Source organism: Urocitellus parryii, chromosome 12, assembly GCF_045843805.1.
Source record: "Urocitellus parryii isolate mUroPar1 chromosome 12, mUroPar1.hap1, whole genome shotgun sequence".
In the NCBI taxonomy this organism is placed as follows: Eukaryota; Metazoa; Chordata; class Mammalia; order Rodentia; family Sciuridae; genus Urocitellus; species Urocitellus parryii.
The window spans coordinates 59,393,774-59,652,803 of record NC_135542.1 but is presented as its reverse complement, the minus strand read 5'-3'; the positions used below and the strand labels follow the sequence as shown (position 1 = coordinate 59,652,803).

At 39.7% G+C, this 259,030-nt stretch overlaps 2 protein-coding genes across 6 annotated transcripts; one reads left to right on the top strand and one right to left on the bottom strand.

Annotated features, from left to right (window-relative positions):
• The first annotated feature begins 21,476 nt into the window (after positions 1-21,476).
• Fez2 (fasciculation and elongation protein zeta 2) lies at positions 21,477-70,119 on the top strand. 2 transcript variants are annotated; one of them, XM_026405882.2, is made up of 9 exons: positions 21,477-21,762; positions 25,555-25,663; positions 31,723-31,839; positions 33,917-34,058; positions 36,343-36,611; positions 51,555-51,635; positions 53,802-53,877; positions 66,533-66,598; positions 69,242-70,119. In XM_026405882.2, exons 1-9 carry the CDS (start codon positions 21,509-21,511, stop codon positions 69,256-69,258), a joined length of 1,131 nt encoding a protein of 376 aa, XP_026261667.1. In that variant the 5' UTR covers positions 21,477-21,508; the 3' UTR covers positions 69,259-70,119. The 2 variants fall into 2 exon arrangements, with proteins under 2 accessions (XP_026261667.1, XP_026261668.1); XM_026405883.2 differs by lacking the exon at positions 51,555-51,635.
• A 1,556-nt stretch (positions 70,120-71,675) lies between these two features.
• Crim1 (cysteine rich transmembrane BMP regulator 1) lies at positions 71,676-250,922 on the bottom strand. 4 transcript variants are annotated; one of them, XM_026405877.2, is made up of 17 exons: positions 250,493-250,922; positions 214,023-214,196; positions 172,914-173,156; positions 171,723-171,843; positions 148,083-148,204; positions 138,949-139,131; positions 136,500-136,697; positions 117,923-118,051; positions 110,985-111,141; positions 108,201-108,322; positions 106,858-107,067; positions 103,189-103,404; positions 98,239-98,460; positions 83,022-83,216; positions 77,771-77,893; positions 75,442-75,632; positions 71,676-74,180 (listed from the first exon to the last, which is right to left on the bottom strand). In XM_026405877.2, exons 1-17 carry the CDS (start codon positions 250,821-250,823, stop codon positions 74,004-74,006), a joined length of 3,114 nt encoding a protein of 1,037 aa, XP_026261662.2. In that variant the 5' UTR covers positions 250,824-250,922; the 3' UTR covers positions 71,676-74,003. The 4 variants fall into 4 exon arrangements, with proteins under 4 accessions (XP_026261662.2, XP_026261664.2, XP_026261663.2 ...); XM_026405879.2 differs by lacking the exon at positions 98,239-98,460; XM_026405878.2 differs by lacking the exon at positions 106,858-107,067.
• Positions 250,923-259,030: the final 8,108 nt, after the last annotated feature.

The window sequence follows — 259,030 nt, the reverse complement described above, 5'->3', positions numbered from 1 at the left end:
CTTTGACTTACTCAATGCTTTTTGGATTGAATTCTATCTCATCTGATATCACAACATTGACCTCTGCTTGTTTGTTTGTTTGTTTACTTTTGACAGATACAGTGTTGCTTACCCTTTTATTTTTAGCCTTTTTGTTTTAGGCAAGTCTCTTCTACATTGCAGGTTGAATTCTGTTTTGTTGTTTTCTACCATGGATTTAACCCAAGAGTGCTTTATTGCTGAGCTTTTTTATTTATTTTTTTTATTTTTGAGACAGGGTCTCATTAAATTTCTTAAGACCTTGCTAAGTCGCTGAGGCTGGCCTCAAACTTGCCATCTTCCTGCCTCAGCCTCCAGAGTCGCTGGAATTACAGGCATGCAACCCCATGTCCAGCTGAATTCTGTTTTTATCTTAGGTGAGTTAAGCTCATCTATATTTAGTGATGTAATCTGTTCGATCTTATTTCTTTTATTTTTATTCATATTATAAATACTAGTAATACCCTCTCTTGCTGGAAAATTTTTAGTCGTTTTCTACTCTGAGCAAAATAAAATTAGCTTACCTTTTTCTTCTCTCATCTCTCCTCCACCTTCCAACTTTAGTGAATAATATTATCTTTCATAGTGTTTATCTTTGTACTTTTAGACTTCCCCAGTTCTGCTGGTCAGCATTAAATGATAGCTCTGATCCCTTCTGCTGCTCATGATGCAATTTATATTCCTATTCTACTTATCCCATCCTCAACCCTCTTTTTCCCTCCAACATGTTATTATGAAAATTTCTAAGCCTGTAGCAAAGTTGAAAGACTTTTATGGTGAACACCTGTGTACCTACCACCTAGATACTATCATTAACAGGTTCCTAAACTTGCTTTGTCAACATATGTCCAACTATCCATCCTTCTATCCATTTGTTAATTTGGCTAATACTTTATGTATTTCAAAGTAAGTTGCTGACATTAGTACATTCCCCCTTAAATGTTTCAGGTGCATATCATAACTAGCATTCAATTTTTTTAAAGCATTTTTCTTTTGATGTAAAATGTACATACTGTAAACTATGCAAGTCTTAGACATACCTTTGATGATTTTGAAAAATGGATGCACCTCTGTAACCCAAACCTCTAACAAGCCAAGTTCCCTCATGTCCCCTCGTCATCAATTCCCTCTTGCATACAGGCAAATTTGGGATTTTTGTTCACTATTAAGTTTTACCTGCTTTAGAACTTCACAGAAATAGAATCCTATAGTAAGAACTCTTTTGTGCAAGGCTTCTTTCCCTCAGCATAACCTTTTGAGATTCATCCGTTTGGTTGCTTGTATCAATAATTTAGTCCCAGTAATCATATTTCATAGTAAGAACATCTGGCAGTTTATTATATATTCTCTTATTAATGGACACTAGGACTGTCTCCCCTTTGGGAGCCTTATGCATAAAACTTCTATGAACATTCTTGTTCAAGTGTTTTTGTGAACTATGTTTTTATTTCCCTTTGGTCAATTCCAAGGATTGACCTATGGGTCACAGGACTGGTATATGTTTAGTTTATGATAAACTTTTTGACTGCACAATTTTACATTCTCACAAACATTCAGTGCTGCCAATCTTTTTAAATTTTAGCCCTTTTGGTGGAGGTATAGTAGTGTCTTACTGTGGTTTCAATTTTCATTCCCCTGATGACTAATTGTGTTGAGTACTCTTCATTTGCTTATTGGATCTTCATATGTCCTATTTTATAAGGTATGTAATACTGTTTTCCCCACTTTAAAATTAGGTTGTTAATTTTACTATTGGATTCAAGTTTAGTTTTGGTGATTTGTTCAATTACATTGGACACCAGCTATTTGGCCCCATATGTATTTTGTAAATAATTTCTTAGTCTGTATTTGCTTATTCATTTTCATGTCTTTTGATAAGCAGACCTTTTTAGTTTGATGTTCAATCAATCATTAACAATTTTGTAGTTACAGCTTCCGGTGACCTAATAAACTCTCATCTGTCACTAAGACATTTTCTTACAGTCTCCTCACCTTTATTGTTTTCACTTTTACATTTTAGTCTATTTCTGCAATGGTTTGGATGTAAGGTGTCCTCCAAAAGCTCACAGGTGAGTCAAGGTTCAGAGGAGAAATGATTGGGATGTGAGAGTCTTAACCCCATCAGTGAATTCAACCCCTGATAAGGATTAACTGGGTGGTAACTGAAGTGGTGGAGTGTGGCTGGAGGAGATGGGGATTAGGGCATGGCTTTGGGGTATATATTTTGTATCTGGCAGGTGGAGTCTCTCTCTGCTTCCTGATCATCATGTGAGTCCTGTCCCTCTGCCACACTCTTCTGTGATGATGCTCAGCCTCATCTCAAGCCCCAAGGTATGGAGCTGGGCTTCTATGGACTGAGACCTCTGAAGCCGTGAGACCTCAAATAAACCTTTCCTCCTCTACAGTTGTTCTGGTCAGATCTTTAGTCACAGCGGTGAAAAGGATGACTAAAACAATTTCTCACCTCTTTTCTCCCATATTTTACTAGACCTGTTAGTTCTAGGAGCAGAACTTTCCTCCACATGTGTTTTAGTCCTGGATCTAAACATGAGCATGCTCTCCACTAGTTCCTTCGCCAGTGTTTCCCTTGTCATCTCTTGGTTGGATGAGGCTCATTGACTCGTAGTTTCTACAACAAAGGCACAATATTCCCTGATAGCTTGCTTTTCTGCTTTTCTTATTCCCAATACTTTTTTCTTTTCTTTTGGTCCTGAAGATTGAATTTAGGGATGTTTTACCATGGAGCTATGTCCCTGGCCCTTTTCATTGTTTATTTTGAGGCAGGGCCTCACAAAGTTGCTGAGGCTAGCTTTAATCTTGTGACCCTCCTGCCTCAGTCTCCTGAGTTGCTGGGATTACACATGTGCACCACCACACCCAGAAGTCTTATCCCCAATACTTGTGAGACAGGATTGATAAAATACTCTTTCTGGTGCTTTCTTGCTTTAATGTAGTCATTATTAGTTATCTTCCATTATTTGTTTCTTTTCCAAAGATATTGCCATTACAGAAGCACTGGGAGAGGAATTCATACATTCCAGACTATTTTCCAGAGACATGTATTTCACCCTAACATCATCTTCAGGTTCATGTAAAGAACTGACTTGTGAATTTCTTTGATACTTAAGGGTCAATTGACACTTCTCAATAAAATTGGGTAAAATTGAGTTGGTGAGCTTTGAATTTGTGTATATCTGCAAAAGTACATAGATATACTATATATAAGACTTATGTAAATATATGCAAGATAATAATAATAGTAATAATACCTCTATTCACTATTTTTATAGTGATGGGGTTATATTTAATAAAAGAGGATTTCCCAAAAACAAGGCTAGAATTTTAAAGTTAAAAATATTAGAAATAAATTGTTGATATCCCAAAGTTTAGATAACTAAGTTTCTTATATAAATTTGGGACTTGAATCTGAATTAAATTCTGATTACTGACTCTTAGAAAATTTTTGAGAAATTACAAGTTGCTTAGCAAAGCTGAATTCATCAGTTATGAATTTTGTTGCCAATTAAATCTTTCTATATTTGATCCTTCCTCACAAAGCAAATCTATGATCTCAAAATACATTAAAGATTTATACAAACAAATCTCTCAGAAATAGGCAAGCACAAATACTAGCATCTGATCTGACTGGGCTAAAATGAGATAGTCCCCATGGAATTTAACATGCTCTTCTATGTAATATGAACATCACAATATGAATTCCAAACATACATCACCCTACTGTAAAATTTAAATTATGTAATAGAGAAGGAGGAAGAGAAAATAAAAATGCAACTTATAATATTGAACTCTTAAATATTAAGGAAGAAAAACATGTAGGGTTTTTTTTTTGTTGTTGTTGTTGTTGTTGTTGTTCTTGTTACTGGGGATTGAACCCAGGAGGATTGTTATCTCTGAGCTACATCCCCAGCCTTTTTATTTTGAAAAAGAACCTCACTATGTTGCGCAAGCTGGCCTCAAACTTGGCCTGTCTCAGCCTTCTGAGTAGCTGAGATTAAAGGCATGCATCACCACACTTGGCTAAAATGCAACTACTTTTGTATAAAAGATTGACTTCCTGTAATTTCACATGGGCAATGATGACTAAAGGACAGGATCAAGGGACTTTTGCACTTTTCACATGAGGACAGGCCTGAGGTCCTCATGAAGAGAGGCAGTCTCTGTTAATTGGAATGGCAGATAACTAAATGGGATTTTAAATTTTAAAATGGAAATTTGTATATTGATTGTTTCTTCAGAATCACACATACTTCTGAACTATAAACAGTTCAGTTGTCTATGAAATAGAAAGTATAAGCATTCTATTACTCCTGCTTCATGCCACAGAGAAATCACGAATATTAATAACTAGTTTTTCAGACATTGCATAAATATAACATGTAAATGACATGTCATAAATTCGGAAATTATGTACTTTATAAGTATGCCCATGTTGGAAGAATAGGAGTCTGTAGTTTTATCTTCTTTCATTCAGCATCATATCTTGGACATGCTTCTATTTTAGTTCTTCTAGATTAACCTTCTCCTTTTACATGGATTTATAGTATATAGTGTACCATTGTAGGAACATGCCATCACTGAGTTAATGAATCTTCTGCTGATGGATGGATTGTCAAGTTGTTCCTAGTTTTTTGATATTATTTACTGTAATATAATAACATTCTTACACATATATTTATCTATGAGAATTTAATATGTGTATTTAAAGAAATAAAATTTTCAGATCAAAAGGAATGACCATTTTCAATTTTGATATATAATGCCACATTGTATTTATGGGTTGTATAAACCTCAGGGCTTTTTTTTCTGGCTTGGAATATGACCAATAACATAAGGTATTGAAGCCACACTTAAAACAATGTCTATTATTAAGTCATTATTTTTGTTATGAAAGAAATAACAGGACTGAGTCCATTATTGATTGATTACTGTCCAACAGACAGAGGTAAGGAAAATCCCTCACTTTCTTTTAAAATGGTGATAAAATTGGGATCATAGGGTTGTTTTGATGACTAAATGAGATCATAGCTTTAAATGTTGTAGACTAGTGCCTGGCACAGAGTAAATGTTCAGTAAACTACTACTGATATTTCTATAAAGAGAACTTGTTCTCATATAAGAGCCTGCTTAGCTTCTATGATCATTTTTCATTGAGTATGAGACCACTGGAAACTGGATTTTAAAATATTATATTTAAATATAATACTGAGTTCAGTGGTGCAAGCCTGTAATCCCGGGAGCTCAGGAGGCTGAGGCAGGAGGGTTGTAAATTCAAGGCCAGCCTTGGCAACTTACAGATACACTGTCTCAAAATAAAAGACAAAAAAGGACTGGAGGAATAGCTCAGAGATAGAGTGTCCCTGGGTTTAATCCCCAGTACCTATAAACAGATAAGTAAATAGTAAAAAGAAATAAATTAACAAAAACTTAGGAAGCATTTAGTGGGAACAAGAGAAGTCTGTGGAGATTTTTAGAATGAGTGATGGAGTTTTATGCTACACGGTCCAGGCAGCGAGGGGTTATTAATCAGAGAAAGAAATCGGGGCCAGGAGCATCTGTCATAAACTGAGGGTCAGTGCCTAAAAGTTGAGAGTTACCAGCACAGGCTCAGTTGTCAGGAAGTGAAGGCAGGCCAAGAGTCAACAAGCAGGTGGCTCACAGGTCACAGGACACCCACACGTCAGGAGCCTGGCTCCATCACCACAGAAAACTCCACTCCAGAGAGGCTCAGGCCAATACTCTGTCTGAAGGTTTGAAACTCAGGGTAGCCAGCCAGGGCCTGAGGGACCCAAGCACATCCCTATGCCAAGGAGACTTGGCTGATAGATGTTTCTGGGCTTTCACAGGCTCGTGTGGGTCAGAAGCCAGCTACAGAAGAGCTTGTCTGGGTCCCCTAGGTAGAAGTACGTGAACAGGCAGCAGGAAGGTCAGAGGTAGGAAGAAATAACGTAGAGCCATCTCCTGATGGCTGCAGCACTCTGTGACGTGGGCCCTCCCCCGGCCAAGCATTAGCAAAGATCCAAGTGCTTCAATGAGCGAGCTCCACATCTGTGGCTATTGCTTGAAAAGTGAAATGTTGTTGTATTCTTTTCTTTGGGTTCCAAAAATATGTAATATGGTATCTGAATTTCCTGACAGCTTTGCTAAGACTTAAGCAATGATGGAACTAGAATCACCATCGCATGCTCTGGCTGTGCCTTATCCTCACCTCTGCTGCTTCTTGGAAAAGATAGGAGATGACATTGGAGGGAGACATTGCTCTATCTGTGGTGAGGTTGATGGGGACAGGAACACAGGAACTGCCTTAGAAACATTGCTCTTATACTTGGAACCATTCCCTAAAAACAGTGCCCGAGGCTGCACCCTAAAATCCTTTATTGAGGAATGCACTCCCAGGAAGCAATTGGAGGCAAATGAGAAAGGGGAGCATATATTTAAAAAGCAGGCTGTGAAGCTGCCTTGTCTCCCTTCCTGAGGCCTAAGGGAGAAGATTTATCCTCTGGCTTGCATATACAGTTTATTAACCCTTGCTCAATAGGGTGTTACTGCCCCACACTTCCAGGTTGTCCTACCTGGTCCCTGTATCACCTGGTACATGCAAGACAGCAGCTGGGGGCTTCTGCTGCATGAGCCACACTTCACAGGGAAAACTAGGGAGCAGGTATGAGTCAGTGTCATGGTGCACATCCTTGCTGCAACTTGTGACCTTGAAAGCCCCTCTAGGAGGTGTCCAGTGGGTCATGTAGCACATTTAGCTCAAATACACAGCATCTCGTGACACAATAGCAAGAGAGTAGTCGGGGTCAGATACTGGCTGGTGTCATGAGGGATTGATCACAGGATTGCCTGACACCATAGCAATAAGATAGTGCAAGTAATTGCTTAGGACCCTCTCCGTCAGAATGCAAAGCACATGTTTGTATCTGGGGTGAATCATCAGTTGAGCCCAGTACTATGATGTTTATATGTTTGTGATTATACAATAGCTAACATCATGGAGCATTTACTGTGCAAAGCATTTTATATATAATGACATGTATAAATCTCATTTAATATATTTTGCTTTATATTACATTATTTCCATTTAGTTATCTAGGATGAGGGTTTCCTGATGTCTTCCAATGTTCTTTGGAAGAATTTTTCAAGCTGGACACAGTGGCACACACCTGTAACCCCAGCAACCCTAGAAGCCCAGACAGGAGGATCTCAAGTTAGAGGACAGCCCCTGCAATTTAGCAAGACTCTCAACAACTTAGCAAGACCCTGTCTCAAAATAAAAATTAAAAGTACTTGGGATATATCTCAATGATAAAGTGCTCCTGAGTTTAATTCCCATAACAACAACAACAAAGCATTTTTTTACTGCCAGCATAATCCAGAATATGTATGCATAATAATGTTTCACTTCCCCATGTTAATAGACACATTGGCGGTTTGCAATTGTTTGTTCTCATAACTCATCCAATGTATGTTAGTCAGATAAGTCAGATTTGGCTCACTATGTTGTTAAAACAAACAACCCCCAGTTCTCAGTGGTTTAAAATAACAGAGATTTATTTTTCACTTACGTATGGGGTTAGCAAGAGACCTCTGCACATCATAGTCACATTGAAACCAAGTCTAGCAGAACAGCTGCCATCTCGAATGTCATTGGTCACTGTGCCAGGGAAAAGATAGCTCTAAAGAGAGTCACATTGGCAATTAAATACATCCTGAAAGTGACACATGCCACTTCAGAACTCACTGGACAGATCTAGTTGCAAAGCCCCACCCAACCACAAGAGGGCCAGGAAGGGAAAGAACCAGATATGGCATTACAAACATCCTTGCACATAAGTTTCTTGTTTTGCTGTGTTTTTTCTTTAAAAGTTTTTATAGGGAATTGTCATAATAGAGAATGTAAACATTTTTATGTTACTGATGCATTGGATGCCCTGCAGTTTTATATTTCTGCTCTCAGACTCATATTACCCTTTTGTATTCTCCTATGTATATAGATTGTCAGCCCCTCAACTTTGGAGTTCCCAGCCTCCAGAACTGTAAGAAATAAATTTCTATTCTTTATAAACTACCAAGTCTCAGCTATTCTGTTACATCAGCAGAAAACTAACTAAGGCAGGAAGACGAATCTCTTTTAAAAAATATCTGATCTCTGGTCGCCAGAATTCTCAAAGTCCTTCCTCCCCTTCAGTAATTCAGAGAGCATATCAGGGAATAGACTCCCTCCCTCCCACTGTCCCTCTTCCCTCCCTTCCTTCCCTCCCTTCTTCCCTAGTTCTTTCAAAAAAAAAAAATCCAATTTAAATAAATGGTCCACTGCAGTAATAAAGTAAAAATATCAATTTTATTTTCACTTTAGAGAATTTACCTTAAAAATTACTAGACAGACACTAGGAAATCCATTATAGCCTCATGCTTTGAAATCTTGCTTATGTCCACTATGTTGGGATCTTTCATTTATCCGGCCATGATATCAAGGACTATCAGAGAAACGTAAGAAATCCTGAAGGGTGTATTCTCTTGAAGAGTTAGGTGTGTATGAAACATTGTTATCAACTGGACACCTGTTCAAGCTCCTCACACCCAAGCCTAGCTGGAATTCTAGCACATTCCACCTGCTCACCAAGAAGCTCTCTGCATAATGTTTTGAGCTACCTCCTTGAGGAAAACTCATCTGGAGGGTAGACAGAGCCAGAATAAACTTGATAGAGTAAATTTCAGAGTGACAAGGAAGGCATGTTTCTCAGCACCATGAATTATCTGTAAAATAATTCAAAGTATAATTGACTTATCTTCATGGATTCATTTCTGGAAATAGGGATTGGAAAGACATAAAGATCTAAAAGCTATAAAAATTCAAAGACTTGTTGTTCATTAGTAATTTTCTAAGCTAAGGGGTGCATTAGATTCCGGAAGCATTTCTTGATGCCTCCCCAAGAGCCACTTTGCATTTTTAGAAGCTTGTGGACTTCCACGCATTAGTGGTTGTACTGAGCAGGAGGGAGGTCATGGTTCCCCTTGGAAGGTGCAAGGGCTTGGCAGAGGCAGTACAGCCCATCAGAATGGCAGGATTCAGAGTTGCCACAGTGTCCCACACTAGTCATGATGGGGCCATAGAGAAGCTCCTGTGGGGCCCAGAACATGCACATGCTCACCCCTTGTCCCCATACACAGCCATGGAATTTGTGTCCTGCAGATGTGTCAGTGGTGTTGAGCAGAAGCTGATTCTAATCACATGCAAGGCATCCTCATGGCTAAAGGGGAAGGGAGGGCAGAATGAAAGGGTCTTAAGGCTTACAAGAGCCAGTAGGGCAAGTACTATATTATTATTATTATTATTTGATCCAGGAACCACTGTGACACTTTGCTTTATACTTGGTATGTGGAACCAAGAAAGACTCAGAGTTGACAAGGAGTGGAAATGTCCTTTAGGTCATCCTCCATCTCAATGCAGAAATCCATTCTCTAGCATCCTTGTAAGACCCTCTCAGCCCAAATATGGAAATAAAGGAAAATTCACATCCTTAAATGTCTATTACACTAATTTATATGTCTATTTCTTTAGAAATTTTAATGCCTGTTAGAAAATATTCAAATCTGAGCCATAAGTATATACTGTAGGTTATTATTAGCCACTAATGTAAAATGGGACCCACAAGAGAGAAACTGTGACTTGATACTCATTTATATTTAAATACATACAAACAAATTATACATATATGCATACATATATTATACATGATACATATGTTTATACACAAGCAAACAGGATCTTTTTAAAATTTTATTTTTTAGTTATAGTTGGCCACAATACCTTTATTTTATTTATTTATTTTTATGTGGTGCTGAGGATCGAACCCAGGGCTTCGCACATGCTAGGCGAGAGCTCTACCACTGAGCCACAACCCCAGCACCCCCCCCAACACTCCCCCCACCAAACAGGATCTTTTTAAACTTATGCATAACATAATTTAAAAGATTCGCTAATAGGAACAGTATTAGTTAAGATATTGTGAGCTGTTATAATAGAGAAACCTCTGAATCTCAGTAGTTTAATAACTTAAAAGTTCATTTCTCAATAACTGGAAGAGCAAAATGAGTATTCACATTTGGTTTCCTTTCAAGCAGTGGGTCAGGGACACGGCTTCCTTCCATTTGTGCCCTACCCTGGTCCACGTGGTCTGCAAGGTTGCTATTGCCATGCACTGAGCCAGGAGTAGGGCTGAAATGGAGACTCATGTGCCAGGAGGTTTTCATGACTCAGGTCTGGAAGGGGTGTGCAATACTTCTGTCCACATTTCACACAACCACACTGAACTTCAAGGGAGCCTGGGAAATACAGACTCCTGTGTGGTCAGAAAGATGAACCCTCTGGTTCTGAGATGGCTAGCAGCCTTAGTTATAAATATCCTCCCTTTTTGGCCTTCATAAAAATCTCCTAAAACACACACACACACATGTACACACACACGTACATACTCAGGTAAAGTCTAGCCTTCTGCCATTTTACTAAAACTTTAAAAATTGTATACACATAATTAAGTGCTTGCAAAGGCAAGTATCAGGCCATGTCCAGATGCTTCCATCTACCTCGTCAGCAGAGGCCACTCCATGAAGGCCAGATTCAGATTTTGTGTATTCTGAAGGTCGTATAATTTGGTGGGACCTCTTTAAGGAAAAGAATACAAATACAAAATTAGCTATTAAAGTAACTGTTTACTTAGAATGAACAAAAATTTATACATATATATAATATATATATATATATATTTATAATATATACACACACATGTGTATAATGCATGTGGCAAATACTACATGCATATAAAAACCCAGATATAATAATATCTTGAAATAATAATATTTTAAAATAATTAACTTTTAATAACTCTCTGCAATATTTTCCCCTTATCTTTTGTCTGTTATTCTTGACAGCACCTTTCCAGCATTTTCCCATAAAGAATAGAAAGAAAATTCAGTCTTTCATCCAGAGTCGTTCATAAAAATATTTTTCCTTATTAGTGTTAGTTTAGAAAAACTTTATATTTATGACTTATAAGTAATATTATCAGGTCAATGTTATAAAAATATTTTTCCTTATTAATGATAGTTTAGAAAAACTTTAGATTTATGATTTATAAATCATAAAGTAATGTTATAAGTAATGTTATCAGTTAAATGTGTAAAATTATTATCAAATTTGTAAAAACTTCTCTCAAGTTTCTTGTTGGAGTGCTAAGGTTTTATGGCATTGCAGATGTTTTGTACAGTGATTAATCTTTAATATTCTGTGAACTGACAGCACTATTTGCATTGCTAGAACTCCTTAATATGCATGCATTGCCTCTCCCAAGGTCTCATAAAAGCCATGTGCAAGTGAGGGTCCCCGAAGCTTCAGCGTCTTCAGTTTCATAGTAGCTGTTCCAGATCCTAAATGTACCAGATCCAGGCCTACAGTCAAGACCTGGAGAGACCCAGTTACTTGCCAAAAGATTATTCTAAACTTAACCCTTTTTCTGCCTGCCTAGTCTCTGGGTACTGCCTGCTCCTAGATCCCTTATCTCTGTGTTTTCTCAACTGTGAGGCTCCAGAGCCTTGTGAACTTGACACTGGGTGTTGTAGAAGCCATCCCTGTTTGGGGAATATATTGTTCTGCTAAGGATATAGTCTCAAGGTCTGCAACGAGGCCCCTACCCCCTGCCCAGGCTGATCCAATGCCTGCAGTAGGTCTACTTGCAGGCTCTCCACTTCCCCAATGTGCCCATCCTGACAGAGCTGGTTGGTGGGGCCCTGTCCAATCTGATGGCTGCATACAATGTCAGGAGAAGGTGGGGGTACCTTAGAGGAAAAACAGGTGCTTATTTACCTGTTAAGGTCAGATGTGGATTAGCCAGAAAAGACTATTTAGATGGGAGAGTTCCAAGGCCTTTGTGAATGACAATAAAAATATCAAGTGACTGGGAAAAGACACATGATTGGCTTGAGTCTATGTTGCATGGAAAAGACTCCTAGAGTAGACAAAGGAGAAAGTCATTTCAGAGCAAGTAAGGAGAATGAAAGAATGGTGAAACAGATGAGAATATGCATGTAGAAAGTAATTAAAAGCATTGTATATGAGGAAAGAAACAAAGTGAATGGAAAAATTTGAAGGACAATGGATAAAATAAGGTATGAATGGAGGGAGTTTTAGAAAAGAATAATATTTGAAGACTAGTTGGGCCAAATAAATGATTTAAATACCACACAACAGCACTAGTGGTGCATCTTACCCACCATTTATTTTAAGGCCGGTGTTTTCAAATTGTTAAAACAACCAATAAGATATTACAATTATCAAGCATGAAAAAGAACTGTCTGTTATTCAGAGATCTCAGAGGATAATTAAATATTCCAAGGGTATAAGTGAAAACACCATTATCACATGAAACCAATAATAAGAAAATCTGATTTTTTTTTCAAAAATAATTTGATGCATGTGTAACCACCATCTTTTGCAAATACGATATGCACAAGTTGGTAATTTGACAATTTTTTCACTCCTCTGACATTTTTGAAAGATGTAAAATGCCATATTTACTCAGAGAAGATCTTGATTAAAGAATTTAATTTCAAAGAACTAAATATTGTTTATTTTAATAGACACTGGAGATGAGTCTCTACTTCCAGGGCCATTTAACATTTATTATTAAGCATGTATAAAAATCAATGCCTGCTTCATGGAGTATTAAAATCACAGTCTTTCGCTTATGTCACCCTTTGCCTATGGGAGACCATTTTAACATCACATTTTGATATGGAACAAACTTAGAAACAAATTGATCTTTAAAACAATTCATAGAAGCAAACAAATTCTACTTCATAAATCATTCATAGAGAGGTCTTTCACTGACCACAAAAATAGAGGCTTAGAGTAGTCTTTTTCCAATACAAGAGTCTATCTACTTGCTTTTGTTGCTTATGCATTTTACTGATAGAATTGGACAAATGTTTTCAATTCTCTGTACCATTTCTCAGGTGCTGATGACAGAGGAAATAGCCTCTGATGCTTCTTAGATTTTGACTGTTTTATCCCATCAGTGGAAGATTATTGAGCAAAGGAAGGAAATCTTACCACAAGTGAGAGATTCCAGAATCTTCTGCACTATTATTATTTTTTTTCTTCCTTTCAACAGTTTCTTTGAAGGTCTAACATAGGCATCCCTAAGCAAACTTAAATAACAAAGGAGGCAAATGAGCAATTTGTAAAGATTTTTGACAGATAAAAAACAGTATATTAGCATTAAATCAGCTATTCAGCAGAGATGGGCTTTATTTGTCACATACTGAAGTGCTTAAACTTTCAGGTAGGGATGAGAGATGCTTGTGCTAATCCAAATCAAAACATCTCATAGCAAAAGACAGCACATCACCTTTGCCCTCTGAAATGTACTTTCTCTGAAACTGTCTATATTCCAAAGATTGGTGTTTTGGGTCCACTGTGTTTTCCAATAGTTAATACCCTCTATTCATTCACTGCTTTCTGATGGGTCCCCTTGACCTTTGGCCTACTTTCGCAATGCACTGCACCCCCACTGCAGCCTGGAATTTGGAAGGGCTTTTCATTTAGGTGGTCTATTTCTATACTCCCAGGCTCTAATACCTTTTTCCACTAGATATTCATTTTTATTGGTGGTTTAAATGTAGCTTTGATTACTATATGGTGGTGCGAGGTGATCCCAGTCAAGTTTGAGCTTGATTGTATTAAAATACATTTGTATTGACATGAACTGATATTTATCAGGACACTGTTATAGTTTTTGAAAGGGAATGGGAGGTCTTTGTGCTGGGTGGGCCATCTAATAGAGATGAGAATAGAGGGGCTGGCATGGTATCTGTCCAAGGTGATTAGACTAAAAGTTGTTGAATATCACAGAATGTTAAAAGGGCCTAGTTTACTAGACTACATTAAGGAGAAAGCTCAGTTTTCTTTTTTAGGCATTACCAAGTCTGGTCGAATGTACATAACAACTTCCTCCCTGTACTGGTGCTTATCACATGCCCCTTCTGAGACCTGACCCCTGCAGTGGGCAGGGATTTGGTTTGCTCCTTTGCTGTTTCTCCATCTCATCCCTTCTTGCCCTGCATTCTCTCTTCCTTCTGGGTTGAGCTGTTTTCCTCAACCCTGCTAATGTTTTTGGTGGGACCCTTTCAAGATGACTCCAGTCTAGCTACATTTTGGCATGTCTACCTGGCCCTACAGAAAACCATAATCCTTGCTCAACAAATAACGCAAGTGTAGGCTGCTCCCTCTGTTGCCCTGTCTTGGCGCTGCCTTGATGGACAGCCCTTCCCAGATCATACCTTCAGAATCCTCTAGGTAAAACTTGGCCCCTTTCTTAATTTCTCGTAGCTTGCAAATGCCACGGGGCTGACGTCTGGCTCTCCCATGGAACCTTCTATGGTGTCCCACTCTAGGCTCATGGGGACATCATGGTCCAGGTCCTTCATCTGAGTTACCCTCCATCTGAGGAGAAGGATATACCACTTTTTTCCTTGGACTCTCTGCCCACTCTGGTTCTTGGGTTCTTGCCATCTCACTTGGGTTGAATGGACAGCACTGAAACCCGTCTCATTCGGCATGGCAGCTCTGCATCTCTAATTCTTCTTTATAAGTTTAATTTTCTCTCCTGTAGGTCGTTAATAGGGTATGGGAAAAATCTGTTTCTACTCTTTACTTGTAAGTCACCCATTTAATATCCTACTGCTTTTTTTTTTTAATTTTTAGGGTTGTCAAAGATGTTGGAAAGAGGAACAGAACTGTCTCTGCCTGAGCTCAAGGGAGGTGACCTGTGTGGAGTTCTAGAAACCACTGGGAAAACTGTGGAAGGTGTAGCAGTATTGCTCTGCTAGGGCTGCTATAACAAGATATCACACATTGGGTGGTTTCAACAACCAAAATTTATTTCTTCACAGTTCTGGAGGCTAAGTCCAATACTCAGGTGTTGGCAGGGATGATTTCCCATGAGGCCTTTCTCCCTGGCTGCTAGATAGCCGCCATCTTGCTGTATCCTCATATAGTCTTTCCTCAGTGCAAGTGCCTCCCTGGTATTTTTTGTGTGTCTAAATTTCTCCTTCTTATAAGGGAAATTCCAGTCAGAGTGGATTAAGGCCCACCTTAAAGACCTCAGTCTAACTTAATAATCTTCCTAAAGACTTTATCTCTAAATACAGCCACATTCTGAGGCACTGGGGCTTGGGGTTTCCATACAGGAATTTTGAATGGACACAGTTTATTCTATAATGAGGAGAAGGCTGAAGCCAGGGTTACTTCGCCTCTCCTGGAAGAGGCCTCTTCTCTCCAGTATCTATTCACCTCCTGACAGGGTACATAGAAAGCACAACTCAAGGGGCGGGGTACTGGCGTGCCACAGCATGGGCACATGTAAATAAGCTAATGAAATTCAGGCACTGGTGCTAATTTAGCCATCAGAGTTTCCAGTCTGGTGAGATTCAGAGACATTCAGGGTATGTATTAATTCAGTTATTCAAAGAGCATAAAAGTTCAAAGTTCCAAAGTTGTTCTATACAACATGGTATGATACTAACATTTTTATCTTTAAACAATGTAACAAGAAGTTCAGAAATCACCTAGCCATAACTCTATATGTCTGACATGAAACAATTAACTAATTCTGCCTCTAATATAGTCAACCAAGCAGAGAATTGAGCAATTCCTTGCATGTGCTTCCTTAAATTATGTAAACAATGATCTCAATAGACCACTTTGCTTTGCTTTTGTAGATCCAATGCCTGTCTGACTTAAGTGGCATATTTATTTAGGAACATCACATTTTGATGAGGCTATTTTGATACAACAATATTGACACAGCTCTTCTGCTGTCAAGACATTTTGGTCACACTTGAAAAAAGGGGGAAAAGGTGGAGGTGGGGGGAGCCCTATTAAAATTACAGCTTTAAAAAGTTGTTATATGTTGGGGCTAGGGATGTGTCTCAGTGGTAGAGTGCTTGTCTAGCATGTGTGAGACCCTGAGTTCCATTCCCAGTACTGGAAAAAAAAAAAAAAAACATTCACAGGATCCATTTATCTCATTCAAATGAACCCCAGCCTCCTGGTTTTTCTTCAGTTGCAGACTCCCCTGAAGAACCTGTGTCTGTTTCTCTCAAAAACCTGTTGGTGCCTCTTTTGATGCCTCCTACTCCCCAGATGTGCCCTGTGCCTCTAGTACAATGTCACTTGCATTTGGCTTGCATTGTACTCGAAATTATTATTATTTTTAAAATTCTCTCACCAAATCAGTGGGAAGTGAACTTACTCCACTTTTTGTCACCTTTTTCTCTTTCCCTGCTTTGCGTAGGCTAGGGAGAGATTTCCCATCTCCACTGACTTTCTTAGTATTAGTGCCCTCAAAGGCCTCTCTAAAAACTTAAGTCCTCTAAAAACAGTAATCTATTTTATTAATTTTGTATTGCTTTCCAGTGAAGTTAATTTACATAATTGTCATATAAAATATAGATTTAATTGTAAATTAAAGATACAGAATTTAACAAATGTTACTGTTAGGTGAATAATTATCACCAATGCTTCTTTCCTTTTATTTTTGGGGACCATCATATGATTCAGCAGAATATAACTGGACATGTGCCCCCAAATGCCTTCCCCACATAGCTGTTTATGTACATTGTAAGGCTGCATCCATGGTGGATTACTTTGGCTTCTTCTCTTAATGGTCCGCACTCTTCTGGGCAGGGTGGTTCTGCCTGATAACAACTCCAATTTAATCACTAAAATCAAAGGCACAGCTGTTCACTAGAGATTCATCTCCATAACACTTGAGTAATTGGAATGAAAGGCTAGATTGTGTTTGGTCCTTTTATTTGTAATTGACACAAAATTGTACATATTTATGAGGTATGCTGTGATAATTTTGATATATTTATGCAATATGTAATCATCAAATCAGGGTAATTAGCATTTCTATCTCCTTAAAACCTTATAATTTCCTTAAACATTATCATTTCTTTTTGTGTGGTCTTTGATTATTCAAAAGTTTCTTGAGTCAGGCACAGTGGCACATGCTTATAATCTCAGCAACTCTGGAAGCTGAGGCAGGAGGATCACACATTTGAGGACAGACTTGACAATTTGGCAAGACCCTGTCTCAAAAAATAAAAAGGACTGGGGATATAGCTCAGTGGTAGAGCACCCTGGGTTCAATTCCCAGTACCCGGGGGATGAGGGGTGGGGTGGCAGAAGGGTTTCTTGATTTTTTTTTTTTTAATAGAAAAATGGAAAGAAGTCTCTTCCCTTTTTGACAAGCAAGCACTTTCCTTAAATTCTTGGGTAAACACATAGATTTCTAAAGTCTTTTTATTTTTATTTCTTTAGCCCTTTCCTTTTCTTATCGTTATTGAATAAACTTAGCCATTATCTGAGCTTTTCTTGAGATATTTTCATTTATGTACCTCCTCATTGTCTGTTGTTTTATAATACATTCAGCATTTGCTAAATATGATACTTTCATAACCATATATTGTCATATTCAGTAATTTATTTACTTTTATAGTTCTGATATGTTCTAATTAATTTCATATTTAAATGGTCTACATGTTAAATTATCTACTTTTCCCCTTTTTATTATTTAAATTTCCACTGTAATATGAACAAAATTTAAATACATTGTCAAATCAGAGAAATAACAGTTTTCATTTAAATGATTCATATGACCATAATAGTCAAGTGTTATTAGGTTTTCTTTAGAAGTTACTCTACATTCTCCTTCTAGTTTGGAATCAAATGCTACAAATTATTATTATTATTTTTGGTGCTGAGGATTGAACCCAGGCATGATTTACCACTGAGCCACATCCCCAGCCCTTTTCAGTTTTTATTTTCAGACAGGTCTCACTAAGTTGCTGAGGGCCTCACTAAATTGCTGAAGCTGGTCTCAAATTTACAATCTTCCTGTCTTAGCCTCCCCAGTTGTTGGATTTACAGCCATACACCATGCCCAGTTAAAAGTGGTTTTTTTTTTTTTTTTTTTTTGTACTGAGGATTGAACTCTGGGGCACTCAACCACAGAGCCACATCCCCAACCCTAGACAGGATCTCACTTAGTTGCTTAGCGTCTCACCATTGCTGAGGCTGACTTTGAACTCACAATCCTATTATCTTAGCCTTCTCAGCCACTGGGATTACAGGCTTGCACCATGGTGCCCAGCTCCATTTAAAAGTTTTTGTAGGTTAACTTTTCTTAATTTATCCAGGGAGCAAATAAGTTTACAGAGGTTCATTTTCATATGGCCTCTAGGAATCTAGGTAGGAAATAATAGGTCCGAAAAGATAGGTCAGAATATATCAATTAGTAAAATTAGGCCATGGGAAATAAAAGGAAGTGGGATACTCTGCTCTTCATCAGAAGCCTTTGGGTTGGACCGACTGATCTAAAAAGGGTCGTGGGCTGGCAAGAAGCCTGGACTTTTTCCAGATCTGAGGCAAAGTAGGAAGCTAGAATTCTAGAATTCAGCTGATAGGGAGGAGAGATACTGAAAAGTGGGTTAATTAGGAAATATTAAGTGAAGGGGTTTAGGGAAGAGAAGCTTGATGCTGGAGTCTCTAAGAGAAAAAGAAAAGACAAACAAATAAAGAAAAAAAAAAAAGAAAGAAAGGCCTTGATGAGTTGCTGAAGCTGGCTTTGAACTTGCAATCCTCCTGCCTCAGACTCCCAAGTCTCTGGGATTACAGGCATGTGCCACTACACCTAGCACTTTGTTCATCTCTTAACAACATGGAAACTCATTTTAAGAATACATGTTAATACTAAAATGTCTTTATTTACTGTTCCAATAATATTGCCTTCTAATTCAGTGACGAAGAAGTAAAAGAAAAAGAAAAGGTGGGAAGAAGTGAACGGGACCACAGCATGGATGGTTTGGGAGGCTGTGTTTGGGGTACTTAAGTCCCCAGGTCCCACAAGGGAAGAGGAGTATGTGGAAGACTTTAAAGAGAAATATTGGTACTTTATATTTTTCTAGTCACAAACATTCTACCATTTAAACTTTTTTTTTTTACATTTACAGTAACTATAGAAAATCTACAACACACCCATTCACATTTTATTCCATATGATAGTTATTTTTTAATCTCATTACTCTGTTCCCATAAAGTTGCAAAAACCGTAGACAAATATAGTTAGTTTTCTCATAGAAACATGCCATGGGAGCACTTTTATAGATTATGCTGAGTCAAGTTTACTGCAGAGTGTGCATCACAAATTGACTAAGAAAAGTGGCGTATGCCTGTAATCCCAGCAGCTCGGGAGGCAGAGGCTGGAGGATTGTGAGTTCAAAGCCAGCCTCAGCAAAAGCGAGGTGTTAGGCAACTCATTGAGACCCTGTCTCTAAATAAAATACAAAATAGGGCTGGGATGTGACTCAGTGGTTGAGTGCCCTTGAGTTCAATCCCCGGTATCCCCCTACCCCCGCTCCCAAAAGAAAAGTGATTCAAGTCTTGTTTCTAATGGGGTATTCAAAGTGCCTGGGTGAAACCAAGTAATTTCCATTGAATTAAAAGTAAAAAGCAACTTGTGTGGATCATTTGACTAAAATAAAATTCTGAGATCACCTTAGCTAACCCAGTGGCAATTTATTTAAAAATACCAAAAACTTGACAATGCTACATTTGGGTTCGAAGACTGAGTAATTTTCATTTCCACTCATATATACACAAAATAATTTTGTCTTTGCTGTATACATAGTTTGGAGAGTTTGAGACAACTCCTCATAACTTTGTGTGTATAATCAAATAAATAAAGAAAGCTCTCATACTTGTAAAGCGTCACTTTTGAGTAATGTTCAGAAACACAACTATCAACTGAATTGGAATACTCTGTCATCAACCCAAAAGCTATTAACTATTGACAATTTAATTTTGGCTCTTGATCAGGTAGAGCTCAACATCTGTTACCTATATGGTTTTAAAGGAAATAAGAAACAACATTGCCTTTAAATTATTAATAACTATAATTATCAACAGTTTCTTAGGCTCAATCATGGAAGTATTTAATATGGGATAAGTCACTGAAATAGGAGGCAATATTTATTGGAACAGTAAATAAAGACATTTTAGTATTAGCATGCATTTTAAAGATGGGTTTGCATGCTGTCAAGAGATAAACAAAGTGCTAGGTGTAGTGGCACATACCTGTAATCCCAGAGACTTGGGAGGCTGAGGCAGGAGGATTGCAAGTTCAAAGCCAGCTTCAGCAACTTAGCAAGGTCCTAAGCAACTTAGTGAGACACTGTCTCAGAATAAAAAAGTAAAATAAAAAGGGCTGGGGATGTGGATCAGTGGTTAAGTGCTCCTGGAAGAAGGAGAAAGAAGGAGGGGAGGCAGCAGGGGAAGGGTGGAAGAGGAGGAGGAGGAGGAGGAGGAGGAGGAGGAGGAGGAGGAGGAGAAAGAAGAAATTGACAAACAATACTGGAAAAATTTTTATTAGTAATTTCAAATGTGTCTTTCAAAATAAGAGCTCATCATCTAATTATGTCTCACATCCTAAATGAAGTATTTGATTATTCCAGTTCAAAGATACTGCTCCTTTCAACTCCTAAGCATTTATTGCTTCCATGCAATCACACTTCCTTATAACAGTTTTTCTCTTACTTTTTTTTTATTGTGGTTAAATACACAATACATATAATGTAAAATTACCATCTTAACCACTTTTAAGTGATCAGTTTAGTGGTAATCAGTACATTCATATTATTGTGCAACCATTTACCAACCGTCCACCTCCATAAATCTTTTCATCTTGCAAAACGCTATACTCATGAAATAACTTTCCACTCCATATACTTTTTACAAGATACAAAGCATTTCCTTTTAGTCTTATCACGCAAGGACATTCATTGTTAAGCCCCCTGTAGGTAGCCCACAAATATTAGTTTTATAAGGTACACATGAGGTATTTACTGTCAGGCATTTTTCTAAGTGCTTTGTAAATATTAATTTACATAATTATTCATCTTTGTATGTGCTTTGCACGTGAGAGACCTAAAATATTTGTGGAATGAATCTCGGTACCTCTTAAACATTTCCCATTAACTTTGGTTATAATTCTAGTTGGAAAGTTAACCTTTGGGTATTTTGACACTAGGTCGCAAGTTTAAAGAGATTCTTTTATTTTAGCCACATTAAGCCAGGGTGCTAATAAGGGAAGCTATGAGGGATTTATTCCTCAAAGATAGAGAATTAGGAAGTGACTCAGGGGAGTTAAGGTCTTTCTCTGGGCACCCGCGGTCAACTCCAGAAGACTCAGGAAAAGGAAGACCCCAGCAGACGACCCGGGACTTGTCTCTCAGTGGAGCCGGCGGAACTGGGCCTGGCGGGCCTGGGCGGGGCGAAACGGCCCGGGGGCGGGGCCTGCAGGGGGCGGGGCCTCGGCCGGGGCTGGGCGCGCGACAGCACCGGGCGGCGATGGCGGCGGACGGGGACTGGCAGGATTTCTATGAGTTCCAGGAGCCGGCCCGGAGCCTCCTGGACCAGGAGAACTGTAACGCGAGCCCCGAGGCCGGGGCAGGGGCGGGCGCGGGCGGCGAAGGCTTCCCGGCGTTGGCCTGCAGCTTGGAGGAGAAGCTGAGCCTGTGTTTCCGCCCCTCGGGTCTCGGCGCCGAGCCCCCGCGGGCGGCCGTGCGGCCCATCACCGAGCGCAGCCTCCTGCAGGGGGACGAGTGAGTGCGGGCCCCGGCCGGGAGCGAGCGGGAGCCTCCCCTGCCACTCACCCTACCCGGGACCTCGGCCCGCAGCCCGGCGGGACTCCCGCCGCAGGCTCCTCCCCGCGCCCTCCTTCCGCCTCCACAGACGCGGCGGCCCGCCCTGCTCCCTCCTCCTGCGGGGGGGGCGTTGCTCGGCTCCCTGGGCGATTTAAATCCCAGCTCCCCCTCTGTCACTGCCCCTAAGAGTGCTCCTTCCTCAAGACCAAGCCCTTGTTTGGTTTTGGAGGGGATCACCTGTACCGAGCTTGTAGTTGGAGACCGTACCTCGTACCTGAAAGGCACGTGGGAGCCTTTCATTCATTCAGTTGGATTTATTAAGCGCTAGTTAAGTGCCCGACGCTGCTTAGCACTTGGAATACCCAAATGAGTGGATATTGTCCCTCTCAAGTAGGGCACAACATAGGATGGGACGTAGATTTGTAAATGTATTTGTGTGTGTGTGTGTGTGTGTGTGTGTGTGTGTGTGAGAGAGAGAGAGAGAGAGAGAGAGAGAGAGAGAGAGAGAGAGAGATAAGTGTTCTAATAGATACTTGTACCAAATATGAGATTTAAAAGGCTGTGCCTGGGGGAAAGTCTTCATAGAGAAAGCAACCTGTGAATTGAATCCTAATGGATGAGTGGGAGTTTGCCTGGCACGTGAAGAAAGGTCTAGCATTTTAGATCAAAGGTATAGCATGCGCAAAGGTACCAACGTGCGTAGCATTTTATGCCATGGGAATCTCTTGGGCCCACCTGAGAGCTCTGGTGGAGCACAAGCTGCCATTGAGGCAGAAAGAAACGCTCTCATTATTAATAGCAAGGATCTCAGTGGTGTGGAGACCAGTGCATAAACAAGTAATAATTACAGAATCACCCGAAGTGATTTAATTAATTCATAGGGATTTATGAGAGCTGGGGGAGGGAAAAGGTAGATATATACACAGGAAAGCATGCAGGCAGTAGCAGAAGATGCCATTTTCGAAAGTTGTTTCTCAAAAAGAAGATAGTTGCATTTATATGTATATTTATGTGCTCTGAATCACTGAGACTAGGATACATTCTGGGTTTTAAGATTATATTTATAAGAGTAATTTAAAGTAGGTGAGGGGCTTATACAAAGATAATTAAGGATCCCTGTTTTTGCTTCACCTGGACTTCCTCAAAGTAGTTTATTTTGGCCTTTACTTTAGACAGGTTATACCATTTAAACTATTTTGTTGTTGTTGTTTTTCTTCTTTCTTTCTTTCTTTCTTTTTTTTTTTTTTTTGGTACTGGGGAATGGATCCAGGGGCATTTAACCAGTTAGCCACATCTCCAGCACTTTTTTGTTTTTTATTTAGAGATAGAGTCTCACTGAGTTACTTAGGGCCTTGCTAAGTTGCTGAGGCTGAATTTGAACTCTTGATCCTTGATCCTCCTGTCTCAGTCACTGGAGCCACTGGGATTGAGCTGCTGGGATTACAGTTTACTATACAACGCTGGCTATTTAGTTACTCTTGATAATGGTTTGAGTAGGTGATATGTTGGTAGTAATCTAGCTGATTCACATTTCTTGATTTGGGAATGCATAAGAAATTTCTCTCAGGAGCTTGGACTGGTTACCATTGTCATTGTCCCCTCGCTATTGTGTAAATTTGCTCACCATTGTTTGACAGAGTCCTTTCTAGCTCCTTTCCTTAGCAACAGTTGAATTTTTTTTTTTTTTTTTTACTCAGATATAACCTTGCCTTAGGGACCTTTATTTAACTTTTTGGAGCCCAATTTTCTTTTGGTAAATATGGATTGTACTCCCAGGATTTTCCTTTAGAAGGAAAATCTTGGGAGTACTCACTGTTGCAGGACTCACTGTTGGCAGGACTTTGACCTCCTTCAAAAAGTGCTATCTTGCTAGTTGTTTATGACTGCTAGTAATATTTTATGATAAGGATGAAGGAAGTTCATGTCTAGAGAGAGAATTCTAGAAATCTTTCACTGAAGCTGGCCCTATGCCCTTCTCAACTACAATTGTTCTGATATTGGTGGAGGTAGAGGACTCTGCACTGTCCTTCACTTTCTTGGAAAAGCAAACTCACCCACAGTCATTCCTGGGTGACGTATTCCACTCTACTTGTTCTTTTCTTATATCCTCATTTAAGAAGGAGGCAACAAAGAAAATATCTCCTACCCCCTGGAAAATTCTGGACTATCTTCTCTTACTAATGTCTTACTGTAACCCCTGATCAGAGTTAGGTATATAGTCAGGTATGCAGTATTTGAAAATTGTTACCCAGAAAAGCATGGGCTAGAAACCCATAAGTAGCAGTCCAGAGGCATTACCTAATTCTAACTGATTCACATTAGAGGAGGCTGGATCCCAACAGAGAGGAGAATTGGAAACAAACCATGCATTTGCGAGATTTTCTGGGTAAACCACCTTTGGTTTTCTAGAGCTTTTGGGGTTCACATTTTCATCAAGGCTAATGTGTATCTTGAAGCCAAACAAGGCAGCATGGTCCTATCACCTTCTGCTTTTTAGCACCAAACCCCTATTCATTACATCAAGTTTGTTGCTTCTCCATTTTTAAACTTGTATTCTTATGTTTATGTACTTACTAAGATTGTTTATGTACCCTAGTTGCATACACACTTGGTAAAAAGGCATGCACAATTATTTAATGACTTACAATTAGATAACCTGTAATTCATTGTAGGATTATTTTTTATTTGATATCTTTGTGCATTCTTACAACCAGTAAGTGGTTCAAATTTAACTTTCTTACCCTATTTAAATTTCATCTCATTTGTATATCAGAACTCTTTTCATAAGACATCATGTTTACTGTGTTGATTATTTCTTTTTTACTGAAACCTGAATTTTGGTCATGAAATTGGAGTTTGCTTTTCTGGTGTTGCTTGGGACTTTCCCCAGTTCAACTCATTTGAATTAATGCTTAGAGTAATGGAGCTGGAGGAAATAGCTTGTTCAAGCCTCATTTTATAGTGAGGCAACTGTTACCCAAAGAGGTTAAGGGACAGGGCTAAAGACTAATTGGGCAAAAAAAGGAGATGAGAATAGGTTTCTTAAAGCCTAGGCAAGTGCTCTTTGCATCTTACCTCATCACCTCTGCAAAACTCTGTTTGCTTATAAGGTAGGATAACTGCATTGTATATAACCTGTGTACATTTTATAGGAACGTCCCCTCTTTCTCCTTTCATTTCATCAGTCTTTATTCTTAGCCAATTATTACAAATTAGATATTATATGCTGGTTCACATTGAGACTGAATTCTCCAGAATCTAGGAAAATAAGATTTTGGTTAGAGATAGATTATTTACTTTATGAAATGTTTAGAAGTTGCAGAAGAAAAATAATTGTAGTGCACAGTCTATTTACTCTCTGTGTGGCCTTGGAAATATTACTTAACCTCTCCGTGTTTCAGTCTCATCTGTAGAATCGGTATGATAATGGTTTCTACTTCTAAAGTTGTTTTTGAGTATTAAATGAGTTAATAATATGTAAACTGCTGTGAACTGTGCCTGGCACATAGTATAATGGAAGTATTAGTGACTTAGAGTTTTTTATACCACTTCCCTTTCCCTCAGGACTTTTTGTCAGCTTGCATATATCATTTTCATGCAGTTTTATTTAGGAGACTCTACATAGTAGGTGTTTCTCTGAGAAAAAAATTGCTATTTGGTGTCCTTCTTTCATTGTAGTATTGAACATTTATTGAACAAAAGACATATAAGGTGGTAACTTTCATTGAATGCAGTTTTCTTCTTTTCAAGGATTTGGAATGCCCTGACAGATAATTATGGAAATGTGATGCCTGTGGACTGGAAGTCATCTCACACTAGGACCTTGCACTTGCTTACTCTAAACCTCTCAGAGAAAGGGGTAAGTTAGGATTTCTGCATAACTGCTGCTGAGAGCAGAACTAAACAGTATCATTTCGGTTGAGCACAAATATTGAGTTGCTTCCTGTGTGTGTGTGTGTGTGTGTGTGTGTGTGTTGTGGGGGATTGGTGCTGGGCAGGTGCTCTACCATTGAGGTCCATCCTGAGTTGTCCCTTTCTTAGCGTATAGTGTTTGGAGGGGCCCTCCTTTCTTCCCATCTTGGCTCCATTGCCTTTGCCTTGCTAGCACCGTTCTCCAGTTCCTCTCTAGCACATGCTCACTTTTGTATGTTTAGCTAAGTTTCCATCACTATGGAAAACAGCGAACACCAACAGTCACTATTTCTCCCTGATTATGGAACGTAATTGTGGTGTGCTGAGAGCACTCAGTGAGAATCCTCAGCTTTGATGTGATGTAACTTTTTGGTGAATTTAATGACTTGCTGGACATGACATGTCATCAGGAGTCTCTGTATTCCTGTGAATAGTGGGGAGCCACTAAAAGACATTTCTTGGCTTTTTAATGTGTTCTTAGCTAATTTACCTAGCACTTGTATGCATACTGGTATTGTCAAGTGAAAGTGCCTTGAGTGAGAAGTGTGAGCACAAGTGAAAGGATGGCTGCTGGGAGAGCGGTCAGAAAAGGAACAGAATTGTTTGAAGTGAAAACTCCAAGTGGTAAAGTTGATGAGGAATGTAGCCACACTGTTTCAGGCCGGACTTTTAAGTTCCTCATCAGATAACAGCGTAAGCTGGTGTGAGTTCTTCTGGCATGCTTTATATTTCATTAAGTGTAGTCATGTGATTATTGGGAGTATAATGCAGAGTGACTGTTAGTATTTAAAATAATATTGTTAATGTTTCATGGAAATGTTTTCTTAAATATGTGACCCAGAACAACCTGCTGCTTTCATTTTCTAGTGAAATATGGAATTCTGCCTGTATTTCCCATTATTCTAGTAGGTATGGAGTCTTACTGTTTGTTCCATTCGTCAACCCCATTAAGCTTTGCAGATTGACCTGGTACATGTTTAATGAAAAGAAATAAAACAAAGCATGTTATGATTTGTATTCTGTTTATTCAGGTCCTAGCTGTCATTTTGAGCTTCATGCAAGTTCCCCTCCTGCTCTGAAGGTTCCTGTTACTGTTTTTGCATTTGCTGATCTCATGGAATTACATAATTTTAGAGTTGGAAGGGACTTTAAAGGACACTTAATCCAGCCTCCCACTTGGGGGAATCCCCATCTACCACATCTCTGACAGATGGTCATTCAGCCATGGCCTAAATCCTTGCACAGAAGGAAAACACACTCCTCTGTGTAGGAATCCATGAACACTTGTGGGGCTGTGAACTTTTAAAGGACTTGTTATCTGTCCCACAGAATTAGCCCCATTGTCTCATGGGTGCTAGTCCCACAGCACTTTTTCCATGTCTCTGAAATCATGTTCTCTCATAATCTATGTTTCAGAGTCTGTTATTAGATTCTGACTTCCTGAGAGGTATCTTTTTGTCTTTTTAGTAATTACCACTGGACTGGCACATAGTAAATATAAAGATAATGTTTGTGGGATGAGTGAACGAGTGGATATTGTGAATGAATGAATATTGTCTTCAGAGATCATGATGAAAGGTTGTTTTTTAAAAATATTTTCTTTCTATTTAAAGTAGTGCTGAATTCATAGTAGCTAGCCCATGAATACTTTTTTTGTTTGACATTTAATAAGATAGCATAGAAGAGTTCCTTGCCTAGTTTTTAAGAGAAGCACATTAGCAGCAAGAATAGGGCACTCTAATCCTATTTCATTGAATAACATGTAAATCTTGTATTGTTCTCAGATTGCACTGGGGAAGTTGCTTCCTTTTGCTGCTATTTGAATGTTGTTTTCAACATTTAGAACAATGCTACAAAGTAGTGATTAGTAAAGAAGTATCATTTAATGGTAGTATTGATTATAACAGTTTTACCTGGATTAACTCAGCAGATTAAAGTAAACAAATGATCATCTATCATCTGTTTGTTAATCTATCAATCAATCATCATCTACTGTGATATGATTGATCTGGTGATGAGTAGAATTGAAATTAGAATGCTATTTTTCAGTAAGGATTATGACATACATGGAGTTTACTGAAGAGTAAGTGGGCAGTAAGCACCATCTAAGAAGCATTTACTATTGTCAAATGAGTGCTTTATTTTTCCATGACTGACCTATGTAAAATTTACCTTTTGAAAGCATTTTTTAGATTATCCTAGTTGTAAAACAGGGTGTACAGGAAATTTTTTCCCTGATAATGGGTGGAATAATTTTTTTTACACTAAGAAAAGAAAAAAACATGATTTGCAAGATTTCAGGTTTTTTTTTTATATTCTTTCATTGAAGGTTAAGATGTACAAATTTGATGGACTTTTACAAGGTAAGGCAACTGGGATATTTCAGATTCTTACATGGGCACATTTTTTCCGTTTGATGTTTCTGCAGTTTTGTACAGGGAAAAAGAACCACCAGCTCCGAATTAACTTCGGCATAGGAAGGAGTGACAGGAATGTTGGGCACAAAGATGGCATATTTATGCCTAATAGAAGAGTGATTAATGATCCTCCCGACAGCCAGGGTTAGTTTTCAAAGCCCAATAGGGATTCCAGCCCTTAGCATATGCCATCTCTGTGAGAAATGGGCTTGGCTCCCTCTCTGGAAAGATGATCTGGGATCATTATTTCTGTTGTTACGGAAATTTATTCTAATAGTTTACTGGTATTAATCTTATCTTTTGGACCCATTTGTAAACCAGAAGGGGAAAAATAAAGCAAAACTATGGTGCTCAAGCTTCAAGATAGAAGAGTGATGGAGGCAAGTGAGTTTGAGGTATGAGGATCAATGACAATGATTATTAGGTCCATTCCTGTCATACAGACCCCCACATGATTTCATTGTGGTGTCTTGAAATATAACATTCCCTCATGAAAAGCTTTGTCTCTTGACCTTTTCCTTTTCTTATTAAGTTAGTAAAGGGATAATAGTGATAGGATTTGGAAGGAAAGGCAACCTGTCTTCACTGACATTGTCCTTGATTTCTAGCTACCAGACACAGCCTTTCAGCTGCTCCTTCTAGCAGATCACCTGCTCACTTTACTTGGTTTTATTTTTCAATTTTAGGCGTTGTCTGCTGACCTTCTACCCAGAGTGTGAAGATTTAGTGTCTTACCATCTTCCAGCCTCCAGCTTCTTACCCCTCACATAAACTTTCTCTTCCCTCATCTTCCCAGTATAATCTCATCAAAATCCTCAGTTAAGTTGATCTTCAGTCTGGGGACTGCTCAAGCAGTAGAGTTCTTCCCTAGCACATGCAAGACTCTGGGTTTGATTCCCAGCCCTGCAGAAACAGACCCCTGCCCCAGACAAACCAAACTGATCTTCATCATTTGTGTTACCTATGTAAATGTTCTCAGTTGACCCATTTTGGTATATATGATTAAACTACTTCTCATACAATCTTTGTTTTTTCATAGAGTAATAATAATTGTGTTTTTTTGTGGTTTATTTAGTTTATAATTAGCTGACTAATTCAGCCTTATGACAGCGATAAAACTCATTTTAGTGAATGGAATAAACTAGGTGGTAAGTTTCTCTCTTTTTCTTTTTTTGATGACTTGTGCAGTACCAGTTCTAATCTGAACTAGTTACTCTCTGGTTTGACTTCATAGCCATAATTTTGGAATTTTTCATTCCTCTCTCATCACAAGAACTCCCTTTGCCTCTTTCTTGCATTGGACCCTGTGTCTTCCTCCTTTTCATTTTCCTGCTGGTATCTTTCCGAGAAAGGGTTCAAAGAAGTATATTATTTGAGTAGACATGTCTAAAAATGTCTTTATTTTTAGCTCACACCTAATTGTTAGGCTAGCTGGACATTAGAGTCTACAGTGGAATTTATTGGGACATGAAAATTATATGAATTGTTTTTTAGCATCTGTTGTTGCTATTGAGAATTCAAATGGTATCTTGATTCCTGACTTTTGTAATGTGATTTTTTTTTTTCCTCTCTGGATGCTGTTAATCTGCCCCCACCTTCACTACCATGGTGTTCTGAAATTTCATGGTGACTTGTTGCCAGCCAAGGGAGGCCTTTCCTGGGCTGATGGTGCAGTGAGAAATAGAATGAGGTAGAATTGCATTATGATGTAGGCAGGTAGATCCTGGAGTGCTCATGTGGCCCTTGTCCCTTGCCTGGTGTTTGGACACCAGCACGCCAGTGGTTCCTTCCTTTGCTCTTCTCACTTGCAGTTTTCTGATATTTTGTGGTCACTCTTAAACTTTGGATGGTCCTGTATGAGGAACTAGGGAGGCAATGAGGATCAACTTCCACTCCATTGTATAGTCAATTTTAGATACATTCTCTATACTGGTGAATAAAATAATTTTCATGATAAAATTTTATTATTTTCTTATTATCTTTTTTCACATGAGGTCAGGTGTGGAATTTTTTACTTGTGGCTCAGAGTGTTGGATTTTGGAACATTTGGATTTCAGAGCTTTTCGGATTTAAAATTTTTGGATGAAGATAATATAGTGTAATGTAATATATATATTTTGTTTTGTTTTTGTTTTTAGGAACTGAAGATTGAACCCAGGGGCATGTTACCATTGAGTACATCTCCAGTCTTTTTTATAGTCTTAAATTTTGAGATACTCAACTAAGTTGTTGAGGATCTTGCTAAATTGCCTAGGCCGACCTTGAACTCTGGATCCTCCTGCCTCAGCCTCCTGAGTCATGGGGATTATAGACGTGTGCCAGCACACTTGGCTATTTTAATTATGTACTATGTAATAGAAGGACATAGTTTATTTTTACATAGTCCTTGTTGCCCATTTGTTCTTTGGGAGCTCAAAGGGTGCTAAACTTTCCAGAGGAATAGGTTCTAATTTCAGTTATGTTTATTACCATAATAGTCACGTCACAATAGGTAGAGGATGGATCACTATTCACTTTAATCTGCTCCATTTTTCCAGGAAAAGTTTTTACAATTAGTACTGGTACTAGACTCTAAGCATCATTAAAGGGATGGTTTATATTGGTGTTTGCAGGGTTCAGGGAAACCAGCTAAGCATAATGCAGTACCTCAGGGATGGTAATGGCTAGTGGTACTTTAGCAGCCCTGGATGTGAAGAGGAAAGGAGAGGGAGAAATTTCTAGAACCTGAAGAGATTAGGTATGGAGAGAGGTCTGCTTGACAAGAGCTGTGGCCTTTGGTAAAGAGCCAGAGCTGACAAATGGCAGTCTGGCAGGGAGGAGGAGAGAGAACAAGTGCTCAGCCCTCACCTTCTCACCTTGCAGTCTGCCAATGATGTGTGACCCAACTGGAAGCTAGAAGTCAAGGGCATCCTTTGATGTGGTCCATATGGTCAGTCTTCTGGGGCACAGAGTGTGGTAGGATATCTTAGTGGGGTGATTGGATACTCTCCAGACGGTTAGGTTTAAAGATGTTTTGGAACCTAGAGATCTTTCTTTGGGAGAAAAGATATTCAACTGGAAGAACTAAGTGCAATCCTCATGGACAGATCCTGTCTGCCAGGGAATTTATTACTTATCTTTTACTCTAAATATTAGAAGTTAGTTTGCAAAAAACTTGCTTTATGCTTTTCGTAGAGTTTAACATCTACCAATCGTGCTGTTAGATTAACTAAATAATATTCATTGCTATACCTGCCCGTTTCCTCCCTTCTGTTCCTTGTAATTCCCTACAGCTTGCTAACAAATACTATATTTTTCCCCTCTCTATAAATGTTGGCTTTTATATGCTCTTATATTTCTTCTGGAAAAAATAGTTAAGTATGTATTAGACCATAGGAATATGTATGCCCCTGAACACTGTTCTACACTGCTCTTTTTTCTGCTTGGTATGAATAGTAAAGTACTGCACAAGCTGCCTAGTTCAGAGTGACCATAAGGTCTCCCTTTCAAGGGTGCACTCTCAGTCTGTGCTTTCTTCGGCTGCCTCTTTTACCCAGGGATATTTTGGTTAGAATGTCTTGTTTTTAACCATGGATATTTTTGCTTTTAGATAAGTGACAGTTTGCTTTTTGACACATCAGATGATGAGGAGCTGAGAGAACAGCTGGACATGCATTCCATCATTGTCTCCTGTGTTAACGAGGAACCCCTCTTCACGGCAGACCAGGTATACAGGAGATGCTCATCTACGCAAGGACAGCAGAATCTAGAGCCGAAAGCCATTTCTTACTGTGCCAGTAAATGATAGTTATTAGAATTTACTTATTTGCCTTAGATTGTGTGGTTATATTGGTTAACAGCTAACTCTTCCACTGAGAAAAAGAAGAAAGTTTATAGAGGCTGAGGAAAATGAAATTTTGTTGATTGGGAAGATTTCTAATCTAAGTATTGTTACAAGCTACTTAAAGCCAAGGTAAAAGAATATTAATTTTCCTATTTCCTTTAGATTTGCCCAGACATGGGGAAATATCTGTGTAGAAATTATTTAGTTTTTGTAAAATCCTGGGTAAGACTCACTGGCACATATTAGTAGCACCTCTTACATACTCCAGGAAGAAGTGAGCATTATTGCTGTGGAATGTTCTATAATGTCAATCCTGTGTTCATTTGAAAGCAGTTGAATCAGCATTCTCATTTTCTGAATACTCTGCCCACCTCTCTTGTATTGTCCAAATGTGATGCCACAATCTCTTCCTGAAATAAAATGTTCCATGGCTTCTCAGACTGTTAATTCTACCACATTCTATTTTTAGATTGGAAAGAAGAGGTCCAGAGATACCTTATGGCAAGCTTGGGAGGTGCACTTTCAAGATGTACAATAAAAATATGTCATTTTAATATACTTAGTCATATTTGTGATTGAATTGTCCTAGAGTGGGAAAGAGCGTGGTGTTTAAAAAGCAAGATAATAATATTTTAGAGGGCTTTTTTGAGTTAGAACATGATCTCCCAGAGAAAGATGTGACCCTGAGGGTTTACTGTCTCCTACTATGCCTGAATACAATAAGTTATGCCTATTTTTAAGCCTTAGGGAAACGGAGCCTCTAGCCTTCTGGGATATCTCATTGCACTGTTTGCAATGCTTGTTTTGGGGCATTTTCTTACTAATCAACATAATCCTCCCCCCTTCAGATTTACTTTTGTTTTTCTTCAGTACAAGTGCTACCTGTTAAGCTCAGTGATTCATAAAGCATGTTAAATATGCTTGTGATATTTTATACCTTCATTTAATTGTATTTTCTTTAATAGCTTTCTCTTAATCCTTAAATCCTTTTTTCAAGTATTGAGTAACTTTTCTGGCTTTCCTTTAAAGTTTTTTTCCTTCTCCAGTTTTAGACTTTGGAACAGGATGAGATACAGTTATGTGATGTTGCATATGACAGTAAATCATTTGTTTAAAGGGCAGATATAAGTTTTCCTGTTACCTAAGGCTTTTTTCCTTTTTTTTTTTTTTTTTTTAATGCTACCAGGATTGAACCCAGAGGCTCTTAAACACTGAGCCACATCCCCAGCCCTTTTTATATTTTATTTTGAGACAGGATCTCACTAATTTGCTTAGGGTCTCACTAAATTGCTGAGGTTGGCTTTGAACTCTCAATCCTCCTGCCTTAGCCTCCCAAGTCACTGGGATTACAGACAGGTGCCACTGTGTCCAGCTTATTTCCTCCTTATGCTTCTACATTTTAAGTAATTTAAAAATATCCCTTTATCTTTTATTGAATTGATATGTGAAATTCATTTTTTGCTGCTAAACTTTTGCTGCCAGAGAAGTAATTTCTTGCTTTATGTATGTTTTATATTATTTTCTAAATTTTATGTCCAACTTTTCATTAAATAGCTTTAGACTGAGCGCTTGCATGTGGTAGATGACAAATATTCTTTTATTTGCTTCCTTTTAACTACAACTTTTTGATCTGGTTCTGTTCTGCCTGGAGTAAATTATATAAGTGAAGTATCATTTCTCAGACATTGCAAGATCTGGTAGGGCCCACTGAATCATAACAGATGTATTAAATCATATTCTATTTAATTTTTTGTATAGTATATTGTAAATTTCCTTTGAGCCTTGTTCACTCTTACAGTCGAAATTCTGAATGTTTGGAACACCCACTACTGCACACCATTGGTTAATGAGAATTTAATGCTTTTCTACTCTGGTAGCCTTGGGTGAGCACCATGATACATACAGGTAGATCATTTTCTCCCTGGATATTTGACTAACAATGATGTGTGTATTTTGGAAGGTTATTGAAGAAATTGAAGAAATGATGCAGGAGTCACCAGACCCAGAAGATGATGAGACTCCCACACAGTCAGATCGGCTTTCAATGCTCTCCCAGGAAATTCAAACTCTTAAGAGATCTAGTACGAGCAGTTATGAAGAGAGTAAGAGATCCCCCTCACATCTGTGTTCTTTGTGCTTTTTGTCCTTATCAGATATCTCTAGGAAGCTTCGGTTCTAGAAGGCTGGGTTGCATACCTTCCTGGTCCTCTGATAATACAGTACTCTGGGCATATTTTTATCATTGCTCAGGGACTATGTTGTATTCCCCTTTTAAACCCTGTGTTAGTTTGCTGGGGCTTCTGTAACAAAGTACTACAGACTGGCTAGCTAAAATAGCCGAAATTTATTTTCCCACAGTTCTGAAAGAGTGAAGTTGTCAGCAGGGTTGGCCTCTTCTGCTTGTGGATGGCCTTCTTTTCCCTGTGTTGTCACATGGTCTTCCCTTTTTTCCTTTACAGGTGTCTGTGTCCACATCTTTTTCTTCTTCTTTTTTTGTTTTGGTTGTGGGATTTAGCCCAGGGATACTTTACCACTGAGCTACATCCCTAGCCATTTTTTTGTTTTTTGGAGATAGGGCCTCACTAAGTTACTTAGCACCTTGTTTAGTTGCTGAGGCTGCCCTTGAACTTGTGATCCTCTTGCCTCAGCTTCCCGAGTAGCTGGGATTGTAGATGTGCACCACTGCACCTGACTTCAAATTTCTCCTTATAAAGACACAAATTATATTGGATTAGGGGTTAGCCTAATACCTCATTTTAACTTTACCTTTATAAATACCCTGTCTCCAAATACTGTTACATTCTGAGGTAGAGGGGGTTTGATTATATGAAATTTTGGGGAGACATAGTTTAGTCCACAATTAACAAGATACTTCGTGTTTGTTGAAAATAATTCCTATCTTTACAAATAGTTGTCTTCAGGGTAGCTATGAAGAATTTTAGAAATCAAAATTATGTTTGAAGTGGATCTGGTATACATGATAATGAACTGTTAAAAACTGTGGAGTTGGTTATTGTGAAGTTTCCAAGTATGCATAACTCTCCTGTGAATATTCTGAGCTAAGCATACATTTATTCACTGCCTGGTGACTAGTCCCCTTCTTGAGTAAAAAGTAATTAGGTCCCTATCTGCTTAGCCCATATCATCACTTAGTCTTATGTTGACTAAGGTCTGAAACTTGGTTGCCTAAATCCCTTTGGGTGGTGTATGACTTCCTTTCAACATACTGAAGGTCTTACAACTAAATTCTTTCCACTGGTCTGATCTCACCGTATTGCTATAGATAGGGGCTTGACATTGTTGGAGTCCTGATTGCAAAATCCAATCCTGATACCTGATAATATATTAAAAAATATTGTGTTAGTTTACTAGGGCTGCCATAACAAAGTACCACAGTCTGGATGGTGTGAACAATAGAAATTTATATTCTCACAGTGTTGGTGTCAGCAGTCAGGGCCTTGGTAGGTTTGGTGTTGGTGAGGCCTTTCTGCTTAGCTTGCAGATGGCCGTGTTCTGCCTTTGTCTTTACATGATCTTCCTTCTATGTCCTCTGCTCTGATCTCATTAAAAAAAATTTTTTGTTGTTGTTGCAGATGGTCAGAATGCCTTTATTTTATTTGTTTATTTTTATGTGGTGCTAAGGACTGATCCTAGTGCCTCATAAATGCTAGGCAAGCGCTCTGCCACTGAGCTATAGCCCCATTCCTCTATCTGGTTTTGTAAGGATAGCAGTCACACTGGATTAGAGCTCACCCTAAAGACCTCATTTTAACTTAATTTCTTCCTTAAAGACTTTTCTCTCAAAATCATATAGCCACATGAGGAACTAGGGGGTGGGCAGGACTTCATCAGTGTTCTCTTTCTCATGTGAGTGAAAGTGTTAAGAAAAAAACCGAAAAAGGGTATCAGGGATTGCTTTCTTTCATCTTCCAAGTCCTCAACAAAATTCACAATTTGGGGCACATATGATTAAATATGTATTTAGTTTAATTCTTTTAAATCGAGTTCTTTCTAGAAATGTCCCAGAATACTGCTCACTTGCTTGCATTTCTTGTCAGCAGGTGGTTTCTGTACTCTCCCTCTGCTTTTATGTGTGTACCTTGTGTAAGCTTTCTCAGTCTTGACTGAAGTACTGCTCATGGGGTACTTGATTTATACAAAAAAGTTAAAAGTTTTGTTCTTCGTTTCATCTCAGCCAGCTGAGAAGTGACTTTGCTCACCTACTTCTACTCAGACCTGCCCACCAGAAATTTTAAGGTTCTGAGAAAATCATAAACAGTTTAGTTGCTTAGAATATGATTTTTTACTCTTTGGCATGAAACACCTGCTGTTCTGCCTTGAAACACTTTTGTCTTAGTGTCTGCTGTACTTTGTTTTTGGTCATAGGAGTAAAAAGGCTCTCGGTATCTGAATTAAATGAACTACTGGAGGAAATTGAGTCTGCCATTAAGGAGTACTCCGAGGAGCTGGTGCAGCAGTTGGCCCTGCGAGATGAACTGGAGTTTGAAAAGGAAGTGAAAAACAGCTTTATTTCTGTTCTTATTGAAGTCCAGAACAAACAGAAAGAGCACAAAGAAACAGCCAAAAAGAAAAAGAAACTAAAAAACAGCAGCTCTCAGAATGGGAAGAACGAGAGAAGTCATATGCCAGGCACAGTAAGTGATGTTTTGCAGGAGGCACCGAACCCTAGAAACAGGTAGTCCCAGCATACTTGGCCAATGGCTGGGGTGCAGGTTGTACCTGTGTGAGAGTGTTGCACTTCTACCCAGAGTGCAACAGGAACTCTCTTCCAGAATGTCCTGTGCTCAGCTTCTTCAGAAAGGTGTTTCTTGGTAATGCTTTTAATGACTGGCCGCGTAATTTTGTACTGAAATGTTTAAGAGAGAAATAAGTGTAAGAAGGTGGGGGTAACATATTTCAAAATGTTAATAGTGGTTATTTGTATTTGGTTGGTTCTTATGACTGCTTTTCTTATTTTTGCTTAACTCTTTTAGGTTGTATAATAAGAAATTTAAATGGGGTCCATTTAGAGGTAGCAGGACTATGCTGAGCCTAAAAGCACAGATTAATTTGTAAATAGAGTCCTCCTCGTTATTTGGCAGGTTGGAATGCAAGGATGTCAGTGGCAATTGCATGATATTGCCATTTGCTCAGGTATTTGGCAGAACAGAATGTTATTGATAGGTGACAGTAGGTAGAATATTTGAAACTTTGACACTTTTTATATGTTTTTTTTTTTCCTGTTTTGAAACTTTTTCTTAAGTGGTCCTATTAATTTCACTTGATTAAACTTCATCATGAACATTAACTGGCAATTATATAAGATCTATCTCTTTATTTATCTTAGATGTCTTTCATTTTCTGCAATCAGTTGAATCCTCGTATATTCCCACTTTGACTTTTGAGTGTGAAAAAATGTTGGTTTTTAATTTTAGAGTATAGTGTGGTTGGGCAAAGGCTTCTATTTTTCCTAAGAGTATGTATTTTTTAAATTGGTCATCTTGATAACAGTGATACATATCACAAATGGTTGTTATGGCTTACAATAATATAGATTCTCTCTTTCATTAAGTCTTGAATTATTTTTCTCTAAAGAATACTTACCAGAGAAGTAGATCTTACTGATTAGATGCTGATAGAATCCTAGAAGAGTTCTAGATTGTGGACCATTAGTGAACAGCTGATACAGACAAGATGATGCATAACCATACAGCCCAATCATGGCACTTATTAACCTATGAATAAAATCACATTTTCTTAGTGTGATATCCATTTGTACATAATTAGAAAGGTCAGAACTTATGAATTAACTTAGAAAAAGATTATTTAATCATTTCTAGTGACTACTCTGAAAAAAAAAAAAACCTTATATTTGTTTGAATGTACAGACCTGGAAAACTTGATTTAAAATATCAAGGACAGTATTTCATGTTTCCATCTCATATTTTAAAAAATTGCACCCTTTAAATTGCCCTATTATACTGGTGAGACTAAATAAATTGCTTAGTGAAAAAGTCATAGTATTGTTGGTAATTTCTACCTAACTGCTTTTAGGGATTACATGTAAATCCTTCATTTATTGGTGTTAATACTTGGCTGAGAAAAATGAATTTATCTCCAGAGGGGTTTAAAGGCTTCGTTTTGTAATTCCCATGTAAAATGGGCTAGAGTGGATCCTTTGTGTAGTCTTACATGGTGTTCCTGTTCAGAAATGGATTTGGCAAGGCAACAGTTAGATTGTATTTGAACCTTCATTAGTCTTAAAATAGATTCATAGAATAATGATTTTTTTCACAATATTTGAAATTGTGAAGTGGCTTCTTGAGTCCCTATCTACTATGTGTGTCAAAAACTTTAATTAGGACTGTAATGGCATGGCTTAGCTTCTGGTACTTGTTTCCTGTATCTTTTTTTAGCCCCAAATGCTAGAGAAAGACCATTCCATCTGTGACACAAACAGCTTGAAACCTGTGATTTGGAAAATAGTGATACGTGGCTCAAAAGAAGTCTAGAGTAAAATGACCAGTTGGATAAGCAGATTCCAGGAGGTATTACCTTCCTAAACATTTTATATAACATAGAGTTTTGATGGGGCCTGACTCTATGAGTAAGCTATCATTAATGATACTAATTTTTTAAAAAATGGTAACCTTCTTATAGATGTCACGTCTTATTTGTTTTTCCAATTACAGTCACTCTTTTTTTCCTACCAGAGCTGTTTTTGAGTTAGCAGCACTTTAATGTTTTCCTTAAGCATTGAATAGCTGCCTTCCATTTTTCTTCAAGCGTGTTTCATTGAAGTAGTACATCGATTTGCAGTTGGTATAACACTTTATTCATAATTGCTAGCTTGTGCTCTTTGGTCCAGATATACTCTAGCAAACTATCTTGGTGGGAAGAGAGCAGAGTTAAATTCTTTAGGTGTTAATTTTAGAGACATGTTTTGTTTGAAACATTTGCTGCCATGGGAAAAAAAATATGGGGGTTAGGGATGCTATTTAAAGCATTAGAAAATTTCTTCAGAACTGGTAAATACCTTAAATAGTAAAGAAAATACTGAGTACTTTATAAAAGAGAAATGTTATCTTGATTTGAACTTTGAGTTTTAAAATAATCATAATGTTATATACTGGGTAGGATAATAATAAAACAGTATAATTCATTCAGCAAATATTTGTGGAGGGTCTTCCTTGTGCCAAACAGTGTTCAAGATACAGTGGTGAGTAAAACAGACAAGATTCATGCCTTCCTGAAGCTTAGATTCCATGTGGGAGACAGGCAGTAAACATGGAAAAGAATGAAAGGTAATGTAGTAATAAATGCTATGAAGAAACCAGAGGGCTGGGCAAGGTGTTTGTTGGTGATGCTAAGAAGCTGTTTTAGATGAGGTGGCCACTATCCTACTGCTCCTCCTGATTGGCAGGAGGTAGCACAAGAGTGTGACCCATTCTCTACACTTTCCACCAAACATGGGCGTTATTTACCTTTATTTAATATATATTGATCAGATAACAAAGCAATGGTTTGATCTGTTGATTATTGGTATTCTTTGGTGAGTTACCTATTATATAATATTTGAGATGGTTTTCATATTTATGAGGGTACATATGCTTCTGATGTGTACCATACTGTTGTAGTCTGTAGTTCAAATGTCTCCTCTGACACAGGGCAGGCTCCTTACAGGCTCATTTGTTGGCACTGTTTCACTAGCACTCTACCTCATTTCCAATATTGGAGATTAAATTCGTAAAGATTTGGATTTGTGGTATTTAATTATGACTCTTTAGGATTTTTAAATTTTTTTTTGGCCATGCTCTGTTTATATGTAACATCTTCACAGGTCATTGAATTTTAGTATCAGTCCTCTTGAGTATAAGAGCAAATTGAAGTATATAGCAGGTTACGTTTTAATTTAGTAGTTGGCATTCATCGAGAATTATCTGAAGTTGTAAAGACATTGCTTATCTGCTTGACATCATACTTAGTAAACTTACAGAGGTAAAAATGGACAGATTGGGGCTAGGGTTATGGGTCAGCGGTAGAGCGCTCGCCTCGCACGTGCAAGACCCTGGTTTCCATCTTCAGCACCACATAAAAATAAATAAATAAATAAACAAACAAATAAATAAATAAAATGAAGTTATAAAAAAAATGGACAGACTTACTCTTTGAAAATCTAGTAACGTCTCTGAATTATAGGACAAATGAGATTGCTTATTCCAAGTCTGTGGTTGAGAAGATAAGAATCAATAGTATTTTCTGTTTGCTGTAATAATCACATTGAACTTTCAACAGAGTCCTAGTATCTTACACTTACCACCATCAGAAATGTCTAATCTCTGGGATGGGGTTGTGGCTCAGTGGTAGAGTGCTTGTCTCGCATGTGTGAGACCCTGAGTTTGATCCTCAGCACCATGTAAATATAAATAAAATAAAGGTATCGTGTTCATCTACAACTAAAAAAAATATTTAAAAAAAAAGAAAAAAAGAAATGTCTAATCTGGAACTACATCCTGAAAACTTGTGGGATATTACAGAACAGTGACTAGTGGGTACTGGTGAATACAAGAAACTGTTGTAAAAAGAGTCCTATTTCTCTAATTTATTGCTTTTGGGGGGTTGGGAAGATAATTGTTTAAAGATGGGGGAGAGGTAAGCTTAGATAATAGTTACTCTTTTTTGTATACGTTTTCTTTCATAGATGCCTTGCCATGCCTTTGTGACTCATTTAGCTCCTATATGACTAATGCCAATTTGTTTCCTTTTTACATGCAAAAGTGCCCTCAGTAATAGTTTTCATTTACTCTTGACCAAAGCTGACTTTAAGGTAAGAAATTTTACTTTTATTTAGACGCCATTCTTAGATCATCCTGAAGTTATTCTAATTATCCTAGATCTAAGTTAAGAAAGAATCATTCTGACACACATCTACTTGAATTTGGGACTTCTGTTTTAAAAAATGGAGCTGGGCACTGTGGCTCACACCTGTGGTCCCAGTGACTTGGAAGGCTGAGGCAGGAGGATTGCAAGTTCTAGGCCAGCCTCAGCAATTTAGTGAGATCCTGTCTCAAAATAAAAAAAATAAAAAGGACTGGGGATGTAGCCAAGTGAAAAGCACCCCTGTATTTAATTCCCAGTACCAAAAAAACAAAAACAAAAACAAACAAACAGGGAGCTTTTCCTCCTTATTTTTAATTTGGAAATCTTTAATGGCACATATGCTAAAATGTTCCATTTGAGGATTGGCAAGGCAAATTACTGTTCAAGGGCCAAATCCAACCTTCCATCTTTTTTTTTATAAATAAAGTTTTATTGTAATGCAGTCACATCTGTTCATCTGCATGTCATCTGTGACTGCTTTGATGCTACAAGAACAGAGTTGAATAGTGTGTCCTGCAAAGCCTAAACTAATTACTGTCTGGCCCTTTATGGAAAAAAATTTTTCAACCCCCGATTTAGATATAATATAAAATTAAAAATTAGAGGAAAAAATGTAAATTCCATTTATATGAATTTGTATATATTAAAAGATATATTGTGTCCAAATTTCTTGTAAGGTATTGCCTTGTTTTATCCTAAGGGTTTGTTCAGTTCTTTTCTGAAGATCCCAGTGGCAGCAGCAGCCTGAGTTTACTCACAGATGGCCACATCTTGGCCAGTTCAACTCCAGACCACTTGCTGCAGGCTCCTTGCCTAGCAGTAGCCACTTGTGCTGGGTATGTGTTCAAGTCCTGGTGGTTAGGGGAAGACAGCTGGAAGGTAGACCATTTGGGTCTAGATTGGAGTGAAGCAGAAGACATAAAAATGTTGGTAGTCCCCTCAACACTCTGTATTTATACATAATAACAGAAAGTGGTTTTAAAGAGATATAGATGTAGAAAAAGAGCTGGTCTCCCCCTCACCCCCTTTTCTAAACAGTTGGTGCTTGAGAGGATAAAATCTGCCATATACATATACTGGAATATAAATATTAATACATTTTCAACAATAATTTGTTGATGATGATTCACAGTATTCCTCTGCATTTTTCTTTACTGCAAAAAGCATTTCTTGAAAATTAGTATTAGGGCCATGGAAGGTCATTGTAGGGTAGAGAAAAACTTCGATGTGTAATGGCTATTATTTTGATAAGTTGAAACTATGAATTTGAATTACTTTAGATGTGGAGCAAATTTATTTTATGAAAGCTAATATTGTCTAGAAAAAATATTTGTCATTACCAGTTTTTGGTATATTATTGTTATCTACTGTTTCTTTTCTGTAGTGTGTGTTAGGATGGAAATTTCATGACCCAGCAGGTAATGTAATAAAATCAGGAGTCCATTCTTGATATTTGTGTCTTTGAGAAGTCATGTTAATACGACACAGGTTCACAGAAAAGCTGTAATAAGCTAGGACATTGAATTCTTTTTATATAATTGGCTTAAGGTATCCATAAGAATAAGCAAAGAATTTATAAAATTACCAAGATTAATTTTTTTCCTTTGGTTTGAACATGTGTGGCAATAATTTAAATTCTATATTCATATTAACTTACATCAAGATTTTAAAAAGAGGGCTGGGGATGTGGCTCAAGCTGTAGCACGCTCGCCTGGCATGGCCCGGTTTCGATCCTCAGCACCACAAACAAACAAAGATGTTGTGTCAGCCGAAAACTAAAAAATAAATATTAAAAAAAAATTCTCTCTCTCCCTCTCTCTCTCTTTCTCTCTTTAAAAAAAGATTTTAAAAAAGATCTTCAGATATAAAATATTAAATTATTTGACACTATTCTACTTAACCCCTAGTTTAGAATATCTTTGTGTCATTTCTTTTACTTTGAAAGTGAACTTACAACATTGGATTTTAATATTGAAAACAGTATCAAGTATCTGCTTTGAAATAATTTGTGTTTTTTAATCTGTTGTTTTTCTTTTTTTTTGGAAAAAATATTTTTTGGTAGAAATCACTTTTATAACTGCTTTATAGTCCACATTAAAATTATTTGATTTGAAGCGTCAGAACAAGATGCTGCTTTTGCCTCTTTAGGTAATATCTGTTATCTTAACTATTTGAGTATTTTTATTTTGTAATTTTTGCATTTGATTGTTGTTTTTCATTCTGTATTTTTTATGTTTTATTTTAATGATTTATAAAAAATTAAAACTATCATTTAAAACTTTATGATTTGATTTATAAAGAACAATGATGTTATTCTTATTTCACTCTTTTGAACTTTTTGAATATAAGGAATATTAATGGGTAGATGTGAATAAATCAGAACAGATGGAGAGCATTCCATGATTGCTTTTCCTAACCTTTTTTCTAATACTGAGCTTTGATATTGAGATTTTTGAAAGCTGCCCTGGCTGGTAAGAGATCTGTGCCAATTAGTTCACATGGGGCTGAGAGCATACGTGGTGGCAGAAATAGCCTCAGTTTCCTGGCCTCCTTGCTAGTTCTGCTTTTTCCTGTCATGGATCTTGTTTTGGGAAATTAGTTGAGCTGGTTAATATGCCCTGCATAGAATGAGATGATGTATTTAGAATTCTAGAAAAGAAGGAACAAACTACAATCCTGTATCTGGTTCTTGTTGCTTTTTCTTTTACAGAGTGTTTTTGGTTCTTTTCCTTTTATTGTTCAGAAAGACCTTGAATTACCTGAAACTGTTACTTGTTTTCTGTTCATGCTCTTTGGCTGATTTCTATATTCAGTTTTAGATAGTAATGGGTGTTCTTTTTGTTGTCTCCAGTCCCTTAAGCAAGGGCTTTTAATCAGGAATATAGTATTTCTCAGTGGTAATTTTATTTATTTTTGCAAAACTTGATATACTGTTTTTGCTGTTATGGAGAAAAGAGAAAGGTATGGTTGTTTCTCTTTGGGAGTGATACCTAAAGTGTTGTTCTAGACTGCTTTTAAGAGAATATAGCACAGGTTTTTTTGAATATTGATATTTGCCAATCTCTTTGCTAAAGTGCTACCCATGGATTATTTCATTTTGTGCTCACAACAACCCTAGAAAGTAGATGATATTATTGTTGTTGCTGTTATTATTATTTATTACAGTTTTATGAATGAGTAAATGAAAACTCAGCTGAGGCTGCAGCTCATAGAAGCAGCACACAGGAGTGAGGAGGTGGGGAGGTATGTAGATGGGTGCAGGGAACCTTGCCAGATTTCCTCTTCTGAGCTACATAGGCATGTTGTATGTGTGCTTGGGAGATTTTGGCCTGTTTCTTTGTCTTTGGGATTTTGATGGATTTTTAATTTTATATCTTGTTTTATACTTTGTTGCTCCTGATTTTGTCTGAGAAAATCTTCTAGAGATTGATTTTGAGACTTTAATATATACTCACACCAGTAAAGAGAATGATCATGAAGCAGTTATGAATTTTCTCAGTAGAAATAATAATATTCCTGAAGGCAGTATCAAGTCACCCCTTTCCCGTTCTTGCCATATTACTGTGGCATTTTGTGGTAGTGAGGACAGCAGTGAACTAAATGCTGTGTTGTTTAATCATTTTCCTGCTTATTGATGGGCTCATGGCAAAAATCCCACTCTGAGAACGGCATTTTACAGAACTATTATTGTCTCCTTCCTGTAGAAATGCATAATTGGATTACAGGAGAGCTGTAGAATGAGAATCTTCACCAGCTTTGCACTTTGAATTTGGTCATTTTGGAATTCTTCATATGTGGGAATGGTAGATTAGATAGACATACCTAATGTTTTAATAAATAATGATGTATTTTAATTAAATGGTAGCAAATCTTCAATGTCCTTCATTTTACTCAGTATCCATAACCCTGGGACCTTATCGCACTGCTTTGGCCTATCTGTGGTACTTTGACCTTGAGACATGCTTAGCAAAGAAATGATTCCCCTCCCCCACTGCCTCCCTCATCCCTTTTCTCCCCCGGCTATAAAATTTTAGGCATAGAGAAAAACCTTCCCTCTGGCCCAGTAAAGCCCATAAGCACCTAATAATAGTGCATCTGCTCTCAAGGTTGTAAATGTAGTGTTTCTAAATGAGGTGACGTTTACTAAAAAGTAAATTTAATCTGCCTCTGAGGTTTTATCATTTTAAAATTCATTTTGCCTTCCAGAAGGGTGTATGATTTTTTTGGAATTTATGGACAGTTGTAAAGCCGGACCCATCATGTGCTCTGCAGAGCTTTCTTCCTGGTTCTTCCTACTCTCACTGACTCTGCCTTTCTATTCCTTCATCTTTCTCAACTTCTTTGGTCTTCCTTGCTACTCTGGAGCTACTCTTTGCTATCCCAGGGGCTTCGTTCTTAGTTGTTCCACGCCAGCAGTACTGTTGTAGCTTACTTTATTGATCTTGTGTTGATTTCCTAGACTAGATTCTTCAGTGGAACTTTTCAAAATTCTGATGTTTGCTCCTTTGACCAATAACTTCATGTCTTGTCATGTCATTGTTCTCTGTTCACACTTACATTATTTTCACCTTTGGTTCTTCTTTTTGCCCCCTTCTCTCCTGCAAGGAGTAAGAGGCCTCATGCTATGGTGCAAAGATCAAAGGCTCTGAGACTCTTGGGCTCTGGAGTTAGGAGACATTACAAATGTCTGTGACAGCTTAGCAGTTCTTTACAAATGCTTGCTATGACCAGGCTCTCTGCACATTGCCCGGATGGAGAGATGAATAAGACCTAGTCTCTCTTCAAAATGTCCTCATGTCCTCATGAGAAAATGAAGCCACTGGAGTAGACAGCTCTGCATGTGCCTTCTTGGCTGTGCAGGTCTACCATTCTGTAGTTCTCATGTGACTTTTTAGTTCTGTATTATAGTGTGTGTGTGAAGAGGGGAGGGGGGTACGTTGGTTTTCCTTCTTAAAACATAATGTATCTTTCTGATTGAGGTGATTCCTTGATTTATAGAATTTATAATGTAACATTTAATCCTCTCCTTTCCTGTGAGGACACAGGCCTTAGCAGGTTAGTGACTGTGCTTGTGTTACAGTTAGTGATAGAACTAGGAGGGAACCCAGATCTCTGATTTCTTTGCCAGCATTTTTCAGTCAAAGTTGATACTAAAATTTTTTATAATTCCAAATACTTTTGACTCAGGTGTGACTCCTGTTTTCATACAAAAATCTACAATTATTTCACCAGTATTGCTAGTAATTCCAGTAGAATTTTGCAGTTTAAGTAAAAGACTGTTAGATCAGATGCCTCCTACATACTGAGGACTGGCTTGTGCTTTTTGGAACATACAAAAGAAGTATCTCATCTGGCCTTATTTCTGTCCTTGAAGATTTTGAGAACTGAGGTGAATTAACTAAAACTTTTGTTTTTTACTTTCTCTATTTTTTTCCCCCCAGATTTCATGCCAGGTAGCTCCCATTAAAAATATCTTTATTGGCTAGGCACAGTGACATGTGCCTGTTGTCCCAGCTACTTAGGAGGCTGAGGCAGGAGGATCATTTGAACCACCCCCTGCCCCCCAATATATCTACAAACATTTTTTGATCCCCAGTTATATTCCAGGCATAGATGTTAAGGATTCAGAGTAAGTTACACATCTCCAGGGCTGTGGTGTTATCTATAAGGATGACAAACCATCTAGCATATTTTAGTGTGGTGATTCTCAACATGGCCATCAGTCAGTGTTTGAAAACATTTATCATTATCACAGCTGAGCGAGGTGGGGAAGTTGGGGGACAGTGGCACTGATACCTTGGTGAGTAGAGGCCAGACATACTGGTGGACATTCTGCAACTCACAGATCTGCCCCTACCACAAAGAACTATTCTAGTTTAAGGTGTCAGTAGTATCAAGGTTGAAAAACCAAGTGTAGTGTGAAAATTGCTGTACTCCAAACTGCTACTGGTTTTTAGTGTTTTCTGTATCTGGCACTGTTCTGTGGCAGAGGTGTGCATGTATCACTCTGTCATCACTTGTTTTAGGGGTCTGGAGTAGCTGAGTTGAATCCCAAGAACAGGTGTAACAAGGAGGGGACAAGCAGAAAGAGAACAGAGGGAGTGGTGTGTGCAGCCACCTGGAAGTGCCAGTTAGGGACATCTGGGGGACTACATATCATTGATTATGACTGGAGCTAGAAATAGGGGAGAAATCTGGAAGATGAGGGAGGAGGTGACTCATGAAAATGCTACAGAAGTTGAAAACTGGAAGCCAGCATATAGATGGTTTGTGTGGCATTTCTAAGGCTTTGGCCTTTATTAAAGACTAGAGGAAACAAAAAAGGGGTTTTAAGTAGGGTAGTTACATGTTGAGATCTGTCTTTTGGCAGTGGGACTTCAGAAGTTTCAGGGAGAACTAGTTGGAAGGACTCAGCTAGAGATAAGGAGTTGATTAGGAGACTGTTGTGATCATTCAGGTAAGAATTGACCAAGGAATTCACAGTAGGGATGGAAAAATGGTAGTCTTTCCAAGGTAATGATGAGGTTGAATGGTTGGTTGGGACACCAGGGGAAGGGGAAATTAGGGACGTAGTTAACCATTGACTTGGGTAAGCATAGGTAAAACATGTGGGAGAACATGGTGTCCACAATCCTGGATATCTCACAGAGAGATCTGAAGTATCTGGCCCCCTTCTCCAAGGAAGGTGCGTAGGTTTCCTCAACAGTGATTGGATTTAGCCTCAAGTTCAGTATCTTTGAGAGTTGTCCTCCTTTCCATCAGCTCTGGGTAAAGCCCCTGTGATCCAGAGGTAAAGCTAGCCATTCCAGCACACCCTGCAAACAAAGCAGGGGAGAGGAGCGGGTTGGTGCAGTAGAAACCCATTGGCAGAAGCATGGCATGGACTCACTGATAGTTACCTTTACAGCCTGCTGGATAAAAGCAGCAAGACTCCTGTGGACAGGTAGCAGAGTGAGCTCTGTGGCAGGCCAGTTTGGCTGCTTTTGGTTATCCAAGAGGATCTCCTTTATCCATTGTTTGCTGTGTCTCATCTGGGATGGTGTCACCTCCTCAGAGAGCTTTTCTCTGACTTCCTTCCAAAAATGTCATTGCTGTACATTTTGTCAATCTTATTAAGTAAGACTTCCTGGTATAAAGTATTCATCCAGTTTTTAATTGCACTCTTTGAGGTATTGCCAGGGCACGTGTTATTTGCAGTCATCTAGTTCATTTATTTGTTTTACTTTCTTTACCTCCAATACATAGGAATATTAGGTCAGCGGGGCCTTAGCTGGTATGTTCACTTTGCATCCCTCTTACCTGGAATAGTATCTCACTCAGTATATTGAAAGAATGAGTAAATGAGTAAGAGAGGTATAGGATGCTGAAGGACAAACAGGTTCTTTTTTGGTATGGAAGAGGAGGATGAATTCAGTTTTGGACATAAATTTTAGAAATACAGGAATATAGACATATCCAGTGGGCCATTAAACATTTAATAAATACAAATTTAACATATAATATGTACAGATATCCAATTGGATGTCGAACATGCAAATCAAAAGCTTAGGGGGAAGGACAGTAAAGATTGTGAATATTTACTGAGCCCTTACCAGATACCAGTCCTGTTCTAAGCACTTTGCTAGTCTTAGGAAAATGGAGCTGTGGATTAATGGAGGCACACTGAAACTATTGAATGGTAGTGTGCATGAGAGAAAAAAATAGGGAAGAGTCCTGGGGAACTCTGACCTGTAAGATATGAGTAACAAGAAAAGCATCCCTGAGAAGCAGCAGCTAGAGGGCCAGGGCAGGGAGAAATCCAGGAGAGTATGTTATTGAGCATCCAGAGAGAAGGAAGGTCAGGGAGCGGGCATTCCTGATGTCTTAGAGAGGTCTCAAGTGGACTTGAGTGTCAAAGAAATGACAGTGGGAAGAGCTGTTTCAGGAAACTCTGGGGAGAGGAAGTAGGTTGAGGATTTGAGAATGTAAAGTTGCCATTGGGAAAGAGCCAGTAGAGAGAGAGAATTTTAGAATGCAGTAAAGGGAGAAAATTGTTACTGCATGGTTTCTGGGGAGGCAGGAACTCATGGCAACTGGAGCATTTCGTAGAGGAAAGTTTCCAGCCATATCTGTTAGTTGTCCTCCCCACAACCCTCAGAAACTTCTAATTTTCTTGTTCTGTAATTCTCCCAGTGGAACAAGAAGCAGTTAAACTTTGCTGGCTGCCCCACTGCTGCCCTGATTCATCTGGTGGCTGATGACAGGTCAGGAGCCCATGGGCCTGGTTGGCTGCAGCTGCTGACTTGGCACCATCGGTGGAGCTGCTGAGAGGCCTTGCCTTGCACTTTCTTCACCAGCATCAGTTGGTAGTTTTGTATTTTTCAAGGTTGCCATGGTCTCCCATGAATATATTTCCACTTATTTCTACTCAGCCTCAAGTTCTCGTTGCATGAAAGACACCTTTCATAAGTTGCTGGGTTTCTAGTAGTTGAAATGGTTCAACAGTGTCCACAATTGAGTATTTAATGAGGAAAACCTAAATCACATATGCGTCTTATGAATTTAAACAATTAGGTGTCTGAATGGTAAAGTAAATTACCATTTTTGTAGTGTGCTGTCCAAATATAAAAGTATACCTTAGTTTCTTAACATGTGAATTCTAAAATTTTTCACTTTGGTGGAGATTGTGTGAATTTGTGTATAGCTTTTAACATGCCCATAAATATTGGAACCAGGTAATGTAGACTAAAATTAAGTATTTTTCTGTTTGTTGCTTTTCAAAGGAAATATATTTGATGAAAGCATTTTTTTAAAAAAAGTACTGACTTGTTTATTTGAAAATAGTTTCCTAAATTTTTATAGCAGACTAGAGAGACTATGATGTTAATTCTTTGGATAATTTGTTTTAAAAAGTGTGAACAAATTATATAATAGCATGTGGAAAATCTATAAAAATAGTTATGTATATTTTTGTTTTATTTTGTTTTGTGTAAAACTAGCTCTTTCCATCAAAAGTGAAGAGTGGTCAAAGTATCTTGACCAGACATTTGATTCTTGCTAAAACAAAACTGGTGCGCAGATTCAGACCTGGGAAGGACTGGGTAGGGAGAAGGATGGTGAAGGAAGAGAAGTGAAGTATGTGAGCTCTCACAAGTGGGGCAAGTGTGGCTCACAGATTTCCAACAATACCACTGAGTGGTGTGAATGACACAGAGGTACAGCAAGCACTCAGTTTTTTGGCATTTATTAGCTTTTTGCTGTTAGGACTTATTTAAACTCTTAAAATTTATTGAGGACCCCAGAAAGCTCAGCTTATATGTGTTATATTTTTCAATACTTACTGTATTAGAAATTATAATTAAAAATTTTTTAAAATATTAGTTGAGGATACCAACAATAAATTATTATATAAATAGCATATTTTAATTAAGATTACTATTTAAAAAAATAGTGAGAAAAATGTCATTCCTGTACATTTTTGTCAATCTTATTAATGTCTGGCTTGATTAAAGGCAACTAGATTCTCAATCTGTTTCTGCATTCAATCTGTCATTTGGAATATTTCACTCTAAATCATGAGAGATAAAGGGTGATGAAGATCAGTTTTATCTTGGTAATATTAAGAAAATAATTTTGAGTTCATGAACTCTTGAGAGAATTTCAGGGGCTGTGCTGGGTGTCCCTGGGCCACACTTGGAAAATCCCTGGAACTATATATTTGTTGAAGATAGAGAGACTACCTTGGTTTCCTTTCTTCTACTCCTTGGGGCTTGGTGAAATAGTCTTTATGTTGACTCCTTAAATGTGTTTACTGGTTCGACTTCCCCTTATAAAATTCCAGGGAAAGGAGTCATGGGTGAATCAGGCTGTAGCTTCCTTTCACGGTGCCTTTCCCCTCCATTAGTCATGCTGCAAGAATCCATCTAAGGTCTTTGACTCGGCTGCCATTGAGGTGCCACTGGACTCTTTTCACTGAGCCTTTTGACATTGTAGACTGGTTACAAATCAAGATAAGTAGTTTAGGAAAAAAAAAATATTCCCTTTTCAGTCCAGTGAATTCTAGGAAGTCTTGGCAGTTGCTGGGAGAAAGAAACTAGAACTGTTTCCTAGAAACGGAGTGGAAAGTCTCCGCAGAAATTTTTGGGGGCCCAGCTAGCAAATGGATCCACTCTGCTCCCCAGGAAGCATGTGCCATCTTCCAATTCACATTTTCTTCATGAAGGCAATGACAGGTGCCTACAGAGTGAGTGGGAAGCAATAATCAACTCTCCAAAGTAAAAGCATTTTCATTTGCCAAATGTTAGGTTAGTGTTCTCCAAACTGATGGTGGAAATATACAAACTTAAGCTGAAAATATGCATACTCTTAATATTAAGTTTTTAGACTTTTGATAAAATGTAGGTAAACAATATCAAAAGGTATCTTCAAATTACATGGCAAATTGTGTGTCAAGCAAATATGACAATGTTTGTATTAAAACAAATGTATTTATTGGCTATGTCAGCAAAAATCTTCATAATATAGTAGCATAAAAACAGTTGCTTCTGGGTTGGACTTACAAAGGAATGGAAGCAAAAACGTTTTAAAGACAGCATGATTTTGTCTGCTTTATCTGAATGAGTAGTGGCATTTTCTAACTGCTTGTCTCTTGGTCACATAAATCATCATGGTACACTACTAATAGTCTCTGAACTTCTTTCTCTGTCCTTTTCTTCCTGGCCTTATATTGCCGCCTTTAGCGCTTCAGCATGGAAGGGATCTCAAATGTCATTCAGAATGGCTTCCGCCACACCTTTGGAAATTCAGGTGGAGAGAAACAGGTGCTTGGTTATCCTTATTTTCCTCATTCTCTGCTTTTTCATTTTTTTGTGTAAGTGAAGATCATGAAAGCTGGCAGTTTTACTAATTTACTAAGACCATTGCTTAAAAGAGAGAAATAAAAGTTCATTATATGTACAGTCTTGATAATGAACAGAATTTCCCTTGAGGGAAAAAGCACTTTCCAAATTAAAAATAGACCAAGTGCATTCTGAAAACATGCATCAGAGCTCCATTTCTCACTTCTGTCTCTAAACAAATAGATATTAATGTATTGACATAATGAATTGCATGTGTAGAAAACCCTGACTGTGAATATAACAAAACTAGAATATGATGCACTAATTCAAAATATTTAAGAAACAAGATCTTATTTTGGTGGGGAAATAAGTTTTTTTTGGGGGGGGGAAGTGTAGAAAGCATATTTTACCTCTTAAATAAAATGTATGTGTTTTTTTAAGGTGTTATATAGTCAGCCAATTCACTTGTTGGTCGTGAGGCATTCGACATCATTTATACAGAATTATACATTGTATGACTATCCAGTCAAATGTGTAGCAATTTGCTTTTTATTCACATTATATTTGATTGAAAGGACCATCACAAACATGAGAAATAGTTTATATTAATGAGTGTGCTTAAAATTATCTTTTACCATTTGAAATTTTCACTTCAAAAGAACTTTTTAAAGTTAGCTCTTGAGCAAAGGTTAAGAAGGTAGGCAGAATGTGGCTTGTAGGCAATTTCTCCAAAGAATCAAATTGCCTAGAGTTTTCACCAAAGGTTCCTGTGTGTTACTTAAGATGTAAGCTAATCCATATTAAAGAGGGCAGGTTCACATGGACATTTGCAACTCATAAAGAGAAGGGACAGTTGAATTTTTATTTTTATTCTGATGCCTCCCACTTCCCGAAGCTCACAAAAAGGAGAAATAGTTTCCAGACCAACCCAATACATGGGAGTGGGGCAAGAGGCCTGGAAGCATAGCCAGCCAGCCGACAACTGAGGCACAGGTTCCCCAGGCTTCTCCAAGATGCTTGACACATGTATTGCCAGTGAAGCCCTAGGAAGGTGCATTTCTGGCCTTTTGTGTGTTCTTTACAAAGACACATATTTGCTTATTTAGGTGGGCCTCACCTTGAAGAAGTCTGTTCAGGAAATGTGGAGTACTAAGTTTCTTAAAGATTGAACAATTCATTTTTATTATGTTTCTGGACTTCAGGGTCTAGTCATTGTTAATCAAATTTTTGATCTTATTTTCAGTTTTATCAATTAAGTAAGGATTAGGAGTAGGGCTGAGATTTAGGGCATGAGGCTAACTAATGGGTGGGGCTAAAGAGATTCCAAGTACACACCCCTAGCTTTCTACATTAGCTTATGCAAATGGCACTGAACCATATATACATGTGGTGGGGTGGTCATAATAGGAGAATCTGGACAGTCATATTCAGATTATGCTCTCAGTGGATATAGTTTTAGAATATAACTTGATACTTGTAAATTTTTCAGGTAGTGAACTAAGCACTTTGTCTCATTCAGACATTAATTTTTATTATTCATTTCCCTGCTTAGACCATTCTCTCCTTTTGCTTTTCTCATCACCTTTAATATCTAAAAATATTTATAATTACTTACACAATAATTTAGTAATAATATGCTGCAGAAATTCTTTGGGTATGTCTTTGGTAGATTCTGGAAGGAAGAAGGTGGTTGTTTTTTAAGTTGACATGTTATTCATGTTAACTATTTTGTTCAGCAAGAATAAGAATGATCTGAAACAGAATTATTTGGCTGTTGAAAATTATTTTTCTGTGCAGAGTTGTTAAAACTATGTTTTCCTTTACTATTTTAAAATGTGTTGAAAAACATGCAGGAACAATGTTAGATAATACTTCATTTTAAAAATTAACAAACTGAGTGAATCATCCTCAGACCTAGTCCTGTGAAATTTTCAATAACTGAAATGCAAAAAACTGGTTATTTTTGTTAATATGGACTTGTAGGAAGCAGAGGTAGGCAAATATATGAGCTCCAGCTGAAAGATAATGCGTGTGTTGAGCTTATGTTTTGTTTTGTGTTGCAAAATAGATGTTAACTGTGTCATTTTTTTTTTTCTGCAGGCAAGTTAATTCAGATTTATGATTTTTTTTTCTTTTTTGACTTGGCAGTATTTGACAACAGTCATTCCCTATGAGAAAAACAATGGACCACCATCTGTTGAAGATCTTCAAATATTAACAAAAAGTGAGCAAAGACAAAATTAAACGTTACCTGATTTACTTTGCTGATTCTTAAATCCTTGGTCTTAGTTGCCTGGTTTTGTTATTGTTTGTTTTGTCGGGATAAGATAATGATGGGTGTCATTATTTATTGTTATAAAAGTGAAACTAAAAGCAGCAGCAACACAAACCAACACCAGTGCTAGTGTCCATTTGTAATTCTTTGTTTTTCTTACTTGAATACGTATGAGCTACATGTTTTGGGAAAAATGTAACTTGACTCTCCATCACCTCTTCAATAAGAATATAAACATTTATGTGGGTCTTATGTAACTTAATTAGTAACTGGATAGGAGAGATTTATAGTGAGCAGTGTCCTTTCTTATGAGTGTAGAAACCAAGGTGGTAGTTACAATTAGAACATAAATTGATAGTGATGTTTTCATGACATGCATTCACACAGCAAACATTTGGTAAAGGCCTGCTCTGTACCAGGCCATTTTCTTAGCACTTGGGATACTTTAGTGAATAAAGCAAGCAAAGATATTCTACCTTTAAGGGGCTGGCATTTTAAAATAACTTGTAATGCTTACATATATTTATCTTATTATAGCCATAAAGGAGCCAGGAATTCTGGTTCTGTCCCTGTTATTTTCTGGGATATCTGGAAGTCACTTACATTCTCATTGAAAAACTAGCAGAAAAATATTTCCTCCACTTATCTCATGAGAAGGAAATTATGGGTGATTTGGGGTAAGTCACAATCAATTGGTCCTATTGTGTTTGCCCTTAAAATGAAGGGATTAAATTTACTAATCAGGTTCTAATAGTAGATATTTATGATAATTGCTAGTTAGGAAGAAGCCAAATTAAAGAGTATGACATGGGTAGATATTAATGAAGATATTTATTTTGGAAATTCAGGACATGGAGGTACAGGCAAGGGATGACTAGAAGAAGAGTGGGTATGGTACCCTATTTACTCCCTGCTTGCCTGAATTAAATCTGAAGATTTTTTTCTTTTTCTTTGCTGAACAATACTTTAATTTTTTTTTTTTTTTTTTTTTTTTGTATTTAGATATGGGTAAATCAAGCCATTTAGTCAGTCCAGGATAAAGAACCAAGGGATTAACCGAGTGGCCAGACCTATAATTTTCAGGAAAGGCTTGCAAATTTATGAGTGTCTGAGATCACACAGGGGATGGTTAATTAACCGGTCAGTTCTCTTGATTCATAGGCAACTCTACATTTAATGAGTCTGGCTTTTGTATGTGATTTTATATAGAAGTTAAAAAAATTCTAAAACATGATTAGAAGTGTAAATGCTGAACATAATATTACTCTAAAGAAGGGAACATGGATACTGCTCACAAGCCTGAGAGGCCCCAGCGTCTCAGATTAGGAATCAGCCAAAGTCATTGCAATTCTGTCATCAAAATGTCCTGAGGCTAATTGACGTCTTCATAGATTGACAGAGTTTTAGGACATCTGTGGGTGAGAGAATGAAGGCCAACTTGAGACAGTTATGGTGACAGTATTGTGAAGGCAACAGATGGAAGGATGACCTTCACTTTGAAAGTGAAAAAAGTGGTTATTTCATCATAACTTTGGGGAGGACCAGAGCCTCTGCTGTCACCACATGTACATATTAGTCAAGAGAAAATCTCTGGAAGCAATCACAGTGTGGATATATAACCTTCCTCATAAAAGCTGTTAGAAGGGGATCACAGGTGCAGTAAGAATAGCATCAGAATCACAATTGTTTAGTGGTGTTCATTATGGTTAATACCTGGTATTATATGTCCTTTATATCTGCATGAGTAATTAATCCTCATGTGAGCCTTTGAGATAGATTTAATTATTCTCATTTTACAGATGAGGAAGTTGGTGGACAGAATGGTTAAGTAACTTGCTCAAAGTCACATAATTAAGGAAGTGGTGGGCAGAAAGAGTGACAGTTAAACTATATTGTCTTGTCATAGAACTAGGGAAATATAGTAAGGTATTTTCACCAGGATGTTCTGGAGAAAGTCTGAATTGCCAGTCACTGTTAAAGTATAATATTTGTGAGTTTTTCCTCTACCTGGATTTTCGAATTTAAAAAACAAAAAAGCGAGTGGTTATTTTTTCTATTTTGGTCTTTACTAAGAAGATAAAATTGTTAGGCTTGGGACATTGCTCAGTGTAGAGTGTTTATCTGGCATGCACCAGGCTCTGAGTTTAATGCCTAGCATTGGAGGGGCACGAAAAAGCCAAAGGTTCCCTTTGGAATGAGGCTGATTCCCATAGGTTTCTCCTCACCAGAGAACAAATAGGTAGTAAGGTAGTAAGAAGGCGCTGCGCAGCCAGTGGGTGCTGCTTCATGGAAATCTGTGCTGCTTTTCATCTTTTGTTTTCCTAACAAAAAGCCATCTTTCTGGAGGATTTTGTTAATAATCAATATTCATCCATAACTTGAGCAAATAAATCACATATTACAATGGAAAATAAATTTTTATCCATTTTTATGCATATAGTTGTACATAACGTTGAGTACATAATATTCATACATGTACACAGTATAACCATATAATTTGGCTGGTATCACCCCTTAGTATTTCTACTTTCTTTCCCCTCCTCCCTTTACTTCGTCCCTTCCTTCTAGTCTACTGATCTCCCTTCAATATTCATGAGATCCCTCCTAGGCTGTCTTTTCCTTTTTTCTCTTTAGCTTCCACATTTGAGAGACTTTCTGAGTTTGGCTTATTTCACTTAACATAATGTTCCCAAGTTCCATCATTTTCCTGCAAATGACATAATTTCATTCTTATTTATGGCTAAACTCCATTGTGTACCAGAACTTAAATTATACAGAGAGCTATATTAACAAAAGCAGCATGGCATTGGTACCAAAACAGAAATGAAGACCAATGGAACAGAATAGAAGACACAGAGAAAACCCATAAAATTACAGTTATCTTGTACTAGACAAAGTCCCCGTAAACATACATTGGAGAAAAAGATAGCCTCATCAACAAATTGTGCTGGGAAAACTGGAAATCCACATGTAGTAGAATGAAATTTAACCCTTATCTCTCTCTCTGCACAAAATTCAACTCAAAGTGGATCAAGGTTGTAGGCATTAGACCAGAGACCCTGTGCCTGCGAGAAGAAAATGTAGGCCAAAATTTTCATCAGGTTAGGAACTGAATTCCTCAACAAGACTCCTAAAGGGCAAGAAGTAAAATCAAGAATCAACAAATGGGATGGTATCAAATGAAAAAGCTTCTTCATAACAAAGGAAATAATCAAGAATGTGAAAAAAGAGCTTATAGGATGGGACAAAATCTTTGCCACCTGCACCCTAGATAAAGCATTAATCTCCAAGATATATAAAGAACTCAAGAAACTTAACACCAAAAAACCAAATAACCCAATCAATAGAATGGGCAAAGGAACTGAACAGGCACTTCACAGAAGAAATACAAATGGCCAAAAATATATATATAAAAAAAGTTCAACATCTCTAGCAGTTAGAGAAATAAAAATTAAAACTACACTGAGATTTCATTTCATTCTAATCAGAATGGCAGTTATCAAGAATACAAGTAACAATAAATGTTGATAAGAAGAATGTGGGGAAAAAGGTACACTCATATACATTGATGGTGGGACTGCAAATTGGTGTACTTGCTCTGGAAAATAGTGTAGGGATTCTTCAGAAAACGTGGAATGGAACCATCATTTGACTCAGTTATCCCATTTCTCAGTATGTACCCAAAGGACTTAGCCTACTACAGTGACACAGCCACATTAATGTTTACAGCAGCTTAATTCACAATAGCTAAGCTATGGAACTGACCTAAGTGCCCTTCAACCGATGAATGGATAGAGAAAATGTGATATATTATTTAAGGCTGAGTAATATTCCATATATATATTATTATTCCATATATATTATTATTCCATATATATTATTATTCCATATATATTATTATTCCATATATATATGATTCTCTGCCTTACCTTGAGCCTCAAGGAATGGAGCCAGTATGTATATATATGGAATATTACTCAGCCTTAAAAAACAATGAAATTATGCCATTTTCAGCTAGATGGATAGACCTGGAGACTGCCATGCTAACAGAAATAAGACAGTTCCCCCCAAAAAAGTCAAATGTTCTTTCTAATATGCAGATGCTAATCTACCAAGAATGTGGGGAGGGAAGAATAGAAGTTCGGTAGATTAGACAAAGGGGAATAAAGGGAAGAGAGGGGGGATAGGAATAGGAAAGATAATAGAGTGAATTGGACATAACTTTCCTATGTTCATATATGAATTACACTATCAGTAAAACTCCACATCATGTACAACCAAAGAATGGGATCCTAATTAGAATAAGTTATGCTCCATGTACGTATAATATGTCAAAATACACTCTACTGTCATGTATATTTAAGAAGAACAAATTTTAAAAAGTGAAAAAAACCCTCCATTGTGTATGTGGACCATACTTTCTTTATCCATTCAGTCACTGATGAATAGCTAGGCTGGTTCCATAGTTTTGCTATTGCAAATTGTGTTGCTATAAACATAGGTATGCCTATGTTCCATTCCTAGACTTTTGAGGAACCTCCATACTGATTTTCATAGTGGTTGTATTAATTTACAATCTCCCAATGTGAAAGTGCTTCTTTTTCTTTACATCTTCTCCAACATTTCTTGTTTGTATTCTTGATGGCTGCCATTCTACCTGGAGTAAGATGAAACTACAGTGTAGTTTTGATATGATTTCCCGAATTGCTAACAGTGTTGAACATCTTTTCCTAAATTTGTTGGCTTTTTTTTGACTACTTGTTTGGAGAGGGGTCTGTTTAGTCCTTTTATTAATTGGATTATCTGAGGTTTTTGATAGTAAGTATTTTGAGTTATTTATATATGCTGGATATTAATCCTCCATCAGAAAAGTAGTGTTATGGTTTAGATGTGAGGTGTCCCACAAAAGTTCATGTGTGAGACAGTGCAAGAGAGAAGTAAAATGGCTGGATTAATAAAAAACCTAATCAGTTTATTGATCCACTGATAGGGATTAACTGGGTGGTAATTGTAGGCAGGTAGGATGTGGCTGGAAGAGGTAGATCATTGGGGGTAGGATGTGGCTGGAAGGATGTGGCTGGAAGAGGTAGATCATTGGGGGTAGGATATGGCTGGAAGAGGTGGATCATTGGGGGCATTCCTTTTGGGTTTGTATTTTGACTGTAGTGAGGACAGTCTTTCTCTGTTTCCTGGTATCCGTTCCCAGCTGCTTTCCTCTGCCACACTCTTCCATCATGATATTCTGCCTCATCTTGAGCCTCAAGGAATGGAGCCAGCTGTCTATGGACTGAAACCTCTGAAACTATGAACCCCCAAATAAACTTTTGCTTCTGTAGTTCTTGTCATATCTTTTGATCATAGCAGTAAAAAAGCTGACTAAAACAAGTAGCTAGCAATGATTTTCTCCCAATCTGTAGGTTCTTTCTTTACATTCTTAATTGTTTCTTTTGCTGTGCAGAATCTTGTTCATTTGATGTCATCCCATTTATTAACTTGTAGCATTATCTACTGAGCTTTAGGGGCCCTATGGAGAAGGTTGTTTCCTGTGCTTATATGTTGGAGTTTTGACCCTACCTACATTTTCTTCTTAGAGTTGGCATAGTTTCTTGTCTAATTCCTAGGTCTTTAATGCATTTTGAGTTGACTTTTGTACAGAGTAAGAGATAGGATCTAGTATCATTCTTCTGCATATGGATAACCAGTTTTCCCATCCATTTGTTAGAAAGGCTGTTTTTTTTTCCTCTGATGTAAGTTTTTGGCATGTTTGTCTGCCGGGTTTCTGTTCTCATGACTGAAAGGCTCAGGGGTCTCTCCAGTTGAACTGGGCTAACTGGGCTGCGCAAAATAACCACACAAGAGACATAAATACCTTTTTCTTTGGGGTCGCTGTGACAGCTCCTCTGACCTTAAGGGTCTGCAGGAAGAGAGAGAGCGAGAGCATGCGCTGACCCCTTTTATTGAGGAGAAGCTATTCAAATTAGGCAAGGGGTTAGGTTTCAGGGGGTTGAGTCTATCTTCATGATGTCCACTGTCAGCAGGTTGACTGACACCTGGGTAGGCCACATCCAAGGGGCACAGTAAGAGAAGGGGACACACACAAGGCACTTCCATGGAAGATTCTATCCTAAACAGGGCAAGGGGTTATATTATAAAGGAACAGGTGAGCATAGCTTAACCCATGGGGCTGTAGCAAGACACACCCATGCACGAGACACTGACCCTTGAACCCAAGAAGAGTGGGGAAAGCTCTGCCACATTTCTGTAACTGAGCGCCTCAGCACCCAGCTGGGGAGTGTGACTCAGTCATGTGCAAGGTTGATCTCCCACATTTGTCAAATATCAGATGAGTGTATCTGTGTGAGTTTGACTCTGTGTCTTCTATTCTGTACCATTGGTCTATGTGTCTCTGTTCATGTCAGTACCATGAAGTTTTTATTTCTATAGCTCTGTAATTTGAAGTTAGGTGTTGTGATACCTCCAGCATTTTTTTTTTCATAAAATTGCTTTGGCTATTCTGGGTGTTTAATTTTTCTAAATTAATTTTAGGACTGTTTTTTCTAGTTCTGTGAATAATGTCATTAGTATTTTGATGGTAATTTCAATGAATCTACATATTGCTTTTGGTAATATGGCCATTTTAAAAATATTGATTCTGCCAATCCATGAACATGGGAGTTCTTTTCATCTTCTCATGTCTTTTTCAGTTTCTCTCTTCAATGTTCTATAGTTTTCACTGTAGAGTCTTTCACCTCTTTGGTTAGATTTTTGTGTGTGTGTGTGTGTGTGTGTGTAGTGTATATGATTTCTTCATTTCCTATTTTTAGCTCTTTTATTTCCTTCTCTTGTCTAATTGCTCTGCCTAGAATTTCTAATACTATATTGAATAGGATTTGTGAGAATGGATATCCGTGTCTTGTTCTGGATTTTAAAGGCTATACTTTAAGTTTTCCCCATTCCCTAAGATATTGGCTTTGAGTTTGCCTTTATGATGTAAGGTAGGTTCTTTTTGTCACTGGCTTCTTCAATGTTTTTAATCATAAATTGGTGCTGAATTTTGTGAAAATTCTCTGCATTTATTGAGATAACTATGATTTTTGTTCTTGATTCTATTTATGTGAAGAATTACATTTATTGATTCGTATGTGTCAAAGTATCCTTGCATCCTGGGATAAAATCAGGTTGGTCATGATGCACAATCTTCTTAATGTTGTTGAATATAATTTGCTAGTAATTTATTAAGGATTTTTGCGTGTAAGTTCATCAGGGATATTCGTGTGTAGTTTTCTTCCTTGATGTGTCCTTATCTTGTTTGGATATGAGTGATTTGGAATGATTTGGAAGTATTCCATTTCTTTTTCTTTCATGGAATAATTTGGGGAGCTGCATTAGTTCTTTAAAGGTCTGGTGGAATTCAGCTGAGAAGCCATCTTGTTCTGGGCTTCTTTTTGTTGGAAGGCTTTTAAGTATTGCTTCTATCTCATTGCTAATTATTAGTCTGTTTAGGTTTTCTATGTTCTCTTGATTCAATTTTGGTAGGTTGTTTGTGTCTAGAAATGAATCCATTTCTTTTAGTCTTCCAATTTTTTCAATGTAAGTTTTCAAAACAGTCCCCAAGGATCCTTTATATTTCTGTGATTTTTGTGGTGATTTCTCAATTTTCATTTCTAGTTTTATTAATTTGAGTCAGCTTTCTTTTTTTTTCTGGTTAGTTTGGCTGGGGGCTTACCAATCTTTGTTTACCATTTCAAAGAACCAGCTCTGTTTCATTGATCCTTTGTACTTTTTTTTTTTAATTCTCAATTTCATTGATTTTGGCTCTGACCTTAATTATTTCCTTCTACTGATTTTGAAATTGGTTTGTTCTTGTTTTTTTCCAGGGCATTGAGATGTATCATTAATGAGGTTATTTGGATATTTCTGATTTGCTTATATAAGCACTGATAGCTATAAACTTTCATCTTAGAACACTTTTCATAGTGCCTCATTGGTTCTGGTAACTTGTATCACTATTTTTGTTTGATTCTAACGTTTAAAAAATTTCTCCCCAGACTTCTTGTATCACCCATTTATCATTCAAAAGTGTATTATTCAATTTCCGTATGTTCATATAGTTTCTGTAGGTTTTTGGCATTAATTTTAAATTGCATTTCATTATGATCAGGTAAGATGCAACAATTATATCAATTTTTTTTTTGTACTTGCTAAGAGTTGCTTTGTGGCCTAAAATATGGCTGCTTTGGAGAAAGTTCCATGAACAGCTAGAAAGAAAGTGTATTTGGCTATTGTTGGATAAAATATTCTATAGTTGTCTGTTAAGTCCATTTGATTTATATTATTTTTCCGGTCTGAAGAGTGTTTATGTCTGGATGACCTATGTATTGGTGAGAGAGGTGTGTGGAAATCACCCAGTATTATTGTACTGTGGTCTAAGTCTTTAATTTGCATAGTGTCTGTTTTATGTAATTAGGAGCACCAAAATTTGGGGCATAAACATTCACTATGTTATATTTTTTAATTGACTCATTCCCTTTACTTGTATGAAGTAACATTCTGGGTTTCTTCTGATTAAGTTTGGCTTCAAGTTAGTTTTTTTTTTCAGATATGAAAGTAGTTATTCCTGCCTGTGGCTATCTTTGCCTGTAAGGTGAGTCTCTTGCAAACAACATCTAGTTGGGTCTTATTTTTTAATCTATTCTGCCAGCCTATGTCTTTTAATTGGGGAGTTGAGACCATTTACCATTTAGAGAAATGTTTATTCCTGCCATTTTGATTTGTTTCTAATGTTTAATTTGGTCCTGTTTCTCCTTTGCTTAGCTAATCTTCAAATGAGATTTGTCCATTTGTGGGCTCTGCGATTTGTTTTAGATTTCTTCTGTGTGCAGTATTTCTTTAAGTATTTACTTTAGTGTCAGTTTAGTAGTCATGAATTCTTTTAGTTTCTGCTTATCTTGGCAGGTTTTTATTTTCCTTCAATTGTGAAGGATAGCTTTTCTGGATATAGCAATCTTGGTTGACAGTTATTTTCTTTCAGGGCTTGGAACAAATCATTCCAAGTCCACCTGGATTTTAGAGTTTGTGCTGAGAAATCAGAAATAATTCTGATTGACTTGCCTCTAAATATGATATGATGTTTTTCTCTTGAGCCTTTTAAAATTCTATTCTTATTCTGTATGTTAGGTGTTTTAATTATGAAGTGTCATGGAGAGGTTCTCTTTTGACCTTGTCTATTTGGGATTCTGAATGCCTCCTATATCTTGATGTCCTTCTCATTTTTAAGGTTTGGAAAATTTTCTGTTATTATTTTCATTAGTCTGCATCTCACAATCTTAATTGACTGCAGTAATTTTTATCTTTGGTCTTTTACTGTTGTCCCAGAGTTCTTATATATTCTGGCTATGGTTATTTATTTTCTTTTCTTTAATGTAGTCTAAAGGCTGGCTATTTTATCATCCAATTCTGTCTTCAACTCTGTTAGAGAGACTTTCACCTGAACATTTGATTTGTCTTTTGTTTCCAGATATCTATTTGGTTCTTTTTCAATACCTGTATCTCCTTTTATTGGTTTTTCTCATTCATATCCTGTACTGACTTCCTAAATGAATTCAGTTGTTTTTCTGTGTCTCTTGAAACTCATCGATCATTTTTATAATCATTTATTTATTTATTTTATTGTTTTTAATTTGTTCTAATTAGTTATACATGACAGTAGAATGCACTTTGACACATCATACATAAATGGAGTGTAATTTCTCATTCTACTGGTTGTTCATGATGCAGAATCCCACTGGTTGTGTAGTCATATGTGTATGTAGGGTAATCATTCTTTTGAATTGTTTATCGGGTATTTCTTGCACTTCCGTATCTTTGGAGTTAGTTGCTGGTGAATTAGGAAGAATTGTGTTACTTTATTTTTTTCATATCTCTTGTATTCCTGTATTGGGTTTTATGCATCTGTTGGAATGGTTTTCTCTTTCACTGTGATATGTGAACCTTTTTAGGGCACAGTCTTCACTTGTCAAACTGTCGTGGAGTCATCTAGGTTGAAACCCCTGATATCCACAGCTTTTGTGTTAATTTTCTTTTTGCTGTAGTAGTTGTAGTGAGTGGGTGGGACCCTGTAGCCATTCCTGCTTGGCATCTGGTTCTTCGTTTGGGGTTTTTATTTCTTCTTCTTCCTTTTTTTTTTTTTTTTGTATTAAGGTGTAGCTGAAGTTTGAGTTTGGATGATTTTAGCATGAGCAAGGTGCACTGTCTTGGCTGGTTTAGTTCAGCAGCAGAGTCTTTCCCCTGAGAACATGTAATGTCCCTGTAGGCTCTCAGCATCTCACAGAAAAGGGGGAAACAAACAAGAGCAATAATTAAAGCAAACCATAGACAACATTAGAACAAATACCTGGTGCCTCCATAACATCTACAACATTAGCACAAAAACAGAAATGGTGGGATCAGCAGTTGTTGGCAGCAAAACCAATGAATAGCCATGAACTAGATCTGGCATTAAAATAAACTGTAGGTATCAACTATGTCATCCACAGGCAACAACATGAATGGTAGGGGCAGGAGTTTTGTCAACCAAATAATTCTAAAAGATGGTGAAAGTACAGTTCATTAAGAGAATATGTGACAGGAAGGTAGAAGAAAGTTTAGAATGTTCTAAATTCAGACAGGATGCAGAAGAGATGTAGCAAGTGATGGTTGTAAGAAGGAGAGAAATAGAAAAAGAGAAGAGGGATCAAGAGAGTTTCTGTTAGTGGGGAAAGAAAGGAGAGGAAGAGAAGCAAGCAAACAAAACCAAAACAAATCAAAACCAAAAGAAACTGCAAGCCCTAACTCTGAAAAGACAAGGAAAAAAATAATTATCGTAAAAAAATGCTAAAAAATAAGAAAAAAAAGAGATACTTATATGTGTATATACCTACAAACCAATCAGCAAAATAAGTGCGCGTGCACGTGCGCGCACGCACACACACACACACACACACACACACACACACACAGAGATTCTTAATGAAAAATGAATTGTTCCACTGAGGTGGTCAAGATAGTCAATGAGGATGGATGGTCACTGCCTATGCCCAGCTTTTCTTCTTTCCATCTCTTCTTGGGCTATGTACTGAGAGAGAGAGAAAGAGCCAGGGCTCGGGGTTTTTAATCCCTTTTTGGGTTTTTAATCCCTTTTTGTAGTTCTCAACTTACCTTCTCACCAGAATAAGGGAGGATGGAGTGGGAAGTACTGTTGGAGTTTTGCCTGGACAGACCAGATTGAAGCGCTTGCAGAGTGGAGCTGCTACAGAGTTCTCTGAAGGGAGTTCCAATGTTTGGCTTTTGTCAGGCATTAGGGACTCTGCTCTGGAGAGATTAGATCAACACGCCCCTAGGTCAGGCAGATGTTATCTCTGTTGGGAGTTTGTATCTCAGGAACCTCTCAAGAATTCTACTCATGGGGCAGGGGAGCCAATCCTGTATACACTGGGCTGCCCACGAATATGGCCTTTGCAGGCTTAGTCCCTCAGTGTACCACCTGTTTACTTTCCTGACCCTCTTTAGCTGGTCACCTGAACCACCAGACTCAAAGGGAAAGCAAATTGCACTCCCTTTCATTTTTCTGGCTTGAACCCACCTGGTTACAATCTTCTGTGTGCCAGTTTCACTCACCTTCTGCTAGGTACACCCTGGCCACATGGTAGACACTTGCCAGAACAGTGTGGTAATGTTTGCTGTAATCTGGTTCCCGCAGCAACAGCTACAGTGTCGCCTCCACAAGATGGCTCCTGCCTCAGATCTGTGCTTACCAGTTGAGAAACAGCACTTTTCAAACACCAGTTTGCTGTGCTGTTTCTGGATCAGCTGAGGCCAGCTGCTTTTCTGATCTACATGTTTTTCTGTGCCAAATGTGTCTGCTGCGTTTCTCTGGGTTATCCCTCCCCTTTGCGGGGAATCATTGCTACCACTGCTGATGCAACCAGCTTGGTTCCAGTGTGCCCTTCCGTATTCTTTGTTCAGTGCACCTGAATTTCTGAGTAGAGTTATAAGTGACTGTGACAGTCCAGTATTGAATTTTAGTGAATTCCCTCTTTCACCACCTTGCTAAGTAATACTTCTGCTGCTTGAATCCTGGGCCATGGAGCAACTTGGAATGCAGTCTTCCTCTAGCCTGCCATCTTGAATCTCTCCCTTTGATTTTTTTTTTATAAAGTTTCTAAGAAGTCTGACAGACGTGGTCCCTGAAGAGCATAGCTAACTATCCCTGTGTCCAGAGCTTGTCTAGTTCATGAGATTGGCAGCATTGAGTTCCTTCTGATCCACACAGCTCATCCAGCTAGTCACATTCAGTATTTATGACAAAAACAGAGACTTCATGTAAATAACCTAATTCCTCTTTCCTGCCTCAAGTGTTTAGAAATTTTAGATCAGGGAAATAACTCTCAGAACTTACTGAATTAAAATTCTTGAAGCTTTCCTGGTGTATTTCCTTATCCAGCAAATAATCTTTAATTTGTATGAATTAAGTTATATAATTAAGCCTTCAGTATTTGAAATTAAATATTATTCTTTATCTGTATTTTAAATTGTTGCCTTTTTCCTTTTCTCCTTTATTTTGCAGTTCTCCGTGCCATGAAGGACGACAGTGAAAAAGTTCCGAGCTTGTTAACTGACTATATACTGAAAGGTGAGTTTTATGATAGTATTATGACAGTGATTGGGAAGTTTTGATCAGTCAGCAAATGTATAATCTTATTAATAGATTTGAAAAGTAACTTCCAAACACACAACTTATTAATCTTACTCTACAGAGTGAGGATAGATAGCATGACTATGTGTTCTACCAATGTTATGGTTATCAAAATTTGACTTTCATTTGAGGTCTTAGACCAGAAATAATTTCTACAGCTGAATCATAAACATTGAGGGAAGTGGTAGCTGGATGCAGTGTCATACACCTGTAATCCCACCAACTCAGGAGGCTGAGGCAGGAGGATCGCAAGTTCAAGGCCAGGCTCAGGAACATTGAGAGACCCTGTCTTAAAATAAAAATTTTTAAAGGACTGGGGATATAGCTCAGTGGTAGTGCACCCTTGGGTTCAGTCCTCATTATAACAAAAAACCCCAAAGTACAAAAACACTGAGAGAGGTAGTAGAGAGAAATTAATAAGACACTGCCATAATTACGTGAGCATCAGGTGTGGACATGCTGGCCCTGGGAGTGTGAGAAGAGTGGTCTCTTGTCATCTTGGGGACCACAGAAAGGGGAGAAGGACAGATGGTCATTGAGAACACATGAAGGAAGAAATAGTCAAACCAGTTAACCATGCCAGAGGGAATGCAAAAAAGACTAATGTCAGGGGTAGAGAGCGGAAGGGGAAAACTTTCATAAGTCTAGGACAGTGAAAAATGAGCCAAAAATCTTAGGAACAAAATCAAGATCACAGGGTGGGAATATTGATGAGGCAGAAGATGACCAGAGAAGTTAAGGGTATCATTTTGCTGAGGAAAGAGTAAAAATTTGGATGATAAAGGGGACCTAAGACCTTGTTTAGTTATAGGCAAAACTAATACCTTTCAATGAAATTATTTTTTAAAAGCAGCAGTTATTCATGCAATATATTTTGAAAAACATCACAAAATACACCTTGTGGTGTTTGATCAGAATTGAGGACTCCTCTTCCAATAACATTTTCCTTCTTTGGGTTCTCTTCTCTGTCAGCTGAGCATAAAAAAGGGTAGAATTTCTGAGATGTGTAGTATCTCACATGGGCCTTTCTTTCATCCATAGCTTTACTAAAAAGGGAAGGGTGTTCCAAGTTCATAATGTATAATTACCACTGTGGGAGACTCAACAGATGTAAAAATATGAGTCAGTTGCTAGTGGGTTAACAGGGGTGTGGAAAAGAGTAAATGGACATGATTCTAAAATTTGCTATGTTTTTCTGATGGCTGGCTTTTCTCCCTATTAAATCTGAATTATTTTTCATACCTGACATCTTTGTTTGCTTTTTGTGTTGTGCTAGCATTGGTATGAAAGCTGGATTGGTATGGAAGAGGTTTGTTCTTCTAATGTGGAACAGGAATGAGACAAACATAAAGAACATGTCTTCATTTTAATTACAGCGGGTCTCTACGGCACTGCCGCAAGGGAGGGCAGAGTGTGTGCTCTGGAAGCATTCTTAGCTATCTTATACCTGAGCTTTGCCTGCATGGAAGAGCTCTGGGGGAAATGGGTTTCTAATTCTTTCCTCTGAATGCCTAGGCTTAGTTGTGATGCTGTCCCCGCTGCCTAGGAAGGCAGCGCTGTGCCCTTCTGCTTCTCTTGCCCAGGCCTCTGGCTCCTGTGGGTAGCCTGGTGTCGCACCTACCTGCTCATGCTGAGCTGGTGATGCATGCCTTGTGCTTTTGTCTTGGCTCTGTGCTGGCTGTGAGGACTGGGTGGCAAAGAAGCCACTTCTGTAGTGGTTCTGTGGCCCAGAAAAGGAAGTGGGTGTAACGAGTATGGGAGAAGGTGCTGACATTGGGTAAAGTAAAGTGCTCTTTCCCACCCATTGTGGCAATTCACAGCCTGTTCAATGTCCCTCTTCTTCAGGGACTAGTAACAAAAGTCATTGCCTTGGAGGGGTATGTTGCTCAAGGGGACAATGCTCCTGTCCCTTGTTCGGCTGGACTTTTGTCAGTAACACAGATGGCCATGACTTGACTGCCTAATATATTGTAACCTTAGTTTTAATGCAAAGGTCAGAAGTGAGAAGGTGGAGAAGGGCCTCACATGGCCCTAGGAGGATAGGATGGGTGCCATTGGGGGCTAATTCAGTTTCTTCTCACCCCTGCTTACTGTGTTTATTGCAGCCTCCTTATCCCCCCTCCCTTGACAACCCCCCCACCCCCGCTTCAACAATAATACCAAGGCCAGTAATTGTGGATCTGGCTGCTGCTGCTGTGTCATCCTAGATTGGAATGAAAATGTGTGCAGAATCTCGCCTCCTTTGACTTCACTAGGCTGCCTATGTGCTTGTTACAAGCCTCAGGGCTACAGTCACAAGCTTGTATCTTTCTGTGGCACCCTTAGAGACATGGCCTTTTGGTGTCTCATTTCTGGGAAATTCTAATTATTGTGTCTTTGAGAGAACTTTTTGGTGTAGTCTCTTAAATGTTTAAAAATTTTTGCTCTTAAAGATTCTTGCATTAATATTTAATCATCATTACACAATGGTGCTTTTTATATACATATTAAATGTATATAAAATGTAAATGCATTTGTTGTAAATATATACAAATGATACATCCCTACCTAAAGTGTTTTTTCTTTCTTTTTTCCCCCTAGTTCTGTGTCCCACCTAGAGCAGCATTACCTTCTGTGGACATAACATTCTGAGAGTTGGTTACCATGACCTTCTTGCTACTGGAAACCCATCACACTTGACCTTGGGTTTGTGATTCAGTATTAATAGATCATGACTTCACTAAATCTTTATATTATAGAACCAAGAAAACTGTGGCACTCTTTTGAATTCTAGAGGTTTTTTTGGGATAAATCTAAGTTCTCTTAACTTAGTGAAGAAATATCAATTGTGCATGGACAGTTACATTTTTCATTAACTTGACTGTATGCCTAGTGTTTTTATGGCTTTCTACATCCAAATTGCACTGAAGAACTAGATTAAAGCATTGGGAGATTTATATTATAGGTATTCTTCAGTGATGGCAAGAACACACACAGATTTTTTTAAAATAAGAGGACTGTCAGTATAAATGTTACCTATCAGTATTGTCCAGAGACTGAAACTTAACAAATGTGGGCTGCCTTTGAAGCAGCAGCACTGGAATATGCATTACTGTGGCTTAAGTTAATAGTATTGCCTCTGCTCAAGATGACTGATTTTATAGCTTGCTGCTTTTCACCACTGTTGACACTTTAACCATCTGCCACTCTCAGAAACTTGTATTCACTTTATGTTTCAATGTTTTGTTTCATGTGTCTGTGAAGAAGTGTACTTTAAAAGGAGTTTGAGTCCTTTAAGGTGCTTAAGAAATCGTCTGCTGCTGCACTGCCCACTTCCCATCGCTGTTGTTTTATTCATGCCTGTGCACCGTCCTCCAGGGCCGATGCCAGAAACAGCTATTCATGAATACATCACTAATCACGAACAGGTCTGCCAGATTCAATCATGTCAATGGCATTTAATAAATATAAAAATAATATATGTTAAAGAGCCTTGAGTATTTTTATTGTATCTTTTGTTTGCTCTTGCAGTGCTAAGATTAGTTGCTCTACAGTTTGTGAGCAGTGCTCCCTGATTAGATGGATCATGATGGCAAAGAGGGGAGAAGGACTTTCCTAGATCATGCTGTGCTGCCATGGAATGACAGCCATTCTGCTTTTTTTGGCCAGTTACGCAGCCTGCCCCTGACATAATAATGTGTGTAGAGTCTATATGGGACCTACTATCAGGGGGCTTTTAAAATTTCCTCCAAAGCATCTGTGTCCACATTCCTTACGCCACTTAGTAACCGAGGTGCTGTGACTGCAGAGGCAGTGGCTTGAAGTCTGGTGCCAGCGTAGCTTTTTCAGTTGTTATCTAGAGGTATGTGGAACCTGAGGATGGTTTCCTTGTTTTATTAATGTCTTAGTAGATGGTGAACAGGTGAGAATGATTTGTCACTTTCTTTCAAACTGATGAAGATGCCTACTTACATAATACTATTAATTAAAATTAGTTTTATCTGAATTTGTAAAAATTATGCCTTATACCAAAGACATGTAGGTATAAGGGGCATACAATAAAGCAAAAGTCCTTAGGGGTGTGTTTCTTGAACAGATTGAACCACGTTCTGTTTAGAGCTAATCATACTGAAGTTGATGCCTTTGATATATATGTAAGCCTACTTTCTCCCACTTACATTTTCCTGACAACTCAGAGTACCCTTTGTAATTAGATTTCTCTGATTTTGTTTGGTAAATACTTTCTTCTTTAGCAGTAAATAGCTGTAGAGTTTTCTGTAACAATCCTTTTCCACATTGCTGAAGTAGATTTGATACAGGTTGGGCATCCCTGGCCTGAAGTCTAAAATGCTTCACAGTCTAGAACTTTTTGAGCACTGCAGCAATTCCACAAGCGGACAATTCCACAACTGACCGGACGGGATGAGTCAAAGTCAGAATTCAGTTATGCTAAGGATACTGTCATCAAATCAGGCTGTGTGTGTAAGGCACAGATGAAAGATAAAATAACTTTCATGTTTAAACTTTGGTCTCATCTCCAAGATACCTCATGATGTATATGCAAATACTCCAAAATCTGAAGAAATCCTGTGTGAAACAATTCTGGTCCCAAGCATTGTGGAAGGAGGTAATTCAACGTGTACTGATGACAAGCACATCGCTACTCATGACTGGCAGCAGGTAGCTCTCCTGTACTGCTGACAAGCACATCGCTACTCATGACTGGCAGCAGGTAGCTCTCCTGCCGCCCTAAGAACAGTGCCCTGTGCAGTGTACTCAGGGGACATTTTCTGCAAAGATTCCTTGGGAAAGAGCCACCTGCTGCGAGGAACACTGGGCTTCTTGTGAGCTGGACGACCTTGAAACAGAAGGACCATTTGTCTTTCTGATCCCAGATAAGGAGTCTTTTTGAAAGTTACATGGTGTGATTTCTTCTCAAAGTGTTTACTTGCTGCCAAGAACCAAGTTGCAAATCATCCCCTTACAGCTTGGCTTTTTGAAGAAAACAAAAACAAACTGTAGAACTACGGTGCACTCCAAGTGCCATATATCTATTTTATTCTTCAGGAAATTATATTTGTTTTTCTTTTACAAGAGCACAACAGGAACCAAAGTAAAGGAGTAATAGATACAGCACTCAGGATAAATCATATCTTTAAAATAATAATAAAAAATTTACACCTTGTCCTACATCCTGTTAGTATTTTCATATGGCCATGATTGAAAAAACAAAAAGCAAGCATTTACAATTTTTTTCTTTGATAAAGACTTTATATGCCAGGAATGGATTAATTGTCAACAAAATTTTATACTAATCAGGCTGATGTAAATCTATTTTGGTAACATCATATCATTAACAAATTTATTTTGGAAATAGATAAAAATATTGCCCCTTGATAATAAATCTTATTTTTTTTCTTTGATGCAAACAGCTAGAACACCTTTTTCTTTTTTCTTTTTGATATTCTAAAACAAAAAAAATGGTTAATCTTCAGATTAATAAATTAGGTCATTATAATAATAAATTAATTTTTTTTAAAGTTCAGCAACCTCTGTCCAAGTATTTACAACAATACTTGAAAGTTCCTTTACAAAACAGAACACATTTTCTTTTCACATTAAGCATACTGGGTATCTGTGTCTTTCACAACAAGCATTTTTAAAAGAAAAGTCAATGCACAAATGGGTCATTAGTATAAAAGTGCTAAGAGCTGTTTGAAAAGTTAACACTATTGTGTACAGTCAGTTATATATTCGAGGCAAACTACAACAAACTTCCAGCTTATTGTGGACAATATTCCAGTAGTTGTTTCAAACAGTTGTTTGAAAAAAAAAATAAATCCAGGAGCTGATTAGTGATGCAGATAAAAACTGCCATCAATGTCTCTGGCCAGTGAGCGAATTGGAAACCAACTGAAAGCAAATCCAAATGAGAAGGAAGATTTTAATAAAGGAATATCCTCTCCATAGCAGGTACGATGCTGGCTGCTGAAGGTATGTACACACACACACATACACACACACACCCACTCTTACAAACATCTTTCCAATTAAACTGCAGGTAGAATGAGAATTTGTGTTATTCAGAAAATCTGTAAGTGATCAAAAGCATTGATATGGAATGCCTGTTTATCTGCCTTTGTTCTGGTTAAAATCTCATAAAAATACATTCAACAGGAAAACATAAATTGTATGTGTATAAATATATGAGCATATATATTTATACACATGCACACAAATACTTTTGTTTTTTGAAGCATCTTAAGATAGTTACATAAATAGTCCTATAATTGCTAAAGTTTAAAGAGGCATAATTTTTTTTTAGCTTCAACAAAGGTGCTTGAATAATATACAATTAAAATGAAGTAGTTTCTATTTTGTAGAATCAGTATATAATAAAGAAAAAAAATCCCCAAACAGTCTTTCTTTTTTTTTTAAAAAAAAAGTTTCTTCTTAAGCTAGAGCTTCAACAAAAACTATGAACAACCAACAGTATAACAGAAAAAAGCAACAACAAACAATGAAGTATAGCCCCTGGAAATGCCTGGTGTCCTTCGCCCTCTCCCTCCTTTCCGCCACACTGTTGTAAGAAAAGCTCCAGTGCTCACATCAAGAAATGACTTAGATCTTGTTCATTTGCTGTCTCTGCTACGAACTGGCTGATTGGCTTGGAAGAAAACAAAAGCAGCAAAAAGTATAACTGTATATGTCCCTATTAACCCGCTTTAGAGAAATGCAGCTACTGCATTTCCCTGGCTTCCTCACTGCCTATCGCAGTTGTGACTGCGTAGAAAAGAAACTTGTGGCTTTAGACTTGGGATGGCTATCAAAAGTTCTGATGCACTCGTCTGGTAGTTCTAAGGTGGCTATGGCAGCTGGATTGCAAGGCCTTTTTTTATTTCCTGCTCATTCAGGCCTGAGCTTTGCAGCAACCAATGCAGTCTTCAGAGCAACAGGAAAAAGAATCCTCTGGGCCACTGAACTGCTTTTATTTTACTGGATTTTTTCCCCGAGCCAGGCTGACCAATTTTTCTTCCCAGCACCACCCTCCCACCCGTTTCCCCAACCGAACTCACTGTCCCCACCCCCAAATATCTCTACAGCTATATTACAAGCAAATATACCTTAGCAACTTTAAAAACTTTGGTTCTAAGAAAACACTTGGTCAGTTATCTTGAGGAAAGGTGGGAATGCATATCCTGCACACTGCTGTAGACAGAGCCTATCCCAGTAAGTTCTTAGCGCTGTACATCAAGTCACAATCCAATACAATCCACTAAGCAAGTGCACAAATTCTAGTTTACTTTTAAGAGCAGATTTAGTTGTTTTCTGTGTTTTGAAACCTCATCCATGTTGCCTTTCTTCACACTGTTTGGTAGAAATTGTCCGCCTGTAGATGGCTCTGTTTTTGCATGCTGTAGAAGCCACTGAATCTTGCATCTGGTTCAGCGATTCTTAGCATTCTCTGGGAACCATCCACTTGAACTCGTGTTCCTTTCTTACAGTCCACAGATACTAGTTGATTATTCAAGGAAGAAGGCTATTGAGTGAGAGAACAGGAGAAAAAAACAAAAACCCACAAAGAATTAGCTGCCTTACATACCCCATATGTACAGAAATTTAGGACTTAATTCAGGTCGGGCAATAGTTTCACATTTTGTTGATGTCAGACTATAAGCATGGTATTACATCTTATTTGAATTCCAACTATATTTTCATTAGTGAAGTGACATGATAACTATTTTAAATCCATGAAGTGCAGACTTGTGTTTAAAAGGGTTACAAAAGGAGTGGACATTAACAGGCGGTCAGATATTAAAACAGCAATTCTAATAACACAGGTTGTGTGACAGTCTCATATTTTGGACCAGCCCTTCTGTATCTCATCATCTCATGCTCTTTATGAATGGGTCTCTTTTCCTGACTTCAGACAATATGATTGTGTCTTGTGCAGCACTGTTTCCTGACTTAGCATAGAGGCTGTGCCTCGTCCATATTTGTCAAAAAGAAAATCACAGGCAGAATAACCATCTGACGGAAATTTATATGGAAAGGTTAACTAGACGGTAAGTTGGATTAAATATATTATTGAGGCTATTTCTAATTCTCACAGTTGTATGATTTAAAAAAAAAAAAACTAAATGTAAAAAAGTAGAATGAGTTGGAAGAAATATGATTTTTCCCCCTAATTAGTACAGTGCTTTCTCTCCTGTTAAAACAGGCAGATTCAAAGACCCTTTGTATTTGTATTGAAACAAACACATATTTCTCTCCCTTGATAAGAAGTCTGCCTACCCTTGGCCAGTGTTGTCTCACACATTCTTCATCTTGTGCTACCCGTCCCTTTGTGCTTGCCTTTGGACTTCTGTATATCCTCATTATCCTTCAGCTCTCTCTTTGCCCTCTCCTGAGTATTATGTCCCTCCCTTTGTGTTTTCTTTCCTCTCCCATTTCTAAGTTAATATATGATTGAGAAATACTAGATGATCAAGTTTTGATTTCTAATATAAACGATGACTCAGGAGTCAGTCCAGAGGTTTTTGTTCATTTGAAAACTTTCAAGTACACTCAGGAAATTGGGTCCATGAGTGGTCAGGATTTACCAATGCCTGAATGATGGATAATTCACTCAGTGATCAATCCAGCCCTAGGCAAGTACTGTATATTCAATTGCTGCAGCTTCATGTGCATTTGAGGTTATGAATATCAAAGTAAAAATTTCATTGGCTGATATAAATAGTATTAAGCAATTTTAAAGCTTTCCTATTTTTATCATTTGAGAGACTTTTTCAGGACAGTACCTTAGTTGGTGTTCGATACCAGCAAAGCAGCGGAATCCACTGTTTCTTCTGATTGATGAATAGGAATGCTATTAATATGGAGAGGCATATTATTATGGGAACCACAACTGACACAATGGAGTCCAGTGAAGAATCTTCGGTTGGGTGTAGCCTGTTATTATTTCTGTAATCTACCTGGAGGTGACCCATATCTAGAGGGAAAAAAAATTACCAGTATTACTTAAACCAGAATTTTAAAGGATTATTTCAGTTATATTACAAATAGACATGAGCAACTTGGTTATATAGCTTTCCAGTACTTTCAGGCGAAAAACACCATTCAGGTCTAATGTTGATATACAAAGAACTCTTAGTAGATGGATTAAAATGGGTGAGAATGTTAATGTCTGGGCAAGATGATATTGGCTCTAGGAATCAGGAAAATAGTAAAATTCTAGGAAGATTTCAAAATGTGACTAAAATTAGACTAATTTGAAAATATTTTGCAATAATATTAAAATATTTTGATTATCACAAATACCTTTTCATAAACTTTTTGGAAATCTCACGATGTCTATATTTTCCTGCCTTCATTAAGTAACACTACACAGGGGACAACATGTAATTTTGCTCTTATGAAGATCTTTTGGTTCTTTTAAAATATCATTCTTACAATGAGTTGCAGACAGAGATAAGGTTAAAAGGTTCTCCATGAAGTTACTTTTTTCTTTTGTTTCAAATAAGCCATTCTAGTCAGGTTTTCTAAATGTATCAAAGACTGTTCAGTGAAAGATAAAGAATGCATACAATCAAAAGGAATTACTCTTAAACTGTTCTGGGAACTCAGTTCAAGAAGTAACACAGCTTTTTGATAGTAAGACTTCTATGGTTTAAAACTTAAGATTTTTGTTGATGTGCCTCTGTATGTACTCTGCAGGTGGGAAGGAATGGGAAGAGAATGTTTCTACTCATTTTAGCCAATGCAGATGGTGATATAGGAAGGGAAAAAAGGAAAACATTTATCAGCATCCAGAAAAATGCCAAAGATAACAGTGATTCAGGCTGCAAATACAAAATGAATAAAGTAGTGAATCTTGACCTTCCTATATTCCAAATGATACATGGAGTGGTTTCAGGAATGTGTGTCATGCAATATTTGAAAGTAAATTAAGGAAAATATTGGTGAGAGGAAAATGAAACTGTAATTGAGGTCTATATAATATTGAGGTCTCCAGTTCTGTTTTGATGCTAAAAGCAAGGTATGAAAGTTGGCTTTGAGCTTTCTATCAGCCAAAGCAAAAATAGGAAATAAGATTCACAGTGTCATTCAGATTAAAACAAATCAGTTGCCTAAGAGAAACATACTTTCTTGCTACTGACCCATCTCTCTTCAGGGACTTTAGCAGGGATATTATGTAATGTGTAGGTCCTGAACAGACTGCATTAAGGAATGCATTCTTATGACCAAAGCCCAGCATCTAGAACAGTGAGGGGCACACAGCAGGCATGGTAGTTGCTGACTGAATGAATGTAAGCATGATGCTAAAGCACATTCAGTTAGAGCAAACACATACAGAGCCAAAACACTGGGTCTAGGAATTTGGCTCTCTGGTCATCTGGTCTGATCCAAGCACAACATTTAGAATATCTACAGTAACAGACCATTAATCTCTCAAGCAATGACTTCTGCTTCTTCCAAAAGAAATATTGTGACAATTGTACAGCAATTTTGAAAATGTGTTTGGAATCAACAGGAGGCAGTATTGAGCGTAGCTCTAAGCAAATTTACACTAGTCTCCTTTTTAGAAAAGGTAGTACTGGCAGAACTCGGCCATATCTGACCACTTAGCTACTGAGAAACAAACTAACATCGTTATTATGCACAATTAAAAGGACAAAATAAAAAAGACATGGAATCAACCCTGGGAAAAAGTTAACACATTGCAATACTGAACCCTCATGGAATTAAAATACCCAGAAAGAGAAAGTAACCTAATGCACAAATGCTTAGTACAGAATCCACAGGGACAGTGAATAATTCATTATTACTCTGCTTACTAAGTTTATTCACACATATAATTTTGAAAGATGGCTTCGAAATTTCATTCTGAATTCTTTCCATTATCACCAAATCTCTGAGCATATAGGGCCAGGAAGGAGGCAATTACCTGCTGACTTATTTTATCAATGTTTAGTGTTTAATATTTTTTAGCCAAGTAGGTCTTCTCTAGAGTAGTTGTTTGAACTTGGGCAAACCATCTAAAAAGTACTGATGGAAAATTTTTAAACATTAGAAAAAACAAAGTAGACTATATAGAAGCCAGGCAGATCTCAAGTGACTGATACTTACCCATAGGGGGATGGATGATGTCATTTTCGCTAGGTGTGGGCCACATAGGAACCTCCAGGTCAGTCTCTCCATGATAATTTTTCTTCTCGATGGGAATATTGGTTGGTTCGGGGACATACATTTCTAAAAGAAAGAAAAGCATTTTCATAAGAGATGATAGAGAAGCTGCCTTACTATTGGCTTCTATATCCTCAATCCAAATAGAGCATTTAATTCAATACTGTATTTCCTGGGACATGAAATATACAGTATCTGTATTTACATCATTAATGATAGAGAGTCACTCCCTTTGCAGTGGGTGGGAAATATTTCTTACAACATTTAAAAGAACAGAGTTTCTACCCCATCAGGTTTCTTTGTGTCAAATGATGTTGGTTCGAGTTCTGTGTAATCTGACAGAGATGCCACAGTATTCATGCTCTTTCATCCATGAATACTCAATCACTTAGATAAAATGTCAGCAGAATTTGAGAAAGTTAAAGCATCACCCACTCTTCAGCCATTTTCCTTCTACCTTTTTCCCTGAGGGGAGTGGGTGTAGGCAGACCTTATGAGTCCCTGAGTTGTCTCAGATGTTACCAGTGGAACTGTTTGGATTGGAAGTTGGTCTTCAGTAACTATATTCTCAGTTATCTCGTTTGATTGCATAGGCACTTTGATCAACAAAAATACTGCAATATGAAACAAAACTGTCTAGAAAAATATTCTTTATCCCCAATATCAAGGGACCTGAGAGAAAATGCAGAGCTTTCCTCAGCAACTACACATACATTTTTATATCTACATTTCATTGGGCTGACAGCTAGCTTAACATTTTTTTAAAAAAAGAAATGATTCTCAAGAACGCTTTCAAAACGTGACAGTAAAAATCTGCATCATTCACATACTTTCTCCTGGCCAGATCACACTGAATCACTAAGTGGTTTTTATAAATGGGTTATAAAAGGGGTTATTCAACATTTATAATCCTAAATACTGATTGTGGCCTAAACACCAAAATAAGATATGCAGAAGAAGCTAAAACAGGATTAAGTGATCATTTTCTATCCCAAAGTCACCAAGCTTTCAACAAAAGCCTTCAGATGAGCTTGAAGAAGAGGAAGTGATGGAGAGGAGGGAACTTGTTGAGCTTCTGCTACATGTTAACTGAGCACCTGGCTGGGGAATTAAACTCAGAGAGGCAGAGGAAAGCGCTCAAGGTCATGCCCCCAGCACTGGCAGAGCTGGGACTCCAATGTAATTCTGTGATTCCAAAGCCCAAGTTTCTCTCCAAAAATAAGGTCTCTTTGGTCTCAGTCCCTTAGTCTTCTGCCTTCTTAACTTAGGAAGTATAGTTTCCAAAAGTTCAGTGGGTTCCTGCAAACTCCAACATGAAAAATTGAATTTACTGAAAATATGATCGTTTGCAGGAGCAGGGGACTGAATACAAAAGAACAATTCTCAAAATTTCTATATCATATTAGAATCACCCCAAGAGCTTATAAACTCTGCTTTCTCAGATCTGGATCACGTGGTTCTTGGAGGTGTGTTTGTAGTAGGATGATCAGTATGAACTTCCTTTATGAATCTGGGAAGAAAAACATTCAGTAGCATCTTCCAGTTTGCAGCACCTGTCAGTCCCTGCCCTGCCCCGCCCAGGGTGGGGCCTTCCTCTTACAAGAAGGTGAGCACCATCTAGCCTCTGAGGCCTCAGCATGAAAGGCAGATGTGTGATCTACTCCATCACATCTGTGAGTGTCAGCAGTGAGGGAGTGAAGCCACAGAGGCCCCAGAGCTGGGGTCAACTCAGTTCCACCTCAGGCATTTTCCTGGGTGAGAGCAGTGGAGAGGCAGCTTTGAAATTCTTAGGCCTGGTATGTACCTGCTTATGGGCAGATCTCAGGTGAAACCCCCCTGATAACAGGTGAGCTCTCTTCCCACGGCACTTAGGAAGGCTCTACCTGGCAACCTCAGGTAAAGTTATAGGGTCTAAGATGAAGCAGGATGCCTTCTTCAGGATTAATTATATCATCGTTTGTTCAACAAGCGCTTCCTTAGTGCTTCCCATGCAGCAGGCCAGGGCAAGAGCAGTCTTGGCCTCAAGAGGCTCTCGGGATGACCACTGCCTGAGAGATGTGGCTCACCATCTAACAGCTCATGGCCTGCCTATCAGCTGGTGCCACTACACTCAGTTCCACTCTGCTGAAAATCTACCATGATGGCTCCTTCCTCACAAAATACAACTCCAATTCAGAGCCCTAAAGCCCAAGGGGAGAGGATCCCTCTCTTTAATTTGAACTTAGGAAGGAAGCTGCCTCTGAGCAGTTTTGCCAAAAAGAATAAATCTATGAGCAAAAGGTTGCTTGAAAAGATAGAAAGGAGATGCTCTTTGTTCCAGGCCTGACCTTCCATGACTGAAGACTGCATTCAACCCCAGACTCCAAAATGCACTCTTCTGCCATTCACTAAGGAGCCCCCTTTGTCTGCTCATACTGCAGATGGACACAGTCAGAAGATACTGATCTACCTTCAGCCAGGCCACAGAGAGCACAGGCACAGGCCACAATTAATTCCTTCTGCTGTCATATCTGATCTGAACTTTAGAGGAACCCATGACAACTTAATGTCTCGAAGTACTGTCTCTAAAAATAAAAACTTTTTTTTTTTTTTTAAATTTCAAAGGCATCTGGTCAGTCGTGGGGTCACCTTCCTATTAAAATGCCCTTTTCTGGAATATGGGCAGGTACCTGAAGCTCACCAGCTGTGGGCAGCACTCTGATGGGAGGTGGCACCTGAGGTAACTTAGGACCTCGAGTCTTTGCTCTTCTGCTGACTGGAGGCAAGACTTTGCACAGTTCACCAGACTTCCCTGAGCCTGGTTTCTTGTGGAAAATGGACCGAGGACTAACCACCTAACCAGCTCATGGGTTTTATACTCATCCTGAGATGGCAGAACAGAAAGGGGGAATTATTCAGACTGTGGTGTTGTGTCCGAGGACAGAGCTGTTTGCTGGGTGGGTCAGGCGGCACCCCTGTTACCAGCGTTTTGTTTGTCCTCACAGCATTTCTGGGAGGTGCGTGCGCTATCCAGACATAAGGTGGAAGCTGAAACTCTGAAGGGTTCTGAAGGTCAGACAGTGAGGCAACCAGAGAATGGGACTGGAATCCAGGCCACCTTCAGGAAATACAAGGTGGCAAAAGTCTGACTGCAAAATTTGCTTAGAGATAAAATGGAGAAGTGACTTACCAGTAATAGAGCAGAAAGGAGAATTAATCAACAGAAATTAAATGTCAACCCAATAGTAAATCCCAACTCAGACAGAGAACTCTGGAGAGATGAATAGGCATGGTGGCAACATCTGCACTTACTACTAACTCACAGAACAAGGAGGACGAATCTTTCCCTCCAATCCTACACCACCACCTTAACTTGGTCCTTATCATCACACCTCTGGAACATCTGCAGTGTGAGTCATGGCTGTTCTGGCCTCTGTATGTTACAGTCCCTCCTGCACATTGGTCTCCCCCAAACACCTTTGTCATTCTTGTCATTTATCAGCTCGAAAATGGGCCTCCCCACCACTCCTGCAAAGGGCAAGGTTTATGTACTTCATTTGATAATCAAGGCCCTAAAAATCTTGGCTAGTGTTCATCTTTTCCTTCCTTACTCTAGCTACTGGAACTTACTCTCCCAGGAGCATTTGCCTTGACCTTGCCAGTCTCAGGATCCTTGGTCAGATTACCTCTCCACTCCAAGGAAGAGAGTCAGCTTGTCCTTCAAAGTGTAGCTCAATTTCTTTCTCAGAGAAGCTCTCCGAGGTGCCTCTGCTTAACGGTAAAATCTTACCTATGAGCTTTGCACTGGTAGTCTGTGTCAGTCACATAACCATTGTTTCTTAACTCACCCTGCTTTTCTTTCTTGATATAGGAAACTGCTCTTGTCAAGATGATTATGAAAAACTAGTGCTTTTGCTCTAACTTTGGGAGACTGGGCAGGTGAGGAGGGATTGGCAAAGGAAACAGAGGAGCACTAAGAAAAAAGAAGGAGACCGAGAGAGTTGACCTGGAAGCCAACTGGAGAAAGTGTTTCAGGCAGAAAAGAGCCAACAGCTAAATCCAGTGCCACTATTAGCTAAGTAAGATGAGAAGTGGGAACTAATTGTGCATTTAACATTGTCCTTTTTAGGGAATAAATGGACATTTTCAAATGCAGCTCGTCTGCAAACACCTAAACAAAAGGCCGACATGTGCACAGCTTGATTAAACACTGTGGGTTTACGGAACTGCCCCATTTTACAATTGCACAGTATAGATGTGCTTCTAAATTGGCCTGAGTCCCGGCTTACTGCACTGAATAGAGCATGATTTTCTAACATAATGCTGCAAGAAAACCAGGGAACTGAGGTAAAAGTGGAAAGGTCTTGACTAGCTTTGGTCTTCAATGGGATCTTAGAGTGAGCCCTTCCATCAGTATGTGTGGTCCATGCTGCCTGGGAAGTCTCTCTGTTTAGGGGATCAGATTGGGAACACTGCCCAGAGGCTGTCCTGGTGAGCGCTTGGGTCCTGTGTTTCTGGGATTAGGGGCAGGGGATAAAGGAGCTGTTTTGGCAAGAGACTCAGACATAGAAACTAGGAGAAGGCCTGGGGGAGGATCTAGGCAGCTGTGGGGGACTTAGGTCTGAAAGTAAGAGATTGAATGACGCAGCTGACATGAAGAGTGGGCTGTGGGAAGAGGTGTAGGCACGGGTCCGCAGCCAGCTGGGGTGTGCTCACTGGCTACATTCCACAAGGGAGAGATGAGAAGTCCAGCTGAGGCTAAGGAGAGGCTGCGTGTGATTGTGGGGCAATGGCTGGATGTGATGGACTGAAAAAAGAATGGCAAGGACTGTACTGTGTAAATGCAAGGCGTACATTAGGGTTCTGATACGTAGTTACACCACTACAGCTCTTAAGCATGTACCCCTGCATCTGATCTCGGGATCCTTTTCACTAGGTTGGTCCGGCACTGTGCTAAACCTGTTCTTTTCTGCTAGGGTGGGCATCATTAATAGGCTGGTCACATCCATATGGCTATACGCACCAAAAATTAAAGAATCACCCTCACCTAGATGGATGGTCATGGTTTTCTAGGTTAGCCCAGGGTCCTAAGCTGGGCAGGTACAGGACTTTAAGCCTGTGAATTTGTGAATGGGTGAGCAGGTTCTGGATCTGCCTGAGTTTCATCTTAAATGAGAATGACAGCTGGATGATGGAAGGACAGCAGCTCAGATACCTGGACACATTGGGCAGCAACTTCCCTCCACGTTGATGGGCTCAACACAGGGCAGAGGTGGGCAGCTGACGGTCGAGCAGAGGGTCTGGCCCTGCAGACAGTAGCAGTGTGTGCAGCTGTCAATGTCCCATCGCTCTTCATCAGCATAGGCCTTCCCGCTGAAGTGACACACCACCTTCTTCGGAATTGTGTCCTCTAGAGAAAAGAACACATGTGGTTGAGTCGCCTGATGTGATACACACAGTACCTTACCTATTACATTTGTATAATCACATTGTGCTTTAAGTTTTCCAGAATTTGTGAACTCTTTGTTTCCCTAGTTCCTTGTTGCCATTCTCCTGAAGGAGGACCTTCAGAACCCTTATCTTGTGGTCTGAACACAAATGAGGGCCACTCAGGCAAATAGAGGGCGGTAACTGTGATAATACCCACTGGGGAAGTGTCATTAGACTGTCATTTAGCAAGAGATGCAGGAAGAGATAAAAGATCCAGCTGAGTATATTTACATAGAGGGATTCAAGAAATGCCTACTTTCCATTGTCTTTTTTTGTAAATAATGTGGGTAATGGAAGAAATGGTAATAGCATCATCAGAGGTAGCTGGTGGGCTTCCTCTGTGACCCTTCGGAGGGAATTAGTACTGAAAAAAACATATTTTCAGGGATGCTGCAGAGAGTTCTCTCACCCATTTTGGCCACTGAAACTATAGAGTTTATTATGCATAATTCATCATAATGACTCCTTTCATCCTTTACAAAACGTTGCTACTAATCATATATTACAAAAACTTCCATTTTAGAAACAGTCTTATCCCATTTCAACCCTTTTTCTTTTCCCCTCAGCAAACTATTGGTCTTGAGAACAAAATATTTTTAAGGTGTTATTTTTAGGCACAGTATAGAAATTTACAGCTTACACGTTCTGTTCTTTTTTCCCCACTCTCCCTTGCCATCATCATTTCCGCCCTCTGTCATACTTTTCCTTGAAAGTTCCTTTTTCTTATTAAGTTATTTACTAGTGATGGCATTTCACAACACAGTCCTCTGGGGCTCTGAGGGAGCCCAAGAAACCAGCAAGGAAGCGATGGGCAAATCCAAGGAGAAACACAAGAGGTACTTGTTGGCATGTCAGGCCAGTACCTGGATGACACCTATCAACCTGGGGAACTTCCGTGCTCGGATTCTAAAGGTAGCTGACTCACCCAACCCTGGTCATGAGCCAATGAAAACTATATAGGAATGTGCAAGAAAAAGCTTCCTTAGGAATGAAGTGGTCCCCAGGGCTCAGTGTTCTTCCTGGAAGCCACGTGAGAATCTCTTACAGGGACAATGTTCACTGAGCACACAAGAAGGACAGAACCCAGAATGAGCACAGTAGGAAACCTGCTCCAAATGTTAAACTGCATTTCTCTTTTCCTCAACATGTCTCTACTGCTTCTCTCGTTCTGCTACATAAGTTTTAATAGGAGACACTGAGTAAGTATGGGAAGTGACAGCTGTAATCAGAAATCCATTTTTCAGTATCTATCAAAATATAGCACTCCACTATATTTGTCAACACTACACAAAAATTGTTCTAGTGTACTGCCTGTTAGGTTAAAAAACTCATCTGGAGGCTTTCAAACCAACCCATAATACATATAAATACATAATACATATAAAGTTTATCTCTAATATGAATTTCTTTAAGGAGGTGACTTCATTAAGACACCCAAAACATACACATCAAAGTGGCTAAGCAGAGGCATTCTGTGAGCCCAGTTCAAACAGCAGTCCCACCTCCAGTCAACATTTCACTGAGCACACTAATTTGGCCGTCAGACCTAGATCTAACTATGCAGACAATTTATCATGATGGCTCCTTTCATCCTTTACGCAGCAGTATTACTGACTGTATTTTCTAAAAACCTTGGAAGAGCTCTATGGTGGACTGACATGGCTGGATGAAATTTGAGTAAGTATATTACTGTGAGAGGAAGCTGGAACCAAGAGAAGGCCAAGCTCTTGCCCCTCCCTTGTCCACCACTTTCTCTGTGCTGTTCTTTTGAGACATCTTGCCAGTGCCCTTCCTGGAGAGGAGGAAGAAAGGAATGAGGTGCAAACACAGAAAAGCTGAAGATTCAGTAAAAAGATATCCAACTCAAGACAAGCACTGGTCTGTATTTTTTGGCAAAGACACTCATTACATCTTAAAGATATTTAATAAATGCTTCTAATATTTGAGGTCAAAATTATGTTTTACTTTTTTTTTTTTTTTTTTTTTTGGTGGTGCTGGGGATTGAACCCAGGGCCTTGTGCATGCTAAGCAAGCAAGCTACCAACTGAGCTATCTCCCCAGCCCAAAAATTATTTTTTAAAATTAGATTAAGATACTGAAAATAATAATTATGAACTAAACATGATAAAGGCATTCATACATTTAACAAACTTCACAAACTTCTGTCATTAATGCTCAGGAAGGTGTGACCCTGAGCCAGAGGGCTGCACAGAGTGGTGGGGCCAGGCCTGGGTGGGCTTTCCTCCCCAAAGCCCAGTGCAGCTACTCTTTGCTAATGTCACTTAAACATAGAACTGGACAATGTCGAGAGCAAAACAACTCACTTTGCTGAGCTGGGAAGGCTTCACCTGGAGAAACTAAAAGGAAGGCATTCTAAGGAAAAGACGGTGTGCCCAATAGCTTGGCACTGTATAGATAGCAAGAAGTATCAGAGTGAATAGATGACAGTATGGGGGAGTATGGTTGGAGATGAGGTTGGAAATTAATTGTAAAGGGTCTTGAATAACAACCGAGAATTCGTGTGTGTGTGTGTGTGTATGTGTTTGGGGAGCAGTGCTTATTTACTTTGTTTTTCAGGAAAGAACTCGGGAATGTGATATCACAGAAATCTTAGTGGGGTAAAGCAGAAGGGGATACTGTCCAAGGGGGTGTGATATGGGCCTAAATTAGAGGTGGTGGAGATGCAAAGGCAAGGTTAGTCTGAGAGCTATTTCTGAGAAGTTAACTGTCAGGAAGTGAATGGGAAGGAGGAGGGAAGCATGAAGGATGACCCTGTTTTCTTGCATGGGAAGGGAGGCAGAGGTAATTCCAACGTGAGTCATTTTCCTGCTTTAAGAAGTAAATAGTTGGTGACCTTGTCAGGAGTCTGGTCGGGCCTTTATCAAACTGTTCCAGATATTCCAGTGGACCAAGCAGAGCTGCAGTGATTGACCTAAAAACTCAGCCTCTCTGTGTCAACACGGCTATGAAGCTGTCACTAGGTAGAACTGATTTGAGGTTCACCAAGGTAAAGGGCCAAATTTATGTCAGTCATTGGAAGTTATAGGCAAGAAAACATAAGTGAAGAAGAGGTGAAGAATCAGGCAACACTGGTATATTATACCCTCCATTCAGCTTTAAAATATTTATGCCCTTTGATCTGATAATTTTAGTGATGTAGCTCAAAAAAGGCTTAAAAGAAGCTATTTATGGAGTGTTAATCACAATATATTTATAAGAGTAAGACATTAGAGGAAGAGTCTGTGCCCAACAATAAGGGAATACTAAGTGGCTTCTGATACAATCAAATGAAAGAACAGCACGCTGCCTTTAAACTTCATCAGGAGTAGTCTGAACTGCATAAAGGGGACATTTAAAAACTATCTAAAAAGGAAGGAAAATGATAACAGGGACCGCTAGACTCAAGGGTGAATCTCTTTTACAGTGAAATGAGTTGTTCTTGACAAGTCAAACATATATAAAATGAAAATCTAAAACAGATGCACATGCATCCCTAGCAGCCAGCCTCGGCCAAGCAAACCAATGAGAAGACAGCAGGGAAAAGCTTAAACTGAGCTTGGTTCTACGAAACCTGCCTGTATGGTTCCATGTTTTCTGGGTGACACAGAGCCACTTAGAATATCAACAGATTGCAGGAAAACTAAATCACACAAGCAGTGCCAAAGATCAAGTGTTGAGTTACAGCATAACAGTGTCTATGTAAATACTCATTTAGTTAGTATGAGATAACTGTAATAATATTTATAAAACAGTTTGAGAGAGAACAACTATTCTGAATGCCTCGGAGGCAACAACCAAAAACTTCTGGCCACCTATTAGGTCTAATTAAAGTTTCTCATTTTGTTACCAAAATAATTCCTTTTCTAAATTCCATGAGGATTAAACATTCAAAGTAGCAAGATGGTTACACAAACACAACACTGGGAGCCACACAGAGATGCTGGGGACATGAAGGCTCAGAGGTGGTGTGTCTGAGGCCCTGAGTGACAGGAGCTCACATGGCCTCAGGCTATTTCCCCGTAGGGAGTGGGCAGTCTGCCATAGGCCTAGTTTCCAGATATTTTTACCAATTCATCTCTGTTCCATTGAAGCTCTACTCATCACTGGTTACATTAGAAGCATCTTGCCTTCAATTTCATTTGCAACAAAGTTAATTCAGGTTTGAAGTCAGGAAGTTATCTTACTGGGTTTAAAAAATGGGGGTGCTGGGAGGGCACAGCACAGAGATGGATGCCAGTCCACTGTTAGTTGGTTGCACTGCCAGGATCTTTGTGCTGACTCCAATAGTCCTGGGGCTTTCCAGAAAACCCTTTTGGCCATCTAAAACTTTTAGGACCCAGTGAAAGGGTCTTGATATCAGGCTTGGGGTGAGCCACAGTTAGCAGTGGACATATTACAGCAGGGCTGGAAGGGATCCCAGGTGTACCATGACGAATCCATGATGGGCCCCATTTTTGAGACAGCAACAAAGAAAGCTCCCCATAGTTGTTTGCAAGGGGTAGCTCTCTAAGGCTTCTCCATATCTAATCAGTTTTCATTACAATAATGGACACACTGCACAATAGCAAATTTTGCTCCTTCTAACATGGTGTAAGACCAAGCCACATCTGTCCCTTGGACTTGGGTGAGTCACTTACTGTTCTACTGAATTTTCATGGGAAGTAGTAAAGGACACTTATTTTAGAAAAGCGCTGGCTAGTCTTCACCAGGGTGGCAGTAACCTCACCAGATAGAGATCAGATTTTAGTTAATAAGGCTTCATAGAAAAAATTTTGCTTTTGACTAAAGTTTCCTTGAAAGGCCAATGACTTAAACTGAGGCCCAGAAGTATACAGACCAAATTTCAATTGGTGGTTGGACCTTGGCGTCCCTATTTCTGACATGTTCATGCCTTCCCTAGCTACACCAGCTCCTTTCATGAAAATTTAGGGTTAATCTTAGAAAGCTCTGCTGGAAGGTTTTAGAATATCTGGGGGCTAGCCTATGCAATTTGAAGTTCTAAATAATGAATTAATAAAAATCATTATAGTCTTTTGAGGGAACAGCACAGAATAATTGAAAACGCATATAAAAGCATTTTAAGCACTCAGCCTGAAGAATGTAGAAATATACTGGGAGTATCAAAACAAAAATAATCAGCTTGTATTTGGCTATTAAGTGGGCTGTGTCATTTAATTTTCACTAGTACACTTATCACTCCAACTGGTTTGCTTATGCTGACAATGACATTAACTTTTATTCTTCAATATCTACTAACACTCTTTACTTCTGCTTCCCAAATGCCTGCTGTGTCCTAGATGTGGCACTAAGCATTTCTTGTGAGTCAGTCCCATTCGAGCTCCAAAGCTCAATAGACGAAGTAATGTTTTCAACTCAGAGAACTGAGGCTCATGGGAGTTAATCACTTGCTCAAGATGTGTAGCTTGGAAGCATCCGGCGAGGATGAGAATGGGATTGGGTCTGGACCCACAGTCCCCATATGTTCTGTCTGCCACACACACAGCGAGATGGCCCAAGGGAGGCCACTTTTCTGGGCAGTTAACAGTGCCACACCAACCAATGCTGTTATTGACTCTGGGAAATGGGCACTTCTTTTTTCAACTGACTGCACTGTCTGGCACAGTCCTATCATGAATGGAGATTAGTAGTTACTGAGGACTTGTGATTCCCCCTGAAGAGTCTTCATTGAGCATGCTTCTCTCTCCCCCTTATTCTTTCAGAGGCTTAGAGGAGACTGTTCCAAGGAAATCATGAGGTATGATACTAAAATAATAAAAGTTTATTTCTAAAACAAATACCTGAGTTGTTACATCGCCAAACAAATGTGATTTCCTAACAGCCTAACTTAACTTAGCAGGTTATAGATGCATTCCGATGAGACTGCCATTGCTTCATACAGTTCTGGGATTTTCTTCTCACAACAGCATCTATTGCCAATTTTTAAAATATGCAAGGGAGACAGTTGCTATCCTGTGGTTATACCTTGGGTTAGATCAGCCTTGGTGGTGTTTAGCTTTCTTGGCTCTAGCCTCTATCTTACAGCTTCACAATCAGCTTGAAATATTCTGCTGAAGTGACAAAGTCCCAGCTAAAGGATGAAGACATGCTTCTACAAGCACAATCGACACAGTGTCAGGAGCCTGCTGGAAGCTTCTTGCCATGGTAGCTGCATCAGCAGGGCTGCTGAACCCAAGAAATGCCCCCAGATGTGCTGTTTTGGATTCAAACATGAGCAGTATCACCCTGTATCACCTATGACTACACAAAAATGCACAACGTCTTTCAGTGGTAGAGTTAAAGAATTTAGCAGTGTTTCCCACCTGTTTTTCCTTCATTCTGGATAATATGAAAAGGGGAGAGGGAAGTGAGGAGGCCTTGAAATGCTCACCCCATCTAGGCTGGCTCCTTGGATGGCTGAAACTTTGCAATCTCACATCTTTTTTAAGAAAAGAAGCCTTAACAGGCTGTGAAGTTTGGGCTTTGTTTTTACTCTTAAGTTACTGTTAATTATACCATAGAGCTTATTCATGGCTGGGGAAATTTAAAAGTGCTGTTTTCTTCCTCTATGAAGATCCAATTTAGAACCTCAAAGGTCACTGATGTGGACACACAGCCACTGAAGACTCTGATCACGATGCTGGATGCACACAAGTCCCTGAGAAGAAAGCATCTCCAGACTGCTCCTCTGTGGAAGGATAGAGAACCCATACTCTACTCTAACCTACATTATAGTTGGGTTTTCAATTTCTGCCTAGGAAACGAGTTTCTTGGAGGGATACTTCAGGTTCTAAATCTGTTCTGATGGTCATAGTGTGGGAGTAACTTCCTGGGAGGAAGTGAGGCAGTTTTAGAAATTGCATCAGTTCTTTTAAATCTCCTGTGTACTATTCAGAGTCCGGAATAGTCATTTACCCTGGGATCCTGGAGTCCAAGAATCTAAATGCTGTTCTTGCTCTCAGAACAAGTCCCCCTGCAAACCAATCCAGCATAGTACTACAGTGGGGTATTTGTTCCTTCTACACGCTGAGACTGAGGACTCACTGAGAGCACTGTTCTGAGCCCTGGGGACACTGCAGGGAGCAGATATCCAAGGACTCTGCCCCTGAGTCCAAAGGGTCTCATCATATCCAAATGGTTCTAAAAAGATATGCAAATAGCAGGTCCTGCTCATAACACTCCACTTCAGGGTAGGAAGTTTGAGATTTGAAGGATTTCCAGAGAAGACTTCAGTGAAATCATTTAGGAAGGTGTAAAGAGATGCCACATACACTGTGGGTAACATGAGATTATCAATGACACAGCTGGCCTGGGCGAGCATTTCTTTAGATGTCAGTGCATACTGCAACAGTGCACGACAATGCTCTTCCTCAAACCAGCACAGGACCAGAAGACCCCTTATTGTCTTATCATTTACCTTCTCTGAACTGATAAGACACCTGCATCCCTGGCCAGTGAAGTCCTTTTTATTTCTGCATCATGAGTTGGGTGCATTGTTGGGCAGAAAAGTTCCACACTTAGAAAAAAATAAATGCAAGAACCTGTTGGAGAAACTAACTTTACTTTTTATTTTTCCTTTTTAATGTAAAGATGAGATTTAAAAAGAAATTGTAATTAAGCAGGAATCTCATGTCTCTTAGAAGTATGCAGAGAGTCACGGACACAGATAACTAAGTTTGAACATGCTGGTTTGTGGTTCAGCACAAATTAGGGGAGTGTGAAGTCAGAGCTCAAGTGAGGTCCTGAGGATGCTGGGGCCTAGACAATGTCAATGAAGCAGTGATCTAGTTTCAATTTTTTTTTTTTTTTTGGTACCACAGATTGAACCAGGGGTGCTTAACCACTGAGCCACATCCCCAGCCCTTTTCATTTTTAATCTTGGACAGGCTCTTGAAAAGTTGCTTAGGGGTTCACTAAATTGTTGAGGCTGGTCTTGAACTTGCAATCCCCCTGCCTTAACCTCCCAAGTCATTGGGATTACAGGTGTGCATCACTGCACCCTAAAGCGGAGATCTAATATTAGTAATTCTGTCAGCAAATGATTGAAAACAACAACAAAAATCGTTTACTGATTTAATAAAAAACTTGATTATTTTGTCCTTTTTAGGTTCTAATAAAGAAAACATCTGATCTTAATCCTTCTTTATAAAAAGAAACTTGAGAATAATGTTATCATGTAGGTTGACTCCTACCTCTATTTAATGACTTAATTTCTGTGGAAGCCCATTTCATCACAGAAGTCCTTTCTTGGAAGCCCACTGTTGCTTTATTTAATTTCAGATATTTCTTGGGATGGTAAGTCTATGTCTAAAATGGCTGAAAGAGTCTTACAGGTTTCTTTCACACACTGTAATGAAATAGACTGACCAGGGTTCCAAGCCAACAGAAGAAATATACATTTTCCTGAGTTCCATGAAGGGAAATTTCCCTACTGCTTTTGGCTGATTCTTGTTGGAAAGAGAACATTATTTCTCAGTAATGGAGCTCAATTCTTGTATTAAGCATCCATTAAGGGCTGATTAAGCCTTCCACTTATAGAAGCTGAAGGAAACATTTCATTTTCAACTTTAAATCCAGTCTCAATTTCATAGCAAGGCCCACAATCCAAGGTGTGTCTATGGGTACATGAAAATTATATATAGAAGTCATTTTGTCAATCAGTACAGTCTAAAAAGCAGATAGGAACACTGGCAGATCAAGGTTTCCTGAATAAGAAGGGAAAAAAACCTAAGTAAAGAAGCTGTCTGTGTAAAAGTCAGAGGACAGCCTGTTTTTAGGAAAACGTTCAAGGGGAAGCCATTGGACTTGCCAGACTGGCCTATCTGTGTGCCTACAGGTGTTCCACCCTGTCACAATCTAAGTACTCTGAGGAATATTCCTTCCGCAGCTTCCAGAGGGTCCTGGCCAGAAGGGACCTCCTTTGAAGGGGTCTTTCCCCCATGCCTGACCATCAGAGGATAGAAAATCAGGTTTGGCCTTCCGGAGCGAAAAAAGAAGAAAAAGGGCACATAGTGGACCTCTGGAAACACCAGTGCCAGCCTCCCTTCTGAACAGGAGACACTTCACACAAGGATGAGAAGCAGGAGCTCAGACAATAGGCTGCAGCTTAGAGGCTCCTGGAGTTAACTGGGGAGATCTGTATTACTGTTCACACTGCTGGGGTCCTGCAACGGACAATGAAGGGAGGAGAAGAACTGCTTCAGGGAGATGCAGGGTGAGATGCTTCCTAGGATGCAGGGTCAGACCTAAACACTGCTGATTTTGTGATAACTTTAGACCCATTCTGAAGCTAGTACAGTATATGACAACCAGACTGTTTTCATCCTCACCCTCTAAGTAATAAAACGGAAAGTTCATGAAGTCCCCAAACAGGACTAGCCTCTGAAATAAACAATGAAAATACAAGTCCCACTTTCTCACTTCTAACAATGTCCAGAGGTGTGAAACGACAGTGAGGTCTATAGGTGAGGCACTGTCACCACACTTGCACTGTGGAAAGCACACCATTTCAACTGGATTACAATAAGGTGAGCCGAGCTCTCATCTTCAGGCTTCTGAAGATGAGAGCATGGGGGATGAAGCGCACCACCCAAGGGGGACCTAAAATATTCTCATTCTTCAAAAGTGCATCCTTGAGATGTTATATCCAGGCTTTCTCTTGGAGAAACCAGGAGCTGCATGTCACCGAGATATAAGAATTCACCTGTTACTCAAAGCAACTGCACTCTCTGTTTCAGGAGCAGTAACTCTACTGAACAACCCACATCCAGAGTGCTTACGCTTTATAAAGTACTTTCATATATGAACATTATGTCACCTAATTTTTATGGCACTTTTGTGACACACAGGACAATATTATTACTCTCATTTTATCAATGAGGCAACTGAGCCAGGATTATATCATTATCACCAAGGCACACAGCTAATACGTGACAAAGTTGTGATCATGACCCTTTGGCTATAAGATAAATTCTTTCCAATTGCAGAAGTTTTTAATTTTAAGGAAATATTTGGAGAAGCAGCTGTGAAAAATGTTCCAATGAAGATGCCAGTATCATAACATTATAGTTTAAAAATAAATAATGTTAAGTTCTATGACTTGTATATTTTAAAGATGCTACATTAAATATTTACTATGTTTGATTCCAGGGATGAACTAAATAAACAATGATCAACAGATACTCCAAAGAGATTGTGTGTCACACATATCTAAGAAGATACTGTTTTGATATAGTTAGGTTTAGGTTTTATCAAGCAGATATGTAAAGGTACACTGTATAATAGACTGACTTGGCATAAAGTGTAGACCCCTCCTCTATTAGGGAAAAATCTTACTTAATCATGTGCTCATTGAAGATGACTATGGAGATCACTGTCGTTATAACGTTACAGCCAACTGAAGAGAAAAAAACAGCCCCAACAGGAGCCAGGCATGCTAGATTCCATGTGAAAGCTCTACTTAAAATATTACTATGCAGTATAGGTAGTGAATATAAAAAACTGCTGACCCCTAATCAGACAAACTACAAGCAAGTAATTTTTATGTACATCTTACAGCTCATTTGCAGAGAACCTCAGATATATGACATTCCCCAAACAACTTGAAGCCATGTAATCAGAATATCTTAACTTTGTTTATATATATGTTATAAAGCACATATTTATATTTTATATATTCTATATTATATGTAGTAATATTATCCAAAAGTAACCAATTTTTGACAAAAATATCTTTTTTTTTCCGACAAAAATATCTTATGTGAGAAAGGTGAAACTGAGACTCCATGATTTCCTGCCAAGAAATGACTCAATATCTGACCTCAGTTATCTTCTAGAATAACACACAGTTACAAATAAATTCTTACCCATGATAATTTTCAAGACAATGTTCTGGGCAGTGAGTAACACTCTGGATCTGGCCACCTCAGACTGGCCCTGTTCTCTCTGGCCTGCTTGACAGGGGACACACCTTGGCATTTTGCTTCCCAAAGTCAACATGTATGATGTAGCCACAGCACGGGCCTGAAGAGCCCATCAATTAGACTGAGAAAGTTCTCTATGATCAAAGCAGTGTTCTTTCTATGTAATATCTGGCAAAGGATGACAGAGCCCCAGGTAGAGAGCAGTTCCACTGAACCCTGACTGAAGTTGCTATAGTCCAGCACTCAGCGCGGGAAGGGTGTGCATCCCTGATGTACAGTGAGTGATGATGGTGGAAGGGGCTGCTGGTTTACTTGTTTGCCGTCCTTGGGGAATCATGGAATAAAGATCTATTTGGGGCCTGGCATGATGGTGCATGCTTATAACCCCAGTGGCTTGGGAGGCTGAGGCAGGAGGGTCATGAGTTCAAAGCCAGCCTCAGCAACAGCAAGGCACTAAGCAACTCAGTGAGACCCTGTTTCTAAATAAAATACTAAAAAGGGCTGGGGATGTGGCTCAATGGTCAAGTGCCCTTTAGTATAACCCTTGGTACCCTCCTCAAAACAAAGAAGATCTATTTGAGCCCTAAAATAATTTTTGCTCTGGAAAGGATTGAGAGAGGCATGCAGCATATAGTCAGTGCTAAGGCCATGGGATGTTGTAAGCCAGCCCTGGCGTGTCATAACGAGGGACCATGTGTCACATCTGCCATCACACATTAGAATTCCCACCAGGCCTCTGATTTCTACCTAATTCATACTCAAGTCATCTTTTAAGCCATTTTTAGCCAAGCAGCCTATGTTAAAATAAAATCTTAGTTTGTGTATATTTGTGTAGGAAGCCAGAAGACAAAAATTTAGAAAATCAGAAGATGCTCCATTAAAATGATTGGGTAATTACTACTTAGCTTCTTTCTAGTAGAAGGATGAATTCCCTAATGATGGGTATTACAAGTAATTAGACAAAGCTGTTCACTTTTCAAAATTAATCATCAATCCTATTAATTATGTCTGTATTACACATACTATTAAATTAGCACACATAATATGAGGACTTCACACATCAAAGGAGAAGCATTATCATTGCACATTAGTGACTTGATAATTTAGCTGAAAGGAACACAAATACTGGTAATTAGAAGACTACTTTTAGTAGGATTGCCATTTTCATTTTTCTTATGGTAAGGAAAAACAGTACTTTACAAGGTGGAAGCAAGCTAACTTGATTTTTGACCACTCTGAAAACAGCAAAACAAAACCAACAAAACAAAACAAACAACAACAACAAACAAAAAAAAAAAAAAAGAAAAAGAAAAAGAAAGAAAGAAAGGAGGAAGAAAGAAAAAAAGGTCAGTTTAATTGTAGGTGTGAGGTTTTTAGAAATCTGTATCTGACCAATTAGGGAGACCATTCGCCCAGGGACAAGACCAGCAGCTACGGCAAGGTCAGCAGCACAGGCTGGGTGGGGTGAGAGGGTTTGTGAGGCACAGGTGATCTTACAGACAGTCTGGAACGAAACTGAGGAAGCCTGAAACAGCAAACAGTGCAAACACTGGTACCTGGTGCCCTCTGGAAAAGCCACCAGGGGCTTTACGACATGGCAAACAGTGGCATGCCCCACCTTTCCTTTGCCAGGTGATCTTTGCCTACAGTGATATGGTTGCCACTGAGACACAGCTGGTAAGTGCCTTTGGCTGTGCTGGCCTCGCTCAGGTTGACACCCTGACAGAGATCAGGCTGATTAGAAGTCAGGACCTCTTCGCTGGTGAGAGAAAAGGCCCCCAAAGTAACTTGAGAGTCAGACAAAAAATCCCTAAATCAGGGTCATGAGCTGAACTTCCAATGCTTGGAGACAGCGGGGCCGGGCAAGCAAGGGTGAAATCTAACAAGGTTATTTACAAAATCAGCAACAGGTGGACAGAGGGGCTTAATGACTATTAAAGTACCACCACAAAATGCACCAAGTGTTAAGATGAAGGAGTGACCAGAGCACACGGGTCCTGCTCACCAAGTGCTAACTCTTCCTAACACTTTCCTGGAAAGAGTCAGGAGTATGGAACACAATTACACCTGTATCACTGTAGGGGGCAGCTGTGGAGCTAGATGTGTTTGAAACGAAATTTTCACCGTACCCTCGTGAGCTTCTGTGAACCACAGTTTGGTGAAAGTGCTTGTAATCTAACTAAAAAATCAAAATCAAATTGATCTTTCCTACCTACATTAAAGATTGGTGTATATTTTAAAATGATCCATCAGTTGGAAACATAAAAGAAAGTAAAAAAAGCAAACGACAAAAGAATGGACACAGAATCCTATGATTTGCAGGTTTCCTTCCACAACTCTGAATTTGCCAATTTGGTTTTGTGAGAAATAGAAGTGATTTACTAGTGTAGAGCAATGAATTTACCAGTTGAGAAGTTTACTAATTATGTATTTACTAATTAGGCAGCAAAACACAATAGGAACTTTCATCTAAACAAAACAATCTCAGAATTTTCAACACAGGAGAGATTTGCTGCTAGATTTTCCCTCTGAAGGTACATGGAATTCTCAAGGTTTCCCAAGGATGAACCAAGTGCTCCTGATTGACTTTTGACCACTTTACTACCAAAGTACTGATATATAAACAGGTTGATGCTGGGTGTATTTTTCCTGCCTGCAATGTGAAATAGTACCTAGATATATATCTTTATTTAGCTCTCACCAAAGGCAAGGCCATTTCTTGTATAAATTTTTGGTTAGCTCTTTAAAAAAGTAAGTAGCACTAAACTGAATGCATGTCTTGGTATATTTCTGGCTCCATTTAGGAGTTGCAGAGCTGATGGGTAGTACAGAGAGGCCCACATCGCAGGCGCTAAGAGCTACCATATGTCCTGGTTTGCTGAAGACACTCCTGGTCTCTAGCTGTGGTCCCATCATAATTATTACCAGACTCCATTTCACTCTTAAAAGCATCAAGGCTTGAAAAACAAATGACATAGATGGTCACTCTAAAGGAGAGATGTAGCTTCCCAAATATAATCTTCAATTCTCTTTGGTCATTATGCTGGGAAAAATCTAGCTCTTAAGATTCCTGAGAAAGTGTCATAACTGTCACAAAACTCTGCGGCCAGAATCTCTCTTTTTTCCCAGGTATATCTGGGAAATATCTGCAATGATTTGTGTCTAGAAAGCATGCAAAGTCCCCCAAAATAAATGCAGGATACCTACAATTCATAAAACTCACACATAGTTTTTCATTTGCTACCCTGATGAAGGGTTCACTCTCAGATTGAGATGCGTCTTGTCTTTCATTTGACTTTATGAGCTAAACTGGATGCAAAAGCAATAACAGAGTGACAGCCTTGGGAGCAGGGACAGTCTTTGATTAGAGATGCCAGCTGCTGTAGCCTCGCCTTCTGGTCCATGGAACAGCATCTGGCTAATGTTTACAGGACTGGTTTGGTAGGAATGTTAGGGGCTAACATACACATGTCCTCTGCTCAAGGTATATCATCATGGGTCATAAGAAGGAGAGGGCTCTGTCAGTTACTCAGACCTCTGTGTGCCTAGGCCATCAACGTGACAACCACGAGGCTTAAGTAGAAACAATTAACTGCCCCAAGACAGGAAAAGCTGGGAGGTTAAATTAACATTTCACACTTAGTGGATCTCAAGGTGGTGGCACATTTTATACACTAAGTGTACTTTCATATGGGAAATGAAAAAAAAAAAAAAGACCACTGAAAATAATCAAGTAGAGAAATGTGTTCTAATACCGAAAATCCTAAACCAGCAAAGGAACCCAATAGAATATGACAACACTAAAATATCACTGTGTTCTGAGAAATTTCTTAATTTTTTATGCATTTCATCTTGGGAGCACCTCTTCTGCATCCTTTCCCTACTTGATGTTCCTACCTTGGTCTGTGTGGCATGTCAAACAGATAAACCAATTTCAAAAATATTAACTGATCTAGCAAATGGCTGTCAATGTTGATTTAGTGGCCACTGGCACAGACGAAAGATTTTTTTTCTTGGTCTTACCTAGGCAGTATGGACAACACTGGCCTTTTCTCAAAACAGGTCTTTCACAGGATACAGAAGGGCAAGACTCAGAGTAACAGCTAATTACGCTATCCATGCATACACAGCTGGTACAAACGTCAGGCTTCCAGGACTCAGCTGCCAGGAATATATCCCCTTCATCATTTTTGCAGTAACTAGGCACGCTCTCATTATGGGATGAGGAAGGCTGAAGAGGTTCATCTGGAAAAATGAACATATAGGTCAGCAAAGGAGATGCTGGAGGCCACCAACTGTGCAACAGTGTGGGTTGTTACTCAGATTTAGCAAAAATACACGTAGTCACTATGGTCAGGGTGCCACCTTTAAAAAAAAAAATGCTCCAAATCAGAAAGTCTTATTCAGGCTGGATCTTGAATTTCAATAGAAAAATAACAAAGATCAAAAAAGACCTGCCACAGCGATTCTGTTATTTGAAATACATAATACACATTCTACTCTTCTTCCTTAGCTTTACAGTCTTGATTTTCTGGGGGTGGTCTCAGGTCTGGGAGTACAATGTGTGAAAGTCAATCAGGAAAATCTGCCTTGCAACTAAGGATGCCATGTCACCTAGCTGTAGCTCATGCATAATGAGGTCATTTCAGGAAAACTTTTACTTTTTACAAAGGATAGATGTGTTGCTACTACTGTTCTTCCTCATTCTTCCTCTCTAGAAAGTATGCAATATCTCCAGCAACAATGAGCAATACCTACAGTTAACAGAACTATTATTTTTCACTTGTTATTCATTTATGGATTCATTACTGGACTGAAATGTGTCTTGTCTTTCGTGTCTCTTCATGAGCTAAACTGGATGCAAAAGCAAAGAGTGTGTGCTGACTGTAGCTATAACATCCTTATCATACCTTCATAGAAAGACTTCAACGGCACTAAGCCACTGAGTCAATGTTGATACACATCTGCCTCCAACCTCGTATAATGGATGTAAAATAAACCTATTTGTCTAACACTTGTAGTCACTTTTTGTCTTACTTACAGCTACATGCAATCCTAATCAATTAATACCCAAACAGATTTTCATAATATCAGACTTTCAAGAAACACCTAACTATAACTTCCCAAAGTTCAGGCTTCATATTAGTGGTTGAAAGATAAGAAATCTAAATCTCACAGAGGGATGTAACCACTTGCAGAGAAACTAGCTGCAAGTCATCTGTGTCTTTTCTGTTTAGAGACTTAGACCAGAGGGTCTCCAGATCATAGTACAACTTGAAATAGAAAAGAGCATCATCAGTAATCCCAGGCATCTCTTTGGATGTTACAGGTTCATTATCAGAGTGAGATGTTTACTGTCTTCCATTTGAGTTTATGAACTAAAATGCAATTAATAAAATTAATTAATGAAAACTGAAGCCCCAAGCAGAAATCTTTCAGATATGAGAAAAGAAAATTTAAGTAGTAAGGTTCTCACTTGAGAAATGTCACTATCTCTCTGATGAAAGAAAGCACTTTAAGAGTCCAGAAAGAGCCATAGCAGTCATATTTGGCAAACCCCTGAGAGAGCTACATTTTCTCAATGATATGTTCCTTTCTGAATCAACTGCATGAACTCTATTTTCAGCCAAGAAACTGAAATAACTGAGACAGACATGAAGTTACTGCATGATGCAGAAACTTTAAATGTCACATTCTCCTTCCATCTGCTTTATGAACACACCCTATGGCCAAAAAGTTTGATTTGACAAGAAGAGTCTCTTTGAGGACCAGGGAAGCTGCTTCATTTGAGGACCTTTCTGAGGGTCAGAGGGAGGCCAGCATAACATAATGGAACCAGCCCAAAGCCTTCCCTTAAATATAACCATCTCTCCTATTACCAGCCTGGAAGGTAGAAGCACAATGAAAGAACAGTCATTGGTTCTCCTGCTCCCAATGCACCTTGGGTCCTATTTCAGGAAGGGTTTCATAGATCCCATTCATATAATAGGAGAATAAAGACAGTAAAATGGAATTATTTTCTCAATGACCGTTCTGAAGTCATCTCTGCTCACAGATCATTTCTTCTTTAAGAGACTGGCCGTTGCTAACTTTTGCTTTGGCTGGAAAAAAGGACAACTCATTCTTACCCACACTGGGCCCTCCAAATCACAAAGGTACTATGGGTCACATTAGCTTGGCTCTTGCAAGTAATGCCTGATTCTAGCAGGGATAGCAGTAATGAAGCAATGGAATGATGGTGAGAATGAAACCCTAGAATCTAGAGGCTTTTTATTTGGGTCCAGAAATGACCCCAAAGAACACCAGGATTGCAGCAGTGGTGAGTTAAAGCTGGGACGCACAGTGTGTCTGTCGTGTTCTTCTACTATGCTAGATCTCCCACCACACCCTGGCTGGAAATGTTCTTGGAATCTTGCCCATTATCTTCTTCCTTTGGGCATTTCTTCCCATTTTTCTGCCTCAGAGACCCTTCTTCTATTTCAGGTTCCAAGCATTGCTGCTGTTTACTGGTGACCACTCACTCTTTTTATTTTTCTCTCCCTTTCTCTTGTATGCTACACTTTTCTTCCAACTCCAGAATATAAAGAATGGAAAAATAAAAACTTAGAAGAAACAAACAAATGCTTATTCTATTGTGGCTCATTTTTACTCTGGGGAAACAGGTGCCTGCAGGGATGCTTCATCTGTTTTCATGAACCCATTTCTGTTCAAGACTTCACTCTAAGCCAGGCCAGAGGAAGGAGAGGGAATGACAAGGCATCTCAGAGATGGGAACACCATGAAGTATTGTGGCTCTTCTTATGTACAGCATATTTCTTCAGACCATTTCAGAATACAAATATCTTAAGATTAAAGATGGTATTTTTCTAGATGTGCAATATGCTGATCAATGCTACTTCTGAAGTTTACTACTATGAAAAAAGTTGGTGTTTTAATCTTTTTATTGCTATAATACAGCTATGAATGAAAAGTTCAGAAAGACACATTACTGGGGAGGTGGCTCATTTTAAAATATAGATTATTCTAGATATACATTTATTCACAGACAGAAGAGTGTTACCTTTGGAATACTGACATGCAAAGTAAAACGTCCTAAGGTTTCGGATGAGCAATATCATTGAAGTTTCTCTCTCTTAAAAAAAAAAAGCCACCCAGATCTAAATTCATAAATGGGAAGTCAAAGCCACTTGGGAGCTTGCTCAATCTACGGCAGGAGTGCAGGAATGCCCCACTTTGCTTGGCTGGAACCTGTGGGGCTTGGCCCATGCACACCCCATCCAGGAAACCATGCCTTGGCATTCTAAGGAGGCCCATTTCCACAGAGCTCTCCTTCTCTTCCCAGGCCCAACCTCTAGACCAGTCAGGTGTCCCATCAATGAATTTGGGCTACTGGTCCTCAAGAAGTGCCTTCCCCACTGTCCCTCCCACCGCCAATCCTGTGTTCACTCAGATCCTAGACCACATGGCAACAGGGGCACTTCTACCAGTGCCAGCTCTCTGGGCTCTGTGGACTTTTAAATCCTCTTTCTCAAAGCTCACCTCCTCCTCCTTTATCATTATTTACTTAATTGGAACACTGGGCTGTTTGGTTCTTCTTTTGGATTACTACTCTACAGGATAGGAGTCATTTCTATTTTCATTAAATCTCATAATCCCCATGGCTCAATTCTGACATTGCATAGCTATCTGTAACTGAATAGACATAAGCTCATTGTCAGCAATGACTAGAACACTCCAGTGGTTTCTACCAGGAGGTTCTGAACAGTCACGGCTCTTTATTAATAGGAACCTCAATCAGCAGGGTATGGATCTGGGAACATTAGTAATAATGATAAAACTACAGTGGGCATAGGTCAAACACATCCTAAAAACTGACCCCATGTGAACTATTTCTTATGCTAGAAAAGATATTCATTAATTAAATTTATAAGATGAATAAGGCTGCTCATTACACCATTTGTTCTAAGGTGTAATGCATGGTGATGGTGGCACATTATGTGCCTATCCCTACATGTTCACCTGATGCAGTTTAGAAAACACCATCAACACAAACCTGTGAAGAACTTAGATACTGGATATGCTGAAACAATGGATTCTAAAGAAGCAATTAGATCACCAATGTTTAAAAAAAAAAAAAGTAATAACATATGAGGGTTTAGGTTTGAGTAGAAATGCTTTAAGGATTTAATATTCAGAACGTTAAGCAGCTACTGATTTAATTTGACAGGATGGGAAGTTTAAGGAACATCAAAATAAAATCAGTTGTTCTGCCAAATTGGTAATTTTATATATCAAAATAAAATACCTTTTGAAAAAGCCATATATTCTAGTGTTAACTAGAGTACTATTTTATTGTTAACCCCAGTAACTTATGTTTAAAGTCCTAAAAATTTTTCATTGGACCATATTTCTTTCATGACCATAAATTAACTTAATATGGTCAGATAAATAAATAATAACACCACTCTATATACATATTCAATGTTAGTCACTTAATACTCTTGGGTCTTAACTAATTCATCATTATAAGTTTGAGGCAGTGGCATTAGACACATTTCAAAATATCTTCACTACCTTCACATCTTTCAAATAATTTTATTTGCATTATCAATAATTATTCTTCATGTTTGTTAGAAACAAAAACGACTTCTCATACTAGTAAAATCTGGAATAATTTGGTGACTACATTTAGTTTTATTGCTAGAGTCTGAGATACAGGGTTAGGGAAGAAAATGTCAGAAAGAAACAATTGCCTTTCTTCTTCAGAGTCAACTCAGGTGCAAGGCATATTGATTGCATAAGTATATGGCTGATAGAAAGGAATGAATTTAGGAAGCAGGCTGCATGATAATCCTGCCCAAGTTGTTAAATTTGGCATGCTCCTAGGTGGGGTGAACCCTGACCTGCAAAATGACAATACCCAATTCTGTGCCCTCCCCGGCCAGTGGTGGGCTAAAGCACCACATTGGTTACCTGTACACTGGGGACAGCAGGAGTCCTGGGTACGTGAGGGGTTCTGGCAGAGCAGCGGTGGGCACACCTCTGTCTCACACAGCACCCGGCCACTGTGACAGGTGCACTGAGTACAGGAATCAATATTCCACGTTTCTCCTTCCACAAAATACTCGCCTCCGGGTGCATGGCAAATGGAAGGAGTGCTGAGCTCTGGCTTCTGCACCACAAAGTCATCTGTGGAATGAAACAAAAAAAATCAAACCGTAAGAAGTTATTCATTTTTCCAGCTCTTGAAGAACCTGGTACCATTTGCTTTCAGGCAGACAAAGGAGGAATTGTCTGAAGAGCATCTTGTTCTACTTTCATCAAGAGGAGAGTGAAGAAAAGAAGAGAAATATTCCACGCATGGAAATGGAAGACAATGGTAGAAGAGCCAATCTCAGGAAGTGAGGTGCAAGCAGCTTGAGTCTGTCAATAATCATGAAAGAATTCAATAAGAATTAAATTACAGGGAGGGAACTCCATTTAGGAATCTCTAAGAATGTGCAGTTGTCTAGAATAAAGGTCTCACATTTACTGAATGCTTGCAGTGGTCCAATTATTTCCAAGCTAAACGCTTTACATTTACTCTTTACATGGACCTTGTGAGGTAGGTATTGCCATTCTGTTTTTCAAATGTGGAAACTGTGAGCTCTGAGTATTGAGAGCAGTCAAGGGCCTGGATCCACGCCTATGGTTGTTTGGATAATGGACAGACTTCTAGTTAAACAAAACTTCCAAATGATGTATGCCCTATCCATTTCATTATCTCTGGGATCCTGAGCACTTTTATGCTTGGAAATACGTCCTGCTGTCAACAGGACACACCTAATCTCAGCCGGCCGCCAGCACACTAGGCAGGAATGCTCCTGTGGAATCAACAGTCTGAAAACTCTCACCTGAGACTAAACATTTGTTTGGCGATATCATCGTCCAGAGAGGTAAGTGCCTAGAAGCTGATAACTATGATTTCTTTCCCCAAAGGAGAGGTGGTTTTGGTCCCTTGGTGAGATGGTAATGATAGAGAGGGAATTTAATGTAGGAATGTCTGGAGAAGCACTGGGAGTTGCCCTCAAGTTGGGCTGGGGAAATGAAAAGAATGAAGACATTAACCATATTCGTGTAGTCCAAACACAACAAGCACTTCAAGGAGGTGTTGACAGTGTGGAAACAGTCTGGAGAAACAGTCTGGAGACATCACGGCTGGCTCATGCCTGAAGCTCCACAGACCTTGGGCCCCAAGAGAATGACCCTGACTATGCAGAGATGCTCAGAGCTGCAATCTCCTCTGAGTGCACTGGGGCCCTTATTTTCAAAGTGGTGGTTGGCATGAGAGCTAATGATACTGATGAAATAAAGTGGTGTGGGCCAATTTCCAGTTAAGGAAGTAACATTCAATATGGCTATCTCTCAAGGGAACTTTGACGCAGGGGAGACAACTCAGAAAACGGACATTAGTTAGTGCTTAAATTCACAAGCAAGTGCACTGAACCTTCTAGTCCATGAACAGCACAGAGGAAGGTAATTAGAAAAAAAGGATGCACTGGGACAAGATGATAAATGTACATTTCCTGTGGTTTACAAAGAAAGAAAAAATTGTTCGAGAGTGTGCCAATAAACTAATGTTGGGAAAAAAGCTCCCTTACTACACTCAAAAAAGGTTTTGAGAGGACCGATAACTGTCATCCTTTTAAATGTGGACATGGGGCAGGGGGCAGGAGAGAGCTGTGTGTGCCTACAGGTGTTCTATCTTTCTATTCCCTCTTCCTCTATTACATGACTCAAGGCAAAACACAGGAGGGAATGGAGAGATGGGGTGGAAAGGAAAAGAAAGAGGATGAGAAAAGAAAAATAAAAGAGATGCTATCATTTGATGACTATTCCATTGGAAGAGTTTGAATGCTGCTCACTTAATCAAGGAAAAATCAGTGCCCCTGAATGGAGAAGGAGAGTCTTTGAACAAGAACTCACAAGAACAAATGGCTCTAGGGTCTCTAGTAGGAAGATTCTGCAAGTGGCAATCCACTAAAGACAAGACTTTGGAAAAAACATTATTACACATTCATACATGAGAAGGTGTTTTTGAACATGTATGTGCAGCTGTCACACACCCTCAATAACACATCAATAATTATCTGTATATGAGTCCTCTATCTCTGTAACAGAGAAACATGCTTCTGACTTTACTGACTTGCAGTCTGGGGTCAGTCATCTGTTCTTGGTCATGACTCTGCCTTAGACTTCCTCAGTGAGCATATGCTTAAGAGAGAGCCAGATGTCGGTCAGTACCCTATGCTTTCACATCTGTAACTAAAATACAGGTCTTAAGGGAACAGATTATTTTTCCTTCCCTAAAGAGTCAATTTAGAATCTTATCTCATTAAATTGCTTATTCACCTTCTGATCTGACAAAGTGGTTTTTCAGATTTAACTAGCAAAATATGTGAAAAAAGAAAAGTTTTGAAGCAGGGCAAATCTAACCAAACTTGGAGGGAACAAAATAAGCCATTAATTCTGCACTGCAACCTGGTCCTTGACAGGGGTATGGGAGCTGCCTGTCAGGTTGACAGTAATAATTACTGAGGTATACAGAATCTCAAGAGCTGAAGGGACTTTACATGTCCCACGCCATGGGATGCAACGCAGGTGCACTCTGGCTAGCACGAGCCACCTTCTCTTCCAGGCTGATCCTGCCTTGCTGCAAAAGGGCCAGACCTCAGGCTCCTGCCTATATACCCTTTGCTTAAAGGGACTCATCCATATGGAGATGCAAGACCAGAGGAAAAATAATCATGACTTCAAAATATGACAATAGACTTGAACTTAAAAAAAAAAAAATCTGATGTGAGAATGGGGAGACCCCTCTTCTCCCTGGCCTTCCAATAAGAGGATTAATATATTTGTGCTTATTTTCCAATTGAAAGACAGCTTAAGTATTCTTCCCCTAACTCACAGTGGCCTGCGCAGAGGGAGAAACCATAGATACACAACCGTGATGAGCGCTTTAGGAAAAAGGCAGTAGATGAGAAATTAAGGTAATAATTGCTGTTATTGACAACTGTAATTCAGACCCCCATGAATTACAAATTTGTTCTGTTATTCTAGTAACTTACTTCGATTACTGTTATTATGATTTGAAATGTGTGGTCACTCTAGACTTCTCCATTTGGCAAGAGTGCCACATGTCCATTAATTTGAAAAAGAGCAATAGCCATAGACTTTGGTAATTCTTTTCCTTCTCAGGCTATCACTGGATAAGAGATAAGCTTTTATATAATAAAACTAGCACCAATCCCCTCAAATTAACTAGAGCATTCAGCTTTAATACGCTATCAGTAAAACAGAGAGCTGGATTTAAGTACATAAGCCTACATCCTTTACAAACAAGCAGTTCAAAGATCAATATAATTGAGTAAACCATTCAAAAATAACAACAGTTTCTAGAGCTTTAGAAATTTCTCTGGTTTTTCACTCGTCATTTATAGTACTCCGCCGATTCTGTGGCTGTTGTTTACAAAAGGCACAGAGAGCTAAAAAGTGTCCCCGGGGCCATTCCCGTCTTTCCCCCAGAGTCACAGCTATACATGAGGCCCTGCAAGGCAGGAGCCCTCTTCATCTGAAGCACACAAGAGGGCAGCCAGCTGTTACCTGCACATGACGGGCAGCACTGTCCAGGATGAATGGTGGGGTTGCCACAGGCAGGCACCGGGCAGGTGATCAGGGCACACATTTCCCGTCCATTGTGACAGTAGCATTCCCGGCACCCATCATGCCAGCTTTCCTCATTTTTATGATGATGGCCATCCATAGACAGACATGTGCCTGACAGGACAGGTGGCCCGGCGGAAGCAGGGACCTCTGGACAGACAGAAGGCAGCCTGGTGAAGAAGCAGCTACAGCACAGGAGAAGTAGCATGTCGTGTTCTTATATGGGATGAAACCTGGCCACCAACAACTACGTCTACGAAGGACAGTCAAGTGACACAGGAAATGCTCAGGAAAAGAATTTAAGTAAATAGGCTTTTAATTTTGAAAGAAGAAGAAAGAGAAAAGATCACTTATACGTTTCTCTCCTGTTAGCAGGCTAACTTTTACTCCTTTCCCTGATTTTCTGATGGATAAAGTTTCATGTATATTGAATGTATGGAGAATCATTTCTTTAGAAGCTTCATCCAGTGGGGAATTCCTAGTCCTCTTGCAATGAACAGATTTTTGTTCTGTAGAACAACTGAAGCAATTGACTAGAGGTGTGTTTACTCTGACCTCCTCAAAACACCATTAAGGTGATAACTGTCTAACTTTGAAAAACTGCCGAGTAAACTTTAGGGATCTTTTATTGCTTAATCAATGTGTCATGTTAACAACTACCACAAACTGGATGGGCAGCAGGGCGGGGCTGAGAAAAGGGCAGGAATGGCAATCCAGGTGCACACTCAACAACTTCAGGAGTAGCCTGGTGCAGACTAGTGGAGGTGCTCAGACAAGTGGAGATGCTCAGGATTTGTGCTTTACATCTGTTCTGGGCTGGCAAGTGCTTCTTACCCCATGTCAAAATTCTCACAGAAAACTCAGTTTTGAAACATACGAGTAGACCTTCAGTAATACTAACCTCAAGGGCACTGAAATGAAGTTTTTTTACCATTAGTTGTATCAATTCCATTTCTAAACAGAGGGGGACTTTATAGAGGCCAAGATAAATTTTAGCTCTAGGCTCAAGTTCTTAAGACAAGCAAAAGTGAAGAGCTAAGAAGTGATTAATTTGGTCAATGTTCTTATTCATAATGGGCTTCCTTTAAATTCTGTTCTGAGCCCTTTTATTCCATTAAGATGAAAGAAAAAAGAAGTCCTGTGGGAGGGTCCCACAGAGGGTGACAATTGTGTCAGAGGCGGCAGCAATCACTTAAACCACTCCATTTATAGGATGTCCTTCTGCTCTTTGTTCTGGTAGCCCTGGCTGCTTTGAGGGGGAAGGGCTATGTGTTCACACTTACCTCTGCACTTGCAGATAAGACAGCCATGATTGTCTTGTTGGAAACCCAAGGGGCAGATTTTACTGCATGGGAGCTCTGGACATTTCCTACAGCGACAGATGTCACAGCCGTGCTTATTCTTCCTGGGTAATTAAAATTTTGCCAAAGGTCAGAAAATCAAAGTCTCAAATGATGCCCCACCATTCAGAACAAGGGTCAATGAAGTGATATTGCCATTTATGCAGACAGACTGAACTCTGCTCACAAAACTCCTAGGGTGACGTGTAATTAGCTCCCTGTGGCTACAATCACCACCCACCATAGCCCAGGCGCTTATGTGTTTCTGGGACATGCTGGCCAGAATCCCAATGACATGACTGTTGATTTAATTACGAAAAGTGTTGTCAATATAAAAAGATGCATGTGTAACTGTATAATATAAAGGTGAGGGATATATCATTGGTCAATGTGGGAGATTAGCATTAGGCACAAAATCTTTCTTTTTGTGCAGAATTCCTCACATGATCACATTCCCCGAGAAATTCTAGACACTAGTAAACATTTTAATGAGGTATCTTCTGAAACTTATAGAAGATGGGAAGAGAGACTTAAGGACCTACAGACCAGGAAGGGCTATACAAATGTTGATAAAGAATAAAACCTTTAAGAGGACCTACAATCAAGGTCCAATAATTACTTCATTAAGTCTAGGTAGGAAAGAATGTCCTCCATCCCTGAGCTATGAATGAAATACAGAGGGGTAAAGGAAAAACTCTGGAGGAACTTTTTTCCCCTTAATAAGCTTATCCATATTCTAGGTTACCATAACATCAATATCAAGTAAATAAGTAGACATTTATAAAAGACATTAGTTTAAGTGGAGATTTTCTGGACAAAACAATTCTTACCAATACTTCATTTTCTCCAAAAAGAGAGTAATACAAGAAACTCACCCACCCTCCACTTCTTCCTGTTCACAGCTGCAGGACTGAGCACTCCCAGCTTAGCATCTCCTCTACAGGTCTGGCCCTGCCTGACTTCCTGCACCTCTGAGGGAAAAAACAACTACTCTATTTACCTTCATGCCTCATCCCAAGTAACCCTCAGTGGCAGTCAACTGGAACAGAATTTCTTTTCTTTCTCATGAACAAGTAAAGGGGCACTAGAAGATGGTCCTATGAGAAACCTTTGATGAGTGACAATTGTGAGTGACAACTAAAATACATTTTGCTAAGTGAAATAAGTAGTGAACATTAGGGTCTACTCCTTTATTTCAACCTAATGAGAAAAAGTTAAATGAATGACAGATTCATGCCATATATTGTGCAATTTCTGAGATCTGCTATTCATTGTTTGTTCATAACATCCATGAATCCCTCCATCCCAACTATCAGTGTCTGCTCTATGCACAAGGTGATGGTTCACTCAGCAGGTGAACCAAAGGGCACTGATGGCCACCTTCATCCTAACATTCCCATAGCATATCTGGTCAAGATTTATTTTTAAAAGTTGTTCTTAAAACACATGGTCTACTTAGTGAAAGAGTCAGTTGTTCATGACAGCCAACTGGGCCCCCTGAATGCATAAGAAGTGAAATCTATACTGTCTCAAGGACTTACCCTCAGAGATGAAGGCTGAGTTTAAAAGTGGCCTTGATTCTGAACTGTTATTAGCAAGTGGCTGTAGCTACTATAATGCCAATGATACTTTATTTTACATTAGCAGTTAAGTGATGAAATAACTATACTTTTATTGATATCATATTTTAGAATTAAGAAAATGATGGTTTATGTTTATTTGGAGCATTTTTTAAGAAAAATGTTCCCAACTTAATTATCCAATTAAAATGAGAATGAAGATCTATCCCCACAGATCTCAAAATATCTTTGAGAATTTTCAAAAGGAAGAATAAAAAAGATGAATGAAATAAGATGGACAAAAGATGATGGATCTAAGTTCTATAATTTGATATAACTCTCACCAAACTGGAAAGGCACAAAGATTGAAATGGGAGAAAGCAAAATAAATAAAGATTCTGAAAAGTGATTTGTTTTTTAATGGATCGACTTGTTATAAAAGGCTGGTATAAATTGAAATAATAACATTTTGATCTATATTAAGACCAAAGAAACAAATATAAAATATTTATTTCCCCCATGGAATTGTCTAGATTTTTGTAAGGGCTGACTCAATAAATATTTAAAAATACAGGTCATGGACCTCATCTCCAAGAAAACTCATAAAATCTGCCACATAAAGAAACAGTCCAGGGGCTGGGGATGTGGCTTAAGCGGTAGGACGCTCGCCTGGCATGCGCGGGGCGCTGGGTTCGATCCTTAGTACCACATAAAAATAAAATAAAGATGTTGTGTCCACCAAAAACTAAAAAATAAATATTAAAAACACTCTCTCTCTCTTAAAAAAAAAAAGAAAGAAAAAAGAAACAGTCCATAGAACAGCCATGAAAAGCTGTGGCACTAACAGCACTGGGACCACATGACAGTTCCATCCCCGCCCCGTCAGGTAGTGTCCAAAGGACTATCCTACGGGGAACGTCTCACTTAGCATACATGGAGAGTGTTTCTGGCACATTTCCACAAAAGAGCAGGAATAAAACTTCATTCTTTTCTTTGGAGACACAATTCTTTGCCTGCTTTCTGAATGACTACAAAATCAGCGGAGGTTATTCTGGACTTGGAACATGACCGACTCCTTCACAAATACACAGAATGGCTAACAGAATGGGTGTGAACATCTCAACACGTTCCACTTAATGACAGGTTTTCTGAATGAAGGAATACGTACAGGTATCCAAGTGGACAATATTTGTCACACATAATAGGTCTGCACTTCTTGGGCCGTGGGCGGCACTGACAGATCTCGCAGTTGTGGGCATTGGTGAGGAAGCCAAAGGGACACTCCAAGGCGCAGCCTCGTTTAAGGCCTGAGCACAGCTCCTCCCCTGTGAAGACAAACGGATGGCACGTTTCTTCCAAAGGTGAACAGACCAGGATGCATCGTGCTTCAAAACCTTCCCCCAGTCCTCCCATCGAACATGGATTCAAATTTCCCAGCTCTACCACAGCATCAGCATCATGAAGAAGTGCAGATTGTGCTACTGAATGGTTATAACATGACTCTACCCTTTGGTAGCAAGACACAAAATAAAGTGGATTTCTGAAGCCTAATCAGATCTGATTGGTTTGAAATGAAGACTAATGATTGAGTGTATTTTTAAATGATTTTTTTTTTTTTTTTTTTTTTTACTAGTGGACTGATGGTCATTTATGTTAAAATGAGGGAACTGGAAACTTATGCTCCAAATTTCACTATGTATTTTATTTGTATTGCACATCATTAGAGATGATGAAGGTACTTAAATGCTCACATTATATTTACTCTTGTGGGTGTTAGATGGCTTCACATAATGCTGCATTATTGTAGGTAGCCTAAGGAATTTCTTACTCTTTTATATAAACACATCTCTTACAATATAATGAAAGTGAAATTCTCAGTGCTCTGTTTAGATTTTTTTTTTTTAACCTACATGCTGACACACATACCCATATATTTGGGTATATTTAGTTAGTTAATTAAAAAAATATGCTGAAGAAATATTCATATTAATGTATAACAGCTATATGAATGTTTAAACTATCCCCCATTAGCACAATTTAAAGGGATATCAAACTGTCTTGTTTGTCAGTAGTTATATTATTTTAGAAGGGGGAGAAGCAATGGTGACCATTAAAAGAAACTACTGAAGATATTAGGTTCACTAAGTCTTTTAAGATGATTTTAAAGGAAGGTCCTTATTTTTCATTTCCCATTATTAAAGGAATGTATGAAACAGTGGAGAAGACTTTCATAACCATTTTTTTTTTGACATAGAGACCTTAAGCTATGAACCCATTTTTCTATTTTAAGTATTTTTAAGTCATGACACCAAGTGAATTATGTTGGGAATAGATGAATTAAACACACTCCTACAACTTCCCAGAGTCAGCATCCTTGGGGATTAAATTCCTTGAAACTTTCAAGTTTGAGCACATTTGTGTTTTTATTTTTTATTTTTTTGATTCTGTTAAAAGGAAACTTTTCCATAGACCTTGACCTAGAATGCTCTTCACTCACCTTAAAAAAACTATTATATCACTATTAAGTTTAAACAATTTGATAATAACTAAGTTTGTCTTCAACCTATCTCTGCTATCATTTGGAAGTATCCACCAAAGGCTTGGGAACCAGCCCATGTCACTGTTGGGAGGTGGGGCCTAGTAGGCAGAAGTTAGGTCACTGGAGGGGTACCCTAGAAGTGTATATTGGGACCCTGGGCCCTTTCTCTCTCTCTCTCACTTAGTGGCTGTCATGAAATAAGTAGCTCCTCCCACCATGTGTTTCCACCATGATACACTCTCTCACCACAAGCTAAGAAACCACTGACTAAAACCTCTGAAACCACGAGCCAAAATAAACCTTTCTTCCTTATAAACTGATTATCTTAGGTGTTTTTGTCACAGTGACACAAAACTGACCAACACTGTCTCTGCTCAGGACATTCATTAGAAAGCAGACTGGCCATGTCACCTCAAGTGAAGTGCCCCAGCCCTTCCCTGATTTGGGATCATTCATCTGTGGGCTCTGGTCTATATTATCTCAGTTGTGCTTAAAGGGAAATTTTTCTTTATGTTCACAGTCCAGGACTGTCATGGGATTTAGCATGGAGTGGATGTTTGACAACAAGCTGCTGAATGAATGAATGTATCAGTCAACACTTGCTACATGCTCTTCCCCAGCCATGAGAACTGCCATCCTGACAGGGAAATAACAGCACAAAAAAACTTTACTCTGATAGCACTGAAAGTTTTTCAAAGTAGGAGCATTTGCTCAAGACTTCACAACTGTAAGAAGCGTTCCTCTATCACAAGGGAATACAATGTCATTTGCATGTACATGAGGTGTCCTGCACACCGCTTTGCTCTAGTACTTTAAACTCTTGGATACTAGCAATTTCTACAAACCCGTTAACAATTAAGGATGGCTATTATGTTCTTGAGGCTATTAAACAAAGAAATGCAGCATTACAAATGGTAGTCCCAATCTTGTCCCTGACAGTAAGTGTTCGTACATAAATAAATAAAATGAAACACAAGGAGCCCCCTACCCCCCATATTTGATGCTGTCAACTTCTTGGGATGCTTGACTCAGATATATTTCATCAAAGGTATGCCAGCTTGCTCCTCCTTGTTACCATTGATTTTACATATATACATCAGTTTCTAGATAAAAGCATTATTAATTCCTAAAAATCAAATAGTATTAAGACTTCAAGAGAATTTACCAATAAGCCAGTCAAAACCAAATGATTTAAAGATGTGGGCAGTAACATGCCAAAGGATTGATGCTATTTAATTCATAGATATGTCATTTAATGCACAGAGTTTATAAAGTAAGGTGAAGTGTATTGTGCCTGATAGCAACAGACACTGACAGTTAAAAAATAATGTTATAACAGTTTGTACCAAAAGAAATAAATAACCCCCAAAGATAGGGGATTAGTATCTTAGTTACACGCTTTTAGTTTTAAATTTTGTTGCTATTGTACTTTCTGAAACATTTTCTACCCTACTTCTCTTTATTGTAAACATATCTTTCCGACACTGAGTCAGGGATAATTCAGTTCTCCATATGCCCCTCATGTATTACTTTGTTTAGCAGTGTTACAAGATGCTATTTTTGCAGATTAAAATAATACACTCAGACAAAAAACTCCTTTGTCATATAATTTCCACATTTCAATAGGGTTTTATTTTAATCCTAACCTGACTGCCTATGATATATTGGATTATGTTGCAACATATTAGTGTGTTACCAATAGTACCAATATCAGTCAAAGATAAAGACATTTTTATCTTCTTTGCGTCCCGTTAGTGCTTAGCCTATACTAGCCACTCAACAAAGGTAGGTAAATCAAAGAGTGAATGATCAAAAAGCAAATCAATATGAAAGGAGAAATATTTATTCATTGTTGGCCTTATTTTAAGAAATGCTGGTGCCAATGGGAACTAGGTCTGATTCCTAAGAGAAAACAAAGTTATAAATGATAATGGCTGTGATATATATATATATATGGCTTTGATGGGATGCAGAAAAATACTGTAAGGGAGAATTCTGGACAAGATAAATACTTACCGCATAGAGCAATGGGACAAAGAATACCCTACACACTCTACCTGAATCTAAAGAACTTCCCCACCCCCTAAAAACAAGGAGAAAGAGAATTTGAAAGTTTAATTGGAAACATAAAAAGAAAAGTTGTTGGTGAGTGTCCTAGAGGGCAGGAAGAATTGGAGGCAGGCAGGAATGAGGGAGGAGGGGAATCTGGGGCTTTCCACAAAGGGTCACTTGGGCTGACTCAAAAATGGAAGTTACAGAACAGCTAGTGTGCAGAATCAGCCGTCACCACATGCTAGACGATGACACTAACTCTGCATCTGTTCACTTACTTGGTCTTTACGATAGCCCATTAATCACATACTGTCCTCTGTCCTTTACGGATGAGGGCACAGAGGTTGCAGAAGTAAAGCAACTAACTCTGATCCCTCAGATGCAGGTCAGTCTGATGCGAGAGCCTTTGAGGGGAGCCGTGTGTGATCACAAGAATTTGACAACCCAGGACCCAGCAATGTGATCTGACCTGACTCAACTCCAAAAGACGGGGCCTCCAAAGTTGTAAAATAATCAGAATAGCTAATAGGAGTGGGAGAAGGGAGAGCAAAGTGCACATGCTTAGACTTCTGTATGATACAAACTGGCAAGTTCCACCTGGTGTTTATGTTTTCAGGTACAGGGTGGATGGAGTGAGAGGGCAAGACGAACCCAAGTCAAGAATCTCAGGGTGATGAGCTGAACATATGACCAGAATGGTGAACCCTCAGAGGGGGACTTTGGACAGGAATGATGTCCACAGGTGTCCATCATCCTAAAGGTTCTCTGCTCCTCAGCCAGCTGATATCTGCTGAGCACTGTGGGCTAAGCACTGAGTATGGCCCTGGCCGAGGCAGTAACTTCCCTACTCTGGTGTGAACAGAAGCTTTCTCCTAGCAGGATTCACTTTTGTAGGTAACAGAAGCAGGCTTCAAATGGTGGCATTTCATTAGTTTCATTTTTTTTTTTTTTGGAGTAGGTCTTGCACTTTATTCATGTCTGTGGCCTTGACACCTAATACAATACGTGGAATATGGCAGGTGGTAAAAGAAGAAAGAAGGGAAGAGAAAAGGAAGAAAGATTAGATATTTCTATAAATAGGCAAAATTGGCAAATAACGAATGGTTAAGTAAAGATTTATGTGTTAAAAAAAATAATTCCCCGGTACCAAATCCAATGTTTGTATATTTCTTCCTAAAGGTGGACAAAATGCAGGCTTCTGCAGGGTGTTCACACAGATTTTGAGAAGTCAGAAAAAGCTAACTCAAAGACAAGGCATAGAAATTCTTCCTAATAGCCTCAATTTGCAAAAGGCCAGTGACACCTTATGACTTGCTTTAATGACAAATGAGGGAAATCCCTTATTTGGACTGATGGACAAAAGTTCCTCATGACATGCCAAGAATCTTACAGAAGCATGACTAGGCACCCCAAACTTTATAGTAGTAAAACTCAGATGGAGTATTTGGGTGAGGTGATAGGCACATCTGTATTTTTAGTTGTTTAAGAGCTTCAGAAAAAATTCATGCACAATCCCATGATTTAAAAAAAAAAAAAAAAAAAGGATGTGTAACTCAAGAGGCATTACAGGGACTGAAATATAAACATTTCATGACACAATTACCAAATACCTTGGTGATAAAAAGACAAGGTTGACTATTTATGTAAACAAGTGTGGCTGCCAAGGCAATTCTCCAGTGAACTTGGCTTTCCAAAGGGAGGTATAAAAGGCAGATGGGCACATAGCAGAGACCGGCCCTTCCCCGAACAGGATCAGATGCAGAAAGGCTAGCCTCAGATGGGTGGAGACTTGTAGGAAATATGAAGATGGCAATAACTACAAGAACAGCAGTTTTATAAACTCTCTTTTAGCACTAATTTCACCGTGTAGACAGCAGGGTGGTAGGTAATGTGTAACAGAGAACACAAAATTATTCTACTCCTATATTGTATTTTCTTTAATAAAAATATTCTTACAAAAGAAAGTGATGAATGATTAAAGTTAAGAAGAATGTTAAGCCCAAGATAACTGATAAATCAGAAAGAGAGCATCCTTCTATGTTAAGTAAGTTTAAGCCTCTAAGCCCAGGATAATTATATCCAAAGCCCACAGAGAATCTGCTTATTATAGAACGATTGTCTATGTTTAAGAGAGATCAGAGAGAATAGAAAGAAATTTCAGAAAACAAGCCAAATGTCAACTCAAAAGGACAGAGGATTCAAAAAACACACAAAACTTAACATTAACTGGAAATTCTTCAGGAACAACTGTTACTCATGACCACAAATCTAACAGGAGGCTCCCCACCAGCTTCAGTTTATTTTGAAGTGAGGTTTCCAGCAAAAGAATACTGCAAATATAATGCATATTGATTTCAGACAAGGTATCAGGGCATAGGTGTCCAGACTTCCCTGCAGAGATGGGGCTGGTGAGGCTAAATAAATCGCACACTTTAGGAGTGAAGACTGTACTCAATGTCACACTAGAGGGCCCTGTCCTTACTTCTGTATAATTTAATCCAATGATTTAGACAAGAACATATCAGTGGTACTTATTATAATCTAGGAGGTATAAAGAATAAGATCACATTATCAAGATTAAAAAGTATTCCAACTAGTTGGAAAATGGTTTAAAATGATTAGCAAAATTCCTTGTTAAATTTGGCTCCACATTTATATGATGAAAAAAATTCAAATGTTCAAATACAGAACAGATGTGAAGCAACTAACAACATCGGACATAAAAAACACCTAGTGATACTAGCTGCTTATAAACTCAAGATTAGCCTACAGTGTGCCACTCAAAGAGCTAACGCTAGTGTAGGCCACAGAACAGCACTGCAGTTATCAGTGCAATCTAATATTTTGTTTCTAAGCCACATTTTGCGTAAGGACAATGCCGCATGGAAAAGACCAACTAAATTCTAGCAACCATGTCTCCTGAGGAATTGTGAAGGGCACTGAAGGACTGAAGGTGTTTATTCTGGTAGAGGAATTAGGGGAATTCAAAATAGTTTTAAACATGTAGGGCATATCCACCTCCCTGCCCCAGCCCCCCGCAGAGAAATGCAATATACTTAATCTAGTTTCAGAGATCATGGCCTAAGGACATGATTGGAATCTACATGGAGCCACAGTAAACAAAGTGGCGCATATTTTAAGGATTATGACTGCCATACACAGTGGTGACTTCCTTGTCAGTAGGTAACACCAGCAAGGGGGCTGTGGAGAGAGCCGACTGGGTGGCTTGAAGTGTATGTTCCAAAGCCACTGTGGGCTGCACTCCCAATGAAACTGGGCATCAAGGACCATGAGAACACAATGAAACCAAGATGCAAACCAGAATAAAAGAGCAGCTCTTTTTCTCCCAGATGACTCTGTATTTGTTTGTGTTAAGTATAACATTTTCCCCCTATTTCTTCAGGTTGTCAAGAGAACGTCTGAGCAGGAGTGAGAAAGGTATTCAATCATATAATATGCTTTGACAATGTCATATTAGGGCTCAGAAAAAAAAATACAGTCTTCTGTCTACTCACTGTTTTTGCACTGACAAGTTCGACAGCCATTGTGATCAAGTTTGAAACCATAAATGCAGTCCTTCTCTGTCAGAGTGCAGTTTGATAACTCCCCACACGCAGGTGGATCAATTGTGATGTAGGTTGGTTCTAATAATAAAGAGAGAGAGAAAAAAATCAATGGAACATATGATTATCTCTAGGTGCTATTCGATCTTTGAAATCCCACACTACAGTAAGTTACAAAAATCCAATCAATAATTTTCATCAAATTCTAAAATGTTTATGATATTATAATGTTGCTAACCCCTGAAATAAATATTTTTATTCAGATTTTTAATCACGTGAATACTAGACTTCATTTTTTCCTTTTTGGTGCTGGGGATCAAACACAGGACCTCACAAGTCAGGCAAGTGGTATACCATTGAGCTGTACCCTCAGCTCCTTCAATCCTTTATGTTTGAGCAGTTTGTACATTTTGGGGCTTCCTGTAGAGGAGAGGTTAAAACGTTACCTGTTCTTCTATTTCCTCATGAGGTCTTTTCAATTCTTTTTTATAATTGTCAAAACCTAGCTGCCCAAGGTCAGTTATCTCACTCTGCATTCTGCAATTCTTTTGAAAGCTGTTAGCATTTTTTTAAAAAATTAATAAATCAGAGATGTTTTTGAGAGTAGTTGAACATACCTGAATTTCTTTTATCTTTTATGTGACACTCCCTTGCTTATGACAGATGATATGATGGATAATGGTGACTAAGTTTATCCTCGGGGCCTGGAGGCCCGTGGGAGTGGCAGGGTGAGAAAGAAAAGAAAAGAAAGAGCAGACTAGCTGGGAAGAGAGGCATGGAGGGAATCAAGACCGGAGGTGACGCTTTCCCTTCTCTGCCAAGTTAAGAACGAAGAGCTGCGATAGGGAATAACGGTAACTACACACACTGGCATGAAGCATGCTCTGTGTTTACACAATGCTGACAGGGTGTTCTTCCTAAATGCCTGCAAATTTCACTGTACTCCAGTGAGGTGGGTGCTGTCATTACCTCTGGGTGTCTATCAGATGAGGAAATTGAGTACAATGACTTGCCCATGGTCACTGCAGTAGTAAAGTTTCAGGAGATTCAAACCCAGGCATGTCTCGCTTCAGAGCACCACTCTCATTTCTTCTATGCAAAGCAAAGACTGTTGGAAGGTACCTGTCCTGTGGTGTATCAGTAAGGGGCAGCTGTGGATGGGAAGAGTGCCAGCTGTGGGAAGAGTGTTGCCAAAGGAAACCGAGATGCTAACATATGTAAGTAGCATCTTTTCAACCAAAAGATATTATGAGCTTCTTTAAATTGTTTCTCACAATATCTTTGTGAAGAAGCCAAGTACAGAATGTCTCTACCTACGTTTTCCCAGATGGAAAATATGAGGTGCAGAGAGGGTGACTGGCTTATCTAAGTTTACATAGCAACCCAGTAGCAGGCTGGGAATAGAACAGAACAGAGGTTCCTGACCTCCTGTCCAACACTCTATCCATTAGTCCACACTGTCTTCTCAAGTTTCATCTCCTGTTACCATGGAAGACAGACCAAAATAAGTGTTTGAGCTGCCACTGCGAAGATCAAGAGGTCTGCATTTTTATCCACCTCGTAAAATGGGACAGTGATTCAACTCTTTGCAGGTAGGAGACAGAGGTGACCTTTTAGAGATGCTCTGACCAATATTCCCTCAGTAAAGATATGCATCACATGAACAGCACAGTTTGTCTGCCTTTATTACAACCCAGAGTTCAAAGAACATTTTCCTGAAATTTTTTATATAAACTTTCCACTGCTATAAAATTTCTGATTTCCTTCAGTGACTAAAGCATTCTTTCTCATAGTTAACTCAAGAAGAGTTTTAAGAATGAATTAGGCATGGTTCTGCTTCCTTCCTACATTCTCTTTAAATTTACTGTAAATATTGGTTTTCAAACCTGTTTTTCTTTAATCATTACTCTTGCTAACCAATCAAAACTATGGTCTTATTCTAGCCATCAGTCCTAAAACTGCGGATATTTTGTCAAAATATTCTAACTACAAGTATAAGACAGAGAGAGGAGAACACTCACATCACCTTTAAGTAAACCACATCATGGGTTACCCAGTGAGGAAGGACATCAAGTTCCAGAGACTAGATCAAGGACTGCGGTGGAGTCTGGACTTTACATGCACTGTTTTAGTGGATGGCATAAGGGTAAAGAAAAGGCTCAAGTACATTTACACAGACCAGAACCTTGTATTCTTTACTAACGTTTAAGATGTGAGGTTTACAAGAAATTTTGCCTTCAGAAAACATATTATGGGAAAAGACATATTTGGGAAAGATTACAATGATACCAAAACACAAAAAATGCATAATAATCACAGGGTGATATGGAATTCTACTCTCACTGTGTCAAAGGGATTTGTTAAGAGACTGCATTGTCCAACTTTACAAATAAGATCTTTCAACTCTGAATGATATTTTTCTTCAATAGTCATATTGTGTTATTTTTTGATACATGTTATGATTAATGGGTAGGATTAGGAACGTGATCTGTGGCTTGAGAGTGAATGACAGAAAAAAAAAAAAAAAAGAACAGACTGAGTTGTTTTGAGGATCAGGATCAGAATAACACTGACTGGAATAGTCCCATGCTCCATTCAGATGGCTCAATAGCTTGGTGAAGAGTCACGTACATCTAACATGACTTTCTCCAGGACAGGAAATAGGTTCAATATGCTTCCCAAAACATTTGAAATAATAGCTTTTGTTCAGTTAAACAAATGAAAATTAAATACACAGAAGGACTGCTGGGTTTGTGCTGGTCATAAAATGGGCATGTTAAGTATTTTAGATAAAATGAGTGCTTCTAGATGGATGCGGTCACATGCTAGAGGTAAAAAATTATTTTGTGCCTCTAAAACCAACATTTTCCCATCCACTAAGACCTACATTTAGATGGAAGAAATTGGTAAGTATATACATACACTGCGAATTCTGGAACCCTTAGTATTTAACATTAAAACATAGAAAAACTTAAATTATTTATTTAAGAAAACTGTCAATTTACACTGGAACTATTCTATTTCTCTTTGATAGATTATTCATTCACTAGCTAGAGATATCCTAATGCTGTATATGCAGTCATTTGTTGTATTCTATTGCTTTTCATCATTCTCCCAGTTTTAGAACCATTTCCTACCATATGAGGCGGTATCTACAGTAGTTCTATTTCTACATAAACAACATTATAATACAAACATGAAAGTATAAACGAGATACAAAAATTCCAACTTCATCAAACAGATCTGAGAATTTACTTTTAGTTCGATACACTAATATGTACTCTCAGAACCACTCCTACTGATAAAGTTAGGGCAGATTTTTTTTTTTTTTTTTTTTTTGAGAAAGAAGTACTGAGATGAGAAAACTGAAAATTCAACACCTTATTCTGAGTAATGAACTCCAAAGTGGGGCAAACTTAACTGCATCCTGAGTTAAATCAACACTGCATTTACAGTCCTGAAAGAAGAATAACCAAGACCTGGCTAGATTTTACCACAGCTTCTAATCCAAGGGAGTGGGAAAAGAAATGATTTTAAAGAATCTAGACTCATAGAATCAAAGTGCATCAAGGAAATGTTGGTCAAACACATGAAGTGTGCATTCTGCTGGTCTCCAAAGTTACAGTGTCCTGGAACTTGTTTATCAAGAATAATTAGTATTCTGTATTTTTCTCTAGTGTATGCAGCAGTGTTTTGCATTTGGAAAATACCTGATGGGTCTTGGCCTGAAGACCAGAAGGCTCTCATTTAAATCCTACACTTCCCCATAATAACTACATTGTATGGGGTATGGTACTGAAATTATGTGCCAGAGTACACCCCTTTCTGAAAGGGTGATGGCGACCTCTGTCCTCGGCAAGACGGGTGAACAGTTCTGCAGAACAGAGGTCCTGTCGACTTCGGGAGGCACTGCTATATTACCTGTTGCTCTGGGCAAAGAAAATTGTCCCCTTTAAACAGGCTGGGTAGGGATGTGTCACTGAACATCTTTCAAAGCAGGGAAACAGCTGAGATCTCCTCATTTGGGAGAATGAGGAAATGGTCATAGGAGGCGGGATTCTGGCAGGGGAAACGTCAATGACGTGGTGCTTACAGGATCACCCTGAAATTCCACCTGGTCTGTATTAAATCAGCTGAGGAATTAAAGAAATACCTTAATGTCCTCCAAAGGAAGAAGGCTTGAAACAGCAGGAATTCATTGTCTTTGGCTACAACTATTTCTAAAGGGAACCCTGGAACAGCTTCTTTGTGGAGAAGAATTCTAGAAATAGTTTCTGAGCCTAGAAGCAATAAAGAACAAAAATGGGTGTTTGTTATGTGTGCATCCAGTTTGCTGTTTCCTACTCTGCAACTGAGTGGGAACCACTGTTCTCTTCAACCTACTGTTTTCTTGAATCACTTTTAAAGACTCTTTCAGCATCATAGACTGTTCAGAAAAATTATTTTCACAAGAACCCTTGGGATCATGTCAAGAGTGCAGATGGGATGCCACCAATTTTTATCCCCAGGTTCTAGAGGACAATATTCTGGAAGGAACCCTCTTAGAAGATACAGTAACATGGACACATATTGGTCCTTCATTTTTCATTTATTTAAAATTTAGAGATATTTATTTCATATCCTAAAAAGCGCAGCAAACTCCTTATCAGTATAAATATTTTCATGGAAATATTGATAGTTTTCAAGAATTAGCCTCAAAGTTTCTGAATAAGATTGTCATATTTTTAGACTGATATTCAAATACTTCCTAGGAGCAATTTATAGCTCTTCAGTTGGAAAATTAAATCACTGTGATCATAATGAATTCGATCAAGAATATAAAATTAAAATGAAAATCATGATTCTAACTCCAATGCTGCAGCAACAAGTCATAAAATAACATTTTGGGGGACTGGGGTTGTGGCTCAGCGGTAGAGCGCTCCTCTCGCACTAAGGGACCCTGGGTTCGATCCTCAGCACCACGTAAAAAAATAAATTAGTGAAATAAAGGTATTGTGTCCAGCTATAAAATAAATATTAAAAAAATAACATATTTGATTATGTTATCACATAATTGTTATAATTGTGGTAAGCAATCTAAGTGCTCTACTTTCTTGTTTTGTTATTTTATAGAGAATCCTCAAAAAAGTGGCAGGGGGACTAGGAAATTCAAACTCAAATTCAACCTTTTAAGATGCTGATTTAGTTTTATAAGTCTTATCACATTATAGATAGTCCATTGACTGGAAAAAACAGCAAAAAAGAATATATTTTGACTGTTGGCAATATTAAAATGGGCAATAATTATGTTAATTTGCTTCTTGAAACCGTTTACATAATCACTGGCTTTATATTTCAGGTATCGGTAGCTTCAACAAAAATATTAACAGATACTTTTAACTTTGTGCCTTATCTCTATTACTTTACTTCTGGTTTTGAACGAATTCATACAAGGTGCTTCCTGCTCTCTCGATTACTAGGAGCTGGCTATCTTTCATATATAACACTAATTATCTGAAATGAGTGAGGCACTTTTTCTGATTACCCTGGCAAGGCTGCAGCCAATCAGCAGCTCCTGAGTAGGGGGTGGGTGGTTCTGGAAATGCACAATCACAGACAGCATACAAGGCCAACCCTTTTAGGTTAGCTGATGAGCTGCTTATCAGGGTAACTAACTGGTTCCAGGTTTTGAGGGTCTCCATGAGTGCTGAGCTCATGAGAGGCTGAGCTCTGGGTGAGTGGCAGGACTAGAGGGTCTGGCTGTGGGTAGCAGCTGTTTAGTGGCACCCTTGACTCCTATGCACCCCTATTCACATACATGCTGTCTTTCTGGAAAAAAAAACTCACTATAGGTAAATTTCTAAAACAAGTACTTTTTGAGGATGGATACATTCTTACATGTCTTTCGTAAGTGAAAAAAATTTTAACTAGGAGCAATAAGATAAATGATGCTAATTCCTCTCTCTCCCACTTCTCTCGTTATTTCTCCTTTTGGGCTTTAATAATGTTTTGCATATTTCACATAGCTCTTCTTTCTCAATTCATAAGTCTGCTTACTTGATTGTGAGAGACGAAAATGAACAATTATGTTCCCCTTTCAGACTTAATTCAGGCACTCTCTTTCCTAAGTTGTGTTTTTCTTCTGGCTGGACTTGGTTAAGCCATGTGCATATCCAATGAGTGGGAAAATTCCAAAGCTTCACTCACTTTATATGGCAGTTCCATCGCTAAATATATCAGGTCTCCTACAGCTCCACCAGTTAATGGTAGCCTGTCCAGGGCCATAAAACTGGAGATAAGGCTGGCCAAGGCAGAACGAAAGGAGATAGCTTATCTGTTTTACTGTATCTTCATATGTCATTCTGTTACCACAGTCGCTTTTCAAATGTGACCCATAACTAGGCAGAATACCATTTGAATAAATCACCTAGTTGTCAGCATAACTGGAGCCTGGGAAGAGAAGCACAGTGAAGATCAAATTTACCCAAACGAAGCCAGAGGGAAAACTATTGATGCAGACAACAACAAGAAGAAAAGAGTTTAGGACACAAAATTCCCTAATCTGGAAGTGGGAATTTCCATGGGGTATGAATGTGTGCTTTAGAAAAATCTCATTAAGTCATGGAAAAAAATCTCCTACAGTGGGAGTTTTCAAATTCTTTTGACCACTGCAGATTTAGTTATCCTTTTTTCCTTTGTATATATTTCTCATGACAACACCTACATCCTTGTAATTTCTGCAGTACTTATCTCAGAGCACTTTCTTTGTTTTATTTTAAAACGAATGGTGTGAAAATGTTCCCAAGATTTGTATTATTTTGTGGTCAGATAGAGAAACAACAATATTATTTATTTTAGACCTATTTATTAGCTCTGTATGCTTCTTCCAAGGAATCTTGGCTATTGAACTTATTTTTCTTCCTTTACCAATCTCACATTTAATAGGAAAAGACAGTAGTATGATTAGGAGATTATTATTAAATGACCACAAAAGACAAATTAAAAAAAAATTCTTATGGAATGGGGTTATCTTTTTTCCAGTAATTCAGTTTGAGCAGCTCACAAACTAGCACTGGATTCCAAGAATAACCTGCACTTTATATTTGTCTTAAATTTTATTCTTATATTCTTTTTATTCTTAGTTTTCAAAGGGAATATACCTTGGTACCCTTTAGGTGAAAATGTCACATTCACGTGAGCACGTGTACATATGCACGATTCTAACAGCTATATTCAACTCTGGCAGGTGGTCACATGGTCAGAGTTCTGGTCAACCCTTTGGTAAATGGCTGAGAACTTGGGAAGAAGGGTCCTCATTTTAGGACAATGCCTCATTCACTGTTTATAACTTCGGCACCTAGCACAGCACTTGGCCTACTATTATTGCTTAATAAATTAACAAGGAAGAAAAAAAGACATCTGAGCACCTAAAGTCAGGGCATATCATTCAACAGAGAAGGGCTCAATATTGTCCTCAAAACAATAAATCTCTGACTTCTCACTTTTAAAGGACTGACAGTGTCCTAGTGCCTCATCACTGCAGCAGCCCCCTGTACATGGTAAGATACTCCATGAATGAGCTCCCTCGAAGCAGCCAAGCTAGATCTGATGGCGGTTGTAAACTTGACACACTTATAGTAGTGAAAATGGAATGAAAACCTCCCAAATCAAAGCATTTCAAAGTGAGATACTCAGTGATGACATGCAGGTTCCTGCAAGGGGCTTCAATATGATCTCCATCGTAGGCATAAGAATACACAGAAGGTACATTCCTAGAGGGCTCTCATCAAAGTTCTTACCGTAAAGTCGGATACCCCAAATTTCAGTTCTTTAGAGAATTCACTTCTGGGATAACTATCCTATTCCTTGATGATCTCAAATGAAAAAATGTGGGCTAAAATAGTCCTGAAAATAGCTGGGCGTTTATCCAACTTAGGGCTCACCTTTTACCAGATGAAGAATGGTAAATGACTGCTCAGCAGAGTCAGTACATGATTACCTGCAAAGACTGGCAGGTATCAGAGGAGAAAAGGGAAGAGGCCAGACCAGAATGCATAAGTGTCCGTGACAGAATCCCACAGACTGGCACAATGATGGGGGCTGAGGAGCTCAGTGATTTTACTCAGTGGGGACCTGGAGTTTGGATGTGAACAGGGCTGAGCAGGAAACAACCCTGAGAGGAGAGAGCGAGCCAGAGAGAGCAGACCAGGGTTCTAGGGCTGAGTGATGTTCCTAGGTAGGGAAGGGAGGCATCCAAGAACAAGCGGAAGGAGGAAACAAAGTCAGCTGTCCCAGAGGTCAAACAGTAAAGGTCGGTAAGAAAAAGAACTGGGAGTCAAAGCCTAGGGTAGGCCAGAGGGCACACCAACAGTAACTGGGTCTCAACCATGAGAATGAACTCAGGAGCAAGAATGACATTTGCATCTGAGCCATGATACTCAATGACTTTCACATTCATCATCTTATTTTCTCATCCTCTTTCTTCTGATGTTGAGGGTCTTGAGAGAAGCAATGCTAAAATCACAGATTCGGAGACAGAAAACTCAGGTTGAGTCCCTGCTCTCTCATTATCTGACATACCACCATGAACCTCTACGGGCTTCTACAAACCCGGTATTCCTACCTCATGATAGTCCTACAAGGCTCACGTAAGGTTGTAAAGAGAAGAAACTCTAAGGGTTACATGAATGACTCGATGCTGTGAAGATGGTTGTAATGACAACCCTGCCTGCTCAGAGCTAGAACCAGTCTCAGATAATAACTAATTAACGAAATATGAGCCTTTTCATGGGTCTCAAATGTTCAGCTGACACACGGTATTACAATCGCTTCAGCATTCTGAACCCTGTCCGTTGTAACTTAAGCATCATTTTCTATCTTCACTGAAAATGCAAAAAGCATCTGGGATGTGGGTAGGTCTGTGGTGTCATTTTCATATGGTCTGGTAAGCTTTGGAGCATGTTAGTGACCAGCCACTGGCGCCTTTCACCTTTGCTGAGTAGCAGTCTGAGATCATTGTTCCACATTTTGACCGTGTCTATGGTGTCTCCAAGAGCACAGTAATCTCATAGTCATCAGCTTATCCAATGTGAGCTGAAACAATGACTGCGTGCCTGGCTGGCTGCGTCCTTCCCCTCTCATGACAGGGGCCTTGCTGGAACTTTAGGGACGAGGGCAAACTCATCACAGTTTCATTGACACTATTTTGGTATCTCTGCCAGCAGTCCTACCATTCTCAAGTTAAAAGAAGGCAGAGAAGAACCATGTCTAAAAGCTGTCTTTGATCAGCACATCACAGTTTCAGAAGGACAGTGGTCTCAAACTTGTGTCAACAGTGAGAGAGTTCAACCAGTACTTTCTTAGAATTGGAGGTGTTTTACTCAAAAAATAATGTTCTTATTATCTGCCCCCAAGCACGAGGGCTCCCCGACACAAGCGAATTTGTATGGCACAGAATCTCTACGGAATCTTTTTCTAAAACTTGGTTTACAGAAAGGATGACAGATTCATGGTTTTGAAAAGCTTGGATCTTGCTGATCCCTCTCAATATCCAAGGCCTCAGGCCATCCCAAACTGACAGCTTATTATCTCTGAACATATTTTAGCTTTGCTAACAAATAGAGACTCCCTGAACTGTTTTAAAAGTGAGCCGATATGCAAGGCAATAGCTATCCAATTAAGATGAAAAAGAACATGGTCTTCGCCTTCCCACTGACAGCCACACTGAGGTGGCTCCAACACACCAGGTCCAGGAGTAGAGGCAGAGAAGAACCAAATATACAAACAAGCATATACATAAAGCTCCACCTGATTCCACCAGAGAGCAAAGACAGCCCAGTTATACCAGCAAAGAATGCTTTTTTTTAAAGTACTCAGGTACATGTAAGTAGAAAAAAAATGACAAGCAGTGGAGGATAGGGCTGGCATACAGAATGCATGCTGCAAGGTCTGGCCACTGGACTGGGGGTAGCTTACAAACTCGGTTCAAGGTCTGCTCCAGCAGCCAATGTGAAAAACAAACCCACAATGCTATATGACTCTCCGGGTCCACAATGACCAAATCTCAAACACTTTAGAATTTTCTTGGGGCTTTTTCATCATGTTTTACTCTGGTACAAAACAGAACCTGGAGTTTTGACCTGACATTTATTTCTGATTGACAGCTAGCTTTCCAGTGGCCTGTATACCTGAACTAGGTTCTGTTGTAAACAAACCTGATACGTTTAGTTAATTTTTCAGATTCAAAAGTAAAATCTACTCAGTGTGTAGGCAGGTATCCTATGCTAAATAAAAACTGGGATGACCTGCTAATAACTCAAATTCAAAAAAGTGTACAACCAAAGGCACTATGTCCATTACATCTTCTGACAAATTTCAGAAATGTGCTGTTTAGCATTGCACATCCCGTATCAAATTTAGATCAAACTGATGGTTATTGTCAGGGATCTGGCACTGCTGGATCCCCATAACAGACTTCCACATCTGCACCCTGGGACTGCTGCAGTGAACATCTGAGAGTCTCAGGCTGAGAGGCAGACACATGGGAATGATGCTATTCCTGCCACCTCTGCAGCCACAATAATGGGGACATCCATAGCAGCAAGGGACATCCTTTAGGAGACATTTCTTTACCTTCAGTTGTTCCTATTTTTTTTTATCCCCATGTAACATTTTATTTTCAATGATCAGATACAGCAGAGTAAACAGTTCCAATCGGGGTCTTTAACAATGACGCACTGGGGCTATTCACTATCTCCAATGCTAAGGCTCATGTCCTAAGCAATGTGAAGTCATTTTGCTTTAAAAAGACACATTAACTATGCCACAAAACTGTCTAAAATGGTATAATAAGAAGAATTCGAGAAAATATTAAAAATAAATTATATTGAGTCGTTAACGCTTATTTTAAAAGAGCAATTTCAATTGCAAATTATTTTTATCTAAATTATTTGAAAATGTTTGAATTGAACACCTACAATTTCACAAAAATGTATACCAGACCATTTTGATGTATACCTTTAGTCTCTATGAGTCACAAAAGTACTACACAGTAGGTGAACTGGTGTATATATAGTTTTTAATAAACACACCAGGCATTATGCTTACAAATAAGTGTTACTGATAAAAGTACTCACTTTTGGAGGCTATATGCTTGTGTTCCCCAATGCTGGTCATGTTAAAATTCTATTTGAAACTTGTCTTCAGATTTGCTTTCAAAGCAAATGACTATGCCATAGGAAACATTTTACTGTCACATCTTGTTTACTCTCAACAATCTCACCTTGGTAGATCACCCACCCTTTCCACCAGACTTAGATATGAATGACTTTGGTTATTTCCCAGAATCTAATAAACCTTCAAAGTCGGACGTTTACAAAGCTGAGGATATTCCAAAAGGATATACTGTGAGCTCCAAAGTCAGTTTTAAAAGAAAAGCACCAAAAATATTGGAGTGACTGCTTTCCTGGAACAAACGTACAGTTTTCCCATATAACCATTTTGAAAGGACACTTCAATTGAACACGTAAATCTTGGTATGTTTAAAAATAACCTCATTATATAGTCCAACACTGCAGTAGTGCTGAGAACAAACGTGCTTCATAGGAAAAGTACTGAGACCAATCCATTCCTTAGAATTGAGGCAAACACAGGAGGAGATGAAGATGAGGACTTTTAAATAAGATGGTCCAATATAACCATACTTAGGTACAGCAGAATTTCTCCTTAAAGCTGGAAACTGTGAATTAACAGTTAAAAGGTTAAACCTCATTTGGCTGACAAAAGTTAATTCTTCTACTTATCAATGGCTATACCCTAAGGAAGGTGGGATCTTTCTTTTCAAAATTTGCAGGCCTTTTCTGAAGGGCATGTCTCTTAATAAACTTCATTAACTTCTGTTTGGTTGCCTAAGACTTGTCTCTTATCCAAAAAAGTTTAACACAGTCTCAAAAGAGATTGTGTTTATTTAAGCTTGTTGGAAAAACATTCCTATCATTTCAAGAATGACTAAATATTTTTCATTCACATAGTTAGCATTCCAGACCATGTTTTCCTGCCTCTGTTGATTAGATGAAAATTAGCAGGCCCAAGTCTGATCTATTAGATGCAATTATCATCTTAGTAGGGAAATCACGAGACTCCTAGCTCTTTTAAGTACAGGAGGGGGACAGCTGGGAATATAAAGAGGAACCTGTTCCCTACACACCTCTGCATCAGGGTAACACCTAAACACTGCTAACTCAGAGGCAGGGGCCTTTCCACCATGTGCTCAGAATCAGCCCTGAACAATTCTGAACAGTTAAGGCATTAAGCACTGATCATCTGTAAATTAAGAGTGTAAGGCCAATAAACCTTCATTTTTTTAAAACTTTGGTCAGTGTGTCAGTTTTGCCCTCCCCCCCCCCCAAAAAAAAATCAAATACAAAGTGCAAGGCATTACTGACATAGACCTGGAGAATCAGCAGCAAAACTCTGGCTCTAATCAAGAACAAGCACTTCTCACCCTAACCTGCTTCTGCAACATTCACTTTCACATCTGTTTAGGTGTTTATGTATGAGGTGGATCTAACAACCAATGAAAGCCACTTGTGGAAAACACATCTTTCTGTAAAGCTACGAAAACCCTCAAATCTTAAAAGTGATAATTTAAGGTCAGAGGAGAAAGTCTTTTACATCCATTTCATGTGCACTCCAATGTTATTTTACATATATAAATTTTTTAAATGATAAAAAAGTAAAAGTATCACAGAATTTTTCATCAATGAAAAATTTCTCATGTTTAGCTGAAAGACCTAGGTTAACACATGGTCATCTGCCATGCATTTGGTACCCAACATTATGACCTTATTTGGACAAGCAGAAAACAGCCTGTGTTATATTTTAATTTCCATTTATGGAACTAGTTTCCAGGACATTTAGAGTTAAAGGATGAAACAGCATGCCTGACAATCTTTAGGATATTACGAATATTTTATTATTCTTGGCTTACTAATAATAGCACAGTGATATGGTCCTAAAGCACTACCACCCATAAACTGAGTTTTGAACCTTGTTATGTACCAGAATGTTAATAACATGTGACCTGTGGCATCTCTGACTTCTCCGCCCCTCTGGGGTCAGCCAAACTATGCTTGACTCCTTGCCACAGAAGCAGTAGCTTAATCGTCTGAGATACTGTTCAGTGGGGAAGCATTATGGGCAGGGCTGGAAACATTTTTTCCTTGTTTTAAGGAATTCCACCCAGATATGTGCCTGGTACAGACTTTTCTGGCAACCCAGTGGAAATCTCCCTTGAAGCACAACTTGGTTCAAACTTTATCATCAACATTCACAAAAGAATACAGTGCTCCTATACAGTTAGGACTGATGACAAGGAAGACACTGCACTTGACAGCTCTCAAGACCTCCAGTCTTGTGCTGCAGGCAATTTCTTGGGTGAGACGATGTTGAAGTGGCTTACAAAATCCACACAGATTGAGACATGCTTACCACCTCATCTGCAATACTGCCCCATTTAGGACCAGGATTTCTCATCTAAGTAAGGAATCCCAGAAGCCAGGTGGTGGTTGTGGGGGATAGTTGATTTTTCTGGTTCAATCACATTCCATCCTAAATCCACAAAATTAGAAAGAATCCATGCATAGTGAACCTCTCATTCCTTCACTTCAAGTTGATTAAGTCCAGGTGAACAGAATTACTAGGCCTGCCTAAAACTCAGCTTTGTATCTGATGATAATTCTTCAAATAACACTGCTTCATGCTACCATGGACAAATTTTTAAAATAGTGAAATAGAATAATATGATGAACCTTTATGCGTCCATCACCCAGCTTTGAAAACGTATAAAAAACTCTTTGATTTCCTGGGGCAGAAACTTCATTTCTGAGACACAAAAGCCGGAGAAAGGAAAATGCCCACTCACCCAACTTTAAGCATGGGATTTATTTACTGGCAACATGAGTATCATTTTTAATGCTACCTTTTAAAATATTACCTATGTTGTTCTTAGTTCTTGAAAAGTGATACTCTGATTGGCTCCCAAATCCCCAAGTCATCAAAATCATCAACTCCTCCCGGCAGGAGGTTCTGCACACAACCCAGGCTGAAGAACACTCAGGTCACAGTGGCCACCTGGGTGGGGTCCAGACACAGCCCACGATGAGATAGCAGATCAGGTCTGACATTAAGACTTGTTAAGTCATGATGAAATGCTTATCTCCTGCATCAGGTGTCAAACTACATTGGCCCCACACCTGTCCACGTCTCTTGTATTTTTCTTACTGAGCAATCGTTGAGTATGTCACATACATCTCACGGCCACATTTCCCTCCCCAGCACTTTATCTTACCTTCAACTATAAAGCAACAAGATTTGTAATGGAAATGGTATCTTGTCCCTGGCATCTCTCTGACATTAAGAATCACCTTGGGCAACATTTATACATGACAGTACAGGGGTGTGTGTGGGTGGGTGGTGGGGAGATAGCAGATTATTTTAAATACCTGACTGTATCTTAAAACAAAACAAAACAAAATTCTTGCTGGTGTAAGTAACCAAAGTAATAATACAGTGGCAGCTATGTGTGCGTAAGGCATGTCTTAAAAATACTTGGTATTTGATGTCACAGTGAGTATTAGCCCTGAGCTGGGAAAGAACAAACTGCAGATTACACGCTAGTCATGGGAGGCCCAGGTGGCTGCCACCAGGATAGAGCTAAGAGCAGAGAGGCAGTGGATGAACACGGTCCAGAGCCTGGGCTCCGGGACACAAGGCTGCCAGTTTCAAGCTATATGACCTACAGCAAGTCACATGGCCTCTGAACTGGTGTTCTGCAGTGGTAAACTGGGATGAGAGTACCTGCTCTGGAGGGAGGCTGCAGGGATCAGATGAGCCGACATTCTTTAAACACTCAGGCCCAGCACACAGAAAGTGTGTAAGGAAAGTTACGTGGGTTACAAATAAAATGATTCAATGGTGCTAGAGACAGAAAAAGACAAATTTTGTTTTTCCCTCCCTATTTTGATTTCGGGTTTTAAAAAGGTCATGTCTTCCCTGTATACACTGAAATTACAAACTTTACATGCTATTCCATGCTTTTCCACCCCAGCTCTTTACAAGAGTCTGAAAATAAAAAATAATGGGACTGATAAATAAGAGAAGATGCAGAGAAAAGTCAGCAAAGCAAAATATGGGAATACAATAGTTATAGACTGATGGACTGGAATGGCTTATCTGTGTACCTGAATTGGGTGTTGACAGTAACTTGCTAAAACTTCATCATAAGAGTACTTAAGTGCCAACTTAAAAAGCACTTAGGTACTTGTGAATCAAGTTAGCTGTCAAGTAACAACCTTGTCTTTAAGAGCCCCCAGGTTCATGTCCCCAGTCCTCTGGGAGTAACCAGGCACACTATGCTGTCACTTGGAAGGTATGTATCTCTAACACAACCAAACCCACAGCAAGGTTCTTCCTCCCTGTAGGAGTTAGCATGCTATGTATGGTGATTCAGTAACTTATTTAGAAGAAAGCTGAAGCCACAATCCTTGTGTGGTGTCCTCTCCTCTAACTTCAGACCATGACTATGTACTCTGGGATGCAGGTAAGAGGTAAGGGCTAACACTTGTTAAGCAACTGTGTGCAGAGGAATTTACAATGTATCTTAACTGTGTCAAAAGCAGTGCTTCTGTTTTTCTCCAAATGACTGTGGCTGATTGCTTACTTATTACAAATTAACACCCTGTTTCTCATTTCTTTACAATCCTTTCGCTACTCTGAAATTAAGAATTTAAATTTAATTTCATTTGAAATTATAGTTAAGTAGGCTATTCAATGCTACTGAATGACTGCTGAGAAAAGATAGTTTTCAAATGGTTCCATAAACTTCCTTGGACTCTATACAACTTGTATTATTTTATAAGTTTATTATTATGAGTAATAAATAAACTTTCATATCATCTTAAGGAGTGCACTATTTTTTTTGATTCCATACCAAAGGTTCTTTCTGTCCCTCCTACACTTTAAAATGACAGTTACTGGAGAGCAAATTCAATCTTACATGAAACTCACTACCCAACTACAGTAAAAATAAAAAACAATACTAGCAAGATAAATCAGTTCTCTGAGAACTAGAAAATGAAATCTTCTGGAAGATTTGATGAAAAGAGGTAAGTGCCAGAGCACAGGAGAGAGAAGGAAGGGGACCCGCAGACTCTTCGAGCTGGAATGACAAAGATGCTGGGTTTTGCTGAGGTGAAGAGGAGGTGGAGAAGCTCACCCATCAAGGTCTAAGGCCTCCTTTCCCTGAGGTCTGAGTGGGGTAAGAGGGTAGGCAGGCGATCACATCCCAATTCCTGGAGTAGCTTTCAAACTGCAAACGATTTCCTCCCCTGACACTCCACTCCAGTCTCTCCCTAACACACAGCCAAAAGCCAGAGATGAGGAGAGATTAATAAAGGAACTAGAAACAGGCACCGTGAGTAAGCCGGGATGACATCTGCGGGCAGGGAAGCAACATAAAAACAGCTAAACCTGATAGGATTTCAGCTTATCCCAGGAATGCGACACACTGGAAACTTAGGGGAAAATTACCTAAGTCTCTCTCAACCTTATTTTCCACATCTCTGAAATGGGGTAATACAACTATGTATGCCTTCAGCATAGGGTGGTGACGGCGAAAATGTGTTAGGGACAAATGTCAAGCACCCTACCCACAGTACTCTATGTAGACATCCTTTACCTTCTGGTTTAATAGAAAACTTAGCCTAAATATGTTCTCTTAAGTTCAAGTTGTCTCTTATTTATGTTTGCTTTTTTTGAACTACAAGAGGTGCTTCATTCATTTTCTGGAATTAGTGGCTCACCCAAACTGTAAATCTTTTCTCAAACAGTGAAGAATTAGATGGCAAGTCTATGCAGATGCTGCAAAGCACAAACACTAACAAGACCAAACTCACTCACTTCTTAGCCAGACATCTCCGTGGGGTAACAACCAATCAATTTCCTATATAGCGTACATAATTCTATTCATTAACGGCTTCTCCTCTCCACTCACATAGATATGCAAATGGAAGAAAAAGGTGAGTGCAAAAGGATCTGCCTTCCTTTCCTCTTGCAGGAAAGGATTATTCCTTTTGTAAGCTTTTAAAATCTTACTTTGAACTTATGAAGTAAGCCACATGAGATTAAAAAGCAGGTGTTGAATGGATTACATGTCTATGCTTCTAATTTTTCTTATGGGTTCACACACATGGATACTTAAATATTTCAGGTTGACAACAGATTGTCCCTTAACCGTAGGGACAGACATACCCACCTTTATCTGCATTGAGAAGCACCCTTTCCTGTAAAGCCAACTACACAACCATTACACATACTTCTACGCACTCCCTTTTCCCAGCACTGAAACTCTTGCCTTTCTGGGGTTGGGAGGAGTGTATGTGAGAGGAGGGGAGATTTCCACAAAATCATCATCTGGAAGCTCTAAAGACATGGAGGGTGGTAGCTACACTCTGAATGGAGTAATAGTGAGGGAACTGGTGATGTCAACAGAAATAGAGACTACCAGCTTAAATTTTTATGTGATTTTTTTAAAGGTCAATAATATATCTAACCCCTCAAAGGTTAATGAAGCTAGTTAGCAAATTTTTAAAGTCTGAATTTACCAAAATTTAGGTAAAAGCAAAAGATTTCTTGATATTTAAAAGACAGTCTAATTAGTTGACTTTCTGGAAAAACCTGTTAGTTCCTTGGTATCTATTTTAGAAAGTTCTATAAGGATCTGTACTTAATGTGGATTAATTCTGGACACACATTATGAAAATATGTCTCTCAATGATAGATAATCTCTACTGGATCTGCCAGTAGAAATATCTGATCTGCTGTCTGTTCTAACAGACATGGACAGAAGATTAAGATGACAAGAGTAATGTGCAAAGAATCTTCAAGGTGGAGGAATCGGACTGGAAGAGTAGCTGGAATGGAAACATTAGTCCAGGACACCTCAGTTTCTCTCCACTGAACAAAAGAGGTAGCCGAGACAGAAGTAAAAGCATTAGTGGAATGGCAAAGCCACGGTCGCCATAGCTTCAGAAGGAGGAAGGATGCTCTGTGTGAGTGAATGCAAACGGCCTTTGATGGTTTGGTCCTTTTCTGACAGTTGTCAGGACTCTTGGGTTTATGGAAGCAGCACAAGTTGAACATGTTACGCATGAAACATGGATCTTGATTTCCAATTTTATTTCCCTGTGTTGACACTGGATGTTAATTAGGCTTACAACAAACTGAATTAAAACGTATATACCCTTATACTATAATGTATTCATGTAAGTATATGTGCAGTGAGAAAAAAAGACTATACTACTCTCATTTTAAATTTGCAACATTTTTCTCAAACGATGAATCAGGGCTGTATAATAAATTGATCTGTAACTAGTAACAGCATGAGGCAGACATTATGAATGAGGAAATAAAAAACAAACAAAAGCATACTGGTAGAAGCTTCTTCTCCAACAGGAGACATTTGCCAGACACTCATCAGAACTACAGGGCTTACCTTCACACACAGGGCAGCACTCCCCAGGCACTTTCACGGGGTGCATGCAGCTCTGCCCACAGGCTGTGGCCACACAGTGGGGCTCTCCATTGATGCACTGGCAGAATGTACAGTCGTCTTCCCGCCACCGGTCTCCATGAGCACGGATCTGGCCATTGGCATAGCAGCCGGCAGGATTGTTAAAAGGATACACTGGATCTAAATTAAAACACGAGTTCAGAGTAAGATTGAGGACAATCTAAATCTTATCTCTACCTATACCTAAAGACACTTTTTTTTCCTCCAGGTTTTATTCATCAATGGTTCTATTCCAACTGTGATTAACAGAAGCTGGGGTTACATGAGGGATCCCTAGGGTTACATGCAAAAGCAGCTGTCACACCAAATGTACATCCTCTCTTCCTGACACTGCAATCAGGGAGGAAGAGAGGTGGCCTAAAAGCCAATGTGCAAAGCTGTCACTCCACAGAGTTGGAAAGCTTTCTGAACAGAGCTGTGGGCTGGCAATTAGAAAACATGGATCTATTCTAGGCTCTGACTTTTTCACACCTCAATTTTACCACCTGTAAAGTGGAAGGATACTATTCCATCGAAATATCCGTGATGCTGTTGCTTCTGGGACTAAACGACTCGATTCCCGTGGTGCTTGCAGGCCTATGTAGCAAGAGGAAGGAGGAGCAGCCTCCAGGTACCTGCTTAGCCTCGGGCATGACGGGCTGGTTCAGACAAGCCTTAGGTCTGTCTGGTGCCTCGGACAAAGACTAAACTTAAGGCATTTTTTTCTCCCCATAATCTGGGAAGTAAAACAGCAAAGGTTGGGGAACAGAATTAGCCAAGGCTACTATTAAAAAAAATTCTGAAGCAATTGCTAAAAATATAAATGCTGAATACAAATACAAGTATCCTTATAATGACAGCAACTAGATAATTATTCCATTTTTTTAAATTCACAGAAATATATAAAATATGGCATCCACAAACAAGTAGTGCCATGCAAGGAGGACAGTCCAGAGAGTTTAGAGTTTGGTCTTTATTCTAAGGAGTTTAGAGGGCATTGTGACAAAGTTAGAAGGTCAAAATTTAAAATAATATAGTCACAACTTTAGAAAGGCAGTCTGCCAGCTGGAAGAGGCCGATAGACCTGAGCTAGATAAGACTTTCTAAATTCCTTGGTAAAAAAAATATTACAGTACATACTTCATTTCTACTTTAAGCCTGAATCTGAATTCCAGGAAGTGAGACATAACCAGATCCATGCCCAGACAATTCGCTACGATTATTACTTGGAGGTTCATATCTGTGTTTTTACACCATCAACCGCTGCATAGTTTCAGATGCTATTACAAACTAGGGACAGCTACAGAACAAATCAATTGGGAAGGCTAAAAGTTTGATGTGATTTTTTTTTTACCCTCTCTCACCATAATAATATCTAAAAAGTGAGCTACTTTTCTCCTGCTTTGGTGAAAATGACTTCTTACAAGGGAAAGGACTCTGTGTTAGGAATGCAGTTTTCATACTTCAAACATTTCAGGTCTTCAGTCTGATGTAGCAAACAAGCTCAAACATTAAAAGGAAAGGATTTTAGTACAACAGAAAAAAAAAGCAAAGACTCTGAACGGACACTGTGCCCTCTCATTTTGTGTGCAGATATCAGGCAAAGACGAACACATGTGACAGTGGATTGAAGATCTGTGACCTAGTCAGAACTACAAGGCTCACATGACCTTCCCTTCTGGGGAAATAGCATTGTGTGGTCAGAAGAATACGGGAGGCCCATTCAGGCCTGGCGTCATCATAAACTCAAAGACAAGAGACTGCTTTTCTGAACTTCAGTTTCCTAGGGCTTAAAATGGGTGGGTGGTAGTAGGCGGTCTTTAGAGGTACCATTCTGAAATGCTACCTATAAACTACATTATGAGAAGGTGGAGCCTGCTGCTGCACATGCGAATAGATGTGGTGGAGAAGAGGGGATTATGGATAAAACAAGTCCTTAATGCTCAGGGACACTCTGATACCTGGCCAGATATGGAGTCAGGCTTAGCCCCTCTAGGAGCTGACTGCCTGGCACTGTCAATGATGAAGATCGTCCTTTCTAGCCAAGCATCCAAGGAAACCACGGGTGAATTCTAATGTCAGGGTGAAGACAAAGTTTTGTCCCAGGACGTGCTAAGGCACTGCTAGAACTGTAGGAAAGGCCAGAAAGCAATTTCAGGAAGTCTCAAGTTGACCTGTAGACAACGGTCACGACCCATTCTCTATACCCAAGGTGAAGAGCGTCTCTCAGGGAGATCCTTTTACACTCTGCCTGGTATGGTCAGCCTTCTAAAAGACGGAGGGTGACATTATTAATAAGGAACTTCAACATTCCTCTCCTTTTGGATGAGACTGAATTCAAGCTCTGGACCATGTATTCTCATATCAACCTTCAACCAGCATTTTTCCTTACCTTCACACACGGGGCAGCACTCGCCTTCAGGCACGTAGTACCTCTCACAGTTCAGTTCCCCGCACTGGGCAGTGAAGCAGATGGACACGCCCCCTTGGCAGCGACAGAATCGACAATTGTCCATTCGAAACATGTCCCCATCATAATACTCCACGTTGTTGAAGACACACGCTGGCTTTGTTTCTGAAGGAATGAAGACAAACAAGGAACATTTGAAATAACTTCTGCAGTACTGAGGATCAAACCCAAGGTTTCATAAGTGAGAGGCAAGCACTCTACCCCTGAGCTGCATCTCTAGACCAAATAAGCATATGTGAAGTCCTTAAGTGGTGTCCTTTTATGCTTTCCAAACAGCTTCTAGAAAATTCTGTCAAAGAGCAGGAAGTTATAATTTGGTGAAAATTTACTAAACTCCATCTAACTTTATAATAGAAGCGACAAAGCAAAGTAAAATAAACAAAACTTGTTGCTATCCTATTTACACAAAGGAACTGAAATTCTCTTGAGCAAAATCTACATTGACTTCCTCCTATCCTGTGACAAAAGTTAACTTTGTGATCATGAAACTTACATATCTGGTACATGCTTTAAAGAGTTTATATTTGCTTTGTCAAACCCTTCTCTACCTTGAGCGCAGGTTCCTACCTCAATATTAGGTTTGGTTCTTCCGCGAGTAATTTAGTGAGGCTTCTCTTTTAGTTTGGAGGTGGCAATGTTCTTCTTCTCTTCCTTTGTTCCCTTCTAAACTCTTTTTTCTATTTGGTTTAATTATCTATCATTTTAACAGTGCTTGTCCTTTAACCTGTATTACCTCACTTAATTTCAATAACAAAGATCTGATGTGGATTCACTATCCTGAGTTTAGAAGTGAGGAAATACTAGGTAATTTGCTTAAAATCACACATTTCACAAATGACAGAAGTAAACAGTAGCCTTCAACTAAAAGCTTGTGCTTGCTCCACTGCTTTAGGTATATTCTGCTAAGGATTCATAGTCCCATTACGTAGAACACTCTGTGTGATAATAATCATATTTAAATTGTTCTCTGCCCTGAAAAATCTTTAAACTATTCCTTGTCTCTCATTTTGGTTGTTTTAAAATAACCCTCACCAGACAAAGACAACACACACAAAAAAAAAACACCAAAAAAACAAACAAACAAAAAAACCCAAAACCCTACAGATCAGTACCTCTTATGAATACAGGCACAAAAATTCTCAAAGAAATTACTAGCAAACCACATCCAGCAACATATAAAAAGGATTATATGCCATGACTAAATAATATCTATTCCACAAAGGCAAGGTTGGTTTAACACTCAAAATTCAATTAATTTAATATGATATGTCAAAGGAATAAAGGACAAAACACATATCATCTCAATAGATGAAGAACAAGTATTTGACAGAATCCAGTACTCTTTCATGACCAAAATGCTTAACAATTAGAAATAGAAAAGAAATTCCTCAACTTGTTAAATGGCAACTATAAAATCCCATAGCTAACATCAAACAATGATGTCTGCTCTCAGCACTTCAATTCAACATTGTAATTAAAGTTCTAATCAGGGAAATTAGGGAAGGAAAAATAAATAAAAGGAATTCAGATTAGAAAGGAAGAGGTAAAACTTTCTCTAGTTGCAGATGATATAATCTTATATATAAAAAATTATAAAGAGTCACTGAAACTATCAGAACTCAAAAAAGTTCAAAAACATTGCAGGGTATACGTGAGACTCAAAAACAATCTGTTTTATCTATGCAATAGCAATGAGTAATCAGAATATAAACTTTTAAAAAATTCCAGTCTTAAGATCCTTGAAAAAAATCAAAATGGGATGAAATTTACAAAATAAGTGCATAACTTACACTTCAAAACCAAAAAAAAAATTCTTTAAACAAATTATTTGTTTCTATATCAACAGACATGAATTGGAAGACAATATTGTTAAGATGAAAATATTCTACAGTTGGTCTCATAGGCAATGAAATCCCTATCAATTTTTTTTGTAGAAATCCATAAGCTAATCTCACAACTCGTATGAAAATGTAAGGAACTAAGAACAAAGTTAGAGAACTCCCACTTCCTGATTTCAAAATACCATACAATGCTATAGTCATCAGGGAGGTATGGTTCTGGAGTATAGATAGATATTATAGTTCAGTGGAATTCAGAGTTCAGAAATAAACCATTGTATTTACTGGTTTTTGACAAGAGTGCCAAGACAATTCCTTGGGGGGAAGAATAGCCTCTTCAACAAATGATGCTTCGACAAGTGGATATTCACAGGCAAAAGAATGAAGATCAACCTATCCTCACAGATACAAAAATTAACTCAAAATTAATCATACAAGCTATGATCCAAATGTTATAGCTACAAGTATAGAACTCTTAGAAGAAAATAGGAGAAAAAATTTCATGACCTTGGGTTAAGCAAAGATTTCTTAGATATGACACTAAAAGCATAAGCAACAATAGAAAACATAGATAAAATGAATTTAATCCACTTCTATACTTTAAAGGATACCACCAAAAAGTAAGACCCACCCACAAATTTGGATAAGTCATTTTCAAATCAGGTATCTGATAAAGAGCTTGTGTCTTGAACTCTTGTAAAACAATTTTTTAAAAACCTCAGTTGAAAAATGGACAAACATTTGATCAGATGTTTCTCCTAAAAAGATAGAAAGGGCCAATAAACACATGAAAGTATGCTCAACCTCACAGCCCACCAAATTAAAGAGTACTGGAAGCTGAAGAAAGTTGTCCTGAACAGATACACCCTGTTCAATCAGATGGGAGAAGCCACATGGTAACAATCACATCTCTTATGGGCTTCTCTGTCCCAAAATTACTTCTTAATATGTCACCCTGCGTGTGCGAAATACTTGCAGAAACTTCCATTGCATTTTAATTGGAGTATATATTTGCACTGCATTTAAGAACAATTACATTCTCATTTGATTTTACAATGACCTTGTTTGGAAGACAAGTATTAATTTTCACTTTTTGCAAGGAGGAAAATGAAATTCACAGAGATTAGGTGACTTGCCTAAGGAGTGTGTGATGAAATGTGTCTGTGCACACGTGCAGGAATGTGTATGCCTGGGTCTCTTTCCTTAGTACTGTCTGAATGTGACATTTCTTTTTTTTTTCAGAAAATTAATGTTAAATTAAAAAGGATCATATCATTATAGCTCAGAATTCTTTAGTATGTCAACATTCTTATCTGAGCTGGTACCGGAAGAACCTGTGCACCTAGACCATAAAGCATAGACAGTAGAGTGTTTTTTAAATAAACTTGGATGCTGATGGAGTGAGGTACAATACTGTACTCCAACAAAATGTCGAACACTCATTTAAGTGGGAAAAAATTTTATAAACCAATCAATATTAATTACTTATCTGAGTTTATCAACCACATCACCACCTGGAGTAAAGCCATAAATCTTCACCGAGATTTGAAGAAGTGAGGAGGGAAGATTCTGGTCGTGCATAAACCTGCTGCAGACTGACTTGTTTTCATGGTGGGATGTGCAGAGGCTTACATGGGAAAGGATGGGACTGACCATGCTACCAGTGCAGTCCAGTTTCACTAGCTAAAACACAGGGGCAAAGAAGCCTTTGAGGAGCAATAGCTAATTGCTTCTTCACCTGATGAAGATAGAGGTGAGTCTCAAAACAGTCTGGAGATTTCCAGGACTTCATGAAAGAATGATTTAAGCAGGTGTGGAATAGAAAAGTCCTAAGAAGTAATTTACTATGGCATTTGTACTCCTCAATGCAAAGAAGCATGAAAGTGTCTTTTTAGTGATTTCTGGATGTATTTTGTGTGTGCCATTTAAACTTTATGTTTCTAAGTTCTGGAATCTTCCCTTTCCTCTTTCACACATTTCAGAACTCGTGAAAAACAGCCTCATCATATAGAACGTTAGTAAACTCTAAGGCCTGCCAAATTACACTGATTGGCAGATGGTGATAGGTATATCATTTTAACAAAGGAAAAGACTAAAATAAAGGACTTCAGTTCCAATGTGAAAATGGAGAAGAATCCCCAATAGATACACTTCTGTTCTCAACCTCTCAGTAGGGAACAGTTCATACCTAGTAACTGTCTCATTTCTCTGGGGGGTGGAGCGGGAGTGGTGAGCTGAATGGGAAGTAAATGGGACACAGCCAGAAGCCAAGACAGATGACCCTATGACAGATGGGAACTGTCTGACAATTTCTCCATAAGTCAATAGCAAACTGATGTAATCACAAAGATAGAGTACAAGGGCTTCCAGGTACCTGAGGGGGAAAAAAACCTTTTGTATTATGTGTATAAGTATGTGCCGGAGTATACCAAGCAAACACTATTTTAGGATAAGGAAAGAGAATAACACTGAAAAGACTGGCCTCTCAAGCATTAACTTAAAAAGGCACCAAGGGGTGCTCAACAAACACTTACTGAACATAATATTTCTTTCAAAGCACCAGATTCTCCCCATTTCTGTATCAGCAGATGTTTTATGCCTGCGAGTCTTACTGAGCACGATTTCTATACAGACAGGGGGTTCTTGAGAAATGTTTTCTAGAATGAGTTTTCTTATTAACAGGCTGCAGGTGTGGCTTTTCTGGGCCAAAATTTACATGAGGAGAAAGCTGATTTGGGGTACAGGCAGGTCTCCTGCAAGTGATCAATTTCACATGTGAATGAATGTTTGGGAGAAAATTCTGTCAGTGCCAAAATAAGACCATTTCCAATATCTTGTAAACCTTTTATAGGTTTAAAAGCAAACTATTGGGTGGATAGCATAACCTTAATAGAAACCCCTAGTTATTAGTACTCTTTTAAAATCTGCATTTCCTACTTGTGTAAGAATCAAAGTGCTACAGAGATAGACAAATATTTCCAATGGCACAAAAACAGGCTAAAAAGTAATTCTACTTTGTGTTCAGCTCCCTTCCCCTGAACTTACTTCACACCACCTGAAATTGCAATGATTGGTTCTGCTGTATACAAGGGACCCTCCTGCCCCTGTCCACCCATCCACTGCTCTGGGCATCCCTGGGAAAAAAACGAGGGCACTTTTCCTCTTTTGTACCAATGACAGATTCTTACAGTTGAGAATTAGCCCCAGGACACACTTGGTCCTGCTGGCTACAGTCAGCATTGAATATCCTAAGGCTAAAAATAATTCTGGTCATTTCATTTCAGTTGGTTTAAATCCAATAACATAATACCACAGACAATTCATTTACTCCTGTGGGGAACAGTTTATAACCAAGTCAGGCTAGAAGAATCTGTTACTGACTCAAAACCAAGATAGTCCATTTTATCTAGCTGCGTGTAGACACTCACTGGCTAGTGATCGTGTCCAAGCAACTGAATGAATGATCACTACCACATTTTGTGCCTGGAATTTAAACCCCGGACACCTGCAGGAATGAGAGAGGTGGGCCACACACAGGATAACAGGGTTATTGCTACAAAAAGGAGTGCACGTGCCTATCTAGAAGTGGAGCCCCAGCTGACTACTGATAGACATTCACTTGCGGGCAGAACTGACTCTTGAGGGAAGGGCAGGACTGTTCATGGCTTTGGAGGTCATACTCTAGGTGATGATTATGACCACTTCCAAGTTTACATAAAAGGAACTCCACTGCACCACCTGTCCCTCTGGTTTTAAGCAACAGGGTTCTCGGGTGACAATACCTCCCAAATGCTACTCTCAGTCCCTGTCAGATAATCCCATCACAAACTGTCACCATCTGCTCTTCAACTCTCCTGTCCCTTCACAGAAATACAAGCAAAGCAAACTGCAAAGAGAAGTACAATGTACAGGGGGCGTTCTCGCCAACGATTCATCCATACTAGTGTTTTCAACACTTAGGAGTTCTAGAGTTCTCAGGGAGATTTTTAAAATCTTATGCTTGCATTTTAACACTTAGATTAAAAAAAATAAGATGAGGATATAGATCATCTGAAGGCATCTTGGAGACTAAGTGCTGCCGCGCTATCTCTGTTTCAGCAAGCAGGGCTGATGATATGAGCGTTCCACCCACTCTCTCCTGAACTGGTGTGGAGTTCTCAAACCGAGACAGAGATTGAGGTGCCCACAGGCTAGCTGTGGCAATCTCACTTCCTGACACTGCTTTTACTACGCTGGACTGTCGTATTTTCCTTTTTACTGGGAAGAACCACCACAGGATACCCCTTTCTGCATTTGTGGTGTTGAAGCAATTGAACACACAATCTAACTTCATCACTCAGTGCTTCCTTTTTAATTTCCATGTGAGAAATCTCCATTAGAGAGCGCATCACCCCATCCAGCAGGCTTTTTTTTGCTTCTGAAAGCAAGAACTGTGGGTCTGACCCTTCCTTCTCTTTCACTTTGATTGGAGGAGGCTGGGGGCCAAATCTGATGTTTAACTCTGGCAACTACACAGCCTCTTGTAGCCTGCATACCTGAGGGCACTCTCTGTTTAATTTTCACTTCTCAACTTTCACTCCCAACCTTGCAGCCATACTTCTTCTTGCTAATTGATATTTTACCACTATGTTACAGAATTCATTCTCATTGTGAATTGCCTCAAATTCTTGTGGATAAGCAAGTCTTTGGATGTATACAACAGATTTCTGCTTTTTTAAGTGATGATAATGAATCTTTGACATGTAAAAATCTCCTAAAGGCAACCTTATGACAAGTGCCAAGATTCTTCCAGGATCCTGGATGATACACACACACACACACACACACACACACACACACACATACACTCATAAAGTAGGTATGTGTTATGACTATATATATCAAAGTAAGTAAAATACAAAATATGAGACAGTCTGTTTAAAAATATTCTGTAGTATTATAAATCTTTATAGCATTATGGTTTTTAGTCTCTTCTACACATGACTGATATAGGTAGGAGAAACTAAATAGCAGGGCGAGAAGTCAAAATCACTCAACAAATTTCTGGTGGCAAGAAAGAAGCAACCACCAGAAACACTGATTCTGTTTGCTGCCCCACCATTTTCTCATAGCAAATGGCAAATCCTACTCCTGAAGCCAGGGTTCAATAAAAAGTGGCTATAAATGAGGGCAGGCCCTGGAGATTGATTCCAAGATCATTGAGACAGAAGTGCAGTTATTACTAACCTAAACACAGATGATTGAAGAGAGATGTAAAGCTAATGTCTTGATAAGAAAGGCCCGACAATTTGGTTTCCAGAATCAAGAAGCAAAGAGAGAAGAAAAGCATTCTTCCCCACACAGAGGAAATGAACAAATTTTATTACTATTGGTGATATTTCCAGGAGACAAATGACTTAGGATGAAAGAGTGGGGTGGTCAACGATGGAGCACTCTCACCAGTAACCCTTCCATGGGCTGGCAGTGAATGGCTGCCTCTTGAGGGAGCTATTATGATAGGAGTCAGATTCCTGGGTTGCTAATTTCAGGAAATGTAGGTGCCTCAATGAGGCACATGATATACTAAGGTCCATAGAAATAAGGGTGAATGTGACCAACTCCCATCCTCTAGTATTCACATTCTAGAGTGAGAAATGAGTTCTGGAAGGAAGCATATCTGAGATGCTGAGATCCCATGGTAGGGATTGATGATTTCTGTCAAAATGGTATCGTAATTATGGTACAAGTTAAATAGTCACAGAATATCACCTACACAAAATTACACTGCAGCAGCAGGGCCAGAGAGAACAGATCTATTTGTCCACTTGTTAGTGTGTAACAGACAAAACCACTGTCTGAGTGATACCAGGGGTGGGAGAGCACTGAGAAGGGATTTATGCACACGGAACCCTGTCTGTACCCCTCCCTGTATGCTTATATCTATAAGGTCTGTACATTCCCTGACTGTCTCCTTCCCCTACCCCCAATGCCCAGAACAGTGTCTCTCACAGAGATGAACAGGAGGTGTGCACACAGTATAATAGACTCATTTGCTTGTGGCACAATTCCAGGAGCTTCACACATTATACCTCATTTGATTTACCATTATTCATGTCATTTTACAGATGTAGAACTGAGGCCCAGAGAGATGAAGACACTTCCTCAGTTTACACAGCCAGTAAGTGGAGAAACCGATTTTCAAACTGGGGTCATCCAGTCCTAGCCTGTATTCTACCTTAACTACAAAACCATACTGCAAGTATTTCCTCAAAGCAAACCAAAACAGCATATGTGGTCAGAGAACTAAAAAAATTCTAGGGTGCAAACCACTAGGATGCAATTTCAATATGACCTTTTCTTATGTGTGAGAGAGGGACCTGAGAAAAGGGAAGGGTGAGACCTCGGAAGGCTGCATCCTTGCAGACAGTAGTTAGGGTGGACATTTCTGTATGTGTATGATATTTGTTGTATGTGCCCAGGTATCAATTAAATAATGCTCTATGAAATTACTGACTTGTAACTCGTTTCAGTTTTCCCTTTTTATTCCTGAAAATTCTAGTGGAGAAACAGGTTCTAGGTTCTCTTGTCTGGCACCTGAATTCAATAAACATCTAGTCACCAAACATGGAGCTCTTCTATGAAGGATGAAAGGGAGAGGTGGATCCTGTTTGAAAGAATCTGGTGACTGAAGAATCTTTTTTTCTGATCCAAGAGGGTCAATCCACAAGCAGGCCAATACCAATGACCAAACATCAATCAAAGATGTTCTAAGTAGGAAAACACTGAACTAGAAGAACCATGTCTTTCCTAATTCAAACTGTTGTTGCTCTCACGTGGAAAGTGTGTCCTTTCAGCAATAGGGCAGGTTACTGAGTGACACAGAAGGGATATGCACACAGGCTCCGTGCTTCTTTTTTTGGAGAAATTCTAAAACTTCTGACAGTTTCAAAACCCAACAGAGTAGGACAGCTACCTGCAATCTGCTATTGCATTTCTAAAATTCTCCTTCTGATGAACCATGGTTCCTGTCCTAACTTTCTTTACTGCACTGTGAGATCTTGAGTAAACCTCCTTTACTGAGTGACTTTCAGCAACTCCCTGAGTAAATTCCCTGCTTTTGTAAAAGACAGAAGCAGCTATGGTCCATTGGCCCACCCCCTCCTCCTCCTCCTCTTGCTGCTGCTGCAGTTGCTACCGAACAAATATACACTCTCTGAGAACAAGAGAAACCCCACGTACCATTAACACATTCAAAGACATCACAGCACTTTCCGGGTGTCCCATCTCCACGAGAGACTATGCGGGGAGTGGATCCCACCTCACACACGGGGAAACCACATAAGCCAGAGAGACACTCGCATCTGAAACCAAAGAAAAGGGAAGGAAAACCCCATGAATAAACAACAACATAGAAGTCGGGAGACCACAAAGTGTCAGTGGCAAAGTACCTGGTCTATACCACACAGCCTCAGTTATCTGGTGTCACTGGGAAATGAGGAGGGGGAAGAGGGTCTCACATAATCTGCTTTCCCAAGGTCTACGACTAGTCTCCTTTACATACACACAGATTTTTAACTATGTTGGCACATATATATCTACAAGGCATTACCTCATTGCTTACTTAACCAGACTGGTATTGAGTGTAACATGCATTTTCAGACAACTCAGGGCCATGGTTATGTGCACACATGCTTGTCTACACGTCAGTGGTACTGGGAGGGGCTGAGGTGCTGCTATTTGATATGCAGGTGTTTTCCAGAATCATTTCTGATTTTATTTTCAACAAGTCATCTGCTTTTCAGATTTTTATTGTCAGTATGGTTATCTCTAGAAGCACCTTCATCTCGAGCAACATTTAATTTATAAATGTGCAGAACAGAAAGAGACCAGAATGACGGGCTCTTAATCAATAGAGGGTACAACATCAGAAAAAGGACTCAGTGACAGCTACGTTGGAGGTGGGAAGTCTTAATTTTCTGGATCTTCTAGATTACCATATGTGCATTATCTCTCCATGCATGAACGAGGTGTCGAATGCATGCAAGCTGGCTGTGCTGGCTCTCAACCTGAGCTTTAACACTGTTATGAAACCTGCCTAAACACAGAAACCTGGTGAGTATGGATGGGGAATATGAGGAGACCAAATGTCTTAACTGCTACAATGAAATAGGAGACAGGAAATGAGATGCCCAGGGCAGCTGAGTGGCAGCATGCAAATCATGCAAATATAATACAAGGAAGAAGCAGCTAAACTGCAGCCCTGGGACTCCCCTGGGGATAGAATTGTGGGTCAGAAGGTGGAGAGAATGAAGGAGGGAGTTCCTGGGCTCATAGGAGTGAAAGGAAGGCATTCTGGCAGAAGAGCTGGTATTCATGTACAGGGGTTTTGGGGGGTAGGGTCAACATCAGGGGAGATAACACTCCCAGCAGGGAAGAACTATTAGCACATTCATTAATTCTGCTACCTTTCCTTCTTATTTAAGTGATTTGATTCATTCTCCTATAATTTTCTTTGGATCTTTAATAAATTAAAATATGCTTGTAGTCCTCAAGTATCTTAATAATCAGGCCCAGAGATTTAATGACATTTAAACTGTTAAACAAGAAAGGAAAAGAAGTTAAAATTTGCACCAAAGACCAAAGTCACTGCAAACTCATGAAGGATTCCCCCACCCCCCCATGCCCACCCTCTCAGGGTTCTTCCATGTGACATGATGGTTAAGGTGAATTTCTGGGAGCACAGAGTGTTAGTTAAGGTTTTGCTGGAATGACATTTCTGCTTATGGTTCAAAATAAGTGTCTGCCTATTTAATGTGAGCAGAGATGGGCCACGGCTTTGGAATTCACTGTATTCCTGTAGGACAATCACCTTCTCAGCTGAGTAACTGTGACCTGGGCCTTCAACACTTGGTAAGGTTATCCCAAACTCTTTCACACTTATGTATCTAGCCACTGCAGCTGTAAGCACATAATCTTACCACTGTGATATAATAGTAATAATATATTAACATTTGTTGTACTTGCCACTCTCCAGAACTTAGAATTCTTTAGGGTTTATAAATGAATCGGGCTAGAACATTGAGAGGCTACACCCTGATTTTAGTACCCAGATGTGGTTATAAAGAAAGCACCCACAAGAAAAGCCGACTAATCTTTTCTTAACACATCTGATTCACACTGTTGCCTGCCGATGTGTTCCAGGGAATCGTTCTAATTTAAACACCAACAAGCACGCCATCACCTAAAAAATACTTCTTCAGATGTTGTCTTTTAATAAATACTTCAGCCACCTTCCCTGAAGGTACCTGTCTTAGGTTCTCTGTTATGCTGTGGGAAACCATACCATGCTGAAATTCAGGTCCATGTTTGCCCAATGTCTGACTTATTTCCCAACCTCCATCATTTTCTATAGACCCACACCAGCAGCTTGCAAAAGATCTAAAACTATGCACAACTGACTATTAATCCACTCAGAGGGAAAAAAAAAAAAACAAACACTTTCTAAGCACAATTTTCACTTCTCAATCAAGAACATAAATATTAAAGAGTGAAAGAGTTGTGTCAGCTGGTGTGCTCCTGACTTCTGTCCCCTTCTCTACTTGTCCTTTGCAAGTCCCCTCTGTCTGCTCCCCTATTTTGACTTCTGTCAGCTTCCTCTGAACATGAAATTAGTACCTTAATGAAGAAGGAACTTACAAAAGAGCCTCAAAAGGTAAAAAAAATCTAGGCTCAAGCCAGATATCTGTTTGGCAGTTCAGATTAGGCTGAATTTTAAGAAACTGCTCTTTTTATTTCAGCATACAGAAATTAATAAACATAATCCATCACATCAATAGCCTTAAAGACAATCACATGATGACCTCAATAGATGCAGAAAAAGCACCTGACAAAATACAGTACCCACTCATGTTCAAAACACTAGAAAAAACTAGGGACAGTCAGAATATACCACAACATTGTAAAAGCTATCTATGCTAAGCCCAGGGCCAACATCATTCTAAATGGACAAAAATTGAAAGCATTCCCTCTAAAAACTGGAACAAGACAAGGAACCTCTTTTACCACTTCTATTCAACATAGTCCTTGGAACTCTAGCCAGAGCAATTAGGCAAAAGAAACAAATTAAAGGGATATGAATAGGAAAATTAGAGCTCAAATTATCCCTATTTGACGACAACATGATTCTGTATCTAGAAGACCCAAAAAACTTCATCAGAAAACTTCTAAACTCATAAATAAATTCAGCAAAATAGCAAGTTATAAAATTAACACCCATAAATCAGTTGCATTTCTATACACCAATGACAAATCAGTTAAAAGAGAAATTAGGAAAACTATCCCATTCACAATAGCCTCAAAAAATAAAAATAAAATTTGGGGGAATCAATCTAACACAAGAGGTAAAAGACCTCTACAATGAAAACTACAGAACACTGAAGAACTTAGAAGATGGAAAGATCTCCCATGTTCATAGATAGGCAGAATTAATATTGTCAAATGGTCAAAAGTGCTAGATTTAATGCAATTCCTATAAAACTTCCAATGACGTTCTTCATAAAAATAGAAAAAGCAATCATGAAATTCATTTGGAAAACTAAGAGGCCCAGAATAGCCAAAGCAATCTTTGCAAGAAAAGTGAAGCAGGAGGCATCACAGTACCAGATGCTTAAATTATATTACAGAGCTATAGTAACAAAATCAGCATGGTATTGGCACCAAAACTGACATGAAGACCAATGGAACAAAATAGAAGACACAGAGACAAACCCATATAAATATAGTTATCTCGTACAAGACAAAGGTGCCAAGAACATATATTGGAGAAAAGAGCCTCTTCTACACATGGTGCTGGGAAAACTGGAAATCTAATATGTAGTAGAATGAAATTGAACCCCTCTTACCCTGCAAAAAATTCAACTCAAGTAGATCAAGGACCCAAACATTAGAACAGAGATCCTGCACCTAGTAGAAGAAAACGTAGGCCCATTTTTCCATCATGTCGGCTTAAGAACCATCTTCCTTAATAAGACTTCTAAAGTGCAAAGAAGTAAAATTAAAAATCAATAAATGGAATGGTATCAAACTAAAAAGCTTCTTCACAGCAAAGGAAACAAGAACATAAAAACAGAGCCTACAGAATAGGAGAAGAATCTTTGCTACTTGCACCTCAAATATAGCATAAAAAGATTAATCCCCAGGATATATAAAGAACTAAAACACTTAACACCAAAAAAATCAAGTAATCCAATCAATAAATGGACAAAGAAACTTAACAGGCACTTCACAGAAGAAATATGGTCGTCAACAAATATATGAAAAATGTTCAACATCTTTAGCAATTAGAGAAATGCAAATTAAAACTAAACTGAGATTCTATTCTAATTCTAGTCAAAATGGCAATTATCAAGAATATAAGTAACAATAAATGTTGGCAAGAATGTGGGGGGAAAAGGTCACACTCATACATTGCTGGTGGGACTGCAAAGTAGTACAGCCACTCTGGAAAGCAGTATGGAGATTTGTAAGAAAACTTAGAATGGAACTACCATTTGACCCAGTTATCCCACTCCTCGGTATATACCAAGAGGATTTAAATCAGCATACTACAGTGATGGTGCAGCAACCTTAATTCACAATAGCTGAGCAATGGAACCAATCGAGGTGCCCTTCAAAAGATGAATGAATAAAGAAAACATGGTATATATACATAATGGCAATAAAGAAGAATGAAATTATGGCATCTGCTGGTAAATGGATGAAACTAAAGGCTATCATGCTAAGTGAAATAAGCCAAACCCCCCAAACCAAAGGCTGAATGTTCTCTCTGATATGTAGATGCTAACACACAATAAGGGTGGTGGTGGAGAATAAAAACCATTGGTTTAGACAAAGGGGAATGAAGGGAAAGGAGGGAGGATGGGAACAAGAAAACCAGTAGAATGAACTGGTATAACTTTCTTATGTTCATATATGAATAATGACCAGCGTAACTCCACATCATGTCCAACCATAGAATGGAAAGTTATATTCCATGTATGTATAATATGTCAAGATGTACTCTACTGTTATGTATATCTAAGTAGAACAAATAAAAAGAAAGTGTCCCTTTTACAGGTTGACTGACGATGGTCAAATAGCAATTCTGTATAGTTCAACACAATACAACTCAGCTAGATTATCTGGCAGTCATACCTATATTCACTCTCAGAAGAGGGGGGAAACCCCATCATGACCCATATTTGCTTAGGAAATATATTGTATCTATAAATTATGTGAGTCCAGTGTAGTTTAAAGAATTCTTTTATAAGACTTTTCTATATTCCCTGCTTACACACTGGAGGTAGGTATTTTCCCTTGACAGATGGGTGCAGTGAGGCACAGTGCTCCATCAACTGAGCTGAGGTTAAATAGGGTTTCCTGTTCCCTGTGTTCCCCCAGAAGAAACCAGATTCTATTCTAAGTCAGGAAGAGGAAATGCAGAACAACGGAGTATGCAAACTGCACCTTGTCCTCACCACCTTCTCTCTCTTCATTTCCCCCCAACCTTCCCCTTCCCCTTTCCCCAATCCCTGGAAAGGAGCAATCTAGGGAAAGGAGAAGATGCCAGACGGATCAAGGGCAGAAGAAATGGAGGACCACAAGACAGATGCTTAATTCTGCTGAGGCTGCCACTCACATACCCATCCCCAACTCCCTGCTCTGTCTCCCCTCATCCAGGACATGCTGCACCCACAGTCAACAATCTCCAACTACTCTTTGTTCCATTTATCAATGCCTCAGCTCAGCACTCAACACCCTGAAACCCACATACCTTTCTTTCAAAGCCCTCTCCCAGTATTTCTCTTATGCTGCCATCATTTCTCCAGGCACGCCCCTGCTCGGCTGTGTTTCCTTTGCTCACACCAACTAGCTCCTGAACATTCCTTGTCCAGGCCTCGTGCTGATCCCTCTCTTGAGATAACAGCCCCTTCACGGAACCCCACACTTGTCTGCAGCCCTTCTCTCACTCTAGGTAACACGAGTTCTCCCCTGGCCACAAGCTCTTCTGCACTTCTCCTTATATAAATATTTCTTAGACAAAGAACTGGAGGGTTAGAAGAGAGGGATGATACTGAAGAAACGAAATGAACAGACAAAGAAAGGGAGAAGCAGAGTGCTGATTCTCCAGGGTGAGCTCAAAAGGTTTCTCCAGGCAGAGCTAAGTACGTGACACTTTGTGCAGAAGTGCTGACGGCCTTAAAAACAAAACAGCTTTATTGAGATATAATTCATGGCGAATGATCCAGTGGTTCTATATCCACAGGGTTGAGCAACCATCACTGGCACCTGAGTTCAGAGCATTTCTATCACCTCAGAATGAAACCCTGCACACACTAGCAGCCAGACCCCATTCCTCCCCCCAACCCCCCAACAACCACTAATTTATGTTCTGTCTCTGTGAACTTGCCTATTCATATAAATGGAATCATATAATATGAGGGCTAAGGGCTTTTTAACTTCAAACAAGAAGCAACCTGTATTTGCAATTTGCCAGAAAAAAAAAAATCAAGCCTCCAATGTTATCCTTGGTATTAAGATAATGATCAATCAAAGCACCACATTAATAAATTTTTGCATAATGTAATCACAGCTGCAGCCAGGTGGGACTTGGTTAAGCTGTCTTTTCTTTTCTCGAGTAGGTAATGGATTCACCTTAGTGGGCAGCTGAGTGCCTGAGTGCAAAGATGAACAGCACTCAGAAATCATTAAAACCCCTAGAGGGCACTCACCTCCTTAGGAGGCCCACAGCAGCGTGTCTGCTGGCTGAAAGGCAGTGAGTACAATCCTATTCTTCTCCTTCGTGTCCTTTGCTTCCTGGACTACACAGACAGTCCTGGGCAGGCCAGAAGGCCAAAGTCCTGACTCCTGGGCACAGCATACCAGGTGCTCACAAGTCTGGCCTCTACCTATCTTGTAGCTTCTGTGTTCCACCAGGGGCTCAACACAGACACACTCCAGCAACAACGGCAATCTACCATTCACGGAATCCACCCACTCCTGCCTCTTACCACTCCATGCCACAGTTCAGATGTCCGTTCAACCTCAAGTCCCTGCTTCTCCTTTGTCCCTGGAGAATTTCCCACAGCCTTGAAGACCAACACATCCTATGAGGCTTTCTCTGATCAAAAAACAACCAGGATTAATTTTCCATCTTTTGACCTTCAACAATACTCAGGGGGGTCTCACTCTTGGAGTGTGTCTGCTCACCATACTAAAACAAAATCACACTGATCATCCTCTCAATTCCTCTAGTGCAGGGGCATGTCTGACATGTATTATAAAGTTAGAAAATGAATGATAAAGACATCCAAACAAAAATTTGGAATGAACTCCCCCCTCCATGGCTAAAATGTCAGGGGTGAGAGGATGCTTTTACATATTGAAGACTCGGAGAGGTACGGCATCTTTTCAAAATCAGCATGTGGAAAGAAAGACTACAGAATTTGTTTTGAATAAGATTCCAGGGTACCACATTTGGGGATTATTATTAGTCTGGGGAAAGACTACAGAATCTGCCCATAACATAAGCTCTGTAGGAGAATCCAGGATCCACTTTCTGAGAACCTCATGCCCAAATGTGCAGGGTTTGGGTTGCTATATTTCAATTTGCATTTTTCATTGGAAAAAAACCCAAGTAGGACTCATTTTAACACTTCACCAAGAGTGGTGCTTACTAGTACACATTTTCAGTCATTCACAGGGACTCCTTCCTACCTAAAGACCACTGCTGAGGAGTGAGAGACACCTGAGTAAGAGAAGGAAAGAGCAACTTATTTATCCAATATCATCATCCACCAGAAAAATATGCAACCACCAGCAAGTCACTGAAGCCCTTGGAGGCTTGGTTTCTCATTCATAAAGGGAGATGGTTGGATTATAGCAACCTTTCTCCTAAGAATAAAATCCTATGGTTGTACTACTGCCATTACCATCCCCACCACTGCCAGAATCTGATTGCAGCACACTGGATTCTATTGCTTCTAGCCTGCCTGTACCCTCTCCTTAGACCCCTTTGCCCCCATCCATGTCCCCCTCCAAACACCTAGACTTCCAGGCCTGGGTCAACATGGGGTCTTTTCCCTGAGGTTTTCTGGGTGATCCCCCCCCACCCCGTGGTATAAATAATCACATATTTATATTTTTCCCCCATAAAAGAAGATCCTAAGCAATGCAGGAGAATTAACAGCACACCAGAGGCTGATGCCCCTGTATCATGAGGCGTGTTTGAGACTCTTTAAAATTTGCCTCTAAGGACTGATGGTTTGTTTTATCTGAACCGTCTAGAGAAATTTTAAAGATGCTACATGCTAGAGTGGTTGTTGAAGGAGCCGCCTCCTGCGGTTCCTATAGCCCCCTTTGCAAAGAACAGGAGTACTCCTGGAATGTGCCCCGGGGTGCAGGGAGCCACTGTGCTGAAGGCAAATGTTGATCTCATGTTCCCCACAATAAGCTCCCTCTTCAGAGGAGGAAATTTGGAAGCAACTATCAGACCCCTCATCTTCCCCAAGCAGCCCCTTATCTCTCTGCCCATATCCTGGAGGGAAAACAAGCTGCTAAGGCTCTCTGGAAAAGATTTCTTCCAGGACTGGCTTGACTCCACATCAAATGGAGTGCCTGAGTCCTTCCAAAGAGGAGATATCACTGTCTGCACATCCAAAACTACCATTTACAGGTGGGAGGAGGTCTCCCCCTGAGTCGGGAAGCAAGGATAAATGAAGAATTAAAATGGCAAAGCACCTGTACAAGGAGGATCCCACACAGTGCATTAATGACAGCGTGTGTTGGGAATGGAAATTACGACAGAGAAAACACAATTCTATTCTATAAAAAGTAGCTTTGATTTTTAATTAAATTCTATGTACTTTCTACTGATTAAATTTCTTGCTTCTTTCCAGGAATGTATAAGTTTAAAAAAAAAAAAAAGGCTACAAATAAAACATCCAAAAAGAAATAGGTTTCTCACTGGAGGGTCCAACTATGGAAAACAGCACACCTCCTGCCTCCCTATGGAAGTTCCTTTGGCTCACAGTTTCTAGCATTTCTCCCAGTGAGAGATCTACCATTGTCCAAACAACTAGGCCTCCTTCACCCTTTCTCAAACTCATCCCTGCGTGATCATATGGTTCTATCACTCAAGCTACCTACGGCATGCACAAGATCACACACTTTCCCAGCAGCCATGTCTCCCTTTTATAGTGAGCTACTACTCGGGATTGTGTGTGTGTGTGTGTGTGTTATATACACACACATACATACATACATATATATATATTTATTCATTTTAAAACCTCTCCCCCTTCAGAGACAACTCCTGGGCTTTCTGTGCTGTTGTCATGCTTTTCTTCTTCTGGCAGGAGGAATTGAAGGATATGCTCCCATGCAGGGACAGGACAAGCTGAGGACAGTTTGGTAACAATTCTTTTGCATCTCCTAATATTAATAATAATGAAACCCACTGTAAGCCCTTAATATAGCAGTCACTACAGCTTTTATATTCCTAGCTTTCTCAAGGGACAGACAAATTATGGCTTCCTCCTCGAGGCTGGCATGGGGCTCAGGAAGTTTCAGGTGGTAAAAGTTCAAAGAAAAATGGTATAATCCGTAGGAAGATACATGCTTTACGTTTCTATAATTATTATAAAATTATCTTCTAGAACTACGTCCCGCAGCAAGCAGGTGTGTTGAGAAGAAAGCAATGGCCCTTTTGGTAAATTACTGCTTTGATGTGACTGGCTAAGGAAGAGGGTTGGGGCAGCGCTGAAGGTACTTAATCCTGGCAGCAGGGGAACCAGATGCTCAGACACACAGCTGAAAACCAGGCCTCCTGTTGGAGGGCTCAGGCGGCATCCTGAACCACTCAGTCCAGCCCAACAACCGGAAATAGAGTCTGAGAGCGGGAACACAGGGCTCTCTGCCTCTACCTCCTGAGGCCTAGGGAAGACACTGGCATTTGCTGTCATGACTGGTGGGATGAGAGGGAGACTGGGCTGATGAAGGGTATTACAAGTGGATGCTTTGGAACACGAAATCAGCTTGTTTATGGACACGTAAATTACTTTCTAACCATTTACTAAGAGCGTACATGCAGCAGACACGAGGCTGGTTGGGGGCTGGGATACACCGGGTCCTGCTTTACTTTAGGGAGTCTGATACATTAACGGCATCAGATACGAAACTGCCAATGAGACTTTTCATATAGACTACTCCATCCCCTCCCCGGAGCACAGGAAGAACAAACACCAGCAACATCTGAGCTAACTTACTATTTGAAAACCTGAGCACAGCCTCCACTGCCACGGCTGCTGACACTCCTTGAGGCCATCTGGGGCCTGAGCAGGCACTCAGGCAGATGACTTTAAGCACGCACCCACTTGCATCCATGCAGACAGGCCATTCCCAGCCTCTCAGCCTTGTCATCAGCACACAGTGCACGATGAACTGCCTCTCATCCTCTGGGAAATGCACCCCAGTGCACCGCTTGGCTCCCGGGAACTCGCCATCCAGCACCGACTTCCCTCCCATCTGTGTCCCTGCTCTCCGCAATCTTTCCTACACAGAAAAACCCACCACCTGAACATCACCACAAAACACATCACTGGAGCCTGCTTCCGACACTGACCTGCCTGTCCCTCAGAGATGCTCTTTTCTTGCAGCCCTCTACGTGGCCCTGGCTACTCCCGTGTTGTGACTCTCCTCTCTCAGGCAAACCCTCTCTGTGGCTTTGATTCTAACCCAGTTCCTCAGAGGCAGAGGCTTGCAGAGTGCACTTGGACATCAGAGAGTCTCGGGTTTGAGTTCTGGCCAATAGGAGCCATGTGACCTTGGGACCTTTGACAAGTGATGCAATCCTTTTAAGCCTCAGTGGAACCTCATGGAAACTGGGGATGGTTAAAGTATCCACTCGTCATAAGACCACTATGTGGATCAAATTAACTGACACGAGAAACACCTAGGAGAGTGCCTGACATAGAAACACTCGACTCATGAGTGATTTTATGTGACTTAGTTGGGAGAGGCTTCAGGGTGATGTGGAAAAAGCATTTTTGACACTGGTCTCACTAGACCCAGTGGCCCTGGCTGCCCCCCACCCACTTCACTGCCTTGTCCTGGGACCACAGCTCTCCGATCTGGGAAGTCGCACGTCCATCTGCTAATCACATGGCCCCAGCCTTCCAGCTTTCCTGTTCCCGCTCCTGCTATACTGACTCCTCAACTTCACTGACACTTCTGCTCCAGACCCTTCCCTTTCCTCCCCAACCTGAGCCTCATCCCAATGGCACTTCTTTAACAAAATAGACTCCAATCTAGTGTTTCTTTCACTTGAAGCCACCAGCTTCCTAATAACTTTACGTTTACCATCTCTTCTTCCTCCTCCAGTATCTGGAGGGGGATTGTGAACGATTCAAGGTTAGTGACCTCAGGGGTGGCACGACCGATTCTGTGCAGAAACAAACTCGATGTGGCTCTCTATACCTTCACTTGTTCAAGAGAACCTCCATTTTTATGTGAAGCATGCCAATTTTCAAATGTAGGTGATCAATTTAAAGATGCTAAAACAAACAAACAAAAAAACCCCCCCTCATCTCAAAACAAAAAAACATGTCTTAGGATCAACCTGAGCCCTGAGGCTTCCAACTGCCCCTTCTACTTCCTCTGGGCTGAGGGCTGCTGGGGAAGAGTGCCCTCTTGGCAGAGGCCATTCCACATCTTCCACACCGAAGCCCCTCATTGTGCCTTACAGACCTCCATTTATCCACAAGGAACATCTCTTCCAAGAGGCTTTCTCTCACTCAAGGCACAAAGATAAATGACTCCTGTGCTGAGGGAGGAGATGTGGGTGGACCATCTGTGAAGTGCCCAACAGGTAAGAGGGAGTGGAAACCGACGGAAGGCATTCCAAATAGAGGAAGAACTTCAGATTTTACAGAGGCAAGAAAAGAATAGAGTGTTTAGTTTACAGAAAAAGGTTCCGCCCACCACAAACGTATCCTGTATTGAGATGAGGACCAGGGAATATTACTGAGGGACTGGAGGTTGGCCGTAGGCCAGGGTTGGGTAATAAGGGGGCTCTGCATACCATTCTAAGAACATCTTTGCTGGTAAGCAGTAGGAAAGTAATAAAACATCTTAAACAAGTGATGTAGTCTTGCAGTGGGTGGTTATCTGAGGGAAAACCCAACATAGTCATGAATTCCACTTTTCTTGAATCATAAGATAGGAATTAGAGCTAATGTTTTAAATTGCGGGACACATTAAAAGTTTAAAAAAAAAAAAAATTCAATGACTTACAATAGCCCAGAACGCCCTTTCCTCTTTCTCCATCTGGTGAACTCTGACTCATTCCTAAAGACTCAGCTCAAAAGTCAAATCCGACAGTTTTCCAAATAGGAATTAATATTTCTTTGCACTGAGAACTTTTTGTTATTTTGCATACTTCTCTTTCCAAAAAAATATTAACACTTGAAACTACAATCTTTTTCCATCCTCGCCTTCCCTTAGACTATACACTCCTTCTATGGTGGCTACATTTTTTTTCCTACCAGGTACCCCAACGCTAGGCACATGACCAACACTCAAAATGTTTGTTCCCAGAACAAACCAAGAACACCCAAGGGTTGTGATCCTGGGATTTGCTACACTGTCAATATAACTGAAACAAATTTTCTATTTGCTTGTGCCTGTGCTAGAGACTGACAAGACACAAACATGTTAAGATTGGCCCTTGCCTTCAAATAGTGCAGTCTGCAATAGCCCCCCTTTAGCTATGGTTTCACTTCCTATGGTTTCAGTTACCCATGGTCAGAGCAAACTTCCAGAAGTAAACAATCATGAGTTTCAGATGACTTTTATTACAATATAGTATTACAATTGTTCTATTTCATGATTATTATCTATCTTGTACTGTACCTGATTTATAAATGTCATCAGAGGTATGTAAGTATACAGAAAATATAGAATATACAGGGTTTGGTATTAGCTGAAGCTTTAGGCTTCCACTTTAGGTTCTACTGGGACATATCTCCTAAGGATAAAAGTGAACTATCTTAATGATGTAGGAAATCTCAAAAGACTCCTCAAGAATCCATGAATGAGCTATGGAAATCAAAGTAACTGATCATATTATCTCAAGAGCCATGATATGTGATATCTTTCCTTTTCAAATACAAGCAAAGTCCAGAAAAGATAATTTACAATGCACCTGTCTATGTGGTACAGCCATACAAGACTGAGAAGTCCACAGAAAACTAGGTATCTCCACTTCTGGGTTCTAGTTAGGCAAATAAAACCCTGGCTTTCTGCAAACTCAGTCAACTTCCATGACGCATGACGCGGAGCCATATCACTTACATCCAATGTAAAGGCAAAAATCGGTAAATTCTGTAAAATTTGAGGTTGCTTTTTTTGGTATTTCCAGAAAGGTAATTTATTTATTTGTTTGTTTGTTTAAGATTTGCTTATTAGCTCTGTAAACAGTTTCACAAAGTGCTTTGGTAGGACTGTCCCGAGTGGTTCTTCTGTTTTCTGCATCATGATGATGATGAGGACGATGATGACACAGCAAATGAGATAGGTGAGGAAAGTCCTTAGGTTCACTATTATTTATGAAACGAGTTCTGCTTTCAAAATTCACTGAAATCTTATGGAATTCAGTTAAGTTACCATCTTTCAGATGGAGTCAGAGGGCCATGTACAGGGTCTGATGTCCATGACCACTCAGACCAATTTGTAAGCTACTGAGTGATAGCCCTGCTTGTTTTTAGGACTAAAACAAATATAAAATAAGACTAGATAGTGGGTCAAATTCATGGGGGAACACAGAAGGCATAAGGCCCCAGTGCAGCAAGCAGAGGGTTCACACATCTGAAATGCATTATTGACAAACCCAACACTCTACTGGGAAGATAGCTCATCTCTAGTGGGCAAGGGCTTTACTTCTAGGAAAGAATATTTTCTTCAATCTGGGGAGAGATCCAGAAATAACATGGAATTCCTACAATTATTTTGTTTTAAAAACATCAGAGTTTAATATAGACTCTGGCTTTTTTAGTCATGAGTTGACTCGTTCTTTTGGGCCAAACATTACTGTGACAGAGGGCAGCAGAATAGATGTTCTTTTCTTAGTTGAGAAAGAAGCGCTTCAAATATACTTCCAAATTTTTTTTCTGCATGTGTTTAAAAACAAAAAAAGAACGCTACCATGATAGCACATCAAGAGTCAGGAATGTTTTAATTCTGTGCTATGCTAATGCATATTTTACATATTGTATAATTTAATTTTATTTGTCCCTTAAGGCAGCTGGAGAAATTTTCCAAATTAAAGAGAACAGAAAAAAAAAAATAAGCTGAATTAGAGAAATCTGTCTACTAATAGACCAATCTTAACAAATAACTAAGAACACTATTATATAGTATCATCCGTGAGACAGAATCTTGGAACAGATGGACATGATAATTAATTACAACACTCTTAATTTGATAAAGTCCTTTGAAACTGCATATTCAGGAACAATTTTCACTGGTTAGCCTGAGTGGGCATGATACAAGCAACTTAATTATCTAGCAAAGTTAAAGAGCATATGGGTCTGTAACAAATATTATTTCACGACCTAAAGAACTTAACACTGTCACAAAAGAAAAAGAGAAGGGATCCCTGAACTCTAAGCCCAAACCTGACAGTTTCAAGCCACCCAAGGACACTTCTGGCTTTGATGTATTTGTCTGGCTGGACTGATGTGCCCTGGGCTGATTGTCCCTGACCCAATACTTCCACCTCCTATCACCCTTCTGAAGGCTTCAAACAACAGAATTATTGGCTAGGGCTCTGGAGATAAGAGTTGACTACAGAACCTTGGAAATTCAACCACCTAAGTTTAAATACTTTAGCAAATGGAATGCTAAAGGATTCTGATACTGTTATTAAGAGCTACTGCTCAGAATTGGATAGATGTTACTGAGCAGAGAATTACAAAATCCACTGAGTTCTCAGTAGGAAGGGAACTGTGTGATCAAGATTGAAACAACAGGAAAATGGGGAAGAGTAAAAAGAATGATCACCTGTGATCACCTGTTGTTCTATAATGTGTAGGTGCTTTTTGTGGGCCCTGATTTCTTAGTTTGTATGTAAAGCTAGGCTAGCTTTACATACATACTACTAGATAGCTTTTTCCTAAATTCAGTTTTCATTATTTGGTAGAAAGCAAGTCTACTTATTGATACACACACACACACACACACACACACACACACACACACACACGCTAGTATCACTGCATCTCTATCATGACAACAAGATTAATTTGAGTGGGTTAAAAACCAGTTGCAGATAAAGCAATCACAAATTATTAGTGTGTGTGAGTGTGTGTGTGTGTGTGTGTGTGTATCTTTTTTTTTTTTTTTAACTTGAAGACATATATTACTCTGTGTATGTGCTTCTTTCATGTTATACTCCAAAGGTCTGGAGCCTTCCTGAAATCAGCATAGTGATATCTGCAAAGTGTGGAGATCTTTCAAGCCAGGGCCATGTTTTGTTCACCACAATATCCCACACCAAGCCCAGTGTTGTCTGTTTTCCATTAAGTCCTCAATGAGCATTAAATTCTTAACTATTTTAAGAATTGAGCATTTTCAAATCTGTACCTTGTTTTTACTCACTGTAGTTATGTGGTCAGATTAATTTTGATTTAACTCAAGTGCTTCTGAAGGGAAGGGCTAACTTGCCAAAGATTCCATTCAGCTAGCCTCATCCAGAATGAGTCAATTTCAGCCTGTGAATTTTGGAACTCCAGAAAGCTTCTTTTCCAACCATCTACATCTATTCACAAGAAACAGTGTGCTAGCAATCTGCCAAGATTCTATTATCATAATCCAACACAGCACCAACAAGATGAATTTTCTTCAAAGTGCAAAGAAACCAGGATTAGGGAATGGTAACTAAGCATTCTAGGTTTTTTTAACTGAAGCCTCTGAGAATAAACACCTCGTTGTTACAGTGAAAGTACACGCATTTCATGACCTTCACTCTGATCATGGACTGTACATTCAACATATCTTTCAGGCACAATGGCATTATCATGCTTCCTTTCATCTTAATTCCTTTCCTGCAGTTACAATGTTTGGAGCTGTTATGATATGACAGGATATGATTGGGAAATTCTTTTCTAAGGTCAATGTCAAGGGGGGGGGGAAACATGGCTCAAACAAGAAAAAAGAGAACTTAATTTAGTAGTTTTATTTTAAGAGACATATAAAGAAATGGCCCAATTATAAAGGTAGGAAGCACTCCTCCATAAAAATAGCATGGCATGTGTGAGTTTATGTACAATTAAATGTGAAATACAGAAAAAGGCTATGAGAATATGGAAGGGTTGAATGAAGAGAGAGCAGCAGGGAAGACAGACAGGAGTCAGAACTTCAGGGAAAATGATGCAGCAACAGGTGGGAGGAAACAAGTGTGAATATGGGTTCAGGGTCAGGGAGCAGCCACACACAGCCATGCACTGGCTGATGTCCTTCACACAGGTGGGCAAGTGAGGACCCTCGGGACCACGCACACACTACCCTCCCTCTAACACACACACAGGCCTGCCGGACAGGCAGAGATAGCTACATTCTGTCAGAGCACAAGTTTAACAGAGTACATCCTTATCTTGCGGACTCAGCCTTTGGCCCTATATTCCCAGCTTCTGCTAGGTAGAGGCTATTTATACATTTAAAAAAAAAAAAAAGGTAACTAGCAATATTCAACTAGCCATTGGCCAATTGGACAATCCATTTTATTAGATTATCACCCAGTTTCACAATCCGACCAGTCAGATTAACATGGCTTAAATCATTAGTTTAGTAGTTTGTGTATTTCATTTTGCCCTAAGTTTTTTTTTCTTTTTAAAGAAAATTTGAATAAAAAGTAATATTAGGATTTTCCTTGGACTCAACCCCTTTCCTATCACTGTGCAAACCATATATGGTTCCCTTCTGAGTCCCAGGCATTTCTAAAAATGACCTTCTTCTTCCTTTCCTAGGAATCTCCTAACACCAGTGGCTTGGGTTCCCTCCTCTCTAAAAGGGCACGGAAAAGCCAAAGTATCTAGAGATAGAAGTTACTTAAGAGTTACTTTTGAGATCATCTCCTCCCCTCCTTCTTTCTCAGATAAGAAAATAGACCCAGATAACATGGATGTCCAAATTCATGCAGAAGCAGTAGGCCCGGATTCCAGCTCTCTAAGCATCCAGTTTGTGTGATGCAGAGAGAACACTTTTAGTTACTGAATGGTTTATGCACAGGTCTGCATTTCCTTACAGAGGATTATAAAGGAAATGTGCAGAATACGTCGTGTCAGGTCCCCTGGGTGGTGGGACTAGGGGCTGGTGGTAACTGAACTCAGGACCTTGGGGGACAGTGCAACCCAATGATCTGTGCTTGCTCAGCCTGGCTCTGTTGCAACTCACTATGCAGAGACCTTCCAGCTCCTCATGCTTCATCTATGAAATAGGAGAGTGATACAACCTTCCTCTCAGGTTGAGCTCTATGAATTTCAACTGGAACTGCACTGAAAATCTCAATCTACGTTACTTAATTTTTTTGGTGAAAAGAGAATGCACACATTAGTCAACATTTTAGCTAAGAGATAATCTAAAATTTTTAATTACTTTGGAGATAGGAAGTAAAACAACAACAACAGCAACAACAAAACCACACATTTAAGTCTTGATTTAAAAATAAAATGGAATTTTTTGGTACAGAACTTCAGAAAGCAAGAGAGATAAAAGTCCCAAATATAGCTGCTAGAAGAGAATCAGGCCCTTTGGTCAGAGAAAAGGCAGGAGCCAGGAGAAAGCTTGGGAACCTGACTTTCCACAGCATACAAAACCCAGAAGAAACCCTATTTTTAAGTTTTTGAACATCATAAACAGTGACTTAATTTATTTCTACCTCAAAATAACTGGCTTGGATTTTTCTCAATAATTTTTAAGAAAGGCATATTTATAGACAGAAGCTGATAACAGAATGTTTTGGAACACAAAATTTAAGACAATCTCATAAATACAGAATGGGTGACTATCAGTAATATTAAGTTCATTCATCTTTTTAATAAAAATATAAAAAGTTACTTATCAAAAGGTATAAGGTTTAAAAAAAACACATTTGACTTACAGTAAAAGTAAGGTGTATAGATATTGTTGTCCAAAATTATAATTACTTAATGTCCACCCTAAGCCTATATCTGAGAGATGCATGAGAGAGGTAAAGTGAGTTCTGTAGACTTAAGCAAACTGAAGCACTGAAGAGTGAGGGGTGCAGAGAAGACACTTATAATCTGGGAGCTGCAGTTTGGGCTGGGTCCCACAGGAGACTGTGGGTTCCCAGATGTACCTACAGCCCAGGTGGGTCAACTCTTCAACCACCTCCGGTAGATCCATTTCACTCAGGCAAGATCAATCACTATAGAGCAGAATTTCTATGCAAGATCCTTCCAAGTTTTGTTTTTAAAAATATGACCTGGTTTCATCAGGTAGATCCTCTGGCATCCTCCAACTCACATTCCCTGTTGTGTGATGAGAGAAAACCCAGTACCTAGAGTGGTCAGAACAGTCCTTAAGCAGAGGAGGTAAAACTATTGATCAGCTAAATGATGCGCAGAGCTGGGGTGGTGCTCAGAGGCTCCTGCCTCCTGAGTCTTCTCCAAGTGAACTGTTGGTTGGCAAGTGAGGGAGGGAACAGACTGGTGCTGAGGGACCACGGAGCTTAATATAAGGTGTCCTCTGAGTTGCACTTGAGGACACGGAGCCCCAGGGCCAGATGGACATTAATTAGTCTTTGGAAAAGGGTCAGACATCCGTAGCACTTTGCCAATGTTTTGTAATCTTAAAATAAAATCTAGGAGGCACCTAGTTTGATTAACTATATATTATGGAAGATTAAAAATGGCCACAAATTCCATGAAGCTTCTTCCACCAAGAGGTAGACTCTACTCTCCCACCTTCTGGATAGGGCTTATCCTGTGACTTGGCTCTGACCATAAGAATGTGGCGGAACAGATGTGTGACTGCCAAGTCTTGGTCTTTAAAGGCTCTGCTACTTCCTCTCACTCCTGCCACTAGTGGGCTGCGGGGATCCAAGACCACATGGAGAGAGGCGCCCTTGTAGCCATCCCAGTTAACAGACACGTGGATGATATATCCAGTCCCAGCTGACCAGCCAGCTGACCACAAAACCGCCCAGTCAATACACAGAGTCATGAGAAATAATAAACCTTGTTGTTTTTAACTACTGCTTTGGGGGATAGCTTGTTACCTAGCAAAGAATAAATGAAGCGTGTGAATTTTGTTAATTTGAACCATGCGGATACAAACAAACAAGTCAGTGAGAAATAAATTCCTATTCCTTGATTTGTTTCCTGGTTTTAAAGATAACAACAGCAACCAAAACCATTGTTATCAAAAATACTGCAGCAGAAAAAGAACTACTTAAAAAAAAAAAAAAAAAAAAGATACTGCAGTGGAAGGAGCACAGAAGGCAAAGAAACTGCGCTAAAGACTTAGAACTGCTTTGTCCCTTGTACCAAGGAGCATTTTGTGCAAGTAATTTCTTCTTTCAACCTAATTTTCATATCTGCAAATTCCTCATAGAGCTAAGAGTGATGATAAAATAATAACACAAGGGAAAATGCTCTGTAAACAGTAAGGCACATTCCACATTTAATGGGATTGTGGTTGTTACTTATATGTTGCTTAAGGACATGTTTTTCCTGCCCTGCAAAGATGTCAGGTGTGCCAGTGCATATGACAAAGGCTTCTCTGTCATAAATTCCCTTATGCACACAACATTTGTACACGCACAAAAACCATACACTCTCGTGTAGATACTGTCTCACCCACATGAAGAACAGAAGTGTCAAAAACCCCAGGGATGGTCCCAGTTTTCCTTCTTGTTCTGTCCTGGTATACAGCCTAAAGCCACTAATTCTCACTGCTTTCACCCTCTCCAGGTATGAGGAGCTGCCTGCAGGTGACATAATGCCCTAGTGCCAGTAGAAAAGATAAAAAGACCTGAGAGGCTCTCTGGAGACCCAGACCAGGTTGAATTAACAATGGTTAAAAGAACGATGTCTAAAAAAGGATGGAGTTCTTGAGAAGAAGACATACAGAAGAGCCAAAAGTGAAGGATGAGCCATTAAGAAAAATTGGAGATACTGCAAGAAAAGAAGAAATAATCTACACATAGAAAAACCTGAGGCAGGAGGGCCAACCAGTGCCAGTCAGGGACTATACCATGAGAGGGGAGTGTCTGCCACACTTTGGCTGAATGAGAAACAATGAATGAAAACAAGCGGTTAGGGGCCTGAATGGGTGAGACAGTCTCACTGGGAATGGCAATTCCACGTGGGTGGGAATGGAGGAGGAAGGAATTTAGTCTTTAAGATGGGGGAGGGGCACAAACTCCTTTTCTAACCCGTGAAAATATAACAAATCCTTACCCAAAGGAGTTGTTACTATCACTGAAGGTAAATTTCTACTGCTGAAGTTTCGACAGTTCACACCATTTGGCCTTCATGTAAAAAGCTTCCCCCCCTGCATTCTCCAATTAACAGCTTTGCTCTCAGAATGCTCTAAGTTCTTACCAATGCTCTTTATAAATATGCAAGTAAGTGTCAAATAATCACAACAGGAGATTTTATATATTCTATAATGTTCTTTATACCTAAAAATCATGCCCATAAAGACAGAGCATTTGACACGGCTCACAAAATGGCATAGAATGACATGTTTTTTTTTTTCTTTTCATTTAAAATACTACCAACTATTACCACACATTAGGATTTCTTCCTTTTATTTTCCATTTTTACATGATTGCTTGGGATTTTATTCTCTTATCAAAGTATAGTCTGTTTATCACCCTCCTAACTATGTGGGAACCCACTTAATGCACTACCCCAGGCTGAACAGGGTTAAGTCATAGCCGGAGCATATTCTGCATTTACAAACTCATTCAGTATTCAAGCATACACGGAGGGAAAGACATAAGTGCTGACCTCCAGAAACATCCTCTGGTTGGTAAGACAAGACTTTATGCATGTAGCATTGGTGCAAAGAAGTGTATGATTAATTGACAGCACAGAAAAGGACGCACTGGGAGTTCCGAGGGGGTGGGACAGGTGGGGGCTGAAGCACAAGTGGATAAAGTGGAATTTAATTGGAATCCTGCAGGATGAGTGATGTTAGAAAAGGTGGAATGGAGAGATAAAGGTGACTCATGCTGTGAGAGGTGAGTGCAGAGCTTGGAATGCAAGGTTTCTGCAGCATGGAGGAGCACTGGTTCCTCAAGGAGGAGGCAGGGAACAGAGCCAGGGTTCTGAAAAGAGACAGGAGGACTGCCACTTAAAGAGGGGAGGAGACAACAATAAACTAAAAGTAGTCATTCCTTTTCAACTTATAAGTCACCATGGCTGAGAGAGGGTCTGCTAGTTTATCCATTTGCCAATAAATGTAGGTTGACATATTACATCTCGAAGCTACATACAAACACTCCATTTCCTTGAGAATCACACAGAATGCAAAGACCAAAAAAAAAAAAAAATCAATGATTTCCATGTATTATAAAAGGCACTATGATAAAGAGATAAATGGGGAATTATAAGGGAGCAGAGAGGACTGTGTATATCATCCTTAGGGGCTGAAGACTGGAGACCCTCCAAAGAGAAGGAAAGACAGTCTTGAACTGGGCAGAGGCTGCCCAGGTGAAAGAGGAGGGGAAGGCTATTGGGGAAGAGGAGACTGCAAATGCAGACTCAGAGCCAGAAGCGCTAGGAGGGCCCTGATTAGGAGGGAACAAAGCCTGTGTGAGGAGCAGGGGCAGGGATGAGCATGGGTCACTGACTACCTAAAATACAGGAAACCAAAGAGTTGTGAGAACTTACCACTTTGCAAATAATTTACTGTGGGATTCTGAACGACTTCCTTCTCTCTACTCTCAATTTCATCATTAGAGGCACATTTAATGCTGACCGTTCCTCAGTTGAATGCCAAAATCAAAATTGTATCAATAAAATAAGAACCATCCTAAGGTTTACGGTTATTAGAATCAAAGCAGCATGGGAATGAAAGGAAGGGCTCTACTTGAACCTCCTTTCCAATACCACAGTTCTTCTGAGCATGGCTGGTAGATGCCCATTCAGACAAAAAGAAACTGCTCCAATGCCAGGGAGCTCAGGTGGCCTCAGGAAGTAGCCCAAATCATTACTAAACATCACTAGTTGTGAGGAAGTTGTTTTTTTTTTTTTTTCCTTAAACTGAGATTTAACATGTGTTCCTATAGATTCTATCCATTCAAACCCTCCACTGTGCCTCCCATATGCAGTTGGTACTGTACTGCATTAATAACTGAGTTGAGAGTGGTCCCTGTACCTCATTCAAGGGCTTCTTAGTTAACAACTGGCTTGGCTTTGATTAATTAGGTTCTTCAATATAACGTGCCGCCTCTTCCTTCTCAAGGAAACTTTGAGGGAACATCTGCACCGTTAGGACTGCTCCATTCGCCTCCTGAAGTAATTAGCAATAACCTCACAGGTGTGCAGCCTTTCACACCTTCCCAAACATCTTCACAAAGATGACCACATTCTAATGTCATCAGAAGGTGCTGTACCACTTTAGCACATCATCGTCACAAAAAAATGGACCTGCTGTATGGTATAGTATGAAGGACACTTTGAGAGAATCCTAGGATACCAAAGATCTAACATAGTCTAAGAGGAAAGAAGAAAAAGGTAATTATCAGAACAAATCCTGGATGTCTACTCCAATTACAGACAAAAAAATTGATACTTACCATAACTATGGACCACATATAGTCTCAATTTACCAAACCATTTCTATAACCACACCTACTCATTCAACAAACCCAGATGCCAAATGCCTAGCACTGGGACTGAACTAAGGGAGAGGAGGTTAGGAAAGGAGTTAAATAAGCATGGTTTTAACAACTGATATTACATGTGCACAACAACTGAAAGAAATGTGATGACTTTATCACAAAGATGACTTAGTGGCCTGCAAATGATGGAGGGGAGGTCATGGCAGAGAAGAGGGACAGGCATCCCAGGTGGAGGGAAGAGACTGTAAACCCAGTGGGTCACTACACAATTGCCACAAAAGCAAAAATACAAAGGGCCAGGTCCATGGTGGTATTTTGTGGACTGTTCAGAATACAACCCAGGAACACTGAGTCCCAGAGAAGCCCAGTTCTACACCGCCAAGCAGATGTCTTGCTACTAAACTAGCACAATAGTAGCTCTCCCCGCAACAAGAAGCCAAAGAGAGATGTGTTTGTTATTCCACAAAACATGATAGGAATTCACACACCTCTTTGCCTCAGTAAGAAATGGGCCTGGGTAGATGCATGACTCCAAGTGTCAAGGGTCCTGGGCAGCAGCTCTACAAAGCATGCCATGTTTCATCACATTGGAGTCACTGTTTACGCACCTATAAGATCTCTCTGCAGAGAATCAAAACACATGCCTACTCCTGAGACACCTCACTGCCTGCCTCCCTACCTACACAGAGGGGCAGACTTGCCTGTCTAGTTCCCAGCCTTCACAGTGCACAAGCACCCTTACAGGAAGAATCTATGAGGATTAATGATTTAACCTGATGACACCTGGCTTTGATCTGAGGAAAGACCTATGTAAATACCAAGTCATAGTAACAGTTCAGTGATTTCTCCAGAGAAACAGGAAAGTATTAGGTTTCCCAAGGGAAAACAAGCGGCATGCTTGAAACTGTACATTACATGATGCTAACATACAAGACAGAGAAAAAAGCTTGATGGACTGAGAGCAAACCAACCTTGCTGGCAGAGTACAGCAGCCGTCCGCTGTGAGTCTTACTTGAGTTTCGTAGCTGTCCAGGGGGCACACGGCCTGCTGAACAGAGGGGCACTCCACAGTACTGCAGTCCACGCTGAAAACTGAAAGGGGCAAACAGAGAGGTACCATTTACTGTGGCATCTACTTGCATTCTGGAGTCCCACAATGAAGTATCGACTCTTACAAATTTCCCAAGCTTCCTTGATTCCCAAGAAACCCAGTCCCAGTGCTGGTTATTTTTATTTCAGTAATGCTACGAAACTGCAACCTAGCTCAAATTTCCTGTAGAAAAGGTGGGGACAAAACATTGAAGAGTTAAGATGAAGGCAGAGTTAGACCAACGGTGGTTACGTGGATGGTGATGGTCAGCTGGAGGTATTTCTGCTAGAACAAGTTCAAGAGATGGATAAGGGTAGCTCTGCTTCAAGCATTTACCTACCAGGAAAAATAAAACCAAAATAAAAGAAAGAAACAAATCCCGACCAATCATTAGAAACTTGCAAACAGGAAATCACTATAACCCCAAAGTGTTCACAGACCACATGAGAAATGCTGACACAAGAGCAAGGATATTAGAAATAATGTAAAGCAAGAAACAGCTGAGACATGACAACAAATCAAACGTTGGCAAAGAAGGTGAGTAAATAGTCAAAGATGACTTAGCACATGCCATAAAGTCAAGGTGCTGGATGGTGGGGAATTGGCAAGGAGGAAGACTGGGGTTGAGGGTTTCCCTATAAAACTTCTGGCATTTTGATGGGTATGTTTACTAAAAATAACTTTGTTTTATGTGTGATGACTGCTTTCAAATATAATACTTTGAAGCGACAGGTATATCTGCAAATGAGGACTCTGACTTTCTCAAGGGGAACGAAGCAGGTAGCCGTAGCACCATTAATCTTAATCTCACATCCCCATTAAGCAGACTTAGAAGGAAAAAGAGAAGAAAAGAGAAAAAGACACACTCCCTCCCTGAAGGTGCTCATGTACCAGTGAATTAACCCTCTGGTTCTGATTAAGGCCAGACGTCAGGCTGCCATTAGCCTGAAGTGGCCGACTCCCAGCATATTGGGGAGGAATGCCCATCTTTGTGGGAAGGAGAGGCCGCGGGGAGCTGAGGAGGGATCTGCTACCCTCTGATGCAGGCTGCTGAGACAGAGCTCGCGCGTACCTGGTTTGCACTCATAGAGGTCACAGCACTCTCCCGGCTTCCCTGAGGCTTTTGACACTAGTATGTTCAGGTATCCCGGCTGGCAGACTTTGCGCAGACAGCCCGCAGGGTCGCACACGCAGCGGCTGGGTAAGGGGCAGCACTCCCCGGGAGGAGCATAACCCTCGATCAGAACGGAATCTTCAGGGCAACGTGGAGAGAACTGGACTTCACAGCGGGCCTTGGAGCAATCTGGCTTCTCTTCTAAATGGGAGAGAAAGAATTTAGCTCATGCCCAGGGAAGGGGGTGGGGGCACTTTTGTCAGAAGCACAGACAGTCCTGAGGAGCTATTTACTATCCAAAGAGGAGGGCCGAGAAAGAAACCTGGTAAAAACCCTTTGACTTAGTTTTGCCAACCAGGACACTAGAATAGGAGCCTCGAGTTCCCTTCTTCTGCATCTTCCTGCTCTCTCATGTGGAACCACTGAGGTCTAGTGCAATGCCCCAAAGAAAGAGAGGTGAAGGGAAGATGCACCGGGACAGACATGGACGCAGTCATGGACTAACAGACACATATTGGAAGTCAAGAGTTTTAAGGGTTCTTCTCTGAAAACACGAATGGTTGGACATCAAAACAGACCCACACAAATGAATCTTGGCTTCTTCAGAGACCGTGAACAGCGTGCATGACCATCAACATGGAAGAACTCTATCTCCAAACTCCTGAGTTCCGATGAGATGGAACTTATGAAGACCCTGCCATTCTACAATGTGGCGGCTTAATAAAACAGCGAATGAGCCAAATTCCCAAGCAATTCTCCCAAATGGCACCTGGTATGGTTCTCTCTCTAACAGAGATTCATTGAATGCACCTCCTTCTCTTTTCTTTAATATAGTCTACCATCCCCTAAAGAGGAACCTCGATTCTGGAGATGATGAGGAAAATAAAGCTGGGTATTACCCGCCAATTTTAGGAACTGGTAGCAAAACCCTAGCTTCTTGAGCCCCAGTCCACAGCTCACTTTCTTGATTTAAGCTTTTAAGAAACCTCTACCAACATAAGGTGCTTGAGGAAAAGATGGAAATAAATCAGAACCCTGCACCCCATGATCTTTGAAGGGCAGCTGGGAAGATGCTGGGTGAAAACAGTGCTGTGTGGCGTGGGCCACATTTCCAGAGCTCTGTCTTTCCTAGAGTAAAACCCAGAAATAGGATCACACAGTAGGGTCAGACCTAAGAGGTCACCTCGCTTAGTTTCCTCCTTTCGTAGATAAAGAACCAGTGGCAAAAGGCTGAAGTGACCCGCCTAGGCTCAGTGGTGAAATTAAACCCAGGACCCAGGCCTCCTCCACTTCTAGTTCACTCTGCTCTTGATTCCTCAAAAGTAAATCTCTTTCCAAAACCAAGCTTGCTCCTTTTCTCTGGCCCTTTTCTTACTGGATTGATGCATCTCTTATTTCACTGGCCATCTTCCTTGGGCACCTCCTTCCTGTCTAGTCAAGACATAGTACAGGGGACCAAGCACACATTCTGTTCTAGGAAATTTATTCAAAAATGCTGACTGAGCACAAGTACACGGCTTTGGGTACATTAATAAAGAGGAAAAAAAAACAAGATGCCTTACTATTCATAGAGTTTACAAGGCAGTGGAGGGTGACAGAAAAAAAAAACAATAAATATTACAAACAATTATATAATAGTAAAGAGTGACAAGTGCTATGGGGAGTGGAACAGAGAAGAGGGAATTGGAGCATTTGAAAGGAGGGGTGTTTACAATCTGGTAGAATGGCCACGATGGGAAAGCCCAATAGACTTGAAGGAGTGAGGGCGGGTCATGGAGAAAGCAGGGGAAGAACATCCCCACGGAGGCAACAGCTAGCCACACCTGGGTCCCAGGCAGAGCCAGCAAGCCAGTGACACCAGAGCAGAGCAAGGGAGAGGAGGTTAGATGGGCAACAGGGGACCCTGATCCTCTAGAGGCCCTCGGGCCAATTTAAAGCCTGGTTGCTCTAACTGTGAGATAAATCAGAGCTTTGATTATGTAGGAGGAAGGGGGGAAAATCAGAAAAATGGATCTCCTCTTAGAATAGGTTTTGAAGATCCTGGGCAACAATAGAGAACACCTGGGAAGAGGGCAGACACAGGAGGAGGTTGGAAAGGCTTTGGGAGAGAGAATATGGAAGGAGTCAGGTGTACACACTCTCTACCACAGCTGGGTGGCAGGTGAGTTGGAGTGGTTAGACTCGAGCTGGGGTGGTTAGACTCTTCATGGTCTTGTGACCTGCCCTCTGCCACCTAACTTATGGCTGCTCTCTAATCTTCCTGTGGGACAGAATGCTACTTCACGGGCACCTATGCTTCCCTGGGGGCAACATTCAACTGCTGGCCTCTGTTCTCTTGGGGCTGCTGTCAACATGCTAATATCCCAAAACAAAACAAAACAAAAAAAAAACAAAACAAAAAAAACCATGAAGTTTAAAGCAGACTGGAAAGTAAAACAGCCTCTGTCCTCAAAGTAGACTTCATTAACATGCACACCATGTACTAATGTCACAATCATCCCCTACAGTGAGTTATCTGTCCACAGATTATGAAAACTGAGGTTTGGACAGGTCAAGTTAATTGCCCAAGATCACGTTACTAGTAAATGGACATGATGATTTGAGACTTGACCCCTCAGGTGCCATTCATGCCCCTCTGTAATAACACTCCTCCTGTCTCAGGAGCCACTGGTGCTGGTACTGTTCAACCCTGGATTGGCCAGTCTTTCCCAGGTAGATGATTTCTCTGGACTCGTCTTTGTTTTTGATCAGAACTGTGGTTTCTGTTAAAGCTGCCCGGCTTGGCTAGATTCCTGGCTCCCTCTTACTCAGCCTTATCTCAAAGCACAAGTCATGGGGCATACAAAGCTTGTTTTCCTGGACCCAAAAGGATTTGTTACTCTAATCTTGGAGGATCCATCTATCCTACCTTCATATTGTTACCCCAAGGAACTGCCCTGAGAAGAGAACATGATTAAGTAAGGAGGAACTGCAACCCCAGGTTCCCAGTTGAGTGGGGCAGAATAAATCAAAGAGCTGGGGAGGAGATGGCAAATCTTGACTGTGGGTACTGATCAAGTTGGAGCTGGTAAAGTACAATTCAGCAGACTGCTAATTTGGCAAACAAAACCACTGTTTTACAATTAAGAGAAGCTCTGTGACTTTCACTGCAAATAGCACTTAATTCCTACTCTTACTCATTTGCTGTAATTAACATTATGCATCACATTCTACTACTAATTCTTATTCTACAAATACTCAGTATGTATAATCTGACTTTCCAAACATGACTCAATTAACCATGTTTCCATTAAAACCCAACATATCGGCTCTTGCTATTTTCCACTTTGCAGTCTCTTTAACAATCCCAACACTATCACCTCTTGAAGTATGTTTTGCAGCTCAAGCCTTGAGAGATTTTCTTCTTAAGAACTGCTTTGGCAATAGGGGTGGGATAGCATGGCTCGGAAGGATATAAGAATATTAAAAATGAAAGTTCTATCTTATTAAATGCTTCAACTTTTCTCCAGAGGATCATACTGGCTTTTTCTTTATTAATATCCATTAGTAGGTGTTATACTATCTTTGTATTCTTAGAATAAGCCTGGTTTTTAAAGATCCTGTTAACTTTGACTTCCTAACATTTCAAGATTTTTAAACTTATAAACTTGAGTAATATCAGTTACTACTTCTCACTCTCTCATTTCAGCACTACACAAACTCATTCAATGAGTTAATTTTTCAGCATTATACTTCTTTATTCTATGCAAAATATTTTTTAAAGACACAGGATTAAATGAGAGTAGAAACTAAATTATGGTTTTAATATCTTCGTCAAATACTGCTTTAGTTAATTCTAATTTTTTACAGCATTATTCTCAGTGTGACTTGTTCCTAAATGATCTATAATTCAGCTTTGAAGTCTTGGGGAGTTTTCCCTTTTGATTTTATAACTTTACTTGCTTGTTACCAGGAAATACATGTGGTACAATTTTCTACTCTTGCTAATTTCTTAAATTTTTTACATTTTTGGCACACATGTGTGTTATGAGCTTATGGTCAATTTTAAAGTATATAGGTGTTTGAAAAGATAATGTTTCCTCTGTTTACTGGATACAAACTTGCCTATCTATTAAATTGAGCTTTTAAATTACGACATTCAGATGTCATAATTAAATGAGATACTAGGAAGGTCATTGCTTGGGACCTTCCATTTTTGGTTGATTTTCAAGAGGGATCTGTAGAAATCTCCTCTTGTGAACCAGTAACTTCTAGTATTTCTAACACTTTCTACTTTAATTTGTCAAAGCTATGTTGTTAACTTTGTGGCTGGCAGGCATAAAGCTTTCAGCTTATTATGCTGACTTGGCAAATTATAAAATTATATTTTCAAAGAATTTAGATTTCTAAAATCTATAGTTTTCTTGTTTTGTAATTGTTAAGTTCTTTTATTTCCCACCTTCTTTCAACATTCTATTCATCTCTCAATGGATTACCTAGAACCTTTACTCACCCAGCATTCAATCCCCAGCAAGTCACTCAAACTTGGCAGAGTTATCAGGAATTATATTTCTAATACCTTCCTTCTCAGCTGCTTCTAATACATAAATTCTCCCAGAAAATTTTTATTTATTCACTGATGTTTCTATTTCTCTTTCTTGCATGAAGGGAAAAAAAAGAAGAAAAAAATAGCCACACCATGACTTTTGCATCAAAGGGCTTTTGAATTTTTATCTTTTTGAAAAGAATTCTCACCGTCGTCTCCCTATGGTGTCAAAAACAATTCTATATATAAAATACTTAATTTAATCTGGTTATCCGGGCAACATTGCAACTGGCATCTTAAAAGAAAAAAGAAAACAAACTTTTCTCAGTTATAGAAAGACTAAAGGAATAATATGATTTGCAATAGGAGAAACTAAGGGGAAAAAGCTGATTTAACCATATTAATAATATTCCTTTAAGAGGTGAGCCCTTAAAATACTAACAGAGTCACCCAACATGAAGTCATTTTACAATAGTAATGGAATATCCATTCAATCCTAGTCACTTCCACCCATGTGACTCTATTATGGGTATTTCCAGACCTTCTCCAGGTCCCTATGTCAATGAAGTATAATCATGATATGCAAGCAACAAATGCATTCAAAAGTTTTGTGCTTAAAAACATCTTTAAATAAGAGCAAATGAAAACTTACTAGATGCAAAGAAGGGAAAATAAGATAAAAATTACACTGCCAGATTCTTCTATTTAAATTTTATAGAGTCCCACACATGACATCAAAGCCTTCCTTCTATTTCAAAATCTCTTGAATGGTCACTTAAAATAAAAACTGATACGCTACACATTTACTATAGGCAAATGGGTGGCAAAAAAAAAAAGAGTAAAATTTAGGAAGTCAACTGCAGAATCAATGCAGCTGGGCGCTCAGTGCTTTGGCAGTCTCTCTCACATACCACACCGGGTAGACACATCCATTGAGACAATCCTAGGAATCCCACCTACTTTCAGAGATAGTTCAAGGGTTCTCAAATCTGGATTAGATCTGCTGTCACAAGATTTAGCAGGGCGAATATAAAGCCAAAAGGGAAAGAGCCCTGGATCCTGGTCTCCCCCACACCTCACCCAGTTGTGCTTTAGAATCTGGAGACCTAGAGTCACTGTGGCATTGGCCTGGGGCATCCAGGGGTCCTCAGCCAGTTGGTGAGATAGGGAATCAGGTATCCTCATGGTTACCTACTGAAAAGCAACCCACAAAGTCCTCTCAATCTTTCTTCCACTCATTTATTTGACAAATATTAACTGAATGACTTCCATCAGCCAAAGATTCCAAGATCAGGGCTTAGAGCAGGGCACGAAACAAAGTCCCTGACTTACTGGATTTACAATTCTGCTGCAGACAGACACCACATACAGCTACACAGCCTCATGCCAGGTGGGGATAAAGGCTCTGAAGCATCACCAGTGATTTGAGTGCACCTCATTCTCAGAAGGGGGGAGGTTCTTTGAGGATAAGGCATCTGAATAGAGACTTGAATAAAATAAAGAAGGCATGCAAGTAACAGAGCAAGAACATTCCAGAGGTGGAAAACAGTAAGGGGGGAGGGACGGTTATTAGGCAAGAGAGCCAACTCTCCAAGAAGAAATATATACTTCACAACTATTAAGAAATCTAAATTGTATAATTAACAGGTAGAAAATACCAATAAGAACTCATAAGGAAAATATTTTGGTGGCTAGTATTTCTTGTTAAGGATTCAATTCTTACAGGCAGAGCACCTCCTGTGAGAGAGGCCTGCCTGGACTCATTCTGAGAAGAGATTACGTCTTCATCTGTACTTGACAGATGAGGAGACAGCTCCACAGAGATGAAGACACTTGGCTGGTGTCACAAAGCAAGGGGCAGAGCTGCCAAAGTCCACAATTTTCTCACTAGTCCATAATGGCCAAAAGCAAAATGAGCTTCAGCTTTCCTAGTTGGCTCATCTGGTATGTGTATGTTTAGACAACCGCTGCTTATTTGCTTGAATATAGAGCACAAAATTAATTTGCAAAGATAAAGAGGTTGAGGGTCTTTGGTGAGTCCTCATCACTTTCTTGTTGGCTGTGCTATTTCATTTGCTCCTTGGCCTCAGAGACATCCCACGCTACAAAAGAAGGAGCTTTCTTGTATTCAGCATTATTTTATTATGAAAATTTCTATTACAAATGTAATACATATGTCACCCCTGTATTTTTAAACTTAGAGACTGACTCCTCTAAAGTTACCCTGTGAGTTCTACTCATTCACATTCCATGATTTTATCATAACCTTTTTTGGCAAGCTTTGCTGTGAAGACTTGTTCCGTACAATCATAACCCCAAGGGGAAAAAATTAGGCTTGTTGATACAGTCCCAGAAATATTTCATATTTCAGCTCCTTCAGAAACACCCACTCTATTTTCCCAGCACTTTCTTTCACTCTGTATTTAGGATTTAATAGCAACAGGACCTAGTAGAGACTTTTCTTGATGGTTTGTTAAAGGCGACATATTAAACTGTCCTCAATTACCTAATAAAGTTTGTTTGCTTCACAATGGAATACAACTTAGGCAATGTAACAGGGGGAAAAAAAACATTAAATGATCTGTAAGACTCTAATATGTGAAACTTTAATTCAGTGGTTCTTGATACTGCCTGTGCATTAAATTAAAATCACTTACAAACCTCTAAGACCACCACTGTCTGGTTATTACCACAAACCAATTAAATCAGAATGCAGGGGAAGAACATGGGCATTGGTGTTATTTCAACAGTTCCCAGGGTGATTCCACCGCACCATTCAGGCTGAGAACCACTGCTCCACTCCTTCAAGCAAACTGAGAATCTTTACAATGAAGTTCACTACGAATATCCGAGATTGACCAAAGGCATATGCAAACATCCTGGCAAACCGTGGGTGACCAAGTGCCAAAGGAGCACTGAACCCTCCAGATCCCTCCTGCCACCAAGAGCTCCAAGCTGCACTTGCAGCCACAAGGTAAATCGAGGATCTCCTGAACCGCACATTTTTCTACACCAAGGACTTCACTGAAATGGGCTATGATGATGCATGCAATTCGAATTTTGCTGCTCTTAGTGGGCCAGCACCCTCAGTATCACCTCAGAACTGTTAGAATTGCACAGAACTTGTCTGCTGGTAGATCTACTAAATCAGAGTCTGCATTTTAGTAAGATGTACAGTTTGAGAAAAGCTGCTCAGGAGTGGTGGTTCTCAGTTGTCATCGCTGTCATCATCATCTCCTAGGAATTTGCTAGAAATGCAAATAACTGAGGTTCCCCATTAGACCTACAGAATCAGAAACTCTGAGAGTAAGGCTCAACAATCTGTTTGAAAAACCTTCCAGATGCATACTATAGTTTGGGAAACTTCCTGCCAGAATAATGATTCTCAACCCTTCTCTACAATAGAATTGCCCGGGGAACTGAAAATCTAGAAGCTCAAAGTACACACAGGTTAGGTAAATCAGAATTACTGAAAGTATGAGACCCCTTCCCCCATATCAGTATTGTTTTTAAACACTCCCAAGTGATGCTAATGTACAGTCAAGGTGGCCCCACAGTTCTTTGTTCCCTTGCTCACCCCATCCTCTATACTCCCAGGTAAATCAAAACCTCTGTATTTCTTGGGAAATATGAACCAACCAGCCTTTTCTGGAATCTTCCTGCAAAAGGTCAGAGTTACCTGGGAGGAGGGGAAAAAAATCTCAGATTGCCTCTGATGATAGACAGTTTAGTTGCAAAAAGTGGGGAAAATATGGCCTGAATGTATCCTACTGATTTTTAGATAGTAATTTACAAATGTTCACTAGAACTGAGTCCAGAAACATTTTAATTCATCATCTGTTAATTCACACCAGGAAAACATGTTCAGTTTACTCCCAGGGAGATTTGTCATTCAATTATACTCATATATTCATACATCATAACTAATTTTAAAATGTAACCATGAATTTGCATTTAAAAAAAATCTGTCAATAAAATAAGACCTAAGGATGGTTTAGATAAATGTGCAAAAAACTGGCTTTAAAATGATTAATGCTACCTAATAAACAACAGTCTTCTCTGAACACTTCATCCCCTTTTGTCAAAACCACTAGCCCACAAAAGAAGAGTCTAACTTATTAGGGAATAGGACAAATGACTAATGAGGAAAACTTAAAATGAACTAAATTTATAGAGTAAGCTTAGTAGCATCTTAACAAGTCTATTTACTAACAGTTGGAAAATGTCACAGTGGCATAAACAGTAGAAATGAGGAACTCCCAGGTGGTATTTAACAGAAAGCAACGTCCATTATCTAACACAAACATTATCCCTCACTTTTGCAGAGGGATCCTGTGACTTTGGGTGAGATGTCTCCTACACTTTGATCTTTCCTTCACTGAGAAATAGGTGCTTCAAATTAGTTCTTCCTTTGGGTAATGATGACACTGATTTGAAAAAAGTACAATAAAATGTCAGATTTCAAATACATGAGAATGAAAGGTTTGGTGTTCCTCATCTGTAAGACAAGAGGCTGACACTGTGGATGTCTCTGAAGAACATAATCCAGCCAGGGTTTCTAGGAGCACTTTCTATTCAATTGGGTTCCCATGAGGCTGGATTCCTGCTCATTCAAGGAAGACCAACAAATGCTTGCTGAATTAACGGAGCAACCAATCATGTTCTTTCAAAACACCAGGATTTCCTGACACTCTGGATTTTATGAGTACAGGATGAAGTGTGGTCTTCTGTGATTTAAAAAAAATAAAATAAAATGAATAAGGAACAGTAAACTTGAGCCCCAGAGGTGATATATGGATTTCAAAAGTCTTTAGAAGGACTCTAAAGAATATTATGTGCTGATCTGAGATCTTCAGAGGCTCCTGAAAGTGACTGTATTTGTGCAATTAAAATGATATATCAAGAATAAGGAGTGGATGCAGAACAGCATGAAAAAAAAGGACAGGTAAAGAGAACAGCAGAATATGCTGCTGCTATTCTGTCCTTGCTGACGACAGCAGCAGAAAATAAAGAACTGCAAGATACTTAACTGCAACTGGTAGGTCTCACAAGGGTTTTTGCACATGCTGAAAACAACCATGTGGCTAAAATTATAAATAGACAAAAAAATATATTTGGGCCATTTATTTCTTTCTGCCTCTTCATCCTTTTCTCTTTTTAATTTCTGTTTTACTAGAGATAATCTACTTTTTAGAACCACTAATATGATATTTAATAGAGTGAGGTTACTTTTTAGCGACTTTATTTATTTATTTAGGAGTCAATATAGCTAACTGGTTTACCAGAAAGCTTTAAGAGCCAAGCTAAACTATGTCCAAATCATGGCTCTTCTACAACTAGCTATGTAATCTCAGGAAAGTTTCTTGACCTTTCTGGGTCAGAGTTTCCTCAAGATTGTTATGAGTTGAGCAAGTTAACAGATATTGCAGGTAACTCAATGCCTGGCAAATCTTAAGTGCTCAACAGAGTAGCTCTTGATAGGACTATCACCATTATCATTAATTACTAGAAAGAATCTAGGCTTAGAGTCAGAGACCTCAGAGTGTGTGTGTGTGTGTGTGCATTACTTATAACTCCTTTAAGATCCTCAGCAAGCCACCTAATTTCACAGGGCTTCATGAAATACCCAGATGTTAGGGCCTAAAGACACTTATTTTACAATATTGTTTTAGAGAATAACCAAATTTGTAACCTTTAATATTATACAGATATGTAATCTATTTATATAAAAAATATTTAAAATTCATATTTTTGTATGTTCATAAGTGTGTATGTATGCCTATGTGTACATACTTACACAAATAAACATGCGTACAGAGAACTTTAAGGCTCTCATACTTTCTACTTCTTAGTTGTTTTAAAGTTAACGCCTAACACAATGTCCCAGAACGCAGGTATCCCATCATTAATACTCATAATTATCGATAAAGGTGAAGCTGATTATGAAAGGCAGACCCAAACACAGGTACAGACCCCCTACACACATTTAGTATAGCATGCCCCATGCAATCATCTTAATATTCCAAAGGTTCTACTCATGCATCAGTTCTCTTTTAGCTTCCATTACTTCATTAATTCCTTAAGAAGCAGCAGCCTTTTGAAAGGATGAACTGCACTCCACCTGGAGGGAAGGAAACTGCTTCATATAGGTAGTTCTGCCTGGAGATATTTCGCCAGCTTTCACTACATACAAAGGTGACATGTAACGGTAATGAGTACATCCCAAAGCACAGGAACACAGAAAGGCCTCCCAACATCTCTACCTGCCCTGCTAGGGCTTTCCCTGGTTAGAAAAAGGCTTCCCCAGAGGCAATCAGGGCCTCTGAGAACTGCCTCATTCCCTTCCCACGACTTTCTCTGAAGGCCTCTCCACCCTTCTAGACGGCTCCTTCAGCTCCAGCACAAACTTCCTAATCAGACTTGCAGCGGGACAAGTCCCTGAAAGGGCCCCATGTTTCTATGCCTTCTTTGTGTCCTTTGTGTACCCACTGTGTAAACCCTGGTCCACCACAACCGCCAAGAGGGCACCCACAGACTACAAATATGTGAGCTGCAGCTGAGCAAAGGGACGTGTTTACTTTCCATCCTGAACTACAACTTGACCTGTAGCAAAAAACAAAAATACTGCAATGTGTATTTTTTCCCAGAAATGATAATTATAGTACTCCAAACATTTTTCAAACTTCAACTACCAAAATGGAAAAGGCATTTCAAAAAATAATTTATTAAATAGGCACTTATATTCTTGGTAGCCCTTACATGGAAATCATACTTTTTTTTTTTTTTTTCTTTGTAGCCATTAAAGGCCTAGCTCCTGGTTCAAAGCTGTCCTCTAGGGCGAGGTGGGAGAAAGGAGTCCGCCCTATTCACTGTAGTACAGCACCTTTTTCCACTCCAAAAATATCCGCCATTTGAGAATCACAATTCCCGCATGAGGTGTGAAGGAACTTCTGCATATCTGGCTGATACAATATTCCTGAACCAGAAGATAAGGCCAGATATGCCCCTGGGATCAAACACAGAAGGAACCATTTCTAGACTCTTCTTCGGAGCACCACAAGAACCCCAGCCTATTTAAACTTTCTCTGAAGAGCATGTTTCCTCATTCATTCCTCACCTGGCCCTTTTACCTCTAGATGAAGTTTTTCTGCAGCCAGGACTCTCATCAAAGTATTCTCCTTGTAAGTGCCACTGTCGGGCTTTCCAACCCTCCTTGGATTACTGATTCCCAAACCCGAGCCTGCTGGAGTGCTTTCTGAAGCTGACTGCTGAATCTCATGCCCAGAGTTACCGATGTGGTTGATCTGTGGTAAGGCCTGAGGAGGAGCATTTCTAACAAATTCACAGGTTCCTATGGTTGCTGTCCAGGTAGCATGCTTTGAAAGCAGCTGCTATAGACCTCATCTGCTTGAAAGCCTCAGTCTCTTGTAAGCTGTGCCATTCTCTCTCCTCCTCCCAGGAAAAGGTGCTTTCCTCTGTCCTGCCTGCCTGTCTTTTCTACAGCTACCAAGCAGAGGTGGCTGTAAGTATAAGTGGGTAGACAGCCACATGCTTAACAGACCTGAACAACAGAGGCTCCACCCAAGTTCATCCTCTTCTGCAGGGAATGGCAGCACACACGGAGCCTGCCATTTTTATCCTGAGATAGAATCCAAGGAGGAAGGTGCATAACAGAGAGAGAAGGCAAACTATCAAGGGCTTCCAGGGGTGAGGTGAAGTCACAGCTGCTGCCAAAGTGGACACCATGTTCAGCGTTGGTACTGCTCCCATGTTCTAGGACGGTCTTCCACTTTCAAAAATGTCAAAGGGCATCAAAATAATTTTTAATGAGCTAACTGTCTCAAATTCATATTTCAATAATTAAAAATTTGAAGCAGCAGTGTCACAAAATTTAACTTTACATATGTTACGAGAACTGGGCTCCACAAAGTCGTTAAGGACCTACATTCTATCCATCCATCCATCCATCCACCCACCCACCCTCCTCAACCCTTAGTGTGTTGCCTGATCTATACAGGATTCCAACCAGTGGGGAAAGTGGAAGGGGAGGTCTGACTCTACATGACAGGATGTGCACTGTTATTTCTGCTAACATCACAAAAGTTCTTAGTCATGTGGTCATACCCACCTGGAAGGGAGTCTAGGAAGTATGTTCTGGGTGGCCATCTCCCTAGCTAAAATTTTATATCTATGAAAGAAGAGAAGAATGGACACATAGGGAACAAACCAGAAACCTTGGCAATAAGGTTCCTATGGGTCACTATGAACATGAACTGTTTGAACAATGGAAGTATTTTGCCCTTTGAAGAGTGAAAGTAAATAAAGCATTCTGAAGAAACCCTTGAGAAACACTCCTATAACCAACGTACGTGTTTCTTTCCAAAGCCCTACATCTATGTGTTAAAAGTACCTGGAAGATTCTTATCTAGTCTTTAACTTCACAAATAGTTAATAATCAACTACCATGCAAGAAACACCAAAGTAAGTTGGATATTTTAAGAAAAACAATGACATATAGAAAACCATTAGTCATCTGTGAACCTAGATTTTCCATACATTTGAACTTTCAGTGGAAAGCTTAGACTTCTTTTGAAATGTTCTATAACTTAGAATTTTCAACAAATCAATCTAATCCTTTCCACAAGGGGGAATCAATATGGTTGTTCTTACATAAAAATGTGGGAATGATTCTGCCTATAAGACTTACTTGTCAACCGACAAGTAAAATATTCTCAGGGATTCTTACATGTGCATGAAGAGTGGCTCAGAAATGCCAGATGACTGACTAATGGGTCACTCAGCTAATGGCCAAAAGCCAGGTCCCCCAGGGAACGCTGCAGTGGTTCTATCATGATATACAGTCACCATCTCAGCCTCCTCCTTCAGCCTGTCACCAGCATCTCTTCCTGATAGTTATTCAAATCTGTTTCATAATATTTAAAACTGCTTAGAATCTAGCTTAAAAATGACTGGCTCGCGAAGCTCCTTCATCGCAACATCAGCTAAACGTACACACGAACCAAAACAAAAATAACCTTTATGTCAGTGGGGTAGTGGCTGAAGAGGTCAGAAGAGCAACTTCTGGTCAGGGATGGCTGTGGTGCTGTCCACCAGCCAGGTGCTGACAGGATGCCCACCCACACAGGCAAGAGCCTGGGGCTGAGAGACATGGTGAATAAACATGCTAGGGACAGGATAGATGGCAGGCCCACGGGGATGGGTCACCAAGGTAATCTGTTTGCACACCATGGGCTTTGGGACTGGGGCCCCAGAGGAGACAGCTCCTATTAGGAACATCCTGTGTCTCCATACCACAGGGACTTCTCTGTAACAGCCTAATCCTCAGGAAATTAAGATCTCTGGCAGTTTCCTCAGCCCCTTCAGAACAAGAAGCCCAGGCAGGATAAAATGGGAACACGAAGACCAGAGGCTCTGGTCAGGCTAGACAGGATGCCTCAGCATTAATGATGGTATAATGCCTTATTAAGGGAGGCGGGAGCTCTGCCTCCAAAGCCTCAGCTTGGTGTGAATGCCACCTCTGAAAGCCTGTCTGCAAAGCCCCATCCGGCTGCCATGGCTTCTCACAGCTTAAACGGTGCTGCTTTGTTCTTGTTCTGCTCCTGAAGTCTGTCAATATCTCCCGATGGCTGAGAGACTCTGTCCTGACACTGAATGTGTGCTTTTACCTACCTGGACTTGTAGAGACAGGGCAGATGTCTGGCCTAACAAATGAGGAAGACAGAGCCAGCCTTCCCTGTCTCCACTCCATTTCCCTCTTTTTCTTTTCTTATTGCTTTTCTGTCTTCCAAGGCATAGCTCCTCTCACTCCCAAGAAAGCTACTCTTTAAAATTCAAGGTTGATGTCAAGGCTATCCTCTGTCCCTTTTATAACTAAGAATAGAAAAATGTGCCTTGAAAAGGAAAAGCACCTACAGCCAGGGTAGTGGCTCAGAGGTAGAGCGTTTGCCTAGCATGCGTGGGGCACTGGGTTCGATCCTCAGCACCACATAAAAATAAAAATAAAGATATTGTGTACACCTATAACTAAAAAAATAATAAATATTAAAAAAAATAAAAGGAAAGGAAAAGCACACATATAAAAAAGGAGCCTCATAGGGGGGCAGACATGCACACGTGGGGAGGAAATCCTACAGGGTTCTTCAGTGATACTGAAAGCTTAGTACACTGTGGATATGTGAATTTCCATTCTAAGTATCTTTCAACAACAGATTAAGAAGCCACCTTTTCTCCTTGACTTACTGCCCAGTGTCAGTTCCAGTATCAACGCTGACTACTGACTACTGCTCCAATTCCTGGTTCTATGTAGAGATGGACATTTTCCACTATGTTTCCTATTCAAGATGTTTCCTCCTAGGAGGCTAATAGAATTCCATCAGCCTGATACTCTTTTTTAAAAACATACACAATGTTTGTTACAAGTGACTACTGACACATACATACTGGGAATTTTATACCATCATAAAGCCCTCAACCAGAAATCTGAGACATCTCAACTGACCTTCAAGACTAATGGCTGAATGGTATTCAAATAGACTAATGGTATAGAGTAATGTCTGTATTCAAAAAGGCTATTCAGTCAACATACCATTACTGAGCCAGGACCCTAGCAAAAAGCTATGACGATACAGCAGGTAGGGGAAACCCATGAGACAGAAGTCCTGAGGTCTTTGCAAAGGCTCTAGTTGGTGCACCAAACAACAGGCTACAACTGACCCAGAAAGCACTTCAACGAATACACTGGTCAGGATTGAAGTATCTCCAGAATTGTTGTTCTTGGTTCCATACATGTATTTCAGTGACTCAACCTACTGCCAAATCCAAGCATGATAGTTTTGTTTTTTTCAATTTGTACCAGATTTCTGTTTTCTGGTTAAAAAAAAAAATCACTTTCTAGCCCTTTGTTATTCCTCTTCACTCTCAGCACCAGCCTGAGAAGCTGGTGGTCTTTTACGAAGAAATGAGTTCTGACTAGTTTGGGATTCTTGCACGTATGATAATGAACTAAAGCAAATGGGCAGTTGGCTTGTCACCAGGTAGGTGATTCGCTCCTGTGCAGGCACTTCAAAGCACATGTGATTCCAATTACAAATTACTACATGCCATGGATCTTCTGGGTCACTGTTCAATGAATAATTGAATTCTTACATGTTGTTATGAATAGTGAAGGTCTACTATGTTGGTATCTGTAATAAATCATGTACAAGTCATGGTTATTCACATTTAGCAGGAACCTAATACCTAACTCTTCTACCCACTGCAAACTTAAGAATGTAATCTGGAGGCTCCACCTTCTCTGAGCCTCTGAGGAGAGAGTATTGATAACAGTTTGTCACCAGTAATCCTCCTTTTGAGTCAGAGAGGGACTTTCCAATCACCAATTACATGGGCACTATGGAATCTAATTTCCATCCTTAATTATATCATTGTGGGAAAAAAAAAAACTATTAGGGAAATGACTTTAAAAATTTTTTTTGAAGTTGTAGATGGATGGAATGCCTTTATTTTATTTGTTTATTTTTATGTGGTGCTGAGGATTGAACCCAGTGCTTCACACATGCTAGGCAAACACTCTGCCACTGAGCTACAGCCCCAGCCCAAGGAAATGATTTTTTTACATTGGAAAATAACACATTAAACTTCTAGTCATGACTTATATAAGAAATCCAAGTTTAACGTACCAGAAATATTATTAAGCTGATTGAGGTGGTCAAGTGCTTTGTAAGTAATGAGTTCAACTCCCACCTTTCCTAGTACTCCTGATGAAAAGGTTTTAACAAGAAAATCCTGCCAAGCAGTTACTCTTCTGATATTTCTGAGCAAACACATCTAACAGTGAGGTCGTATTCTTTATATGCTTAGACGCTATTTTCCAAGCTTGGGCACCACATCATCTGTATGTGACTCAGAGCCACAGAGGTCTTCATTCTTTCACTTACAGATTTCCAAGCGGCTCCACGGCTCACAGTGAGCGTGATACACAGCTTCCCACTTCCATGCACTCACTAGAGTTCAGGAAAGGGAGAGGAGCACTAGCTTACAGGAACCCACCAGGCCTGTCAGTAACTGCTCACATGATTTTGTACAATACTCATTACCCTGGGCCTCATCTCCTCCCTTATCAGGGTCAAGGTGAGCATATGAACTCTTAAGGTTCTCTGTACACCAAGAAGCAGAGTATGACATAAGAAAAGTTAAAATAATACCAGTGTGGTAATCAAAGGGGTTACCAAGGCAATATGTCATTAAGTGTCAAGAGTGGCTGAGAAACAAAGAACTATGACTAGAGAGAAAGAAGAGATGAGATCAGTATGCATGGCAGTTGCAGACAGGAATTACAGCAGGTATAGGGAGAATGTGCAGACGATTCCTAGTAGGGGATTGGGTCTAAGTAAAAGGAGTGATGTGTGATGTAGCCACTGGTCACATTCCCATATGCCCCTGACCAATGCCATACCAAGGAAGAGCACACCACACTCTAATCAGCCTCTGAGCTTTCAATCAGGTACATCCATCCCCTATGATGCTCTTCTCCCATGCTCATCTAGCTGGCCAGAGTGCCACTGTCACCACCACCCCCACAAAATTAGTGAGGACTTGAGACATTCTGGGTACTTTGCTAGGGATGCAGACTCTTCCAAGAGTTTTCTGGTCATCTTCAAACAAAAGCCATTTCCTCTATGCAGTAGTCCTTCATCTCTGCTGCCCCATAAGTCTGATTCCTTCCTTTCCTCTCTTCTCACAGACTTTGCACGTATACCTATTTTATGAAATGCATACATTGCATCATTAATTATTTATACATCTATCATGGCAACCCATGACCAAAGTAATTTCCATGGAGGCCTGGACTTGAATCCTGTACATCTTTGTTTCTCTGCTGCCTAATATAATATCTAGACAAAGGACAAGTCTCCATCAGTCTCTTTCTCATCAGTCTCTTTCTCTGTTCTATCTAGTTTGTTGCACCACTTACATTGTGTGATCCTAAGTAACCTTTCCTAACCTCAGATTCCTCACATGTAAGAGAATAAGAAAAACCTCTACTTCATGAGCTCCCTGAGAGGTTTCACAGAGTAATACCTGGCATATGAGTGAGCCTCCACTGTTAACTACGATCATTGTTAGCTGCTGACTTGGAAGCAATGACAAAAAATTCTGGGATCATTCTATGTCATGGAACCAAATCAACCATATAAACTCTAAGAATCAAATGATACAAGGGCAAAGGTCTCGAATGATTAAGTACAATAATCAGAAAGCACTATCTCAAAGTAGGCAAAAATGTACCGAGTTCACAAAGCCTTTGTCTCCTAGCCATACAATGATCACAAAAGGCGCGGGCTCTTAATAACCATGCACTTGTTTCTACTACCTTACTTCAATGTGTCTGCAGGAAATGAACTGCACGTCACTATATACAGTACTTCAACCATGGTGATTTTGTTAACAAAAGAATATTGTAAAATTGACACAGGGCTTAAGTAGCAAAGGAGAAGGTGTGTCTCAAAGTATAATTAACTTTATGGACTTTTCAAAGGTCTCCAGGTTCAGCATGGTAATTATTTTAAATAGTTAAAAGCACGCTCTACGAAAGCCCTAAGTGGTCACGTGGTTCAAGGCAACCTAACTGGCTCTGGCTTAAGGCCTCCAGTACAGCACTATTTACCCAGGTACAAAGAAAAGCTTAAAATCAGTTCTGGAAATAAACTGCCTAAATTGGTTTGTAACTTTTAAAGCACTATATAAAGATGGAAATGAATCCTAAAGTACTAAGAATTTCTGATTTAGATAATGAGTGGATCCCACAAAGTTGTAAAACACTTCAGAGTGGAAGCAATTCCTCTCTTCTCCAAGCGATCTACATATTGTTTCCATTTTTTCTACTGCTTATATGTGTAAAAGCTAATTTGAAAGAAGTAAACAGGTCTAGGCTAGATGCAGTATTTCTATATCCAGCCTTTGTTCTGACTTACATGAGGAAACTGAGGAAGCATAATGACAAGAGACAATGGACTAGAATAAAGAGGAGCAATTTTAATCCAGGAACCAGTTCTGACTCAGCAGTTGCAGACCCCGGTGAGAACATTCATTCCAAAGCATGACATCAAGCATTCCAGGATCTGCAGCTGAGCAGCACAGGAGTAAAATGGGCCTTGTTAAATTTTGGAAATTTAATGCATGATGCTGACATGCCACATATTTAAAAGTTTTTAATCTCAGGAAATCGAATCACTGACAAACACTCTGGTAACATAAATACCCTCAGGAGGAGTGTTCACTCCTTCAAGCAATGGTAAATCACTACCTAATGTAAAGGACAATCTATGCAGGGAGAGGTAGCCAAGTTAACAGAAAAAACAAGGTCAGTTACAGAGAGTAAAGCATTTCAGGTGGCAGTTACCAGCAGTCTTGGATTTAGGATCTCAAATGGCCCTTAAAACCATTCAATTCTGCAGGGGAAAGGTTGGTTTGCCATGCTTCCTTCCATTGGAACTAACTTGTGCAGATAACCACACGTACTTAGCAATACACCAACTTTTGTTCAAATTAAAGACCGAGATCTATTAAAGTGTCCTGAAGTTCTTTTTTAAATTAAAGACTATTAACAATACTTTGTGTATAAGATATAACAGCAAACTACAGGGACAAAGTCCCAAGAAGCAAAAAGGAAAAAAAAAAAAAAAAGGATTTGTACACTCAGATCATTCTACTCTTCAAAGTCACCTTAGCAAGTTACATAGTTATTCCAATTCTGCCATTTCTCAACACTTTTCTGTAATGTTCCCTTTAAAAGCGGTTCATGAAATATACAATAAAATCACTCTCAGTGCCTAAATAGTTTGAGCATATGTTTTAGCAAAAACACAGAAAAACTCCTCTAAAGTGCCTGCCTATATTATGAACTATATGACTTCTGGTTATTCCCAAAATAAAAAAAAAATCCAACTTTCAAAGGCGTGCAAAAGAAAAGTGCAATAAACACTGTAGGCAATTAAAAACAAAAAAGGGAAGGTTGGGAGGAAGGGAGGGAGCAAGAGAATCACTCACCCTCACACGAGGTCAGCCTCGCCAGTACATGGAGAACATCATCTGGGTTTCAAAATTTGGAATTTTTTCCCAACAGTCCCCATCTGCTATAATTTGAATCCTGAATGTTCCCTGGAGACTGCTGTGTTAAAAGGCTTGGTCTATACAGTGGCACTGCTGGGAGGTGGAGCCTTGGAGAGGGGCCTTGTGGGAGTTCTCAAGACCCTAGGGGCATGCCCCTGAAGGGCACTGTGGAATTTGGGGCCCTCCCTCTCTCTTCACTTTCTGGCCATGAGGTGAGCGGTTCTGCTTTGCCAGGTGCTCCTGGCCATGATGTGCTGCCTGACCAAAGGTCACAGTTAACAGGACCAACGTGAACTGGAACCTACAAAACTGTAAGTCACAACAAACCCGTTTCTCTCGCATATTTCGTTACAGTGATGAAAAGCTGAACAACACCCCACCTAAGATCCTCAATGGAAAGCATACCTTATTTTACTTTTTTTTTTTTTTTTTTTTTTTTTTGCCAGTTGGTAATTCCCTTTTCCTAAGTAAGGTAGAGCAAAATAATTACAATTTAACTGAAATGCTAACATTTTCTGATTATTTTTTTCTGACTGAAAGTAGAAAAGAATGAACAGGTTTAAAATGAAAATTAAATTCTAGGCATGTATCTAGTTATCTTGTTACGACCAGAAAGATGTTTTCTGAAAAAGATCCCATCAAGAAGCATGCTCTTTGCTTTATGAAGGTTAATATCAATAGTCATTAACAGAAATAAATAAGTATTTTAAATAACATTGATCATAGCTCTTCAACAATGTCCAAAGGTCTCTTCGTAGTATAATGCAATGGTCAATTTCTCAAAAAAAAAAAAATTTAATTTAACTTGGAAAAAAACAAAAGCAGACCATGACTGCATGGAAGCCATATATTTAACCTTATATAAAAACTTCTGGGACTGGGGATGTGGCTCAAGTGGTAGCGCGCTTGCTTGGCATGCGTGCGGCCCGGGGTTCGATCCTCAGCACCACATACAAAAACAAAGATGTTGTGTCCACCGATAACTAAAAAATAAATATTAAAATTCTCTCTCTCTCTCTCCCCCCCCCTCACTCTCTCTTTAAAAAAAAAATTTCTTTGGAAAATACCTCTAAAAATTAATAAACACTGAAATTAAGTCTGTTAATACCTTGAATTTAATAGTAGTTATGTAGTTCCAAGTTTCCAAAGATTATATGTAAACACTAGTTCTAACAAATGTTATGGCAAAAAAATTTCCTCTAAGCAGATCACTTGGTGCCTTCAAGTGTTGGCATTAAACACCCTAGAAGTCCCAGATCTCCAATGGCCTCCAAGGAACGAGGTAACACAGGCAGGAGGAACACCAGATGGGAAACATAATTTGGTCCCCATCTCTACCACCAGCTCCAGGAGCTTCTAGCTCCACAGAGGGGAACAATTCCTTGGCTTCTGAAAAGACCTGGGTTAGACACTGGTATACACAGGCACTATGTAAATACCTCTCCATGACACCTCTCCAATGAGACCAAAACTCAGCAATGCAAAAGGAAGGGACCCTTTGCTGCAGTCCTACTGGACATGTCTGCATGGTACCTGTGACATCATTGGTGATCATCAAGTCCTAACAGACTAAGCAGCTGTGGCAATGAAGTACTTTTACCTGGCCGTGAGCCCCTGCACAAGTTCCTTCACCTCTTTTACTTCACAGAGTTCCTGTATTAAATTAAAAATCTGTAGAAAGTGCTTGATAATGTCTGATACATGAGAAGCATGCTATAAATGTTAGCTATTGTTACATCATATTCCCAATCTCAGAAATGGGACATTTGTTTTTATTTATTTATGCATTGTTGTTTGTGGTGCTGGGGATCATGTCAGGGGTCTTGCACATACAAGGCAAGCAGTCTGCCACTGAGCTACACCCCAGTCAGATGTTTGCTATTAAACATATGACTCGAACAAATATGAAGTTGGATAGTAGGCAAATCAACATATTAAACATGGAAAGAGAAGAAGAGGGATGAAAAAAGAAGGCAGGAAGTTGGATAGAGAATAAATATATGTGAGTGAAGGGCTCAAAGAAAGACAGGAAACAATAAGACTAAGAGGAAATAAGAATCAGAAGTGACGAATGGTTAAAATGAACAGAGAAATGAATGGAATTTCCAAGTTGCAGGGTCAGTAGCATAACAGCAAAAGCAATCATATCATGGGGGCTTTAATGCAATCAATCTGGTATAAATTAAAATTATTTGCAAACAGTTCTTCTTTCCTCAATCTTACCACTGAACATAAACACTGTATGTACCAACATCCCAGGTATTTTGGATGTACTGCACATATCACCCATGCAAAAATACTTCCAAAGCCCCTCTTTGATTTATTTACTCATGCATTTCTCATTTTAAAATAATAACTGGCTCCAGATTAAGTAAAATGAAACTTTATGTTCAAACTCTAGCATAAACTTCAGAAATCAGAAAAGTAATATTAAAAGAGCTAGTCCCCCTGGCATGAGATCTTCTTAAAATCAGTGCAGTCCACTGAGCATAATACGTAAGGTAGGTATGCAAAAAAACTTGGTACTTGATCAAGAACATGGAATTGGAATAATCTGCATAAAGCTTTATCAAGTTGCCAATATCAAAACAACCTATTCTGTGAAGGCGATGAATCTATTTCAAGGGACAATAAAAAGATATCCTTGTCAATAATGCAAATAGGGGGCTATAATATTAATGTAATTACTTCAAGGAGCTGCAGTTTATACTGAACCATGAGCTCATCCTGACATCAACTGCAGCTGTCCCACGAGGTATGAGATACAAACAAAAAGGACAAAGTTATTAATGCAATTGAGTAAAGTACACACACATCTTAGTGTCAACAAGTCCTCTCTCAACAAAAACACTATGCTGTTCTAAGAGTAAAGAGAACTTCAGTTTTAAACTTTAGGATACCTTCACCTTGGACATGAAGCTTCTTTACCGAATCCTTAGAAATGTTCTTTAAACATGCTAGCGTTTAATTAGCAGATCCACTAACATTTATCACAGTGATAGTGTCTGGATATATCTGGTTGACAATTACAACAGAAGAGGAGAAGGGAAGGGAAGCAGGCAGTAGGGGGAGGAGAAGGGAGGAGAGGGGCAAGGCAAGGGAGGAGAGGGCCAAGAGGGGCAAGGCCAGGGAGGAGAGGGCCAAGAGGGAAAGGAGGAACTTGAATTTCAAACAACTTTAAGCAGGAGGGACGCAGTGGTGGCCACAATCACCACCTCACTTTAACCTGGAAGACAAAGTTCCTAGAGGCAAAAGGATATGCCCAGGGTCACCAATCCACAGAGACCTTAGGACTGAGACCCAATGGAAACAAAACTGAATCTAGACAATCATGCCTCCTTCTCTGAACCCTGCTGACAAAATTGTAGAGAGATCTGTACATATGATTTCCTATGGACTGCAGGCAGCTTGACCTCTCTGGGCTGTTTCCTTGGCTTAGCAGTTTTATCCCACCTTTGCACTGCACAGAAAAAGGAGCTTGGAAGGCAGCACAAGAGTTCAAATGCCAAAAGCCTAAAGGAAAGTCTGCAGGGCTGCGGGAGTGGGCTCTCACACCCTGCTCTGTGCCCTGCGTTCCTCCCTCTCTGCGGGTTCTTTCCCCTCTATGACCATGCTTGAATTTCCAATATTTAGAAAGTAAAAATACACTATTCCTTGAGTTCTCACTTTACCTTCAGGCAACAATTCTGACCTGCACAGGATGCTCTCCTAGGACCTTTGTGAGAGCACACTTGATGCTCCCTACCCACCACTTAACTGCTATGGAACTGGGGAGGGTCTGCACTCCCCTACATGAGTCTCCTCCTCACCATCACCACCATCATCACCATCCCCTGCAAGGCCCTTTGTCTTTCTTCTCCATCCTTTAAGGTCCAAATAAAATGCCACCTTCTCCAGAAAGGATAAGCACCCCTGATTTCCCCAAAGCATGACTCCTTTCTCAGTACTTTTTCTTATGACTCTGAATTAAGAAAGTGCTTTTTTCATTCTACTGAATGAGTTTTATGGCTGTCTTCCCAAGAAAACTAGAAGTATCTTGGGTTAGACCCCTGCCTTACTTACTGTAATACACTGTAATTTTCATTGCATTTAAAATCTCTGGTTAGAATTTATGTGTTGCCAATTTAGCCTAGATCACTGTCATGGTATCACAGATGCAGAGGAGATAGTTCTTTAGCTTTAAAGACCTCACGAGGATCCCAGACTCCAACCACCTAGATAAGAGGTCTCTGCAATAAAGCAGATGCATCTAGAATGAGAAAGAAAAGCTACAGGTCAAAGGTAACAGAAACTTATGCTCTGCTATGATAAGATTTCATCATTTCAGCCTACCCCTTGCTACCACAAACTCCATCAGCTTTACTACATGGGTAAATGTTAGGTTAGTAAAAAGTGTGTTATTATTGCTGGAAACAGGCCAACGTGTGAGGGTGTTTGAGTGTAAAGGTGAAAAGGGCAGTGGTGGAGGGGATGAAAGGCAAACAGAAATTAGAGGTACGGTGGAAGAGAGAGGTGAAGAGGGGATGTCGGGGGGAAAAAAATATCACAGAGGAAATTACTCTCTACAGACACAGGAGCTAACAGGTCTGGATGACAGTCAAGAACAAAAGAAGAAGAACTGGGACATCCAGGCCCTGGAGAGGGGCAGGCTTCTGAGAGGACACATGCCACTGTGGGCCAAGGGGCTCTGTGTGGAGGGTGCCCTGCCTCTGCTGTCGGCTGAGAGGTCCAAACTGATCTGGATGCTCTCTCCCCCGTTCGCTCCCGTCCACCACCTCTGAACATGCCGAGGACGGAATCAGAAACAGAGCCCTGGCAGTGGTTTGAGCTGCGCAGCTGGTCATGCTCTGAAGCCAGGACAGACTGGGCTCAGTAAAGAGGCTTTTCGACAACAGAACAGATTCTCCCATTAATCAGGAATGCTCCTGGGAGGAAGGAGCAGAGCCAGTCAGCTACTGGTCTGGATATGGCTAATAATTCCTCTCTTAGGTTTCTGGAGGATCTCTGCCAGGGTTTCTTCTAACTGCATACAGCAAATATGATTTTTCCCTTTGTATCTAAAAAGCTGGCAAGTGATAATACTGAAAAGAAATGTGACCAAGGCCAAAAAGGGGTAAGCTTAAATAAAATGAGGCATAACTAAAACCAACTCCAGGTCAAAAAAAAAAAAAAAATACCAGACCTGTTATGTCTTTTCCTTTTCAGAGGACAGCACGAGCTGATGTCCTGTTTTCTACTGACTGGAAATGTCCAGTCATTGCATACTTTTCTCCTTATGGGGTCAATGAGAATTACCATTCATGATCATGACCCTGAAATACTGCTAAATTCTGAACATGTTTTTATACTTCAGGATACTTTCTGACAATCAGTCTGTTTATAGCAACTCCTTATTGACTGTTCTCCATTAAGGAAACAGAATATTTTATTCTTAACTCCACAAGCTCCTCCTCTCCTTATAAGCCTGCAAGAGCACCTCCATAAAGGGTACAAGATAAAGTCTAGCTCCTCCTCTCCTTATAAGCCTGCAAGAGCACCTCCATAAAGGGTACAAGATAAAGTCTAATAGGTTTTAGCTTTATCTGAGTTATCTGGTATACATGAGTTTAATCCATTATTTTTTTCATTCACCATTTATTAATGATCTCCTGGGTGCCGAGCACTGTCTCTGCTTCTGGGGGGACACAGGCAGGCACACAGGAGAAGAGGGTCTGCATGTGCTCTATATCTGCATGAGATAGAGCACATATCGGCTTGTATTTCCTTCAGCTGGCCTGGGTTCTCCTGGAATTCTAGTGTCAGAATAATCATGCCTGAAACACTAGATATGCATTGTCAAACTTACAGAAAGAATTTGTGAATCATTTAAAAAGAAGCCAAGCAAATGAGGCTATGAGTTTTGCTGATATGGGTGGGGGGAGGGGTGTGGGGCCGGGGGTGACAAAAACATTCTCCAAAGGTCAGGAGAGAACCAGGGCCTATGAAAGACGCAGGGTAATACACAAAATAGCAGAAGACAAAGCCAAGGAACCAGAACCAGGAGTCAACAAATTGAAATGTTCACAAGTTTGTTCATGGGCTCCAGGCAGGGAAACATTTAAATGACTTACTTTCAAATCATCATCCCCATATGAAGAAAAGGACTCAAAAATCACCTCTACCATGGTATACTCTGACTCATTTCAAATGGTCATTTTGACTCCACTCAGTTTTTACCCAGTCTTCCTTCATCTCAGGAAATGGCACCAACTGCTCAAGCAGGAAGCCTGATGTCATTCTGGTCCATGCCCTATTCTGACCCCCAAATCCAATATTCAAGCCCTTTCAATTTTATTTCCAAATGACACTCCTTTCCCTCCTCCTCCTCTACCAGCACCCTCATCTGACCACACAGTGTCCTCCTGGCTTCCTGCAGTATTCTAACTAACCTCCAATTCTACTCTAGCCTCCTTCTAATACCCATTTCCCACAGAGCAGCCAGAGTTATCTGGAAAAGTGCACACTTATCATCTTCATCTGAACCTTAAAACTCCTTTGTGGACTCCTAGTCCCTTGGGCATGAAATCCAAACTCTTTACTGTTTGAGCTCTTCCCTACCCCTTAGAATGTTCTCCAGGAACTCTGTACAGTGAACACCTTCCTATTTTTCAGTCCAACTTAAATATCATCTCTTCAGAGAAAGGTCCTCTCAAACCATCCCGTCTCAGTCTCAACACCCTGGAAGTCAACAGCAATTATGTAATTTTATTTATGCCCCATAAGACTGAAAGCTTGGGAGGACCAGAACTCATGCGTCTTGCTCAAGCTGAATGTAGCACAATGAAGCAAGTGCCCGATACATATGTGCCCAGTGACTGAATAAACAAATAAGGGAAAAGTGTATAGGAAACATTCGCTAAGGGCACATGATTACCCTTTTCAATTTAACTATACAGAATAAACATACAAACTTCAGACAAAACAAGCTTTTAGAAAAAAAACTTTTGTGCCTACTTTTGACACGTTTTTAAATTTTAAGTTGGTAAGTTCATTCATAATAGTGTTGCTTCCTAACTTTTTCAGGCTGGAAATTTACAAATGACCCACAAACACTTGTAAGAAGACAGTGATGGATGATTCCAAAGCAAGGGGGTTTGCAGTGATAAGAAAGGTACATGGTACCAGAATGAACCACACCCACACCCAAAAAGTGCATCCCAGGGACACTGTTTCATATTATTCAAAGAAAAGTTCACAGATAATCTAGTGGATGTAAAAAGCTGGAAAAACATGAAGGTATAAAGATGTCTCCAGTTCACTGTTTTGAGTATTTTAACTAATGGAAAAATTCAGATCTCACTATGTTGTTCTCTAAAGTTTAACTGACCCTTTCTAGGGTCAGTTAAAATATATTCTAGGATAAATGACAAATATGGCTAAAATACTCACAGAACTAAAATAAAGGATTCCTGTCCAAAAAAAAAAAAAAAATATATATATATATATATATATATATATATATACACACACACACACACACTTCATGAGTACTTTAATTAAATTATTTTTTCATTTACCAAAAAAAAAACAAAAAAACAAAAAAAACTCTTGAAGAATCTTTAAAGAGCTGAAAGTCCAGATGAAGATCCAAAAATTACATGCAGATGAAGGAGCCTGACCACAGGGACAAAGGCTCAAAAACAACACCGCATTCATTGCAGGAAGTTGTGGGTACATACAAATATATTTACGTGTGTTGCAGTAGATATCGAATTTTATACAGAATTTGTGTTTGTGTGGGATTCCATTTGTTTGCTTTTGGGGCTCCCTCTGAAACAACAAGCCATTCAATCATGCCCCGCCACAGAGCGCAAGAGCGCAGGCAGAAACATATTGCTTTTGGCCTCATGACTGTCCTTCCCCACTTGTGTGAAAAGCCTGTGTTGACTGTACTGTGAAAAAAAAAAAAAATTCAAGGAAAGAAAAGTCCTACTGTTGTCACTGTGCCAAAAAAGTATAAAGAAACAAACCCAGATGCTAGAATTTGAGGCATTTCCTCTGCTGTGTGACCATGTTCTTTAACTGAAGGTCAAAAGAACATTAAAGGGCTTAGATATTTTAAAGTTTTAAGTGGATATTTTTGTGATCCTCTCAGTTTTTGTATGCCAGTGACACACACTTAACTGACATTTATCACAGAATTTGTTCGACAGCATTTAAGGAAAATCCTGGTACTGCTTTCAAACATGATTTATTTAGATTTCTAGTGCCTTATATTAATAGAGATTGGCTCACTTTCCTGACAGTCCAAGTACCTCCAAGATGCCAGTGAGTGAATGAAGTCATTCTTAAGCCCATTTCACATTTACTACCTCCTAACCCCTTCCCATGTCTGTGTGTTATAACTTTATAATCTCCCCCCTGGGACATTCATTTATTTTTGATGCTACACACAGCAGAAAGTAACATGAAATACAATAATTTTATTTCTCTTTATAGGAGTTACTTCACACAAGATTTATAAAGACATGAAATGTTATTTTGGTAATAGAACACAGGACCTCCGCCCATAGGAAATATGACAGTCAATCATTATGTTAAGCAAAGCACTGTCAAATGGACCTCCCATTTGGCGATAGGACTCATACTGAAGTTTTCAAGACATATTTGAAACACAAGAAAAGAAAATTTTTAAGAGATGGCAAAAGTCTTAATGGAGAGGTTAATATGATTGAGGAACAGACAACAAAAACACATAAAGCATCAAAGTTTGTATGTGATTTTGTTGAAAATCCTCTGGACAACAGTGTTACAACTCTTAAGGTAGCAAAGACTTCACTTCAATACAAAGAGTATAAAATACAGTGAAGAATTCCCATTTCAGAGTTTTGGATGGCCAAATACAGAGGCTTCCCCAAACAAGATTTCACATTGAGAGCCAGAATGGCTTCAACTTGGTAATCTCGGAGACCCAGTCCTCTGTTGTCTTTACCTCTGTCACCAGTATCTTCCTCCACATATAGAAAACCGAAGCCAACAGCTGATAAGTTAGCAACCATTCCCATCTTGTTTACTAAAACTGTGAGTTATTTGCTGGAATGGTTTAAATAATTGTGTTGGGAGTCATCACGGTCACTAAAGGACATAGCATCTGATCAGGACCCTGTAGCGGCTCTTGTCTATCCGGAGGAGACGAGCTTTCTGACTTGTTGCTCTAGAAATGTCAACAAAAGGAAGACAGTGTTCAACTTTATCTCTCATATTTCCTTTGCTACTCAACAGGGTCAGCTTCCCTGGCGTGTGGGAAGCAGATAGACAACACAGTTTAATAGCAAGCTTGGGTGTGGTTGTTACAGTGATAAGGGAAATGAAAGTGGAAGGAGTTTAAATAATATTTATGTGAAGAGTCATAACTTATTCCCCATGAGCTGTTTACAAAGCACATAATATTACATCAATTCTTAAAAAGAACCACTGGAATGTAGGTATGGCCAGTGGCTAATGTCGATGACTAATGTCCACTATCGAAGAAGAGCAAATATTTCAGGAAATTCTTAACCAAAAACTGTAATGTCATTATGATCTCTGTCATATTTTTAATAGCACACAGGTAAATGCAGAGATATACATATCGGGTAAGATAAAAATAAACACAACTGCATTTATTTCCAGGTACTACTTATTATGTCACCACATACATGTGTGTTCACATAATCTAGCTACACACTGACATATTTGCGATTTCTTTTGGCACAGAAAGTACACAAGTATACATGTGACATGCATCATTTTTAAACACATTATTTCCTGTGCACATGAAGACTGACTTTTATAAATCCACATGGGATGCACTCTCCTGACTAATGAGATTTGTATAGTCCTTGAGATATTTAAAGGCCCCCCAGGGACAACATAATAAGAGGGTTTTCAGTTAGGCAGATATAGAGAAACCAAGAGGTATAAAAGAACATACAGACAACATTTTGGGAGTTCCATGTCACACTGAGATGTAACATTACAACATAATTTCATTTGAAAAATTCCTGATGGGACAGAAACAAGCTGGCTCTCTATCTGAAAGCATTGATTCAGAAGGTTCCACTGTGATTAGCAATTAGAATGCCAAAGGGCAGTGAAAACATATAAATGGAATAATACAATATTTTATAAACATCACTTTAAATGTTATATCCAATGTACTTAGGCAGTTTAAAAATTCTAGTTACCCAGATCTAGGTCAGACACAACAGAGAATTCCAGACTTTGTTTCATGCCTTAGAAAAGTGAGCAAGGTCCCCTATGGTCATAGCAGGACCACCTGTGGACAGGACTCCAGTTCTGCTCCCCAGGGTTTCAGGGACACTTGCAGGAGGATTTAACTGTCCTCTGCCAAGAATACAAACTGCATCACAACACTGAAATAAGCACCCTTTCACATTTGCTGTTGCAAAAAACACATCTCTCGTGTTTATAAAAGGTAGACTAGACATTTTTATTCTTTTGCCAAAGGAGGGGAACAATAAGTAACAGTCTTTAATATAATATAAACATATACACAAGATTGGAGTGTGTTTGATGCCTTTAAAATGTCTTTTTATTAAGGATCAACCAGTGCTCTCACCCATCTTCCCAATTTCCAGGACCTTATAACAGAACATGGAAACACAGTTTGAAGAGAAAAACTTGATTTCATTTTCTAAACTGCATATAAGAGGAAATAGGACAAAGTGTACAACATTATAGTAGCTCATTCTACCGACAAACTGCTTTACTCTATGTCTACAAAACCTGAATTTTATCTGCAAATATATGGACATATTTAGAAACAGAAGTATCAATTTCTTACATTCCTGTATTGTTCTTATATTACTGGAACAGGAAAAGAAAGGCTACCGATAAGGAGAAAGCACTGTGGTTGCTTTTCGGGAAATTTAAAAAAATTCCAGTAACAAGAGAAAAGAATAAAAAGTTTTCCGACACTTGGGAAACTAGGAAGTTGTCAGCCAGAAACAAAGAATACATCCTCAATTTGGAGAAACATTCCAGTCCCTTAAAAACTCACACAGACACTAATTCATCTTGTGTTAATCCCTTCCTTCTTCCAATGTTACAGGCACCACTTATGGCTGTCACTTCCTCCTGATGCAAAAAACAGTTAGCAATAGAGGCCACAAATCAAAAGCAGGAAGGTACCCCATATAAGAGAATGTCCTGAGCTTCAGATGCATACCAATGTGAGTCCATTCTTCCCATCTTAGTACACACCACCCAAATAATAGCCTCAAAATACATTATTCAAATACCCCATAACAGTATGCTTAGAGAAGCTTACAATGCTTTTAGAACACTTCCAAAATTTTTTTAGAAGTCCAAGTATTGAATTTTAATGCCCACAAACACTTTTCTTGAGAAGGGTATACACTGCACAAAGAAGGCAGAGGCAGCAGTTCTAAACATTTCTAAAATCATAAGATTAAATTAGCTTCGATTAGATTTTTTTTGTTTAAGATTCTCTCCCAGGATGTCTACCTCTATACAACAATATTCAGCCTTCCCATGGCTGCTCCATCCCACTGGCCACTGCCTGTGTGTCTATCTCATGGCCCCTCAAATGTCCTAGGACCAGGTCTTTTTCATATTCATTCCAAATGCTCCTGTGTAGTGGGCCAGCCTCAGGTCTGTCCTCACCAGGTGAGCAGGACACAGAAAGGGACAGGTCTGATTGTAGGGACTCCTTGCTCCATCCTAAAGAGCTCTCTTAATTAGAAAGGATGAAAATGTGAACGTTGGCTAAGGAAACCTTCTAGAATGCCATCAATCAGTGACTAAGGACCAGCAATTTCAACATTTTCTCATATTAAAGGCAAGAGTGATGAAGACAAAGATGAGGCTGGACTTTTGAAGTGGGACAAACAGAGTGGGGTAATGGTATAAGGGAAAAAAAAAGAAAAATGTGGCAATCTTCACAAGTTTCATACAAGGTTAGCTTTACTAACCTTCAACAGGAAGTAGAAGAAACTATAGCTTGGTCTACAGGTGCATTTTTGTGTGACTGTATGCATCCAGCCCCCTCCTTTTTTAAATAAAGATTTTTGCTTTTTCTTTCTTTAAAAAAAAATTAAAACCCTCTGTATTCAGAAGAGCTTTTTTCCTCAGAGAATGTCTTCCTAAAGGTATTAGTAAATACATAATACTGGCAAGATTGGGAAGTGGAATAAACATATTTACTAGAGAATTTTTATCTGTAGTAATAAAATAGGAAGAACACTGAAATACCACTTTGACTGAATGCAAATTCCTATTAAAGTGACCATGTTCCTAAACTCTTTCTTCTCCGCCCCCCACCACCTCCCTGCCTTTTTCCCCTTGCAGTACTGGATTGAAATGATTGGCACTCTACCACTGAGATACCTCCCCAGCCCTTTATTGTGAGACAGGGTCTCCCTAAGTTTTCCAGACTGGCCCAGAACCTGCAAACCTCCTGCTCCTCTTGCCTCAACCTTCAGAATCACTGGGCTAATAGGTGCACCGCCCCACCGTGGCTAGCTCCCAAAGTCTTTCTGGATTTTCCTTCCACGGACTTCTTTTCCCTCAGCAGAACAAATAAAAAACAGTTTGTCTTGGAAGAGTTGTCCACAATCCCAGATAATGGTTTGGGAATACTAATTGCACCAATGAAGAAATTTCCAATGGCCCGAGATACCAACTAAGGACAGCTTAGGAGAGACAACTCAGGGTGGTACACTCTTTAGGAACACAGTCTCTTTAGCCTGCCTGATGGACACAAGTTGGCCTGGCAGAAGATCTCTGTTCTGCCAAGGTCTGGGGAGAACCCCACAGATACAGAAGGCAGCTCCAAGCCTCTGGGAGGAAGGCAGTCCCGCCCTGGGGAGTGGTCTCCACTCAGTTCCCTTTGCCAGCAGCTCAGAAGGGATAGGATTCCAGATCCTTTGCTAGTGTCAGGAAAAACCTTAGCAGGGGCCAGGGCTTAGCCGGACACAGCTGGTCCAGGCAGCAAGCAACTCAGCAGCCTTGCGTGAGAGCACTTGCTGAGCCCTGGGAATAACTGAGAGGTCACCTACAGCCAAGCCAGAAACCACAAACACTGGAGGGGTTCCTCAGGGCTATCCAACAGTGGAAACCTCAACCTGTTCAAGTGAGTCATTAGAACAACATTTTGGTAAGTAACCCCAGAGATGGAAATTGAAAGGTTCCAGAAGAATATCATTTATCTGAAAGTATCAGGTGGTTTTCTGGCCTTTCAACAATGACAAAAAAATATCTTGTTAAAAATTCATATTAAGTACATGATATTTAATCTTAAACTAAAGCATGGTTACGTAGCAAACAGTGCCCATCTACAACTGCTGGTACTTCTTTAACTAACCTGGAGTAGGTTTGGAAAGAGATCATACAGGTGTTTGGACTAGGCACAATTTAGGACAGAAAACATGGCTTCAAAAAGCCAGAGTTAAGAGTTAAAACAAAACACAAAGGTTAAAGCAGAGAAAAGGTGGGAAAATTGATACATGGTACAGAGCATTATTACTTTATTTACCTGTAGAGTATATAGAAAGCATCTTTCTACGTGCAACCTTGGAAATATGGTTTCTACACCCATCCTTTTCTGTAAGCCCAAAGTGGTTGAATAAAATGCTGTCCTGTACCATCTGCCCATACTTCTCTTGGCAAAAGGATATAAAACATTTAATCATCACTTTTCTTTCGTGATGGGCACAAGAAATTGCAACTACCAGAAGGTCATTCTATGACTTCCCACAGCTAAAATGCAGGTATAATTATCCAACCAACTGCTCCTCTCCAACTGGTCTTAGGCCAAGTTCCTTGAGTTTCCTGTTTTTATTTCCCAGATATTTGAAACTGGTTTCCGCCTTTTGGTAGCCCTTTTGATTTTCCTTTTACCAGTTATCAAGACATCAAAACAACAATGATTTAAAACATGTTTTTAAGGGCAATTCTCCTAAAGATTTGTACCTTCAATGTAAACACTTAAAATATTGATTCAATCAGTCTAAAAGTCTACTATTTATAAAAATAACTTTGTCTATATTTTTCCCCATGAAATACTTATATTTAGATTTTAAAGTGTGTATATAACATACTATAGAAATGAAGGGAATGGGGAAAAAAACAAGGAGAGAAATGAATTGCAGTAGATGGGGTAGAGAGAGAAGATGGGAGGGGAGGGGAGGGGGGATAGTAGAGGATAGGAAAGGAAGCAGAATACAACAGTTACTAATAGGGCATTATGTAAAAATGTGGATGTGTAACCGATGTGATTCTACAATCTGTATTTGGGGTAAAAATGGGAGTTCATAACCCACTTGAATCTAATGTATGAAATATGATATGTCAAGAGCTTTGTAATGTTTTGAACAACCAACAAAAAAAATTAAGTGTGTGTGTGTGTATATATATATATATACATATACACACTTGTGTCTTTGTATGCATATATGTAAGCATATATTCTCTTAAAAAAGACATACTGTGTCATCAATTTGTGAGTCTTTACAAAAAGGGTAGATTAGCAATACAGATTTAAAATTACTGCCTTAATTTAGCAATATATTCACAAGCATAATTCAATACTGCTTTTAAGATGTAACTAGCCTAAGAGAAACAATTTATGCTAGAAATTTTAATGAAGTCCCTAACATAAAAATGAGCAATCTGTAAACCTGAAAGTCACTGCAAAACTGACTGCCTGGCTTCAGAACAAAGAAGAAAGAATTTGAGAGGTTCTCTTTTTTTTGTGGGGGGGGGGGGTGGATAATATGTTAAGTATACATATTCTCTTTATCAAGGAGTACATTAACAGAAGTTTGGAAAGACCATGAGCTTTCCCTGAACTTCATAAACCTCATAAAATATACAGGAGCCACCCCATTTCCATCCTTGCTCCAACAGAATAATTACAGTCATGCTAGGTTGTAAGAAGAGCCTCCTGACTTTAACTCTGGTACACCAGAGTCTCGCCCTACTACATTAACTACATGGGGAGGAAATATATATAATTTAACTCTTAGTATTTCTGATCCTATGAATTAATAATTACACTGGATCATTTCTCCTATAGTCCATATTATATTAGAAAAGATTTGGAGATAATGACATTTAATGACAATCAGAAAATCAAGAACAGCACAGGTTGTTCCATAGCCTACAGACTAAAAAATCCCTTTTAGATGTATTTCTAAAGTTTAGAAAACATCAAATGAGCAAACATAAAGGTTCAATACTTTTAAAAACAAATGAGGGGCTGGGATTGTGGCTCAATGTAGAGCGCTTGCACTAGCATGTGTGAGGCATTGGATTCGATCCTCAGCACCACATAAAAGTAAATTTAAAAAAAAAAGGTATTGTGTCCATCTATAATTAAAAAAAAATTTTTTAAATGATTTTCAGGATCCAAGTTTCAGGATTGTTTTATTACCTGGCCCTACACATACAAGATAAAAGGTCCCCATTGTATTTTAACTTCTTTTAACATTTACTTGGGAAAAAAAATCTAATTTCATAGTGAACCCACTACTAGGTATTAATATTTGAAATAAAGGAATTTTAGCATATGCTTTGTTCTAAAAAACGTTAAGTGATAGTAGAAATCCACAGGGATTGAAAAGGTGCACAACAAACTGCTTCTTTGTGCAGGGAAGTGGACTCCCATGAACAACACTTTGCTCTCAATGTGTGGGGAGACCTGGGCAGGAGCACTTTCTCCTGGGGTTTCCTGGAATTGCAGATTTCCCAGACCTCACCTGGCCTCAGGAATCAAGATCTCTACATGAGAAACCTAGGAGGCACTTTCCATGCATGACACCCAGGTGCAACTGCGATGGAGCAGGGCTGGGGGCGTCTGCCTTCCCTGTACTAATGTTATGGAATGACATCAGGTCCCCTGCCACAGCTGAAAGCATCTATCTCCACCAGGCAGTTTCAGAGGCTAAAAGGGAATTCTGTTGCACTACTTCAAAGCTAATAGTATGTCCAGCTCCATTCCATCACATTTTCTGTGAGCCTTCCTGCCCTCCCCCCAACACACATTAACAGAAAAAGTATATATATGTGTGTGTGTGTGCATGAATATATATATATATGCACGCGTATACACACATAGTCTCAAACATTTTGACGAGAAAAGTCTATGAATAAAAGCATACAGTATAATATTTCTCTCTACTAAATTTTTGTTTACTGACAAATAGTATAGATAGTATCAAAAGAATATTTGATGAGGTCACACAGCACAGGTTGTTCCATAGGCTACAGACCCAAAAAAAAGATAACAACCAAGAATAAAATTCAGCACTTAAACTTCACTTGTGTGAAAAAATGTGAAAGAAAAAAATGAAAACACTAAACGAGGAATAAGAGACTCATTATAGCAACATTTCCTCAGGTAGAACTGAAATAGCAAAAATTAAAGCATGGAATAATTAAAAGTTAATGCTCTGAGGTTTTTAAAATCTGGAAGGAAAACACCTATAAAATAGAAACCATTTGTCTCTATGTCAAAACTAGTTTAGCTTCAGAGAATATAGCCATCCAACATAAAATCAAACTATCTCTTTTGTCTTAAGCAGCAGGGGAAAAAAATACAGGCATCTAACTTCATATAAACCAAGTATTTCTCATCTGACTCTCAATCCTTACTAGCTAGAGGTATATATCTTATGCAATAGACATTTCCAGAATAAGTAAATGTTTAAAGTGTTATTGAAGGAATTTACAGCATATTTTTTTAAAAAATCAAAAATCAAAAGCAAGCTCCCACAACACAACTAAAATGTAGCATAATTTTTGTACTTGGCACCCTTAAGGCCATCTAGAAAAGGGTCCTTCAGTTAAAGGCAAACCAAAGTCAAACTGGCCAACTGGAGGTGTAGGGGCCCACGGCCTGTGCTCAAAACTTTCTTTCTCAATGAAGTCATGTTCTGAATGAATAAACAATGAAAGCAGCTCTGACATCAAGGGACTTATGAAGAATGCCAAGGAAAGGGCTCTGTTACTCTGAAAGAATCTGTGACAAGAATCTTATTTCTTTATCCTCCTATGAGACTATTTAATCATCTTAGTGCTCTCCTCTGAACTACTCTAATCCCAGGGATGGGTCTGAATGACTCTAACACAAACACTGGTAAAGACATTTCTGAACAATTGGTTGCAAATGAGTCAACCAATTAATAATCAATTAAATTATTACTCTATATTTCTAGTATCATAGGTGTCAACCACGGTGCTTTGCGTTCCCTTTCAGCTGGCTAACAGTACCAGCCCTTAGCCTCTCTTGGACTGTGCGGCAGACAATCAATGCTTCCTGCACCAGCCTCACTGCATGCACCCTTTTATCTCACTTTTGGTGTGTTAACATTGCCAGCCACTTTTTCCCTCCATTATACACATTACTGTCACATTAATCTTCCAAAAAAAAATTCTCCTACTCCTCATGTCACTAAGGTACTCAGAAGTCATTAAGGACACACACTCTCCCTGGCCTGAGCATGACTCACAAATCCTTATCTCCAGTTCAGATCTTTCTCCAAGTTCCAGACACATAACTCTCATCTTCCCCTTGATTCTCCATAGATACTGCAAACATAACAAAACAAATGCAGTATGTACCTTATTCAACCTCTCATAAAGCTGCTCTCCTTGTAGCCCACATTTAGCAAATGACACCAAGTACATCCTGAGCATCAGCTCCCCAAACATCCATCCTGACCATCACCGCCCTAAGCATTTATCTTCACAATCATTCCCCTTCACCCCCAAAATATGGAAGTCTTTCCCATCCTTATCCCCAGAAGTCAAATCAGCCACCAAAACTCACTGACTTGACCACGTCCACTTTCTCCTACATGGGCCCTCTGCTTAAGATCTTTTCTAGTCAAGGATGTTCTTACACTCTCCTTTCCCTTCTGTTGGACGAACCAACAAATTCCTTAAGAGTTGGAATCAATTCCCAGTTCCTCCGCAAAACCTTCCTTGACTTACCATCTTACAAATGCCAAATGGTTATTTGTCCACTCATGTATATGACAATGATATACAGTATCACATGTCAATTTTTGACTGTCTATCTTTTCTCAATAACAGCAAAAATTATTCACCATTTAAGGTTATCTGTAGGTGCTTTTAACAAAAAGAAAGAAACAATTGCAAAAGGCCCAAGTGTCATACTCCTGTTTGCAAAATGTTCACTGTGCAAGTCCAAAGCAGGAATACGTTTTACACAATCTATACCACTGTAGAAACCCACTTGATGTGTGATGCAGCAATGACTAAAATATTTCAGAACACATTTTATGGTTTCCACACAAATCTCTTCTATTATTGATAAATCAATCTGGTGATAAATCAGTGTGAACTTGAGTTATTTTTGTTTTCTCTACAATCTTCCAACTAGGGTTATTCTTCTTTGTAGACAGGTCTGACTTTCTCAGGGATGTACCCTTATAATACTCAGTATACTTAACATGAGAAACCCATGTATGAAGGCTAGTCTGTGAATTACATTAGCAATTACTTAAGTGACAAACAGCTCTATGAAGATGTCAAATTTAATTTGCCCAAAACAAAACTCTTGAGGCCTCCCTCAATCTGCTCCTCTCCCTACTAAAGGGAAAATACATCCTTGATTTATCATTCCTTTCCCACCTACATCACCAGGTCCTGTTACTTCCAAATGCTATCTCTATTACTTGCACTATCGTACTACTATTTCAGGTTAGAAATCCTAGGATTCTTTTTTGCTTTGTTACCCCTCCCTTATCCACTAACAAATACTGTCAGTTCTTTCATCGAAAGGCTGTTTGTTCATTGATGTTTTGCTGCAGTCTCCCCTGCTACCACTCTAGCCGGGCCCCGAAGGCACCATGTGTGGGTAACGGAAACAGCTCTCCAACAGCCTCCTGAAGGTAGCATCTCCCTTTGCCATCCACTCTGCACCTGCCCCTGTCCCCATTCTGCCTAACATTGATTTTACCACGCTCTGCTTCTCTCTGCTAATAAAGCTGTAATGATTTCTGATAGCTAACATTACCAGGCTTCAGCTCCCTGCACGATATTTAAGACATTTCATAATCTGGTTCCATTCTGCCTTCCCATCTTTATTTCCTATTACCCACCTATCGACATAAAACCTGGTTCTTTTAGAACAGTTCTGTAAGCAGCTTACACATAAGTCATAAAAATCCTTTGTTCCACATTTTATTCTTTTGTCCATGATGTTCTCATTCCTGAAATCCATCATTAACCAAACTCTTCATGATACCTTATCATATACAATCCTGGGTCATGCTTCTTGACCTTGAATGCCTATGGCATCCCAACTATCAAACTTCTATACTATTAATGATTTAATTATTTATAAGTATGATGTCATCACTAATTTTTTCATATATGATACGTATTTCAATATAAGTTAGACCTTTTTCCTTCCAAGTTATTTCCCAGTAAAGGAAAACTTCCCCTAATCCCGATTTCTTATAAACCTCACATGCTGCAAAGTGTTTTATGTTGAATAGCAAAGTATTTAAATTCAAATGATCTCAAACCAATTCTACTTTTGAAGCATACAAAAGTCATCTGACAATAAATTTAAAACTTTTTAAAAGTAAAGAAATTCAACTAGATGCAAAGAAATTTACTTAGATCTTTAAAAAAGCTATTAAAAATTACTTTTAAAAAAATCAATGAAGTTAATCACTACTCTGCAAAGATCATAAATATGCACCTAACTTATTACAAATGTACAGGTATTGTGTTTGCAGACATAACTTCCTGTGATAGCATCATACTTAGACCTGCTACATCTCAATCAACTTAGATGGCTGTGCAGAGCATGTGCAGGCTAATTAATGACCAGCAGGCTATTAAATGACTGGAAAGTGGCCCAAATAAAAACAATGATAGCCACGCCACCATGAGGCACTGGAAACATTTGAATCAAATAGTTTTGTGAAATATAAAAACAGCAAAAAGCAATGACTCTAATTGCTGTTATTTCATATAATATGGTGTTAAATACATTCATGTAACAAAATTAACTAGTGAAATAGACATGTAACTAATCATATAACTATCTGAGTTTGTATATTGAAGTTGGCAAAACAGTCATCTTGGTGGATGAGGCAGAGATGAGCAAAGGGCAGTCAGGACTGATAACGGACTATACTGGCTCAGAGTCACGATGTGATCAGAAGGGTACATGGTATGGCTACTCCTAGGCCTGCAACTCATCCACTATGTGAAACCTCTGTATAGTTCGGATTCAAAAATTGGATTAAAAGTTATGTAAAAGTGTCAACTGTTCTAAAACTTTATTTCCATTGTTTTCTGCTAAATTTTAATGATTTGGCGGCACGTGTAAATACATAGAGTAATGTTATTTTATAGGTCACTACAAATTTCTTGTTCTTTGTTACCATTTAATAGAACTTGGAAATGTAACACATTTCCAAAACTTCAGTCCTGCCCTACTGCCCTATGAGCTTGTCTTTTGGATGCTAAAATTCCTTGGTATTCCAAACTGTACTACCAACCATTCCACCTCAGAATGACATAATTTCAGAGATAAAATATACATTTTTAAATGACCTATTAGCACTCATTTTCTCTATTTCTTTTTTCCCCAAGAGTAAACTAGGGCTAAAGAATAATCCAATGCTGGTCAGAGACAGGGATGAGACACAAGCCCAGTTCTTCCCCATTATTAATATGGGTTGTGAGCCACAGCACCAAGTTCTGGGTACTCCACTTGGTATTACTGTGGTTAGGAATCATAATATTTTAAAATTCTCAATATTTTTTCTAGATTTTATACATGAATGTACAAATGTTATGTGTCATTTTAGTGTAGTCTTCTTGTTACTTTAATGTAACTTCTAACTTCTCTCGAGAGGTGAAGTGCCTCACGGTCTAGCCATACCTATGTGATTCCTGCCCCCTGGCAAAATCAACATCAGCCTTCAGTCCTCAATGCACAATTCTCCCTTCTCTTCTATAGAGCTCCTGATTTTGCCAGATGAGTTGCCTTTCTAATTAGCAGGCTCTCCTCATGAAATACCATCTTACGGTCAATCAAGCAGAATGGACCTGATGACAACAGATGCTGATCTCAAGCACAACACTCACGAGATTATTCATTATGCAGGGGTGACCTAGGCTGGCTGGCACAAGCTACCCTGCTCATGGGACCACAGCATTTCCATTCCACCTCCTAGGGAATACACACACTCAACCTCACACCAGCACCTGGTACACTTCATGCATCTCATTCAGGATTCTAAAAGCGACCGAACTCTGTAAGCTTGTATTTGCCTTTTTCAAGCTCAGATACTATCATGGCTCAGAGTTACACAATTCTACACCTTAGAGATGGGTGGTTAACAAAAATTAAGGCTTACCTTCAATTCTCTTTAAAGCTGAAAGGCACATATCCTTCCTTGGAAACTCAAAGGGATTGTTGCAGGTCCGAATGGTGTCACATTCACATTTCCCATTGATAATATTGCAGCCAGAGATAAGGTTTTCATTGCATGGTTCAAAACCAAGCAGTTGGTCATCATCCCAGTTCTCATCTGCAAGACAATTACCCAGATAATATTTTCTTGCTGCTTCACTCAAAGACCTGTTTAAGAGCAAGAATACACAGGGATGTCAAGATGAACATCCAATTCTGACACCTCCATTTGTGAAAGCCAATTTTAATTGGCTGAAATTGTACAAATGAATGAAACTTGACCTCCTACCAATAATGGAGAAGAATAAAATATAGCCATATACATAGATACATATAAAATGTTTGTGTTCGAATTCCACTACCTCCATGTCATAATAATTGAGATTCCTTTAGAATTTTTTTATTTTAAATAAGGTTTCATTGAATAGAGTTTCCTGCATTTTTCCACCATCAATAAAATTAAAGAAGTCAACATTTGTCAATCTACAAAATAATAATAATAATAATTCAAAATAATAATAATAATAGTTATTTGTCAATCTACAAAATAATAATAATAACTATTATTATTATTTTGAATTATTATTATTATTTTGGTATGGGGATTAAATTCAGGGGCACTAGACCACTGAGCCACATCCCCAGGCATATTTTATATTTTATTTAGAGATAGAGTTTCACTGAGTTGCTTAGCACCTCACCATTGTTAAGGCTGGCTTTGAACTCTGGATCCTCCTGCCTCAGCATCCCAAGCGTCTGGGATTACAGGCAGGCACTACAAAATTGTCCTTAAAACTACATATTTTTCTCCATCAGTAGACGCCAGCCTTAGGTTTGAGACAGTTCTTCAACTTAATACATTAAGGCACTAATGAACATTAAAAAAAATCAGATACCATTAAGAATCAAGAATGAGATACAATGGAGGAGATCCTCCTCTGCTGCGCTTTAGAATTGACTGTTAGTGTCCAATACCGCCCAGAGCTGAAGCCAGCAATGCCCCCAACACTATGAGCTGAGGCCTAGTGAGAGACTGAGGTCTTCTCATTCTAAAGCTGAGACCAATCTGGGTAAGGATCACGGAATAGAATAGATGTTCATAAATACAAAAGATCTTTAAAACAAGCTTTGCTGGACCCAGCTCAGAAGAATCCAACTACCATGACAAAACCGTGGTCAGGCTCGATTCCTGGTAGTTAAAGTAACTCTTGCAGGAAACCAGACTATTTCTCTATGGGTCTCTGGGAAATTACATGGGTTTTTCTCCCTCTTAACATTATCTTTAAAAGATACTTTATCACACCTGAACTGAGGCCTGACTGTTGAATAGTAAACATGTTTCTGATAACCGTATCTGAAGAGAATTTTAAAAAGTGCTTGAGTTTGAGAAAACTTCAACCTGTGGCACACACTAAGGCAGGAATAAATGCCATCCTAAGAATGTGTGTTGGGCTGGGGGTGTGGCTCAGTGGGAAAGCACTTGCCTATCATGTGCAAAGCCCTGGGTTCAATCCTCAGCACTAGGGGGAAAAAGAAGAAAAACAAGCAATGTGTTTTCACAGAAGAGAGCATAAACAAACAGCTATGGCTTTTATGGGACTAACATGTACTTCTGATGTCATTGCTCTATGCACAAACTAGGCAAAACTCCCTCAGTGAAATAATTTTATTGCCAAGATGTCTTTAGAAGAACATCATTCACGATACAAAGAGCTTCAGGGTGATTCTCTTAAGAAAAGAAAGGAGAAAATCTCCTGTGTTTTGATTTCAGGAGATCACTTTATGTGATCAAAGCCTCAGCTATCAGGAAAATGATTATCTTTTGGCTTCAGAGTTTAAACAGACACACAAATGATCTGTTTTAAAATGTTTTCCTCCTTAGTCTGCATCTGGTCCTTAGAAGCATATAATGCATAGAATATTTACAGGAAGGAACTTTTTATCTGCAAGGTGGCAGTGCAACTGCTCAAGTACTCCAAAAGGAAAACTAGGAACAAATTCAACGTAGAAATGGTGATTTTTGTCTTCAGTTACAACAAAATGGTGCATCTAAATGATATCTTATCTCTGTGTCTACCTGTCGACATGCTATTAGTACCACTGTCCTGACACAGTTCAGTGAAATGTTCCATGAAGGACTTTCTGTGACTGCCTATGTCCATTGGTAATTCAAAAATCCTTCAAACTCAGAAGTTCAAGTAACATTTGAGCCACTGAAAGACTTCATATTCCTGAGAGGAAACCCTGATTAGCATTTTGGTAAATATATGCAATATCAGTGAGATGTTGCATATCTACCAAGAAATGTTTCCACAGTGAAAACCCCTTCCCTCCACTAAAATTGGAACTCCCTGCAGACATCACCCTCTTGGGCTACCACAAAATTCTCTAACCTGTCTCCCTGCCACTATTTTCCTGTCCTTCCACCTCATTTCTCACAGTTACCAGAATCGTCTTCCTCCATAAACAAACAGTGTTTCTTTCTTGCCGAGAAGAAAAAGTCCAAACTTTTTATTGTTGAATACAAAGCTCTTCAAGACTGACAGGCACCTGTGTCTACAGATTCCTCTCTGACCCATCTCCCCCACAGCCTAATGTTCTAAGCACACTGAAGTTCCCTCTACAAACCCATAGAAACTGCCCCCATGCTTTGTTCATGCAGCTCATCTACCCAGAACACCTCCTTCCCTTCTTTCTCTCATGACTTCTATTCAACCTCCAAGACCCAGTTCAACTGCTACCTTTCTGAAAAGTCATCTTCAGCTGGCTCAAGAGAATGAGCTATTCCAGCCTCTCACTCCCTCCTGCAGTGGTTTTATTTAAGTCAAATTTCCCCAATAGACAGAGTTCTCAGAGGCAGAGTTGGGGTCTTATCCAAACTTTGGGAAAACAGTAAATATGTATATATACACATACATACATATATATGTATGTTTACTATATAAAGAACATGTTTAAAAATACAAATATTGGGCTGGGGATGTGGCTCAAGCGGTAGCGCGCTCGCCTGGCATGCGTGCGGCCCGGGTTCGATCCTCAGCACCACATACCAACAAAGATGTTGTGTCCGCCGAAAACTAAAAAATAAATAATAAAATTCTTTCTCTCTCTCTCAAAAAAAATATACAAATATTATTTTAACTGTTAATCATCAAAGCACTGTATGAGACACACATTTTAAAGAAATGCTTAGACACACTGGTGCATTTTTTACTAAGCATCATCTGTCATTAGCCTCCTTCCCAGCTCAGCTCTAAGACTGCAACCTCTTATCACAGGACTGGCATCAAGAGTCCTTCCAAGAAGCCCCTCTCAGAGCCAAACTGTTTTCACTGCCAGATGCATTTCCTTGCCTTGCTGTAGGAAGACCACTTCCACTGAATGTGGAATCAGAACTAAACGATAACTGCCCTTGATCCCTCCCTGGCTCCATACCGTTTGCTTCTTTCTCAGCAACAACTCTCTGGCAGCAGCAAGGCTGCACCCAAAGAAGCACAGGTGAGTCTGACTCAGAAACATCACAGGTCTGCCTGGAAAGGAAGCATCACTGATTTGGAAGTCACAAAGTCTAAAACACTTTTTTTTTTTTTTTTTTTTTTTTGAGAGGAAACCTTTCAATCCCCTGCCCCCACCTAATCAATACTTTTTTCTTTTTGACAAATAGCTCCCTTCACAGCAACTGTTTTATGGGATCAAATACAATATACTTCTGAGACAAATGCTTTTATAGTTTTCTATTACACAGAACATTATACTGTAAAATAGTTTAACTGAAAATCCACGGGGTTTCAGAGAAAAAGTATACTGAAATTTGATTCAATCACAGACTAAATGAAATCTAAGTGAATCTGAGCCCAATACAAGTTGAGGATCCCTTATCTAAACGCTTGGGATTAAAAGTGTTTCAAATTTAGGAGCTTCTCAGACTCTGAAATATTTCAGTGGACCTTATATTATACATTTCAGATTTCAGAACATTTCAGACTTCAGATCAGGGATGCTCAGCTTGTTGCGCTGGACAGTACTTGGTAAATTCTCTGTTTTGAAATTGCTATACAGCAAAGGATCCTAGTTCTGCTTCTCCAATTTGGTTCCTGATTCCCCCCCCCCCCCGGACTTGTCAGAGAAAAGAAAAGAGTTAAAAAAAACAGAGGTGCTGCTCTTTATTTAGAACAAATGTTTTTTTTTTTCCCCCTGGTGCTCCACACGTCACAGAATGTAGCCCCCTAGACTGAAAGGTGAAAATAACTGAGGTACCTCTGTAAACGTATTTTAAAGTTTGTCACAGCAACAAATCAGGACACTAAATAAGTTATCTTCTCTAAATATACATAAAAGGAAAAAATCGAAAAATTTCAGGTATGAATTCAAATTCATACAATTTAATTTGTCCACATACGTGAGTACTCGAGCAAAGACACATAGCTAACTGCTAAACCAAATCTCCACTCAGAAGGCCCACTGGCAATACAATGCCCTTCCTTGGCACAACCACTGTGGCTCAGGGTGTGGCAGAATTACTTCATGGATACCCACTTCATCCCACAAAACATCAGTGATGCAATCAAAGGCTGAAATTCAATGAGATTAATAACTTGTACTGTATTCAATCAAGGGTATCCTTAAGGAAAACTGACTTTTGAAAAAAATTACTACTTATTATTATCACAGTGCATGGTGGCAAATATGAGGACACAAAGTACAGTTTGGTGCCACGGCCTCAATCATTCAGACTAAGATGCCAACAGTTTTATATACCACATTTTTACACTGCTGGCATCAAGAGGACAGAATATGGACAGCTAAATATTATAATGGACATAGCTTGACCTCATGAACCATCTGAAAAGGCGCTGGGGGTTCCCCAGGGGTTGGCAGCCCACAATTTGAGAATGCTGTTCTAAAGAGTATGATCGTACCCTGCTACTACACATTAGCCACCAGAGCACAGGAACCAGGTCTGAGGAACAGCAAAGGATACCGGGTACCTGTTCTCACTGAACCATAAAAATGCATGTATCTGTAAGGTGACTTAGCTAATATGCAACTGGTTAATAGAAAAATGGTGTCAATACATAAAGCAAAAGTTGCACTAGTTTCTACGTGGCATTTCCCAGAACAATGTTACGAAAAAAAAAAATCCAAAGGAGTTTCCCCTCCCCTCCACGATGAAAGGAAAAATCTTAAAATATATGAAGACCTGAGGCTGGTAATTTTATTCAAATTCCTTTCTTTAGAATAAAAATGACAGTTCTAGTGGCTGAAATTTCCACAATTAACTATCTAAGGAGCTTGCAAACGAAAAAGCTACAGACATTTCCCCCTGTATTTAAAAAAAAAAAAAAAAGGAGGAAAAAAATGACTCCTGGATCTTGTGTTTAATTTTGATGAAACGGGTCTCCATTAAGAGTAACTGACTTCAAGGACCCGTGCTCTGAGAGTAAGCAGAATGAGCTCTGGAGTATGTGCAGCTGGAAAGGATGGGTTGGCAGGGACACAGGTGCAAAATCCGGGGTGGCTTGCCTGTGTCAGTATTTTTACTTGGGTTCTTATGGTTTACATTTATCCTCCAGGTACATAGTTCCACAGGTTTTAAGTGGCCTCCTCTAACCGTTATTTCCAACAGCTCTTATTTTTAGTATAATGAATGATTTTGCAGAATGTGAGTTTTTTTCCTTGTTTAAGAACAAACATTTGATGCCAAAGTAAAATCACTGTCCTTCCAACAGCCCCATCCAGTCTTGCCCTGGACTAAGTCTTTCTGTTACACAAAGCAGATGCCTGAAGTTCCTTCCTCCAACAATTGATATGGGAGATTTTAATGCAAAGGCTAGTAGGAAAAAAATTTCCATCCTGAGGGCAGGAAAGGGGGGACTGAGAAGGATGTGAAGGAAGGGGCCTCATTTACGTATGGAGCACATCAACTGCAGACCTGTGGGAAGCAGCTCTAGGGCGCCTCCTCCACCAAACACACCATGCCAGGAGCTGGAGGGTCCAGCTGTGCACATTCGAGCCTGACTGCTCCTGGAGTCAACCTCTTTGCCCATCAAAATATCTTTCCATCACGTTGCTCAAGTCTGAATTACTACCAACATGAAATAAAATGTTTCAGCCACAACTATACGTACGGGACAGAGGACTATGTGTTAATCTAAAATTTCTGCCTTTCTCAAGGTGGAAGGCATTTGTACACTCATAGCCTTACCTTTTCTACCTTGTACCTGCTTAGGCTAATGGAGTTTACTCCAAACCAAGAGATAGCTGCACCCCATTATGTAGCAATCCACTTACCAGAAATATGCTAGAGCAGATATTAAAAAGCAAGAAACAAATTCACGGTACACACTCAGAAGCTCATAGTAATGGAATTCTGTTGGCAGCAGAGAGGCTTCTGGGAATATATATCAAATTAATTCTTCAGCTGTTCACATATCCCTGTGGCTAGGGTAAGATGCAAATAGCTAATACTGGTATCTCTTTCCATGCCAGCCTAGAAACTCCAGTGTAATGTAAAATTGCTGCTCTTAACTCCCCCGGCTCCCAGCTGGCTGTTATCGGGCGTTCAGTTCTGCTCCAGGAGGACTCTAATGCAGTGAGCTTTCCTTCTCCCTGCGCCGGGCTTAAGGCTGATGTTCCAAAGCTGGTTCTTCCCTCTTCCTCTCTTTCTTGTACTGTAATCAGCGCAAAGCAGGAAGGGCAAATTTATGGTTATCAGTAGAAATGACTTAAGTTCCAAAAAATCTGTTTTACAGGCATTTCTACAAAGTAAAACCATGTTAGGTATATGAAAGTGTATACCAAAGTGGACAAAGCTAGAATCTCTAAAACAATGGAAATGCTAAAATGCACACAAATATTTGTTGAAGACTTAAATGAATGCAAACCTCTAAATATAAAACAAATGACAGGAATATCTATCTGTACTATGTCTCAGTGAGGAATCCACTGAAAAAAAACAAGCAGTACTGGCCCAATTTACTAAATCAGTTTACAAGACAATGCTTATTAATGGTAAGCACATGTTCCAAAACTGTAGTTTTCATCAGATACCTTAATAATACAAGTAACAGGAGGACCAGATATGCACTATAGAATGCAAATCATTCATTCATTACTTCTTTCAATCATGTGCTCCTCAAACACATATTGTTATCTATTATGCATCGAAACCTTAGCAAGGTGCTAAGGCCTCAGGATGCCAGGAAATAGGTTTACAGTATAAAGTTCCACTATTCTAATCAAAATCACACTAAATATATTAATAAAATGTTCCTAAGACTTCTGAAATAGAGGAAAAGGTTAAGGTAAGGATAATTTCCTTTCTGACAGCAGGAAGCTAGTGGGGAACAAGGTGGAGGCATTTAAAAGAAGATAAGTCTCTACAAGTAAGGATTTCATGAAATCAGAAAAGAGAACAGGAGAGACTGAACATGCTATCCTCCTTCTTTACATTCTGCCTACACCAGGAACTCTCCTAAACTGCATTACAAACAAACAGACAATCCAGAGGTGGGGTGTGTAACAGACAGGGCCTTGGCCTGGAGACCACAATCTGGCCCTGGAAGACCCTGAACAAGACATGTAGCTCTCTATGCTATAATTTTTTAATTAAAAAGGAGAAGGAATGGATAATTCATGAGGTCACCATAGACTTCATGTGTCTTTGATTCTGCCATCTTTGTTGAAATTGAACAATCCTAACAATTTATTGAGGGTAGTCACAGAGAATCATATATTTATGACAGTCATAATTTAAATTTAAAATATTTTCCCATTATTACACTATATCAAAAATTTTGAAAATCCAAATTACTACGCATAGGTAAGACAAGCCAGGAGTGGTTTTGATATAATGGTCACTTTCAATGACCTTCCTAGCACCTCTGGTCTTAGAAAATTCATGAGCCAAGGCCTCAAAAAATTCTGATTTAATAAAACAGGACTGGCCATGAATTGACAACTGTTGAAACACTCTGTTATTATACAATTATCTCCACTACTGTATATATTTGGACATATCTATGAAAGACTTTTTTTTTTAAAAAATGAGGCTAATTTCTAGGCAAATTTACCAAATACTTAAAATGAAGAACAATGGAAGCACCACATGTCAATGCTGAGGGAACCCAACCAAGGCAATGTTTAACAGGCAACTGGAGGGCACATAAGAAAGGTAAAGAAATGATTTAGCTAAGTATTCAACTGAAGGAATTAGAGCAACAGAGGAAGTCCAAAGAAACAAGAAGGAAAGAAATAATAAAGGCCACAAAGGTGGTTAATAAAACAAAAAAATTAGTTCTTCAAAAAGATTAAGTAGCCTCATGAATGGCTTGTGATCAACAGTTTCAGAGAGTGCATTAACTTATCTGGTTTATTTTGATATTTATAAATATGTTTTTCAATCAGTTTCTGGATAATAGTTTTACCAGAAAGTTACTCAAAGTTAGTCATTAAATGGCTACATTTCTGATTTTTTTTTTAAACAATCAAAACAGGTATTTGAATGGCCATTTAAGTTTTTTCCAGCTACAACTAGTTTGATTGTACTCTGTGCCACAGAACTCAACCTTTCTTTCATATCTTCTGCTTTGACATTAGATCCCCATGTTTTTAAAGGAAAACCTTGAGTCTCCTCCCCTGACCCACATCCGTGCAGTGCTGGACTGGTCAGACACATCCAGACACATTCATTCCACTGTTAAGCAATGTAGCTGTCTCTGTCTGTACTTATTTGTTAAATCACGTAACTCCATGTCAATCCAGCCTTGAAGAATCTCAGTTACCAAATGCTGCTTAAAAATTAACAAATCTTGGTTGAGGGGAAAATGATCTTGGAGAAGCTTCTAGTTGTGTTCTATTTCATCTCTTGTTTAAGATGCTTTAAGAGCCATCTTTCGCTACCCCTTCTATACCTGGTCCCCAGTGTTGGATCTTCCTACAGACCGGTTATAATGTACATAACACCAGCAAAGTGTGTTAAGAGAACAGCCCAATCAAACGTCTGAAGAACATAGTTTCAAAGCAATGTCTACAAAATAAAGCCCAATATCCATGGCACAGAACATGAAGTCTGTTTAGACGATCACAACCCACTTCTTCCACCTCTTGTCTTCCATATCACATATCCTCCTTTCTCCAACAAAACACTAGGTGACCTGTGTTCCCTCTGCCACCCATGTCATTGCATGACTCCGTGGCTTTCCATGAGCTGGTCTCCTGCCTACAAAGCTTCTTCTTATCATCTGCTTTGAAAACCCCTCCTCAGTCTTTTATATTTCTGTGGATATCATCCACCCTACAGGGACTGAATTACATATTATTTCCTCTGTAGGACTTCTATTATATATTCAAAATTTTTCACTTACAGCAGTATAATGAAATTGCTCATCAAATTTCCTCTACCAGAAAGTGACTTCTTTGACAAGAAGGATATAGTTTTACTCTTCATCATTGAGCCATCGTAAGGCTCAGTAAGTAATACCTTAACAAAATAAAAGTCTACATGAGGAATGAACAGGGACCGGGAGGAAGACAAAAGGGCTTGAATTTAAGCAAAGCAATATGAATCTTCAAAGGCCAAACCTTTTCTGGAAAGTAAGTTTAGTGATGGGGCGGGGGACGTTGATTATTTAGAAATAACTGAGGACTATCTTTGGATCTCAGTCTTCCTACTTGTAAAATATTAATACGAACTCAAGTTTTCTTTTAACTTCAACATTACATTGTACCAACCCTTGCACATATCTATACTTATGACATTCTAAGTGAGTGAATGAATATAATACGCCTTGCCATGTCAGACAAATACTAACTTAAATGACAAACTCTCCTATCTTCCTTTCTGCCACTTCTGTATGTCACGACATGAGATAATATGACACAAGTTAATGCTTCTTGCCAGAGAGGTACTTGAAGACATGAATAATGCATAGTACCATTTTATAAATATTAATGTACGCTCTGACCTAAAATCTGTTAGCCAACTAACCTAAAGCAAACCAGTAGAGTAGGTATGGGGATCGCACTCATCTAAAAGTAGAAACCACTACAGTGAAAAGAAATGGGATTAGAACTTCAAACAACAACAACAACAAAACAAATACAGTGCTCTGAAAATATGCACTTTGAAAGATATAAATTTTTCATCATTGCAACTGAGCAGTTAGCAAGGATTAATGAAGCACACTGCACCCCAGAGACAAAGCTTCTGGTAACAGCTAGCACTCAGTGAGCACCTGCCAGGTGCCAGAGAGTGGAGTAAGTGCTTCCCAGGGGTTAAACAGCTTCGTTAAGGACAGGAGCTGAGCGAGGCAGGGCTGAATTCCACAGCGCTATCATCAGGCAGGCAATGCGAGGAAGTGGGAAGTGAGGCGGCCAAGGGCTGGGCAAAATTCCAAGTTCCAGTGAATGCACAAGACCTGAGCATCGGGACAAAGAGGGGCAGGGACACCACTGACCTTCACTCTGGCCAAGTCCATCTCCAGGGAACATGGCCTCCAGGCCCACTGTGGATGGTCCCCAAACTGTGGGGACAGGCAGACAGATCCCACAGCCAAGAAATGAAGCTGCAGGCTCACCTTTGGAACCACCCAAAGAACAGAAAACCAAACAATATAAACATGATCTCAACTCTTCTATCCTCCAGGAAAACAAGGATTTCTTTGTTAAGGCAAACAATGCCTTCATATACAGCCAGACTCCTGAGGAGCAAATAATGATTTTTAAATGGCGTAATGATCTGTAAGTAGCATGAAGGAATCTTTTCAGGATAATAACTTTGTGAAATCAGTTAGCAATTGTTTTGTAAGGAATGTTTTTACAAATCGACTTGAACACTGCTGTGAACTTTACCTTAATAATTTATCTAAATTCTTCAAAATAAACCAAGTGGAAGATAGTAAGTGAAAGAGTAATATTCCAACAATTATATCTCTAACTGATCCTTACTACTGCTCTACAAAGAAATACCCTCCCAAAATATCTTACCTAAAAACCTAAATCTTTGAAGCTGGGAGCAGAGCTCAGTGGTAAGCACATATCTAACACTGAGGCCTGAGTTCAAATCCAATATTGCAAAATAATACAACAACACACACACACAAAAAACCCAAACCTCTGATTTAAAAAACTTCTGTGTGTATATGAATCAAGTTTATCTCTGTTTGATCTCTTGTGTGCCTACATACTCAAGGAATCTCCTCCTACCTAGTCCTGCCAACAAAGCACAATTTGCTAATAATATTCAACAAATACTGTTTTTGTGCACAGCATACAATTTCCTGTTACCGATTTTCCTAATATTTGAAAGTTTGATGTATGTGTCTAGAACTTTATTCTTAAAACACCATTAAAATTCACTCTGCTATAATCTGTTAATGAAGGCTACAGTCTTATAAATCTCAAAGGAGAACCAGAGAAACAACTTTAGCCTATTAAGAAAACTCAGCAACACAGAGCCTGCCTGATACCCTAACTTGAAAGGCATCAAGTCCCTGAAATTCATCTGCAATACTCCAGAAAGCAGCAAATGTAAATTAGGGGACAATGAAAAGCAGGATTCACGCCTGAGGGTATGTCAAGAAAGGAACATTAGTAATTTGGTTGAACCATGATTCACACAGCATTAATTTAACCCCTAAAATGCATGTGAAATAAACCATACAAATAAATATAACAATACAGAAATTTTTTTTGAAAATCTTAAAAACATGCTTGAAAATGTATTTACACATTTCTCACAAAATTGAAGTTTCCTTTGTGTAGTACTGTACCTCTAAACCTAACGGACCCAGCTCCAGTCAATGGGTACTTAGTTTGGGGATCTCAGTGATGACAGCACAAACCAAACCTAAAACCCTATGCTGGCTCTCTCCTGCCTATGGAGTCCAGTCCAACTTCTCACACTGGTAAAAGTGGCCGAGCCCAGCCCCAGCTAACCTCCAGTTATTTTCCACTGTGTAGCCAGCACCTCTTGTCTTCCCAGGCCACAGCAGCCTCAGGGTCTTGGCACTTATGTTTCCTCCCCCAGGTGTGTGGAGGGTTCACACTTTCACTCCTTCAGGACTAGGATCAGCTTCAACTTTACAGAGACTTCCCTGACCACTATAATCCCTCCCCCTTTCTCGGTTTATTTTCCTCCCTAACACTGACCTCCTTTGGCATGCGGGATGCTTTAATAACTTGGTTTGTTCTCTGCACCAGAAAACTCTAGGTTGGCGGAGATTCATTGTTCAATCTTCTGCACCTGGAACAGGACTCAGTACACAGTAGGTCCTCCAGCAATCAATTCCCTGAGTACCAGTGAGTTCACTTAATGAGCCTTTGTCAACAGCATTTCCTCTGCTTAGGAATACTCCTCCCCCTCTCCATCTAGAAAGCGGCACTATCCTACCCAGCTTAAATGTTTTTTTTTCAAAGAAGTTTATTTTATTTTCTCCCATCCATTTCTCTCACTTTCCAGCATACTTACTCACAACCCTTCACTATGTTAAGCCTGCAGCTGTTTACAGCCAGATCCTGAGTTTACTGGGGCCAAAGTTGCCTTCTTCATTTCTGTCTCCACTCCATGCTGAACTGGGGAGGCTGCACATACCACAATACCCACTTGCAGAATGGAGCAGGGAACCGTGAATCTGAGCAGAGAACTATTCTAGAAGGTAACAGCCTCTGTTAATAATGTCACATGAAAAGAAGTGCAGCACTTTAAAATCCTTCTGTAGGTATCTAAGAGTCAAGTTTATTTAATTTCTTCACTACTTACCCATTCACATTTAGTTGTCTTTTCAGAATGTTTGAGATGGATGAAAAAAAAAAAAAACCTATAGTAATTTAAACCTTCTGGGAACTAGAAGGTAACTTTCTATTTTAAAACAGTAGTAACAAAGAAAGTTTATATTTTCCATGTTTCAGATAGAGCACATGCATATATAAACATACAAATATACAGAATAACTCATTTGCTTTAAAAAGAAAATGTATATAAAAGAGCTCATTTTTCTCAGCATGAAGCGGATCCAGCTTCTGTTCAGAAGCACAATCCCTTCAGGTATGGCAGCAGTTAGGATATATCTTATCTTCAAAGGGTGTTTCAGAAGTAGAATCTACCTATTGTTTCTACTCCTTTTTCAAATGCATGGAATTCAATTTTAAATATTGCTAACAAAAACCTGGTATACCATCCTGGTAAACTTTGCCTGCAGTCTGGCAACAGTATGATCTGATCAGGGTTCCAGAGGAGTCTGCATCAGGCGGGTTCCAGTCCTGGCTCAGCATCCTGGTTCAACCAGAGACTGGGAGGAAGTGAGAGACCCATGCTTCCCTGTCCTGAAGAGGGGCAAAAAGCTGATGGCAGTGACATCACCATGGAACATGTCCTAAATACCTCTCTGAGGGAGGTAAATGACCCCACTGTGCCCCAGGGGCACCCATCAGTAACAGACAACTGAAAAGGACAGGTAAGTAACAAATGACTTCACACTGGAATGTGCATCCATGCCCTTCATTAACCTAATACTCTCTTTGCCAAGACTGAGCATGTTAAAGACACAGGTCTTCAAATGAAGTCTGCTCTACTCTAAAGGAAAAATGGGGTGAAGTTTCTTTTAGAGGTCCTTCTAACATATTTGGTTGCTAAGCCATATAGTCCCTGGACGCGCCTTCTCCCCATCCACCCTCTTCATCATCTCCTCTGAGAATTTCCTCAGGATTCTTGTCTGCACCTACTTTGTTCACCTCTTCTCCTTCTCACCCCAACTGCTGGAGCAGCTCACCTGCCTGAGCCCCGCTCTACCCACAGCATCCAGCCAAGGGCCTGGCCTGAAGAATCTGCTTGTTCCTACCTGCAGGTCCAGCACGGGCTGTGTGGGAGCCTGTGGGCCACGTGAGGGGTCACACTGCCCAGCATTTCCTTTCCCTCCATCCCACCCCAAGGCCACGGAGAGCGCCTTCCCTCTCAAGAGTCTTTCCTGTTTCCCAGGCCAGGTCCATCCAGGACACTCAACTGCCAGGGGTCAGAGTGCCACATTCCAGTGGCTTCACACCACTCCAGGGAGGGCTCCAGATCCTGTACAGGGGGCGGGGGTGGAGCAGAGAAGCAGGGAGGGAAAAGTTCAGCAGAGGCTGATCTGGCCAAGTGTGCTCTACATTCTGGGACAAAGTCATGGGGGCATGGAGGGCAACAGGACCCCAGGAATTCCTTCCAGAGTGGGCAAGAGGAAGCTCCTCACCTCTTTGGGTGGGGAAGGAAGACGAGGCCGTCACTGCAGATGTGGTAGAAATCTTAGGAACAGGATGGACTTGTAAGGGTCTGAGTTTTTTAACCTGTAAAGTGAGCAGGCTGGCAGAGATACATTTCTAAGGAAGCTTCCAAGTCCATGATTCCGATTCCTTGTGTGTCAACAGCCTTCTCTCCTTGGTCATTTTCAAAGCTTGGGATTGGATCATTGTGACTAACAAACAGAATGTCACTTACATCCAGAAGACATCCAAACTTTCTTAGCTTCCCCAAACTAGATTCTCTTCTTAGATTAGTGGATTTCTTTGGCCTCTCAGATTTACATCTCCTGGGTTTTCCTGGTGTCTTTCTTTTATCTCTGTGTCCATTGTTTTAACTCTGAAAAGTCAGAGCTCAAATCCCCAGGCATGGCCTCTGGAGCAGCCTCCAGCTCCTCCTGATTGTAGGCCCCAAGGCTTATGAAATTAGGTTCCAGGATGGGCATCCTCCTAAGGCCTCCCTCTGTGTGGGCACTAACAACTCTGACCCCACCTGGTCCCAAGATAGGCAGCTGCGAGCAATACAACATGGTGCTCAGGGATGAATTCCCCACACAGAGTTCCACTCCACTGAAACCCAAAAAAGAGAAGCTGGGGAGAACTGAAGAGTCTGAAGCCATGCTATAGAACAAATGGGTGAACAAGTAGATAACATATGGCCTCCGACCTACTCCTTCCCAAGAAAGCCAAGTCCTAGGAGAACAAATGAAAAGGACTTTGGGAGGGAAGAAGAGGGAGACAGCGCTGGGGAGAAGGGTAAGCCCAGGGAAGGCCACCTTGGGCTCTCATTCATGTGTTAATCGAAGTCATAAAAAGCATCACTGAGAGGTTTTGCCTCTCAGAAGGTACTCTGGAAAACATATCCTTGAGAGGTGGAAATTCAACAACTACACTTCAAGTAAATGTCTATCTTTCCCCTTTTTGAAACCAATCATTGCTTTTAATAAACCTCTAGGAATAAACTTTGAGGGCAAAGACTGACTAAGCTGGTGGGTAAGATAATTAATATAACCCTATAAAAAGACAGTCTGATATGAATTCATCTCATTTGAAGCAACTGCCTTTATTACTTTATTTTAATTTTTTTATTTATTTTTTATTTTATTTTTTTTTAAAGAGAGTGAGAGAGGAGAGAGAGAGACAGAGAGAGAGAGAGAGAGAGAATTTTTAATATTTATTTCTTAGTTCTCGGTGGACACAACATCTTTGTTGGTATGTGGTGCTGAGGATCGAACCCGGGCCGCACGCATGCCAGACGAGCACGCTACCGCCTGAGCCACATTCCCAGCCCAAAAAATAAATAGTAGAATTCCTGACCAATTATCACCTCTTATCTATCTAGCAACGACTCAACAACAGAGCATTCCTTTTATTTACTAAGACCCAAACACTAGTAAGAAAATATGCTTTCTGTGTAGCAAATCATCAGAAAGTAACTAGAATTTGGAGCCTCCTCTTTTGTGGACATACCACCCTTCCTAAGAAAATGGCTCAATGTTCTGTTGAGAAAAATCTGTACATTACCACCAGGAGCTGTTCTCCCTGTGAGCAGACTGCATGCACTCTTATTGGAGCTGAAATAAAAAGTGCTTGCATTTTGCACACAAGCAAAAACAATCAGATGGCACCTTCTGAATATGAGACTGAACAAACTGTTTAACAAGCACCTATTATGTATAAACCACAGGGCTCCATGCTGAGGTACAAAGATAAAATGGTAACTAACATTTACTGAATGTTCACTACGCACAAAAATACAAGCCTCTAATCCTTAACATGAATCAATTAAATTATTTCTCACAACTGCCCAAATGAGAAGATACCACCATTATCCCCATTTTAATGAAAACTGAACAGAGGTGAGGAGCCTGGCCAGGGTAAGCACCATGCACCAGGCAAGTGGCTAGGATGGGCTGTGAACTAATGTCAGAGGCTGAACTCCCAACGGGACACAATTTTGCCTTCATTAATGAATTTGTCGTCTAGGTTTTTCCCTGAGGAAATCATTTCCTTGGCCAGGTTTCTTAAAACTGGACCCCTAATACTCCCAGGCAATGGAAGCCATGTGCACTACCTGTGCCCCAAGACAAGGTTGATTTGGTGACCGGGGAGCAAGCAAATGAGCCAGGACTAGGAATCAGACCAGGGCCACCTCTGAAGTAAGACCAGCAAGCAGTGAAGAGGAGAGCTGTGGTCACTGGCTGGGCAGTGTCCCCAAGTTCCTAATAGCAGAGAGCACCTGCGTGAAAATCTGGAGCAAGGCCTAAGGATAACTGCTTCATATGGTCTCCCTGAACCACAGGAGTGGACCAAGGGTAAGGAATGCATACCCTGCGCAGGGAAGCCAGTGACCAACCCACAGAGAGACAAAAGACAAGGCTCCGTAACTGCACCCCTCTCTCCCTCTGCACTGGAGACAGTGATCCACAGGCAGGCTGAGCCACATACTCCCGAATCTGCAACTCCATCCTTCGAGTGCCATGTGCTTGTAGTATTTACATAAGCGTCTTTTCCAATGAGCTTGGTGCTCATTATCAAAAAAAAAAAAAAGAAAATCAATTCCCATAGCAGGTTAGGAAGTTGGGTATTTGAACACAAAAACAAAAAGAAAAGGAAGAGAATGGCTGGAGGACACTTTTGAAATGTCCACCAAAGGAGACCCAGACACAGAGTGGCCCCTGGGAAGCACCAACTCCAAAAGGCAAAAGCATGAAGCACCTATAAACAAATCATCCACTTAAAAAAAAAAAAATCCATCCAGCATTTACCCCTGACCAGAACCTCCGACCTCCTTCAAACTATATTTATGCTTTCTCCAACAGTCTCAGATCCCAACAGCCAGAAATAAACCCAGGGATCTCAAAACTGAACTCCTCCTCCCCCCACGTCTGTGCTGGCCAAGCTCCAGGGGCTGTAAGAGAGGAAACGGTCCAGCAACACTGTATTAACTAACACTCACCTACTGTTAAAACACTCGCCTCCATGAGCTGCCTATACAGCTCACCAGGACTTCACTACCACCACGGAACACAGAAGACACCAATCGATTTCATAATAAATGGACTTAGACATTTGTAAACACATTGTTAAGAACACTCGCAGGTTTGGTTGATGATACAGATCAACTGATTAAAGATTAACTGCATAGTATTGGGAGAAAATCTATTAATAGATTCCCATCTTTAAATAGTTTTATAAACTGATTTAAAACAGTAGCTACAGACCTCATATCGGGCCAAAGACCCTTCTCCCTTTTCAAGAACCTCAGTCCAAAAATAAATATCAATTAAACTTTGTGTTTTAATATTTTTCTCTAAAATTGTACATACTAGTGTTAGCTATTGTTATAATTAAAATTTCACAGTTATCCAAGGTTAAACTGTTAAATGTAATGTTACTTCATCTTCACATTACTTTTTTTTCATACAAAGTGTGCTCCTGTAAGTCAGTATGTTTTTCAGAAAAACATGTTAGGTTCTCACTGGGCATAGCATCTCTTAGGTGTACACTATGGCTTAATAAAGTTAAACGAATAACCAGCAGCTACAAAACTGCTCAGTGTCTTGTGGACTGAACATACTGACTGGTAGATATCATACATGAACTATATTTCCAAGATTTTAAATTTTGAACCAGTAAATACTAAAGAAATAACCAAAACGTTCATCTCCCTTTTGACAATCCAAAAGCACTTAAATGTATACAAAATATCTGAAGCCTGGAGATTTCATTTTGCATATGTTTATACGTATGGTTTGCCGGAGAATTTGTATTTGTAAATAAAAACTGAAGAAATGAATCTGAAATATTACAACAGATGCCATATACTTTTTGAATATGAAACAAGTATCTGAGCTGTAAAAACTATTATTATAGAAGTCAATAATATATGGGGTCAGGGGAGTCTGTTTTCCTGATAGGAATTCAACAAACTCAATCCTGACAATGATCTAAGTTTTTCCACATTTTATATATGCCTTGCTGAATGACTTCTAGGTCTCCAGTTTTAATTTATAAAGTGGTAGAAATGGAAAACTTAAATCCTCAGACCAAAAAAATCCTTGGCAACAAGAACATACAGTTTATGCAAAGTACAAAGTTTTACAAATTCATCTTGAAGTTACTATCTGGTCTTTATTTACGGCTTACTAATTATATTCATTTTTCATACTAAATAAACATTTCCAACCCTATAATATGCTACCAGAAGAGAAAAAGCAATACAATTAAAGTGTCTCTACCCAGTGGGCTGGCTATTTGCATAAAGCCTACAAATCATTAGTTAACTTTACAGAACTTCAATCCTCTCAGAGTTAAGGCAGTCCTTGGGGTAGCAAGTATATAATACAAAACAAGAGCCACAGTCACAGCCTGAGCTTAGACACAAAGGATCAGACACACAAGCAGAGAATGGCCCCTGCTTAGTCCAAGGAGACAGCACGGTTGCAGCCGTTCACTTGGAGAGCCTAGGCACGCAGGAAAATAAAATTCCATTAGGGCTACATGGAGTTTTCTATTAAATTCACCTGGAATGACTTTTTTTTTTCCCCTTCTTGCTTTTATATAGCCCAGAGGGGAAAGAGGGAAAGGAAAGGAAATGGAAAGACACTGTCCGCACATTTGATTACTCAGCTTAAATTATAATAATGGAGACTACGTAGTGACATAGGAAAATGCATTTGCTATAATTTACTGGAGAGAAGGAAGATTCAAGATGCATGATCTTTTAAAAACTGTATGTATATAAAGGAAGATATATTAGACAGGAATATGTACCAAAAAAAAGCAAAGTCAAAGTGGGTTTTTTTTTTTTTTTGTGCTTGGAACAAGAACATTTTGGATAATTCTCTATCTTCTCTACTACCAAACTTCCTAGAAAAATTGTGCTGTCTTTATAATAGTTAAGAAGGGGGAAAAAAAAAAAGATGGCAGTGGACCCAATATTTGGCCCCAGCTCTCATGGGAAATAAGATGCTTGAAAAACAAACTGCAAAGAAGAAATGTAGCTAACATCTTTCTGGGTGACCATTAAAGCAGCCTGGGTCTCTGTTTAGAAGGAAAGGCCCTTTCCCACATGCAACTTAGTTCCAGGAATCCTTGAGCATGAGAAGTTCTAAGGAATTTCTTTCTAAGGAATTTTCTTTTTTGATGGTCTATCTTTCTGGACAACTGGCCTGGACAGGACATTAGCAACTACAAATCTGATCAGTACTGCAGCCACTGTAGAAGAGAGGACACAAGAGAGAACAAGATACCTATAGCTTCGAGTATGCCACTCAGGAGACAATCTGCATGCATTTACTCCTATACATTAATTGATAGAGCCAGAGATAGGGATTTTTTTTTTTCGTTCTATAGGAATTTATAGAATCTAACAGCTCTAACTAGAATGGGAAAAAAAAAAAAACTACAACATTTACAGAAGAATGGACAGAAGGGCTGCGAGGACAAGTATACAACCATGTGAGGAATCTTTCTGATATGTTTGCACACTGCACAAATGGATGCACATCACACTATCTGCAACATACATGCACAGCTGTCCACTGTAATGACACAGTTTTTCCCACTATTAAGAAAGAGTGACAGAGAATATGGGTTTCCACACATGGGGACTCAGGGACATCTTCCTTTGCCATTCTGTCAGTCCACTGGCTCCCCTGCAGGGCTCCATCCCTAAGTCACTGACTGCATGTCTACCCCCCTCAAAAAGCTCCATCTGTGTGCCTTGTCTAGCCCAAACACAACCTCTTCCCCCCAAGCACCATCTCTGTTCCAGCTGTTGGCACAACAAGCAACTGATTTCCCCCACGCAGCTGGGAGAGGTTCTCTTCAGAACTCAGGGCAATTCAGCTATCTCTGTGGCTGAAAATGGTACTTGCTGGTTGTACTTCACACCCACTTCTCTGGTTCTCTCCTTCCAGGAAGTCGATTTTTCAGTTACAAGGACTGTTTACCTTGGCTACAGTCTGATGGGCACGCCCTCCTTCAAGTGTGCTTCCCAGGCCTTGGCCTCCATTCATTTCTTTGGCTGAAGTCTGAGGATAAGTGTGCTAAGTCTGTAGCAAGAACAGCCCAGAGTCCTTTACCTACCCACCCTTGAACTGGCAATGGAAATCACGAGTTTGGGAAACACACCTCTCTCATTTGAGCAATATTTGCTATCAAGTCAAAAGATCCTTCTGCTGATGAAGTCTTAGAGAAAACAGCAAAGGAGGGCAGAGCCACCCGGAGTGAGTCTGAGCTGATTTTTAAACTTTATATCATTTTAAGAAAGAAACTCTTCAGTGGATCTTCGAAAAAAAAGAAAAAAACACCTTGCTGAGAAATCTTCAATTTTCACTGCCAACTAAGCATCATAAGCCACTAGTGCTCTATAACTTATACTTAGCCATCCATTCCAGCTTCCCTCCTTCCCCTTCTCAAGCCTTTTGTAACAACGGCAGGTTATCAATAAAACAATATAAAGTGGGTATCCGGGAAAGCCACCAACGATGACACAAACATCATCAGCAATTCCCAACACGGGTGAGATGAGCATCTTAACTGTGGGGCAGTTGAAGGAAACGTTGCAGCACAGACATCAAAATTAAAGCTGCACTAGGAAATGGGGATCTCAGTACATATTCACTTAACTGATAAAACAGCACAGGTATCATCAGAGTTTCTACCCAGGATAATTCTGCATCTATGACTCTGGATACTTCATCTTGGTTAAACCTTTCCTCTTTCGCAGCTGACTAGCTTAGTACGGAAGGCATCACCCAGAAAGAGGTCTAATTTGCTCTTGTGTCCTTTGGTGTCTAATGGCATATTCTGCCTTAATTTGTAAATCACTTTAAGACCTTTTATAAAAAAATCTGATCAACCAACCAAGTTCATGACTGGTGATAAAGGAAAAATAACTCCACACTGCTAAATACAACAAGTTGGGGCTCTAGCCATTAATCATCAAAAATTCCTCAGCCCCTGAAGTTATAGGGCCTGGAGTAAATCCAAATGGGATTCTGCTTTCCTAAATTCCTTATATTACATTCCTGTGGACTTCCTGTTCAAACCATTGTGAGGCATTTTCATTACTCACAGTCATACACTTCCACCCTTACGTTGGTGCCTTAGGATTTCCTTCCACAAAGCAGCAGCGCAGTTGAATTCTTGAGGACATTTGGAGATCACCGGAAATACTAAGTAGGCTGCACTGTTCACAGTACTTAACCCTCAGACTGTGCATTCAATTCACATTTGTTAAACTAAACTCCCTTCCCATTACTCAAAATACATGTTTAAGATGCCACCCCGGATCCGCTGAGAAGCTGGATGCCTGTTTCACTCTCATCCAGAATTCACGCGGTCATCTGAGGTATGTTTGTAAGCTAACTCATAATTTTTTTTACTGATTATTGTTTCTAAGCCACTGACCACCACAACTGCTCAATGCACCAGATCCCTGGCAATAGGGAGAAGGTCACAACCAGCTGCCCACAGGAAAATTCTTACCCATGGGATGAGGGGTTGTGAATGAAAGATGACGCCTGTATGGCAAACTGGCAAGAAGAAAAGTACTTACAAGTAAAAACTACCTTTCAATATTTGCAAAAACAAATGCAGCTGAAACTAACTGATCATGCATCAGGTAAGAAAAATGTTCAGACTAACGAGGGTGGACACCGTGGACCAGTCTGAGCTTCCTTTAGCAATGACAGTATTCTTATTGGGATACTGTGAACAGGTAGCGCCACTTGTTTCCGTCTCCATAAAGCAAACCAAACAGTTCAGATGGAAAAGTTTTTGTATAATATCTTGGATGACCTTGAGTCTAGATTTAGTCAACAAATACTGAGTTCTTCCTGTTGTGCCAGGCTCTAGAATAACATACAATCCTGGCACTCTAGTGGATCACAATCAGGCAGGAAGACAGAAATGTGAACTCTAACACAGTGTGAAAAGCACTGTAACAAGGGAAGGAGAAAGAGCTATTTATGGGCACTGGGGGTGGGAGATGGCACTGCTCCTCGTGGGCGGGGCAGGAAGGCTTCACAGAGATAGCATCCTGGAGTACCAGGCTGGAAGGATGAGAACACTTCAAAGGATGTGAAGGCAACTTTAGGGAATCTGAAAGCCGGGACCCCACCCATTTCTCAGGGACTGGTCTTACCTCCAAACCTTTTGTAGCACTAGCACGTGTGAGGCACTGGGTTTGATCCTCAGCAAAACATAAAAATAAATAAATCAAATGAAGGTATTGTATTCATCTACAACTTAAAAAAATTTTTAAATAAAATTTAAAAAGAAGCTATATGTTGACCAAGGCTGAGTTGTCCAAAGCTCTTTGCTAAAATAAACTTGAAATAAGGTTGGAAAACCTAAACTTTAGGAACAAAATATCAGGTCTTTAATTTAGGAATCTAATTTCCCCTTACCTGTGGGCTTTTAGTAATAACATGCAAATTACCATGGCCCTATGGAGAGTTAAATGTTTGTTATACTAAGATTAAAAATAGTTAGAATAATTAGGCATATGAAATATGACCCCTTTAAAGAAGAAAAAATCTTTACTGTCCCTCCTTTGCTAATAATCATTCTTTAAGCCTTCTCTCTTTTTAGCTCCTGATACCTTCTCTACTTTCCTATTCTCTCAAGAAATATTATTACCCAAGTATTTCTGACTCAAGGAAGGGCATATGCTTACATATTCACACACAATATAAAAAATATAATACAAGGACTATTTCCAGTGCCAAATGCAGCTGCAATTAAGTATTTCTTTTGGACATGTTTTATATTATTAAAACATGTAAATACTTTATCTTCTTCAAGTTTTCCAGCCCTCTATTGGCAGAGAATATCTTCCTTTTCCTTTCTCTTTTCAAAGCATCTAATATAATTTCCTGAATAGGTAATCAATAAAGTTGCTTGCTAAAGGTTCACCTTTTTCCAACACTGTCTTTGGAAAAAAAACAAAACAAACAAAAAATCTTTGGCTTCTTTTTATGTTGCTCATTTCCCTATCTACATCTTTCATTTCTCACCCTAAATGACTGCTTTTTCTTTGTACCATCACATCTAAAATTCCTACGTAAGGGCAAACAAAACTATGTTTAATGTTAGCCTGCTATAAATCATCCTACAATGCCATAAAGACAGTAAGACTTCTGTCCCAATCACCAGGAAATGAAATGTCAGTAATATTCCTGAGTTCTACTTGCCTACTCATAGATAGTCCATTTAACTAGGCAGTCTCAAAGCCAAAACACTTTAATAAGAACTGTGCTTTTATTCAAATGTAATACATTTCAAAAAAATGTACATTCTCTATTGCAAAGTCATTTTTACTTTGCTGATAGAGTACAGCCTATCCTTACCTTGCTTCAAGTCCATGAGTTCTTTTCAGCACACTCACCAATAACACAAATAATTCTTTGTGTTCTGCCTTCAGACACTGAAAACACAGGTACACACCACCCTACACCCAAAGGCAAAATGTTAACTACATATTGAAAGAAGGAATTACGGCAGCTTCTTGTCTCTCAAAGACACTACTGTTGCTGTTCCACTCAGGGGCTAGTTGCTGATGCTAGGGAAATATTTTTAGTGTCCCAGGCACATCTTTTTAGGCCATCAAGTCTACCCATGACCTTGTAAAGATCCTTGTTTTATGAACTTTTATCACCTTCTGGCTCAAATTATCACTTCCCACAATACTGAATAAATCTGAGGTGGTGGCCAGTGCTCCTCCTCAGAATCCTTTTGCTATTGGTGCAAGATATAATTACTGGAATGGGTCCTCACACAGGATAGGACACTTGGCACCAACTTTTGTCAATAGCTAAAGAGTGGCATGCCACCAACCTGGGAAGAACGTGGCAACAGCAAATGGAAAGACGGCTGGAAAGCATCCTTCCAGAGGCTTTCAGAGCACTGGAGATCCAGCTTCTGCTGGGTCCTGGCAGGGATTTGCCAGAGAGGGAGGGCACAGAGACATGGGCAAGAGGTGTCCAACCGGCTTCCTAGCATGAGTTCTCACTGCAGCAAAGGCACACTGCACTCCCTGGCTGCTTCTCAGACATACATGCTGGGACCCAGGCATTCAGGCTCTCAAGGTTCTTCAGCCAATATGCAGAAACTAAGCAGGAAGAAAAGCAAAGAAAGATCTATTTATATACCAGAGAAGAATACAGGAGAACTTATCTTAGGCAAAAGCTCAGGTTAGTAAATTAACACCACCCACCCCTCAATGGCTATTTCAAACTACTAATAGCTATCCAGAAATCTCGCCTGGAAGAGACATTAAATGATCCGGAACAGGATTTAACTTTTCAGATCATCTTAAAAAAGAAAAGATGGAGCAAGCTACAGTACAATATAAAATGCTTACCCCATTATTAGGAAACTTTAAACAGTTTTATAGATGGGAACAAAAAAAATTGGGGGGACAAAATATCGGAAAACTAAGAATTTAAGAAGTTCACACAGCTAGGGATTGGGGGGCTTAGGTAAATGAACTGAAAGTGAGAATCATGGAAGAGAGCTACATCATAACTAGCTGCTGAGTTTTCTCATGTCACACACTCCCAAATGGCGTATTTAGCATTCAGCAGACTTATTAATGAATAAATGCCCAACTGGAATTAACCAGCACCTCATTCTGGAAGGCTGTTCTTGGCAAAAATGTAAGATCTACAAGGCAGAGCAGGATAATTGGTGGTAATAAGGTGAGGCTGTGCTAAGCTGTCCACATTCTTTAGAATAATATGCATTACTATACCAAGTTCAGGGCCACCAACACCAACCTGTCTCTCCACCCTGCCACCGAACAACATGCAAAGGAAGAGTGAAGCTTCTAGATTCCAAGAGATAACTTTCCAAATTTCAAAGTTGGCCTATACCTGACAATATATTTAGTGAGGATCTGTTATTCTTTACAAAGGGGCAAAAAGCTATTTGGTTGATGGTGAAGCAGCTGGAGCAGACTGCAGCCTGTCCTCCTGCAGGGAAGAATCATTCCATCCTCAAATTTAAGCTCTGTTGCATCTGACCAGCGACCCCCCCCCCACCACCACCTTTTCCCCTCTCATGCATTATTACTGTTATGTTTCTTTAAATTCAATCTGCTCCTTAAGGAAACTCCCTGGCAAGTGAAAACAGCAGCAAAGGTAAAAGAATGCAGAGAATTTGGCTGCTGCCTGCAGTATTAGGAAGAACAGCAATTACTCAACTCTCTCCTAGTGTCAAGAGGCAGAAATGAGCATGTGAATTTGGACAAGTTTTGGCCTGTCTGTTCAAGCTTCTCCCTTTGCATGTGTCACCTACCTACCTCATAGCCATAATAATGAGGCAGATGAGAAAATGGAGAAAGAATGAAGGCAGCAGGCTGGCTCACAGAAGAGAGGTGTACGGTCCACCTTGGGTCCAGATTAAGCCACCGTTAGTATGACTGATGTCACTAACTTCACACTAACTGTGTTTGGCTGCTCTGTTGCCTCCCATTGAACACCACCATGGCAGAAATCTAGGGCTTTTCCTCTAAGCCTTTCCATGTACAGCACCTGGCAGTCAGGTGGACACCACCATCGCTTCTTACCTAACTGCAAACACAATATTGGACTCCCACCCAGCACTTCTAGGTCATGACAACATAGCTTAAGGCTCTTCTGGTCATGAGATCTGTCATCTGATTCAGTTAACCCACTTGCAGGTAGGTAACTATTTCATTCCCTTTTGACACACTAAGGCAGAGTGAACCTGAGCACGTTGAGGAGATTTTATTTAAGTCCCTGAGCCATGAAGGGGATGTCGGGGGATCCAGAAGCTGGAGCGATTCTTTCTCTCCTTTATCATGCTACAATATAAATCCAGGAATTTGGTGATACTGCCCTTTCTGAGCAGCCTTAAATCATTTCTGAAACAAGCTAGGATATAAACAAACACACTAACATGCTTTTTGATTAAAATACAGGAATTTATTTGGTCTTTCAGTTTTACATCACGGACAGTGGTAATAAGTTTTCCTAAAATTTGCTTTAAAATAGAAGAACATGGATTTTTTTTTTTTTTTATGGACACAACACAAAATCTTTATTTTTTTTTTTTTTTATGTGGTGCTGAGGATTGAACCCGGGCCCTGCCCTTGCTAGGCGAGCACTCTATCGCTGAGCCACAATCCCAGCCCCAAGAGCATGGATTTTTGAAAACCACCCAGCATACCCATTCTTTTCTCAAGCCATTTTAAAAACCTTCTGCTTTGATTTCTAAAGATTCAATTTTCTGAACTTCATCCTTTTCCACAGATTATAAATGCCCATATCTTTGAAAAACCAAAGTTTCCGACTAGGGTAAGGGAGGGAAGTCTTTCAAGATCTGCTTCTGTACGATTTATCAACATTCTGATGGAACACGAAGCCCACAGCTCTCACGTAAGACTCCTCACGTGCTATGAAGTCCAAGACTAGTTCAGGTCGAGCATCCTCAAGGCGACACTGCCTTATTTTGGCGGGTCTTTTGGAGTCACAACTCTCCCACACGGAGATGCCTTTGCTTTTATCACAGCTGTGAACCGTTTTGCTAGTGGCCTTTGGATAAGAAGCTAAATAAGTTACCTCTTGTAGACCAGGACTCTGCAGGCTCAGGTTTCATCCTGCCCTGCCAGGAATTCCTTTCTGTTTTGAATCTGAGATGTTTGTTTATGGTTTTTGTTTTGAAATACTAAATAAGACAGGCGTAGTCTCTAGTTACAGCTTATATCTTTTTTTTTTTTAACCTTGTGACACCTATAGTAATAGGTTACTAAGGACTTAGCTAAAATTTCTAAAGAGTAGTTGCTTCAAATTCTCAGGAACTGGAAACGTAAAATGACAACACCCTAAAATACATTTAATAATTTTCTTTCTTAAATATTCCAAAAACAAATGTTCTCAGGATATTTCAAAACTAGGGTGTTGTTTTGGGTTTAATTAGCACATATTTAAAACTATCACTGAAGTTTTTCCCACTTTGCTTATAGGCTACATGTTCGTATGTCAGCACTCCTAGTACAGAGGCCCTATTAGGTATAAAAGAGTGTCTGGGGGCAAAATTCAGTTTCTACCATGCTTTCAAAAGATTTAATTGTCAAGAATAAAAATCAGTTATAACCCAGTGATTCTCGGCCAATATTTACTGTATAAAAAATCATATTCATTTCCAGACATAATGGAAAAAGCCACAGTTAATAGGCAGTACTGTGGGACCACGCCTACACTAGGAACTAAAGAGAAAAGAATGTCAGATATTTTAAGTCTAGGTGTTCTTCCTTTCCAGCCTTCCTCTGTGGCACAAAGACTGCCCAGAGCCCCCACCAGGCAGATCCATGGTGACCCTGCAGTGCTTTGCCCAGCGCAGATGGACAGAAGGCCTGGAACAGAGGAAAGCCACACAGAGGTACTCACTTTCATGCAACCACATGCCATCAAGCTGAACATGTCAACTCTTACAAAATATGAATTTAAAATAGCTCTTTAAGCTGGGCACAGTGGCACACACCTGTAATCCCAGTGGTTTAGGAGGCTGAGGCAAGAGAATTGCAAGTTCATTAACCAGCCTCAACAATTCAGTAAGGCTCTAAGCAACTTAGTGAGACCCTGTCCAAAAAAAGAAAAAAAAAAAAAAATGGTTGGGCATGTGATTCAATAATTAAGTACTCCCTGGGTTCAATCCCTGGTACCAAACAAATAAAATAGTTCTTTAGAAATAATGACTCAAATCAGAAAATCAAGCAAATGTTCACACTCTGCAGAAATTTCAGAGGCTAGGAATTACAGTTGCACTGGATCAAAACAAGGAAGCTCTCCTTCTCAGTACTGCAGAGTCGTCTTCTTCAAGATCTGAGACCAGAAATTCCCCTCTAAGCCTCCTGCTGAAGAAAATTTATGTAAGAGGTATGAATATGCCCACAAAGTAGATTTCTAAACCATCATCATCATCATCATCATCATTATTAGTAGTATTATTATTTTGGCAAAACTGGGAATAAAACAAAGGGCATTGTGCATTCTTAGGCAAGTGCTCTTACCATTGAGTTACATCCCCAGAACAGACTTCTAAGTTTACATACAGACTAAACAAAGAAGAAAATGATAAAGGATGGAAATTAGAATATTATTTTTTAAGTCTATTTGCAACCAAGAACTCTAGTAGCAACTAAATATATAATCTTAAAAAATATACGTTTATGTATTCACACACAAGATGTAATATCTCTAATCTCACTACACAATTACTTGATAGAAAGCCATTAGTGACCATTTTCATAGATGAGAAAACTGGAGTCCAGAAATACTAAGCAAGTTTGATCTCAAGAGTTAAAAACTAATACAGAGGTGAGATTTGAGCAAAGGTTTTTCTAGCTACAAGGACTATTTTTCTTTTCATGAAACACCCTGCACAAGAGGAATGGGAAAAAGGAGGGAGGAGAGGAGAACCCCAGGTCTTGCTTGCTGCTGCATCCTGCACTACAACTTCCCTGTTAGTCAGAGTTAGGGCCCCTCCTAGTTGCCTCTGACATGCTCAGCACTTTCCTATCTCAGGGCTTAGTGTCCTGAACTGCAATGAATTCTCTCAGTTTTCCCTATCTACCATCAGGCCATGATCTCTGTGAAAGCAGGGCCTTTATCTTATTTATTTTGGCTGGAAAAGAATTATTATAATAGCAAGTGACATTCATCAGGTCTTATTAAATACCATAGTCTATGTGCTACAAAAGCTTTACACACATGGCATTTTATTATGCAAAGTGTGGTCCTGAGACCAGGAACACTGTATCACCTGGGAGTTTGTTAGACCTGCAGAATCACAGCCTCTACCCTAGGCCTACAGAATCAGAACCTGCTTCTTGTTTTTTTGTTTTGGTGCTGGGTGCTGGAGATCCAACCTAGGCTTTGGGCATGTGAGGCATACATTCTACCATTGAGCTATACTTCCAGTCTGAGAACCTGCGTTTTTTTTTTTTTTTTTAATTTGTTTAGTTGTTGATGGATCTTTTATTTAATTTATTTATTTATATGTGGTGCTAAAGATCAAACCTAGGGCCTCATGCATGCCAGGCAAGCCCACTACCACTGAACCACAACTCCAGCCCTGAGAACCTTCATTTTTAATAGACCCTAAGGTGACTCTGTGCACATTAAAATTTTGAAAGCATAGTTTTACAAAAGCGGCATCACTACTTTATAGCACAGTGACCAGATCCATGACAAACAGTTAATTTGTGGGTATAAGATGGCAGAGAGACCAGTTGAGCTAGAAAGAGAATAAATGGTTAAACTAGAAAGGACTGGATTGGTTAAACCTCTGGTTTTGTCTAGTTTGCACCAAGTACATCAACAAGACACTAGGGCCCTGGTGGGATAGAGCTATGCCAGGACAAGCAGTTTCCTTGGCTCAAGTCAGGTCAATCCTGGGGGGACCACCAGTATAAGCACTCTAGAAGTTAAGCAGCAAAATCTTCTTCTAGAATATACTGTGAAGGAAAATATGCATTACTGATTGTAGTGAGTTTAGGTTACCCCTCCTCCCCAAATTAAATACTAGCGTACAGGTAAATGGTTAAATTTATAATTCCTATGACATATGCAAAAAAAATCCCAAATATATAATTTTTGTAGATAGGACATAACTATGCATTAAGAAGAGAGGCATCAAATAGCTTCAGAGGCCTTAACAAAGTTTAACTCCATGCACTTGTGGTATTGGGATGCAGTTGTGTATATGTTGGGGGGTGAGGGGGCCTGAAGTCAGTAACAAGACACTCTTTTTGTAAAAGCCCAAACTCCTTCACTACTGACAATCAGTGACTCAGGAAGATGAAGACTAGGAGGAACAAGGGAATGAGCCCATGTCTTCTTGTTTTCACTTACAAGTTACTAGTTAGTAGCCATGCTGTTACCATTTTCCACATGCCATTACTTCTAGTACTTCCTGGGCATTCACTGAGTTCTTATATCAAACCTGTTATTTCCTCCACTATACAGATGAGAAAACTGAGACACACAGAATCAAGAATACAGATTTCAGCTCAGAAACCAAGTTCCTAACCATTACACTCTTCTACTAAAGTAGAGGTATTTCACGTGGGGAACCTAGTGGGGCTGGAGGAGGGAGATAAGGAACTGACATCTGCTCATTTTGCAACTAACAAAGAAAAATAAGGCTTTTTTCTTTTTTTTTTTAACTTGTGCCCCAAATGAACACTCATTTCAGTTTTTACTCTGAGGGCATTCTTAAATAGAGGCATATTCAAGCACTCCTCTGTCCACACTGAGGTCTTAGTCTAAGTGCAGTTTTCCATGAGGTGACCAGGCTAAAGGGCCAGGGAAAGCAGCAAAGAGAGGGAAGGTGAGAAGGTGAGAAGGTGAGAGGTGCTAAGCCAGGGGCACCTCCCAGTCCACCACCCACACTCCCCTGCCTACTACAACAAGCTAGAACAAAGAGAAAACCACCCTCAAAAAGAAGCCTGGGACTGTGAATCACGGCTAGTAAAGTGCTGAGAATGTAGCCTGTTCTCCAATGTGGGAAACCCTCTGATATGCACTCCACAAGCTCTAAGGAGGATGGGCAGGATCCCCTTTCCCACCAAAAAAGGGCTCAAACGGCAGCTCCCCTTTCTCACTTTGCCACCAGTGTCTCAAGTGATCACCTGAGATCCTTTGGTTCTGAGGACAAATTTCATCGCCAATTAACTGCATACAGACTTGCAGAACCAGAACCACTTCTACTTGGCTTGAACTTAAAACATTATTATGTTGACTTTTTTTGGTCTTTGCTTCTTTATTGTTTTTCTTGATTAAAAGAATGTAAGGAGTCAAGAATATGTCTGAGCAGTTCCCAGGCTCCCCAGCTGCCCCACTGCCCCAGCAGAAGGCCTTGTACAGAGTAGAAAAATCAATGAATGAGTGATTGATTTCTATGCAAAAGCAAGTCAGATCTTTGAACATGCAGCTTTGGGGAATTAGACCTCTAAGAAGGCAGGTTCTTAGTGTTCTTTGTGCATGCTTGGCTAGTCTACCATTTCTTCCTCAAATAATTAAATGAGCTTTACTGGGGTGGCTCCAAAATTCTGATACAAAATGTGCCATATGGAACACAGTGTTATAGGCACCTGCCTCACTGAACATATTTACCTTCCACTCATTTCACCACCTCCTACCCCGTTGTGTTCACACGATAAAGCTGCTCTGTCATCTCTCCTGCTAGCACCATTGCCCAGTGATGTTAAACACACCCACATTTTTCAGGAATTTCACAATTAATGTCTGGAATGTGTTTTGGATTATTCTTCAAAGGATGGTATAGTCGTGCTAAGACGAACTAAGTATTTTTTCCCATCTCCCATTCATCATCCTTTAGTCTACCCACTTATTATCTTTTTAAGGCCATGTATTTTTTTTTAATCAAATCCTCCGACTTCATAATGCCTGTACCCTGTATCGCCAAGCTGTTCACTTGTTCATATGGACAATTAGTCCTTAATAAACAAGCCACAAAAATCATAGAAATCGGCACCAAACCACTGAACTCTCTTATAAATGCATATAATGCCCATAGTTTTAGGATCTTCAGACAGCTTTTTTTTACAAATTAGCCTGACTGCTCACTACTATAGTACCAACCCACTGGGTGTAGATTTCCTGGTGACTGTAAACATGAGTTACAAACATCTCAAAACTTGCGATTTTTGTCCTTGTGATACTATGCAATTCACCTGTCCTTTGCCAAGTGTTTCTAGTGACAGGACTCCTCAGCAACACGGAGGTCTACAAGCCTAACAAAGCAAAGGTCAAAGAGTCCTGTCATTTGTATATGTGCACTGAATAGTTGGTCACTGGATATTTTGTCAATATTTACTTTTGGAAGGAACTAATTATTTCCTTGTTTACGTGTACTGGTTTCTCTTCCCATACCCTGTTAACATAACTTTATACACCCTCAGCTTGCTTTTTTCTCCGGCATTCAAAGAGTACACACTACCCAAAGACTTTTGAGATGGAAAATGAAGCCTATTACTCAAAAACAAAGTCTGGACTGCTGCTGGGTTTTTAAATTTTTCTAAATCTAGAAGTATTAAACTTTGCCCCTCTTCTTCCTTATTTAATTGGTAAAAATTAAAATTCATGAGCTCTTAACTCCAAAACCTACTACAAATCAATGAGAGCAGCTTCCATGTGACTCGTGCAAACCAAATGCTTTGGTGCATTCACTGGCCTCCTATAGCCTGTTGTCTGGGCCTCGCCTCAGATCAAGACATTTTCTTCCAAGCAGCCAACATCCCCACTTACTGTCTTCTAGTAATAAGGAAGGAAACTCTACCTTCTAATTCTGGTCTTAGTTCTCTAAGTACAGTTCTCTTCACTGCCCCCATGAAAAACAGGTAGAAGGAAAGGCTAATATACCTGTGGGGTATGTGTGTGTGGGGGTGGGGGTGGGGTGGGGAGGGCACTGTATTCTGAAAGAGACTGTAATTAAATAACAGTGGTTTTGAAAAATATGGGAAATAAAAAATCACCCTACAGCAGTCCTCAGAGCAAAGTAACTCAACAGTTTTCACTTAGTTGGTAAACACTCTGTCCTCACAAATTATCAAACTCGAGCCATCATGTGCCCTTTTATTACCAAGAGCCAAAAAGGTGGCCATACTTCTTTACCTTGCCCCATCCCTTACAGAAGCATAATGTACTAACCCACACAGAAAAAAATATATATATATATATATATGGTCCTCATCCCCTTAGTTCAAAATATGATTTTCACTGTTCAATCAAAACATAACTTCTAGAAAATCTCACTTCCTTAGTTTTTCAAAGTTCTGATTCCCCAAAGAGGTCTCCTATCCAGACTTCTTCCTTGGGGATTCAAAACCTCAAATTGTTTCTCTAGATTCTAGGTGATCTCCCTGGAAGTGAGTAACCCAGCCAAGCAAACAGTCAGATTAGGATTTTGCAAGGGGCAGCAGGAAGACTTGCCAATAAATGAAAACAGGAAAGGGAACTTCAAGCCCCCAGGGACCCGAGAGCACTTTTTAGACAGAGAGTGAGAGAAAACTTTGGATACCTGGCTCCATTCTCAATTTTTCAAATGAACTTGGTCAAGAAGAATTATAATTATTAAATCGAGATTTACTTCATAACATACTAAACTATGCTGAGAAGAAATTCTATGTACATCTTGTGTGATTCATAGCACATAACTCATCATATTATTTAGTATTTCAGAAAACTATATTTTTCTACAGGCTTATTTTCTATGGAGGGGACTCTTCATTCATTTATTCTATGTACTTTCATTGAGAGCTCACAATGGGTCAGCTGCCTTAAAAACCTAAGGCACTGAGCCACAGGTTGAATATGTGCACTGAATAGTTGGTCACTCAATGTGCATTTCACTTCATGATTTATCTAACTCATTTTGTAAACTGCAGTTAAAAGCAGGATCCCTGGCCCCAACACCAGTATGCGAGTAATGCAAAAATTATTGCAAGTTGGCAAACAGCAATGTAACTTGTATTTAAATCATGCCATCAAAACCAGGTAAGTTAGTCCTAACACTTCTGTACCATGTAGTATGTTTCTGCATGAAAACTTTAAGTTTTCAAAAGAGTTTTCATTAACAGATACAACCAGTAGGGGTCATTTTAGTGCAAAAATTGTAGCATGAGAGACTTTAACATGAATAAAATGTCAATTCTTAATGTTAGTTATGATAATCCACATACATGAATTTCTGAATAAAAATGGAAACTGAGGGAAACACTGGCCATTGAGAAATTTCTTGCTGAGTAACAAAAACAAATCAGAAAAAACGTCTGTACATTCAAGAAATCAGTGACACGTAAAGACCTCTCCAATTCCTAGAAGAAAAGGTTACTCTTGTATTTTATGTTTTCTATAAATACTGTAGCAATATGCAAATCTTTGGAATTTTAAACATACATTTGAAAATGTCTGTCTACATCCAATGATTAGATCAGGCCAGGAAACAATGTCCTTACCTTGGTTTCATGGATTTAGAATGCAACTTGATTGCTGCTTTTAGAATTATTAAAAAAAAAAAAAAAAAAGTGCCTGAGCACACAGCTGTGGCGACTGAAAACAGGCCTGTTAAATGAAAAGTGCTTCCAAAGAACACTGAGATACAACCATGTCAAGAGATACTTCTAAGCATTTTCAAGGCTAACACCAAGTGCACTGGTGTTACAAGAAAAAAAGGAAGCCATGAAGAATCGCATCATTTCAGAAGAATGAAAGGCTTACCAATACACTGCCAAAATAACTCCATGCTGCAACATGGGATGTTGCTGCCAAAACACTTGGTTACTGTAAATGTTTTCTGAGCATTTCCTTCACCAGAAATATATAAAGAATGAATAAACAAAGGTTAGAATATTTGGAGTCTCCAAAGTCCTCAGAGCACAGCAGTTTCCACTGCATTGAAGCTTGTTTCATATTGCTTGTTTGCAGGTTTATGGGGAGGCTGGATCAAGTTATGTACTTCAAGTGGCAGGGTTCAAAGATGCATCTTTTAGTCTGTCATTCAGAATTCCCAAAGTCAAAGGCATAAAATTCTATGAGTTAATCTAACAGACACTTTTCCTGAACTGAGAAACAAAACCATGTTATAAAATGGCTTTGCCAGGTGAGAGGCTTGTGTTTCAGGCAAATGAGGTCTTCTAACCAAGGTCCTAAGGGCACAGTAAGAGCACCACCCTTCCCTCTGAGAAGAGTTCCCTTCATTCATTACTGCCCACCAGCTTTCAAGCCCCGATTTTCCAGAACTATCCAAACCCTAAAAACTACAGGTTAAAAAAAAGAATACGTGTGTATTTAAAAAAATAATAAACAGCATCGAAGCCTTTCAGTAGCTTCATTTTTACCCTTAAGATTGCCACTCCTTTTTGGTATCCTAGCACAATAAACACACACATAAGGATGCTTGAGAATAAACCCTCCTGGTCTCGTGGGTGCTGGCTGTGAGTAGTAGGGCAGAGGGCGTCTGTCCCTCCTTACTGCTCCTCCGCAAATGAGGCTGCTGCACTCTGTTCACTCACCAGGATCCCTTGAACAGCATCACTGCCCAACGTCAGCCAGAGCAGGGATCCCACTTTTAACCAGCACTCCTTGAGCCCTGCCCATTTGCCAAATAAAATGAACTTACTGCTTCTCTAGACCCCAAACCTGGCCAGCACCCCGAGGTAGAGGCAGGCGGACAAGGACTAAGGCTGACACAGTGGTTCCCCAACGAGGGAGATTCCACTAATCTAATCTCTGTCTCCCTCCATCAGTCTCCACACCGCGCTGCACAAGGCTCGGTGGAGAAGCCTACAACACAATCCCCGCTGTCAAACAAACAAAACGAAGGCACCGGCAACACCACACGCGGATATGGGATCTTAAAAAGCAACCTCTAATAGTCCGCAACAACTTTTCACTCCCAGGTGCAACCCCCACCTTCCACCCCTTTCTGTCCAGGAGAGAAAGCCTTTGACCATTTTCAATAGGCAAATAAATGAGTAACCACCGTAGGCAACTTCTCTTGGGCTGACATATTTCCGAGCTGAAACTGATTTATATGCGAAGGAGGAGGAAGGAGGTGAAGGAAGAACACAAGGAAAAAATAATAAGAGTCACACAGGGAGTGTGTGCGCTGAAAACGCGACTCCTCCGCCAACGGAAAACGGCTACACGGACAGTGTGCAGCACTGGGTGCCACACTGCGCTATGCGGGGAGGGCAGCAGGGGCGGACTCCCGAGGGGGCTTGCGCGCGGCAACCTCCGCAGTGCCCCCCAGCCCACAGCACCTCCACCTCGGGGTGAGGGCGGGTCACCCAGCTCAAGCCCACTCGCCACACTTGTGGGTCTGTGCTGGGCGGGGATGCAATCCTGTCCTCGTCCGCTCCCCACCCACGAAATCCAACCTCACCCGCAGCTGGCTAAGCGCCGGGAGGGGAAGGGAGCGGGAACCCGGGGCACGGGGCATCCTCCCGGGGGCGGCGGCTGCCCGTCCTCCCGCGGAGCCCTCTCTCCTAGGGAAAGTCTCAGCCAAACTTTGTTCGGCTCAGCCAGCGCCAAGGGGGCGGCGCGGGCCAGGTGGGAGGGGGCCCGCAGCGGGCGGCCATACCTTCGCAGACGCCCACTTCGTACTCGGTGATGGAGTCGCCATTGAGCGGGGGGCGGATGACACAGCGAAGCCCCCGGTCGCAGGCTCCGTGGAGCCCGAAGGCGCCGCCGCAGCTCTCGTTCCTCTGCCGGGCGCACATGTAGCAGCAGCCGCAGATGCCCTGCACAATGCTCCCCGGGCAGCTCCTGGGCTCCTCGCACTTAGACTCGTCGCAGGGCAGGCAGACCAGCGCCCGGGTGCCGGAGCGCGCCAGCAGCAGCAGCAGCCCCAGCAGCGAGACCAGGAGGTGCCCGCAGCCGGCCAGCCCCCTGCCCCCCGCCACCAAGTACATCCTCCTGCGCCGCCGCCTCCTCCTCGCAGCCGGGCCGGGAGCCGAGCGGGCGCCCTCCCCTGCGCGGGGCACACGCGCCGCCGCCGCCGCACCCGCAGCCCGCGGTCCTCGCCGCCCCCCTCGGGGCCCCCGGGGCGCGCCTCCCCTCGCGGGGCAAGGCCCCCGCCCCTCCTGCGGGCCGCGCCGACCCCGAGCCCACTAGCGTTGGCGCCAGCGGCAGCGGTGGCTTCCCCTCCTCCTCCTCCCGGGAGGGAGGGGGGAAAAAAGAAAAAAAAAGTTTCCTCCCGGCAGCTCCGGTTCAACCCAAACTTCTGGCGGCGGCGGTGGCTGCGCTCGGCTCCAGCCCGGGCTGGCGGCGCCTCCTCCTTCTCCTCTTCCTAGTCGGCCGGTCCGCGGCGGCGGCGCAGCCTCCGGGCCGGTCCCCGCCTCCTGAGCCGCCGAGTGGGCGCGGTGGCGCAGCAGAAGGTCCGCGGCGTCCGCTCTGCGCGCCCGGCTCGCCTCACTCCTGCGCGGCTCCTCCGGGCGCTTGTTTATGGCTCGAGCCTCCGCCGCTCGGGCTGCGCCCTCCCCCATCCTACCTCATCCCCCAGACCTCGCCCCCCCGCGCCGCGCGCCGCTCATTGGCTGCCCCCCCACCCCTCTCGGCCCGGCCGGCCCCCTCCCCCTCCTCCTCCTCCCACCCGGGCGGCCGGGCCCTTCCTCCCTCGCACGCCTCCTCCTCCTCTTTTCCCCCCCTTCTCCTCTTCCTCCCGGAGCCCGGCGCACCGAGCCTGCCCTGCGGCCGCGCTACTGCTCTGACCCTGGCACCGCGAATGCGCTGCGTCTCGGCTTGCCTGGGTTCGGGGCGCGCCCAGAGAACTGGGAGAATCGCCGCGTCCCGAGCGCCCGCCAGCACAGTGGCCACCGCGGCTAGCCTAGGAGCACCCGGGGCCAGAAGGCTACACCAGTGCCAGGCAGTTTTGAGTTCGGAGACCCCAGAATCTCCTGGCCAGGGCGATTGCTGTAATCTCCGCTGGGCACCCTCTGAAGCGAACCCCAGGAAAGGGAAGCAAATGCATGGAAGCTCCGCAAACTGGACAAGAATCCATCTTCCACTGGAGCTGGGAATAGACTTTGTAAAAGATTATGTAATGGAGTCTCGGGAAGCTCGAGACGTCTCCAGCGAAGCTGCTGGTGAATTAATTAAGTGCTTTAAATGGTCTAGGTAAATATTCCGCCAGGGTTGGGAGGACTGCTGGGGATGACTGTAGTTTGAGTTGAATTTTAACTGTCCACTTCATGTTTTGTCGCTCTGCTGTCTGTGCCAAGGTGCTGTATTATGGGCGGGGGTGACTGGAAAGTAACAGCTGAACCCTTGTCCCTGGAGTAAAACGGAATACTGGATTATTACAAGTCTTGACCTGGGGCGAGACCCATAGTCGCATGCATCATCAATGTCATCTGACATCTGACATTGCCTTTTTTGTTTCCCAAGCTTACAGACAAAAGTGATGGGTTCTTTTTCTTTTTTTTTTTTTTAATGTACTGTGTGTGTATTAATAAAGAAGATGTGTGGTAGAATGGTCTTTATGATGAACCAGGTGAAGAAGCTACCGAAATTATGCAAAGTGCATGGTATGGAGATTGTTTCTTTTCTGCGGTTGGCGGAAAAGGTTCTTGCGGTGATGTGTCTATAATTGATTGGATGAGAACCAATGATCGTTCTGGAAGTTACCCACCATTCACAGGAGGATGTGTACTAGGGTAAATAAAATTAATGAGCTGATAGAAAGTGACTTGGATCAGTATGGGGGGGGGTCTGATCTTGTGGCAAGTATGAAGTGGATGGTGACCCTCTAATTCAAGATGGTCTGGCAGCAGAAACCTAGCAGACAAGTGGAATCTGAAAATCCTGACTAATGATCCAAAAGTTAATAGAAGCAGTGTAAAGAGAAAGGAAACAAAGATACCTTTGAAATCTTCTGTTTGTGGAACAAATTTATACTTACGATTAATATTTTGGTTTAACCACATTAATCCTCAACCAAAAAAACAAAGTTACCAGTGGAATATTCCCCCATTTCTGCCATCAGAAAACTATAAGCATGTCTTCAATCACATTCCTTTAATTCTGAGGAGAAAAAGATTTACTAATCTCTAGTCTATAGTCTCTTATCACTGATTATTAGGGAGTCACAGGGAATTTGTTCAACATTGAAAAGGGGGAGGAAGTACCCCATCTTCCAGGAGAGTTTAAAGGGCTGTGGAGGAGAATTACTTTCCAGGGATATTGTAGAGACAATTCCTGCAATGGTGTAGGGTTCAGGTTAGATGATCTTCAAAGACCCTCATACCCGAGGGTCCCATAATAGGTCTTAAGTGGTAAAATCATTTAAACATGCCAGGTTTTCTACTAACAACACCAAAAAAAAAAAAAAAAACACAACTCCGTTAAATATTAAGTTGTTTCTTGTAACCCAACAAGGCACCCGCACTTCTCTATGGGATTTGCCAACAAACTGTCATCATTGTACTGTGTTAAAAGGCTGCTTTCACTCTTGGAGAGGAGGTTATCTGTATTTCTGTCTAAATGCAAGTATAAAGACATTATTAAAATGTAGCAAAAAACATGTAGGACTCAACAGGAGAAGCCAAGGTCAGATGATGGAAAAAAAGGCAAATGTGAGAGAGCCACTATCATTTTTAAAAGGGTGGTAATGACTATTGCCAAAGTTTTGTTTTTTTGTTGTTTGTGATTTTCCTCTTTTAAAATCAATGTATTAAGGATTGAGACAACTACAGATTGAGCACAGGCAAGGGACAACATGGAGGTCGATATCTATCCTTAATGGGCCTTCAGAGACAGAACCACCTATAAGGTAGATAGACACAATATGAGAAAGGCTGACTTCTCAAAGGAATGCTAGTCAAGCTTAGCAAAGACTAAAGAGATTCTTAAGACTAAGATGGATGTATCAGCGCAAAAGAATCAAGTTACACATGGTTCTTTTTTGCCATAGAATTCATAGTTATAGAAGCAATGGAGAAAAGATTTCTTGAAGTTTCCTAGTGGCAAATGAGAAATCTGCAAGGGCCTGGCAGCTTATTTGAAACAGTATGTGAATGAGGAGCTCAGTTAAGCTCTTTTCTTCTCTGGGATTCTGCAGAGACCAGAAGCTGAGGCTCAAACACAAAATGTTTCCCTCATCTTCAGAAGCCAGGTACAGAAAGAAGTTGGGTGAGCCCAATATAACGGCAATAGGATGTCATATGAGAAAGTGGACTGGGAAGGATTACTTACTTGGACCTTGAATGGCATGTACATCTAACAATTAGAGCCGTGCATAGAAAGTGGCTTAATGCCTCTTTCTTTAGGAAGCCTCCTGGAGTTCATTCTCTTCTCTGTTTGACAATATTTTATAAGTACCTCTGCTTATAGCATTTATGATTTTATTTTATCAATAGTTCTTTAAGTAACCCTGATCCCAGTTAGACTGTCAGCTCATTGGAGGGGGTGAAATTTAGGAATGCATGATGCATGAATGAATTAGTTGAAAGGGAAGAGAGGGAAGAATTAAATACAAAAAGATGTTTGGATATTTTTGTTTGGCCCTTCCCTTAGTTTTAGTAAATACCCCTAAAATTAAGCACTTAAAAGGGATGCTTGGGGCAGGAGGGAGTCTTCCAAACTGGGAAAAAAACAGTCTCAAAGGAAAAGGAATTAGAATGTATTTCTGATAGAGGTCTGGAAGAAGAGAGTGTCTGCCCCCTATTGGCCACTGGGCATGTTGGACGCAGAGGATTAATATACTTGAAAACCCTGGAAATCAAAGTGTCTAATAGAAATGAGAAAGCACTAGACAGAATGCTGGAATTAGAGCCTTCCTCCCAGATATAATGTCTATTCCAACCTTTTGACTGGACTCACACTCTTTGGGATGTGCATACTATTTATATTTTCCTGAAATGAAAAATGTAGAAGTTGTTTTTTGAGTTGGATATAAGTATTATTATAGTGGAGTTGCACAAGAGAAAAAGTTTCATCATTTTATAAAAATGTGTCATACATTTTAGAAGAAATCAGGACAATAGGTCTGGCTCCTTCTGCCTCTTCCTGCCATATCTCTCTGGTCCCCATAGCTGGGATCACTTACATAGACTCTCACCTAATCTAGGCCTTGGCCATTTCATGACATAAGTGAAACCCTAAATCTATGGGCTCAGCTATCTGATTTTGGTATCTGGATCTGTACTTGGGCTGTACTATCACCACCTAGTACTTCATATTTACTAAAGGGGTCTTGTCTTATCTACTCTACCAGTGAATGGTAACTGTTCCAGAGATACTAGAAGAATAACAAGGCCTGGACATAGAACACAGATTCTCTGCAAGGTTTAGCCTAGAGGACGAACACACACACACACAACACACACACACACGCACACGCACACACACACACACACTCCTCCCTTACTCCAAACGAGTTATTTATGCATTCTGCATTCATTTTCTCCTCTATAATGTGGACACAAGAATAGCAAAATTACAGGGTGTTGTATAAATCAAAGATTGTTCTCCTATTTTGTTATTTGTTAGAGTTCTTCTAAATGTCTTCTCGTTTTTTTATGCTTGGATGGGAATCTCTGATATGTGATATTTTAGCATCCATTCCTCTGAAACATCTGCCTGCCCAGAAACTTGCTGTTTTTTCTTCTTAGGGTTTTCTGTTTTTTCTTCTTAGGGTCTTCTTTGGCAGTCTGTCTAACAGAGGGGTTTTAGCCTTTGTGATATTTTCTTGATCTCATTTGAAAGAACAATAATTTATGATGATAATAATAAGTCATAGCTAACATTTAGAAAAAGCATCTTAATTGCTAGTCAATTCATTAAGCACTTCATATGGGTTATTTTAATTAATCTACAGAATACCCCTTTAAGTCCAAAGCCATATATTATCTCCAGTGTCTTATGTTGACTTCATTTTACAGTTGAAGAATCAGAAGCACAGAAGGTTGTACGTATGGATATCAAGTTTGGAACTCAGTCCTGTTCAGCACCACATAAAAATAAATAAATAAAGATATTGTGTCCATTTACAACTAAAAAAATATTTTTTAAAAAAAGCTATGGTGCATTTCCATCAAATTTTCACATACTTGTTCAATTATTTTCTTTGATAAATTCTTAAAGTGAAATTATTGGTGGGTCAAAAGTTATGTACATTTTGGCATGCATTGCCAGACTGCCCTCCACAAACACACATTCCCTCAAACACTTAGGGATAGTTCTCATCTTCCCAGCTTGACGGCCCTTCATGTTAAAAACCTTTTTCAGTTGCTTTAAAAGCATCTTACATTGTAGAGCTTTTTACCTTTTTTTTGTCAACTTTAAAAAAATCATTTTCACATTGATTATTCCATTAGATCCTTAAAAATGTTCAGCATTAGGAGGTTTTAGTTATGGATCATCGAATGTTTCAACCTTACAAATTATCAAATCATGCAACCTGGCAAATTCTATGCTCTACAGTTTTTTAAGAGAAAGTGTTAGGTATTTAATTAAAATTTTCTCCTAAGAAGGAATGCTTTTATAAAACTGAACTTATAAAATTGGGTGAATTATTAAGATCCTCCCCTAAAGGTGAGGCTACTTGAGGTCAGATGGACTGAAAGCCATTTTTTTTTTTTTGATAGCTAGAAAAAGCAAGAGTAAGAAAATTGAGAAGAGAGAACCCAGCCAGGTATTGCAATCAGGAGGAGGAAGTTCCACTTAAGTACAATTCTACCTACCTCTCTGTCTTCTCTGTTCAACTCCTTTTCTCCTTCATGTCTTCAATAACCTGAAGATTCATAGCTCTAAATTGCAACCATTCTTTCTCCCAATCTATATGTCATCTACGTCAATAAATACAATCAAATTTATTTCAACCATGACATCATTGCTCCAATGTTCTTATAATGTTTGTTTGGGAATTGAATTGGGTAGTCCCTTGAAGAAACAAGCCTTATTGTTTGTCATATCTAACCCAACGTATTATAACTCAGGCAGATTATCTTCTTCATTCACCAGACATGGCTCTATTCTCTTGTCATCTTTACCAAGTTCATCCTCAAAGGAAGCTTTGCATCTATTGGGAATATTGAAAGGAACTAAAACATGTTCAAAAGAAAATAGCAAAAGAAGAGTTAGGGGAAAAAAGGGGTAGGCATTGATAATATTCATGGGAAAAGCATACAGCTTTTCCAACTGCTGACAAGGAGACCTGATCTGAATGTAAATTCTCGTATGATAATATTCTTGAGAATGCTGAGGCTTTGCATTCATTCCTACATATCCTGCAATTACTTTGTCATTGAGATGAGGATTCATTACCTATTTTCTGGTAGGAAATGGTAGGTCTCACTATTATCTCTGTTCCTTCTCTTCAATCTGGACACACATCTAACCAGCATTTACCAGCTTCCTTGTAGTTTTTTCTGGAGTTATGAAATGTGCAGGGAAACAATGGGGGATCTTCTATATGCCTGATATCAAAAGCCTCTCCACCATCCTGCATTCTCTGGTATTCCCTTTCTGCTGGCTGACAGGCCTTCCAAAGAGAACTCTAAAGCACTAGAAGATTCTAAATTCACTAGATAGATGAATCCTGGATCCCTGAACGACTGCATAAATTGGACTTCCCACATACATACACACGTTCACATACACCTCATTGAATCTCACTGGACTCTAATTTGAGTGAGAAATTAAGCAGTGTAAAATGTCACGAGATTTGGGGCTTCTTTATTACAGAACTGAGTCTATCCTAACATAATATTTTAGCTTACACAAAAATGGCCTTTACTGTTTATTCAGAGCCAATCTTTTGTTTATGTTCTTATACAAAATTCAATTTTGGCATGTGTTTACGACTAACTTACATTTGTTGATTGTTTGTGTAATGAATATATAATTCTTAGGCTACTAATCTTGGCATTCAAAATATTTTCAATGTCATCAAATTACAATGAGATCCAGAAGTTTATTAGTACTGATTAGGGGAAATTAGGATAAGTAATATCAAAACTTTCCACTTACTCAAGTGGGAAAACAACCATCTTTATTATGCTGCCCTGTAAGTTTTATTTCCTGAGCCTCCACACTCTTACACATCTCTGACGATGGCTATTGGGAGTAACCAAGATCCTGTGTACTTACAGGAAAATGAGATTCCTCAAATTCTTATTTTTCTTCTTTTTACAAGTCTTTCAGAGTCTTTTTCTTCCTTTCTAACTCTCCTTTATACTACTATGTGATTTCCCCTTTGACACCTTCTCTACTCTTTCCATTGCATCAAGATCTACAGATTTATTGTGGATTATAAATAAACACCTCTTTCAACTTATCATGTGAACTTTAGGAATACTGTAACATTTTGATATGGGAAGCTAAGGTCATCAGACCCATATTCCTTATCATTAACAGCTTAATATGTCTTAATCACCTTACAGGCTATATTTGTTTTGCTTCAACAGCTTTTTCAAGCTCAAACTAAAGCTCACACAACCAATCAAGCTCATTACCCAAAGTTACCAATGTGTTATAACTGTTTAAGTGACTATTGGCCTTATATTGGCAAGAGGAAAAAAAATGGAAGATTGAGCTCTTAAAGTATGAAAACAGGCAGGAAGAAAAATATAGGAAATAGATTCCAGGAGTGTTTCCATCAGCAGCTGATTACTGCCAAAGATCATGTCATGTTTGCCACTGAGGTTTTGCCAAGGAGATGAGCTAACCAGCAACGACAATCACAGGTATTTGAAGAAGAGGACTATTCAGTTTTTCCTTGACAAATAATTGACTGAATCAGGAATGTCCTCAGTGATGATGAGGCACCATGCCATAAAACGCTCTCATGGAAAGAACATGATCTTAGGAATCAGATTGACCTGAGATCAAATTCTGAATGTGTTTATCATTGAGCAAGTTATGTAGGCTGACTTTCATTTTTTTCATCAACTGCTTCAGAAATTAGCATCCACAAGATTCTGATGGTATAAAATGTTCAATAAGTCTTTTATGTTAGTATTTTTGTGGTGGAATTAAACAAAAACTACAATAGATATTTGCTACTTCAAAATACCAATGGATACTTGCTACTTCAAAAGCTTGTAGGACAGGGCGCAGTCTGTGGTTCTACAATTTAGGAATACTGCTGTCCCGTGTGAAGTTCAAACCCAAGAACCTC

Excerpts from the sequence above, each read along its gene's own strand:
- Fez2 (XM_026405882.2), top strand. The coding sequence starts at position 21,509 with ATGGCGGCGGACGGGGACTGGCAGGATTTCTATGAGTTCCAGGAGCCG. Across the intron at positions 21,763-25,554 it reads AGCCTCCTGCAGGGGGACGA|GATTTGGAATGCCCTGACAG; the intron begins GTGAGTGCGGGC and ends CTTCTTTTCAAG. Across the intron at positions 51,636-53,801 it reads ATTCAGGTGGAGAGAAACAG|TATTTGACAACAGTCATTCC; the intron begins GTGCTTGGTTAT and ends TTGACTTGGCAG.
- Crim1 (XM_026405877.2), bottom strand. The coding sequence starts at position 250,823 with ATGTACTTGGTGGCGGGGGGCAGGGGGCTGGCCGGCTGCGGGCACCTC. Across the intron at positions 108,323-110,984 it reads TATTGTCCACTTGGATACCT|GAAGAATAAGCACGGCTGTG; the intron begins GTACGTATTCCT and ends TTAATTACCCAG. Across the intron at positions 75,633-77,770 it reads CATCATCCATCCCCCTATGG|ATATGGGTCACCTCCAGGTA; the intron begins GTAAGTATCAGT and ends TTTTCCCTCTAG.